Source organism: Amphiprion ocellaris, chromosome 16, assembly GCF_022539595.1.
Source record: "Amphiprion ocellaris isolate individual 3 ecotype Okinawa chromosome 16, ASM2253959v1, whole genome shotgun sequence".
Lineage (NCBI taxonomy): Eukaryota > Metazoa > Chordata > Actinopteri > Pomacentridae > Amphiprion > Amphiprion ocellaris.
The window spans coordinates 6,474,957-6,763,314 of record NC_072781.1 but is presented as its reverse complement, the minus strand read 5'-3'; the positions used below and the strand labels follow the sequence as shown (position 1 = coordinate 6,763,314).

Sequence of the window (288,358 nt, the reverse complement as noted above, 5' to 3'; positions counted from 1 at the left end):
GATTATACATATAAACATGTATTTCTCGTGGTTGCGTTTGTACCTGTAACTTGTAGTGTTGTTTCTGAATCTTCTGTTTCTGCCACTGTTGTTTCCACTGGTTCTGTTGCAAAAGCTGTATAGTACCAACCAGCAACTGATAGATTATGAGACAAAAAAAGGTCAGAGTACTTAAGCGATAGCACTAGTAACAGTCTGAATCTTCTAACTGCTCAGTGACCGATGGTTTGAGTCAAAAATCAAGCAGACAAGTAAAACAATAAGGACACAGTAGACAGTACCTTGCACGCCGTGTGTGGTGAGCACACTGCAAAGAAACAAGAGAGTCCACATGGTGAATCCTTCTTCTTCCCAGCCTGCTTCAGGTACTGAACACTGTAGCTTATATAGCTAGTAGACACTTTGTTATAGCACCCATAAAGTTACTGATGTCACCAATGTCAAAGTGCTAAATTACGCAGCAGTCATTAAGCATGTGAAACACGCCACTTGGTTAACTATCATAAACAGTAGGCAAAGATTGTTCACCTCTACTTTCAGGATGTGTTTTAAGAGATTTGCTTAAGACATACAGTAGAGCTTCATGAGGGTTTTGAGAACTTTCAGATGAGTAGATAATAAAATATGCAGTGACAAAGTGGCATCTGATAAAATGATAGTGGCTGAGCATCGACTGCACAAATCCCACTGCATCAGTTGCACACACTTCTAACTCGGCTAAATAATGTCAGCATTTTAATTTCAAAATCAGATTGTTATACAATTGTGGTTACAGTTTTCAGTTGATCCCAATTGCCAAATTAATTTAGTCATTTGGTGGATTGGTAGCTAAGGGTGTAAATATTTTTTCACAGAACTGTACGTGGTAAAAGATGTTACACCAGTTCTCATTAATCACTGATTTCTTTTTAATACTGATTAATACAATTACTATCATCTAGAATAGTCAGTTGTTTTTCTAAAGCAAAATGTAGCTACTGCCTCAGCATTGTCAAAACTTATAAAAACAAATCTCATCATTTTCATTGACATTTCCACAAAACAGAAATATTAGGTAAGATATCAATATCAAAAGCCTGTTTACTTTACATATTGATATTTGTATATACATAAAATACTGTATGTAAACACACAAAATGTGTAAATTGGTTGTCAATAGTAAATTAGTGAGTAAAAAGCAGTCAAACCCCACATAGGGATCAACAGGCAGCTCTTTAAAATGTATGTTTTCAACATACCTGAAACTCCCTCGGATCTCCATTAACAAACTAAAACCAAACCCAAATCAGCATTAAATAAAGGGGAAAAAAAAAGAAAACTTTGACTTTTTCTTTAATGACTCCTCGCTTGTGGTCAGTAATTATTACTTGAACAATGTTTGTAAATGATGGAACCGGGACTGTAAAACACTCAACGTGATGCTGTTTTTCTTTGTGGTGAGAAAAACCAGCCTATCCTGCCCTGTTGAATCAGGTGTGTGTGACGGATTTTCCACATCATAATCACGGATGTTGCACTAAAGATTAAATATGATCCACATTTCTTGATAAAGAACTATTTGAACATTTGAAAAGTGTTTGCCATTTTCCCAGGACATGTTTTTAAAAAATATATATAATTCTAGATCCAGTCATGGCATCCTCAAGACTAAGACAGAAAATTGCAGTAGTCCAAACAGAGTTGGTTTTACTTGTAAGGTAAATGTACAACAAAAAATGTAATTTTACAGTAAAGACATAGAATGAATTATGTGAATTGTATAGTAAATGAATCAAACTATATGATTATGTAATTTAAAAAACAGTGACACAAGTACAATAATGGCAGGATAATAAATGGAAATCTCATTTTAACATCTTTTTAAAATTTCTCTCCTTTTTTTGCATAGATATATTTGATAGATGTAAGCGTAACTGGGGGGAGATTTGAGACTTGTTTACTTTGTGCTTGTTTGACCCCAAGGTTGAGCAAAACCACAAAGAACATGCGTAATTAAATTGTTAGTGATGTTTCAGTGAGTCACTCTGAACGGATGGGAAACGCAAACAACACTCTGCTTCCAGTTAATCCCCACTGTGGAAGCCGAGCTCTTCCTTTCACCCCCTCCAGGATGTGCTTGCATCATTTTTGGAAAGTCAACATATAGAGGGACATTGGGTGGTCTCTTTCTTCTCTCCGTCAGACCTATTTATCTATAGCAGTGTGAGTCATGGCAGCAGAGCCCCTGACTCAATGCTGTTTTGGTTAATCAGTAACCAGAGTGGGAGCACGGCGGTCGGCCGGCCGGGTTAAAGTAAAGGAGCGGAGGAGTCAGGACCTCATTCAGCAGCAGCAGCAGAAGCAGAAGCAGACACTCCCGGTAAGAGCAAAACTTGACTTTATCTCATTAACTGTCTTTTGATTGCGCAGTACAGTGAGAGACTACAGTGAGTCCTGTAGTTAATCAAACTAAAACATTATGTTATTAAAAAACAACCAAAAAAGTTCTAAATGTCTAAAATGGCATACAAGAAACATTTGACAGACTGTTTGTTACAGAATTTGTCATTCGGTTAATTTTGGAGATTATGTACTTCATTAATAAAAAGTAAACTTCATTTTTGCAATGTTTCTACATGCAGACACAGTTATTATGAACCACATCGTGCAACAACAATAACCGAAAAATAATACTATTAAGTTTTCTGGAGCTTCACAGAAAACATCAGTTATTATGAAGTACCTGTTTTTAAATGTTTTTTTATCCTCAGATACACACAGGTAGGCCAGCTGTATATAAGATAATTTGAGTGCACTGGTTTTATTGATCAGGGACCAAGGCCATGTCCTGTGCTACATGTCCAAACAGTGTTTACTTAATTCCTCCAAGAGTCCATCAGTCCACATTTCTGCATGTTCAAGTCAAAATCAAAGGATAAAGTCCTATTTGTTACTCTACTTCACAGGCATCTAGATTAACCCTTCAAAGTACTAGTGAAAGTTGTCAGTTTAGATAAGAAAATGCAGTAAAGTGGCTTGCTGAGAAAATCTGGAATATCTCAATGAACCAATCTAAACATTTCTTTTTAATTTGACTATAAATTTAATATGTTATGCAACTTATGTTTATTAATTCACTCTATATATGTGGTTATTTGTAGAGTGATTAAACCATAAATGTGGCTAAATTTGTCAAAAGTATTTATTTTTTCCCAATCAATGTCCCTAGTGAACAGTCTTTCCCTAATCTGTGTTGACAATTTGACCAAACAAATGTGTTTGAGGACACTCAGTTTTGTCCTCAGTTTGAAAGTAAACAATATCCAAAAGAAAGATCCACCTCATTTTAGTCAGTGAACACATGCAAATAGACAGACGCACTGAGACGCACGTAGATGTGTCTTCATTATCTATGCGACCTCTGTTGCAGAGGGTAATGCCTGCTCTTATTCACTGACCAGCAGGAGAAAAAACACACAAAGAACAATCAATCAATCACTGACATGGCGCTCTATGCCCAGTGTTCCTGCCAGCCAATCCCGTCAGAGACCGAAAACCAGATTCAACCAGATTTGCGGTGAAAGCCACAGTAATAGTTATGTAACATTCATAGATGACTTAAAATGCAGCACTGACCAAGACACGGGGAAGACTCTCAAGGTAATTCACCCTTAACTAAAGATATCTGTCTCTCCCCACCAGATTGAATCATTGTAAGAAAACTACCAACCAAAGGTAAAATGCAGAGACTGCGGTCGCCTCTTCTTGTCCTCCTACTAAGCTGCTGCCTCTCAGGAAGCAAAGCCAACCGAGTCTATGTTCACCCGTTCCACCTTTTTGCTGCCGAGAACGTCAGCTGTGAGACCCTGCAGACCCAGACGGTTAAACCTCTGCAGACGCTTCATGTGGCCTCTCTTGATGTTGAAGTCTTGACACCTGACAGCAGGGATTCATCAAAAGTAGACGCCCATAGACAGAACATCACAGAGAGGACAGCGGTCCTGGCAGAGCTGTTGAACTCTCTGGGCCTCAGGATGTACCAAGCTCTCAGCAGCAAGCAGCAAAGCACCAACACCCTGCTGTCTCCAGTCAACACCTATGGATCCCTCGTCACCTTCTACCTGGGAGCCTCCAAGAAGACAGCAAGCTCATTCCAGGTCTTTGCTTTTGATTTACTCTCACTGTAAAAATACTTCCTGATCTTCCTCTCATCTGATAATGCATTTTGTGCTTTCAGTCTACAAAGAAGTAAACTTGTGCAACTTGTTTTCTTCTAGCTTCTACTCGGCCTGAGCAGTGAAACCGACCGAGAGGATTGTGTGTCCTTAGTGGACGGACACATGGTTCTCAAGACCCTGCAGGGCATCAACTCTCTGGTGGACGATGGACCCAAGGATGAAATTACTACCCAGGTCTGGGCCTTCACTCGTCAGGACGCTCGACTGTCCGAGGACTTTATTCAGGGCACCCAGGACTTCTCAGACACGTCGTTCATCCGAGGAGTGGACTTCTCCAAACCTCAGGAGGCAGAGCAGCTGGTGAACAGCTTTGTGGAGAAGACATCAGATGGGAAGGTGAAGAACATCTTCAAAGATGTGAACGCCAGCAGCAACCTTTTGTTCATCACCTCCTTCAACTTCCAAGGTCTGTCTCTGTTTGTGTTTCAGAAGTGCAAATGCGAATAGATATTTAGACTCTACATTGCCAAGATGATAACGCAAAACCAAGAACTGAAGCCCTCTACATTGTATATGGAACCAATCAATGCATTTCAAGGAACATTTGGGTAAATTTGGCCATCAACAAAGTCAGATTCACAATCAATTTGGAATATATTTGCTGTGTAGGTTTTCAATTTGATTTAATTCAGTTAATTTATGTGTTCACCAGTTCATCTCAGTGCACTTTACATAATGAAACAAGAGTCCATCAATTCCTTTTGAGCAGGCACTTAGGGAGAATCAGAGCGTAGCAGTCAGACACACTTTAATTTGACTTTATGCATTAATCCAGATGCTGGTAAAACAAACTGAACCCCTAGAAATAACAGTGTTTACAGTCCTACTAACGACTACACCACTCTGCAGTATCTGACTGTGTTCTATGCTTGTGTCTGTTTAGGCAACTGGAGGACAGCCTTCCAACCAGAAAAGACTTCCCTGCAGGAGTTTCACGTGGATGAAACAACCACAGTCATGGCTCCAGTGATGACCCACACGGGTCGGTACCACTACTTCAATGATAAGGTAAATCTTAGTCCACGGCATTTATGTTTACTGCATATTTGCAGCAGTAAATATGGAAACAAAGCTTCTTGAAGTCTTCCCAACTTGACTCATCTGTTATTATTTTGTTCTGTTGTTTTGAAGGTGAGGCGGTGCACTGTTGTGAAGCTTTCTCTAAGCAAACGGTCCTACATGCTGCTGGTCCTGCCTCACGAAGGCACCAACCTGCATGACATTGAGTCGAAGCTGCTCACTGACGTCATTTCTGGTTGGTACCAGAACCTCCAAGAAGGGTGAGCACTGTCATTTTTCATTTTTTAACCTTTGCACTGGTATCACCTAAGAATGTTGTTGTCCTTCTTGCGGGTTAGCGGACAGGAAATCTGAAGGCTATTTTGTCTTTTATCATCTTTAGACTCTGAGATTTGTGTACCATTTCACTGGTTTCAGGTTAAAAGACCTTTGTAATTTTCTATCAGTGCCTCAATCAGTCAGTCATCCAGTCAAACTAAACAAAATGAGACAATGAAGTTTGGTTCAATCTCATTTCAGGTCACAAACTGCTCATTTTAAAATTAAAAATTTGTCTCGCCTTTCTAGTCTGTTGGAACTTTCACTGCCCAAGTTCTCCATGTCTTCTGCGACTGATCTGCGCGACCTGCTGACCAACATGGATCCAGAAATCGAGGCCAAATTGTTGGGTTCCCAGGCTGAGTTCAGCCAACTCAGCAACACCAAACCTTTCTCCATAGATAAGGTAAACAACATGTGGTTATCGTGTCATTGTATAAAAATTACTCACTGTGTAGATGTGTGTCATCAATAAGTCTCTCCGTCTCCTCTTAGGCCATCAACAAGGTGCTGTTTGAGATGTCCGAAGAAGGAACAGAACCTCAGGACAAGAAACAGGAGGACGGCATCCCTCTGAAACTGTCCATCAACAGGCCTTTCTTCTTCTCTGTAATAGAAGGAGATTCTAACTCCATCCTCATGCTGGGCAAGATCACCAACCCCACACTCGAGTGATGCATGGTACTTCAAATAAACCCTCTCCCAAAAAAACAACCCTCTGACATGAAAAATATGCAACATACTAGGCCCTTTTTCTTTTCTTTCTTTTTTTTTTTACAACGTACGTGATCGCCTCCAGCTTACCTTTCTGCGGGGGATGAAATCAGTCAAGTAACAGACATCTCATTTAGATTATAGCCTTGTTTTTCATCTGAAATAATGACCACAAACAGCACATGAGAAATGAACCTTGCCGGAGAAAATGTTCAACAGCATTATAGTTACCTTTTCAAAACCAAGCTGATCTCCACAAGCTCAGGAGTCATCGAGGATACCTCTCAGTATTTATGAACGTGTATTATTTTTAAGCTGGGTTATTTTCAAGCTGCCTGTTTAAATTCGAATGTTTTTTTTCCTGAAATTTATATTAGCAGAGTTCTATACAGTATTTTTCACTAGAGTAGGTACAGTAACCATGATTGTCTGGGATAAATGACTAACACACTGTATATTATAACTAAGAGTCTATTTTTGTTTCGTTATGATTTGTGATTGCTGAAAATAAAACATTTGTTTCCAAATATATCTCAAATTTTAGTGTGGTTTTTTTTGTCAGGATTTCATACAAAGCCATAACAATCAATGTTTCAAATGAGACTTAGATCAATTGTGACTCTGTCTGAACAGGTCAGGAGAGACAATCCTAAAAAAACAAAACAAAACAAAAAAAAAAACAGGAAAATGCTGCACAAGTCATTCTGCAACAATCTGAGTAAAACAAAACACTGAATGTCAATTTCTCACATAATCGCATGCCTCCTATGCTCACTCCCATATAGTCTGTGCAATAAAAGAATCTTATTTCAAGAAACAATTCAGTGTCCTTCAATGTAAGTTTGTAACTATATAACAGAGATTAGACATTTCAAATTAAAAAAAAAACACATCTATTTAGAAAACAGGCCAGTGACTGGTTAAAATAATACTTTTTTCTTTATGAATGTTGATTACTATGCAAAAGAACAATAACAAAACTCTTTTAGAAATGCAGCCGTTTGCAAATCTGAAAGGGTTTAAGATAACTAGTTGAAAACATTGCCATTTTAAAAGCAATGTAGACTGTTCACCTCAAGTTAATAAATTAACATATGAATCTACGTGTTAATATGCAAATCTCCATATCAGCATTAATAAAAGGTGCTTCCTGCTCTCCCAGAACCTGCAACCTGTTTATGTTGTTTTTGAGAGAAATCATGTGTACACAATGCTCAGAGTCCTGCAGTTTTCTTGGCAGTAGAAAATGATGTGTGCACTGTAAACTAATTACTAATGGGCAACCCACTTTTAGCAAGCAAATGATCTTCGTATTAAAACACACTGACTCAAAAATGTATCCAAAGTTATTCATTTTATTCCCAAGTTACTTATGTCAAACATTATATTATACAACTTTGATTTGAACATGTACATATTATTAACATACTTATTCATGATAGATGAATCCTTCAGCAAGAAGCAGTAATTAGACAAACATTTTAGGACTAACTCTCTCCCTTTGCAAATTAGATTTGAGACTCCTGTTATGCAACATTCTGGTCCAGCATATTACCTGCACAGTAGTTTGTACAGAGCAGTGTGTATCTCAACCATCCAGCATCAGTCTTTGTTAGAGGCATTTGATGAGCACAGAACCACAGTCCCTTTTATCTGTACTGCCTACAACAGACGCAGTGATGATCCCGTAGTACTTTCTCTGCTGTTTCCGACATCAATTTTCTGCTTGGTGAGCTGCAACTCCAGCTTCTTATTGTTTGAAATCTTTGTGCACTGTAGCTCTAAAGGCTGCATCGAATTGAGAGGTTATTTTACAAATGGTTCGAAAAGGGATTTCTGTAGAGCGTTCTTCTCCTACATTCTTCATAGTGCGATCATCAAAACTGTTACCAGGCCATGACTTTGGCTTTGACTGGAAGAAATGCTTGTGTTTACTCCGCAAGTCTCCGGGAAATGTGAAGATGAGTGTAGCATGTTAAAAGATTTCAGTCACCGCGGAGTTACTGGTTCTGCTCAGCGAGCTCTCGGGCCTCTTTCACAAGGTCCATCAGAGTGGAGAACATTGAGATGTCATTTGGCTGGAGACCCATCTTCTGGATCTGAGACACACATTAGTAAAAATGTGCATCATTTGTCATGTGTTTATGAACATGTCCTCACAAATGTCTGAATGTATTTGTGCTCTAATTACTTACCTGTTCTCCCAAATATTCCACATCCAGTGCCAGCTGAAGACGAATCTTGCTGTCGTCCGTGGGTCCTCCATTTGCCCCTACTGTGGTAGTCGTAGTCGCGCCCTTTCTGGCTTGTTTCAATCTCTTCAGGCTCTCTTCCATCTTTCTCACTGAGCTCAGCACCTCTGAGATGGTCTCATAGTACCTGAACACAAGATGGAAAAGAAAACTGAGAAACAGCTGCATATAAAATAAAATAAATCCAAGTTAATTAAGAAATACATTCTATACATCTCAGGCACATGCCATACGTTTTAAATCGAACACTGGCACTGTGGGTCTATTTAGGTTTGTGGATGTGTAATTTAAGCTTACTTCTGTGTGCATTCAGATAGTGCAACTCGCAGCCACTCTTGTGCTGTTGAAGGAGTGACCAGCCCTGTTGAGTCAGTCAGCAGTTGATGCAACGGGCGTAAGGCGTTGTCCATGTACGCTGATGCACGCACTGGCAGATCCTATGCAGGGAAGACATTAAAGATAAAAAAATAATAATGTCAAAGGTACAATAATCTCTATATTTCTACATAAAATAAGCCTTTTATGTTTGCTTAGATCAAGAGTTTCTTTTTCATTATTTTGCTCATGCTCAGGATAAGAAGCTTTAAAATTCTGCCCGAACAGCTCCTGTTTAAGATTCCTCTCTCTTTAAATATCAAAGGAGAAGCATGCTGCGGAATATAAAAGGATGTTATCATAGGATGAAAATTTGATATAGAAGTCTAGTGCAATCGTTACATGTAAAGCAGAGCACAAATCAGACTATCAGAGGTGCAATTGGTGCAGAGAGGTGCAGTTGCTATTTTTAATAAATGAACATTCTTCACAGCTCTAATTGAGAAATACAAATGCCATTACAATCAGACTCAGCATCAGCAGATCCACCAGAATTTACTGCAAAGACTTGGATCAATTTAGGGGAAATGGCTTGATTAAGACACCATCGTTCATTAGTTATCAGTGTGTCAGTATGCTTTAACTGTTATATTACTCACTCAGCAGTAGTGAATCATAGCAGCAAGGAAATTACCAGCATTGCTATAGAAAATGTTGATGTCATAGATGTAGATAAACAGTTCAACAGCCCTGAACAGTGAGGAGGTGATGGTAGCGGCCATTAGGTTTACAGTGAGTGAACAAGTGAGTCAGTGGATGAATGTAAGACTGAGCGTGTTTCACAGAACTCTCTCATAAGTAAGTAAGTGGACCTTGATATTTTTGCTAAATCTGCCATTTCCAAGTTAATTATGAAAATTTATGCTCAGTGATCACATTAATTTATGGAACTAAAATGTGCTTCACATCCAAGAAATTATTTTAAAACTGTGCCAAGCCTTATACTGAACCATTATTCAGTTCATTACCAGTCTCAATGTTAGAGCAAACAATAATGAAGTCTTCCGGTGGCATTTGTTTGAATGCCATTCATGTATGAACATGCAGCATCCCTCCAAGTTTCATCAAAATCCAACCAGTCAGTACGCCTCAAAGCTGAAATTCTGACCTTTAGTTATGGTATTTCAGTAACAAAAATTTAAGTGCATCTGCCCTGAAGGAAGGCTTTGTCTGAATCAAACCAACACTGCTCCCCATGGTTGCTCCAAGACACGATATAAGAGAATGGCACAGTATGACATATAGGACAAACATATGCATGCATGTTTGCTGCTTCACTTACTTTGTTAGTCCTGCGATAGAGCCGTGGAACCTCAGAGGCACTTTTCAGGAAGCGACAGCTGCGTTCAGTCAGATGCTGGGTCATTCTGGTGTTCAGAGTGGGAATGCTGCTTGTCAGGCAAGCCTTGGAGTCTGCTAAAGCATCTAACATGGAAGACAGCGCTTGTAAATGCACAGATACAAATGGTCTGAGCCCCTTTGTGCCAAAATCAGGGAGGGAGAGCAAAAAACCAAAAGGCTGAAAGATGCTTTATGAACAGCTTACCTTCCAGAATAGCAAAGTTTTTGAATCCAATGGCTTCTAACCGCTGTCTGACCATCTCTGACAACTCTGGGATCTAAGACAAACCAGTGATCAGTGTGGAAACAATAAAGAGGAAATTTGCCCACTACAACATCAAAGAAAGCACAAATAATTCTCAGAATGGCACACTTTGTCACTGCAAAATTTAGGCTTAGGCTAACTTCATAAGTCAAAAGTATTTACTGTGTGTATGTAAGTTGAGTTGAGCTACATACTTTATGTAAATACATTGATCAGCCACAACATTATGACCACTGACAGGAGAAGTGAATAACATCGATCACCTTGTTATAATGCAACATTCTGCTGGAAAACCTTGAGTCCTGACATTCTTGTGGATGTTTGACATGTACCACCCACCTAAACATTTCAGGTCGAGTAACCCCCCCAACCTCCAACCCCCATGGCAACACCAGTCCTTGTTGCCAGTTGCCATCCTCAGCATGACAATGGACACTTTCACATTGCAAAAACTGCTCAAGAGTGGTCCAGAGAACATGACAGAGCTAAGATGTTCACCCAAGTTCCACACTCCCCAGATCCAAATATTACTGAGCATCTGTGGGATGTGCCAGGATAAGCCTGATGTAGGTAGACCCCACCCTGCAGCCCACAGGACCCACAGAAGTCACTGCCACCATCCCAGTGCCACAGGAACCAGGGGTCCTGTGTCCACGCCCCACTGGGTCCGAGGAGTTTTAGCAGCATAAAGGGGACCAACACAATAGTAGTATGAGGCAGGTGGTCATAACGTTATGCCTGATTGGTGTAAATGCATTCAGTTTGTGTGTGTGCACCTGCTCCTGCAGCTTTTGGATGTCCGCCGCAATATAAACCAGCTGTTTGGTGGACAGGGAGGCAGAGCTCCCACTCTCACTGCCGCCGTCATCCAGTGACGTTCGGCTGGATGTAGAGGAGGCCGAGCTCGGCAGGGGTCTGGTTGGCTCCTTAACCACCTCAGGAGACTGAGTTTTAGTCAACACCTGTGCAGATATGATCAAGTTGAGGACCAAGCACAAATAACAGCAAGTGGACATTAAAGAAATTTTTAAATAATTCATCTTTTTCTAGTTTATTTAACTTTACCTCAACAAGAAACTTGGCGTATCGTGAGTACAGCTGCAGCGTAAGCTTCCAGAACCGATGGGCCAGAGGTGACAGATAGACCTTGTCTGACCAACACCTCTCTAAACAGAACCACAGCACCTCAGATACCTGCAGGTGGTACGCACTGCCAGCTGGACATGAACAGAAAAACAAACACAGTGACTGTATGGAAAGTTTTAGGCACACGCTGGCGTTTATTAGAGGATAAACTGCTACCTGGTGCTGCCTCTAATCCATCACTTATTGCATTCTCCAGGCGTCCCGCTATTTCCTTGTACCTGAAAAACAAGATGAGGCGTACAAAGAGGGGAAGAACAGGACAGTCCATGTGTTATCAGCTCTGATTTTCACGTGCTCACTGCATGAATCAACACTGTGTACAGTGGAAATTTTCAACTTTCCAGAAAAGCTTAGCTGTGGAGGTTTGATTGTGAAATGAGGACACAAGCCCTAATCTTTGACGTGCGATGACAAATCTGTGTTTTGTGTACTTTTACAGTGTGTGTGTTACTGTGTGGGAGGGAAGAGGTTGGCAAACAACTTCTCTTTCTTGTCACACAGATCAATGGCCATTCAGTCAAGGTCCAGCGTCATGTTTATGGGCTATGTTTAGTAATATGTTGACACACACCCTTAATTTACATTTTGCTTCTTGTCATCATCCGGAATGAAACTCACAGCCATAAGCAATTTTTTACTTTCCCATAAAAAAATAAAAAAATAGGGCTTTGTTCACGTTGTGAGAATCTGCCAACTTGCCTTCATCTCCTAAAAATGCTGACAGGCTGCTATTTTAATCTAAGCTCGTCTCTTGAGTCCACGAAGCAAAAACAGTCAATACTTCAAAACACATGCTGTGTAGAGATTCTACCTTCACCAGTGTCTAACTATATTGATTAAATATAGATTAAAACATACCTATTATCCCCCAAATGCAAAAAAAAGAGTTTTATTCGAAACAAAAATATCCATTAACTTTAAAAGTCAATCACTAATTTTAAAAATGGCAGTGATTGATTGGTAGTAGTGTGTAAAGCATATTAAGATAATATTCACCGTAGCTGAAAGTAAACAGGCAGGTTCCATTTGTTGTGGAAACTGGTATACGAGGAGTGAACTCTGAGTCTCTTTACACTGGCCTGCGAGCTGCACTGTCGTTCAAACTTCCGCACAAACTCCATACTCACGCTGTAACGCTGGAAAAGACAATACAGAGGTGACAGATGCATACATGAAACTACACAATCAAACCCTGAATTATGTGACTATACAGAGTGTGTCAAACTTTGGAAAAAGCATGCGTGCACATTTCAACTGCAACACTGTAGCTATACCTCATAGAATATGTCAGGGTTTCCGGGGTTGAAGAGGTAGGCCAACCTTTCCTCTATTCCTTTAATCATCTCCGGCCACACAGAGTTCACGAGGAAATCGTAACCTGGTACTGTGTCAGCTTTGTCACTGAAGAGAAAAGGAACATTTACAACATGTTATACTTTCAACATGAAACATTACTCTAGTCTCTGATTCTTTCTAAGTGTGTAACCTAGGAGTAGTTTTTTTTTTCTAAAGAAAATCTTCAAAGGTCACCAGACAGAAAATATGATGTACCTGACACTTACATGAAAGAAAGTTTAAAGAGGAAATGATGCCGGAAATTCTATAAATATATTTTCTCAATATAGCAGCTAAATATCCGTGTGCAAAGGGAATCATATAGCTTTGTCAATATGCTCAAGAGCGCAACAGATGAAAGCAAACAATTTGCTTTTCTAATAAAGACAAGAGGATTCAAAACAGAACAAAGAGCTCCTTGATCTGTGAATGTTTTGAATGAATATGCCTCCATGATATCATGGATACCTGGATATGGCTCCTCCAGTCACCTCTCTAAGCAGTCTACAGTGGTGGGGAACAAACTCCAACAGTCTAGAGTACATCAGCTGGAGACCAGTTGGACTTGACTTCACTACTTCTTCAACTATCACCTGAAAAGGAGAACCGAAGGTAAGATTTTTTTTTTTAGGTGAAGACACCATCTTGATTACTGAAGCAGGATATTGAGTATTTTGCAGAAATGCGGTTCACAAAATTCACAATTGACATCATGCAATATTTTTCCATACTAATTGTCACCTCATATTGCTGCCATTAACATGTGTATTAGTCTAGCCATTTGGTATGTTTAGGCAAATGTAAAGAAAGTCAATAATGGCGGCTATTTAATACATTATTTCTGAGAAAACACATCTCAAAAAAATGCAGAAAAACATGTGTGGCATGTTTACCTGGTCCATGTATGGTTTGACCAGCACTTGTCCTACCAGGGCTTCAGCATCTCGAGTTTTGTCTATAGTTGCGTAAGTCCTCAGACAGTGACGCACCATGTCCACGTTAGACGTCTGCAGTCCCTCAATCAGGAGCCCTTCCAGAGACTGCTGCAGCATGGATGTGATCCCTGCAATACGCTGGCAGACGGCATTCAATAGAGTGAAAAAAATGTAAAGCACTTTCTGGATAATCAGCAGAGATGGTAGCATTGATGGGTTATTTTTTGTAACAGAAGATCATGTAGCACTTTTCTAGAAGGACTGCACAGAAGCTGATTATCTTTATCAGACAATTCTGATGGATTGACAGAAGAGCAGTCAGTGAGATGAACTGATTGACCGACTGGATGGCTCTTGATTTATCAGCTGTCTGACTGATCGGCCTTCGAACACTTACAGGTCTGACTTTGTCCAGTAGGGGCATGCCTTTGCTCTGTACAGCATGGAACTGCAGCTGGTTGAATTCTGTGGCAATCCTCTCCAGGATCTGACCTGCCAACAAGGGACTGTACATATACAGAGAGAGAGTCAGTCATACAGAAAAAGTTAATATTATGTTTCTGCAACATTTGAAGTACTCACATAGGCTACATCACTCAGATTCTATTTTACTGTTTGACTGTTCAGATGATTAAAATGTGGCCGATCAAATTCTGGCTACCGTCCTGAACTGACCCAACTGCACTACAGAACAATAACAAATATGCTGCCATACAAACATAAACACAAAAACCAACAAAGTCTAGATTTATGGTTAAATTATAAGTTAATGGGCAATGGAAGCCAGAGAAATGAAGAGCAAATGATTACAATAATAAAGACATTTTCTGATTGCCTTTTTGGGGAGCAACAGCTGCTACTTCTCTGTGGAAGAACATGTGGATGCAGATTTTCAGCAAGTAGGTGAAGTGAATTGCTTCACTGAAACAGATCAAATGCAAAATTTCAGGAAGTCAAAAGCTAGTTTTACCTATATCTGTCAGTGAGCTCAGTTCAGGTAATCCATGTCCCTGAGAAAGTGTGTACAATTGGGTTGTACCGGTTGACAACAGTGACAGACTACATTGTAAAAGAATGATGCAAAAGTCGAATGAATTTTAAAATGGCTGTTCACACTGAGGTGGCAATGCAAGATCTGTTTCAATGTGATGGTACAGTGGTGCTCACACTGTTATGGAAAAAACAGATCAGAGTCAAATAAAGCACAAAAATGAGATTCGGGCCACTTCTGCCTTTTGTCAGTACATAGCTGTATTTTTCTTAGAACACTTTGTATAATCACTTGTAAGAAATGAGGTAAGGTGCACAAAATCACAAAACAGAAACTGCATCTCCAAAAAGTAATACCCACAATTTCATATCTGTTATTTGTTCCAGCTAATTTCATATTTCTGAGTCTGTTGATGGTCATGTTTGGAATAGAGAGTCACTTCCCACCTGCTGATTTCCAGAGAGCTTGATTCCTTGGAGTTCTGTGAGTGGAGGATTTTCTCGATTTTCTCCACCGAGCGTACCACCTGAATCAGCCTTAATACACACACCTGATGGGTGGTGATAATGTAAACAAGAAGATATTAATTTATAGATATCATTCCATGAAGTAGAAAACTGTTTGCCGTTTCACAATAACATATATCTTGTAACATGACATTTAAAATTTGGCATGGGCATGCCGTACTAAAGTAAAGCATAAAGTCAGACATTAAGAGGAGGAGCCAGACCTTCTTTTTCTGCAGGTCTTCCTGTTTGGACAGCTGGTTGTCTATAGCCTGTATCACTTCACTGACACACGACCGCAGACTCTGCAATAAACAGCCAAAAACATGCATCTGTGGCAGGAATCAATCAAAGCTTATATATAACTTTGTGTATAATAATTCAGGAAACATACCATAACCTCTTCCCGTAACTGTCCTAAAGGCACAGAAAGCTGATTGAGGGCTTTGTCCATCCCCACCTTAGATGAGGGAGCAGAGCTCAGATTAGAATCACTACCTTTACACTACCAGATTGACATTAAGAAATTAAAAATGTGTAATGGGCTCAGTTTAACTGCTCAAAAGCATATTCAGAACTCAATCAGTACTGCATTTTTAAGAATAAAGTTGATATTGATGCAAGAAAAATAGCAAATGATCAATGTTCTTTATTGCTCTTCTTTTTTGCACACAACATGAACAAATATTTAGCAACATGTCTCTCTGCTGGTTATATTATACATGAATCAATAAATCATTTTCCCTGTAAAGACTGCAAACTCCTGCAATGATTTCCTGCAACATGGCAATATCTTCAAATGGAATTTTTGCTCAACCTTTGGTAAAAAGCACAAAAATCTGATCATCTACAAACAAGCATGAACCTGCAAATGTGTAGCATTTTTGCCTATAACTTAAACAATTATTTAGTTGAAAATAATTGCCAATTGTTTTCCCATCCACTCAATAAAAGCATCAATTAATATCCAACAACATCCATGCAGTTACAGATTTATGTCTGATAAACAAATACCTACTGAAAATAACTACTTATAGCTCAAACTGTATAGAATATAACAATATTTTAGCAGTGCATAATTCATCAAGCCAGGTAGCAACAAAGAACCAGTTTTCTTAATAGACATTCTAAAATACCCTCTTTTGCTAGAACTCATTTCAAATTTCCAGCATACATTTTTCCTGTCTTCCTGCTTGTGACCCAGAAATCAATCTTGGTGCTCCATCATGAAGGAAGTCTAGATGGGGGTACTTATTTCAAACTTCCTTTCTCCTGTTGACTACAGTCTTCTGATTGTAAAGCTAAAAAAAAATACAGCCACAGTGTCTGATACTAAACCACTGACCAGATTGGTGGAGAGGTTAACAAAGTCTGCATAGTCCTTGTTGATGAGCTCCACCATGGCCGTTTTCAGCAGCTTGTAGTAGAGCTCCAGGTCCTCCCTCATCTCCTCCAGCTGGACCTGCTTCCGACACTCAGCCACGAACTGGTCAACGTCAAAATCATCCTGCAAGGATACATATATTCCATTTTCTTATTCCACTTTATAAATTGCAGTACAACATACACTGACAGATGTGTATCGGAGACATATAGTAAAACTCATTTATTAAGTTTGTTGTTGACAATGATGCATAATTGCCTCTCTGTGTTGGATATTAACAATGTAGGTTATGTCTGTGAATAAATATTAAACGCTTTGTCGTTCTCATCGATTAAAATGTGTGTACTGACAAAAAAGGAATTCAAGCAACAGGGGCATCAGCAACGTACGCTAGCTAGCTACATGCTAACTAGAATGAAAACATAAGCTAACGTCAGCTCTTTAACGTAAACTTTACCGATTCTCACCTTCATGAAAACATCTTTGTCGAAGCACAGAGAATCTGGTCCCTTCGGTAGATTCATTTTGGACTGTGAAACACAGCCAGTTACAACATTAAGAAAAAAAGGCGACAAGTCTTGGTTTAGCTGCTGTCACCGAGCTTCCGCAAACATGGCAAGCGCACCAACGAAGAAGAGTCAGGACCTTTGGAATGAGATTACAGTGACACCACTGCGCCCTCTAGTGACTCTACAGTTTGTGACCACTGTGCATTGAAACTATAGGTGGCGCTGTTGGCTTTACAGTAGATGCTGCATATTTTCAGTATTTTCAAGAAATTTTGCTTGGCTTCTCAGTGATAATCTACATTTTTAGTTGTTGAGATTTTTAGGACTGCAAGAGAAACTGATCAAATCTAAATTACAAAGTGCTTTACAATAAAACAAATCAAATTAGACAAATAATGGAAATAAATTCAACAAATGGGGAAAATCTCATACACACGATATAAAGAAAATAAAACAAGGAAGTCAAGTCTAGACAAGTTAGGAAAACGTTTTTAAATAGCGCATCTAAGATAACTGCTCTGCTGAAGCACCTTTCACTGAAAACGATGATAATTGGCATTGGGACAAATAACCTAACAAGTACTCACACACCAATTAAGACCCTAAGAACTAAAATTCCCTAAAATACTACTTTACAGGGGGTTCTCGACTTAAATTGGAGTTCTATTCCTATGGCCCAACATAAGTCAATTTTCGCCTTAAGTCAGAACTTGTAAACAAAGCCATTATGTGCATCACAATATCAATCAGTTCTTCAAAAAGTCATGAATACCAATGACTTTCATGCATGCATGAGTCATTTTACAAGAAGATAGCAGAATATGTTGCACTGTTTTTACAACTTGATTTACTTGATCACGCTTGGGAGCCATAATGAAGTTAGCTGCTTATTGAGGCACTTTGTAACCCCAGTTTGTAAAGTTTATTATTAGTAGTAGTAGTAGTAGCAGCAGCAGCAGCAGCAGTAGTAGTAGTAGTAGCAGTGTTAGCGTATTTATTAACAACAAAAACACAATAAATGAGGGAATTAAAGTCCTGGGTAAATTTATATTTTTGAAGAAAATATTTTATTCTCATACCATCATCAGTCAGTCCTTGCTGTTTTTACAGACGTTTTATTTTGTAGTTTTATCTAATTTTTTGTGTATTTTCGTGCTCTGTGAGCACTTTGTAACCCCAGTTTTGAAAGGTGCTATGGAAATAAAGCTTTTTATGATGATGATTATAAAAATAATTCTAATAATAATAACAACATATTGTAAATATACAATAAATGAGGAAACTAAAGTCCTGGTTAAATTTATGTTTTTGCATATTTAAAAAAAATTCCAAAACTATAGTTAATCAATCTTTTAGCATATTTTCATGCTTTGTTAAGATGCTATAGACATAAAGTTTATTATTATTATTATTATTATTATTATTATTATTATTATGATTATTATTATTATGAATAATAATAATAATAATAATAATAATAATAATAATAATAATAATAATAATAATAATAATAATAATAATAATAATAATAATAATAATAATAATAATAATAATAATAATATCATCATTATTACCATCAGTTATTCAGTGAGTTTGGGTTAGAAAGTGAGATCTTATTGGATGCCGGTGCAGACCTCGGCTGTCAGGTGATGCGGCTCCAGCCACTGCTCTCTCCCATTCCTCCGTGTGGAGAAATCGCTGGTCTGTCAACCCGGATGCTGTGCCATAACTATTGATAATTTCGCCCAGTGCGCAGCGCTGTGGGCAGAGCAAGGGGGCGGAAATCCTCCTGTACCCTTGAAGCGGGCAGCTCCCAGCGGATACACACGTTCCACACCGCCGGGGCTCCCGCATCCGAGCCGGGGAGGGTCAGGCGGAGCCGCCGCGTTAGAGGATCGTGACCACTGCAAGAAAAAAAAAGAGGGTGAGAAAGAGGGGAGGAAGGAAGAGGAAAAAGAGGGGAGGAGAAGAGCATCAGTGCAGAGAGAGAGATGGCGGAGTGCGGGCGGAAGGCGCTGTCTCTCCTGGAAGCGGCCCGCTCCCGGTACGAGAGCCTGCAGATATCCGACGACGTGTTCGGCGAGTCCGGGGATGACAGCAGCGACAATCCCTTCTACAGCACCTCCGGAGACTCCGACTCGGACAACTACATAGCCGAGGTGGGCGAGGAGGAGCAGCATCAGCACCACCACCACCACCACCACCAGAAGCGGGCTGAGAAGGAGAGCGGGCACAGCGGGGGAGCAGGTGGCGGCACCGGCGGAGGCAGCGCGGCCGGTCCTCCGGGCTCCCTGTCCCGGAGCCAGGCAGAGGAGGAGGGCTGGACGGAGACTCTGCAGGATGTCACGGTGCCGCCGTACAAAGAGACATATGGTGAGCACGACGAGATGAATAAGGTCATTTGTGCAGCAGGAGGGAATTGCCCGGAGCTGGGAAGTGATTGGAAAAGACACAGCAGGTTTATCAGTGGCAGAAAAACAGGCTTTGGTGCAAGTGATGCTGGCTTCATGCTCATCTTTGTGTGTGTGCATCCTCCCTGTGCATAGTGGGACACAGAGAAGCATGACACTGCATCGTTAATTGCTGTATGAAGTTAATGGCAAACGTTTAGCCTTTGATACTTCACCCCTTGGTGCTGTGCTACACACGCTGTCTTGTTGTGTGTGTGTGTGTGTGTGTGTGTGTGTGTGTGTGTGTGTGTGTGTGTGTGTGTGGGCTCATGTTACAGAGCAATGCAGGGAGGCATGCTGTTTCATTTAGAGAAACAGCAGGACGCTTTTCCTGTCTCTGCACACATGTACGTGCACATTATTTGTGTATGTATGCAGAAGACATGCACAAAATCTGATTGTTTTTGCCTGATTTTGGTTACTTACTTTCTTTTCAAATGTTTGTGTGTGCAATCGTGAGTGTGCACCCACACTGTTCTGTCTTTTTCTGTCCGTCTGTCAGTCTCTTAACCCTCGTGTCGTCCTGCGGGTCAAAATTGACCTGGTTTAAAGTTTGAAAATGTGGAGAAAAAAATATTTTCACAGTGAAACTTCTGATGTGCACATTTTCAACATTTTTGGGAAATGTTTGAATATTTTTCGGTGGAAAAAAGAAATGTTAAAAATGTTTCTTAAGAACATTCACAAAAAAATCAATCAAAATCCGGTGAATTTTTGCTGGATTTTGGTTGATTTTTTTGTGAATGTTCTTAAAGAAAATATTAGAAGTTTTACTGATATATATGGAATCACTGTAGATATTTTTAGGATTTTTTTTGGAAGATTTTTACTCATTTTTTGAAAATATTTACAAGAATTTTCTTGCCAAATTTGGGGGATTTTTTAAAAATAAAACTTTTGAGGGAAACTTTGAAGGAATTGTGGGAATTTTCTTCCTGAAGGTTTTTCAAATTTTCAGAAATTTGGGGAATTTTTTGCTGAATTTTTGGATTTTTTTCAGACAAGGAAACAATATTTTTTGGTGCCCATAAATGAGGACAACAGGAGGGTTACGTATAGTTATTTTATCTATTCATCTATCAAAAAGTCCAGGAAGCTGCTTTGGGTTAGTAGTGCTGCGCCTTCCATTAGGTTTTCCTTTGATTTGTCCTCCTTATCTCATATTTTCTGCTTCAGCAAAGGCGATCGGTGGGGATGCCATCCTGCACAGTGCACAATACATTGTGCATGTATGCAGAGGAACTGCAGAAATTCAGGTTTTTGTCCACCTATCCTGGGTATGGTTGCACACTTTCTCTTCAAATGTTTGTGTGGTCGTGATAGTTGAATAGCCACGTACACCCACACTGCTCTGTCTTTCTTCTCCCATCCTGTCAATCTTTCTGTCTCTTTAGTACAGTTTTTATCTATTTATAAATCAATAAGTCCAGAGAATGGAAATTTGTAGTGCAGCACTTTCTGTCAGGCTTTACTCGGATTTGTCCCTTTTCTCTTGTATTTGCTGCCTCAGCTGAAGCCAAGGGAGTTATTGGAGATGCTGTCCTGCACAATGCACAGTATAATGTGTATGTATGCAGAAAAAAGGCACAAATACAGATTTTTCCTCATTTTGGTTGCACACTTTCTCTTCAGTTGCTTGTATGTGCAAACTGGAGATACCCCACACTCCTCGGTCTTTCTTTTCCTAAACCTGTCAATTTGTCTGTCTCTTAAGTACAGTTTTTTGTCTTCATCTATCAGTAAGTCCAGAAAGCGGAGTTTTTTAGTGCAGTATCTTTAGTGTGGTTTTTGCGTGTCCCCTTCTCTCATATTTTCTGCCACAGCTGAAGCAAAGACAACTGGTGGGAATGCCATCCTGCACAATGCACAATATAATGTATATGTATGCAGAAGAAAGGCACAAATCTTGATTTTGGCTGCACACTTTCTCTTCAAATCTTTGTTTGTGCAAACAGGAGACATCTGTGCATCTGTGATAGTCTTTCTTCTTCCGTCCTGTCAATCTATCTGCCTCTTTAGTACAGTTTTTACAATGTTTATCTATCAATTAGTCCAGGGAGCAACCACCTTCTGCTAGGTTTTGCTTGGATTTGTCCCCCTCTCCAGTATTTTCTGCCTCAGCTGAAGCAAAGGCGATCAGTGGGGAAGCCATCCATGTATCCACCGTGACATGTTGCACACTTGGAGGTGAACCAGCATATGGCTGGGAGCAGATATGGAGTAGACTGAACCCCCGTCTGCTAACACACAACCGAGGAACTCACTCGCACAGTTCGACTGAAAGCACAAGCACAAAATTAGATAAAATTTAAAATAATAAAACAAACACAAATGACTGTTCTTTTATTGTCTGCTGTTGGAGCTGGACGGATTAAATCGAAGATGGTAGCAGGACAGGACACAGAAATACAAAATAGCTCTTTTTACTGCTTGGTTTTCAGTTCTTCTGGCCCAATTATTCAGCATAATTCTGTAATCCTTTGTAAAAATCCAGCCTGAGGTAGGAGCAGTGCCTATTTTGTTCATTCAAGATCATTACTGTGCAGAACTAGGGTACCGTAAGTGGTTCAAAGACTACAGGATGTCCTGTACTCCCACTTCCTGGACTCTCCGTCTCTATTTGGCCGCTGTTGACTTAAGCTAAGATGGCAGCAGGTGTGTCTCTCTTCTTTGTGTAGTCTGGTCTGGTTTGTGAAAATGCAGCTGGTGTCTGTTTGCACAGCGAGCACGAGTGTGTGTGTTCCCGTCGTCCTGTATCAGGGCTGAGATGATTAAGAGCTGCCTGGATGTAGTACCGCCAGAGAGCAGAATCACACTTCACACCTCAAGTAGCCAAGACTGTCCCCAGATTTAATCAGCCTGAGCAGCGACGGCCGAGTCCGTCCTGAGCGTCAGCATATCTACATAAATACAGTATGTGTCTCCACAGATTTTAATGGCATGGGAAGGTGCATAAGCCAGATGAGGTTTCCACTAAGCTGCAGTGTCACACTCAGTGATATTTTCCTTTCTCTATTTTACCCGCCTGTCTGGCCGTCTTTCGTGCAGCTTGCCCATCTGTCTCCCTGCACATTTCTCTGTCTGTCAGTGTGCTGACACAGACACAGTGTGGATGTGACAGCTCCACTCTTTGGACAGTGTATGCCGCGTACATAAATCATCAGCCGCCGTCAGATAGCATCCAATCAACCTCGCACAAACTCTCAAAGACCCCTGCAGGTTTGTTTATAGCTGCTCCGGGCAGATCCTCCTCGCGTTTGTAACAGGTGCAGAGTTTTGAAACCAGGCTGGCTTTTTGGCTCGTGCAAAAAAATGTGGTTTACACAAAGTCGGGTTAGTCGGCGGTGTGTTATCTGCATCTCAACGTGAGGTGGTTTCCCCCTGCAGCGTGACGCGAGTGGCAGAGGACCAGGCCGAGGATTATGAAGCATACATCCACATCTTAGATTATATAACCACCTTATCATGATGTTGAAGGGAATTAAAGAGCTATTTATGCATTCACTTTGCTGAGCATGCCTGATAGATTACTGCTACTGTCCATATGTCCGTTCATCTGTCTGACCCTCCACTGTATTTTTAACTGTCTCTTCTGTTTCATCTTGTTCAAATATTCACAAAACAGAACAAATCAGGTGACGCAAATTGCACTAAATGAAGCAGGAAAACAACTTGAGAATTCAAATAGAGAAAGCATGTTCTGTAAAATGCTGCAGGAATCGGGAAACATATAAATAAATAAGCTATCATGCCTTATTTTTTAGCCTTTTGAGACAAAGCTGTTCCACTTTGATAATCGTTTTTTTCTTGAAATCAAGAACATTTCAGGATTTTCAGCCATTTAATGGTACAATTGTGGGATTATACCTCTGTCTTAGCTGCATTTAGCATGAAGCACATGCAAAGAGGTTTTTCTGACTTGATGCCTTGCAGTGGATAATTTTCCATGTCATTTGTCTTACATTCTAAATATGGCACACTGTATACTGACATCAGAAAAGTTGTCTCAGAAAACTCTTTTAGACAAGATAGTTAGAACTGTTTTCTCTTGAGTTTCCACTAAAAACTGAGCTTAATGCATGTTTCGTCTACGTGAAAGATTTATCCACTGCAAGCACACGTAATCTGTAAATCCGTGGCTATAAAAGCTCTACCAGGCAGATGTTTATCCCCCAACAATGGAACTGTTACAACCACTGATGATTGTCAGGGATTATACCTGCGTCTGAGAGTGCAACGTAGGTGGACTTCTGCAATGAGTAATGTGGGAAATTAATATGTCCAAGCTTTCTGTGTAGACTAACATCAGCCGATACTAGTAGACTGAAAGAAGAATTATGTAAATGTTTAATCCAGTTTTGTCAGAGTGATACAGGCATGAGTTGGCAGGAGCTGTATCAAGAAAAATCTATGGAGGAAGGGTGTATTTGCTCAGCAGCAGATGAAACAGTTCCATTACCCATAAAAATGATGAGTCCTTGCTCAGGTTGTCTTTTTGGCTTCCTTCAGAGATGAGCTGAAGTGAATCATTTTGCCTCAGCGGACCCTCAGTCTGAATATGTGATGTTTTTCATTGAGTAGTGGCCTAGAAGTCATGCTAGATTTTACATTCAGCTTTCAAGGCTAATGGGATGCAAATGAAGGGGATTTTAAGCTGCGCCCCAACTACTTTTTCCTGTCTTGTCCACGAGCGTCAACCATGTGGGTGTGCTTGTACTCCACTCTGTCTTTTTTGTGCTTCTCGTCTTGTCCTCCTCCACACTTCTACAGTGTATCATTAAAGTGTTGTGCAAGATTTCTTTAACTGGAGATTAAAAGAACGAAGCAAAAGTCCGTCGTTATTTCGGCTGCAGCTGGAACTAGAGGACGGACATGGAGAGAGTGAAAACCTTGTTCAGAGATAATGAGATCGCAGTGTTCAATTAAGCCTGAAGTTGTTCTGCTCGACATCCAGATTCCCTCTCACGGGTCCAACAACATCAGAGAAAATCTCTAATTTACAAGAGCAAACACAAGCCAGCCACCGCATTGTGTACTGACTGAGTGGATTCGATGCAAATGCTAAAAGCTTCCAGACAATGACGCTTCAAATGGGATGTAAATGTCATTTTCCACTAAACTAGTGATGAAAAAAGCTATGGAAAGTCCAGCGAGTGGGAGTAGTTCAGTGGATCTATGGCAGAAATGGATTATATAATAGTCATAATCATGTTTTCATTAGTGCAGAATCACCTGAGAGTAACAATCTTTGTGCATTCATTAACTTAGAAAACGACTTTTATATCTACAGAAGGAGCCAGTGTTCTTCCATGGAGTCTGTCATGTTGTACAGGAGCCTAGCAAGGACAAACCGAAAATTAGGTGACTGAAACTCAGGAACCCGAGATGTCACGACCTTAACTCAGAGTGCAGGAAAACTGTGGCACACTGTGGTTTCTGGATGCAACAGATCCATGAGGATGTAGCAGATAAAGCCATTTTTAGTCTATGTGGTGAAGTTAGAGGGGAGAAGACTGCTACTCAACAAGGACATAGAGAGGGCAGAAAAGTGGCGCTTATCCAAGTTTAAGCAATCAGTATTTGTCTTCTCTGAATTTAAGCAATCAGCGTTGAGACCCGCAGTTTTTCAGGGCTTCTCTGAAGTACCTTGTCTTCCTCGAAAATGGCCCTGAAAGAGATTCCACAAGGGCAGTTCTTGTGGTTGGAACGTCCAACTTCAGGCAGTGGAAAACAGCCTTTTGGCTCTAGGTAAAAGCTTTTGTGTTTTTACTAGCCACCCTAGATTCTCCTACATGCTTGATAGGACAAGGTGAGGTGAGGAATATTCATTTGTCTTCCATCTGCAAGTTCACTGCTAAAATGCCACTAAATCATACAGACTGTTCCTTCACAGGAAGCTTAGGAAGCACATCTCTTCATCCATACTGCCATTTACACATTCACTCTAATCTGTTTTCACTAATTATTTCTATCCCTAAAGCTAGTTTGACTGCCAATTCCTTTGTTTATACTGTTTCAAACATTTGCTCATTACATATTTAAACAGTTGCATTTCCCCATTTATCCATCACATTTAACAATATCAGTGCTTCATACATTACTAATTGCTAGTACGTGCTGCTATTTTACTGTTTAACTACTTCACAATGTATTTTAAACAAGAAGTAAAACTATTTAATCACATTTTTAGACTCATTTTCGTCATTTCTCCATCAGTTTTAGCATGTTCAGGTGCTCCAGATGGTTCGACATGAGGATCTATATGTTTTTAAATTCACATTTCAGGTTTGTCAAATTATTCAAGCTATTCCACAGCCTTTTCATGTGTCTATATGCAACTACAGATGCACAAATGCACCCAGTCATGAATCACTGCCGTAGTCTGTTGTGGTACATGTATATACAGTGTGAGTTTGCAAATCTACAGATCTAGATGAATCCATTATTTGGGTGAAAATGGTTAATGCAGCAGTTAAAAAAGCGTCATCTCTCATCAGCTGAGGCTGAATTGACAGACTTCAGATGTCTCTCAGTCATGACTCGACTACATTAGAACATGATTTTGACTCATTGCCTGCCACCACGCTAAAGCAAAGAGACACTGAAACCTTCCGCGAGCGTAAAAACGCCCCGACGTGACGAGCATGACAGTGTGGTGGCTGTCATGTCGTGTAAACTTTCTAGCTGCTGCCCTGGGCTCTGGACATTGATACCAAAAGCTGCTGCTGCTGATTCATGAGAAAACCAAGCAATTATTGTATGGGAGTGTTGAACATTCTTCCGATGATTTAATGCAACTCAAGACCTTAATTAAGAGATGTTTTTGCTCTTTGTTTCCACTTTGCCTCCGAGATGACAGTGTAATTTCTGCAAGCAAGAAACAGTTTGTATGCATCCCACACAGCCCTGACAGTGACAGCTCAACAAAGTCCCATTTTATTGTGTGTTTTAGTGTCAAGTGAAACCTTTTATTCAGTAAAGTCGATCAAACTGAAGGCCAGGCACCAACGTTTTAAACTGGGAGTAAGTGACAATTGTGCCTGTGAGTAAACCCTTATGGGACCCTGTGTCTGTCAAGCGGCTCAATTTACTTCGTCTTAATATTTCACTTTTTTTTTCCTCCCCTTTCTTTTGCTGATCCAGGACCTGCTCAGAAGATGCTGGCCACTGCAACAGCCTTGGACTTCTTCCAGCTCTTTGTCCCGGACAACTGCATCCAAAACATGGTCACCCAGACCAACATGTACGCCAAGAAGTTCCAGGAGCGCTTCGGCTCGGACGACGGCTGGCGTCCCGTCACCGCCCAGGAGATGAAGGCGTTCCTGGGCTTCGTCACGTCCACCAGCGTGCACCGCTGCGAGTCGGTGCTCAGCATCTGGAGCTCAGGATTCTTCAGCAACCGGAGCATCGCCCTGAAGATGAGCCAGGCACGCTTCGAGAAGATCCTCAAGTACTTCCACATTGTGGCTTTCCGGCCTTCGCAGGGGAGCAACCAGGGCCTCTACAAGATCCAGCCCTTCCTGGACTCGCTGCAGCAGTCGTTCAGCTGCACCTTCAGACCCTCACAGACACAGGTGTGTACAGAACTCCAGGCCTGCGTTTTCTTAAGACATTTTTGGATCACTAGGTGTCACATTATACACATATGGGTCAGTATATAATTGCAGGACTTTTTGTAACATAGTTGACAGGTATCATCGTTGACATTTTTGCAGTTTCAGGCCTAAAATCAACATGATCGCCTATAACCAAACACCACATGGCATTTTTACACAAACATTCTTCTAAATATTATATATACAACTGAGTAAAATAGAAAGTTATTTATAAAGATATTGTAGTAAACCTGCTGAAATGCCATAAATCCACACTTGACTCACACACTACTTTATATTAAATAACTCAGAAAGCCTTGGAGTCTGGCCAGTCTTTTCTTCAGGAGGAAATGACATCATGTGGAGCAGGTCATGTGATCTGGAATTAACACACTTCCTTGAGAGATGTTTTTGTAATGGGGAACTTAGTTGAAAATGATTTCTGACACAGATACAATTTGTTATTTTCCATATAAAATTTGATATATTGCCAAAAAGAAATATCTGTCATGATTATCTGAACTTAATCAAAAGAACACAATCAAAACATTTTTTGAATAAGCTCATATTATTATTGTTTAGCTAATTAGAAGGTGGTTGTTATTAAATTTGGATGGTTATTTAGTTGACATTTTAGTGATATCCAGTCATTTTTTATTAATAAGTGATTGTTTCCATAATAAATAATTCTGGAATTTGTAAAGACATGATCAGAATGAACATAAAAACATTTTTTTTTCTTTTAGTAAAAATGTAAACAAGCTATATCCCATGGACTTCAAAAGTCCTTCAATTATATATTGACCCATATGCATATGCAAAATTAATTCTCTCACTCACTTTACCATAGTGACATAGAAACTGCAGCATTAGCAGTGTGTTTTAGTGTTTTAAACATTATACTTTCTATCAGTTTACACAAGAAACCTCTTGTTTTCAGGAGAAACAGTGCAATAGCACACTATTGAGGTCAATAGTGTATATTGACCTCAATATACACTGCCGTTCAAAACTTTGGGGTCACTTAGAAATGTCCTTATATTCCAAAGAAAAGCTTTTATTTTTTTCACTGAAGATAACATTAAATTAATCAGAAGTACACTCTAAACATTGTTAATATGGTAAATGACTATTGTAGCTGGAAACAGCTGATTTTTAATGGAATATCTCCATAGGGGTACAGAGGAACATTTCCAGCAACCATCACTCCTGTGTTCTAATGCTACATTGTGTTAGCTAATGGTGTTGAAAGGCTAATTGATGATTAGAAAACCCTTGTGCAGTTATGTTAGCACATGAATCAAAGTGTGAGTTTTCATGGAAAACATGAAATTGCCTGGGTGACCCCAAACTTTTGAACGGTAGTGTAAGGTCTCATTGCCTGCCTAGTATTCCATGAAATGTGAGAAATATTTCAGTAACTTTCATCGTTTTCTCAGCGTAATGGCTGTCATTATGGATACCGTTTCCTTTTGGGTAAATAGATGCACTTTAAATACAGTAGCCAATAAATTCCCCAGTGACTCTGTAAAGCCTAAATGTAAGGAAATTAGCTTGAAGCAGGCGAGCCAACTAAATAGCTCCTGTGGGCAATCTCATTTTGAAAACCATCTGCAGAGCAAGTATCTGGGAAAGTGCTCATTTTTAACAGACTCTCCTTCCAGCAGACTTCAACTTGTTTTCTGTTGCACTGTATGTATTAGATCCACATTTATGCAACTGGGGCAGTGGGGCGCCGGCCTTGCTTCTCTATTTCGGGTGGGCTGGACTTTTTTCCAACTCCTGCAGCACTTTATTTTTTTCTCTGGATGCGCTGCAGGAACCCACCAACAGTTTCATATCAACCCAGTGCTTCCATATCATTTTAGGCTCCTGTCCAACTTGATTTTTACTTTATCTGTATGTGACGTCAAAAGAGAAAACAGTAAAGGCCTTGTTTACTTGAAGCTGAAGAAAATAAAGTATAAATTATGTCCAATAAATGTCAAAGTATGCAATTTGCTTTTCATTTTCCACAGCCTCAACTTTTGCCTACTCACAAAGATTGTTCCCAATTTGGTTTCTTTTGAGAGGATGCAGCTCTGCTTCCACTTCATTTAAGGGTTTTTCTCATTCAGCTACATAATCTTCCTTAATAATACCAAACAAATTACACTTCATATTCAGAATCTGGTTAGCAGGAAGGGCGCCAGGGGTGGCTAATCATGTTCTAGTGGCATATGTTGTCACCCCTGCAGCCACTGTCAATCTCTTTAAACATTAATGAAGTACTCTAAAGCAGTTGGTTCATTTGCTTTGGGTGCGTCTGGAGTGCTATAACATCATCCTCTTTGTGACTGATGATGTCAGTGCTGTGATGCATCAGGGAACACAGACTCCCAGCAGCAATCCCCTCACATCTAATTGAGATTTTGCATTTTATTTCTTTACCAAGTAATTGATGTGTGGGTGAAATGTACTATAATGCTGAAATTCGCTGAGATCTGAAAATCACGAAACTGAGACAACGAGGACAGGCCGACTGTCAGACAGCGTGTGTGTGTCTGAGTCTGTGTGCGTGACAGGAAGTGTGTGTATCTAGGCCAGTTTGTTTTATCTGTTCGTTTTCGGTGCCAGGGGCAGAGAGTGGTCCCAGATAGCGCGAGTGGCACAGACTGAAACTGTTGCTCCACAGACAATGGAAAACTAATCTGCTCATTTAGTGACTAGGCCTGTCACATTATTGCATAATCACCTGATGGCTGTTATTTGAGCTGACTGCAGTCGTTTTGCATAATCGTTTTCATTAACCAGTTTGTAAACAGTTGGATGAAGCGAATAGAGATGTTGTTTATCAATCAATATTTCCGTGTCGTTTTCTGTTTGCGCCCCGTTCTATTATAATTTAATGGCAGCAACTGATTGTCTTGAGGCTTCTAATATTCGATTAGCGGCATTTTGAGGACCAGCTATTGACATTAATATCATGGATTTAGTTGTCAAGCTGTGGGCAAATTTTGGTTTGCAAATGAAAAAGGAGAGTCCAATAACTTGGGAGTTGATTTAAAAGAAAAAAGGCAGCCAAAGGTCTCAATATCAAAAATATAAAACTAATAGAAGCATAAAATTTACATGAAAACATCATTAATCAGATTTATTTGTATGACAATCGTCATCCAAAAGTCCATGATGATGACAACCCTGTTTGTGACTTTTTGAGAAAGAAGGAAGTAATTTGATGTCTGTGTTTGAGTCTCATCTGCAACGAATGATGATTTTACCATCAATTGATCTATTTTTTAGAATACTCAAATACTTATTTGATCTCTAAAATGTAAAAAAAAAAAAAAAAAAAAAAAAAAAGCCAAAATTGCCATTACAGGTTTCTAAAGTCCAAGTCTGCAGGCTTAGTACGACAAAAATAGCCCAAAATCCAACCATATAAACCTGCAAAATCCACTTTGTAAAGTACGTAACAAGAACATTTTATAAAATTTTTGCTGAAAAAAATTGGCAATTTAGTAGTGGATTCATTTTTGTTGATTAAAAACGTAATTCACCCATAAATTATTTCAATTTCAAGAAGTCAACAATAAAAGAGAGATGTTCTAAGTGAGTCTCTGTGACCTGGAATTCTCTCCCACTTAGCATTATTCAACATGTTTCTGTAACTGACTGTGTGAACATGAGCGCTAACTTGCTAATAACATCACTGATGAATATTAGCATTTGCTCTGACAGTCTGGCAGTTTTGCAGTCGCTGGGATGATCTGTTCACACGGCTTTGTATTGATTTGCAAGTGTAAAATCTTTAAGAGCATTTGTCGCAGCCTTCAACAAATAATCACTGTAAGAAAGGCAGCAGATAAATGGATTTTCCTCCTTTCTCTATCCAATACTGGGTTAATGAACCCATGCAAATGATTTACTGCAAGCGCATGTACAAATGTAACCACCTCGTTTTCAGCGGTTAGAGAACTGCAGTAGCTTTCACTGGGCTGATTTGTTTTAGCTACGGGATGAAATATTTCATAAAAGGCCACTGTGGTCATCCACCCAAAGGCGAGATAGCTTCATTAATTTTCAACCGGCATAATCCATAACTCCAGATTTGCCTGGGAAATGACTGCTGTCCATGCTGCAGCAGCAAAGAGCTGTCGGTCACCAATCACCTCAGCTTTAGTCAAATCACGGGAGACACTGGAGGAAGAGAAATTTGAAATTCAAATGTTTGTTGAGTGCTAATACATCTGTTTGTGTGGGTTTGGATTTGTGAAAGTGTGCCAGTTTCTGATCTGACCCACGCTGAGTGAGAAAGCGAGCAGACCTGGGAAATGATAAATATACGAGAGGAAGACGGCACAGCTCATCGTACTAAACTCTACATTTCATGCGTTATGTTCAGCTGTTTGATGACAAAAATGTTTCCATGAACCACATTAAGAAGAAGCTGCGCTGATGTCTTAGTAAACAACAATCCAAAATGCAAAAATATACGGTTTATTCTCAAGGGAATTAACCCTCGTGTCGTCCTGCGGGTCAAAATTGACCCGGTTTAAAGTTTGAAAATATGGCTAAAAATATATATATTTTCACAGTGAAACTTCTGATGTCCACATTTTCAACATTTTTGGGAAATCTTTGAATTCTCCCAGAACTTTAGGGAATTTTTTTGCTGAATTTTGGGATTTTTTTCAGACAAGGAAACAATATTTTTTGGTGCCCGTAAATGAAGACAACAGGAGGGTTAAAGGAAAGTAGTTTTTTTTATAGGAAAAGTCTGACAGTCTCTCAGTGTGCATGTAGAGAAATGGTGGTTTTACGAGGACTGATCAAGAAGCTAACCTACTGTACCTATTAAAGTTAAAAAAAATGGTTTAAATTTCTGTTCCAGAAGCTGGAACAGTGATGTTTTTGTAATTACTTTTCATCCCATTACCAAAAGTGCCACCAATCATTTTCCAGTTGTTGCCTTATTGATTAACTGACTATTTGTTTCAGCTTCCCGTGTTGAAGTGCCTGTTTTATAGGTGGAGAATCATAAAATTTTAAACCATGAGACTCTGTTATATTTTTATGTATGTTTAAATTTTAATCAATTCCCTCCATGCTTTGCAGATGGCAGAGCCACAGCTCTTTTGTTGTGATTATTGCTCTTTCACAAAGACTTTTCCCCTCCGGGCCTATTGAATTTACTGTGTAGAGGAGTGAAAACCTCTTTTTATCTAGTTTTGCGACTAAGAACAAAGTTGAAATCATGCTTTGTGTATTTTTAGATGCATTTTTCAGTCTTTTTTGGTTCATGAAAATACTGTGAAGTTCTGCAGGGGATAGCTGTAGCATAAAAATGCAAAAGTTAAGGACAAAGCACCACCAATAGAAACGATGGGAAGGCATTGTACAGCTGAGAGCATGTTTCTGCTGAGAACAGTGTTTTTTTTCTCTCTCTCTCGCAGTATCACAAACACATACACAACTTGTGAGGATCTTCGATTGGCTGTGTTCTCCCTCTAACCCTGAGCTGTAATGTTACATCATTCACAATCCTCACACAGAAAGCCTTGTTAAGGAGAGCTATTTTTCCAGTAACACCTTTTGTACTTGTAACATGGTTATATAAAAAAAAATAAAATAAAATAAAAAATCCACTAAGACAATTGTGCGGCAACATTTCATGTGTGTTTCCAGGTTCTTCATGAGCCCTTGATAGATGAAGACCCAGTTTTCATCACCACCTGCACAGAAAGAGAACTGAGGAAGAGGAAGAAGAGGAAGTTCAGCCTCTGGGTTCGACAGTGCACCTCAACCGGATTCATCTGTCAGGTAGCCGCACACGTTCCTCAGAAGCAGCCTGATATATCATCGTATTTGGAGTGAAAGAGCGGAGATGTTAGTCAGCAACAGTCACAAATGTTTCAGGTCTGATATGAGTTCAATAAGAACCAAGAGGGAGTGAAGAGATGAAAGAAGGTTTGTGCATCTGCTTGGATTCTATTTTAATTTGCTGCTTTCAAAATGCACGACAGAAATCTAATATTTTACATCAAAAAGGCAGCACAGAATTCTCCAGTCTGCCTGAAGTCAAGTCAAGAAGGCTTTCATGAAAACATCAGAGCCTTTGATCTTTGCAAAATTTCTAATCGCATTCTCAGGTTGTTGGTGTGGCATCGTTTTGCATTCAGCCTCTTGCTTGTGCAAACTAACAAAAAAAAAAAAAAGCACATTACTTTCCTTTTTTTACATTTGTGGGCTTTACGTGCAGAAAATTGCAACATTTGATATTAAAAAATGATGACACTAATCTTGACACGAGCCTTCTGGGTTAAAGTATTGATTGTTAGATTTTTCTTTTGGTTTTGGAGAGTGAAATAGCTCCCGGCTCAGTGTTAGATCTGTGTTGTCACAGAGCTGCTCTGCTGACTAACAAACGTTACCCTTACTGCAACCTTCCACTCCTACACCGGCTGCTTATGCAACTCCACCATTAAACTGGAGCCCAGCCCTGCAGGGGAAATGACAGACCTGTTTAACTCTGACCAGTACAGAGGTCATTACAAAGGATAAAGGAAATAGGAACTACATCTCCCAAACAATTTTTATTGGCGACAGTGGCTGAACTTGTCAGTATCTGTGCCACATAAAGTCCAATGGGATTCTTTCTGAAATGGAGATTGTTTTTTTTTTTTTAAATATAGTGGAGGTTTTCCATTTAGCCGCCCACTCTCATGCGGGCTCACACAAGCATGAATATTTGCAGTGGTATACCTGACAGGATGCATAATGCATTTACCCCCAATGACAGCTACCTGTGGTTTTATGTTCTTTAAGTTTGGAGGAGTCTGTCTCTGGGACTTCTGCTCCCTCGACGGAGGTGACTGGAATTTCGCTAAAGCGATGAAACATGGCATTAAAAATTCAACATCAACACGTCTTTCCGGAAACAGTGTCCTAGTTCCTCAGACATATCAGTGCTGTCACAGGGAGAGTTTTGTTGGTTGAAAGTAGGACCAAGTTCTAAGTGACTAAGTGGGTTTTGGGTAGGAGAGATTGTTTGTGTCACGACCAACTTTTTAAACTACATCATGAAGTCAAGTGACTATTCCTTTTTGTAGTGTTTCCTTTTTACTGCACTCAATATTTTCAACACAAATCAGCTTTTTTGACGAGATTAAAAAAAAAAAAAAAACTCTTTCATGTCAAAGTGAGCACAGATTTCTACAAAGAATAGAATAGAATATATACTTTATTGGTTCTTAATAGGAAATTAATTTGTAACAGCAGCATGTTAACATAGACAATCGAGACAACAGAGAACAGAAAAAGTTTTAAAAGTATTGTCAAATTAATTAAAATGTCAAAGGTATTTCATATTTTATAGGTATTCTAGGATCCAGTTCTACCCTAAACAATGAGGACTGGGTTCTCGAACCCAAAATAGTACTTAGAAAGAAGGAGGCCACACACACACATATACTGTGGAATCTGGAAGTATTTGTACAGTGACACAACGGTCATAATTCTGCCTCTGTACACTTCCACAGTGGATTTAAAATGATACAAACTGTAATTTTTGTGAAGACTTTCAGCTTTAATTCAAGGGGTTTAACAAAAATATTGCATTAACCGGTTAGGAATTACAGCCATGTTTTTACACAGTTCCTCAATTCTCACAGACTCCAAAGAAATTGGACGACCTAACATAAGTATAAAAATAAGGATTATTTTTAATCCTTGGATGCAAATCCTTTGCAGGCGATGATTGCCTGAAGTGTGGGACTCATGGACTCATGAACCAAATGCTGAGTTTCCTCTGCTGAGATGCTTTGCCAGAACTTTTTCTGTAGTCGACTTCAGTTGTTGCCTGTTTGTGGGTTTTCCTGCCTTCGGCTTTGTTATCAGTTGGTGAAAAGCAGCTCAGTTGAGCTGTGTATTGTGGCATCCCTGGAGAATAAACAAGATGTCACTTGGCTGACAAATTTATTAGAAAACAGTACACAGGATGAAGACATAAAGTCAAAATTCTGCCTCAAATAAGGGAAAATACTCCAAAAACCCTCAGGAAGAGCGGCTGAGGAAGGACAGAGAGACATGTAATAAAAACAAAATAGCAAATTTATGGGGCAAAAAATCAAAATTAGAAAATTATAGATTGTAAACACATGAAGAAAATGATCTGGGAGGGCATCAAGCAGCTTCCAGGTGTCCCCAAACAGATGTGAGGACCTGAAAAGTAGATAGACTGCACAAATACACAGGAGGTAAAACTCAAATACACAATTTGCACATCCATGAGTAGTAAATAAATACACAGAAGACAGAAAGGAGAAAGAAAGACAAAATGAAAAGTCTAGACTGACATTTTGAAAACTGTGATTGTAATAGCATCACTTAAACAGTGTTTTTTATGAATGGATTTCTCCCTGAACTTATATTTCTGAACACAAACACAACATGCCATACAGTCCATTACACAGTCCCTCCGGGATTTTGCAGGTTTTTTTCGAGATTGTTGCGGCCTAAAATGGCTGAATTCGCAGCAGCTTTTCTAAAAAATTGCAATGTAAGTCGCGATGTTTTAAGCGTATTTGTTGCAATGAAGTTGCAGGAGACGGTGATAATTGCTAAAAAGTTGCAATTTTTCAGCTTTTAAAACATGTTTCAACATTTTAACTGACAATATTTATTCCTAAACTAATTCTTTAACACGCTTTAACCCCTTTACACAAGCTGGCACACCACGATGGGAAATTAGCAGCTGCCAGATACTGGTTTAACATTAAGTGGTTGGTAGATTTAAGGCCCAAAATGATCATTTACGATTGAATGAATCATATTTGGACATATCTGTTAGTGGTTTAAAAATTTAATTTCACATCCTGGCACACACATGTTCACACACACACACACACACACACACACATGCTCATGACTTGTCATGTCAATGAATTAATCTAACTTGCCTTCATTCTTTCAGTTCTCGCAACAGATCTGGATGCAACAGCTTCCATCACGGTGATTTGTCTGGTCTGTGGTCCACTCGTTTTGTGGTAGAAAAATGTTTGCCAATCGGTGATTTTCGTTTGTATTCCACCACAATATTGCACGGGTGCAAAACAGTTTACCTCCGCTTTCATGAAGAACATCGGGGAATTGTTTTGCATGGTCTTTAGCAATAATTTTTGTTGGTAAATGAGAGACATTAGAATCGGACATGTCTGGATCTTCAAACCATAAAGAAGGAAGTGAATTCGGTGTCGTATGCGCATTACATTTGCGCTGGGGACTGCTATAATTGGTGGAACTCATGGGAGGCTGGCCAAAGTTGCAGAAAAGTCGCGGTGATTGGACAAAATTGCAAGGTCACACAGAATTCACGCAGATTGGTTGAAATTGTGTGAATTGTTGCGATCACATCATTGCAAATTCCTGGAGGGACTGATTACAGCCACACTCACAATAAAAACACAATGAACAAAGATTTCCTGTTCATATTTGAGAGTGACCTATTGTAACACAAAGTTAACCGGACTTTAGGAGCAATTTTGTATAAAGCACAGGAATATCACATTGTAAATAAAAAGGCTTTTTACAGCACAGAAGCCATAAACAGACTGACGTCAGGCATAAGGCTTCATACACTGCAGTGGAAGTGTTTCCCTCTTTAGCCTGGACCTAAGCCAGAGGAGCATTAGTGGATAGAGGAGCAACCCGATCGGAATATTGATATGTCTGTTTGCTGAGTTGAATTGGTTTGTATAGAATAATTAATCTAACCATTCATAGATTTTCCTGTAATCCCTCATTTTCTGAGAAAAACAATGGGGTCATCTGAAAGAAGTATCACAGATTCTGTCATCTGAAGCCATATTTCATTATCCCATCCATTTAACAAATAAGTATTAGCAGTCACAGTGACTGCAGCCATTAGGCAGTCGCTCAGTCTTTACCAGGCTGACGTGTGCCTCCAACCAGATCTTTCTGCGTCTAAATGAATTGTGTCGAGGGAGAGAAGAAAAAAAAATCTAAGAAATAAAATGAGTTAATGGAGCAAATCAATGAGATTCCATTAGCCAGCGCACCACACACAGATACACAAACAACCACACACACAGATGTATGGACACTAGAACACTACTTAGTCTAATAGCTGTGGGTCCAACGTAGATGCCGGCTAATCAGGCTAATGCCGATTAGCTCGTGGACGACAACAGAAAACTGCAAAAGGGACACAGGACTTTTTGTTGGCCAAATTTCAGATTTTTCATGCTTGACAGTTCTTCGGAAACGGATGATCATGTTTCCTTTGAGATCTTCCAGTGAATCGGGTTGCAGCTTGATGAGCTAATATCAAAAATATCTCAACTACTAGTGGGTTCTCTTCAAACATATCTGTGATTCTTTTACAGTTCAGAGAATGGATATTTCAGAAAACTTTGAAGCAAAATTAAGGTCTAAATAAAGCATCTAAACCTAATGGCAAGCTATGATATTTACTGAGTACCTCCTTGTGGTCTGGAGGAGGAATTTTTTAAATCTTGAACAATTAATCAGCTTTTTTTTCTGGCATCATAATCATGCTAAACTGCTGTATTTTCACTGTATATTTAGGAGGTATTTGTATGACTTCGTTAGAGAGTCAACAGCAGACAGATAGGAGAGAGGAGGAAATGACTTATGGGTTGCTGTGGTTGATAGTTAGTGCCGTAATCGTGTAAACCCCAAACAGTTTATGGACAGTTTTTGCTTCTATCACATTTTTACCCACTGTGCACTCATTTTTTATTCCAATATAAAGTCCTGCACCTCTGTTGAAACAAGGTTTTAATGCTATACATATGTTAAGAAAAAAAGCAAATTTAAAGTTGAATTTCTTTGATTAGTTATTCTACAATTATTTTTAAAAAATCTTGAATCTGTATGTACATATTTTTTCCAAGTGTCCACAGGTGTTACCAATACTGAGGAAAAAAACGGTGGCTCTACGTACGATGATATTTTACGTACACTTTTAATTAGTTTCCATCTTTGTCTCCTCTCTGCTCTGTGTAAACACATCCTGCAGTTCAACCCAGTTCAGACGAAGGTTTTTTGTCACATGACTGTTGGTTGCAGCTGAGCCACTAATGGCTTACCAGTTGTGCCAAACCACATCACTTTTTTAGATTAAATGGTGTATTTTAAATGAGACATGTAGAATAAATAGATTTTGATGAAATGTTGCAATTTTAAGCGTAGATTCAGTTATGTTTAGCAGTGAAACAGCAAATCACAAATGAGTAGTTTAAGGGCCGCTGCAAATTAGAAAATCTGTTGATAGTTTCTGGAGTTTTTGGCTCTGATAAATTATAGAATTTTGAGTTTTATTAAGACAACTTGCCTTTAAAACCCATTGAAGGGTTTTGTGGCTCAGAGGATTAAAGCTAATGATCAGTTCCAGCATATGTCAATATCACAACCACAATCTACCATAAATGTTGGCATTATGACTCCGTGGATCACGGTAATTTTGCATTTGCAGTCGTTGTAGAAAATCACTAAAAGGACTTACGCAAAACAACATATCTCAAGGTGAGCTGCACAAGCCTCCTTTGCAAGTAAACAGGATTTTTACATTGATCATTTCTAAAACTTGTCTGTGAACATCACTGAATCTGAAAACTGAAAGTACCTCCACTGGAATGATCATGGATGCCTAACTACATCAATATCTACATCTTCTTTTTCTCACATCTCTACTATGGAGGACATGTTTGAAGTTAGCATGACCCCAAGAGTCACGGTGACACCATTAATAGGAAATGCAGCAGACTGAAAAACAGCAAAAACATTCCTTTATGTCATTAGAACGCCTTGCAATGTCATATTCATACATATCTGCAAATACTGAATGGAACCCTGCATTCTTGAGTCCAAATAGACTCTGGTCTCACAACTCTGTGGTCTTTTTTTTCTAGCATTTCCTCAGGAGGAACGTTTAATTTATAACCTCTGCTGGCAGGAAAGTGAAATCCTCAATGTGCTGTTTGTTTTGTGAACATCTCTAAAGGGTTTACATTTTCTAACCTAACTAACAATGAATTGCCCATGTTTTATTTCCTGTCTCGATCTGCCAACCCTGCAGATCTCAGTCCATCTAAAGGAGGGCACGGACGGTTTGGCCGCGCTGAAGAACAAACCTCAGCTCCACAGCCTCGTGGCCAAGCAGCTCTGCCAGAACATCTCCGGCAGGAACACCATCATCTTCACCGGGCCGTCCATCACGAGCCTCAGCCTCTTCTCCGAGTTCAGCAAACAAGGTGCACAAACATGTTGCAGCAGCAGATATTTACTGGTTTTCCTCCTCTGTCATCTCTTGTCCCTTGTTTCCTGCACTGTGTAGAGATTTTAATCTCACTCTTCATCTCATCCCCACTCCCTTTTTGCATTTTTTGTTTATTTTTAATGATGCTATGATGATGACATCCCCAGGCTAAACTGCACAGAGAGGACGGCAGTCTGTTGCATTCAACTTCAAATGAGATTATGCACTTAGAGTGACCCTTTTTTCATTTTTCATTTTTTTTCTAACCAAGATGTGCATTTTTGCCCAAACATGCCATTATTTTGCTCTAATATTATCGAACATTTTAGTCCTGAAATCATATTTTCCTGTCAAGCATATCTATTCATCTCTTTTTAATCCAAATTAGTGAGTTGCAAGTGTTATTTTATGAGCAGCCTTATTCTGCCGCGAGACTCTGAAACTTCCTCAGACATAGAGAAATTTATCTCACGCGGCTATTTCTTCTTGTAAGAAAATGCATCAAAAAATGACTCTCCCGCTTAAGCACTTGTTGCGACGGATGTTTTTCCGCTGTTGGAAAACATCCATCCATTATCTATACACCGCTTCATCCTCATTAGGGTCGCAGGGGGGCTGTAGTCTATCCTAGCTGACTTGGGTGAAGGCAGGGGACACCCTGGATAGGTCTCCAGTCTATCACAGGTCTACATATACAGACAAACAATCACACTCATGTTCACACCTACAGGCAACTTGGAATAATCAATTAACCTTAGCATGTTTTTGGAATATGGGAGGAAGACGAAGAACTCGGAGAAAACCCACACATGCACAGGGAGAACATGCAAACTCCATGCAGAAAGATCCCTGGAAGGCCTGGACATGAACCAGGGATCTTCTAGCTGCAAGGCAAAAATGCTAACCACCAATCCACCGTGCAGCTGTTGGCAAACAATAGACTGTTTATTATTCAGTCCTTCAAGGATTTCGCTGGCTTTTTTCGAGATTGTTGCGGCCTAAAATGCCTGAACTTGCGGCAGCTTTTCTGTAAAATAACGATGTTTTAAACGTATTTGTTGCAATGAAATTGTGGGACACAGCGACAGTTGCTAAAAAGTTGCATTTTTTTCAGCTTTTACAACATGTTTCAACATTGTAATTGAAACAATTGTAATTTTTATTCCTAAACTAATTCTTTAACACGCTCCAACCCATTTACACAAGCTGGCAAACCACGGTGGGAAATTAGCAGCAGCCAGATACTGGTTTAACTTGAAGTGGTTGGTAGATTTAAGGCACAAAATGATAATTTACTATTGAATGAATCATATTTGGACATATCAGTCAGTGGATTAAAGTTAATTTCACATCCTGACACACACATATTCTCACACACACACACACGCACGCTCACGGCTTGTCATGTCAATTAATTAATCTAACTTACCTTCATTCTTTCAGTGCTCCAACAGATCTGGATGCAACAGCTTCCATCACGGTGATTCGTCTGGTCTGTGGTCCGCTCCTTTTCAGCCGTTCTCCTAATATGTTTTGTGGTAGAAAAGTGTTTGTCAATGGATGATTTTCGTTTGTATTCCACCACAATATTGCACGGGTACAAAACAGTTTACCTCCACTTTTGTGAAGAACATCAGGGAATTATTTTGCACAGTCTTTTGCAGTAATTTTTGTTGGTAAATGAGACATCAGAATCGGACACATCTGGATCTTCAAACCATAAAGAAGGAAGTGACATATGTGCATTACGTTTGTGCTGGGGTTGAATATGATTGGTGGAACTCACGGGAGGTTGGCAAAATTGCAGCAAATTTGCGATCACAACATCGTGAATTCATGGAGGGACTGATTATCTTTTGGCTTGTAGGCTAAATCAAGAAACGATTCTCTGTTTAAACTGGTCACAGCTCCATAAATGGATAGTTAAAGTGGACAAATCAGTGAAATATTATTTAGTATAACATTTGACTGCTAGAAAAAAAGCTGTTTTCTTGTCTTGCTGTTAATAGCTTACAAATACCTCTACTCAGTAGTTGTAGCAATAATATTGGAGGAAATTGGGAATTTTTGTGCTGATAATCTATCTTGAAGCTCTTATATTGATAGGATCACATGTAAATTCTCCATTTTCTTCCTTTCTAATAATAGCAGAGGTGGGACACAATGTCAACATGTCATGAAAGGCTAAAAATGAGAGTTTCAGTGAAGGCAGAGAACAAACACTCAGCTCATCCCAACCCAATTTGGAAATGAAAGTTTTTCCATTCCCCTTTTAACAAATGCTTTTTCACTAAACAACAACAGAAGAGCAATTTTAAACTCAAGCAGGCAGAGCTGCAGTTTGTCAAATAATGAAAAAGAAGAGCGGAGATAAAATCAATATTTCCTCGTTCTAATTGGTTGAAGCTACCATGAGACATTTAGCCTCCCAAAAAAAAACTCATTTCAGAGCTTGCGGAGGCATTGTCCGACATTTTTCTTTCAGATTTATCTTGCTGGAATAATTAGCTGAGTTAATTACCCTGCATTACTCTGCTGCAGAGACTGTGGACACGCACGCACACACACACACAGTCGTACTACGCAGATAGAAATCATTCTCCAAACAGAGAACGTTAACAGGGACATAATTGTGTCGTCTCTGCTCATCCATGGCCGAAATAAAGAAAGTGGCAGAATAGAGGAGATAAACAAAGATGGAATTTGATGGAAAGAAGTTGTTCCAGCTGTGAGATAAACAGTTGAAGCAATTTGTTATGTAGTTTTGGCGGCAAAATGCATGAAAACCACAATAACAATTCTAATTTTCTCTGGTTAATTATTTTCTCAGTGGGTAACTTGGTTGGTCAGTGTATAATATTTTAGTTTTTATAAATGGCAACTGCAATTTCCCAAAGTCCAAGCTGGAACATATTCAACTTAATATAATAAGAGGCTTAGAAAAGCAGCAAATATTCACTTTTGAGAAGCTCGAATAATACTTTAAGAAATAATTGTCTGGTTTTATTTAACATTAGATGTATGAATTGTGTCTGTTTTTGCAATTATATGTGTATTTCTATGGATTTAAAAACAATCTGTGAAATAAATATGTAAAATGTGGAAAAAAAAGGAACAATTCTGTAAAATTAGTTTTTTTTAACAGTGTGGGGAATCGATACTGTTTAATTTAGAAAATGATATTACTCATTATGTAATTCACCTAATTCAATCAAAATAATTGGTTTTCTGTCCATCAACTAATCAGTGAATATACTAATGGGTCAATGTATAATTGCGGGACTTTTTGTAGCATAGTTGACAGGTATCATTGTTGACATTTTTGTTGTTTTCGGACCTAAAAAACATGGCCGCCTATAACCAAACACCACATGGCATTTTTACAGAAAGATTCTTCTAAATATTACATATACAATTTACATACATACATTACATATACTGTTGGCATGCAATAAATCCACACTTGACTCACACACTACTTTATATTAAATAACTCAGAAAGCCTTGGAGTCTGGCCAGTCTTTTCTTCAGGAGGAAATGACATCATGTGGAGCAGGTCATGTGACTTGGAATTAACACATTTCCTTGAGAGGTGTTTTTGTAATGGGTAACTTAGTTGAAGGTGATTTCTTGGCCACAATTTGTTATTTTCCATATAAAATTTGATATACTGGCAAAAAAAAAATATCTGTCATGATTATCTCAACTAAATAAAAATAACACAATCAAAGCATTTTTTGAATAAGCTCATTTTATTATTGTTTAGCTAATTAGAAGGTGGTTGTTATTAAATTCGAATGGTTATTTAGTTGACATTTTAGTGATATCCAGTCATTTTTTATTAATAAGTGATTGTTTCCATAATAAATAATTCTGGAATTTGTAAAGACATGATCAGAATGAACATAAAAACATTTTTTTTTCTTTTAGTAAAAATGTAAACAAGCTATATCCCATGGACTTCAAAAGTCCCTCAATTATATATTGACCCTAATCATTTAATCTTCAGTTGCACTGTTTCGCATTATATCTATAGTAACTCATTGCCTATACAGTATGTTCCTCACGTGTTTATTCTAGCAAAAGGTCGCTGTCCCATTGTATTTGTACAAATAATAACGTGTCATTGGTGTCTTTGTCCCTCTCCAGATATCTACTGCTGTGGTTTGCTGAGCACCAGGAAGAGCGACTGCACAGGTTTACCACAGAACATGTTGGTCTGCGGCTCCACGCCGGCCCAGCGCGGCCAATCACGCGTGATGATGAAGGGCACCATGTCACTGATCAGCTGGTACAACAAGGGACACTTCAGGTTCCTCACCAACGCTTATTCCCCAACAAAACAAGGTAAATGAGAAGGTCACTTTTACACGACTGTTGGCTGATATTTGCCACAACTGGGCGAAAACTTTTGGCCTTTCTTTTGCACAAAGAAAAGATTATGCACTGCCATTTATAAGAGTGTTTTAGTGACAGTGAGATTAGCTGTATTGTCATTTTTCAATGCAAGTTACCATCAAGAGAAATTGGCACATTGTTAGACATCGGTGTCAGTGAGAATCAATGAGGAGCTTCTAATCCACGATAATCCGTTTCTAGGAGGCGACATTATCTTGATATCCCCTCCTCTTGTAGCAATAATCCACTGTTGATGAAACAGTTTTGTTGAGTTCTAAACCGTGTCCGTTTGTGCTCTTTAAATAAGGAGAGTGGAAGTGAGGCTGCAGATCGGTTCAAGTGTTTTTATCCAGTATTGATTTTCTTTCCTCTCTGATTGTGTGTGGGTGTTCGTGTTTAAATGTTTTTCCCTCTGTGCTTTAAGAACAAAACAGTTTCCAATCCAATCAACAAAATCCCAACGTTTATGTTTTTATGCAGCATAGAAAGAAGCTGTGTCAAACTGTGTATTTGCTTCATGGGTAATGTTATGTAATTAACTCAATAGTAGCTTTACCAAAACTCAGTAACAATAATTCCACAATAGATGTATTTTGAGTTTCTGAGTATTTTCTTTCACATTTTTACTCATCATGGGCTCATTTATCACTGCAGTATCAAGTCTTACACCTTGATGGAAACAGCACAACTGTGGCTGGATGTACAGAGAAAAGTCCTTTGTGCCGTCTTAAATAGTTATAAAGCAATAACTCTGTAAAGAAGGAAAGAAAATTGGATTTATTTAGTGATTCATTTTACAAAAATTGAAAACGTTTGGAATCAGCACATACAACGTTTTACCAGGTGCCTACAGGTGTTACCAATACTGGGAAAAAATGAAGACTCTACATACATACTGATGATATTTTACTAAAATCTGCTCTGCGTAGACACTGCCTGCAGTTCAACCCAGTCCCAGAAGTTTTGTCATGTGACTGTTGGTTGGATGGATGGATGGATGGATGGATGGATGGATGGATGGATGGATGGATGGATTTATTTATTTTTTTATTTATTTATTTATTTTTTGGCTAAGATGTAGACTAAAGTGATTTTGATGAAAAATCATGATTTTAAACTAAGATTTGGGTAATTTTTACAACTAAAAGGTACCTTACAGACAAGTAGTTCTTGGATTTAAAAGAATAAAATGTTTTTGATGACATGCCTTTCAAACATACCATCCAGTTTTTGGGACTCAGAAGATTAATTATCTATTAAACATTTTTACTTCCTCAGACTCTCACACTTGCAAGGTTCAACCCACGTAAATACATACAGACTAGACATTACAGATAGCATGAGTCTGGACCTTTTTAATGACTCCTTTATCTGGGTTTATGAAGAGTATGACTGTAGCGACTAATTGACTAATTTGTCAGATAATCACGGAGAAATTAGTGCGCTTGAATGAGATGAGATGTTTTTCTAGGTCAGCGACGGTCCAGGAAAGTGGTGTGATGTCTGCTAGCTCACTGACAAGGCTTACTGGGACTTATGAAGAACAGAGTCATTGTTAATGTTATTAGTCACGGTTGTGCGCTTCCAAATGACTGCTGCAAAACAGACTCATTAATCAAAGCAGCAAAGACAAACGAACAGCCAAAAAAACAGGCTGAAAACATGAGTAACGAAGGACACACCTCCGTCTACTCTCTTGTCGGGATGTCAGCCTGGTGACCACAGAGTCTCGAGACTCACGTGGAAACTTGTTGTGTATCTCACTCTAAGTGTGATGTATGTGTGTTTGTGGCAGGTATGATCATTAAAAGGAAAAGCGGCGAGATCCCGTGTCCTCTGGCTGTCGAGGCATTTGCAGCACACCTCAGCTACATCTGCAAATACGACGACAAGTACAGCAAGTATGTGAAATGTTTTACAAAACACAAGTTGCCTCGAGAAGTTTCAAGACAGATCATGGGGTCATGGCAACTAGAAGTTTGAATCTTATCTTCTATAAACAAGCATTTCCCAGATATAAACTAACTTATTTGACACTCAGTGTGTTCTGTATTTAACAAAAATTATTAAACCATTCCATCGTGGGGAGCCATTGATTAGTATCCCCCTTTCTGAAAGAAATTAAGATTTTTCTCTATTTTTTTGTTTTTACATTTTATAGTTCAGATAATTAACTGTGTCATATTTGGAAGTAATTATACTGTACTTTAGATATATACTGTTGTGTAGCTTACATTAAGGCTGTACAGTGTTATTTAGTATGTACATTTACATGAGTAATTTAAATATTTTAGATAAGACAATACAATATTTTAATTGAACAAATTTGTCCAAATAATTTAAATATTAAAGTTAAGACCCTACTAAATTGTATAGAAGACAAAGTTACTCAAATAATTTTAATACTGAGGTTAAGACTCAATATTACATAAAAAAACTCAAATAATTTTTTTTAAAAAGGCCTGACAGTTTTATATAAAAATACAAATTTACCTGACTTCTTAAAATATTATGGGTAAAATACTACAACATTGTATCATACACAAATCTACCTGACCAGTTTATACATTAATGTTCAGATCCTACAATATATTAATTCCAAATTTACCCAAATAATTTAAATATTAAGACCCTAAAATATTATATAAAATACAAATTTAACAGAATAATTTAAATATACAGGTTAAGATCCTATTAATAAAAATACTAATTTACTTGAATACCTAAAATATAATGGTTAAGACCCAACAATATTAAATAAAATGTAAATTTACCTGACTAAAAATTATGGTTATGGGCCCTACAGTATTATAAAAAACACAAATACCTGACTTTATAAAATATTAAGGGTAAGATGCTACAACATTATATGAAACACAAATTTACCTGACTAATTTAAACATTACGGTTCAGATCCGACAATACTGTATTAATTCTAAATTTACCCAAATAATTTACACGTTTCCTGTTTCTCTCTCCACCGTTCTCTATAATAAAGGCTAAAAAAAGCCCAAAAAATATATATCTTTCAACAAAAAAATACAGAGAAGAAATCAACTGCAAATTTTAAATTTGTAAAACTGTAAATTTTAAATAATTTCTAGATCTTGGAAAGTTGTTTATGCAGTTCCAGACACCTGTGACTAAATGTTTGCACCTTTGTAGACATGCTGTGATCTGAAAGTTGTAATGTGTAAATGATAAATTTAGGTGTAATATTGTTTAAATTAATCTTATTTTTCTAAAATTTCAGATTGTTCATAATGTTTTGTAAAAACGTGGTTCGTTAAATGTGAACATTTTCAGAATTGTACTTTTTTGCACTAAAACAAAGGGGGAAAATGAGTTATTTATAGGTTATTGTGCTGTGATTTTACTGGTCCGGCCCACTTGAGATCAAATTGGGCTGGATGTGGCCTGTGAACTAGGAGTTTGACACCCCTGCCCTACAGGATTACATAAACACACGTTTTCCTCACTGACTACTGTTACATTGCATGTTGCTGATATTTGAAGTGAAGTTGTGCGCTGGTTTCCTCTTTTTGGACACCTGTGCAGCCCGTGTGGCTGCTGTTCAACTAGTCTCACTATATGGCTTAATATTTATAGTGTTAGCATTAGTCATTCATTTAATAGAAAATCTTTGAATAGAAACCCTGGAGTAAGCGACTCTCTCTCCCACACAGGTACTTCATCTTCCACAAACCCAACAAGACCTGGCAGCAGGTGTTCTGGTTGAGCATCAGCATCGCCATCAACAACGCGTACATCCTCTACAAGATGTCCGACGCCTACACAGTCAAGCGCTACAGCCGAGCGCAGTTCGGAGAGAGACTGGTCAGGGAGCTGCTGGATCTAGATGACTGCTCCCCCACGCAGTGAGGAGGTTGACGAAGGCAGAAGGAAGCGCACTACAAAAACACACAAACACAATCCCCACGCATATACATTTACACTCGGTTGTACAGACTCTGCAGTCTGTGTCTATGTGATAATACTGAAGCGGTGCCAAGCCTGTGTCTCTCTTCCTATAGTTGTTTTCTTTGTGGCTCTGTGAATATTCATTAACACACTACACAATAGAGAATCGTGAGCCATGGGGACAGTTCACATGCCTCAAATGCAACTCTTAACCACATAGATTTACTAAGGATTTGTCAGCAGGAGCTATTTCACGAGCAGAGATGGAGGAAGGAACAACGAGACGGGGATGATGTCAGCTTCAGGTTTAAACCCGTATCAAGGAGCATAATTGTACGTGAGCCTGAATGAACCTGTGTTCAAACATCAAGGCTACGTGTAGCTCAACAGCTCCGCTCTGCAGAAACACCTGTAACAAAAGCTTAGTAAACCAGGACTATGGTGTGTTCACGCGCTGCATGCATTAAGAATCTGGATTGTGATGTTCTATTGTTCAATGTGAAAATGATTTCTGCTCCAGGTGAGTTTTTTGAGAAAATTTGTGTGTATGCATTTAGTAAGTGGAACTGCCATTTGTGTGCGCGACGTTGTGCCTGAGGATGTAAATGTGCGGCTATTGTGACCCCAGATGTGTTGTGTTGCTGCGTACTGTACTCGCTAGAAGAAGACTGTCGGTTGACGTGAAGCCACACCCAGCAGTGTGCCACTAAAAAGAGCCCAGAATAGACCAAAAGGAAGTCTTAAAGCCCCTGAAAGCTGTGTTTACATATTTGAATGTTTCTCTTTTGCCAGTTAAAGTTAGGAAAACTCATTCATAGGTTTTATCTTTTAAGTGGTTTCTACTTAAACACTGTCAACTCTGGCATAATCAGATTTTATTCCTCAGATCTTAACTTAAATACTCCCAAAAAATGTAGAGCTCATGCAAGAAAATCGGCTTAAACAACAAAATCTAACAATAACTGCAACAAATCTGGAGCCTGCTTGTGGTCCGACACTTTTATTTGGCAGAAAGACGTGTCATATTTATTTGTTTCATTACAGATAGCTGTACTTTAGCTTTGCAGGGGAAGAGGACGTTCAAAATCTCCTCGGTTAAATGTTCCGTAAATCCATGTTGCTAGGCGATAAGTTCAATCTTGGCCAATGGGCAGTGGGTTTGGATGATATTACTTGGCAAGATTCAGGTCCAGGAAGTGAAAATAGAATCACTGGGGGGGCTTATAAGATGTCTCAGAAAAGCAAAAGTTGCACCAAATCTTCATGTAGATAGATAGAAGGCTTTGAGGCATGAAATTATTTGGGGGATTTTAAAAACACGGCAGGATCTTTTGCGAAAGTGGTTTTAAAAGTGGATTTTCACTTGCGAGCGATAATACCGTGCCGTCACCTTTTCCCACCAAAGTGGCAGCATGGCTTCTATTTTGGCCGGTTAATGCGAGCGTCGCGTTCTTCCAGTCGCACATTTCTTGCCAAGTTAACAGATTTCGACCTGCCACGTCTTGTCCAGCCTGAGTAGGTGTGAGCAAACAGGCGAGAAACACTGAAAAAAAAATCTCCCAGTCTGTAAACTACACAACCACACTGCTGTCTGTAGCTTTAAGATGAACTCGCTGTGCAGTCGACACGTTAATGTCAAGCTGGAATCATGTTCGGAAGATTTATAATGAAAGGTTTTGGTGCATGTGGATTACAGTTATGTGATGACAGGCCGGTAGAGCAGAGTTGGTGAGTGATTCGCTGGCAGGACTCATGCACTTTGTCTCCCCCCCTCCCATCACAGTCTTGCACTTTGAGGAGAGCTGTAAAGTTAGCGACATATTTATTAGATAATACTTTTAATTTGAAAAGATAATACACGCTGCTCTCGTAGATCAATTCTGTACATAGACGTAGAAATAAATTATATGGAAATACACCAATGAAATAAGATTGAAAAATGAAATGACTATAACCAAAAGAGAAAAGATTTCCACTGTAGATTTAGACCACAAGGTACAGTATGTCTGTGTATATTTTGTTTACAAATTACTGTGAGCGTATGTCCATAGTCACTCTGAGACTCAAGATTGTGATTTTTTTAACTTTTTCACTAATCCAAAGCATTGTGGTCATTGTTGTTGTTGTTGTTAGTCTCCTGTGTGTGTGTTGAGCCACTGAATGTCGTTGCCATGTGTCCAATCACTACACAGTAACACCGTTAATCTTAGGAGGCACTTCTGTCATTGTCAACTGATGATTTTAATATAATATTGTTGAAATGAAACGCAGCTGTGGCCAGCTTCCATTTCTGAAGCACCAAGTGCATTTCCATCCACCGCTTTTTTGCACATTTCCAATTTGCGTCCAGTGAATGTGCACAAATTAATGCATGAAACTAATTTCAGTGCGTCAGACTTTCCCACAATGTCCTCATTCATCTGGAGCTCTTTTAATTGCATTATCTTGCCTCCTTGGCCTCTTTTTTTCTGCAGTGTTTTAATGGGACCCGGCTGGATAATGATGTGCTCAAAGTGCTAATGAGCACATGAGAGCAGTGGATGGAAATGCACTTTAATTTGGGATTCTGTTTGACAATTTTCTGTTCAAATTTGGATGGAAACTTGACTCTCCTCAACACTATTTGAGGATAAACTCATGTAAAACCTTGTGTTTTACTGCCCTCTCTGGTTGAAGTTTTGAACTCACCCCTCAGTGATGTCACTGCGTACCGACACACCCTAGAGTACACTGGGTGTCCCAGCAGAAAAAAAAACACACCAACTATGAAGCTTTTAAGCTGCTCTTTAAAAATAATGCACTACATAATTACTTTTTAATGTTGTATTTGTCTCGATTCCATGAATAACTGGCCAAATTTAGATGATCGACATACTTCCCGTGCAGTTAGTCATATTTGACATTTAGCTTCCCCGAATCAAAGAAAAAACAAGAGCTTCCCCTTCCTTTCCATGATTTCACCCTGACATTTAACCATCATACTGCAGAAATCCATCATATTAAAAGTCAGAGGAGCCAATTTCTCCACTGAGACTATCCTCAGAAAGCCTTAATGCAAGCGTGTATGCCTGCGAGGCCGCCTGAGTAAGGGGCATGGATGCAATCGCTGCTAAAAGAAGCAGAAATCGAAGAGAAAGCAGGTTATGGGAGAGTGAATACAGCAAACAAATAAAAAATCCAGAGCTGCATCACGAGTTAGTGAGGCACATATAACAGTCAAGAGTATCCCAGTGTGAATTTTACTTGACAGTGTGTCATGCAGCTGACGTCACACCTTCAACGAGGATTTGTGACATCCGCAGAGTTTTTTTTTTCCTGTAGCGGTTACATCGCTCAGTTCAGACCACAAATGAGGAGAAATTATGCACTGGGGACTCTGCAAGGCCACGGCTACTTGGCAACAAATTATATTTAGGTGTGAGAGTCAAACAAAGAAAGGGGGCAGTTTTTTGAAATTTGTCTGCCCAGATTGAAATATTGTTATCACCCCAGTTGCAGAAAGAGAGCTGAGGGACTGCGTTTCGGTCTCCTTTTCATCATCTATTGGAAGAAAAGAGCCGCCGATCGTTCCCTATGATGCTTTTGTTATTTTACTTCAGAGGAGGGTTCTATTGTAGCCCGACTAGATCAAAAACATGGTGTCATTTTAAATTCTCAGGTTGATCTCTGATGTGATTTTAGGGAGAAAAAAAAATCTCTTCCAGTTACTGTGTTCAGCCCTTTCTATTGATCAGCCATTCAGATATTTCTAACAGTGCCTTTTCTTCTCATTTATTTCCAGTGGTTCAGTGTTGTTGATGTGAATGAATAGATTAGAAACACAAATCTGTCCTGCATGTTGTCAATAATAGAGAAATAAACTTCCACAGTAGAGATTTAGATGCTGAAAATGATTTATGTAGCCCTGAGCTCTTGTCCCACTGCTGTAGTGACTCAAGTTTCTTATTTTCACCTAGAATGGTGCCGCTGGAAGTCAACGTGAGTTTTTTAACACCAAAAACATCTGGGTTGACTTCTTTGTATATTGGGTAACTTCACCTGTTCCTATAATGATAATAAAGATACCAGTGATGGATGTTAATTTGTTTTGTTTTTTTGTTAAATGGGTAAACTACTGTGTAGGAACCTTATTTAGATTGTCAACTTAACATCCCTCTACTTATTATGGCCTTAAAACAAGTTAAAATTACAAATATTAAAAGTCAAAAGAAGAAAAATGCCACTTTGATGGGTGTATCTACGACAGTGTGGATGTTTTGTCTCCATTTGCAATTAGCTAAAGTGTCATTTATTTATGTCAGATGTGCAACATAAGATGCAGATGCAGATGCAGACGAGCAAGAGACAGAAGTATTTGTTTGTCGTCCAGCTCTTTCAGACAAACGATGATCCTGAAACCCTTTTAACAATGTTGAGTTATTCCAAAAGGATTCCAGAATCACTGTCGGTTGTTTTGTGGTAATGAAATGCAGTCGTGTGTAAGCCGATGTCCATGTGTGTGATGTGCAAGCGTGCCATCTCTGTACAGCGCTTCACAGATGTCTGTCGTTAGACGGTTGTTATTCGTAAAGATGCTCTCAATGATCAGCTTCAGATGTAATGAAGAACTCAAATAATGGTTGACCTCAGGGCTTCATAATTAGCAGCTATACAATATATTCACTCTCTGAAATAGTATGCATACAGCAAATGAACTTCTATAACCTTACCAGGTGCTATCAAACCACTGTAAAACCAATCGTAGGATTAGACTTGTTGTACAACTAACAACAGCAGAAGTGTTTCCAGATGCAATGTCAGAAATAATAATATTACCAGTCACTAAAAATTGGTATTTTTTCTGTGATTCCGGTTTGTAAAGGCGGCTGCAGGATGTGGATTATCTCATTACTTTGGGCTGAAGTGTTATCTGGCTTCACAGAGGGGCGACGAGGAGGACAATGTGTGTATGTGCATGTAAAAATGTTCAAGCTGGGTGGAATAATATGTGTAAAATTACTGGTGTATGCTGGACCAAATAATGTGCGTGGTGATGAGTTGTACCAGGTTGTTATGTAAATGTGTCTTCATTAAAAACTCGCCACCCCCGGTTGCCCCATCGAGGAGTCGGAGAAGCTTATTACTACGCGAATGAAACACCACAGATTTGGTGTCAAATGCGCATCGTGGTGCTCGAGCCTGTCTTCACTGAGCTTCTATGATTTGGAGAAGTTACCTAGCTGTGTCAGATCTTTCCACGTTAGCTTTCAGTTTAGCGAAGTTACATTTGGAGCGAAAATACTGCATTCAAGTACTTGTTAACCCTCCTGTTGTCTTCATTTACGGGCACCAAAAATATTGTTCCCTTGTCTAAAAAAACAAATCCAAAAATTCAGCAAAAAAAATTCCCAAAATTTCTGCAAATGTGCAAAACCTTCAGGAAGAAAATTCCACTAATTCCTTAAAAGTTTCCCTTAAAAAATTTATTTTAAAAAATCCCACAAATTTGGCAAGAAAATTCTTGTAAACGTTTTCAAAAAAATGAGTAAAAATCTTCCAAAAAAAAATAAAAAATTCTTTTTTTCCACCAAAAAAATGTTCACAAATTTCCCAAAAATGTTGAAGTTCTCACTGTGAAAATATATTTTTTCTCACATTTTCAAACTTTAGAACGAGTCAATTTGAGCCGCAAGACAACATGAATGTTAAACTTGCTCATAGATAGCGACTTGGAGTGTGAAAGTGGGTCAGAAATTTACTTGTCAAAGCATATTTTCTTTGGAAACACACACACACACACACACACACACACACACACACACACACACACACACACACACACACACACACACACACACACACACACACACACACACACACACACACACACACACACACACACACACACACACACACACACACACACACACACACACACACACACACACACACACACAAGGGAATGCTAGATATGCGAGATATAAATATGGGGTAGGACAGAACAACAGTTAGACTCCCCTGCCTGAGGGATGAAGTAAAACATCCTCTTTTGACCTCTCACCCTTGATAATTTTCATACTGTCTCTTGATGGATTGAACATTTGAGGCATCCACAAGTCCAAGGCAAAGCTACTCTTTGAACTTTGTTTTCTTTACTCGACTGAAACTAAAAAGCTGCACACAACAACTCAGAAATGCTTCAGATGTTTCCATTGCTGTCTGTGTTTGTTGTCTAACCTGGAGAACTCAGTGACCTGGCAGATGTTTTCCAACACTTTCACTGCACTGTAATCTCCCCTCCAACGCTACAAAGTAACCAAACCTGTAAGTTAACTCAGAAAGCCAGACTATTTGTCGCTTGGTTGTGATTTGGCTGATCTTCAGGCCGTTCCTCACCTCGTTTGACACGCCGTCAAACCTTACCCAGCTCCGACTCTTCCTGCCAAGGATTGATGTTGTTGTGAAATGTACAATCTCTACTTCTTTGTGAGTTTTTTTTTTTGGTCTTTTAAAGCAGTCAAGGCTTTAAGTGGGCTACACGTGGTTGTAAAATAATGATTAAAAAAAGACAGTTATGTGTAAACCTTAGCAGCTTTCCACCACCTCACACTCACAGGGTTCTGTCTGGCCTCTCATCCACCACTACCTAAAGCTCTGTAAATCCATTTTGCACACATGGTATCTAATAAATGTTCCTCGTTTGGTAAACCTGCCCTTGCAGAGTTTGTTTTTCATGTGTTAGATTTGGATTGCATGGAGAAATGAAAAAATTCTTCTACTAATGCTAACATGGGTGGCAACATATACAAAAAGGCTACATAAGCTAAACTGATAGACCTCATACATCACACAAATGTGCTTTTATTTCTCTTCAATTGAAAATTAATGCCAGTATTCAGTAGTTAGTTTTCCATATTACTCCTCCAAGGAACACGGCACAGTTACACAAGTGTCGCTAACATTAATGATGGCTTTTTTCTATTAAGTTGAGCTTTGACAGTGGCTAATCTCGTTTAAGTGTTTTGTACCATTTCATGCTGTGCCATCAAGGATGTAATCTTTGCAGTTTAAAATCCATCACCACATTTATTGATTGGTGACTGCAGATTTCACCATATTTCACCAACTTTAGTCTTTTACAGAAAAAAAAAGCATTAAGTGCCAGTGGACAAAATCTAGGCTGTGGAGCAGCGTGATTTCAGTTACAGGTGAGGAAATGTCCCAGGAAATACAATTTGAGCAACATGTTTACACATTTAAAGTGTTATCAGAGAGTTAAAACAATGTGCATTAATATTTAAAGGATGAATTGTATGACCCTGCAAATTACAGTTATCATTACTCCGCCAAGGAACGTAGTGGTGTTATGTGATGATTGCCGTTGGTTTGTCTGTCTGTCTGTTCACATTACTCAACAACGGATTTGTGGGTGCGGCTTACAGTCTGGATCTATGGATTTGTTAAAGATTTCTCTATCATAATGAGATAGCGGCATGGCGTCACTGTAACTATGACAACAAGCGAATACTATGTCAGCTGCCTGCTGACGATCACATGATTGTGATCCTATTACAAATCCACCTGCACACTTATTGGGGCTGTTTTGCTCACAATAAAAGAAAAGGAAAAATCTAAAGACTGTTTCACAAATTCGCTATTTGCCTTCAAACTTTCAAAGATATTCTAGTGGGCCCCACTTAGTGCTTTTACCCTGCGGCGAAAGTGACAAAATCTGACAGAAAATCATGCATACAAGGAGGCTGCAGAGACATAAACTCCCCACAGCAACATTTCCTGGACTGACAAGACAAAGTGAAGAGGCAGGAACAGGAGACAGATTGAAAAACCGGTCCTGGGATGAATTTAAATGCAAAACTACCATCACTTAGACACGAAGACATTTGTAGAGTCTGCTAAAAAATGCCAAGAGGAAGAAACCAAAAGACACACTACACAAAACAGCACGTAGTGGCAAAAAAAAAGAGCTTGTAAAACCACAGCGGCACGTTTCTTTATGATCACATAAAGCAACTTTCTGAAACAGCAGAGTACACTGTAAAATATTGTAAAGGAATTTCATCAAATCAACTCATCTTTTCGAGTTTGCTTAAAATGTTGCACATAAAATGTCTCATTTTTATTTTACTATCACCATAGAACCTAAAACTATGTGTTTTTATAATTTGAGAATTTTTTATTCAAAATGATGGGTTCACTTAACTCATTAAAATAAGTTTATCACAAACAAAGGCAGAATTTAAACAGATTTCCAAGGATGCATTGTTACAGAGAGAAAATTCCGACGAAACTCTTGTGTTTTGCAGTTTATAAAAGCAAATATGATGGAAACTTGCTGGGTGTCTTTAATACAAGTTAAATTAAGTACTTTTGAGTTCTTTTGTTCAGACAAAAATGAATAGACAGATGTTGATTACCTTGACAGTTTCGGCAAAAACTTTTGCCTTCTTCAGAAGCGTCTCACTGTCAAAAGTTAAATTAAGATGTAGTGTTTCTTTTCACAATGATCAAAACCATTCAAGCCATAAACAATGTTAGTATCACATCTGCAGACCTCTAATTTATTTCAATGTAACCAGGAGAAGCCTCATATATTGTCTTAATACTGACTTTTGCAAAAATGACTTCAACAGCTGCCAAGTTTTCATTATTAAATGAAGAAAAAATTCACCAAACATAGAAAATGTTAAATGAAAGCAAGTCTATCAGTAACTATTGTCTATGTGACTACTTGATTCAACTTATTATCTTAAATGTAATTAACATATTTTCTCAAGTTTGATCAACATAACTTAACTAATTTTACACTTCCACTACTCTTAAAATCCCTTTAAACTAATTAATCAACCAATGTGCAATAAATTCACATTTTAAAGACAGCAGAAGTTAGATTTCTAAGCTAAATTAACCTAAAATGATTCAGTGCTGTGTGTCAGAACACAATATGGGAAGTTGCATAAAGTAGCTCTACAGTGTTTAGCATCACTTTTTAGATCCTTTAATAACTGTTTATGCAAAGAATATATGCTCAGTTGGGGAAATTATCATTGTAGTCAAAGCCATAAGACTAAAAATGTTGTAACTGATGGTTTTATATTGTAGCCACAGTGAGGTGTAATGTAAGGCATGACCAGTAGAGGGCAGCAAAGCACAACTTCCTCACTCACTTTGACCATCAGCACTATTGATCACCACTGAAGGTAAACGGATTATAACTGGTCTGGGCACCAAAGTGAGACTAGATAATAGAATTATTTTTGCGCCTTATTGATGACATGCTCCATAACAGACTGTCTGGCTGACCTCCGAAAACTGGAGGAAACTTTACCTCCAGGAAGAAGCGGTTTGGCAAAAATAGTGGCATGTTTTCCCATCTGCAGAGCTCAAGAAGCTTTCAAAGAAAATATTATTCCTGCCTCTGACTGTGTGTGGTGGAGTGTGTGTGAGTGTGTCAGAGGATGAGCAAGTGATGGAGAGTGAAGGAGGCCTGACTCTCTCCCATGGCTTGAGGGGAAAAAATCATAATGACTTACCCAGAACTGAGAAGCCTGTGGAGGAGTTACACAATAGGAAGATCAATAGAGCCGAGTGCTGAGCTGCAGCTCGTCTCCGGGGCTCAGGCAACCACCAACAGCTCCCCAGGGTGGACAAACACAGGAGAGGCCTGATCAGTGGAGATGGAGGGTCACACATGAAGAAAAAATGGCAGCAATGACGACTAAACTTGCAGTAACAAGCTTGTTATAGTAGTTTTTATTTAACTATGATCTGTAGCACGTGGAAATGATGTCATGAGTGTTTTTTTTTTTGGAGCATTGTTCATTTGATTCTATGCCATTTTATTTTATTATACAATAAAACAAGCAATAAATATGTAAGTAAATCTTTCATTAAGGTGAGTTTTTGTCACCTGTTCCCAACAGAATGAGATCTTCAAGTAAAAAATACCAGTATCACAGAGTAGAAATATTCACTGTTAGAAGTATGGCATTTGGAGTTTAACTTTAAATTTTGTATTTAAAGTATGTATTCTAATAATTCAGTGTGTTAGCATCAAATATATCTATGTACCTGTACTGTATATGATGTGTATAAGTAAATGTATAGATGGATTCCAGTGGCGGGCCGTGCATTTCACACCTAGGCCTTCAATAGTGCTCCGTGTGAATCAATCCACCCCACATTAACTATTTTATGGCTATAAAAACTATCTTATTTTGCAGAAATTCAGTATAAAGAACAGCTGAATTGCAGATAGATGACTCGTGTAGCCACAATAAATGCCTTTACTGAAGAAACAAACCCGGGGCGCACAAGTCTCCTTACACTGCTGCGATACACATTTAAAAAAACATCAAAACCTCATAAAATCGCAATATTATGTAGGAAAATAGCAACATTTTACTCACCACAAATTCTGATCATTTGTACACAAATCCATCCTCTCCTCAGTAAGAGTTCAATTCCTCTGTCGTAGATGATCTGTGCGCTTCAGTTCCATAAAGAAGTCCTTTTCAATCGCCATCGATGCTAATGCCGAAAGCCCAGCATGCCCTGTTGTATTTCTGGCATAAGTTTTAATTTGCTTTTGGGCTGAAAATGTCCGCTAGACAGAAGCAGTGCACACCAGGATGGTCACTGCCAAACACACAAAGGAGGAAGTCAAGGAGATCAGTGGGAGATTTTCCTGCAAAATCATCCATGGCATACATTAGTCAGTTCCGTTTTTAGCATTGACAGATCGTAAAAGTGTTCCGTGGCTCTGTTAAGCTGGAGAAGGCTGCATGCGGGACATTTTTCTTGTATTCCCGAAACTTCTGGGGGTCGAGAAGGGTGAAAGACATCAGTTTTTCGTGGTCTTGAAATCTGGTACGTGTCTGGCAAATAATACTGTCCAGAATCCTGCCGTGGAGTTGGTGGTAGTGCGGGCGAGCATCTGCGCTTGACCTCCGTGGCTCGGAGCGTATGCGGTGCGTTCAGGGACCTCGTAGAGTTCCTCGTATCGGCTTCTCTTTCGCTCAACTGTGTCGCAAAACTCCTTTACCCTAGCCAGACAAAACTTTGCATCCAGTTTTTTGTCCTGTAGTATTGAAAAGAGCACGTCTGATTACTCAAAAATGCCGTTAAATATGTGAAGCGTTTTCCTGGTTGTGACAGGCCTGCTAGCTTCGGAATTGCTCGACCTTTCTTAACAATGTCTAGCTTTTCTTGAAAAGTCCGTCTTGAAAATGGCTTTGACAATAAATCTGCAACCAAATCCATTTCTTCTCCTCCTTCAGCCATTGTGGGTTGACAAAACAGCTATTAAATCGACACAACTATATCGCAGCTCGTTACAGATGCAGTTTGCTAGCTCTGGCTAACTCTCTGACTATCCAATCAAAGGGTGCGAATACGCTGACGTCATCCCGTACGCCTGTTAGAGGGCCTTGGTGTCGCCAACTCAAAATCTGATTGGTTGAAACAACAGTTTAATCGACACTAATTTTTGCTGGAGGGCCCGCAGAACTGATTGTGAAGGCCTCCAGGCAGATTTCTTTGACTTTGACCCTGCCTGGCAACAAATTCATGGCTGAAATGTGATTGGCTAAATGCTTTAAAATGAAAATACATGTCTGGAAGCAGCACAACCAGGGGAAAGGTTATCAAAGGAAGTGGATAGACCATTCGGAATTATTTAAGTATTTATTTAAATATTTTTATTTTAAGTATTCATGGACAAAATATAATTAACATCAGTCTGTGATTCAGATATTTTTTTTTTTTAGGCCAGCAGAGAAGGCCTTGCAGGCCCTGACGGCCCACCACTGATAGATTTGAATCAGCAACAAAGAACCTTAAGATGCATCTGTCCTGCTGTTGGAGGTGTACGTCATCATTTCTTTAATCATTTTTTAATCCACTTTCAACTTTTACCTAATTCTTGCTTCCTTTATCTTTGTTATTTGCATGCATCTCATCCCTATTCTGACATTGTCGTATTCTTTTGTGTCCTTGTGTATAAAATGCCCACCACTACATTAATCAACTTGTTGTACCTGTTATTGAATTCTAACAGTGGCTGCATTCATCTGTAAGCATTACTGTAATGTTGGTAAGCGTAGGGCCAGTTGTAACTACTTTAAATATTGCAGTGTAGCTTAATCCGTAATATTGTGCCATGTTAATAATCTGAATCTGCAAAGTAATTAAAGCTGTCAAACAAAAATGTAGCAGAGTGGGAGTGTAAAGTAGCACAAATTGAAAATATTTAAGTAAAGTATCTCAAATTTGCACTGAAAATCTTAGATTCTGACAGATTTCCAGATCACAGCACATTTATTTAATAGGGAATTCCGGCACAACATTACCAACTTCCAAGGGAAATATATTCATTATGAAGAGTCAAAACTCAAGCAACATTTGAAGTATAAAGTAAATCTTTACTGTATTGTGAGACCACCAAATTTCAGCTTGTGACCTTCATAAAACTCATCTTTTATCCCATTATGAAGACAGGAGAAACTGTAAGCAAGTGGCAGTTCACCCAAACACTGAAATGAAAACTTAAAAACTTGCAAATCAGAAATCCTCCAACTAGTTTCGAACTGATTTCACCGTCTCTGTTGCACTTTCTATAAATATCCCGTTAGTTTACCACCTCTTGCTCTACTATGTAAACAAACCAAAGGTAATCTTATGTAAAACATTAGTCATCTGAAACGTAAAAGTGCGACTACAATGGTGTTTTGTGTGAAGACGCCAAGCAAAGTTTATAACCCCTGTCTCCACAATGTCTGGAGTCTCCACCCAGCCTATGTGTGCAAGGTTATGACATTCTCAGCCCACCCTCTTTTAATCAAGCTCTTAACCCCGCATGCACACACCTCCACTGTATGCCATTATGTTGCAATCAGCGGCCTAATGATCATATTTATTGTTTTCCCTACTGATAACTTGCCTCGGGAGGTCAGTGTCATGTCACAAGGTGTGGATAGCCTTGACTCAAGCATCCCCTTTGGGAAAGCACGAAATCACAGTAATCGACGTGTTTTCATTTGGTCGGTTATGCATTTATTCCTCAAAGAAAAGGAGCTGATTCTCAATGATGTGCAATGATTAACCACAGGTCAAAATGTCCTTTTTACACTCTGGCTGCTGCCCTGTTGTGACACGGTTACACGTGCCCTGAGGAGGATTGTTTGGAAAATGTCAGGCACGCTTTTTTTTGACATGAAATATGATTTCACGAACGAGGCCTGTGTAGATAAGGCCGCTCGTGGACTTTTGACACGGGCAGGGATGATGCTAATTAGTCTTCCATAATAATGAGTTCTTCTTTGCACAAAGGTGTCGAGAAACTCTCCACAGGCTGCATGTCGTCTTTTTCCAGTTAAGTGTCAGGAGTGTGTGTGAGGGGATCTAACACTTCTGTGAAATGTTTCCTGGTGGTTGGTTGCTCATGCATGAGTCACTGTCCTTTTGATAGATAGATAGATAGATAGATAGATAGATAGATAGATAGATAGATAGATAGATAGATAGATAGATAGATAGATAGATAGATAGATAGATAGATAGATAGATAGATAGATAGATAGATAGATAGATAGATAGATAGATAGATGCTTTCTCATGGAAACAATGGCTCCCAGCTGTAGTCTTCATTTGCGTGTGCTCAGGGAGCCTCTTTTCTCCCACTCAGGTCACATCTAAACAACAGGACAGGGTCACGACCATACAGATTAAACTGTTACCATTATGATGTTAGTGGGACTCGGGGGTGGAATCATGACCAGCGGTTATGAATACCAGGTTTCATAGAAAATACTTAAAATGACGCACAGCTGCCAAAGAAGAAAGGGGAGAGAAGAATGACTGTGGAGGAGGGGGAGGCCGAGAGGTAGGGGATGTGTGATTCTTAGCATCCCTACATGTGCGTGTGCGTCTGGGCCATGTGTTCAGCGACTGTGTGTAGGTGTTAGGGGATATTTTGGCGGCGACAGGGGGATTCAGGCATGAGAGAGGTCTACATCATATAATGGGATAATGTTTTATCGCATCGGAAGAAAGGAGGAGGGAAGGAGGGTTAATGAAAAGGGGTGAAAGGGGCTGATTATTTTCATAAGCAGATGTGCCATGGTTGTCCACCTACAAGCCTTTACAGCCAGTCGGATGTGTGTTTTTGCTAATGCACACACACACTTTAAGAATATGTACACGGGGTAGTATCTGGTCAGACAGGTTAGGACAAGCTGAAGGAACTTCTTGTCATTATGTAACATCTATTCACGTTGAGAATTATGTGCTTATCCTTTAGCTACAAGAGACTGCATGTCTGTGAGCGTGTAATGCAGCCAGTTGGAGTTCTTTCCACAGTTTGATTGTAAATCTGTATAATTACAGCCAAATGGGTTGATCATCAATTTTGCACCAACAGAGCGTCTTACTAGACAAAGTGGCAGATACTGGACACTCCCTCCAACTGCCAAAACTCCTCCAGGCCAGAGCTAAAAATAAAAATATGTGCTCTTGGTCAGCTGGTCTGGTTAATGAAGGACTTCTAAAAAGTTTCAGTAACAGGAATGTTAATAACTTAAAGCCTCTTTTGTGCCTTCCTTTAATCACTGGACAAATGTTTTTATGGTCACACCTCCTTAAAATGAATTCAAGCTTTGTCCATTTGCACACAGGTTGGACAGGTCTTTCAGTGTCACCATTCCAACAAAAGCGTAATTATTTTCGTTTTCTTTCAGTTTGTCGTGTCCAAAGAACGTGGCATATAATGTGAAAGTATTTAAACATTTTGTTTGATATTTTCCTCTATATTTAAACAGCATGGAGTCCCACAAGGATCTATTCTTGGCCCCTCCTTTTAATTTATAAAAGGAGCCTACTTGTTTAAAAGTCTCTGAATGATTTGGGACCAAAAAATATTGGAGATATGTTTGCTGAAATCAAGTCTTTAAGGTTTGCAGGGTCTGGTCCTTTTGTGATTTCCAGAGAAAAGATTAGACAATGTGAAATAGCGTTTAGACATTGTGCTACTGCTGGAAAATATCTCCTCTTGGAACTTGGCCATTTATAAGCAAACGTTAAATACTGTTCATTTTCCCATCATTTTTTAGTAATCAGTGTTAGTATAAAGTCTGGTCTAAAGTGGCTGTACATTTATTAAACTTAACTGCACTTGAATTCACCTAATTTTAATTAATTCTTTCTATTTTTAATATACTTTTCTGTTCGCTTTTCTTTTATTTTACTGATTTCTTCTTAGTATCAGTTTCAATTATTCTACAAATCTGTGCTGTCTGTACGGTTATTCACAAATTTAATGTTTTATTTTATTTAATTTAAGGATCTCTGTACATGTTAAGGTGCTATTTAAATAAAAAATAAACTTGCTTGCTTGCCTGCTTCTGTGATCTTTATGCAAACTGTGTAAATGGTTGCAAACTAAGTATTTGTAGAACTGAAAATTATTTGAGTCCATGTAACATTAGTGTTTGAATGACAGCACAAACCAGAATAACCAGTTGGAGTTAGCAAAGAGTGCTAAAGCAAACTGAAAAGGAACTCACGTGTGCAGATTTCTCCTCGAAAGCGAAGCATTTCATTAAACATTAAAATCACTGTGGACTCATTTGAAATGCTTTGTCGTCTCACTGTGCATTTGACTGATAAATCCTCCCACGTTCTTTATTTCTATATGTCAGGATAAATACTTGCTGTTTCTGGGAAAACAATGGATCATTTCTGGTGAGAACTCTCAGCAACAAAGCCACATTTTTTTAACCTCTCCCTTAAAATTACTTCAGTTTTCCCACTAATATCTCTTTGGTGTGCGGTTGTGAATAATGCCTGACTTATGTCCTGCCTGAGCATGTGTTTTAACTGAAACACATCAAATTATAAATGTCAGGTTGTCTCAACAGTACTGCCTCACTGGGACTCTAAATTCTGGAATTAAGTTTGTCTTCCAAAGAAGAGTGATTGGTCTTAATAAAAAAGATTTAACAATGGAACTGTTCTATTTTATAAGCATCTGTGTTTTTGTTATGGCAAGAACTTGAGGTTTTCCCCCATTGAGATTTACTCTGAAACAGAACAAATTAATTCCTCGCAATGAAAAAAAAACAACAATACAGAGCACAACAAGTCGCAGCTTCAAGTCATCATCTACTGTGTGTTCATACTGACAAGCCACCAACCCGCTACTGCATATCATTTCCCTCTCACCCTCCCATTTATGAATATTTGAAGCTTTACACATTGCAAATGTGTGATCGCATTTTTCTGATTAATCAAATGCAGAGCTGAAGAGAGTATAGTGTTGCATTCTGGGGTGGGAGCACATAACCACATGTGAATGAGAAGGTCAAGATCAGATTAGTTATTTGACACTTTTAAAGCACAATAACTTGCTGGAAGAAAAATACAACCATATGCACCGAGATGGAGGTTTTGTTATGTAAAACGATGACCTTGCTCAATGTTATTTCTATCCAGTAATGCTAATTGGTATAATTTAGGGTGGAATAAGGTGGCAGTACATAAGTTTTTATGCACCATATGAATACATTGTGATTTCTTTGGCAGAAGCAGGGTGTAGAACATGTGACGTCCATCTGTTTGGTCAGTTTCATGACAAAAATGCAGCTACTTTCTGGGACACCATACAGAATCAGAAAACAGAAAATAACAACTATGGTTCATAAAAAATGTATCATTATTACATAATGAAACATGGGACCATAATAATGTTTTAATGTGATTTTTCATATGCGTGGGTTGTTTGCTTTTATTGTCAGAGGATCTAAATATTCCATAAACAGACTGAAATATTTATTCACATTTCAATCTAGAATTGTATTTGGTGATTTGAGTGACTGAGTGAAGGTTACACATATACATCTGATTGGTGGTTGAAAAGGAAAAGGTCCAACAATCAGAATATTACTTAAGTAAAAGCATTGGAATCATAAGATAAGATAAGATAAGATAAGATAAGATAAGATAAGATAAGATAAGATAAGATAAGATAAGATAAGATAAGATAAGATAAGATAAGATAAGATAAGATAAGATAAGATAAGATAAGATAAGATAAGATAAACTTTATTGATCCCACAGTGGAGAAAGTTCACTGTTAGTTAGGGGTGTAAGGGCAGTTTAAGAATATATTATATATACAGCACAAAAATTGCAGAGAAACATTACATACAAAAAGATGCAATTTCAAGAACATTATATACAAAAGATGAGATTGTAAGAAATTATTGCACATAAACTATACCAAAAGTATCCAAAGGCAAAAGTACTCATTATGAAGACTACAGCACATATAAACTCACAATAATATATTGGATAATGGATTTAGAGAATGAGAACAAGAAGAAGAAAAAAAACAAGAAAGAGACTAAGAAAAAGAAAAAGAGTAGGAATAATAAGAATAAGCGTGAGAATGAGAATAAGTGTAATAATTTGAGTAATAATAATAATCAAAAGAATGAGAATGTGAATAGGAATAAGAATAGTCCTTAGGTATTGAGCTTTTTTTTTTTATTTAAGTTACAAAGTGATTCACAAAGTAGCAAGAAAATTAAACAGGCAAGTTATAAAATCATCTAGATTGTTAAAAAAAAAAATTTAAATGAATTAAAAAAACAACAAAAAAAAAACTGGTGAAAAAACCTCATGGTGTAAAATCAGTGATGGTTCTTCCATAAATAAAGTCGAGTACCAGGAACAGACAAAAGAGTTCTACCGGAGAATCTCAAAGTTGCATATGATGCTACAATGTCAGAAGTAGAGCTGGAAAAGAGACTTTAATACATCATAATTTATTTGCTGATGATACTTTTTCATATTATTGTGAATCTGCAGAGTAACTAAATACATCAAACAAACATAGTGAAGTAAAATGTTCAGTATTTCCCCAGTGGAAATGCATAAAGCAGCATTAATTGGAAATAAAATACCTCACAACTGTATTAAATACAAATTGATGAGCAAATACACTGAGTTACATTCCATCATCAGCTGACTGTCATGTTGGACTGAACCGGCAAGCTTCCAGTTATGAGACGGAATGACTAACCCAATGGTGACCACATGTGCTTCATCACCTCTAATCTATGAAACCATAAAACATGTGAGAAAACAAGTGGAAACTGCGAGCTGTTTGGTCAGGGAGGCGTTCAGAACAAGTGGAGAAGTTTACAGTGAGCAAACAGCTGTGATTAAGTGTATGTATATGGACGTTATATGGGCAGCTTTTCTTTTTCCATTTAAACATGATAAGAACGCACAATAAGGCCCCTACTTCAACACATCATTTGTGAAAGCAAAAGGGTTTTGTTGTCTCCTCTGAAGGCCCACTCACCCTGAGTGTTTTGCAGGTGCAACGATATTTGCCTGATATGGAGCGAAGCCTAATGGGTTTGTCCTTTGAACTCATTTTACATGCAGTAGAACCGTAATGTAACTGAGGATGACTCACTGCTGTCGTAATAGATTTGTGACTAAGATAAATTATCACCAGAATATTCATCTGAATTGTGTTTTATCAGAAACTGTGGTTCTTATGTTGGTTTATGGTTTGTAGGATTTGTCATCTTTTTCTTATTAGTCATCGTGGAGTGATGTTGAAACTCCTTAACAACTGATACCACGTTGTTATGTTTCAAACAGTGACGCAGGAACAAAAATGTTAACTTGAGGAGCTGGATTAACAAAATAACTCGTGATTGAGAGCAAAACAAGGCTTCACCTTTCAGAGCAGCAGCTGAAACATGAGTATTTTACCGTCAAGGTATTTTTTTTTTTTTTTAAAAAAGGTTATTTAATCAGTACAGTCATGTCAAGAGTGTGCTTCAGTTACAGTACAGACCTGCTGTATGTACTGTATGATTGGTGAAGCTGCTGTGATTCAGTATTGATCATTGACCTCCTCATGGTAATGTTGATGTCAGGGCAAAAAAAAAAGAGCTACAGGCCTGTCAGAAGCAGGCTGAGTTGCAGCTTTTGTTTGGTCAAGTCCAACACTGTTTTTGTGTTTGGGAGGGGTGGTTATATTGTCCTAATCAATCAATAATGATTCCAACCTGGCATCTGTACAATTTACACTCAGTCCAGAAAGAGAGATTGCAATTTCTAGGAACAGTTTGTCATGCCGTCAAAGAAAATATGCACATTTAAGATTTTTTATTTCTGCCACACTAACTTACACTGCCTGGCCAAAAAAACAACAACAACCAAAAAACAAAGAAAAGTTGCCACCTGGATTTAACTAAGTAAATAGGTAAGAACTTTTCCATTGGATAATTACTGCAGTGATGAATATGTTTCATCTGGCAACAACTTATTTAACTCTAGCTGATGCAGTGAGGAGCTTCTCATTTCTTAAACAACTATGTTGGAAGACACATGCTGTGGTCATGGAAAGGATGTTCCTCTGTCTCAGAAGGGTCAAATTATTGGCCTGCATCAAGCAAAGAAAACAGCTAAGGAGATTGTTGAAGCTACTAAAATATGGTTAAGAAACGTCCAAAGCATCATTAAAACCTGAAGGATAGTGGTGAACCATCATCTTTGCGGAACAAATGTGGTCAGAACAAACTCTTAGATGATCATAGGAAATCAACAGTAGAACTCACGGCTATGTTTAACAGTGAAAGTAAGAACATTTCCACACGCACAATGCGAATGTTGTGACATTGCAGAAGCTTATCGAAACGATGCCACAGCAGTGTATAACAGCCTGTTTGTTTGTTGTATAAATGTGATTCATGCTTGTTACCCTGTTCCAGCCTATTTGTTTTATTTTTACATCTTGGGAACCAGTTGTCAATGAGCTGAACGGGTATAAAGCGTGAAAATTCCTAGAAGTAGGATGCCGTCTTCCCACAATCATTTTTAAAAAGAAATTTAATCACCCATTGGGTACAGAGCACATGACAAACTACACAAACCAGCTTCATTTGAGTTTGCCTTTAGTACCACATTTAAGCCGAATTGCTGTTCAGTACTGCAAACTATGTGGTTATTCCAATGCAACTATGTGAGCATTATGTCAACAGGAATAATAAAGGCTCTTTTCAACATACAGTTTTGCCCTTTTGTTTCTGCTTTAGTTGCTGTACTGTGGGAAAAATCAGCCCATTCACCCTGTGAGACTGTAATATGTACCATATATGACACTGAGTAAATTTTTAAAGGATAATTTCAAAGTTTTTCAAGTTCAGGTGCGCTAAATGAACTTTAAAATAGGTTTCCTTACTGTAATTGTTACCTTCTTCATACAGGTCAATAAAATTTTTAAATTTCTTATGTAATTTCAGGTGTGCCAGTCAAACCCTTTTGCCACCTTTTAATTACCATCATACCACAGAACGCTGTCTGAGGAAACACAAAGAGGTAATTTTATCCATAAAACTCCTCTTCCAAATGATATTCACTAGTGCATTCTGGTCATTGTAGCTTTTTGCAGAAACATTTTTATTGTCCAACCCTTCCACTGAAAACACATTAAGAAGGATTTTTTCAATCTGCTGTGAACAAGAGGAACAATAACAGGAAGAAAAACTGTTCCACTATACATTTCCTCACTACTGTTTCAAGATAGAGTTGAAAGTTTGTGGAACTGTCCTTTAGAGCAAAGATTTAAAGTTAATTCTGATATCTTGGGTTTGATCTGAAGGCTTTGGAATCTCCACTACAATTTAACAATCACTAAATATCGAGGCTGTTTTTATTGTCTCCCAGGATGGAAAACTGGTCCAACAGCTGGCCTCTACTTGTTAAGGAGGTTACAGTGAAACTAGACACAGGGGCCCCCTGAAAGCAAAGACTGCGATTAGGCAAACATTCAGGAGCCACCTGCAGGATCTTATCATTTTACTGTTGCTTCACCGGTGGATTCAAAAATAGGGTTAGGGTTAGGGACAATGTAGAATTCATATATACACACACATTGATGCAGCGATGCGCCGTGCAAGCTGCTGGTCCAACCATCATAAGGGTCAATATATAATTGCGGGACTTTTTGTAACATAGTTGACAGGTATCATTGTTGACATTTTTACTGTTTTCGGGCCTAAAATCAACACGGCTGCCTATAACCAAACACCACATGGTTTTAACAGAAAGATTCTTCTAAATATTATATATACAATTGAATAAAATATGTTGTAGTAAACCTGTTGACATGCAATAAATCCACACTTGACTCACACTACTTTATATTAAATAAGTCAGAAAGCCTTGGAGTCTGGCCAGTCTTTTCTTCAGGAGGAAATGACATCATGTGGAGCAGGTCATGTGATCTGGAATTAACACACTTCCTTGAGAGGTGTTTTTGTAATGGGGAACTTAGTTGAAAGTGATTTCTCGCACACAGATACAATTTGTTATTTTCAATATAAAATGTGATATATTGTCATAAAAGAAATATCTGTCATGATTATCTCAACTTTATAAAAAGAACACAATCAAAACATTTTTGAATAAGCTCATTTTATTATTGTTTAGCTAATTAGAAGGTGGTTAATAAATTCGAACGGTCATTTAATTGACATTTTAGTGATATCTAGTCGTTTTTTTATTAATAAGTGATTGTTTCCATAACAAATAATTATGGAATTTGTAAGATATGATCATAATGAACATAAAAACATATTTTTTTTTATAAAAATGTATGCAAGATATATCCCATGGACTTCAAAAGTCCCTCAACTATACATTGACCCAGAAACTATTTGTCTCATACCTCAGGATGGGGATGATGCAACATTCATATTGTCTTTACCCTCCGGCACTTCTTATGTGTGTCCTCGCAGAAACTCCTCGTGGTTTTCTGCCAGGGACTCCAAGTTCAAGTCCACACTTTGAGAACCACTACAGGACGAAGCTCGGATATTTGATTTCAAATCTGTACAAATTTTCTAAACCAAGACGCAGTTCACCTGAGGCAACATTTTTGAAAACGAACGTAGTGTCTTGAAATGAAACCCTCCTCAATTTCTGATATTATCTTTAACTTTCCGTCAGCTGTTCAGTTATTGCTTCGATCTCTGATAACAGCATGTTCTATTCTGAGAATCTTGCGAGGGGGTTGATTTTGGAGGGGAGTTTGCAATATGTGTGCGCTTAAAGTGTGTCTGTGTCTATCTGGGCTCCCCGTGGTCATTCTATTGGTCTTCTGAGTGGGTGGTCTGTTCCAAGAGAGGAGCACTGGAAACATTATACCAACACACACATACGCAAACACACACACACACACACACACGGAGGGAAACTGGGAATCACACCAACGCAGCACAGCAGAGGGTGGAGCAGGCAGGAGCCTTCTTCCAGATGTGTGACATTAATTTAGTTGATCCAAAACATGAACCGGTAGCTCCCACTCACTCATCACCACTGTGCGTCTGTGTGTGTGTGTGTGTGTGTGTGTGTGTGTGTGTGTGTGTGTGACATTCTAGTTTTCTAATATTCATGGAAAACACCTGCAAGTCCGCATTTTCATATATTCTGTGTAATTTCAGGGCTCAGCAAGAGAAGGAATCAATATTTAAGCAACAAAACAAAAGGAATATAATTTCTCCTGCTGGGTTCAAGGTGGAGGAAAAGATGGAGCACTTAAGGGAGAAGAGGTGCATGATTCAAAAAGAGGAAAAGATGAGGAGTGGAGCAGGTTATGAGAACAGTCTCCACTCTGACCCACAGAGCAGCGCCCCTGGACTTTCATACAGTACTTTCCACCGGGGAGGCGAAGGGGGATACGGTGCATGGAAAGACAAAGAGGCAAGAAAAAAGAGAGAAAAAATGAAATTAAATAAGAAGCGCGGAGGAGGAGGAGAAAGGAGAGGAGATGTAGGAGGACGGAAGTGGTTGATTGGTTCCCCCCAGAGATCCTTTTGTTTAGATTGTTCTGCATTTCACTTCTCTCACTCTCTCCCCTTTTCCAACTCCCTCTTTTCTGACATCTGAGGTAGATTACAACAGAGACCCCGGGTCACATTTACGACTTAAACCAAGAACATATGGTGTGTGTGCGTGTTTGTACGTCCATTTCAGTGCGGTGGGATTCCCCTCCGGTCCCCGAGTGGTGGTCAGATTTATTTTCTTGTTCATTGTCTCTTGCTGGGATATCAAAGGACTATTGTTTGTTGATCAGCAAGGGTGCTGCAGGTTACTTGCAGGTCCCGGACGAGAGCAGCGCTTCGCCTCTACTCCACATCTTCCCCCTTCTTATCTCCTTTCTGCTCAAGCTGAATTTTTAAGTACGTCGGCCCCACCGCAGAAAATGCCAGACACAGAGGATCGGCACTCGCACAAAAACCGTGTTTAGATTCGAAGAGATTAAGTGCGGTTACGTCTCGTTTGTTTTATTTAGACCCTGACGAGGCTTGTTGTAATGTCCCACAGGCTTTCAATTCGAACAGCATGGCTTCGCTTTGATATAAAACTCACGGATGGACCAACATGTTTGCATTATTAGCAGGGAAAAGAAGTAAAAAGCTCATGAATTCCAGCACATCTGTAAAAGTGTCAGTTGACTTTATTAGCATCGGCTTCACTCAGCTGAAGAAAAAACAACTTTTGTCTTTGGAACGTTTACCATGGAAGAAAAAAAAGACAAACAAAAGGATCTACAAAATAAGTTGTTGGAAGGACAATATATAAAACAATGGCATCAAAATAGATTTGACAAGAAAACAAAACTGAAGGAAAAACAAAAAGGCTGAAATATTTTTTAGATGCGGGGCATTTTCCTCTTTTTTTTGCCCTGTTGTTTACAAAATAATAACAAAAGAGGAAAATAAACCAAAAAAAATATGTATTTACAGTGCATATATTTACATTAAGGCATATTTTGCTGGGGAGAAAGACGGTTGATCTGATACAACCCCGACTTCTACACAATCAAATAAATAGTCAGATTTACCATGATACATTACAGTGCTATATTATCTTTATGCTACCTGCAGTGAATGAACAAATACAGTTATAGGTGAAGGCTGAATTACAAAATGGACATTCAGGTGTGTAATAAAGGAAAGGTTCACACTTCTTCCAAACCAAACACTCACGTCCATATGTACATTGAAAGAGTTTGTGTGCCTAGAGTGATTTAAAATTCAAGTGATGAGGGACAAAATCCATGAAAGTTCAACCAAAGTTACTGTAAGCTCAAAACAAAACCACATGGATGTCTTCCAAAGTTAAAAATGAAGTGAACCTGTCCTTTAACAAAACATACGTCCATGGCTGATTGCATTTTAGCTGTGTACAGAGTCAGAGAATGCACCGACTGTCACGATGTCAGTGAAGTGGCCAGAGCCGAGCTGTTACATTACCATAATGTCTTTGTTTTTTTCAACGTGAGTCGAGAGATTCAGTAGATTAAGAAATAAAAACAGCACCATGTGTGTTTAACTGTCTACGCTGATCACAGCTCTGCTACCGCACAACAAAAACACATGAATCAGAGAAGGAGGCACTTAATAAGGTGTCGATGACGAAGGTGATGCTTTGGTTAAAGAAACGCTGACTGAGATGTACAGTCTGAAAATGTTTAGTCCACACGTGAGCATCAAATACAGTCAATTCTGCTTTAACATCAATGAATTCTAGGATATCTACGGGTTCTGCTTACATTTCTGTGGTTGGAAATCCATCAAAGGACAACCTGAATAATTCATCACCTAATTGCTGCTCTTTAGCATCCATCCACCTCCCTTTGTTTCTCAGACCTCCTCTCTCTAAAATCAAAAATCTTTCTCTCTCTTTCTCTCTCCATCTCCACCCCTTTTTTTCCTGCTCTATCTTCCCTTTGTCCCTCCAGAGTATAAATGCCTTCAATATTTAATATGTGAACAGCAGTGATTTGTGTGGCGAGATCCAGTCCAGTAGTGATAATGATCGTTCCAGTGGTGAATGAGATACGTGGGCCCACAAAGGCTGAGATTTTGATTCCCAATTTTAGTGCAAACCTAAGGATTTGGTAAAAAATAAAATCTGGATTTTCCAGTTATATCAACAAAACAAACAATCCAATGAGTAAACAAAGATTTGGCTTGGCTAGTTTTGCAAACAAAAGCTACTCCTTTATATAAAAAAAGTGAAGTCAGTTCTACATGTTAGAATAAAGACAAAAAGTTTTGTTTTTATTCCAGTCACACAAGAGTCCAAATGGACTGGAAACACATTACGGAGCTACCATTTCTTTTTTTTTTTTTGTTCTTCTTTGTTTTTGTCCTCCTAACCTGGAGGCTTTATCTGGTCACTATATTCCTACTTTACAACCTCCGCATCGTCCCCCTCTGGGTTAAGAGCAACACGTTTGTTCGGCTATCGGACCGTTTGAGCACACGACAGCAGCACCAGGAGGAGCCGCTCGGCGTCAGGCAGCTGCTAACGTTGTGGGAGACGGAGTGAGTGCTTTATGTGCGACGAGATAGTGCTTGCTTGTATGTCTGCAGTGTTGTGTGCAAATGTCGCTAGTTCTGGTGCCTCTTCATGTGCAGGGCGAGGTGGTCGGACCGGGAGAAGGAGCGCGAGCAGACGGCGCACTGGAAGGGTTTGGCGCCCGTGTGTTTCCGGTAATGGCGCGTCAGCTCGTCCGAACGGGCGAAACGCCAGTCGCAGCTGTCCCACGTACACCTGTACGGCTTCTCACCTGCAGGACAAAGACAGGACAGTGTGAGCAAACAGTAGTGAGAAGCCAAAATTCTTGTTTAATCACATGACAGATTAGAGTTGTGTCAATATTCGAGCGCTGATAGTCACCATGAAAAACACGCGAGTTAATTCCCTGACTTACACGATTCATTCAGCTGGCCGGAGGAACTGGGAAAACAAGCTCTACTGACAACTCCAGTCGTCTAACAACAAATACAGTCATAGCACTGTCACACACAGGCATTCATCGAGCCCTGAAACACCTATGCTGCACAAACTTCTCACGGCGACTGATCGGCCTTCGCTTCTGGACATTTTTCTTTGATGGATGTGACGAGTTTGTGTGTCACTCTTTCATTCCAGCTGAGGACACAGGCACTTTGTGAAACCTAGTGTGACTTCTGGCCTTCAGGGCAACGGCCTGCATTCACATCCATCAGTCCGATTCCACGAGCCTTAAAAAACAATTGATCTTTTCTGTTCTATCCGTGCATCAACCAAATGCAAATTACAGAGGAAGTGAGTGGAATTTCATCTGTGCCACCGGAATTTAACAGTGCCATGTAAAAAATGAAACAGCACAAGTGCGTTAAACTTCAAACACCTTACAGGAAGCACAATTACATAACTTGTGCATATTTGCATTTCTACTAGTGTGGATGCTTAAAAATATCGGCCACGAAAGGAACTTGCTTCTTGCTTAGGTGCTGTAGATTGAATTTAGTTGTATTTATGTAGCACCAGTTCACAACAGAAGTAATTTCAGGTCACTTCACATAGTACAGTCATGACTTTACTACAGTATATTATAGAGAGAAATCCAACAAACCCAAAAAATTCCCTCTGAGCAAGCACTTGGTGATAGTGGGAGGAATAAACTCCCTTTTAAAACCTTCGGCAGAACCAGGTTCAGTGAGGGTGGCCACCTGCCTCGACTGGTTAGGTTGAGGGTAAAGATTCCACTTTTTCCCCCTTTTTTTGGCTTGTTTTTATACTTCTTTTTTGTGACTTTTTGCTTTCATTTTAGAAAAGTTAAGAAAGATCCCACTTTAGTTAACACATTCTTTTTGCGTCTCCATGTAACTGATTGAAAGTGACTCTCAGTGGAATCTGAAATAGAAACCGTGCTGTCTAGTTTTTGCTTTTTCTCCTTCTCCTTGCTTTTAACATGTTTTTACATACATCGATCAGGAATAACATTATGACCACCTGCCTAATATTGTGTTTGTTCCCCTTATATTGTCCAAAATGTTCTGAACCATTGGGCATGGACTATGGGGTCTGGGACCAGGATGTTGGCAGTGGATCCTTTGGGTACTCTGGGTTGTGCAGTGGAGACTCTAGGAATCAAACTTGTTCCACTGCATCTTGTTGATACTTGATCAGAATGGGGTCTTGGAGGTTTGGAGGTCAAATCAACATCTTGGGCGATTGTCATGTTCCCCAAGATGTTCCTGATTGATGTTTTGATGATGTGGTCCTGCAGGAGTAGGCCAGTGACATTTAGGATTGCCATTTGCATGAAGGAGTGTGCTTGGTCTGGGACAACGTTTATTTGGGAGTCGAAGCTAAAACCCTTCCAGTAGAACACCACATAGTACCAATATGATCCATGTTATTGACTTAATGTTGTGGCTGATTGGTGTATTTATAATGATCAGAAACAGTGCTTGAAATATCTTTGGTATTTGTAAGTCTCCTGAAATTTCAATTACTCTTTTAATGCCAGTGTATCTGTCCCAATTACTCTTGTAATCCACAGCAACCTCCAATGAACAGCTTCCATTGGATTGAAAAAACAGTAAAAACTGTTGTCATTTTTTTCTGTGGCTTTTTCAGGTCAGTAAACCTAAAGCTAATACCAACAATGGTTGAAAGAATAGAAATGTTCAACGCTCTGTACAACATAAACTTAATTCTATTCACCTCCAATTAATTACAGTGCAGGACTCTCAAAGACACACATACTAAAACACGGGAAATGCGCCTTTGTTATGTACGTGAACTTTAAACAAGCACAACAAGCTCTGCAGCGTTGTCAAAACAGCCACAGTAAACCTGTTTCTAAATTAACCACGGTGTTGGCAAACTTAGAAACACACTCACACACCTGAAACTGAACACAATGATTAGAGACAATGAAAAGAAGCTGAGAAAAAAAAAACCCAAAAAAACAAAGAGTGAACTGAGTTCTCACAATACACCCACAAACACATCCATGCATACACACACACACACACACACACACACACACACACACACACACACACACACACACACACACACACACACACACACACACCAATAGACACAGTAACAATCAGGGTAATGGATGTTGATGGAGATTAGAGTGGGAACTCCCATCAGGGCCCAAACGCATTAGGAATCATCTCATACAGATTACTGACAGGTGTGTGCTGAAGTGTCTGTCTGTGTGTGTGTGTGTGTGTGTGTGTGTGTGTGTGTGTGTGTGTGTGTGTGTGTATGTGAGTAAGCGGGTAAGTGTGCGTTCAAGCAGCTGAATCAGAGAAATAGAATGAGCAACATGCAGTGGGGAGGGGGATCCAGGGAGGGTTGAAGGTGGGAGGATGGCAGGGAAAGAAAAAAAAACAGAGGAGAGGATGATTAGACGAAATGAAAGGAAGAGGAAAAAAATAACTAAGTGAGGCTTACAAAAGCAGGAAGGATAAGCTGTTGCTGCTACACAACTTTTTACGTGTCGTGTTCTCATACTGTGGTCTGTAATAACTGCAATAACCACAATCAGCCTGCAGCATGAATGACGCCAGATCTAATTGTCTTGTCATGTTCCCAATACTGAAATGTAAGGCACGCACACCCACACCGATGTTCGGAACAAGGAGCTCACATTCACAAACAGAACAGATTCTGGGTACATGTGAGTTTTGTGTGTGTTCAGATGAGGGAGGAATGTGTAGATATCAACAGAAGCTATGTTTTGTTAGCTGGAGTGAGGTGCGGCCCAACACCTAAGCACTTGTTTGTTGACTTTTTTGCTCATCCAAAACCAACAGCTGAAACGTAAATGCATAAGAAGGAGACAGAATTATGGATGGAACAAAAGAGAGATTAAAACGGACCACTCAGTCAACACAGATTAAAGCGGAGAGATCAGGAACAAGATAAGCAAGATTTTTGTATCTGCGCAGACACATTTTGAGTGTATTTATAGTGGCAAACGAGTCCAACTAGTCTCGGTAAAAGTGCATTCAAGCATTTAAGCAATTCTGAACGGGCGAAGGAATTCTGGGAAAGACGGCACCACACGTCTAGCGCTGACCACATAGTCTGAGAGTCATCCCCTGGCAGAAGTGTGTCACTTCCACCTGTTTTGATGGAATAGTATATTGGGCAGAGGATGGGAATGGGGTAGGATACTTTTACACACACATGCCAAGAACACAACACTCTGCCTAGCAACATGGTGCCAGTGCAGATCCTGAAACACGAGTCCTGTGGGCAGCGTTGCTTTTTGATGGGTGTCTTTTAAAAAAAAAGAAAGAAAGAAAGAAAACGGGCATCAATCGGAGGAATATCTTACCCGTGTGAGTCCTGAGGTGGGCTTTCAGATGGGATGACTTGGTGTAGACCTTCTTGCAGCCTGACAACAGACATGGAGATAAACACAAACAGACGTCTTAATCCAAATAATTCACATATGTCAGATATGTATTCACCCAATAAGCTGAGCTGTGGTATGCAAGACATTTGGGCTAATGAAGAACAGGAGTTGTTTGGAATGAAATATAGAAAATGTTTGTTCTTGTGGAAACTCAAAAAATGCTATCGTGTTTTTCAAAACGCAACTGTGTTAAAAAGCGATCAGATTTGGTATTAAAACAGCCACAAGCCACTAATTGCACAGGATACTGCTTGTGTTCACTGCAGAGTTGAGATATTTTAAACATTTTGCACACTGTAGTGTCAAAAAAGGTCATAAATGGTTTAGCGAGGCGCTCTTCAGATTTGTCGTGACTGTAAATAAGGAAATGATAGAATTTCATGTATTGCCAGGATTAAACTGTGAGCAGCTGCAGCAATGTGTGACTAATATACACTTGGGTGAAATGTGGATCTGTGGATATGATGGATCTGCTTCATCTGACTTTAAAGAAGTTAGACGTGTGCTAACATGCTGCAGGAGTCTCTGCTTAAGCCTATTTTACATGCTGCCACAGGCTAGTTGACATTACATGTCCTACAAGTAACTGCAAATCATGCAGCTACACTCTGTGTGCGTGTGTGTGTGTGTGTGTGTGCGCGCGCGTGTGTGTGTGTGTTAGCCAGTTAAAAAAATAAATACTTTAATCGGAGCGAGAGATCTCAAAGGTAACTATATGCAAATGTGTGTGTGGGAAAAAAGATCAAATGACTCCAGAGGAACATCTATCTACCGCACACCCACACACACACACACACACAGGTTCATTCCACAATCATACCAGCGATGACTTTAAAGCCACAACATTGTGTCAGAGCTCACGGTTGAGAATGCCACAGCTGTTTGACGTGCAATAATAAATGCAAAGTACCTTTTAGCCAGATAGTTAATTGAAAGGCAGCGATGGGCTGCATTGCCAAAATATTCTAATTTCAGTACAGCATGTTCTGTGCTGTCTGTGGCTGGAGTACACATTGTGACCCGGAGGCCTGGGGAAGTCATTCAGAGCACAACATATAATTTCCCAAAAATGCACGGGTGTCTCAAAATAAAGCTGGTTTTCATAAAGCTGACCCTTGTGAGTGACCAGACATTCACCTGACCACAGCTGAGGGAAAAAAATAAACAGGCTACGGTGACAGCACACACACAGTGGTAGACATGTGGTAATCTTCCAACCTGGGTAATCACAGTGGTGGATCCGTCGCTTCTCTAAGTCCGGGTTGTTCCTGCGGTTGTAGCGGACCAGCCCGGCATTCTGTGCTGGGGTGGGGGTTGTTGTGGGGGCTTGGGGAAGGACTGCCTGTTGGCCTGGGACCGGTGTGGGACCTGCGGTGTGGGGCAACGCTAGGCTGCCTGGTCCCGGGCCAGGTCCGAGTCCAGGGGTGCTACCTGCCAGCTTGGAGGCGATAGTGGCTGCATAAGAGGGAGGAGGGGACATGGTGTGGAGCAGCTCCTTCTGCCTGTCGGGGCTGCCGGGCTCCGAGCTGGGCGGAGAGGGCGGCAGGTAGGGCACCTGCTGCTGGAGGAAGTGAGGGCGAGGCTGGGAGTGAGGATGCGTGTACACCCCGCCGCCCAGGCCGCGGTAGGCAGGCTTGGCAGTTTGCTCTTGCTGAGATGCCGAAGAAGCTACGGGCAAATCGTGGAAAGGCGAGTGGATTGCGGTCGTGGAAGTGTGTTGTATCTGCTGCTGCTGATGATGGTGATGCTGGGCCTCCATGCCATTGCCGTGGTGATGATCCAAGCCGGAGTTTAGGAGCTGGAACAGCGAGCCACTGTTGTCGTGGTGGTGGAGAGCGTGCTGCTCAAACTGCGGCGACATTTCCTGTTTGACAAAAACCTCTGGCACCGAGTCGCCGCCACGGCCGCCTCCCGACTGGTTGAAAACACTGGTGAAGTCTGGTAACCCTGTTAACGACATGTTTATGGCTGAGGTTTCCATGGCGATGCTGCCAGGGCCGTGCCCAGATGTGCCGCAGCTACTCGTGGGCGTAGAGTTGGGGCAGTGAGGCTCTAGGTTTGGGGAGAAACACGAGGAGGCGGATTCTGTTTTGATCTGCGGGAGACCTGCGTGGTTCTGGTGCTGAGGGGGCCGCGCTTGCTGGGAGAAGCCCATCCTCAGGTAGGCGACGTCGGGGAGGTAAAGATTCATGTTGAGGGTGTAGGGAGCCCCAGAGAGATCATCAGAGAAGAAGTGATCCACCGCAGACGAACTGTCTCTGTGCGACTTCTGCTGGCTGTCTGCAGGAGGTGGAAGGTGGAGAGACTGAGGGGACAGATATCGGTCCATCTCACACTTTGCCTGTTGGAAAAAAGATAGAAAAAGACCAGTTTAGAAACAGAAAAGTGAAGCAAACTAGGATTAAATGAAATGTGACTGAGGCTCGTGCTTCTCATGAGCAACCACAAAACTATTCTGAAGCACTATTTTGAGAAGACAAAGGTTTGATAGGGGGAGTCACTGCTGAAACATTTATCAAGTAGTCATCAATAGGCGGTTGCCACATTCCCTCTCTGCCTGCAAGGCTGAACTCAAAAACCTGTGAGGCCAACGGTGTGGGATCAGATGTTCTGGTGTAAATAAAGAAGCTAATCCCGTTCATATAAACATGAGGAAACCTGCACATGTGCACTTGTGATAGGACTAAAGAAGCAGCCTGGGCACTGATCAAACCAGAGCTACAACTCATGCTTAATTCATTTCGGGGCTTTATTGTTCAACTCCTGCGAATCTGGAGGTAAAAGTTGGAGAAGCCCTGCAGCAGAGGATGAAACAGCAACATGAAAGGGAATGGGGAAACACCCATGCCTCCCTGTCCGCTGCAGCAGCAGCAGCAACAGCAGCAGTAGCAGCAGCAGCAGTCTGGGGATGGGCTGCTATTTGAGGCTCCTGATCCGACCAGCTGTTCTATGGACCTCTCACTGCTGCTTGCACAAGTTCGCTGCTAACTGGAGGTGGGGGGGTTGGAAGGACAGAGTTGCCGGGACCTTTTTTTTTCTAGTCCGAAGTCAGTTGTTGTCAGCGTGGTATGATGGTGAGAGTGGACGCCAAGAAGAGACCCAACAACTGGTGGCCAACTGGCTGCTACAGAAAACATGCAGTGAATGCGTTTGCAGGCGGATCGAGCTCGAATACGCGTCCAGCTGGTCGCAGTCTGCTCGCTTATGACCGAAAATAGTGCAAAAACAAAAGTGACGATTAACAACCAGCAGCGAAGAGGGTCCGAGGGGGAGAAATCTGGAGGCCAGCAATTTAAAAAAAAAAATAAATAAATAAAAAAAAGCAGTGGTTTACAACAAGCAATCTGCCACGCCCATTCAAAGAAACATCACCAATGTGTAATTTCTACCTGCGTGTAGTCGCTCTGTCCGCTCTTGTCCGTGTCGGGGATCTTGCAGTCCAAGCCGAACAGCGCCGAGTCCTCCAGGGGGAACACAGACGACAGAGGCGCCTTCTGCAGCGGGTAGAAGGGCTCCTCCTGCACGCCGCCGCTCATCGTGAGTGTTGCGGCCATGAAGCTCCGACGCAGCGCCGCAAATGATCGCTCGTCCTGTTTATGCAAAGAAACGAGAAAAAAAAAGAAAGAAAGAAAAAAGAAACGAGAGGATGCTAGAGAGAGAGGAGTGGAGCCGACGAGGTGTAGTGTGGTGGAGCGATTAAAGTGTGCCTGTCGGCTACATCTCCTTCCACTTGTTTCATCCCTCCCGGCCCACAGACAGTTTTCTATCTCCCGTCCCGTCGTAGGGCGGAGCTGGACGGTGTAAATACAGAGCAACGCGCCGCCCACCCAACCTTTAAAACGCTTTGATCATTCATTCACTGGCCACCGCCCTACGCTCCATCCAAACACATTAACAACACTGTCGTAAAGTGTGCAGGACCAGGCCGCACCGCAAAACAGAGTGAAGGTTAAAACCGTCCACCAGCCTTCCTAAGCACGTTTTATTATTCCTTTCCCTCTAGTTTTGGTGTTTTAATCTGACACAACAATGCATAAATCTGGCATTTGGCACCAGAGAGAGAAAGGCATGAAACAAATCAACAACTGTGCACAATAATCATCATTAAAATATTAATATCTCATATAATGAATTACATGCATGCATTCACAGCCTATAAAGTCAGGGCTAATCTATGAATGTAATCTATTAATCTATAATATTACATCATCATTTAGAATGTAAATATGCTTTGAATCTGTAATTTGACCCTCGCAGTAATAAACAAAAGCTGTGAAATATATGCACTGGAGCAGAATTATTCATTTGAATTACTCAAGTATAAGTATTTCTAACAAATACAGTACTGTATATATATATATATATATATATATATATATATATATATATATATATATATATATATATATATATATATATATATATTAGGGATGTCGGATATTGGCTTTTTTTTTGCCAATAACCGATATTGTCAAACTCTCAATTTCCGACTCTTGAGATCAACCAGTACCGATATATGTGGGTTATTTAACTATTTTTAGGTAGCATCACACATCTCCAGTCATGGAATTAACATATCATACCTAATTTTATTGTGATGCCTCATTGGATGCATTTTCAAATGCAACAAGGCTTTCCAAATGTAAACATTATCACATCATTTAAGTCATAACGATATTGACCGATATTCCATCTTTTTTTTTCCAATATCGCGCCGATAATATCAATGGGCCCTGATTGTAATAAATACAGTATTTGAGGAAATGTAGGTGCAATATTTCAATCTGAAAACGTGTTTTTTATGTAAGTTTTATTATTTAGTCTTCAACTTCCCTAGTGCTGGATGGTATCTTTTGACTTCCATCCCTTCATTAATGTCCATTTCTTTAAACCCTTTACTTCTAATGTGTAATGCACACCATCAGTTATACATTTTAAATCTCAAATTCAAGCGGAGATGATTTATTTCCTCTTCCGGAGCCACAGATGACATTATTCCACAATTTTCACAGGCTATTTTCAATGACAAGTCAGCTGAGCTTCAGTTGCAAAGTGGGTGGAATGTCCCTTTAAAATGTGATACTCAGGTATTTTAAATTGTTCACGTTAACAGGACACCCCTGTGTTACGAACTGGATGCTGCTTGAAATTGCACAGCGGTCTTTGTACATTTTATGAAGTCCTGTCATGCCGAGTCAATATCATTTCCATCCTGTAAGCCAAAAATCACACATTTATTGCACTTTATATTTCAGTTTGTTAAGTAAAATACCCTGCGCTAAGGCAACTTGCAGGTAGACGTTTTAGGCTTATTTAGAATGTAAAAAACATGCTAAAAAGAGGCAAACCAGCTACACAGCAGGCCTGTGGCCGAGTTTAATATGACACCAATAAGAACGGGGTCTGAAATGATAAAGGTATGCCTACTATGTCTATATTTAAAGCCAAAGGAGCCGGAGCTCGTGCAAATCAAAGGCAAAGGTTCCTGCAGTGTTGTTGTCTATGGCGACCAGTATCTGCAAACCTGGAAAAGATGAGGAAATAATGATAGACAGACCTAATAAAATACACCACTGCCAAGAAAGAGGAATTTTTGGGCAGTCAGTTAGCTAGGAATGTGTACCCTGTGGACGGGAGGTAAAACCTCTGATTTTGGACTGGCACATAGGGAATTTATCCTCTGGACAATATTTAACCAAACACAAGAAAAACCAAACACTCTCACGCTGTTTGTGCTTTTATATGTGAAAAGCTGACATCTGAAAAGAGATGTAATTTACAAGTCTAAAATAATACATAATTGATAAAAGCTACAATTGTTAAAATCCTGAGTGAACACCAGCAGTTACACAATGTTCATTTTTGTTTCTGCTTCATCTTCTGGTACCAATCAGGAACTTCTTTATTGGTCTGCAAACAAAGGAGACAAAGAGGAAAAATTATGTGAAAAAAGTATGAAGTGAGTGACAGCAGGGGCTTTTGTTTGCTTTCTTGAAGATCATCTCAGCTATTTGACTTTCTCATGATTCCAGAATATATATTACAACACATCTTTGCTCAGCTGACTGCGATGAAAAGCTCAAATAAAACTAAATGACAAAAAAGCAATTTATCATTTCCTGCCAGCCTCTAGCGCTCCTTTGTCTGAACCTCTGTCCAAGCAGGTTAAGGTGGTGTGACTCATAAAAGGGTGTTCCCGAGGCAGACACTTACAAACACAGTGGGTTTAGGTTTGTTGGGCGATTCTTCTTCTGCGATCCTGCTGGTACGTTTGGACGGCTGTTTTCTTGAGCTCCTGATGCCAGTTTTATCCGTTTCCAGCTGGTTTAGAGCGTCTCCGTGTCCGGACCGCATGCTGATCAGGACCTGCTTCATCACTGCTAACTCCTGGAGAATCACATGGTTCATAAAAATAGAGATGTGGAAGCCTGGGTGAAACAATAAATCAAATCGAGTTTCTTTATATAGCACATTTTAAAACAACTGGACCAAACTGCTGTATAGACAGGCAGCAACAAAATATGTGCAAAAAGACAGGAAAAAGATCTGTAAAATCAATTTGTAAAGGCAAAAAAAGATCAATATAAAATACTAAAATCAATATCAATCAATTTCTGAAATAATAATTAAAACAGCTAAATATTAACACCATTAAGAGCAACTAAAAGCCACTAAAAACATGTATGATTTGAGATTTTTCTTAAATGTCAATGGAGGAAGAAAATTTGATTGAAAGGGGAAGTCTTCGGAATTCCTGGATAATAGGAGAAAACACTGGTAGCGTGGTGCAAAAAAACAGACAGAAATTTAACTGCCACTTAGTTTTTGACTCAAATGGAGGTGTTGGTGCCGTTACATATAAAAATTAAATGGATCAATATATAATTGCTGGACTTTTTGTAACATAGTTGACAGGTATCATTGTTGACATTTTTGCTGTTTTCAGGCCTAAAATCAACATGGCCGCCTTTAACCAAACACCACATGGCATTTTCACAGGAAGATTCTTCTAAATATTATATATACAACTGAGTAAAGTTGAATTTGAAAGTTATCTATAAAGATATTGTAGTAAACCTGTTGACATGCCATAAATCCACACTTGACTCACACACTACTTTATATTAAATAAGTCAGAAAGCCTTGGAGTCTGGCCAGACTTTTCTTCAGGAGGAAATGACATCATGTGGAGCAGGTCATGTGATCTGGAATTAACACATTTCCTTGAGAGGTGTTTTTGTAATGGGGAACTTAGTTGAAGGTGATTTCTTGGACACAGATACAATTAGTTATTTTCCGTATACAATTTGATATATTGCCAAAAAAGAAATATCTGTCATGATTATCTCAACTTAATAAAAAGAACACAATCCAAACAATTTTCGAATAAGCTCAGTTTATTATTGTTTAGCTAATTAGAAGGTGGTTGTTATCTAGTTGACATTTTATATCCAGTCCAGTCATTTTTTTTTATTAATAAGTGATTGTTTCCATAATAAATAATTTTGGAATTTGTAAAGACGTGATCATAATGAACATAAAAAACATTTTTTTGTTTTTAACTTTTAATAAAAATGTATGCAAGATATATCCCATGAACTTCAAAAGTCCTTCAATTATATACTGGCCCAAATACTGATATCATGCTAACATCAGTAACAATCTGGTTCACACTCTGACATTGGAGCAGCACCCAGTAGAGACTGTCTATCCACTTCTGTACATTCATATTATGTGTGTAATGTATTTGTCAAAAAACATGACAAAACAAACGATATAGAAAGGTAAAGATAAATTTGACTGATAGCATTACTTAATGTAATATATAATATCGCTATCAGAAATTCTTTTGGCTGCCATGATTTTGTAGTGAAAATCTGGACATAATTTTTAACAATAAATAAATACATTTTCTCTCTCATCAATTTTAGCATTTTGTTAAACATCTGCTTCCAAACATTTGCTTTCCAGAATTTCTATTGCTGATTTCTGGTGGCATATTTGTTCTGGAGCACAGGCTGCCGACACGGCTGACCTCTTCAAGTCCAACTGCGGGACGACTTGTAATAAGTTTCAACAAGCTCAAGGGTCTGCAGGCGGAGCAGCAGCGGGGGCAGAGGGGAGGACTCTGGGCCATTTCACGGTTCTATTTATCACCTCTGAGGACATGAGCCCTGGCATGTCACGAACACGCACGAGCACACACGCACACACAAGAACATGCACACGCACCCTGGTGGCATCTCAAACAGCCAAGCAGAGGAACAGCTGTCTATGACAGGGCACATACTTCATACAGCAAACGGCTGGTTTGAGGGGGACACACACTCTTATGTGCACGCACACACACGCACACACACGCACACACAGTCTTAAAGGAAACATATCGACACGGTGCAATAACATGCTTCATGGGAATACCCACAAGTAACTGGTTGGGTTCAGAGAAATAAGTAGCAACCTTTTCACATTCGATTAATAATTTGTCATTTTTTAGGGTAAAATATCAAATATTGAACTGTTTTTTGTTGTGAATGATGAGATCTATGTCTCATCTTAAATTATAGTCAAATATTTGTTGTCATCTTGAGTTCCTTGATATTACGCCAGACGTTTTAAACAGTTTTCAATGTTTCATAAAATGACAAATTCATTGAAAAAATAATTAAGAAATTTACAACCAAATCAAGCTATCTAAAGATGTTGTCCTGGATTTCAGGAAGTTTATGAGTGTTTTTAACTACTTTGTGAAAATGAATGAATAATAGAATATTTGAGAAAATAATCAGCACATTAATCAATAGGGAGCCTAATCAATACATAGACTTTAAAAATAAGAAACATTTATCATTTTACAGCAAACATCATCACAGTGGTTACCTCTCGATGGTTGAGAAGTCGTTCCAGATCCGCAGCCATGTTGTTCTTCACTTGTTCCAGAGCACTGCGCTCTTTCCTCAGAGAACTGGGGTTACATCCAAAAACAGGTGAGAACAGGAGAGATCAGATCTTGAGGTAAAACAAAACATTACTAACTAATCCCTTGGCTGTTCCAGTGTGTTCTACTTTTGTCCTGTCATTATTCGTACAGTTACTGTTTTACCATCATTCACTCATAGGGTTTTTTGGTATTATGTGATTCTATCAGTAACAATATTCAAAGATTGGATAAATAATGTAATATTTTTAATATAGCACATAAGAACTCTTGTCATGTGTTTTATTTTGCTTTAGGGTGGGGTCAGGTGAAGGTGGACATGGGATCAGATGCGAAGGTGTGGTTGACACTGTATTTTGAACGTTATTTCATTGTCTGACTGGACTAATGCAGAAAAAACAAAGAAAATACTGGCTTATTTCTATATATAACCAACAGTCTAAAAGGTAGCAGTTCGGTTTCCCAACACCGAGAGTATGAATCACTTGAACGAAATCATCACCAGTCGAGCAATAAATTAAAAACACATGAGTCATGATTTTCTAAAATATTCAAAATAAAATCCTCACAAGTGTGTGAGGCTTATATCTTTCTCCAGTCCTGTCCAAATGTTCTTTCCTGGGGCTGTTAAACATACAAGCAGGAGCTTGTAATGGGGGTGCTTTAAAGCAAATCATCTTGCAGATCTTGAAATAACAGCTTCATTGGTATTCAATGAGGACTCTGGGAAAAAAACAGACTTAAACTTCTTATGGCCTTTGCTGAAATCCTGATGTTTGCCAAATTAAGCTGCGTTCATTTTGAATATCAAAAAACTATCAGCACAAATAATAAGCGGCAGATATGAGTAAAGATGAAACACAAGACTTGAGAATCTCCTGTGAGCTGCGTCTCTGCTGTTGAACAGATAGCTCTGCACAGCCACAGGAAAACTTCAATATTTCTGTCAGATGGGGAGGTTTGAGAAGCTTGACAGCATTCAAAGGATTTTTTTCCCATCTCCTGCTTGCCCCAGGTGAGCGCTCAATGGTAGTGAGCAGCAAGAGGAAACCTGCAGTCTGTCAGTTTACATATTTGTTGAGCTAAAATACAGCAGATTCACAGTAGGTCAGTGTCAGGTAGCTGTAGGCGTACTCGTGAAACAGTCACTTATTGGCTGTAGATAAAGTCAAGCACACAAGCTGAAGACAGAAAGAGGGACAGAAGATGACAAAAGTAGATAAGGACAAAGCAGAGACACCCAAAGGCGGGGAGGGATGGCCCTCTAGCGTGACGAGAAAATTACAGGTTACAAAATGGAACAGATGAAACAAACACATACAGTTTGGCAAGCAAGACAGAACACTTAATTGCCTTTATGAAGCAGGTTGTGTTCGTTGATGTTCTTTTATTGCATTTCATTCTTGTGTGGTTTTTTGTTTCGGCTTGCGTACCTGACGTCGTCCTCTAGCGAGGTGACTCGTTCCTTCAGAATGCCGATCTGGGCATCCCTTTGTCTCACCGTCTCAATCAGGTAGCTATAAGGCTGCTGCGTCTGCTGTAACAGTTGGTTGGCTGCCAGCAGCTGAGGAAGAGGACATGTACTTTATGTACTTCAAATAGCAATTATAAAACAATTAGTTCACCTACACAGTGTTGATGCTGACCTGGGTTCTTTTTCATTCACTAAATTATACATCTGAGATCCGGTTGACATTTTTCATACGTACACGACTCATAAAAAGTGGGGTGAGTTTTGTATGATGTAACAACAAGAGCTAAACATCTGTCATTGTGTTGTTTATTAGACTGAACAAGACTTTAATATTTGTGTGTAAAAGCTGATGTGAGCTGTTATGAAATACTCTGAAACACAATGTCATGCAGTAAATATTATGAAATCCGACAATATTTGTGAATGACAACTACAGCCAGTGCGTCCATATCTCAGAAGTCATCAGGGGCGGCTTGAGGGGCCATAAATATGAGCTTTTATGAAGGCATATCTAAGCTGTATCCTTTTTTATTAAAAGCATATACAATGCTGCTCATTCAGTATCGTGCTTAAAATTTGCCAAACATAAGATAAAGTTAGGGTGTTACACATTAAACCACTTTTACAGCCAGCTTACAGTAGTAAGTAGAACTGGGTGGGAGGGTAAGGACAATAGTTAGTTAGTCAGGGCAGTTGTGTGGGTGGTTAAGTGGTTAACACCCTTGTCTTTTCTAGTGAAAAGGAAGTATAATTTTTCACCCTTTTTCTTTCATACTCAGTGAATCATGAGGTATTCCCAACGAGTGCCAGTCAATCACAGCTGACAGTTGAATGGCTGGCTTATTTAGTCTCAAATCTGAACACCCTCTCTACTCCGGCTTGCACAACCTCTCCTCTCATTGAAAGTATAATGAGGACCGAACAGAAAAGCAAACGCGCTGGCTGCCAGACCTGTCCTTCTCATAATTTCAACCCTTACTGGATGAGTCTCAGCATCGGTGTATGAGGGGCAGACATGTGAGTGCACAGAGTCAGACTCAGACAGAAAACACACACCCGAAATTAAACTCACAGTAATGCACACGTATGTACACGGTGTGCCAAACACAACAAAAGCACAATGATTGGTGCAGTGAGTTGTTTGGAGAGTGAAGAACATGGCTGTCACGGTTTTTGGGACTATTTCATACTGTGTCAACAAGTGTGACAGGTACTAAAACTAACTTCATACTGTTCTCATACGAGTCTGTCGCGTCTGCTGTCTGCTCTTGAACAATTTGTCATTTTCCTGGCAAGACTTCAAAAGTAGACTCAGAGATTTGGTGGGGCAATTGTTAAACCTGGGGGACACCCTCACCAATGAGCCTTAAAGTAGCTTTGATGATATCTAGTGCTGTGCTAAAGTTTTACACAAGTGAGGATGTTTTCAAAAAATAATGCCATGAATAGTTTTTATTCATCTATTGTGAAAAAATTGTAATCAAATCCATATTTGCTGTGGCCCCTGTTAAACCGGCATCTATTCTTCTTGGTTGAACTGCATGTAGTTTTTCAGGGCACATGGCAGGTAGGTTGTTTTAAGGATCTTGGATAGCTTACTACAGTTATTATGTGGATTAAGGCTGTCTTGGTTGCTTCTGTCTCTTCATGTAATCCCAAACTGACTCAACGACATTGAGATCATTGCTCTGATGAAGCCATACATTTGTATTTCTATTTGTATTAGTGCTTTAATACCCTGTCTGTAACATAGAGGTCATTATCATGCTGCAGCTTGTAACGTTCCTACATTTTTTGCGCAGTACTGTATGTGGTGACTGGTTTCACAAGCTACTCAATTTCACTTCGAATGTGAAGACGATTAGATATTCTCTCACCACTTTCACAGCAGATGATGTAAGAAGGTAGAGGACAGATGATGAGAGAGAAACTACCAAGCTTGACTCCCCAATAATGACTCCATTATGCCATGATGGAGAGCTAAAAGCCAGTTGAAATAAATCATTACAACGTTGATAGAAACTGTGGCCCAACCATAACCCGAGTTGCTGTAGGACAACTGTGATGGTGGGAAAAAAAAACGTGTTAGCAGGTACTGACACGCAGTACTTTGAGTTTTTGTTTAGAGTGCACATTAATTAAATTCACCCTACTAATGATGGTCCCCAGGCAGACACACACCCGAACATTACGTATATGTGTGTGTACCTCCTCAGATATCTGTCCTCTCTGTGACTTGTGTGTCTCCAGCTCTCTCCTCAGTGACGTATTCTGCCTCTCGAGCTGCAGCACCCTGCGGGCCAGGTGAACGCTGCGCAACAGCAACACAAACACAGTTATGGAAACTCCAAAACAGTAAAACACCAGCAAGTTTACACTAGTATGTATGCCAGTGTTGTGGGATCAACTTGGGGTTTCAACTCAAAGAATGAACATAAGCCGTGTTTTACTGAAAGTAGCAAAAAGAGCAATGTGGGTAACAGCAATGCACACTTAAAAGGTAATCTGTGAGTTTTATATACAAAGATTGACAGAAATTCACCAATAAAAAAGGAAAAGAAGAAGAATACAAGACACACTGCAGGTTTCAAAACACTTTGCAAGATGGTGACAAAAGCTGAGGGCAATATATATAAATCCAGAAAATACAATTAGAATTTTTATGTAAAGTCTGTGCAGTCAGGAAGGTAACTTTTTGCTTGGTAACATCGCTACTGTGCTTGAGATGTGAAGGTGAGATCATGCACTCTACCTCTGCTTTAGTCTTCTTTTGGCTGTTGTGGGAACATTGGCTCCATAGCCGTATGAGAATAGAACTCTCTCTGCCTCCTCTTCATTCTCAACTAGTAAAAAAACAAAAACAGAAACACACATATATTGTACATTAAGTAAACAAATGGCAGCATGTGGTTAATGCTGATCTGCCCTGCTTATGTCATGCATTGAGGAATATGCATATTACTAGATAGAAACTAGTAAAATTCTGTGGCTTTACTTTGCTTTCTTTGCCAATCTTCAAATAAATTCTATAAATCTGAATCCAATATAATACTATTTGTCATTTTTATTGCACACATTCTCTGACGCCAGTTCAATGCATGTGAAAGGGACCAACATCTGTTTGTTTATGCTTTAGTTATTCTGACTTCACAGTTGTGTGTTTAGTGTACTGGCTGCTGCAGAGCTAATGCTGTGTTCTTACTTTCAGCAGCCTGCATAGTGATCTGGTCCAACTCTTGCTCGAGCTTTTCATACGTCTCCAGTCGAGATGCCTGCTCGGCATTCTGAGCTTGCAGCTCCGCCGCCCGCTTCTCCGATGACGTTTGTAGCCTGTAAAACTCCTGAGTGAGGAGCTGAGGGACGGGAGGAAGATAGAGAGGACATGAAGTCAGAATTGTTTGCTTTGATCAGCTTTTCAGATTGTACAAATTTACAACCCCGGGTAACACTGTCAATGTAAAGAATAAATTCCATTTATGTAAGTCTGGCAGTACATTTTATTCCTGATCATTTATTACTTCATTACATAAACTTTATTTTATTTACTACAAAATATTTACCTCTACCATTCACATTCCTCATTTCCCCACATTTATGGAATAAATGCATACGTAGGAAAGCGGAGGCAGACAAAAGATAAAGAAAGAAAGACATGACCGGTGATGAACTTAAATCAAAGTAGAAAGAAGGGGGAAAACATTAAGGGGGTGGGTTATTCTCTTTGATGAACATAAAACAGGCCTCCACAGGGTGCAATGAATCAGATTTAAGAATGCTGGGAGGTATAAGTAATTATAATCATTTAAACGAATGGCCTTTAGTCCAAATGAAGCATTTATCTTGTCAAACGCAGTAAAAACATGATCTAACATTCGACCACTAATTGCACCTGTATACGAGAAGAACCTCAAGCATTGTGCACACTACAACATTGTACAATAAATATGTCATAACATGACATTACATGAAAACACTGCAGCACATTTTCAGTTTTTTCCCTCCCAGTAACAATATTGACTATTGCAAAGTGATGAAAATTCAGACAATAGGGTTAAGTGGGATTTCTTTTTCTGTTATCAGAAAAAGTGCAGAAATCGTGTTATTTCAAGAGTTTCTTATTTAGTAATTATCAAACCATCAGTATGCTGGATCATTAAGTTGTTTAAACTTCAAACTAGAAAGACAAAGAGAGACTGGACTACAATACATCAGTAACTAACTGGGTATACTCTGGCCTTTTTTGTCTCACTACCTCCAGTTTCTTCTGCTGTTTCTCGCACTCCACTTGACATTGGGCCAGGGTCTTAGCTGTCTCATCCTTGACCATATGGGCGCGCTCAGCTTCGAAGGAGTGCAGTTTGGCCTGGCTGGACAGTTCTGCTACCCGGCTGTCAGTACCTAGCTGTAGCTGACGGAACCTAAAGAACGGATAGACGGAGACAGACAGTCACTGTTCGTCTCACTAAATGTGAACCCGAGTAGGTGTGTTTAGATACATTATGTACAGGTAACAAAGTAGCTGTGTGCATCTCTCACAAACTGTGAACTCAGATGTAGACCACTGGTTGAGCTCAAACATGCCTGGTCGTTTCGAAAAAAATGTTGCAATGTGTTCCTTCATAAACTGTAAATCCAATTACACACGGCAATAATTCGCTCAGTAACTTGTTTGTTTGGATGCTGCCAAGTAAGCGATTATTTAGTGAGCCTTGCACAACGAACAGTTTATGAGTTTTTATGTTCAAAGTGTTCAGTGGCACTGTATAGTTTGGCAAGTACAATATTACACAAAGCCACCAAGCAGGAAAGCCAAGTCCTAAATCATTTCATTGCAGAAGAGTATTTCCCAACGGCGCTCGCAGCAGTGTTTGGTCTTGTTAGATCTTCTAGTCGGCAGCAACGGAAAGGTTTCATGATTTAAGCGTTTACTACTTGAAAAAGAAGAAAGAAAAACACAGAACGTTTTCTACGCTGTTTTTATACGATGCACAAATAAGCCCCTTGATTTCAAGAAAGAAATCACTGAGCAAACCTTTCATGTGCTCAAATCAGAAAACAAATCAAATACTGACCAAGGTGGCTGATCATTTTGATAATAGTTTAATCTTCCAAGTAATTTATTTAACTGAAACATGCCAAATATGTATTAATACCTTCTTGCCAAATGAGAAAATGTGCTTCTTTGCTTATTATTATTTTTGAGTTTTGGACTGTAATTTGGATCAAATATTGTACAGCCAAAAAAATTAATTCCTTAACTCCAAACATAATAAACTGATCAAGAGATGATGAAAAGAAGAATTTGCTACGGGTTTCAAACTCAGTCCTCCTCAGGCAGCTTCCAAGCGTGCACACACAGACTATCAAGCCATGGAGGTTGGTTGGATAATATTAATAACTCTCGATTACAGCTGACCTGATAAGATTTCATCATCCATAGTGCGCAGGCCTGAGCTATGCGCTCAGTGACAGACATGTACACATGGTCGACATTTTATGCCTTCTTTTATTAATGGTGGCTGCAATCTAAAAGCAAAGAAGCAACATTTTCCTCAGAAGAATGCTACTTATTTTTCCGGGGGGGTGTAGTCAGCTATGGTCTCTCTCTTTGTCCTTTCAAATGCCAGATTTAATGGTAACATTTACAGCTACAGCAGGTGAGACAACCTGGCTCTGAGGCTCCCCGAGGCAATTTTGTCACAGCAAGTTTAGGTCTGCCAGTGAGGTGAAAATGGAAAACTATACTCAACACTTTGCCTTCGTTTTGGATAATCTGATCGCTGTAAATGGCCTGTTAGCCGGTAATCTGAAATAGAGCGCTGAGGTTCAAGCTGGTCCTCTATACTTCAATCATCTGACGCCATTTCAAGCTTGTCCCCCTCATTCTTTGCCCCAAAAATAGGGTGCATGCGTGGGGTTAGGGGTTAAGGGCTTGAGGCTAGCATCTGTCGTTGCTGGCTTGCGATGCGACGCAGAGAGGGAATGTGATCGCAGCAGAGAGAGAGTGCAAGAGAGAGAGTGTGTGTGAGTGTGCATGGAAAGACCAACAGCTGTAGGTTTGGATCTAGAAAAATGACTGGCATGTAGTAGTAACCCAGAACAGGGACACTGCTGCTGCTGCTGCTGCTGCTGCTGCTGCTGTGTGCCTGTTTCTGTTTGTCGGTCGACACAATAAAAGCAAAGTTTGGAAAAATTAGAATCAAAAATGTTTCAGATTAGTGAAACAAGAAAGACAAATTGTAAAATGCTGTGACAACATTTCTCTATATCGTTCATGTCTATACTTGCATTGACTGAAAATGTCTGTATGTGACTAAGCAAATCGAATACAAAAACACAGATTTGTTCATAATTGACACACGTGCGTAGGCAGAAGAAAGAGGCCCGGTCGAAATGCCTCCTCCAGTAGGACATAAAATTCAGTCTTAAAGTATTTATGTGGGCGCAGCAGGGCTCACAATCTATCTGTTGCAATTTCCATGTAAGATTTGAAACTTCCGACTAGGCCTTGACCCAGAGGCACCTTTGGAGGCTATACTACGATGGGCATTGTTGCCTGGAGCAGAGATAAGGACGAGCAGCTTGGACACAAATCATTAAGTGTGGAAACTGAAAATAGTTAAAAAGAAATATTAATTTCAAATTGGAAAAAAAAAATACTATAATATACTTTAAAAATCATGAGTTTTTTTCTCAACATATAAACTGTTGTCTATAGTGTCCTGTTTCTCATTTTGCTTTCAACCCAAAGTATTTCACTCCTGAGAGGCAGACAGCCCAGACAGTATTACCTATTAGTACTAAGTTGACTTCAGTGAACTCTGACTTCAATGCGACCTTGTGATCCCTCAGTTACAGCACGGAGTTCATGTGATCTTTAGTAAGAGACGGTAAACCACAACCACCAAAGTCTTGCCGCGCCCACAACATTCGCTCATGCCACCGGCTCACACATCAGCGCCAGAGCAAGAACAAGATCGCAGCTTTCGGGGGAATTCAAGTGGAATAAAAAATTATATTATAATGACACACATTTACAGCTTAGTCTAGTAAGAAGCAATAATGCTTTATTAGTCACAGTGGTCTTGTTTTAGCCACCTCCACACAGACACACACAACATACTAACACTTTACCGACAACAAGGAATGAATTTAAAATATGTTCTTCACTGTGACGACAAAGACGTGTACCGACTGTCCCCAGTTCCCCGCAGGTGAAGTATCTTAATTTTCCATTACAAATTCCTCATAACCTACATTTAAGTGTAGCAGCTGCAGCTGTTGAACCAGAGGGAGTACACCCTGTCACATACTACTGATGAAACACTCTTCTTCACGGTTTTATTTACAACAGTAAATAAAAGCAGCCTCCAGTAGTCATAAAACAACTAAGTACGTGTATTTTCAGATCATTTTTAGACACTTGTCCAAATTGCTTTTAATTTTGGAATTTTTATTTGTAACAAGAGAATTTTTACATTTTCATTACAAATTTCATTTCACCAAAAAAACATTCTCGGTTACTTCCAGTGAGCATCTAGCCCATGGGTAGATGTATACAGTTTTTTTTTAGGTACCTGTTACTTTGTTCTTCCTCCATATCAATACAATAGAGGCTGGCAGTAGATTGTTCATAATAATAACCTAAAACCTGAATTATCTGAAGCTAGATATGCTTAAAGTGGGAAAAATTTTACTGTAAACTAGATGAACTACTCCTTTGACTGACACCTATATCTTCCCTGCATGAAAAAAAGCAGAAAAAGTAAGAATGAAAAGCAAAACTGAATGTAGCTGCCTCTCTGTCATGGTTCAGTGCATATCAATGAAGTATTACATAAACTGTGTGTCCACCTGTGTCTAATTTGTATGTGTGTGATGAGTGGGAAAACTCACTGTTCCAGCAGTTGGTCATATCTGGACTGAGTGTCTCTCTCAGCAGCTACAGCTCTGTCCTTCTCCAGCACAGCGTTGTCTCTGGCCTCACGCAAATTCCTGGTCAAATACACACACATTAAAAAAACGCCTCCACCTCTATTCAAAGCATTCTGTTATGCAGGATATGTAAAGAAAAGTTACGTTTGTAATCCCAAGTGGTAGAGTTCTTCCTCCTCTTAGACATTTACATATGTTGGAATATTTTTAGCAGGCTGTATTCAATACTATTGAGTGTGTGGAAAGGAAAAGACAGTCATTATATTTATTAATCCTATTGGGTGTGCATTTCATCTGTTGACGAACACAATACTCCAATTTGTAAATGTACATGCTGTGTCCGTGTCGTGTATCAGAATATCAAAAAAATCTTGTCACGGTTCCCAGATAGTGCAGCACAACAACAATGCTGAAAGAAACCATGTAAAGCAGACAAAACACTGGTACTTAATGATTAGTGAGAATGAATGTGAGATAATTACAACAACAAATAATAGAATAACAATAACAAAGTTGAAGTTTTGTCTAAAAATTCATAAGCATAATAATAAATGACATAACTTAAAAAATATGCATCTTTCTCTGGTTTAAATACATTTTCTTTAAAGTTATATAAAAAGATTGATACCTGTTCTCCCTCTCATACATCTCCCTGGAGGTTCTCTGCAGGTTGTCTATCTCCTGGCTGGTTTTCAGCCTGATGTTCTCCAACTCCTCTCTCAGCTTGCTCTCATACTCTGACTTATAGTGGTCTCTGTGGCGGAAAGAAGATGAAAAAATAATACGAACAGAGTTATGGAAGGAACATTTTCCTTAGATGTTTTCTTCACACGGGTCAGATCACAGGAGAGATGGCAGATATTCATCCACAGCAAGTCAAATTTTTGTGATTTTTACAGACAACTGCTTGGCATCAAACTGACATTTTTAGGTCTTTCATATTGAAAACACAAGAACATTGGCACTGATGGTTGGTTTAAAACAGCAGAGCCTAACCTGGATGCTACATATTTTTCGTAGGTGTCCTCTCTGGCTTTCTTAGTATCTTCTAATTGCACCTGGACCACAAAAATAAGAAACACAATAGATGATTAGTCTTGTTACTGAATGCCTTTTGCAGTAGACGAACATCCGAGTTATTGGACTGTATGGACCTGCAGCCTCTCCAGGCGGTCTTCTTCATGTGCACAGCGGATACTGAGCTCCATGTTCTGCCTGTGTAGGTACTCCTTGTCTTTCTGCAGGAGAGTAACTGACTGCTGCAATGTTGCCACCTGGAGGACAAGAAGAAAAAATAGAGACTAATGAGGATTGTGAAGAATGAAGAATATAGCAAATGTGTTTGTGGGAAGGTATATGAGACGCACCTCTTTGTTGAGTGTGTCTCGTTCTCTGGTCGCTGCAATGTGGCTCAGATCTAGGGTCTCATATCTCCTCTTTAACTCCTTCAGATCTGCTTCAATGTTGTCCCGTTCTCTATAAATCGCACCAGAAAAGGTTAAAATACATTAAACTTGCAAACATACATACCTAAACACAAGCAGGGGGGCACACCAGCTCAGCCAAGACTCAGCTCAAACACTGTAAAACTAGTCAGAAGTGACTGAATCTGCGTTTATACACTGCAGTTTTATAGTGGACATGCTCTGCTATTGCATCGGCTGCTTATTTCGCTCTTCTGTATGTTATTTAACATATTTACTTGTTGTCTTCATTTTTGAAAAAAATCATGATCTAAAAAAATCTTTTTTAAAAAATGAATATATAAAAAAGGAACAAACCAAACTTGGTGTTTGGAGTTTGTTTTCATTATATAATAAAATTCCATGTCACATTAAATAATAATAAAGTAATCAATCAACCTTCAAAATCTTCTGCACAGACAAAAACTTACCACTGACTTCATGAAACACATACAAAAGCTTGTGACTGCCTGCTTTTCCATCACAGTCATAATGTATTAAATAAATTCTGTTATGCTAAATAGTCCATAAAGCCTATTGATACATTGACCTGTACTGGAACTATACAGGTCTACAGAGGAGTCACCTTTCTGCTTCTGTCACACAAACCGTTTGATGTTTGGGTAGTTCTCTCTCCGATAGTCGCCCTCTTGGATCTGCTGCTTCGTATCAGCCAGTTCTAAAGTCACTCTCTGGCTCCTCAGCTCCAGATCGGTACGTAACCGCCGCTCCTCCTCGTAACTCTGTGGATACGCATAATGAGGTGAAACAATGCTGACATTACACAGAGTGGAGTGTATTATTAGATGCTACACAAACACCTTAAATTTGTCCAGACAGGCATTCAGCAAGAATCACTGTCTAGTAAATGTCCATAAGCATCTTGCTCCATGCTGTCTTAACGGCCTTATACGGCTTCTGCAGATTCTCAAATGGCAAAAATCAGGCCTTATTCTGGCATCCATCTTGAGCTGATGGGCGATTTCTCTGCTGGACATGTCCGCTTGAAAAAGGTGACAACCGAGGAAAGCACCTGTTCAGCAACGTTGTTTAGATGCTCTGCGGCATTCAAACGATGCTCATTTATCCCAAAAGTGTCTCCTACCAAGAAATCATTCTCTGTGCCATTACACCACCTGTGCCTGGATCCATGTGATTTTTTTCACGATATTCTAACTCGGCCTTCGGCATGTTGCATCATTATCTCATCAATGTGTCATTTATGCCTGCAGGGTAACTGCTGCCGATATTGACAGGATGGATATTTTTTGTAATTTATACAATTGTCAGCCTAAACACAGCAGGCTGTGAAAATGACCATTTCAAGGACGCTGTTAGAGACACTAGACGGCTTAAGCCACGTGTCTATTTCACTATTTCACAAAGTAATCGACCTTCGTAACCCTCTGCATTCTTCACGTCTATGCTTTCTGGATATATGACTCAAACCTGAAAGTGTTTGTTTAAAGCGCGTTTGTTCTTGAGTGTTTAAAGACAGAAAATACAACTGACTGGTATGCTGGGCTTGTATACTACGTGTGTGTGCTTACAAAAATGTGCAAAGGTTACAAAGTGCACTGCCTTGTTGATATGCTACACAAATAGGTTCAACAGCTCTGTTTATGTAAACTGTACACACTATATGACGAGAACAAAGGTGAAAGAGAAGCAGACAAAAATGGTGATTATGTGGTAAGAAAAAATTGCTAGATGCGTAGGCTATAATGTCAAAACACATTGATAAGAAAAGATGAGGAATGATGAGAAAAACATAAAGGTGTAGTAAAAGACGTGTTTTAGTGTTGTACCTCCATCAAGGCCTTCATCTTGGTTCTGTGTAAATCCAGCTCTTCGGTCATATTACCATTTTTCACACTGAGATCGGTCAGCTGAGCCCGTAGAGGAGTCACCGCCTCATAGAAACGTATCTAAACACAAAGAAAAAGTCACCTGATGCAGAATATCTCTAAAGACAATAACCAGGATTCGACGGGGAGGTAGAATGAAGAGACAGCTCACACAAACTTACAGCTACATATTCCTGTATGGAGATTTTGTCATCAGGGAGGCCACGGAGCTCGTGGTACCTGTCCTGGGAGATGTCCAGATCCCTGAGAGACCTCCGCAGCTCTCCAGCTTTATCACACAGCTGGCGGTTGGTCTCCTCCAGCTGCTGCTGCCTGAGCAGGATGGCCTCCATCTCCTGTTTACGCAGAGCCTGCTGCTTCCTGGTGATGACAAAAGCTCACATTTTAAGAGAAAGGACAGATAGCACAGATAGAGTACTCCTGATTAAAATATTTTTCATGCTTACAATATATAACAACCGTATGTGCTTTCCCTGGTTACACATGCAATAAGCAGGGCAACCACTCATTATCAATCATTGGGTCATTAGTAGCAGTCGAATGAAACTAGCACAGAATGATTAGGTAAAAATGTGTAAATGCAGTTTTTTTTATACAATGTTGCAATTTTATTTGTAATATTAGCTTCATTTCAATATTTACTGTGTAATACAAATAAAAAAAAATGTGATGGAGTCTAACTAACTAACAAATGAGATCCCAGGAGTGACAGTTACACAAAGAGGACAGCATGAATTAGTAAAATCACTGAATTGACAGATGCTCTGCATAATGTATATCGTAATTCGCAGCCTTGGCAATTTGTTAATTTCATTGCATCAAATTACAACTTTGATTTGAATTGGATTAACAGCTAATTGTTCAGATATTTCTGACTGCCTTCCTCCTCTAAATTGGATTTTAATTGGAATACAGTCAGATGTGCCATAAAACTGTCTGGGCATTATGGCTGTCAAAACATCATAACTAGATAGCTGAAAAAATCTATCAAAAGAGAGGTGTTCTACTACTAACAGGTGCTCAAATGGTCTGTCCAGTTTTGCATAATTTTGCGTGCTTTTTCAAATGATGGTCTTACAAATTATCATTTTTCTTATAGAACATTTATTTATAGTTCAAGACTATACAAAAACCCAATCAGACGGAATTGTGACAAACCAAAGCCGATAAATGAGCAACAACACTGGAATCTCAGTTTTCTTTTGGTACATGACACTGTCCAGCAGGAGTCCTCCTTTCTCACCTGTTCTCCTCCTGGGCAAGTTTTAGCTGGCTGTCCAGTCTGAGGGACAGCACTTGTTTCTGGTGCAGGGTGTCATTCAGCCTTTCCTCCAGCTCCTCGATCTGAAACACAGGACTTTTCACATCAGTATACACATACAAGTGTATTACTTTAACAATCATATGACAGCCTCTTCTTTCTACATCCATATATCCACATCAACGCTCCATCTTTTCTTTAAATGTTGTGCAGCATCCCTGTCATCTACCTTGGACATATGATCGGCTTTCATGTTGTCTATGATGAGATTCTTCTGAGAAAGCTCGATCTTTAGCAGCTGGAGGTTGTGGAGCAGCTCCTTCCTCTCGATCAGCTGGCGGGTCACCTTCTGGGATCCGTCCCGCTGCTCGTCGGATGAGGACACATCCTCGGTGGTGGGCACGGTGGTCTCCAGGCTGATGTCCTCGGACTCCAGGTCCAATGAGCTGGAGACGTTGGCAGCTGTCGGCTTCAGGTGCTGCCTCTTGGGAGGCATTTTGTACCGTTTCTGGTCCTGATTTTGGGTCCTCGTATTAGCTAACTAATGCTAAGTACATTTTTAAAAAGTTAAGTTCACGAGCATCGCGATATGTGACATTTTAACGTTACTTTGCAGCGAGAACAAACAAAAACAAACCGACTTAGCACAAATGCTAGCTAGACCGTTTAAAAGCGGCTACCAATGCACTCAAACCCAAGTAAAAGTGATATAAAAAAAAACCCAATGTCGCTTTAAAGTGACAAGAGGACCCGGTGAATTGTTTTTAGTTTCAAGGGTCCCGCTCCGATCAGCCTGCTAACCGCCCAACCGCTGGCCTGTTATGTGATGTTAGCTGCAGCGCCCTCTATGCTAACGAAGGTGCAGTACAATCAACGCCCACTCACCTTTTGGTCATTACAATACACAGTCATGCAGTACCACCTCCTACCAGAGGGGGCGCTGTAGCTTTTATTAGCATGTCAACTCAGTCGTTCTTCTGCCTTCCTCTGCTTTGTTGTCATCGAACAACTAGATGGTCAACCAAAATTAACCGCAGAATTATAATCAGTTTACTCGAAAACCGAAGGAAAATTACAATATTTTTGACTACAAATTATTTCTTTTGTTTTATAAATTACTACATAAGAAAATTGAACGTTTTAAAACATCTAAAACACAACGTTACTGGTTTCCTAACACTCTCAGAAAGTTCTGTCGGTCCACTGATTTAGCTTACACATGGGCAGCTGACGGCTACCCTTCCGAAAGCAGGATAAAAACACCAAGATTTAAATTCTTGAGGCTGTTATCGCCATCATGTTGAAATCCAAAACCTTCGTTAAAAAGACCCGGTCGGGTGGGGTGATGAAGATAGTCCGTGAGCATTATCTGAGAGATGATATTTGGTGTGGAAGTGAAGCTTGCACTGAATGCAAACAGGAGTCCACGGTGCTGCAGACAGACGCGTGTATGGAGAGCAGTCTCTGCTCTTATCCACATTATCTGATCCCTGACACGAATGTGGTGCTGCATCAGGTAATTTTTTTGCGTGTAACTCAAAAAAAGAAGGACGTTTTGACCATCAAGACGTCTAATGCTCTCTTGTCATGTAATCCATACTTCAATGTAATGCCTTATATATTGTGATAATGCAGCATTTATACACATTTTATTATAATATTACATAAAGAGCCGTGACTGGGGCCATCAGATGTTCTGATATTCATATACAAATGAATGGCGCATCCCTTTAAACGCAGCTATATACTCAGCTTAGTGTGTCTTGTCATGATTGGTATTTTAACCAGTTGCAAGAGAGATGTAGCATAGATTTACGTGATAATGATTACTTGATTCAAGGCTATTTATTATCACTAAACTCGCATTCAGTTGTGCATCTGATTCTGAACATCTCTGATTGTCTTCCACCTTCTCCTTACAACTTGTCTTGCAGATTGATGTGCTGGAAGATGCTGTGATCCGTAATGTGATTATACTTCAGACTGTACTGCAGGAGGTACGCCACCGCAGTGCACCAGTCTACAAACGCCTCAAGGACATCATACACGAGAAAGAGAAACACTTCTACACCTTTACCAATGAACACCACAGGTACGAAGACACTGGAGACTTTTTATTATAGGATCACAACATCCTAATTGCACAGTAATAATGAATTAGAAGCAGCTTCTCACTTTTACACATATATTCTTGTTATTTCTGTTTTTCCAGAGAGACATTCATTGAACGTGAACCAGGGGAGAGTGCCAATGACCGTAATGACCGTGCAATCCGTGTGGCAGCCAAATGGTACAGCCAGCACCTGAAGACATCTGAGTCTGACACCGATGGGCTCAAGGTGGTTCTCCTCACCAATGACCAAGGGAACAAGCAGAAAGCAGAGGAAAGCGGCCTACTCGTGTACAAATGTAATTAGTCCTTTTTTCAACAGGAAAAAGCTTCCTTGTCAAGTTCTGTTTAAAATGCGTCAGCTTACTGCTTTGTCATGAGTATTTATTTACTTGCATCCTAGTTGAAGAGTACATCAAGAGTCTGACAGCGAATCCTGAGCTCGTAGATCGTCTGGCTTTGTCTAATGATGACAAGGTAAACACTGTGTAAAATGGGAGTGTAAGTCAAATTTGGATTTTTTATTTATAGGGCATAACTCTCTGTGTTCTCTCTTTACCTTGCTTTTTTCTTTTCCTCCCTTAGAATGAGATCACTAGCAGTAAAGTGTTGTTTCCAGAGCACCTTCCTCTGTCAAGGATCCAAGCAGGAATTAAGAGCGGTTCCTTCGTCCAGGGCACCTTCAGGGCCAGCAGAGACAACTATCTGGAGGCCACAGTCTTTATCCAGGGAGAAGGGGAAGATGGCACAGAGGTTTGTGTTCCTTTATCTGTAAAACTACAGTGTTCATCAATAATATATCATCAGGGTTTGCTGGAGATTTGAGGAATTCCTACATGTGAAGTCCGTGCATATGCTATAAGCTTTGTACTATCTCTTTGGCTTGCTGCCAGATTCTCATCCAGGGTCTTCAGAACCTCAACAGAGCAGTGCACCAGGATGTGGTTGCCGTACAGCTGCTGCCACGGAATCAGTGGGTGGCGCCGTCCTCGGTCGTGTTGCAGGATGAAGGCGCAGCGAAGGACGATAATGTTGAAGAGGAGGAAGAAGAGAAAGCGGTAAATATAAGTTTTACTTTAAGGAAGAATAATTAGACAGCTTTTGCATCTGCTTACAGTTGGAGAAGGTGTGTGTTATATCAGTCCTTAGAATTAAAAATGAAATGGAGTATCTGGTTGTTGAGCTACACGGAAAGAGAGCCTGTACTTTTGCAGTGTTTTAATGACCTCCTTATTCCTATGTGTTTAAACAGTTGAGGATATCAGCAGCTGAAGCAGCCAGGAAAGCAACAGGAAAGGTAGTGGGAATCATCAAAAGGAACTGGAGACCATTCTGTGGCATGCTGAATGTCTCCCAAATCAAAGAGGTAGGTGTAGACTGTTTCATAGTCTTGATTTGAAAATGTAAAGCTGTCCTCAAAATTAATATGCATGCTTTGTGTAATGTAGAAAATCTTACATACCTTATACTGTACAAATTGCCTAGATGCTCTTTGTCTCTTATCGGCAGCACTTTTCAACAATCCCTTTTCTTTTTCTTTCAGTCTACCCGTCATCTTTTCACCCCAGCAGACCGCCGTATCCCACGCATTCGCATTGAAACACGACAGGCGTCCACACTGGCAGGCCAGAGGATTATGGTGTCCATCGATGGCTGGCCCAAAGACTCCAGATATCCAAATGTGAGTTTGAATCTCTTCAGACTGTCAGCTTTTTGGAACATTGGATATCCTGCTATCAGTCACTACATCTCCACTTGCCAAACACTGACAGAAAATGTAGCTGTTCCATATGAATATATATGGAGGATGGAGGGAAATATTTTGTTTCTCTCTGTTAGGGTCACTTTGTTCGCAGTCTGGGAGGTGCAGGGGAGAAGGACACAGAACAGGAGGTGCTGCTACTGGAGCATGACGTTCCACATCAGGCCTTCTCTCAGGCTGTACTCAATTTCCTTCCCAAGATGCCATGGGCTATCACACCAGAGGTAACTGTGACACACTTATTCTAGATTAGTTCAGTTTATTAGAATAGAATTTGAAAGCACATATGTGTAGATCTGTGTATAAACCAGTGTGACTGTGTGTTGTACAGGACATGGTGAGGAGAGAGGACCTGAGGCATCTGACAGTGTGCAGTGTTGATCCTCCAGGATGTACAGACATAGATGATGCCTTGCACTGTAGAGAGCTGGAGAACGGAAACCTTGAGGTACATATATTGTTACTGTTAAGTAACAGTGTTAAGTTGTTTGTGTCTGTATCACATTTGTGTGTCTGACCAAGCTATTTTTATGCTGTAGGTGGGCGTCCACATCGCAGATGTCAGTCACTTCATCAGGCCTGGCAATGCTCTGGACAAAGAGGCTGCCAACCGTGGCACCACAGTGTACTTGTGTGGCAAAGTAAGAAAATCACACTCAGAAGTTTGCATTCTCTAGTTTGAACATCACTAAAAACAATACATTCACAGTCTGAAGTTGCAACAACAATAAAGCAGGAAACAATTCCTCTGTTCTGTTAGCATTGGGATTTATATGGGAAAAGTTGTGTAGGTAAACAAAGAATCTGTTCAGAATGTATGTGATGGTTTAAGACTTTTGTTGCATTTTTAGCTATATTACTCTATTCCAGTCATCTCTATCTCAGCATAAAATGTCCTCTTGAGGTAGCAAAGTATATGTAGTGACAGTTTGAATGTTCATGCAGTCTATCATTGGATTTGATCACATTTTATAAAAAGAAATTAGGATTTTATTGAGGCTTGGTGTATCTAATTAATGTTTAGCAGTTCTGACTCGACCAAACTGTTTCATATTGTGTTTAACAGAGGATAGACATGGTTCCTGAGCTGCTCAGCTCCAATCTTTGCTCTCTACGCTCCAACGTGGAGAGGTGAGGACTGAAGATACACACACAGACAAAAACTTGCACAATAATCCACATTGTCAGTTGCTTTCATCATACGTAATCAATTTAAACAAACTGTAGCTGCTACAACCAGTAGGTTATATTTTGCATTTCCAGCTGATCAGAAGTGAATTCATTTAAAATGTATGTCTCTCTATATCTGGTCTTTTTTCTGTTACTCTTTTACTAGGTTGGCTTTTTCATGTATCTGGGAAATGAACCACGAGGCAGAAATACTGAAGACCAGGTTCACAAAAAGTGTTATTAACTCCAAGGTGTAGTGCCGATACACGACACAGACAATTTGCATTTTCAGCCATATTTTTTTTGAAGAGCGTGTATTAAATTACACCCACCTGCTTAATAGTTTGCAAGTTAATACTATACAGAGTCAAGATACTTTCAAGAATGGTTTATATGTATTTGTGTTTCATTGTTCACCCGTCTGCCATTCATTGGTTCAGGCATCTCTGACCTATGCTGAGGCCCAGATGAGGATCGATGACACCAACAAGAACGATGACATCACCAAGAGCTTGCGGGGTCTCAACAAGTTAGCAAAAATCCTCAAGAGGCAGAGGATAGAGAAAGGGTAATGGATTTATAAAATGCTGGATGGTGCATTTTAATGCTATGGAAATGCGTTTTGAAAAGAAGATAAGGGATATTAGAAAATACCTGAAAGTGCGGAGTTGTAACTGTGTATATTTAAAATAATTGAATCAGCATAATTTGTGTTTTGTGTCATTTAGGGCCTTGACGCTCTCGTCTTTAGAGGTCCGTTTTCACATGGACAGTGAAACCCACGACCCCATTGACCTGCAGACCAAAGAGCTCATGTAGGTTACCTGAAAAAGGAGCATTCTGCAGAATCCTTTTACTCTTCTGTGTGATTCATGCTGTGTTTTGGATGTATGTAATTTAACCCATCTTCTGGTCATTAGGGAAACAAACTCCATGGTAGAGGAGTTCATGTTGCTGGCCAATATTTCCGTCGCTCAGAAGATCTATGATGAATTTCAAGAGTGTGCTCTGCTGAGGAAACATCCAGCACCGCCTCCATCTAACTATGACATCCTGCTCAAGGCTGCAAAGTCCAAGGTGAGTGGAGACACACGGTCATGTACTAAAAATGAAGTTAAATGCCTGTTTCTTGAGCTCACTTATTTAATTTGTATTGTTATCAAAGAAGGGTGTTGTGTCAATAAATCAGCAGTAATTCTAAAAACACTAAATGTGAGCAGAATCACAAAAATTAAATCTGATGTGCTTGATTCCAGACTCCTAAATTACTGTCTACATCTCAGATTTGTTAAATGACTCAAACATAGTTGAATCAAAATAACAAATCACTCAACTTATCAACTTAAGTTTACTGGTGAACTGCGAGGATGCAGGCCAAGAAAAATTCCATTTCTGCAGAAGAGACACCTTCAAGCCAGACTGAAGTATGCTAAGGACAACTTGGAGGAAGATTATGAATGCTGGAAGCATGTCCTTTGGTCAGATGAGACAAAACATATGCTGCTCCTGGTGAAGATCTACCTCCAGAAGACCAAAGTGAACGTTACTGACTGGCCTTCACAAAGCCCTGACTTGAATCCCATTGAAAATCTGTGGAGTCAACTGAAGAACCAAGGTCCATGCCAGAAGACTATCAAATCTGGAGAAGCTTGAGAGATTTGCCAAGAAAAATGGGCTGGGATTCCTCAGGAGATGTGCCAGAAACTTGTTACAAACTACAACAAACGACTGCAAGCTGTTATCCAGCAAAAAGGATACACAATTGACTATTAGCATCAAGAGGGCTACAAATTTTGACCCTGGTAGTTTTTGTTTTTTGTTAAGTAATTTTGTTTCTGTGCGAAGTAAAATAATGTAAGCATGCAGTCAAAAACTATGGCCTAAAATGCTCTAAAGAGACAAGCTGCTATCCAACTGAAATGTACAGAACCAGTCAGACACACAGGTGAACATCTTGACAGCCCAGAGTTTCCAAACTTTTATAAGTGCCTCATTAGATCAGTCATTTTAGCCAGTTTTCTAATATTTTCAGTTTGTATTTTAGTCATTTATTCATTAGTTTTAGCAACTCTTGAAGTGCTTATCCACTACTTTTGTTTACCTATTTCAGTCATTTATCTACCATATTTCCAAACCTTTCTGCTCACTTACCATGTAGGTTTCAGGCATTCATAACACGTGAATTTTTTAAATTCTGTATTTGATTTTATTAGTTTAGCCACCAGGGCCAAACAATTAATCGATTTTAATCAAAATTGCATTTTGAAACTGCAGTTTGCACATCACAAATACTGCAACTCAGGATGTAAATTACACAGAGGAACTGACTCAAGTTTCTAACTAGTGTTTACATGATTTTAGGAGTGCCAGCCATCATCTGTGTGACAGTCAGTCTCCAACACATGCTTTAAAGCTTTTAGACAGTGAGATTGAACTGAAAATGACTTTGAAATCCATCAGAGAAATTGCAGCTGGACATTTTCCCTAAATCATTCAGCTCTATTAGCCACAATCTTTCTGTTACCCCCAGGAAACTGCATACATATTTCTGGTTGGGAATCCCTGCGGTACACAAATCAATTACAAAAACTGGCATACTGACAACAGTGCTCAAGTTTTTTATCATAAAAATATCATATGGTGATAACATATTTCTTTTCATCTCTTATCAGGATGTGGCGATCTACACAGACACAGCCAAGGCACTGGCTGACTCCCTGGATGTGGCCAAAGTGGATGGCTTTCCATACTTTAACACACTGCTGCGCATCTTGGCTACTCGGTGCATGATGCAAGCCGTCTATTTTTGTTCTGGAATGGACAACGATTTCCACCATTACGGCCTTGCCTCACCCATTTATACGCACTTCACATCACCTATTAGAAGGTATGGAAACTGATATTCTACACATTATGCATAATGGGCTGGGGCAAACTCTTCTAATATAGGTGCACAGTTGACCACACCAGGCTTCCTTTTAACCTCCTGATGCCATCTAAACCTCTACCTCCACCCTGCCTCCCCCTCCATCTGGTTTCTCTGCTCTCCTACACAGATATGCAGATATCATAGTGCATCGCCTGCTGGCAGTGGCCATAGGAGCAGACAGCACCTACCCAGATTTGATGGACAAACATAAGCAGTCGGCCCTCTGCAACAACCTCAACTACAGACACAAAATGGCTCAGTACGCACAGAGGGCATCTGTTGCCTTCCACACACAGGTCTGAATTGTGTTAACTGGCTTGCATATAAACCAGCCACTTACCTAATACCACACATTCATGCTTTCAATACAAATTGTATCCTTTCAGCTGTTCTTCAAGAGCCGCGGCATTCTGAACGAAGAAGGATTTGTTCTGTTTGTGAGGAAGAATGCGATCATTGTGCTCATCCCTAAGTTTGGCCTGGAGGGAACAGTCTTCTTTGACTCCAAAGACAAAGTTGCCCCAAGCATTGTTTTTGACGAAGAGGTATAAACATTTGGTTTAATTTTGTCATTTTTCATCAGTCGTCATCAGCTTGTTTTTTTTTTTACTATTTACTAAACAGCGTTTATTTGTTCTGCATATCTGCAGGGTCCTACTCTGACCATACAGCAGCACACTTTCCGGATATTTGACAAGGTGAAGGTCACCATCAGCCTGGATGCATCCAATATTCAGCACCAGAAGATCCGCATGGCTCTGACCGACCCTGTGGTAAGGACAGACTAAACTGAACAACTTTATTTGTAACCAAATTGCATTTTCTACAACAGAAGCATGTGTTCTCTATTTTAGATTCCTGGTGTGAGTGTTCCAGTCCCAGATGCTGAACCACAGGCCAAGAAACCAAAACTGGACCGCTGACAGAACAGGCAGCACCATAATTCAGCTGAACCAGATCAAAAATCAGTCTGCAAAAGAACCAGTTTGGACTCTGATGCATTCACACAGTTAATGGTTATGTTTCAGATATAATTTTTTAATAAATCTACCACAACAAAGACACACCGTTCCAATCTCACCTGCACCACTTTGTTCTTATACTTGTAATTTTATTATGATTTGAAACATGAACCCACAGACAAGGGCGTGGATGGCAAGTCATAAATGCAGTGTAACTTGTCAAAAACTGTAATATGCAAGTTGGTCATTAAAATGTTTTTTTTTTTTTACATAAGGTTTTGTGTTTTCTTTAAATATATATATAAAAAAATCTCCCACCGAATTTTTTTCGTCGAACAATATTGGGAAATCTGCATCAAATGATAATACATTTTACTGATATAATGGAAACTCAGTCCTGAGTGATACATTTCTGGACAAAGCCACTGAGTCAAAATACTCCTTTACTCAAATTATTCAGTACTGCAAAAACAGTTTACAAAGATCTAACTCAAAAATAAACAATGTATCCTCAAGCCAGACAAAGAATTCAAGTGAATTTAATGAGACAACAATCCAGCTGATACTTGAAGTATAGAAAAAATGTAAAATAGAAATGGCTCAATCAGCTTTTAGTTCTCTAGTGGCATTATTCAGTGTCTTATTCTGTAATAAATAATTGAATGTTACAAACAAGACCTGCAAGTGACCTGAATTTAATTCTTATTCATTCAATAAAGGAAAAATAAGCTCTTGTCATATGAACTCATCATGATGAACAGTTTCACAAAAAAACATACATACAGTACAGATCTCATATCATCTGAAAGTTAGGATCTATCAAGTTATTCATGTCAGCACCAAATATAATTAAAATAATGCATTAATACAGCATTCAAGAAGGTTATTGTGCAAGTTTGGTACAGAAATGATATTTTTCCTCCCTCTTTATTACGCCAGTATAGTGAATCAAAAAGCACTGCAGACTCAAAATTATAGCTGTCATTGTCTTACAGTGGGGCAATGATGTCTATGGGCTCAACTTCCCTTTGTCCTGTGATAAAACGGTGAGGAAATGCATTTGCCATCAGCCAGGTAACTTGAACCATAAACTTCCAAACAACCAAAAACCACTTGTGAAACCCCTTAATCCAATTCATACTTCATTTAACAGTCGACTTCGTTCAGTCTAACCAAATTACTCTGCCATAAATGCTTCAAACATAGTGTAAACTTTGTTGTATTTGACTGTAAAATAACCATCTTAGGCTTCCACTGGAAGAGGTGTCCCTTAAAATGCGTAAAACAGTTGACTCAGTGATGAGGATAAAATACCTGGAAGATAAGAAACTTGCTTTTAGTTGAAAATAAAAAAAAAGATTTCCTTCAGTAATGTATCTGAACTACTATACTGCAATTATTAGAATTAAAAGACAAACTCATATATCCACAACACTGTGACTGTTTAAAAGGTTAACATTACCTTTACTTTAGTGTGTCGGGTGACTTGGAAGGCTTCTTCCATCATGTTGGAACTGAAGGATTCTTTGCTGTGACAGTCTGAGCTGAGACCATCAATAAGACTGGCAGTGCCCGCTGAGGTAGTGTTGTAGCCGCTGTCCACCTAAACACACACAAAACGCAGTCGGTCACAAATCTTTAATAAGAAAAATATCAATATGAAATGACCAATGATAAGTCATTTATATAAGTGAAATATACAGAACAGTAAAATACAAAAAGAGCAAAGTCTGCCTCAGTGAAATTGCTCTCACAAACCTGCATGCTAGAATCGTAGCGTATGCTGCTTCCCTCTGCCAGAAGAGACACAAACATCTGAGAGCTTTCTACTGCTGACACATTCCCCATTCGTGAGCTGGTCAGCTGTCCTGAAGGTCTTCCACCTTCCTCCTCTTCGTCCTCCTCATCCTCCAGCCTCACTTCTATTCCTGTATCCTTTCCTTCCTCCATTTTCACAGGTTCCATAGCATCCAATGTAACTCTCTCAGCGTCAACAGGGTGGGCGTCCCTGACCAGGGGTGACAATGGATCTAGATCCATCGGGGGGAGAGAAGAGGAGGAGGATGAGGAAGATATAAGTGGTTCTTCTGCTTCGTGATTGTCTTGGAGCTTAGGGTTGAGGATCAGGGAGATGAGGGGAGGAGAAGCCCAGCAGCGGACTCTGGATCTGGGCTTGGGTCTGGAGACATGGTGGGGCTCATTGTGGCAATGGAGCTGGTGTGGGGAGCAGCTACGAATGGGAGAGCAACCTTCAACAAACGGACTCTCATTGCAGGATGTTACATCTATGTCCAGGGGAACACCAGGTGGAGTGAAATTGCTTGGATGCTTCCTCTCAGCTAAATAAAGAGCACAGATTCAGATTGAAGACACGAGTCAATATCACTGCAGCCTTTTAAATACATTATTTCCCTGCTTCTGCTTTATTTCTATAATGTGAAATTGTGTACAAGTTGCAAAGCAAAGTGTACCTGAGGCTATGGGTGTGCGTGCTGCGTGGGCAACAATAGGAGAAACTGTGGGGGAGACGAGGCCAGCAGGAGACGATCTATCAGGAAACATAGGACTGCTGATGCTGCCAAGGCTGCAGTCCCGGAAACAGCCGTGCTGGATGGGACTGGATGAGAACTGATCCTAGAATTAACACAAAGTGATTTCATTTTTGTTTAACAGTGCAACTGTTGATTTAACTATACTAGAAACACAAAAAGCCCTGTAAATCCTTGTTAAAGATCCCTTAAACCAAAAATGTTAACTGAATTCCACAAGTTTAGTGGCTGCTTTTGAGAAAGACCAACATTTGCGGGACTCTTGTACAGATAATAATAATCATCAGGAGATGGACTCAAATTAAAAGAAAAAATTTGCTGATTGAAGGCTAAAAGATATCCAGAGGTGCTATCTTTCTTCAGTTTCATCGTTAAAAATGAGATCCTTTTGCTGATGGCCTGAATAAGACATATTCAGCTGCATATGTGTTTCAAAATAATCATCATATGCATCCCTGCACTCACTGTAGAGGGAGTTGGAGCCGACACGCCACAGGATAAAGGGGAGGAAAAGATAGACGACATAACCTCAGAACCATCAACCCCTTCTACAGCTTCCTCTCCTCCATTGATTAATTTCCTCTCTTGTCTATCACGGCTCCTCTCTGGGCTTGGTGGACTCGAGCTATCAGAGCCGCTGTAACTGCCCTGGCCATCGAGGAACAGTTTTCGTCTCAAGGAGGAGGAACTAAGACTCTCCTGCATAGCATCACACGGCTCCTCGTAACGGTAATATTCCCCTGAGAAGGAAAAAACAGACATGGTGACTTAATGGTAGAGCACTGTGCTGTTCTCCAACCGTTGTTCTGTTGGCATTTGATAGAAGCTTACCTAATACTTTCTCTAAGTCAAAAGCCAAAGGCAATGAAAGGGTTGTCTGACAAGCAACTGTAAAAAAACACAACAAATACAAGTTAGTGTGTAGTTTAAAATTAGAGATGGGGCACAGATTGCAGAAAATGATGTTAAACCCTCTCAAAAGGCAAACCAACCTGAGATTTTTTCAGGCTCCTCTGCAATCATTGCAGATTTACAACCTACATATGAAAAGACATAATGAAGAAACATTAGCATTAAATTGAAAAAAAAAATACAGTACATAAAATGAAATGCATAAAACTATGAAAACGTCAGACAATCTTTAAACAGGAGTGAAAAAGTGATAGAAACAGTGACAGAACTTACTTTTCTTATACGTCTGAGGGGCTTTACGGACGTCTGGTGCTGCCCAGGGGGAAGGCACAATGGCTCCTTTGGTAAAAAACTTCATTGGGAAACAGAGAAACGACATCATTACAAATCACCAATGCACTAAAAACACTACCATTATGCAGTAAAATGAGATGACATTAGATTTCCAAACCTGCTCAATAGCATTCTGACGTTTTTCCTCGATGTCAGAATCCGTCCTACAAGAAAGAATAAACAAATCACTTAAATTCCCTGCAATCTTAAATTACTCTCCTAATACACAAACATGACTGTACTTCAGTACAGTAACATCGTTCAAGAGTTCAATTTTGTCTATATATCTACTGTGACTACTGTTTCAGAGTACTTACCTTGTCTGGCTGAGGTAAAAAGACTGTCGTTGGATTTCCTCTGGGTCTATGTGTACAGGTAGAAAACTGGCCATTTCATCAATTGACCAGTTAAACTTGGGTGGAGTCTGGAAAAGAGACAGATAAGGAAGTGAATAACAGAGTACATGCAGCCTTGAAAGAAGGAAGTGCTGAAGGATGTCCACAACAAAAAAATGGGAACATCAAACTGCAAAACTAAAGTATTTAGATTTTGCAGTAACAGATGTGCATTCATGCATGTGCCACATTGTCTAACACATAAGGGCTCATTCCACAAGGGTTAGATAAGTTAATTCTAGTCAGAGACTAAGAGGAAAAACTCAATGGAGATCTTCATTGATTTTTTTTCCTTTAGTCTCAGACTAGGTTTAATCTATGCCTGGGGAACTGGCTGTTCAGGTGGGAGGTATAAAGTGAGTTCCAACTTACAGCTTTACAAGGCTTGGATTTGAAGACAGAGGGGCTTGGGACCAGGGGTTCCCGGAGATGGTGGTAGTCATTGGGACTTTCAAAGGGGTTCCTAATGGAAGGCCTACCTGGAGTCTCTGGGGTGATCTGTGGCTCGACATCCCCCATCTTAGCTGACAAAACCAAATATCCTAGTCAAAGACATTTCAAACATAACACTTACAAGGAATAATCCACAAAACAACAGTCTCTAGTTTCTGGTAAGGCTTTATGTTAGTTAGCTTGGTATGTTAGTTACATTGCTTCCCTCGTTTCTATAACGTTAACTAGCCTTCGAAGGAAGCGACGACTATTTGGTTACAACGTTACACTTTACTTTAAAATAAAATAAAATATGAGCTATATACATTTAGCCGTTGGTACTTACAGCTGTTAATGGGTCGGGACTTTGTACACACAGTTAAAAAAGATCCTCATGAAGACTCAGCAGCAAACAATCAGCAGAGACAGTTCAAACGTTTATTTCAATTTCGCCCACAAGACCCCGCAGCCAATAGAAACGAAGAAATCTGTGTCATCACTTCCTCCAGCAGTTGCGCGAGAGTCCAGTGCAGCAGGCTAGGTGGCTAACTGGCAGCTAACATTGTCCCGTCATGAGTGCACATTTCTAATTTACTTACAGCTCTTTTCTAAAATGAGTACGACACGTTTAAAGTCTGGCTGAACTGTTGTGGTAACTTATTATTCTTGTATCGCGTCTTCAAGTCTTCATTAGTTAGCCACCTACTAGCAAGCGTTAGCTAACTATATTCATCCATCACTATGGCAAGTGCAGCAAATGCAAACGTAAATGCAGTCCGGGAGACAATGGACGGTAAATATGTATTAAATACACATGCAGTTGTTTATTCGTGGGGGAAGTAACTTAAATTTTATTTGTAAAATAGACGGGTTTTATGTTGAGCGCTTGTTTGTAAGAGTTTTGACTTCACACCTTCTTCCTCCTACAGTGCTGCTGGAGATCTCCAGATTGCTGAACACAGGTTTGGACATGGAGTCTCTGTCCATATGTGTGAGATTGTGTGAGCAGGGCATCAACCCAGAAGCCCTGTCTGCAGTCATCAAAGAGCTTCGAAAAGCCTCTGAGTCTCTCAAGGTACATAAACAGGCTCTTAATAAGCCAGTCCTTTCATATTCGTGAAGAGAATGTTTTTAAGATGTGGCATGTGAGGTTGTAGTCCTGTTTACTAACCATTGTGGCTGCTGATCAGTTAGGTATGAGAAATCATGTCACTTCCCAATGTGAAAATCCCAAAAGTGGTGTCTGAATTTGTCTTGCACAGTTCAAAACATTGAATCCTGAAGTTGCAACGTTATTGCATGGAGATGAGCAGAAAACCCTCACATCTGAGAAGCTCTAACTAGCGAGGAACACACAGATGTTTCACATATGAGTCCGTGTGTGTCGCGTTTGAGTTCTTGAAGAATGAGGTGGTGCATCAAACCGTTTACTGTAAATCTGATGTTTACGCATTATTTTAGACCTGTTTTGTGGTGCTATTGAAAGTTTTGCATTTCTGTATTCTAACATTTATTGTAATATTTAGTAAGGTATCAAAAAGCAGCACAGTTTTAGCTTTTAGGGCAAGTTATTTGAAAATTTGAGCATGTTTATGAGAAGAAAGAAAGGAAAAGAAACCCCCCGAAAAAGGTGAGAGGTACCACACAAAGCTACACATTTCTCTGTAAAACCCTGATATTTAGATGAATCAGAAAGACATGTCTTATTTTATACATTCCTTAAATGACAGATATTAGAACCTGGACACTTTTTTTATTTTATTTACTACAGAGGCATTAAATTAAATCCTGAACAGATGAGATGTTAATTTCTCTCTGAAACACAGCAATAACAAACCATCAGCTGCTGACATCATACTTATATTTTAAAATGTATAAGGCATTCACTCCGTTAATCGACTAGTTTTTTTATTACATATTCAGATTTTGAAATGACAACAGTCTACATCAGCTGAAATTTAGTTGTGTCAAGCTGTAAGGTGTAGTGCCTGCAGCTGCTCTGCTAACCTTCAAAAAAGCTAGGATAAGAGTGTTCACAGTGAATTGGGTGCTATAGCAATATATAGAATGAGACAACAAGATGTATCGGATAGAAAGATACCAGAAAAATGACCATCATTTAAGAGTCCCATATTGTGCTTCTTTCCAGCTAATAATGAAAGTCTTGCATGTCTTCACCAGTGTGTCTTTCAGTTTTTTAGCTCAATACACTGCAAAGATGGTTAATTTTACCATGACTGTATAACCGCTGGTTTAGGCCTGTTCGAAACAGGCTGTTAAAATGTATGCAGTTTTAAATACAGTTAATCGGCTGCTGTTCACACCCACTTCAGGAAAGAAACTCTGTCTGCATCTGTGAAACTGCTGACACCCAGATAACTGACATAGACATGAAAGTGTGTATGAGACCAGAACTTTCTATCTCTGAATGTCTCTGGGCAATATATTTCCTACACTGCCATGGCCTGTGGTCATGTGATCAAAGCTAATGATAACCTCAGACACATTAGCCGCACAATGTGATAACAGTCAGGATGCTTCTGTACTGATGACATTGCTGTCAAAAATATCAACTTGTACTGTGCTTTGCTGGTAGCTGAGACAGTTTAGAGTTGGCAGAAACAGTTCAACAAAGCAAATAAACCTGGTTGACTGTGAGGCATCTGCTCATTCTGAATAGTCTTGCTTTGCCAGACCATTCTGTACTACACCTCACACCAGCTGCTTTGGCTTCAAACAAAAAACATGAAGTTTTTTTTTTTTTTTTTTTTAATTAAATGTTATTGAATGTGCCTTTCTGTATTTTTGTGTTCTTGCATTGTGCATAATATGTTAATCCAAAGGCTTGAAACGATGCAGGTTTAGAACAAAGGTTAGGTGCTGTATCTGGTCCAGATTTGGAATGAAGATGGGATTGCAAATGCTCACAGGGTTTAAGAATCAGACTTATTCCTAGGTAGGTTTTCTGTGGGTCAGACGAGGAAGAATCTGAGTGATAATAAAAATCACAATGTGAGGAATAACCTCCTTAAACAGTATTCATTTTTGACAGTTTGGTCAATATTTGTGCAATACTTCTGTCACTGAAATAGGAAATGCTCTTTTAAGGTGCATTTTACTTTTAAATTTTTGTACAAAGTTACTTTTTTTATGTTGAATACAATCTTTTTATTTTTCCCCTAATGGTTATTTTCTGTACTACAGAATGTTCTGGTTATACCCCACTATCTTTCTGCTATAGGGGGCTAAAAATGCTCCAAATCCAAAGTCTTTTCAAAACTTGAAATTTATAGTGTATTAGATTGTTGCTCAAAGATTATTGTTGTTGTTTCCCATCATAAAGAAAACAGTAACAGAGATAGGGGAAGGAGGAACAAAGCCAGCTGAAAAGAAATGGCTTTTACCTGCATTCTACATCCGGTGAGTCAGACTACATACTGAATAGCTCACCTTATAAGCAGCAGGCAGCAAATGGCCAGGAATATATGCATTTTTAACTGGAAGACTAGTTTCTGTTTGCTTGTTGAGATGGGCTAGAGCAATGGCAGTAGTAAGTATCTTTATTTTCTCACAGCTTTTATTTTATACCTCCAAGTTTTTGGGACATACAAAATGCAATATAAATGGATTTTCACTATGTGGGACCCTTTTAATATATCAATATCACATTATAAAATTGCAGATACACAGTAGGAGTTAGTGTATACGGCCCTTTTCTAATATGATGGTATACCGTCAAAGTTTAATTTGGTTTGAGCTACTTGGCACCTTCTATCAAGCGTTTTTCTATCAGCATCTACAGTGCACTGTACTCATACACTGTAATTGTCCTTTTTTCTGCTATACAAGGAAAATTATGAAGTATTTCTTTTTACTTAATGCCCATATGCAGATATGGGATTATGTGACAGAATTGAAAAGGGAACATTTTAACTACTGTTGAGTACAGTTAGTTGCAGGAAAATATATTGGAGATACTGTTTTTAGACTCATGAGTGATAGAGCTTTTGATGGATCTTCTGTGTTTTCCACACATTCATTCATTTTTGCAAACATCAGTCACTTTATTATGAACATGCAATGAATTATCATGGTGAATGACAAGTATGTGTATTTCTTTTCTCTTTCAGGCTTCTGAGAACTGCACAAACTGAAAATGAAAACAGATCACTTCAGTTTGGGACCTATTAATGGGATCATGCCCCATTCCTGGATCTGTACCTACCATGGGCTCTCCAGGAAACCAGATTTGTCTGTATTTTGGCACTCTGTCCTCCATGCCTCCTCGCTGACTAATGTGCCCCTGTTCTGTGCTTTGACTTGTGTCACGGTTTTTGTGTAGAGGTACCAGCCTTAGTCCTCTCTCTGAACGCTGGACTTCTCCTGAAATGAGGGCATGCTCCGCCATTTTGCCTGAAACTTATGTGTGCCCCAAGTTTCTCCTAACACAGTTTGTAATGTGTTGGTTCAGGTTTTCATTGACATCCCGCCTTAATTTAAGAGCAGACTTCTGATTTCTGATCATCAGCTTGTGTTGCTCTTTTCATGACGAAATGCTTTTATTGTGATTTGAAATGTCTGATTTGTTAAGTATTGTCTTTTTTTGTACATTTTCTTTTAGCATAATATTCTTTTGCCATTTCCGTTTTTCATGTGATGTGATTTTCAAGGATGGAAACTCTAAATTAAAATGTTACAGTCGATGGCCACCAGGTGGTGTTGTGTATTTCTTATTCCAATCAAAGGTCTTCCTTTATGGGCAACTCAACCAATCTCAGGAGTTTTCTGATGAATCACCAGTTGTGAGATTGTGGTAAGTATTTTTTTTTAATTCCCCTTTTTATTTGTCTTTATTTATGTTGTATTGATCCAAATTTAAAATATAAGAAAGCCTTTTTCCAAGTGATATCATTCTTACTGGCTTCCCCTTAATAGGAGCTAATTTTTTTGAGGGATTTTACAAAGGAAATGATCTTTCCTGTCACACTAGGTGAAAGGGACAAAGATATTGCCAGAACATTGCACAATACAATACAAAAACAGACCGCGCTTGAGTGATCGCATCCACAGGCAACAGCATACCTCACTAAAAAATAAGACATGAACAAGGGTCATTCTTTACGGCAGGATGTCCTGTTGATCTGAAATGTTCTCTCCTTTATGTCTCGGCTCTGAAAAAGTATTTGAGATGTATTGCAAACTTGACAAAAAAAAACATGTCTTTGATCCACCAGAAATGAAACCCCTGCATCATGTATCTAACCACGCAGTGTTGTTTTGTTTCTCCGCTGTCTGTAAAATAGCTCTATTCATCTTTGAGACGAGGGAAAATGCTGAGAGCACAGAACATTCCTCCACAGGCCAATATACGGTCTGCAGGCGACCTCTTACCCACCCAGGCTTGTATCAGTAGTTTGTAAGAGTGTGTGTGTGTCCTTCTACGTGTGAGAGTTGAGGTGTTCACGCAACGGTGTAGATGTCTACAAATGAGTAGCCCCTAAGCCATCTGACAGTAACGCCTCACCCCTCACAGGCTCACCACAGAGGAAGCCGACGAGCGAGCAGCAGTGTGTGTGTAAGCATTTCTGTCTTCTCCTGCTTTGTCTCGCCATCTTGACTGACAGGCCGCGAGTCTAAATCTCTGCACTGCTGCTTTGATCTCTTAACACAGCATCTCTCTGTTCCTCAATACCAGCATCGTGTTAGCCAAGCATGAGAGACATACAGATGCGGTGCAGTGGCTCTCCGTGATAGTCTGTAAGCCTAAACAACCCCTGGTCTCAGTGGGGGGTGAGCTGCATGGGATGCTGAAGGAGGCAGACCCACACCGAGAATCCTTTTCCTTTTTACAAAGGAAAAAAGAGTTATGCATGGCTTGATTGGCTACTATGGGCGTGGGATTCGAGGATGCATTGCTCTCTGTTTGATGTGGTTGAAGGGTTTCTCCTTATCCAAGCCGGCTACTTTGATCTCTGTTAAACAAAATATTCCCAAATCCCACAGTCCTGACAGAGATTAGCGTCCATATATGCATAAACATCTAAGAGGTGTTCAACTAGGGCACTGGTCAGGTCACATGACTGTATCAACTTAAGAGGCAAGCAGGTCCTCGCATCAGAACTTCTAAAGGTGTTTATATTTGTATGTCTGATAATTATCCAGGGCGAGGATTATTTTTCTGATAAATGAGGGCAGTCTCATTTAAAAGTGAAAGACCTACTATATGTGTGGCAATTACAGTTCAGGTGTTTGCAGTGGATATAAGGAAAATAATTAGACTGGACTGATTAGAAGATCTTTATGTATAAAGGAAGACAGTCTGTTGATGTTTTTCCAAACCTAAATTACAACCACATTGTCTCATGAAACCAAGAGCCTTATTTGAAGCAGAGTTTAAGCAGAAGTCAGAGATCTCTGTGCGCAGAGTTATGTTTGGGTCACTAATTACCATTAGCAATAAACAGGTTGGTTTAATGGTCTCCCTGCAGAGACAAGGCTTTGTTTGTCCATTTCATGTTTTATTGCTCCTTATATGATAATTTCAGGCCTAGAACTTTTAGTTAAAAAAGACATAATTTCAGATGAGGATGATTATAAAATGAGTTGTGACCAAAACAGACTTCTTTGTCTAAGTCTGACAAGTCTTTCACAGCATTTTAGGGCATGAGTGTGATTGATACAATGCTGTAAAGCAACAAATTTCAGGCTTACTTGTGCGTCAATTTATTGATTGTATGTATACTTCTATTCAACTACCTTTACTGACATTTACTGTATTTCAATGGTTTATGAGCTTTAAACCTACATAAAATACACACACATGCCCACCCATCACTGTGTAAAATGGGTTGTTTTTGTGCCACAGCAGCCACTTCTGACCTTAAAATGCTGCTCACATGTTAATGCATCATCAAAATGAATACAGTTCAATGATATATAATGATTCTAATTAATAATTTTACTTTCATATCGAAGCACATTTTGCTGGGAATACTTAGGTGCTTTCCCTTAAGGCCAGATTTTACGACCCTTTCCTGAAAACTGCCACTGTGGTCTGTTGGTCAAGATAATGGCACATTAAGTTGATTTTTTCCCCCTATTTTATTTGGATTTTCTTCAAATAGTTGCTTTAATGGCATCCTCAGCAGACAACCTGACAGAGAACAAATGGGAAAGGACCACAACGCTGTCTATTTTTGTATGCACAGACTGTTAACTTCTTGTTGAAATGTTGATCCATTACGTAAAAATGATCAAATTAGTTTCACAGTAGTGGCTTCCCAAAATTTACCCACATTTGCTTACATTAGTCACTATAAGCTAAAGGTCATACATACCTGACTAATTAAGATTGCAGCAGCAAATGCCCAGAAATAATAGTAAGTTTAATTTGGAAAAGAAAGAAAGTGTTATTTCATATTTTAAAAGTTAGTTTTGCTTTAAGTACAATTTTGAAAACTGAGATTTCTAATGTACTTTTACATTTTGTTTTTTCCACTTTTACTTGAGTCAAAAATCGGAATATTTCTTCTACCACTGACAAAAATTACATAAAAAGCTACTAAGAAAGCAGTGTATTCTAATGTCCTGAAATCCAATTAATGAAACCCACACCGAAGTGTATATCCTGGAGACATCATGCTTAAAGGCCTGGCACTGAAGTGACATTTATCAGTATTTCTGTGACTGATCAAGCCCGTCTGGCCCTCATCCCTCAGCAATGTGAAGCTTCACCGACTGTATTTGCCCTGAGAGGAGTTCTGTGACCTTGTTAGAGCTTTTTTTCCAATACACCACTGTTGATTAAATACAGGGCACACTCTTACACCGTAAGATTATACTGTTTAGGTCCCAATTAAATTCATAGCAAGGAAATTGGATCATAAACTCTTTAAAGGATCGTTAACAATCATTAGACAGGATAATAGCATGGCAATCAAAATATGTAAAAGAGAAAAAAAAACTTCCAAAGTCTTTTAGTGACTTTGTTGTTTTTGGACATTTTCCAACCTGATTAATGTAGAATTGATTGATTTACAGTTGTAATTAGCTGTACTCTGCATAGATGCATAATAATCATATATCTCCCTGCTTGTTTTAAAGTATTAATTGGTTCCATTAACAAAAGCAGTTAATTGAATAACAATTAACCAAGTTGATGATGGTATCAACGCACTGCATGCAAACTCCCTTGTGTTTTCCCTATGATGATAATGAAACCACCTTTTTATCAGATTGGAATTTTGTGTGTTGGACTATGTAATGACTAATATGATATTGGGCTTATTAGTTTATTCGAGTGGCTCACTGAGGCGTTAAGCTGGTATTGAACACATTGTGTTTAACAGGTAGGCACCATATGCTGCCTTAATCAGACATTGGAATCACATTTGGTTGTTAAATTGTCTTCTAATAAAAGCAGGTAGTAAAACAACTTGAGCTAATTCAATTTCAGGCGAGTTTGGGTAGAGTGAACAGCTGTTCATATTTGTCGAATTGTTTTAACAATCCACCTCGTCTCTTTCTTTTTTTTTTTAAGGTTTAACTCAAACAGCCTGTTTGTTCTTCAACTTTTCTTGTAGAAAATAGAGATGGAGGGTGGACGAGCTGTCCACTCTCCTTAAAAGAAGACAATGCCAGGCATATTGTAGTGACAGCTTGCATTGTGTGTGTGTGTGTAAGAGAAAGAGAGGGAGAGAAAGGAGAAGGGAGAGAGAGCATGTGTGTGTGCATGTTAGAAAAACAGAAAAATATGGAGAATGTGTGGATATGTGTGTGTGCGTGTGTGCATGTGTGTTACAGTGACAGCTTGTATTCTCCGTGATTAATGATGTGCTGTGTGACTTGATAAGTGCTTCGGAGGACCAACGCTTGTTTCAATTAGACCTTGTGAAGGTCGCGACGCCGCGCCGGCCTCTCATTATCATATCCATAATCAATCCACATTATCATAGGGGAATGTGCAATGGATGTGTGATATCTTGGTCATGCACACACACATACAGAGATGCACACACACACACACACACACACACAGACACCTAATCACATACCAAAACACAATGACATACTCTCTCACTCACAAGAGCACACACACACACACACACACACCCTTCATTCCGAGTTGATTTGAATCATAACAGTGGCTGTCGGAACGGATTGTCTGTTCAGATTAAGAGTGTGTTTCTGAGAATTAAGCAGCATTGATGGTGGTGGCATTTCAGATCCCCTCTGCAGACACAAATGCCAAAACATCATTCTGTCACCCCCCCTCCTTCTCTTTCACACAACCACATTTATGAGAACACACACACATACTTAACTAGGACCCTGGGGCATTTTTAATAGAGGCGAAGTGATTCGTATGTTTTTATTCCTCTAATGAGAACAGATTGAGTGGTATTTACACTTCATCGGCTGATCTAACCACCTACACATTTCCCTCATGCTTGTGCTGCTCACTGGCCAAAACAGACATGTGGAAAGGACCAGAGCTTGGCTTTCAAACAGCGACACAACATGAACATTATCTTTGTCTCTTTGGCTCAGGATGGCACCTCGGCAAGATGTTAAAACAAGGACAGATTTGGTTTCTTCAAGGAAGCTGTGCGTGTTTGTAACATGATAAGAAAAAGGTGCCTGAAACCACTGGTCCAGAGGGGTCACCCACTAGGGATCTAACTTTTAAATTTAATCACAAGCCTACTTGAGATAAAAAAAAAAAAACAGCAAAAAAAAAAAAGAGAAACACAGGTCACCAATTTCCTCAAAAAAACATCCAAAGCAACAAACTACTGAAAAATATTGGATACATTAAAAATGAAGTGAGGCAAATGTTGGAGGTTAAAACTTAATCATACACTACTGGAGCAATTAGAGGAATTGAAGGAGATATAAAACATTAATTAACTCAGTGAAGTGGGAATCTTCCCAGGCGGTCAAGATAGATAGGCTTGCAAAGTCTCACAGAGGAACTTACAGGCTTCAAAGACAAAGAATAGGCTACTTCGCTGATTTAGCATTGAAATCTGATGACACCCTCGAATGTTTAAAAAAAAGAGATGAAAATCAATGCAGCAAGGTTGTTTTTTTTTTTTTTTTAAATGATGCAGCTCGATCAACAGTTTGTGGATTCAGATGTTTTTCAGACCTGCAAGAATTATTTGATTAAAATCGGAGTGAAGCTCAAATTTGTTTCCTTCTGTATGGCGCACTATGTTTTTACACCTCACTAACTGGGGAGATTTTGCATTAAGCATCAGTTGTTTCCTTTCAGGGGAGTTTAAGCACAATGGCTGCTGTATGAATTAAAACTATGACCTTCCTGTTGTGAGACAAAGTCACTTCCCACCAGGGCATCCTGCAGCCTACTGGTGGTAGTGTTCTCTCAAACACTGCGGCTGCTTGCAAGATGGTGGATGGATGAACTAAAAGGAAAAAAATGACTCATTTAAAACCCAGAATCTGAGGTTAGAGGTGCAAATCATTTCTTTGAGCTGGCCTATTACTCATCAGGTCCTTGTCTGTGTCACTGTCTTCAGTGAACTGAGTCCATTAGATATCTGCAAATCTGCTATCAGATGATGCCACAGGCCTAAAAAGCAACAAAGCGCTGGCCTGGGAGGATTAAAATGAGCAATTTACTACTTATTAAACACTTTAAGGTGGGAATTTACGACATGAATAAGCCCTGCTTAACACTGATGGCTTTATCTGTGTGTTTTCTACAGATGGAGAAAGAGAGTCGTGACATTTCTTTTTGGCAAGGAAAAGGCCATACTCAGCAGGAGTTATCAAAGGCAAAAAGTAAAAAGTTCGAGTTAGCTATCTCTCTCTCTCTCTCTCTCTCTCTCTCTTCCCCTGGAGATACTCATGTTAAGCATAATTAAGCAGATTTGATTAGCATCAAGCCTGGCTTCCTCTCTTGACTTTTAATGAATGTAAATCTACCATCTACATCCTAAAGATTAATTTCTGCCAATTAAAAAACACAAGAGGGCTTATTCGAGAGAGGAGGGAGAGGTGGGGGGGAGGTTGGGAGGAAAAAGAGTGTTAAAGTCCTTTGAGTTGGAGTACAGTCGGAGTTTTATCCTCTTCCCCCTTGTCTTATGGTGAGATGGTCTCTGGAGATCTGTGTCTCTCTCTCCCTCACGACCAAGATCATTATCAACACAATGTTCCGTGAAAGCCACTTTGAAAGGACTGCAAGCTCCGTATGTAAATGATGGGAGTGTGTGTGTGTGTGTGTGTGTGTGTGGACTGGATGGGGAAGCAGTGCAGGGAACAGGTAAAAGGGGTCAATTTGTCAAGCCAAGGTTACTGGCCTCTGTACAAGCTCTTGTAGAGTATCTCATCACTCAGATTCACATTCAAACGACGTTACAATAGACAGCAGGTGCAAGATAAATTAACTGAAAAAAAGTCTTTAACATCTGATAAGAAGACACCCGAGTTACAGTTTTTCTTAATCAAATTAGACTTTAGTAAGCTCCTATTTTTCTCGTATTTCACTGTATTTCCAAACTAAAAAAGCAACTGTAATTGTAAAAGATGCCAAACTTTTTCTCCTGTGCAAGTTTTTATCAATTCATGTGTTTTGTTTCAATTTAAAGCACTTAAACTGCACATAAAGATCAATTTGAATGTCCATTATGCATGATTTTCCTGTGATGACCAAGCTTTCTGTTTATATTCTAAAGCACAAATCAGATTTTGATTAATATTAAAGACAGACATCAGGAAAAGCACTACAGTAGTTGTATTTTTTTAAAGGATAACAGTCTCAAATAACAGACCCAAATGATGTTACAGGAAGATTACACTAATAAGTAGATTTAAAGACTCCAGATTTGATGCCACAGACACACAAAGTCCCATCAGAGGCGTTAATATGAAGGTGTCTTTTCGTCAGGCGTTCGCAAATAGGCTTATCCAAAGTTTATGTAGGCTAATCTTTGCTCTCTCTCTCTCTTCCCTCTCTCCCTCTCTAAGAATATGCCCAGGCTCCTCCTCTTTATGATAATGTGACAGTAGCATCTCCAGCTCTGAGACAAGCCTCCGCTCATTCTGATTCAACTATGTGATCTGTTTTTCCACACACGGACTCCTTCTTTTATCCCCCCTCTTCTCCTCCTCCTCGGCACACTCGATGCGCACTCCACACTTGCAAAGCATCCGCCGTGTGTTCGCTAAAGTTACTTTCTTTTGAAAAACAGTTTCCCTTTTAACTTGCTCTCCAGATCCTCGGACATGACCACTATGGCAACTCCTGCCGCTCCGGCTCTGCTCCCCGCCGCTCCGCTCGGCCACCACCCGGCGCCGAGTTCCGTCTCTCCGGCCACCAACTCTCCGCCACCTGCGGCCACCTCCGCCGCGTCCTCCCCGGCTCCTCCGGTGGCGCACCCGGCGCTGCTGCACCAGTTCAGAGCGGATCTCTTACTGTCGAACGGGACCCCGTTGAAGAGCGGAGGAGCGCCGGTGTCCAGCAGCGCTAAGCCCGTGTACGCCACCGCGTCGCCCGTGGAGAGCACGCCGCAGAACAACGAGTGCAAACTGGTGGAGGTGAAAGGTGCCAAGCTGGCCTCGTTCACCGTCAAAGACACGGAGCTCATCTGCCTGCCGCAAGCTTTCGACGTCTTTCTCAAGCACCTGGTCGGCGGGCTGCACACCGTCTACACCAAGCTGAAACGGCTGGACATCTCCCCGGTGGTGTGCAACGTGGAGCAGGTCCGGGTGCTACGGGGGCTCGGGGCCATCCAGCCCGGGGTGAACCGGTGCAAACTTATCTCCAGGCAGGACTTCGAGACGCTCTACAACGACTGCACCAACGCAAGGTGAGCCGGGTTTAGGGGGGGATAAGGGTGACCCGGGGTTGATGGAGGGTTACCTGGTTCATGTCTGAGGGGGGGCGGGTGCAGCAGGTGGAGGTTTGCAGGCAGGCCTAAAAGATCCAAAAGGATTTCTGATACTTCTACCTGTCTGAATTTATACTTTGGATTTAGTTCCAATCGCCAGATTATAGCAAATTATGCACAAAAATCTAATTATTGCAAATTCCTGTATTATAATGACATCATGATATGTTTTCTATATTAAGAAATCAAAGTAGCCCCCATTTCAACAGATTTTTTTATGATTGCACAAAATAAAATCCTAAGGGAGCATTCTTTATGTGGGAAAATTAATATTCCACATATGTATACATTTTCCCGAGAGTATGATTTGTTTTTGGAGTTTGCATTTGATGTAATAATAATAATGTCTGACTTTAAGTCCATTTGACCCCTTTTTTCATTTGCCACATTCCTGCTGCTAGGCCTGTTACTAATTACCATTTTAATGGATGATAAACGTTGCGATGGTGATGATGGTGTTGATGATAATGAATTTTAGTAATCCTAATAGGAAAAACACTCTTAAAAGTTTGTCATGTTATCACAGTCCATGATCTCTCCCCCCCTTCTCTGGCTCTCTCTCTCACACACATACACTCACACACTCCTTCTCTTTCTCCCTGACACACTCACACATGCACACATTGAATCTGACACTGTCATTCTGAGAAATTGATTCTTCACAGAAATTAATTAATTTTCATTTGGCCCCAAGCGGCAGCTTAAATCAGGACAAGCTCACTCACTCACTCACTGATCCTTTTGCTCTCTCTCTCCTTCCCCCTGCCTCTCTCTCTCTCTCTCTCTCTCTCTCCCTAATAACTCCTGTCTTATCATATCAACACTCTTTAGCCCTGAGCATCAGAACAGAGGAGATGATTAAATGAATTCTCGGTATTTATGATGCGATTATGTAAATTAGCTGTTTTGCAGAACTCTGATGGTGACCAACTACATGGGTCATCAATCCAATGTGCCACAGAGATGTTTGGATTAAGGGGCTAAATTGGCTTGGATTTGTGGTTTCCTGGTGCCTCAGTCTGCCGTCGTGCAGACCACATGCTCATAACAGCATGAGTTTGAATCCAGAGGAGTGTGGATTAGCCTTAGTTTGGGGAATTGATATTGTTTGATGGTTAATCCTTGCTCCTTGGAGCATGAATGATCCAATTTACACCTGCCATTAAATGCAGATAGAGGATGCGTCAAGATGAGCTCAGATAAACAGCAAAAAAAAAAAAGAATTTGTAATGTAAAAACTACTTCCCCCTCCTTTTTCTTTATGTTCTATGGGTATAGGTAAAATCATCCTTATGCTTTGATATATGTCTGCTTTTTATCTTTGATTTTGTTACCAGGTGTGAGGTTTTTAAGACAAGCTTTTACTTGTTGAGCAAAACCACAAACACTCCAAAAGGAAGCAAAACTATTGTGAGAATCAAGCCTCCAGCTCCATGTGCACGGATTAACACCTGCGCTTAAGCATTTGCGGCCCTCCAACCAAGACAAAATCCAGATGCATCTTCTGGCTGCTTTGGGATTTCTCCTGTGTCTGGTGTTAATGGGAGCGTTGTTATACAACCCCTGAAAATACACAGCCTCTGCCGTCTCTAATTATCCACACTACACTCAAACAGCCTTTAGTTAATGAGATCTGAAAACATCACTCGTCTGAAATCTTCAAACAACTTCCGTGATTCTTTGTCTGAAGGCTTCAAATGTGCTGCGGTAGCCATTAGTATCAGCCCCCTTGCATTAGAAGTTTTTTAAGTAATCCCTCGTGTGGATGGAGCAACATACAGTAGCAGGTAAAAAAAAAAAAAAAAAACTCAAGATGGTTGTCGTTAAAGCAGGAAGGCTGGCCGACTGAACCTAAAAGTTTCAAGAACGTCTCCGAGAATGTGATGATTTCTGACAGCCTTGGCTCAGTGAGGTTTTTGTTACTGATTAAGACAGCCATCACTTATTATTTTCCAGTTCAACACAGTCAGACAGGCTGGAGGAGAAATAACAGCCCTGTGTGGTGGTTTAACATGACTAACAGAATGCTTTACATGCATTCCTACTGTTTACTCTTCTGGCTATTTGTTTATTCATTGTTTCCTTTTTTAAAGATTAAAAAGGAGATGTTTTGAAGCAGTTGTTACGAAAACGTCCTCTGTTTATCATTGTCTTTCCTTCTCTTTGTCTCACTCTTTTACGCCTGCTGTGCGCGCACACACACACACACACACACACACACACACACACACACACACACACACACACACACACACACCCTGACCACTGACTCATCAAACCATGAAGAAGGGCCGACTTCACCCTCACTCAAAGCCCAGTTATAATTCATGCATAGGTGGCGCACAAACACACACACGTTGTCATCCGCTGACACACACAGACACACAGACACACACACACACACACCTCACATGGTCACGCCTGTGTGTTTGCTGGCTTTGCTGCTAAATGACATTAGTTCCACAGAGAGAACATGGCGTGTAGGAGGCAACCTGATCTCCGTCCTTTTCTTTCTCCCTCACAAAGGAACAGTTTCATTCTCTGTTAGCAACACACATCAAACAGCTCGCTGCAGGTCAAAGTGTGCAAGTGCATACATTTTACTTCTATATACCTATACATTGTGCAGAGTCCAGTAATGGCACCTCTCACGCGTGTTACATAAAAGTGGTGTAATGTGACAAGGAACAGGATCTCCTTTTTTGACACACATAACCTTCAATATGTAACGCAAGATATGTACTAATATGTACTGTTACCATAGTTTGCACTCATTTTGAGACATTTGCTTTAAGATTTCTTAATCATATGGAGGTGAATGTTATTATATTTGTTGTGTGCAAAGCTTTGAAAAATGGCATTTAAAAAAATTCAACAGCATTTTCTTTTTTTCCTGAAACAGTCCATCTTAACTCTAGATAACAGATACCAACCAGACAGATAGCAGTTTTCAGAGGACCTTTCTTTTTTTTTTCTAAAAAATAGCACTTATTGAAAGTGCTGATAGTGTATTATTCTGATGAACTGGAACACCAAGGTCACATTATCTGAAAATATTATTTTCTGAGAGCAAAAATCCATGCACCTCAATTATCTTCTGGTGGAAACAGAGCATTCAAAACCTCTGCACCTCAAAACTAACAGATGCAACTTGAGCTAAAAGGGAAATACAGGTTAACTGACCCTCCTCAGTTCATTTGAGATTTTTAAATTTTTTTTTTTGCAGCTCTTCCATGCATTTCAATTATCTTCTGGTGAAAACCGAAAATTCAAATCCTCTGCACTTCAAAACTAGCAGACACAACTTGAGCTAAAAGGAAGATATAAGTTGAAAATTTAAGTTGACTGACCTTTCTCAGTTCACATGGGATTTTTTTTTTTTTTTTTTGCAGTTTTTGCATTCAGGGACATTTCTACAAAAGTCAAATATGAAGCAGGTGTTTTTTTGTGCATTCACACAGAAAAGTGAACAAACTCAAATGATAAATGATAAATGAGACGAAGCGGCCCGCAGAGCCCAACAAAAGCCTCCTCTTTGTGCCTCCCAGTGGCAAATTTTCGGCCTTGCGAGTTGGCAGCGCCGAGCCGGTGTTGTGTGTGTGTGTGTGTGTGTGTGTGTGCATGGGAAGGTGGACACCTCAAAGCTGAGCCCCACTGCCACACCATAACTCACTGTCAAAGTCAGCAGTGTTAGGATGGAGTGGAGGAGGCCCGTGTGTGTGTAAGGGTGGGGTGGTTAGCTCAACTTTAACCTCCGCACTCTTTTGATGTTTTATAGAGAAGAGCACGATGAGATAGAGAGGGCCTCCATGTCTTCCACTGTGACAGGTTCTAATGGAGCACACACACTTTGTACACACACACACACACACACACACACACACACACAGTCTTGACATCGTCTTGACCCTGGAATGTGGGAGAGGAATGTGAGGCGGTATCAGTTCAGGAGATCAGATTTTTGCCATGATCAAACGTCCTGTGTGCGACTCTGTGTGTGTGTGTGTGTGTGTGTGTGTGTGTGTGTGTGTGTGTGTGTGTGTGTGTGTGTGTGTGTGTGTGTGTGTGTGTGTGTGTGTGTGTGTGTGTTGTCCTGCCTGCTTCTTTCATGACATCATCACACAGGCTTTCCTAATAACAATGGCGCATAAAGCTCCTTTTTTTCTTCCTTTTTTCAGCCCTCGATTTGAGAGGAAGATCACAACATCAATCTTTTCCCTGCCTTCTCTAACCAGCAACATAAGTCTTCCCGCGTACAGCGACGACATTATGATTTATCAAACCGGACCGTGACGGCGAATACAAACCCATGTGGTAAACACAGATTGAAAGGATGGGAGCATGGGAGCTGTAAACCGCTGCTAATATATTCCAAACAAAATCTTGTTTGAGCAAGTTCTCTCTTTTTCTTTTTTCTTTTTTTTTCCTACACACACACACACACACTCTCACATAAACACACGCACACACAGCTGCTACCTATCAGCACCTCGGTCCCTCCAAGCCAGTAGCTGTTCCACTGTTTTGACTGTAACACTTCCTCTTCTTTCATTACTTTTCTCTTTCCCCTCAGTCTGAGTGTATATGTGTGTGTGTGTGTGTGTGAGAGAGAGAGATCTGTCATCTTTGTTGTGTTTTGTTTCTGTTCCACCTGTGCTAAGCTCCAGCTGCCATGTTTAGCGTTTCATGTTTCAGGTAACACACACACACACTTGCTTAAGCTTGGAGGGCAGAACTCAATGTACAGAGTACCTTTTTTTAAACAAATGTGTGTGTGTGTGTGTGTGTGTGTGTGTGTGTGTGTGTGTGTGTGTGTGTGTGTGTGTGTGTGTGTGTGTTTGGCCAGAGTGTTGGCATGAGGGAGGACGTCTGGGTGAGATTTTAATTAAAGTTTGAGACAAAGAGGTCATAAGCCATACACCCCCTCCTCTACACACACACACACACACACACACACACACCTTATACACACATACAATGAACTGTTTTCTCTCTTCCCCCCTCCTCTCTCTCATTCCATCCCCTCAGCTTGATGACTTTTCCATGAAAGGCTTTTTCATTAATCCTACCTCAGGGAACCGGTGCTCTCCAACCTCACTCACACACACACACACACACACACGCACGCACGCACACACGCAGAAAAAACACACTTGCATGCACAACACACACATAGACCTCCCTCCACGGGTCACTTTGATGTATCAACGCACTTGCAGACTAAACACAAAATTAGGTTCCAGTCCTTTATGCTCCCCCCCCCAAAAAATGCAACATATACAAAGACACGGCACAACACACCCACCTACCCAACGCACACAGGCCATTAATTAGTGTGCGCAAATAAACAGTAGTAAGGGAAAGGGAAGCGGCTGCAGTAAAAACCAACCACAGTCTTTAGTCTGTGTGTATTTTATTTCTCCCCCACTGATGTTCACTTCTGCATCTGCATGTGCTCGGTGTGTGTCTGAGTGGAGCTGTGTTGCTTTACCTTCAAACTTGAGGCCTAAAAATACATTTCCTGCTTTTGTTAAAGCCCAGTATGCTGCTCTATATGCACTGCAAATATGTATATATATATATATATATATATATATATATATATATATATATATATATATATATATATATATATATATATATATATATATATATATATATAATAAGCCTGATTTAAATGCGCCCCCTCCACCTCTGCAACAACAGCACACTCACACAACTTCATCCCTCTTGCACATTCCTGCTGTCTGTCTTGTGTGTATGTATATCCACCTGAGTGTGTTTTTCTCACTGTCTACATACTTGTGTGTGTGTCACTGTCTGGGAGTGTGCGTGCGTGTGTGTGTGTGATATCTGATGTCAGCTGTCACATCCCAGTCGGTCTGGGCCCATAATAAGAGACAATAATAACAACTCATTAAAACCGAGGGCAGGAACTGTGGAGCTCATCGGCTCATCAAATTAACCTTTGAACACTTCATACACACACACGCACACACACGCACACGCACAAGCCAGACACGACCCCACACATGCACACACACATGAGCTACCTGTTTTCTCCCACAGTTAGTGACTACACAATCTTTCTCTCTGTCTTTTTGTCTCTCTTCATCTCCCCCCTCCTCTCAGCCAGTGGGTGTGTCAACAGGGGATTGGTCCTTTCTGCTGGGTAATTGATGAATTATATGCAATATGCAAATGAGGCGCCATTAATCTCCTGACTGACAGCTTCGTTTATAGGGCCTTAATGACGGCTGGATTAGATTCTAATTAAAATCTGCTCAAAGACACCCCACGCTAGGAAGCTGCTGCTGCTAGTCTACCTCCTTTTTTTTTTTTTTTTTACTCTTTTCCACCTTTTCTCGAACTCTCTCCATACATGTTTCCCTTCATCTTTCTCCCCTCAAGTTGCACCTCCTCACCTTTGCCTCCATCTTAAACTTTATTGTTTCTTTTGCTCCCGTGTTTCCTCTCTTTTTCCCCACTCTGTCTTTTAATACTGCACACACACACATGGACGCATCGACACACTCGCCCACAGACTCGTGTTATGTCAGGCTGCTATGAAAGGAGATGAGGTACGCTGGTTGTCATTAAGCCTGATGTGGCCCGTGTCATTTCCCCTGTCAGGACATTCACACCGTTTAGTCAGAGCCGAAGTGATGTCTGACAGCTTTTCACATACTTCCTCCAGGATTGATTGAGCATGGCTCCGGCAAACCACACACACATACACATAGAGGAATGCGTGTGGATCTGCTTGTAGTCACTGCCGTTACTGAGGAAATTAGTGACATGGCGAGAAAAAAGGGAATGAATGGCCAAATGAGGAAAGGATTGAAGGCGAGGGAGGCGAGCAAACACATTTAATAAGCAAACAAATGAATGAGTAAGCTGAACAGTAATGAGGTGCTTTATTGATGCCATAGGGAAACTCCTTTTTTGCTTGCTCGTATCCACAGGGAGGTCAGATTTGCTGTACAGCAGCCTTCCTGGAACCGGTCAGGTTTCAGTGTTTTTGCTTGTTGACACTTCAGCAGGATCAGAGGTTTACAGACTGAAGGACACTCTGTCTCTAACCAGGCCACCCATCTCAGTCTCAGCGTGAAGAATTGACTGACTGAGGGGGTAAAGTATTAAACTGCCTAATGACTAACGTTAACTCGTGTTTTCTGCCTGCAGTTCGAGGCCTGGACGACCGCCCAAGAGGCTGCAGAGTGTGACAGAGGGCGGGACTCACCACATGCTGTCTCACAGCAGTCTGATGCACGCTGGGATCATACCTCCTGCAGGTGACCACCCAGGCCTCATCACACACAGACAGTATTGTAGAAAAATTATCACACAAGCGCATGAACATGGTAAATTATCAGTGTTTCTCACTGCGCATCTTAAACTGACTAGTCTGAGATCAAACACACGGTCTGACGTTGGAGGTTTAGTGAGAAATTGTAAAGAAATAACAGAAAATAAGTGATGCTTTCCTTTAAAATTTGCATTTCCAAACACTTCTCCTGCTCTCTGACCAACATAAAGATTGCTTTTTGGTTTTTGAATGACAGAAATCAAAAGGAGATTTACTTTGGACCATCAGTTATTTTGAATAGATTTCCTTACAAAGTTTAGCATTTTGTTAAAACTGTCAATACTAGCATTTATATACAACTTCAGTTGAAGGACTACAACTTCAATTGTTTGTTGTTATGTCTTTTATTTTGTTGGAATTATTTTTTTTCTTGATTTCCAATACAACTCTCTTGTTTTACCTCACTATTTCTGAGATTTTTAATAGATTTTCATGTCGATATGATTATCATATCGATGTGTTGGACAGATTCTTATTCCCTCATCATTATTCATAATTTTATATTTATCAGAATCCATTATTAGTCCGTCCAGTAACTTGTCCTCTGACTAAAAAGTCACAGCTGCCTGTTGAAAAAGAAGAATTCTTTTTTTCCGTAAACATGTCTAAGCAGGCCAATCAAAGAATCGCTACACATCAGTGACGATGAATCAACCAGTGACACATCCAGCCTTTGGCTCAACCACATGGCATTTTAGGAGCATGAAGCTGTAATTAGGAGAACAAGGAAATGGAAAGAAATACAGATATGTGAATGAAAATGTTCTATGTTTGGAAAAAGACTTGCAGTAACTGGTACACATAGTCACACAAATCATTTCAGTCCAAACATTAAACATGTAGAACTATAAAAATGAACTACGAAAAACTAATTAAAGAGTTAAATATAAATACTAATATTCATTTTATACAATTAACTGTCATACAATATTATATCTTTAATAGTACCGCTACCACTACTACTACTTACTGTAATGCTAACATTACTTTAAAGTTAACTGCAACCCAATAAAATCAAATGATAAAACAATTTTGAACCAGTGAACAAAAACATCTGCTAGTGTATTCTGTATCAAAGATTCATTATAAGTAGAATAAAACCGCTTTAAATCTCTAAATCCCCCCTTTCACAAGTTTTTCTCTAATGTCAAGGGGTTGCAATTCTTCAGTACATGCTGAAAAGTCCCAGCAGAAATCCCTCTATTGGCTCCAGGAGCTCTTGTACAGAGTGAAATAGTGACACGTTGTTGCTTCAGAGTGAAGTAGATGTCGAAGTTCAAAAATTTGCTCTCTTTTCAGCTGTCAGAAAGTGGTAACTGTCTGATTTATCCCATCAGTTTTAAGAGAGAACTGGTTGCTTATGCAGTATAGATACAGGGTGGGTGGATTTTCACTAATTTTCCTTCAGATCTGCCGTAGTGATACATTTAGCCATCATCAATAGTATGAGGAGGTGGAGTTCTGGGAGGTGACCGGTGTGTTGATTAATAAAATTAGCATACACGCTGCTGACACACCAGAAACAACTCATAACTTGCAAGCTTGGTCTTTTTTCTTGAATTATAAGTACACAAAGTCCTCTTTTAGGCTGAGTAAGAGTCATACTCTTTAGCCCCTTGAAACCCTCTTGAAATTGATCTGTAGTTGATGTGAGGATGTGTTTGGTTTGTGACTGTAAAACCTAATTGTTTCTTCAAGTATGAATTAAGTTTGGCATAAATGAAGTATTTGTTTAAAGGAAAGGCTGCTGATTTTAATGCCAGAATCTGCAGAGGTGCATGTTTTTACTAACTTTCTAAGAACAGTCAACTGCTCTTAGTCAACTGCCTGCTAAAAGCCGTCGTGCCACTTGTTTTTGTCACAAACAGTTTTGTGTTTGGGTCCCTATTGTAGTGTGTTTGTGTGTGCGAGTGTGTGTGTAGAACAGAGAAAGGGAGAAAAGTAATTGTTGGCACCTCACCACTCTCAAAGTTGCCCTTGGCTTTGTGCTCTTCACTGCAACCTGATCTTTTCATTCCCCGCCTCAAAAGAAGCCATTTTCTATTAGCCTCCGCTTCCTCTCACTGTTCAAAGGTGGCTGAGAGTGTGTGTGTGTGTGTGCGTGTTGTGTCTGTGTGAGCGTTCAAGAGCATCTTTCTCAGTGGGAAAAGAGTCTTTTTCCACCAAAGGAGAGGGCACGGCGGCAATGTCAGCGCTACTGATTAGAACTGGCCACATGAGAGGGGAGAAGGAGACAGAGAGAGGGAGGACATTTGAGCGTAAAAGGCAGGAAAAATCTTTGATGTGATCCTCCTTAGTCTCTTTTTCTCACCCTCGTGCGCTCGCACATACACACATGCAACACAGTGGCTTATGTCCCGCTGTGATGCTGACATTTGAAAAGGTAAAGTAAGGAGAGGGGATGGGAGGAGAGGAGAAGGGAGAGGGCACGGAAGAGAGGCAGAGAAGATGAGAAGAAAAGGAACAATTTGTTGTGGTTGTCGACGTCTTGGGCAGACAAACTATTCACCTCAGACACCCATTGTCTGAGAGGGAAGGGAAAAAAAACTCAGCAGTTCAGTTTGTTTCAAATGTTTAGATGTATCCAAGATCAGGAAATTAAGACTTATGGTTTGTTTGTATTTCCTCGCCGTTGTTTGCACAGTTGTGTGGTTTGCCCCAACTTTAATAATTCGCCATGTTTGTCTGTATTAGTGTGAGAGATATTTAATTTTCTATTTTAAAGGCCGCTCCGTGGGTCAAACAACCTTCTGAGGTTCAAGACACAAATTAAAACGCAGCTCGGCCCTGCTGCCACATTTTGTCGCTCTCCATTACGAATTATCCCAAAGTGCACAACCCCTATTAAAAAGTATCTCCACTTTTTGTCCCGTGCTTCTAATTCATACTGATAAAGAAGTACTTTCTGGCTAAAAGGTGGAGCCGCTGCTGCCGCTGAGTGCCTGTCCTGAGTGCTCTGCTGTGGGATGTGATATCCCTGTGTGGGAGAGATGAATGTCTTGGCTTGTTCCTATCACTGCTGATTCCCTGGCAGACTAAATGGCCAGTGCAGCGGTGCAGTCAGAATGAATGGCTGGCCTCTGTCTTCCCATGACAACCTCCTGCCTACCCACTGCTCTAATCCTCCACCGGGGGCCATTGATCTGGCTCTTATTGATTCTTTTTCTTTCTTTCCCCCTTTTTCTTCCTCTCTATATCTGTCTTTCTCTCTCAGATCTCTCGGCCCTGGCCAAAAAGATCAAACTGGAGGCGATGGCCAGTTACCACAGCAACCAGCAACATGGCGCGCCAAATGGGGAGAACGGTGACCACAACCCTGGCCTGGGTGAGTCCATCTCACACATACGTATGAGTGTGTGTGAAATGTTCAATTACGGTTGCAAAACATGTTGTTGTCTGTACACATCTGGGATGCCAAGTCAACACAACCTGAGCAGCTGTGTTTAGACATCACCTCTGCTGCCTTTATGATTTCTTGGGAAAAACAAACTATAGCAGCAGTGAGTCAAAACCAAACAATCAAAACCATAAAAATCTGACTGTCTTGCACTTTGCACTTGTTATTATTTCAAATAAGGGTGAATATTTCCGTCAGTTTGTTTGTGGGATTTGATACCATTCAGGAAACATTTCTGAGTTTATAGCCATGAGTGGGTAGGTTTAGCAGCAATGAGTCAAATAGACATCAGGTAATCCAAACAATGAAAACCATAAAGATCCAACTTTTATTGTGTTTTCTAGTCTTTGATATTTTAAGGGGTTGAATGTTTCCGTCAGCCGGATTTATTTGCACATTTGTGGGAGTCAGCGAGATTCAGCAAACGTTTCCTGAAAAACACAGTTGGTCATTCAAAGTGTTGCCTCAGAACATCTCTGGCGAATCATTACCACTTATTAGTCACTACATTTAGAGAGTGTACCAGCTATGTTACTCATGCTCAATATGACTGCGATATTTGTCTGTCATATGGTGCAGAATTAAATCAGGATGTACAGGAAAAAGAGTCTGAGTAAGCAGTATGCTCTCATTTACAGTTAAGTCATTTTGTCCTTGGAAGGCACAGAATCGCCTCATTTTGGAATCGAATCCCTTTTGGCTGCTCATTACATGTGCAGGTATACTTTTTAGTCATATGTTATTAAAAGCTGCTCCCTTTCCCTGCACCCGTCCCTGGCTGTTGCAGTGAGGGAGAGCAGCCAGCAAAACTGGAGCATCGGTGGACGAGAGTGAGCGCACCGGGATGATAGAGAGATGAATAAGATGAGAGGCTGAAGCCAAATCAATAGTCTCCTCTCTAATTCACTATCCTGAATGCAAACGACAAACGCTGGACAATCGATGGTGGGACGGGCACACGCGTACACGCACACACATACGCGAACACATCGGACACGCCGCCCCCACTGTTATCGACAGGTTAAAGCGACATCAGTGTGTTTAGACAGATGACAGGGCTTATGGAGGTCTGTGTGGAATACGCTATCAACCTGGGACACGCACACTTAAAATGAGGAGCACAGTGCGAGGCTTTAGGACTGAAATGAAAAACTGCCCTTGTGTGTTTCTTTCAAAATAAAATCACAAGGAGACACAAGTAAAAAAAAAAAAAAAATCCTTTTCAGGCTTAGTGTGCAGGAAATTTTTCCTCTGCACTAAGTATTGTTTACCATTGTATACTCTCAGTTACGACTGCCAGCATCTGTGGGCAGTTAGGTGGCATGGTTACCACCAGCCATTATAAACCTGTAAAGCTTAATCACTGTTAATGATAGAGTCAAGTGGAAACACACATACACACACACACAAACACAGCGCACAGGCATACGTACACACACATAATGTGTTTTTTCCATACCGCCACCCACGGCCTTATGGGAAGTATAGGCCCCTACCAGAGTTTTAACCACTACAAAGGCAATCTCGGATTACACACATGCACACACTCACAAATGCTGAGTGTGACACCTTATGGGCCGGGGAAGAGCGGGGAGCAGCCATTTCTGCATTTAACAAGATCTTCTGGGAAATTTACAGTAACTGTTTGTTTACAGTAATGGTTTGTTTGGATAAACATAAGAGAGGCACTTTGACTTTTGATGTTTTTTAATGAAACATAAGAGAAAGTGATGGGAGGGCAGAGAAAGTGAAGAGAGAAGAGAAGTGGAGGAGGAGGGAGGGTAAAAAAAAAAAGCAGCGTTAAGAAGAGAGTGAAAATGAAATTATAGCGGGAGGTGGAGGGGGGGGTGACAAAAGTGGAGCGCTGGTTTCTAACCAAGGCTTAATATTTGGAGTTGGCTGCTAGTTGGTTGTCGGAGCATCTGGTTATTCAGCTCCATTCAGACAGATCTTTTGTTTGGATTGGTTTCTGCTCTGGGCAAGTGAGAGACTAATCTGCCAAATGCACAAAGCACTGCACATATGTCCAGCGAGCCCGACTCATAAAATCAACGCCTCACCCTTTATTTCTGAGTTTGCCTTTTCTTTTTCCCCCTCTTTCTTCCCCTCTCTTTTTCTCTCTTTCCCTCTCTGCCTTTATTTGTTCTATTTCATCTCTCTTCTTTGGATAGCCTTTTTTTGTTTCCATGCACTCGTTCTATTATTTGTGACAATTGTGCGGAATAGAGTCCAAGATTTTTTCCTTTGTGTTTATAATTACCCAGCGTGCATTGCTGGCCCAGCACCAGGACTGCCATCAGCTTCTTTTGTTCCACTTCCTCCCTGTGTTTCTTTTGTTTTTGTTTTTCCTTTTATTAAATGATAAATATTTATGTCATTTTCTACCCCCCCAACAGGATTGTTTGTTTCATGAATAGAAGAACTGCAACAACCCGCTGGGGTGCTGTTGAGAGGAAGGATTTTCTTTAAAGATAATGGATGCTTGTCTTAAAGAGAGGAGTGTGAACAACAGATTGGCCGCGATAATAGGAGTTTAGTTTCAACTGCCGAAAAATGTGTTGGATTATCATGAAGAAGGACCAGGGCAACGCAAAAGAAAAGTTGTCTATTTTTACTTCATCCCAAAGAGGCTGGATTTGTGTTTTATTTGCAGATGACACTCAAGAAACATCTTGAGACCATTACAGTCCTTACATCTCTGAGACGCGCTCATCCTGATCATGATCACGCTCCCCTCCCTCTTCCTGCTCTCCTGCTGCACTCATCTTTCTCCACGCTGTGCGCCTTTTTGTTTTTTTTCAAGATGTGGTTTTAGAAGCAGAGCAGTCATCCAGGTAATACTTTCAACAAAGAGGAATGACACTGGTGTCCAGATCCACTCACTGTCATCAGAGGATGGGTTTTCAGCTCAGTAAGCAACACAAGACTGAGCAGAGGCCTTGAAGTTGGGATGGATAAATAAGGCTCATGCGAAAAATGAAAGACAAGCGATATATAGAACCTGTTTTATGTTCTGTATCTGTGTAGTGCAGCTTTGATGACCTTTAAACAACGCTGCTGTGGTGTGACCTTTGCCATATGAGAAGCTGCAGACTTACTGTACTGTGCGCTTTCTCCCTCTATTCTATTCTATTCTATTCTATTCTATTCTATTCTATTCCGTTCCATTCCATTCCAGTTCTGGATCAGTTGCCCTTCATGATGATGTCACATCCTCTGATCCCTGCCAGCCTGGCACCGGCCTCCGTTTCCATGGCGATGGGCCAGATGAACCGACTGAGCACACTGGCCACCATGGCCAACGTGGCACAGCTCCACGCCAACCCCCCTGCCAGGGCTCCCACCTCCGTCATTAAGGTGAACTCAGAGGCCCATCAGCCCGCTGGATCTGACCGCCAGCCAGCAATCGTCTTAGTCCACGTGACACTCAGCAACTCTGAAATATTTGCGGAACTAGTTAATTATACAACTTACTGATTCGCTTTTAACATCCCAAGACAAACTTGTTGTCCCTTAAGTTTCGTGATGAATTAGTCTTTCGATTCTTTACGTGCAGAACTTAGACTCGAGTTGCAGCTAAAAACTGTCGACAAAGGGGATATCCAAGTTCTGGATCGCTACCAGAATGTAATCAGTTGTTCCTTGGCTTCAGGTCAATACCATATCTATTTATACATTTTTGAGATGTCCTGCATACAGACACAAAAACTTTGTTAAAAACAACACTCTGGTGTTTTTCAGTCAGTGTTTAAGAAAGATTTGAGAGGATTACACATAAAAGTTGACAATCTAGGCAGAGTTTTATCACACCGTATTCTCATCAGTTACAGGAAATTGCATCTGTGATCATAATTTTAACCAAAGGGACCATTGTTTATAAGATGCTGGACTTGTTCCTAAATATGAAACTTAATGAAATGAGCGCCAGATTTTCCTGTAAACATCAAAGAATAACAGAATAGCTTCCAAGCCTTTTAATGTCCCTAAGAATATCATTTCTTTTAATTAAAGGTGATTTGTGAATGATTTTATCATGTTTTGCAAATCCAAAACACACTTATTATGTATTTGGCTCAACCTGGAAAAAAGTCCAGGAACTTTGACAATTGTATAAAAATTATTATTGCACAAAAATGCATTTTAGAACCCAATATGACACACAGAAAATTTTAGTTAGATTACCACAAACGTCGTTTTACTAAACCCCACTTTGCAGTTCTTCTTTTTGCTTTAAACATTTACTGTGACTGATTAATGTCCCTTTTCTTGTTGGTAATTCAGTGTATCCATCCACTTTATTAATCTAAATGAGACAGTAGTAATGGTATTCAGCCGTGACAAAGACTCGGATTCAAATTAAGATCATTGAACTAATAACTCTTGAGTGTGGATGTTGCATTTTCTCCTTGCATTGACTATAATGATCCAATCCACATTGCCAGGGATCATGTGGGTATCTTTGACATTGATTCTTTAAAATAAATCAACATAAAAGTTTCTACCTGAATTTTGAAATTCCACTGTGCAGTTTTGTGCATTACCAGCTATAATTTTCAGTTTAATTTTGTGACTGTGTGTCATTTCGTTGCCCATCAGGAGCGAGTGCGTGACAGCCCCTCCCCTTCTCCCTCACTGGAGGAAGCTCAGATGTCATCCAATCACAGCAGCAGCGTGTCGAGTTCGCCGTCTCACACAGAACGCACTGCAGAAACCACACGTACGTACTTACCTGTGGCGTGGACGCACTCTGGCAAAAGTGAAGGATGCTCTGGCCATGACGCTACCTGAGAAGAATTTATGAGTTACAGTCCCTTTTTTCTTGACTTTTTATTACTCTTTCCTTGCAGACCCTCTCCGTGATGGCCTGTCGTCGAGCCACAGTGTGTTGGGACATTCTCCTGCACTGGTGCAGGGGGCCAGAGAGACAGATGTGGCTTTGGTGGAATACAACAAGGAGAACAAGAGGAGCCACGCTGACAGAGGTAAGACACACTCGTACATTCATGCAGCTTGAATTTCAAAGTTCTCCTGTGGTTTTACGGTGTCTTATATTACTCAGATTTACTGAGTTTGAGTGTCAACCTCACCTCAAAGGTCAACTTCTGGCTTTTTTCCTGAGAATTTCTTGCTCCAGTCATTAATCATGATATAATTATTAATGAGCAATGATTATTTCTCACACAAATCAATCGCCTTGGAACAAAATCTGTCAATGGAGAGCAGCAAGCATCCATCCAAAGCATCCGTCTATGTCACCATTCACGCGCTGTGGATTTAAACACCTGTGGCAATCAGTGTGATGGTTTTTCTAGCGTTATGTGTGTTTTAAAAGAGAAAGATCTTCTAACATTTGAACAAGGAAGAAATCTCAGTAACAGGTTGATGAGGATTCACTCTGTTACCCTTTCTCTCCTCCTCCTCCTCCTCCTCCTCTCCTCCTCACTGTCAGCGGCCCCCAGCCTCCTGCAGAGAGCAAAGACAAATAATTCTGCAAAACAGGACTCCATTAGACCAGGAAGCGGTGTTACATTAGCGAGCCATTTGCCGGGCCGCGGCCTAACGAGCCAGGCGGCCTCCCGCGCTCTCAGCTGGACCTCATCTGCATAACGACTGCCTCCCTGTCGTTAGGGCCCGCGTTGCCACGGTGCTGCAACGTCAGTTGTTTGGTTCTCTCTGTCAGGGAGGTTTGCATTAGCTTAATGAGGACTGCTCAAGGACAAACAGTCAGCAGAAATCTACAGCGAGAGAGAGAAAGAGAGGTGGAGAGGGAGAGATTGTTTGTGTATGAGTTTGTATGTGTGTGCACGCGCTTGTGTAAATGTATTCTAATACAGAATCGCATTATTCAGTAATCGAATCTTAAAATCACAAAGGCCTCCCAGGTAAGGTTTCCGATGCTGTCAGGTATCTGTGAACATATTGACAAAGCAGTGATGGCACCAGCGACGTGAATGCCATGCATCACACATCGCATTTATGCAATTGATTCTCAATTGATTTTCCGGCATGCAAATGAAACATGCATGTACATTTGCTGGATTGCAAGCTTTTGTATTTGACCTAGAACATCACAGGATAGGTTTATCGTGGATTGAGCGGAGTTTCAAAGAGCACTTCAGCGCTGTCATTCTGTCAATCCATTGTATGATAATCTCTGCGAGTGTGTGTGTGTGTGAGTCGGTTTTTGGCTGTGTGTGCTGTTTTAGTGGTCTTTGAACAACGTATCCATGCAGCAAAGATCAGAGGCCATCCCTGACACCTCACTCCCATTAACCAAACATCAGCAGAATTTTATTCTCTCTCTGTCTCTCCCATTCTCTCCCTCCCTCCCTCCCTGCTCTCTTCCGCTGACTGGCAGTCTTCACGTGGTGAAGTTCATTAGCCCTGGGGACAGGTGGGAGAGGAATAAGAGAAGGGGGTAAAAAGAGAGATGAAGTTGGGAGAAAAGAGAAAAACAGACAGTGACCTTGGTTAGGGAGATGGGTAAATGATCAAACAAGCTGGCAGCTTTGTGTGTATGTGTGTGTATTTATGCCAAACGTGTGTGTGTGAGTGTGAGGTAAAGTAGGCGTAAAACAGTAACTCAATAAAGGATCAGTCACATCCAAGGAGCCTGGGGAGCCCACGCTGCTGACTGCGCACTTCAGCGGCTACGAGTGTGTGTGTGTGTGTGTGTGTGTGTGTGTCTGTATGTGAGCCACAGGAGTGTAGTTGGATGCCCTCCGCTGAGCTCGCCAGCACCTGCTAATTACCTTTCTCTACAGAGCAATGCTTTTAGCAAGAAAGAGGGAGAAAGAGGTGGAGGAGGAAAAGGGGTGGTGGGGGTGGGAGGGGGGCATTGCTTCTCATCTGTGAAACACCTTGAATGTGACAGTTGCCAAGACATGAGGCCGAGGCGGAGTAGGGAAGGTGGGTGGATTTGGAGCAGAAGATGCTGTGGTCAGCTAAGTGGAGAAAACACTGTCATTTGTCACAGACAGAGAAAAGTGCCAGATATCACATCGCACGTTCATGCTCGTCTCTGCTCCAATAACCGCCGGACTCCCAGGACGTCTTCGTCCCTCAGTGGCTCGGATGACAGTAAACGCATAAAGTGAGCAACTGCCTGATGCAGGGGGGGAAAATGCAGAAAATGGCTAATCTTCATCTCCCTCACTGTCACGAAAAGGGAACACGCAGTTCTCAGGTTTACAAACAGATGGTCATCCATAATGCAGGTTCTTAGCTGCTTTTATGGGAGATGTCAAGCTGTGATGCATTATCAATAGGCAGACTGCCATCTAATAAAGGCTAACCACATTTATAAAACCCCAAACCAGGACTTTTTGTGTATTTGCACATGCACTTGCACACAGTAATTAGTGTAAACACCTATTTACTGTTGGCCTTGATATGTTTGCAAGGAGTTAAGTAAATGTATTAGTGAGCCAGAAATTTGCATTGTGCTTTGATTACATATCGTGCCGGCAGTGATGATCCCACTGCAGATTTAAAACCTGAATGCTTGGAAATAATATGTTGTACTAATCAGGAAAATGTGTACAGTTGTTGAGAGATGGTGGAGGTTGTCACACAAAGGGTTGGTACAGGAAATGGGTGAATTTATTGAGCATGTTTTAAAAATGCACTTTTCAGAAAGGAGACACCCCCCCCCAAATAAAAAAAAAAAAAAACAATAAGAAAGAAAAATTGTGCTCAAGTCACACAATGATAATTGGGAAGATCAAGAATGAATCAAGTGCAATGTCCTTTATAAATGTGCATAGATGATTTTTAACAAAATCTCTGAATCGTTGCAGGAGGCTGTCGCACAGTCAACATAAAATACACTTACGACTTCCTTTTAACCATCAAAGTCTGTCTACTAGCTTTTCCAGAGCTTTAATCCGTATCTCAGCAGATCAAGAATGTCTAATTGTAAATAATTACCTGCTATCATGTTACTTAACGTAGGTCTTGTTATTACAACCTAACCAGCTTAAACTGCTGAACACGTGGTCAAAACCTGCAAAGAAAGCAATTAAATGTTAAATATTTTAGATTAAAGGTCGCACACTCTGATAAAATACAACTAATCTTGACAAATCTTTGATCCACAATAACCCACACTGTTTCTGTTAGTACCAGACCACCTTTTTTTTAGTCAGATTGGTATTTACAAAGGTCAGTGATGAAGTTTCATGCTTAAATTCAGCTTTAATTTTACTATTGATGTGGTTACTTGACATAATGAAGTGTAGTCAGCCATTGTATATTACTTCTTAAGACCAAGTAAGGCGTGAGCTCATTGTGTTCAGCTTCACTCAGGAGTGTATCAGCCGCTCTGACGAGACGTCACACTGTCTCTCTGCCCTCCAGATAACAACTCCTTGGCTACACAGACAACCAGGGAGAGCTGTGATAGACAAGTCTACCAGAAACCCCCATCAGGCTGCGAGAGGGTATCTTACCCTGCAGGACAGAAGCTCCCAGCAGGTCTCCACCACACTCCCTTCATCTTCCCGGAAGGCTTGTCCTCCATAGAGACCCTGCTCACGAACATCCAGGTGAGCCTCTGCCGGCGCTTTTATTATTATTATGCTCGAAGATGAATAGGAAAGGAGATGAGCCACTCTCTGGGATTTCCTGAAATGTTAAATAGCAGACGAGGCAGACATTTAGGATATGCAGTAATTGGGATGGGCGTGTGCTGACCTGCTTCTCAGATTTTACACGTCTTTGTTAAAAGAACAGTCACAATGAAAAGCCCACTGTGGCTGGGTTTTCACAGGAAAAAAATCTGTTCTTAACCTCACCTGACCCTGATGTTTTGGCAGTTCCACTTTTAGCATTTAAAAGACCAGTGTTGACTTTCATGACATTAAACTCAGATCTGTTTATTCAGTTCTTTTTTATTTACTAAATGTAGGAATTATACAACCCATAACTAAAACATGACCCGAAGAAAAACCTATTAAATTTATAGTGAGATGGTTTACCTGCTCCTTTTTAGGTTAACTGTAGCTCATGAATTCTTTCTTCTTTAAGATCTGTTTTTGAATCTTTAAAATTTTAAAGCACAGTGGCTTTGTTTAAGGGTTATAAAAAGCGAAATATTTTCTTTTAGTTTAGGTGATTTGGTGATTTAGGAGTTCTAATTTTTTTGCATTTTTAAACATTTGTGGAAGACTTGACATCTTTCTTGGCTGTTGTTTGGTGTGTAACCTGTTGATGTTCGCCTGTGTGTCTCCAAGCAGGGTCTGCTGAGGGTTGCCATAGAGAACGCCCGAGCCCAGGAGAAGCAGGACCAGCTGGAGAGGACCGAACTGAAGATGGAGCTGGTCCGAGAGAGGGAGCTCAGAGAGACCTTGGAGAGACAGCTCAGCATGGAACAGAAGAACAGAGGTATCACATGCGGTGTCTTAGATTGCTTCGTAAAAGGCAAGGTTTAGCAACTTTTGCCAAGTGTTGATTGAAGTGTTACATTTTCCCTCACGACACTGGCACGGTTTGGATTTCAACATCTAAACACCGACAATGCCGCTGCACAGCTAAACAACGCTGATCTAATCCACTTCTAAGCTGACAGGACGTCCATTAAGTTGAAAATCAGATAAGGAAGTGAGGACACCTACTGTATATTACCCCTCAAAGCATCTGGAGAGGTGAATTACACTGAGGTTGGCACGTATGCTGCACACTAAATCAAGTTTGGCAAGTTCACAAAATCTGTCATATGCGGCGCAGTCAGAGCAAATTCCAGTCAAGTGCGGTTTGCGTAATGAGGTCACGCCAGGTGGAGAAATTAGCAACTTCAGATGGAAAGGGACTGTAAAATGTAGATCCAAAACAGCCAGTTGCGTAATTCTACATGCCTGTTGCAGATGATAGTGTACAGTGCTGCAGTAGAACAGTATTGTGATTATTCAAAACAGCAGCAGTGTTTCATTTTTGCCACAAATCTGCAAAATCAAATGTGATTTCATGCAAAATGTATTACACCTTTAGTGTTAGACCTGTAAGACCTCGCCTCTCTGAAAAGAAAAGAAAAACATAGCAATACAGTCCAAGTTAAGCTTCAAAATCTCTCAAATTACACAATTTAAAGATCCAGGAAGGTCAAGAAGCATTAAGACCACACAAGAAATGTAGTAAACTAATTCTTACAACAATAAATACAAATTAAGTCATGTATTAAAAAAAAAAAAAACCTGTACAATGGAAGAGCGATGATAATTTACCTGTAAATGTGTACTTTTCTAACATTCTCTGCCACCTGTCCTTTGTTTTCCTCTTCTTCTCCATTCAGTTCTGATCCAGAAGCGCCTGAAGAAGGAAAAGAGGAGTAAGAGGAGACTACAGGAGGCCTTGGAGGAGGAAGTCAAACTGCGTGATCAGGCAGAGCACAGCCTGCTGCACACTGCCAACACACACACAGGTGCAGAAACCTTCGTCATACCTGTGTTTTACTTCTGTTTTGGCTCAGAATTGAGCCTAATGTAGCGATAACCAGCCTAATTCTCATTTTCATATTAAATGTCACCAAGCTTTCGGTGCAACTTAGCCTCGCCTGTTCATTAGCTGCTAATCAAGTGTCTTTATTAATTAATGACCAAACTACAGGCCATCAATCATCAACAGCTCCTCACACAGAATCTGTGACCCAGGACGTTGAAGGCAGCAACCACGATGACAGCAGGATGGACACTAAGGGAACAGTACAAGGTACAGGCGTCCAGATAACAAAACGCTGCCTCCTCGGTATGAATGTTGTGAAATTATTAGACAGAAAAGCTGTCACTGCTAAAATGTTCTCTCACTTCTTAGAGGTTTTTTTCTGTCATGTTAAGAACAGAGAAATGTTCACATTAGACATAAAGCAGTAAAAGTTGCAGCATTTGTAGAAGCATCGCACCAAGTTAGTGGAGACAATTTACTTATTATTAACAGTGATAAATTGATTGTCATGCTTACCCAGAAATTCCATTTCAGTGTAAGAATCGCGGCATACCTGCTGGTGGGGATTTATTTAGCTCTTATCGACTGAGCTAGGACAACAGATTTCATTATTTCACCTACTCTCCGCTTTTGATGCTTAACTGACCGGTCGAGTGGAAGGGTTTTCAAAGATTTCACAGGGAGACCGCTCCTGAGAAATTGAACAAAACGAAATGAGGCATGAGAAAGTTCACCGGGGCTACCATTTTAATGGAGACAGGCGTTTAATATATTTGTTTTGCCAACATTATTGTCTTCACAGGGATGGATTAATGAGAAAAATCCCACATGTAACATCTTAAACAGACAGAGAAAGAAATGGCCGTGATCTGTAGCCCGGCCTCATCAAAAGAGTGCACGGTTCCAGCCCACCTCTGCTCCGCGCTGTGCCAAGACCACCATACCAGACAGCGGGCTTGTTCAAAAGCAATTTTTAATTGAATGTCAGTGAAGCAAGAAGAGAACTGGCCACTAATTAATGGCTGTCTTAATTGTCCTCATGACGAGTTTGTTTGGACATCATTTGCATAATTAACACCCAGTAATAAATCATTTAAAGGGGAATTGTCTGTCAGACAGCAGAGCAGGATGTGGTTCCTTTGTGCCAGGAAGTTTTATCGCCAAAAACGGGGATCAGGGGCCGAGAAAGACTTTAAACCGAGCCTTTCTCCATAACGTTCTTTTGTTAATGATCTCCAGTCATGGATGTATTCTTCAGTAGTTCTGTGGATGAACTAATTGCATAAAGCTGATGGTTTTTATTTATCAGACTTTCTTTGTGGATTTTCAGAGGGAAGAGTTTTCCTGCAAACCACTGGGATGTTCTGAAGACGGAGGGAGAAGGACAGATGGATGGATGGATGAATGAATGGATGGATGGATGGGAGAGTGACAAAGATTCTTCATTTATGAGATATACAATCGACAGGCATGCTCAGTCCCGTCTGAGACACACATGTCCGCCTCCTCAAGAGGACTCCCCTGCATTTCAAGGGTGACATTTGAACTTTTCTATCGTTCTCTTGTTTAATTTATTGCATTTATCACCAAATCTCAGCTGTAGTGGGAAGACTATTTTATTCCGATGTTGTGTTTGAACTGTGTTTCTTTCAATCAAGGCTTTTAGATCCTAGACGAAGACGACCATAGTTGTTTTTTTGTCAGTGCTGTTTATCTGGACACAAGTGATGAAGATAACTTGTAACAGAGTCGTGTACATATATATAGTCATCATTTTTGTTATTATGATTATTATAATTAAAAAAAACACATAATGGCATGTTGTACAGTCAGTAAATGACTTGTATTGTGTATGTTATGCAGTAGTGCAGTTTGACAATACAAACAATACAAATCCTTTTTATTAAATTGTGTCATTGCTTCTTTCTAAGTTATTTCACAAGAGATGTTGTCTTTAATCGTTTTTTTTTAATTTGCATGTCTATATATTATTTTTTTAGATTTCTTGAATGTGGATTTGACAAAATAGTTCCGCATCTGAGATCTGTGTTGTGTGTGTGGAGGAGGGGAAGGTCCGTGTGTCTGCATCGTCTAAACAGATGTGAGGGTGTCAGGGAGTGTCGTGGCATTGATTTGTGCTCCATCTCCAAAAACGTACACGTAAGTATTGACAGACAGACAGGAAGGCGGTGGGCTGGGTCGCATGCAAGCCGTCTGTTAGTGAAACATGTTGACGAGGCACTATCGCCTTGTGACTGCTCTCGTTTTTATCTCTTTTTTTTCTATGCCTTGCAAGCATAGAAAAAAAAGATAAAAACTGACACAAGCTAACCTCGTGTTAGTAAGCAGTCGAGAGCACAAGAAATAAGACAAGAAATAGATGATGTTTCAAAAAAACAACATTTTTGCTGTGTGAAAATTTGTGGCTGTTTTATGATCTTTGCTTGCCAAATATTAGCATTGCAGGAGATGGAACCATACATGATTAAATTAATGAATTTTCTGACTCATTTTGGATCGAAGCCCTGTAAAATGCCTGTTAATATAAATCAATTGTAGCTTACTTTGCAGTTTAGAATTTGAGGAAAGTATATCTCCATACGTGCATGAATTAGAGATATTCAAAAAGCGCATTAATAGAGGAGTGTGTGTAGCTTGAAATATGCTCAGCTACACTAAGTGTTCCTTAACTGATGCACAGGGTAAAAGGGTGAATAAATCATGTAAGGTCAAAGATCAAAAATGCAGGTTGTTTAGAAATGTTAGAAGCAATTTCCTCTGGGGGATGTAGTAGATGCTTAAGAGCTTATCTGAGAAGAAATATTTAATTTTCTAAAGTCCTAAATAAGATATATCTCAGATTGTTGTGAACTTGTGTGTTGTGCCAAAACAATCTGCGCAGTAGGCCAGGATTTGCTCATGCAACCTTGTCTAAATGTGCGGTGTGCCATTTCCTGGACACAGGCAGATAAGCTGTGATGCAGGACTAAAACAATACCTCTGTTACAAGCAATTCTTCCTGAATACAGAGCGGCTGACAAGTGAATAGCAATGATTCACATAAATGAATGTGTGAATGAGTCATCGGCTTTTCAGATGACCACCTCAGAGGCTGTCTTGACTAAAAACGTTTGTGACTTCATTCAGCAGTGCTCTTCCCTTTCACACTCCCTTGTATCTCTTTCCGTCTCACACACACACAGACACACACACACACACACACACACACACACACACACACACACACATCCCTCACAATTCACCGAGTAGCATTGTCCTGCCACGAGATGTGTAATGGAAAAGATAAATGGAGGATAAAGCTAAGGTGACAGGGCCGAGCATGCATGTGCGTGTGTGTATTTGCATGTGCGTGCTTCAGCGTGTGTGTGTGCGTGTGTGCGCCTGCATGTGTGCACTGCACAACAGACCAGCAAACCATCTGCTCATCTCCTCTTAATGAACAAAGCAAACAGCAGGAGTCAAGGCTGTCTCCAAATCTGGAGTCTCTTTATTGGTAAGCACACACAAACACACACATACACACATCTCTGCGCTGTTTAATCTGATTATCTTTGATTGAGAACAGGGGCAAAGCAACCTTTTTAGACCTCACTCCTACATCAGTGACAGAGAAGGTCTGAAACACAATTAGCAAGCTGTTACTGAGCTCTGCTTTGCAGTCACATCTGACCACAGGCAGCCAAATAGACCTAATGGGTGGGAACTAACCAATGGGAACCAACACTACTGCATCTGTGGATGATGGGGAAATGCAACACTATTAGACAGCTGTTCGCCATATCTTTTCAAATGTACTTGGACGTAACATAAGCATCGGATCAACTGGCTCATGAGCAATCACAGCCAGGCAAGAGGGGTGTGCACGCTGTTTGATGTGAATAAATCTGGCAGCTATTGAACTGTAAGACAAAGCAGGACCTTTGCAAAGGAAGCCTGAACCTTGACAAGATATGACACTGTGCGCATGAGGCCAGAGGACCATAAGCAAAAGTCATTAATCTGGACTTCATGTAGCCACATCCTGCTCAAGGCCCCAAGGATAATTAGGAGTGTTACCACTCTGTCAGAAAGCTGACCACATGACTTCAAGACATGAAACATTCCCCGTGCCGCTCGTATTCATACCCGGCCCATAAATACACATTGCATACTGGGCAAATGGCCATAGAAGGCAAGACAAAGATCAAACATAATTATACCTGTGCTTCAGGGCTTGGGAATGCCCTGTCTGAGGTTCATAAGATAACAGCAGGGAGGTATCATAGGTGAGGAAACTGTCCTTCATCAGGAGGATCATCCAAGACAGCATTCACACTCCTGAAACGTGTGGGACATGAAATCCCAGCTGCAGGGGGGCTGCAGTCCTTAGATCAGTGATTTTCAACCTGAGGGCCTCTTACGGGTCCCTACGTAGACAAAGTGTTCAGATAGATGCTCTCACCGCTGTGTGGAAGCACTGTGATGTGATGTGCAAGGACTGTGACTTGTCAGAAAATATTTTTAAAGCTTTGATCAGAATAATTTGCCCTTCTCAGCTCTTCTGTGGTTTTAGTTTATGCTATCCAAATAGGCAATTTTTTTTATTCTTCTGCTTTAATCAGCACTGCTTTTCAATTTTGGATTTCATTATTCTACTGTGACTTTCTATTTATTATTTGGAAAGAGAATTTAACAGAACTGAACATGGCTTCAACCACTGATCAAAGAAATACCTTATCAATATTCTACATTGTCTGTTTCTTCAGTACCAGAAACCTTTCATAGGAGTGCACTGTTAGAATAGGTCCATTTAATTCAGTTTTATTTAGGAATTTCACAACACAAGTCATCTGAAGGCCCTTTGCATAGGTTAAAAAAAATCTTATTTTTGAGAAAAATAATTCCACTGATTTCCTTTAAGCTGCTCTTTGGCACCATAGGGAAGAAAAAATTCAGTGAAACCAGGCACAGTTGAGATCTGCCATGACTGTTTGGGGTGAGGTTAAATGGGAGAGAAAAGGATAGCAGATAGAAATCAGACAATTATTGGCGTGCCCCGGTAGTTCAACTCGTTAGGCTATAGTCCAACGCAGCTGTCATGGGTTAGAGTCTGACCCATGGCCATGCTGCAGGTCCTTCCACTCTTCTCCCTACATTTCCTGTCTCTCTCTCTCTCTCTACTGTCCTATATAACAAAGCCTAAAACAAAAATTAAGAAATCAGATAATGCACAAGAGATCAGAACCACTGAAGACATTTGTAAGGGCAGTAACCTCAGATCCAAGACATGCAGCTCCAGAGCAGGAGATTCCTGCAGAGATGATAAAACATGGTATAGAAATGCATGGAGCGATAGACAATGAAGTGCTCTATTAGGATAATATGGTACAAGACCTTGATATGAAACCTGAGACTGGTTCAGCCGGAAGTGTTACAATTCACTAGTGAGGCTCAGTTGCAAGGGAAATGAGAAACAACACGAGAATGTAAAAATGCAAAGGTTTATTTACAATAAGTGAATGACAGAGAGCAAAGACTACAAATTTAAACAATGAACTACAAGCGGAAGTGACCTAAGGTCACTGCTAACTAGGGGAGTCAGAAGGATGCTAAGGCCTACTAGTGGACTGGCAGAAAGAACGCATAAGCTAACCCATGGAAGGTAAGACCCAGGCAGGAGAGACTAATAAGTTAAGAGAACACAAGCTATAAGGCGCCAAGTATCAACTGGTGAGATAAACCATGAATTACAAGAACTATTCTATCAAAATAGAGTAGCGAAACAAGTCAGGAAATTTCATAAACCACACTACCTGAAAAGCGACTGGTAAATTAACCAGGAAATAACACGAACTATGCTACCCGAAAGTCAACTGGAATTAAACCAGAAAATAACACGAGTAATACAAACCAATCAGACTATCGAAACCACTACAACAAACAAAGCTACAGTCTGGCTCCGGAGTGGAGGAATTTAGCTAACAGGAGGTAGATGAGAGGCAGCGTGGCTGTAGTTGGGAGGTCTGGAGTCAGGGAGGGAAGGTGGTGTTGGTGTGGTCGAGACAGGTGGCGGCATGTGGAAAGCAGGCGGTTTTCCGAAGTTGGCAGGCTGTCCGGTGCACGAGGTGGAGAAGCCCAGGAATCCGGAGGGTGACGGAGGCCAACGGCTGTGGTGGGAGGGGTCCAGGGTGTGGCACAAGCAGCGGAGACCAGACTGGAAAGAGCAAACGAGAATTAGCCAGGATCAACAGGAACCAGAAGAGCTAGACAGAACAAAGACTCAGACTAACTGGTGGTTCACGGTATGGCATCGAGTAATGACTGCAGCCTGCGTTTTATGGTTGAAGAGTGGTGATTAGATCATCCCACCTGCTTGCACCGGTCAGGCTGATTGGATAATGACGCACACCTGCTGCTTCCAGCACCACCTACACACCTGACTGGAACAGAGGAAGGAGGGGAGAGCTTTACCACTATCTTGAGCCTGAGGCTGCAGACGTGACGGGAAGTTTCTTCCCGTTACAAAGGGGTCGTTCCTCTCCAATCACTAGCATAAATGAGAAAATCCAATTATGTGAAACACAATTTAAAAAAAAAAAATAAAAAAAAAATGCACAAAAAAATTGAAATAGAAACAAACCTTGCTCCTAATAGATCCAGAGAATCTTTGGATTTCTTGGGTTTTTGATGTATATTTTTGTAGCATCATGACTCAAGTTCTAAATTGGTCCGGTTGATTGTCATAATTACTGTAGGATCTTAGCTCTAATTAGTATAGTTAAGTAAAGCTGAATTTTATTTTTAAAAGTGATAATAATCCTAAAATATTTCAATTACTCAGGTAAATTCACACCATTAATAACACTGTAGGGCCTTAACATTCAAACCCATTAGGTTAATTTATTTACATGAGAAAATTTAGATGTTCGACTGGGAAAATTCACACATTAAAGCAGCTACAAATAAAGCAGTCTTCTACCCGGGTAGGTGTCTGGTTTTGTCACCCCATTCACTTTTCAATAGTCTGGACAAAATCTAGGACTCTTGTCAGCTTTGTCAGGTGGGGGTTTTCAATGCCACTAACACAACTCCAAAGCTTAGAGACGTCATCCTCAGCGTCGCCAAAGAAAAGGGTTACAAGGTTTTCCTTGTGGAGTCGATCTGTGATGATCCAGAAATCATTGCTGAGAACATTAAACAGGTGAAGCTGAGCAGTCCGGACTACATCAACTGTGACAAAGAGGAAGCTGTAGCTGACTTCCTGAAGAGGACTGAATGCTAAAAACAAACCTACATTCATCTGGACGACAACAAGGACCAGAGTTTATCGTACCACAAAACTTTCAACATGGGCAGCCACTACATGGTGAACTGGGTCTAGGACCACATCCAGAGCAGGATAGTCTATTACCTCATGAAAATCCACTACATGGTGAACTGGGTCCAGGACCACATCCAGAGCAGGATCGTGTACTACCTCATGAACATCCATGTCATGCCCTGCTCCATCTACCAGCGTTGCCATGGTGAGAGTGAGCTCAACCTGGTGGGTCGCATTGGAGAAGACTCGGGGCTGTCGAGGCGCAGCACAAAATTTGCCAGCACTCTGGGTTCGTACCTGTGAGGTCAGTGCATCAGCAACCTGAAAGTTTGGACGAGTCACATGAAGAGAACCATCCACATGGCCGAAGTTCTGGAAGTCCAGTACAAGCAGCGGAAGGCCCTAAACGAGATCGATACTGGTGTATGTGAGGAGATGATGTATGAAGAAATTCAGGAGAATTATCCAGAGGAGTTTGCACTGAGAGACCAAGACGAGTACTAATAACTCAAAGGAGTCTTAGGAGCACCTGGTACAGCGCTTGGAGCCGGTCATCATGGACCTGGAGGGGCAGAACGTCCTGGTCATCTGCCACCAGGCCGTCATGAGGTTTCTGCTGGCCTACGTCCTGGACAAGAGTGCAGGTGAGCTGCCCTACCTAGAGTGTCCTTTGCACTCCTTTCCCACCTTCACAGGAATGTGCTGTCGCTGCCCTCAAGGATGTGTGCGACTACTTCACCAGGGAGATTTGTCAGGTGGTGGTTTTCAATGCCACTAACACAACTCCAAAGCTTAGAGATGTCATCCTCAGCTTCACCAAAGAAAAGGGATACAAGGTTTTCTTCGTGGAGTCGATCTGTGACGAACCAGAAATCGTCGCTGACAACATTAAACAGGTGAATCTGAGCAGTCCGAACTACATCAACTGTGACAGAGGAAGCTGTGGCCGACTTCCTGAAGAGGATCGAATGCTACAAACTAACCTACGTTCCTCTGGATGACAACAAGGACTCCAGTTTATCCTACATCAAACTCTTCAACATGGGCAACCTCTACCTGGTGAACGGGGTCCAGGACCACATCCAGAGCAGGATAGTCTACTACCTCATGAAAATCCACATCACACCCTGCTCCATCTACCTGTGTCACCACAGCGAGAGCAAGCTCAACCTGGAGGGTCAGTCACTACCTGGTGAACTGGGTCCAGGACCACATCCAGAGCCAGATCGTGTACTACCTCATGAAAATCCACATCACACCCTGCTCCATCTACCTGTGTCGCCACGAGAGCAAGGTCTACCTGGAGGGTCAGTCACTACCTGTTGAACTGGGTCCAGGAACACATCCAGAGCAGGATTGTGTACTACCTCATGAACATTCACGTCATGCCCTGCTCCATCTGTGTCGCCACAGCGAGGTCAACCTGGTGGGTCGCATTGGAGAAGACTCGGGGCTGTCGAGTCGCGACACAAATGTTGCCAGCACTCGGGGTTCTTATCTGTGAGGTCAGTGCTTCAGCAACCTGAAAGTTTGGACGAGTCACATGAAGAGAACCATCCACATGGTCGAAGTGCTGGAAGTCCAGTACAAGCAGTGGAAGGCCCTGAACGAGATAGATACTGGTGTCTGAGGAGATGATGTATGAAGAAATTCAGGAGAATTATCCAGAGGAGTTTGCACTGAGAGACCAGGACAAGTACTGATACCCCAAAAGGAAAGTCTTATGAGCACCTGGTGCAGCGCTTGGAGCCGGTCATCATGGACCTGGAGAGGCAGGAGAACTTGCCCAACCTGAAGTGTCCCCTGCACACCTTTCCCACCTTCACAAGAATAATGAGTCTTTAGCAGGTTGACATGACAGAGCTGAATCTTCCCTATGTGCCAGCGTTGCCAAGAGATAGTTCTGCTCTGAAACCTGGCACATGACTTTAAAGGGACCATGAAACTCAGCCTCAACACCAGAACCTGGTCTCCAGGACTGAACTGATGAGCCTCGGCCTTATGATCATACCAGCACTTCATTTTAACCTGGAAAGAGGCCAGGCCCCTCCTAGCACTCTCCCCTGTCACATACAACCGGTGCCAGAAACCATTTACATAGTCAACCAGATTCTGGCACTGTTGGGCACGTTACTTTAAAAAAAATTATTGTATAGTTACTTTCCCAAAAAGTAACTGAATAACCAAATTAATCCACTATAAAAGTAACTAGTTACCAGCCATGACTCAGCAACACACTGACTACACAAACAGATACAAACCTGATTCACCAACAGAGAACAGTTAACAGTGAAACCTCTGCAGCTCAAACAGCTCACTCGTCACCGTGGCTCCGTCCCTCTAACTGCCTCAAACAGAATCTAGCTGATCTCCTCCCTAGTCTTCAGGTGGTACTTGTGGCGGGTATTTACGCACTAAACTCCCGCAGGCCCGGCGAAGCAACCGAGGATCGGCGACTCCACCTGCAGCCTCGGACGTGCTCCCGAGACAACTGCTCCAAACCACTTTCTCACCACACTACCGAACCCCCAACGGACTCCAAGGGAGACCGCTTTGAAGCCTAACAGGGACAGAACCACAGCGACTTACTACCGCTGTGCTGCTGCAGAAACCACTGAACTGAGACACGCATAAAGGCATGACAATCTGGCGACAAACCTCCTCTGAGCAAATACACGGAATTCCAAGAGCTGTCTACTAACTCCAGGAAACACTCACCACACACGTTGTCTCCGAACAACCAGAACGCACCGTTCCTCATTAACCGGTGAATGAACAGGCCCCACACGGCGTCACTCCCGACACTACAAAGCACCTGTCTTCATTCACAGAAACACAGACTCCGCCCACAACGGAACTCACCCAGAAAAGCTACCGGTTCTACTGTTTGGACGAGCCCAGCATTTGATACATCTCGGCTCCAAAGCTGTAACAAGAACGCGGAGACAACCACTGTACCGAAGCGACCCAAACGAACAAAACCAAACACGTGTGGCTGCAGCTCCAAAGCCACAACAGCTTCTGTCAGCGAGTGTCGTTGGTCTGGAAGGTAGAGCGATTAAATGCAGCTGAGCCACTGATTGCAGCGCCTGATCAGACACATCTGGTGTCGAAGTGGATGATATGACATGATGGACGAATCTACAGACACAAGGTGTGTAGAACTGTACTTAAAAGTTATATAGATTTAGACCGACTTTATTAATCCCCAGAGGGAAATTCTGTTGTTACAACAGCTGGGTATTTAACAAGGGGTAAACAACAAGACAACACAGGATATTTGGTCAGGTATAAAGTGAAGGTAACATAAAATGAAATAAGATAAAATAGATTCAAGCAAAATACGACTGTAATATAATACAGACAGAAAAAAATAACAATATATACAATAATATACAGAGTGATACAGAAATGTGCAAATGAACATAATGTGCAACTGAGGATGTGTTTTGATGTGCAATGATATAAATAGGTGCAGCTGGTTTACAAGTGTGATGGATAACATTTAGAATGTAAAGTGTCCAGTATGTACAGTGGTTTAGTCAGCAGACAGAGTGATAGTCTTTTTCTGAACTCCCAGACACAGACATATTGAAGAATCTTATTGCTAATATTAATAATGAATTTTATTTGTAATGCACTATTCATTTAGCCTAAATCTCAAAGTGCTACATTGACTATATAAAACCAATAAACACAAAACAATCATGTAATAAAAACAAAACAATCAGATAAAATACCAAAAAAAAAAGAAAAGAAACTTCAGGGGGACGTTTAATTAAAAGCCTTGTTCAAAAGAAAGGTCTTTAGGCCTTGCTGTGGACAGGAATGGCCTCCTGTACCGTTCCTTGGAGCAGCAGGGTTGTATCAGCCTGTTGCTGAAGCTGCTTTTCAGATTGTCCACAGTTTTAAGGAGGTGGTGGGAGGTGTTGTCCATGATGGCCAGCAGTTTGGTCAGCATCCTCTGCTCCACCGCCTCCTCCAGGGTGACCAACTGACAGCATTAGAGACTAACAGTATTAGTTCATGTTGTTGCACTTTAAGTGTTCCCATCTTATTATATCATTTTTAAATTGATTTATTTACTGGAAAATGTTCTAGTTGTTGCTTTAAATGTGCTATATAAATTAGAGTGACTTGACTGGCTTGAAAATTTCAATCATCACTGTGGATCTACTGGAGGATTTGTTTCAGAGAGTTAGGAAACACCTGGAGTCAAGACTTTTACTCTGTTGTCATCATGTTAAGGGTCAATATATGATTGAGGGACTTTTGAAGTCCATGGGATATATCTTGCATAGATTTTTATTAGACGTAAAAAAAAAAAAAAAAAATGTGAAATTTGCTGGATTTTGGTTGAGTTTTTGTAAATGTTCTTAAAGAAAATATTAGAAGTTTTTGAAGCCTAACAGGGACAGAACCACAGCGACTTACTACCGCTGTGCTGCTGCAGAAACCACTGAACTGAGACACGCATAAAGGCATGACAATCTGGCGACTAACCTCCTCTGAGCAAATACACGGAATTCCAAGAGCTGTCTACTAACTCCAGGAAACACTCACCACACACGTTGTCTCCGAACAACCAGAACGCACCGTTCCTCATTAACCGGTGAATGAACAGGCCCCACACGGTGTCACTCCCGACACTACAAAGCACCTGTCTTCATTCACAGAAACACAGACTCCGCCCACAACGGAACTCACCCAGAAAAGCTACCGGTTCTACTGTTTGGACGAGCCCAGCATTTGATACATCTCGGCTCCAAAGCTGTAACAAGAACGCGGAGACAACCACTGTACCGAAGCGACCCAAACGAACAAAACCAAACACGTGTGGCTGCAGCTCCAAAGCCACAACAGCTTCTGTCAGCGAGTGTCGTTGGTCTGGAAGGTAGAGCGATTAAATGCAGCTGAGCCACTGATTGCAGCGCCTGATCAGACACATCTGGTGTCGAAGTGGATGATATGACATGATGGACGAATCTACAGACACAAGGTGTGTAGAACTGTACTTAAAAGTTATATAGATTTAGACCGACTTTATTAATCCCCAGAGGGAAATTCTGTTGTTACAACAGCTGGGTATTTAACAAGGGGTAAACAACAAGACAACACAGGATATTTGGTCAGGTATAAAGTGAAGGTAACATAAAATGAAATAAGATAAAATAGATTCAAGCAAAATACGACTGTAATATAATACAGACAGAAAAAAATAACAATATATACAATAATATACAGAGTGATACAGAAATGTGCAAATGAACATAATGTGCAACTGAGGATGTGTTTTGATGTGCAATGATATAAATAGGTGCAGCTGGTTTACAAGTGTGATGGATAACATTTAGAATGTAAAGTGTCCAGTATGTACAGTGGTTTAGTCAGCAGACAGAGTGATAGTCTTTTTCTGAACTCCCAGACACAGACATATTGAAGAATCTTATTGCTAATATTAATAATGAATTTTATTTGTAATGCACTATTCATTTAGCCTAAATCTCAAAGTGCTACATTGACTATATAAAACCAATAAACACAAAACAATCATGTAATAAAAACAAAACAATCAGATAAAATACCAAAAAAAAAAGAAAAGAAACTTCAGGGGGACGTTTAATTAAAAGCCTTGTTCAAAAGAAAGGTCTTTAGGCCTTGCTGTGGACAGGAATGGCCTCCTGTACCGTTCCTTGGAGCAGCAGGGTTGTATCAGCCTGTTGCTGAAGCTGCTTTTCAGATTGTCCACAGTTTTAAGGAGGTGGTGGGAGGTGTTGTCCATGATGGCCAGCAGTTTGGTCAGCATCCTCTGCTCCACCGCCTCCTCCAGGGTGACCAACTGACAGCATTAGAGACTAACAGTATTAGTTCATGTTGTTGCACTTTAAGTGTTCCCATCTTATTATATCATTTTTAAATTGATTTATTTACTGGAAAATGTTCTAGTTGTTGCTTTAAATGTGCTATATAAATTAGAGTGACTTGACTGGCTTGAAAATTTCAATCATCACTGTGGATCTACTGGAGGATTTGTTTCAGAGAGTTAGGAAACACCTGGAGTCAAGACTTTTACTCTGTTGTCATCATGTTAAGGGTCAATATATGATTGAGGGACTTTTGAAGTCCATGGGATATATCTTGCATAGATTTTTATTAGACGTAAAAAAAAAAAAAAAAATGTGAAATTTGCTGGATTTTGGTTGAGTTTTTGTAAATGTTCTTAAAGAAAATATTAGAAGTTTTACTGATATATATGTAATCACTTTAGCTATTTTAAGGATTTTTTAAAAAGATTTTTGCTCATTTTTAAAAAAAAAATTTTTCTTGCCAAATTTGGGGGATTTTTTTTTTTTTTAAATAAAAATTTTCAGGGAAACTTTTAAGGAATTACTGGAATTTTCTTTCTGAAGGTTTTGCAAATTTTCAGAAATTTGGGGAATTTTTTTGCTGAATTTAAAAAAAAAAAATTCAGACAAGGAAACCATATTTTTTGATGCTTGTTAAATGAAGACAACAGGAGGGTTAATATAAAGTAGTGTGTGAGTCCAGTGTGGATTTACCACATGTCAACAGGTTTACTACAATATCTTTATCAGTAAGTTTCAATTTCAATTTTACTCAATTGTGTATATACTATTTTAGAAAAATCTTTCTGTAAAAATGCCATGTGGTGTTTGGTTATAGGCGATTATATTGATTTTAGGCCTGAACACATCAAAAATGTCAACTGTGATACCTGTCAACTATGTTACAAAAAGTCCTACAATTATGTATTGACACTTAAACTGAGAAATTCAAACACATGAGCAGGAAATGTCAGTGCTGTGTACTGTGAGAGCTGCAAGTTCATCTATAAAAAAACGTCTGAGGAGCCTCAACACAGAGCAACAGCGCCTCCAACAGGTCAATTTTCCTCCCGTTTCATCCAGCTGCGAATTGCGAATGAACACCTTTTTGTCCTCGTCGGGTCTCCGTAGCTGATTCCTCTGCGTTCTCTCCTTCCCGTCACAGTCACAGCTCTCAGCATGGATCCTCCCCCCAACTTTATTTCGGTGTTTTACTGTTAGTTTGGCGTTGTCACGGGATTAACCCTCGTCGTGTTGACCCCGTAGCTTATCTCGGTACCATGTTTACCACCACGGGTTCTCGGGGCCTGTGTAAGTATCCCGGTACTGCCGTTTTTAACCCACCGCGGCGGTTGTCGCAGTCCGCTCACTGCTTCTTCTGTCAGTTACACGGAGCTAAGCTAGCTAACGATAGCATCGCGCTGTCATTCATTTACCCGAGGCTGTATCTGTCAATTACAGCTGTGTTTGTTAGCTAACAACGTACGTCAGCACTTCCCCTTTAGCCAGTTGACTCAGTTAAGGTGTCGTTGTTGTCAAAACATGAATATCCGGATAATTTCGGAGGCTAAGTGTCTGCCCCGCCTCCATGTACAAATTAGCCCCTTCTATTAATATTCAGCTGCTTAATTTAAAACATCAGCATTAGCAGCTTGCTAAATAGAGGGACAGTGCCACTAAACTATGTCGTGTGTGTATTATTTCGCGCAGACAAGGCTCCTCTGTCTAAAAGCCTCCTGCTGGTTCTCAATGGGCTGACTGTGATGCTCACCCTGCTGCCACAGTACCAGCAGCTCTTCATGTACAACCTCCAGGCTGTCACACAGCAGCACCAGGTAAGTGTCCAGCACCTGGCCGTGGGTTTCTGAGGGACCACAGAAAGGAGAGGCGTAAGTCAACACCCGGGATCATCGTCAGATAGGGTAGTGCGATGTGCTAAAAGATGATATAATTATGGCAAATGCTAGTAGACTGAAGACTAGAGTTAAAACATATGTATAAAATACATAATGATGGATATTCTAGTAATGACTGATGTTTTGATGGTATGGCGTGTGTCTGTTGAGGACACACACAGCTGGAAGGTCACAAAGTACACTTGTAACTTTTGTGTGAACATACATGCTTTGTAGAAAATGATATGTGGAGTACTCCAAACATAATGGTGTAAACTTAAATCAATATAACTTAAAAGAAGTGTATCAGAAACATAATACGTAAAGGTACAATATGCGTGGAATCTGTCTCCAAATAATAGGTCAAAGTCTGAACATGTTCTCTGTAAAACATAACCTAATGGACATGACCCTGTAAGGTGAGATCTAGGGGTGAAATATCAGACCAATAGATTTGGAAAAGTATGATGGTGTCAAAACTGTCATTCCTGTTATATGCCCTTAGGGCAGGATTTCCTGCTGCCTCAGAATGCTGACTTCTCTAGGTGATTTTTTTTTTTTTGGAAGATCTTTACCATTTGAACATGGTCTAGTCATAGACTCTGGCCTATTTGTGACTTAGATGCCACTTCAACAGTAGTGTGTTTAGTTTGTATGCATTGTCAACATGTTTTGTCACCATCATCTGGATAAAAGGTTTCTAAATACAAGATTCACTTAGACGCAGTCTAACAAGAAGCAGAAAAACTTTGAAACAGACAATTCAGAGTTTGACAAGCTGTCATGGTGTTGACTTGTAAACTAAGAAACTTCAACCACATGATGTCAGTAAGAATTGGCACAGTGTAGTGTATTGTGAACCCTGGAAAGTAGACACTTAACGATTGCTATTTTGTTGGTCTTTATAAGTAGTTTTTCACATTTTATCCTATCTGAATCAGTGGTCAAACTTTAAAATAGACAGACCATCCTGAGTTTGAAAAGTAGTCGTGGCGTTGACTCTGGTTTTGTCATGTAAACTAAAGAACTTCAACCACATGATGACAGTAAAAATCGGCACAGTGTAGTTTGAAACCTGGAAAAGAGAAACTAAGTGATCTCTATTTTGTTGGTCTTTGTGACGTTTTATTTTTTTAATATCTTTAATTTTTGTTTTATAGTTTTCTCTGAATCAATGGTCAAAAGATAGCGGGTGTGGTATTGCAAAATAACGTGAAACTAGTTATGATAGGGTTATGTTATTGCAGTCACCATGACGTGATGACTTTAGCTACACTAAAACTGGTCTCAACGTACACTGGTAAAGGAGTCAAAAGCCTTCAGCAAGGAAAGTCTGTATGGTGGGAAACAGACGGGTTTAATGTTTTCACTTTCATGTAGATATAACTACCTGTTATCACATAACCAGAGTTCCACATGTAGGCCTAATGATGACATCTGAGCCAGTTCTGTTTGCTGATGGAAACTGTGAAGTGGAGTTAAATGCTCAGTAAAAGCTTCAAAGTGGACTATGGATTAATAATATTTAGGACTGCATGATATATGAAAAAAATGAAATGGCAGTGCTTTGTTTTCTGAGGGACACACCAGGATTTTAAAGAATTTTTTGTTGAAGTGCATCTGCCTCAAAAATACTAACAGTTTGGGGAGAAGCTAATCAATCATTTTTTACTGTGAAAACTTTTTTCTGCAGCAAACTGTGTCAACTCTTTCTCTTATAGTATGACACTGGGAATCCAATAGACTACTTTGCTTTGAATGGACTCGACTTCAGAATACTTGTTTTTGTTTAGAATCATCCTTTCTGTAGCCAAAATATTTTCATACAATTGCAGTTGTGAGTCTTTTCACAACCGTTTCCTTTTCAGTGTTTGCTCTCCTGTTCCTCATTCATTTTGCTGTGCACATGTGGATCCTGAAAAAAAAAAACTTTGTGTATTCGCAAACTCCTAAATGAGAGTAAATTTTGTTTGATCAGACTGGCCTCTCTTCTAGATTAGTTATGTAAAATGTTAAAGCTGACAAAGTATATTGTGCTGCCTTAATATTATTTTATCAAACTGGTTTGTTCTATTTAAATTTAGTACCCCTTTACGAGTCTGATTTATAAGATCACGCATAACAGATTTCTGCCGCTGTGTTACACAGTCTCAGAAAAGGCATTATTACCTAAGGCTATAGTGTTGTCTCTGTTCCCCTACGCATTAGCTCTATGTGTGGACAAATAACTCTGCTCTTCCTCCCTCTCTTGTCTTGTAGGTGTGGAGGTTGTTGTGTGGCAGGTTGGTCTGTTTAGATGTGAAGGACTCCTTCTGCAGCAGCCTGCTTATTTACAACTTCAGAATCTTTGAGAGGCGTTTCGGCACCAGGAAATTTGCTGTAAGTGGCAAAACCATTGATAGATGAATACTTAGATTGATGAAGTACAAATTTAATAAAGTTGCTTGCTGATATTGTACGTTTGACTAGATTGCAGGCGCAATTTCACGCTGTCACATAAATTGGATCATTTCTGTGACTCAGAGTTTACTCGTGGATTATTTCTTCCCCAGTTATTCTCATCTACAAAGGCAAAATGTTGATATGTTTTCAGTCAGGATTAGAAGAATAATCATCAGTCATAGTCATCAGCTTTTAGGGAAGAGAACATCCAACTTCCTCATCTGACTCACTTTGTGTTTGTTGTAGTGAAATGTCTCAAGATTGGTTTTATAGTCTTTAGCTTTTGTACACTTAAGCATTTGTAGAATTTAGCTTTCTACATATGTACTCTTCTAATTAAATACGTTGCTCTTCTTAATTCCAGTCTTTCCTGTTGGGCACTTGGTGTCTCTCTGCACTGGTAGACTTCCTGTTGGCTCAGGCTTTCCAGTTTCTGTTTGATTATGAGGTGGAGGAGCTGCCTGCAGGACTGTGAGTAGCATGTTGTAGTAATGCTTGTGCAATTAAAAATTGAACATTATGATATTTATGATATAACTTAAAGCACAGGGTGTCACTTAAGAGGTAAATCCTCAGTTTTCACCACCACATATCGCATATAAGCTTTGGGCAGTATTTATATTTAATTCCTCAATCCTCCGCCTGCTTTAAATATGCGTGTGTATTAATTTAGACAGTGACAGCAGCATACAATCCACCTCCACAAAAGGATGGAAATATAACTGACTTAGCAGGCTCAGCAAGATAATTAGTTATTATTTGAGAAGTAAATTGGTGAGGTGACTAATTCCAAAAGCCCAACACTTCAAACCCAGGAATATCTGTCCTGGATTACATGTAATGTTACTAAGATTGAAATGTTCATTCAGTGTTTTATTAAAGCTCTCTGTGGTTCTCCATCCTCTTCACTTTTGTCTTTCTTCTCTCGCAGGCTTGCTCCAGTCTTTTCTCTGTTTGTGCCTTTCTACCTCTCGATCCCCAGGATGCCAGTCACCCAAGTTCTCGGTCACATCCAGATCACCAACAAATCTCTGGTCTACGTAGTAGGTTTGCAGGTGAGCCCATGTTCTGCTGGTGTTTACACGTGTGTCTATTTTGCTTTGTCTCCTACTTTTATTAAATTCTTTAGAATACCTGTTTTTCATCTAGTCTGACCATCATTCTCTCTGTTTGCCTTTCTCATCCTTGTGTGGTCCAGTTGTTGACTTCCAGCCCCTTCATGTGGCTCCTTGCACTCAGTGGACTGGTGAGTGAAGAAATTCTTCTTGTCATTTAACATATATCTCAAAAGCGTGCCGATGTTTAAAACTTAGTGTTTTATGAAGAAGTGTAGGAGTCTGCCAGTTGTCAGCCTGGCAGAGTCTTGGATCTGATATCTAGCATTTTTCTGATCACTGAAGGAACTGAAAAGCTGTACAAAACTGTCTGTAGGTGCTTTAAGCTTCTCGTTTGTCACAGAATTCAATGCTAACGTAAAAATATTGCAATAGATGATAATCAGGAAATGACTGTCTCAGTTTCATAGTCAGTGTTTCATTGTTCCTTTTAATATATGTGGCTACACCAGGATGTTGTTATCTGCACAACATGCCGTGGATTGCCTGTCAAATTTTATTAAGTAAATGCTGCGATTTTCATAGCGTATGCTTATGTGTTTTTCAAAATGTGCATTTCAGATCTCAGGCGGACTGTACCACTCCAATTTTCTCCGGTTGCAGAAGATTCTCTTTGTACCTGCCTGGGTGTCTCGGATTGGACGGTACATTCTGGAGCCACTCTTCTCAAGTGAGTCCATCCGTTGGTAATCACAAACACAAATCCTGAGTAAATCCTTTGCATAGTGACCAGTGTTGCAGGGTGTGTGTGACATGGAGTTGTTGTCTCTCTGTGTCGAATGAAACAAGAATAATAAATGTACATTTTAGGCATTTAATCAGTGCTGTGTGCCAGAATGGCTTACAAAATTAACATTTGTCAAATTCTTCTTCACATTTTTTTTTACCTTCCTTCATTTAATAACCACATGAAGTGGAAGTAAAACAAAATTGTAACATGATCCAGTCTCTGCTGGTGGAAGTTAACCTCATTTTCCAGATTGGAGTTGCCTTACCAGTCTAATTGGGTAGTGTAAACCCAGTTTTATGCGCTCTGTTGATTAGCAAACTGGATGCTTAACAATTGCCCAAAAAACAGACTTGTTTATTCCAAGGGCAGGATATTTGGTGTCACAATCTGATCATTAAATAGTAATATGACAGCATACAGTGGAGATTTGTGAGTAAAATTGGTTGACTGCTTTGTTGTGCTTTTTTCTAATAGTGCACGCATCACTTCCTTCTCTTAAAACATCCCCTTGAAAGGTTATTTAGATTTAATGTTCTGCCTTAAGTGGTTCTTCCTTTCCAATCCTTAATGTCCTGCATGGTCACTTTAAGCCTTTCCGCTGTGAAAGAGGTGTTTATATCCCTCAAAACAGTCAGTGCTTAGCAATGTTACTTTCCATATTTTGTTCCGAAACTGAAATGGAGTGTGATAACAGTAATCTAGTTTGGGCACTCCTGTGTTTCCATGTACAAAAGATTGGCTATCAGCAACATATCAATAACTTGAAACCTGTCGCTAATTCTGGAGGAATCTTTTCAAATTAGACAATTTTTTAATCACACTATGTTCACTATTGTGCATATCTTTTACAGTACAGTGGTCCCTGTCTACGAAGTAGCGACCATATTTATTTTTTTATTTATATCTATTTTAAGGCTTTATAAACCCTCCCCACACACTGCACAACACCACAGAGCAACACTATGCGCAGTGATTAGACGTCTATGTGAAATGGACAAAGTGAGATGCTGAATGCTGCTACACATGGGAGATAGAAGAGACTGATGCTACGGTCGCTGAGCCAATCAGCACCCACCTTTGTAGGCTACGCATTTTATTTCAATTACATATTCTTTTAATATGCTTTAATTATTATTTTTTATACATATTTTTTTATATTGTTTTCAATTTTTAGGCTACAAAATGCTTGTTTTACCCCAAAAATAATTAAAATAACGTTGGGATTGCTATGACTGAACTGTTGTGCTGCAAGGCACCATGGGAGTTCGGGATGTTGGGGCTTTAAATGTCATTGTGGTCTATGTTAGTGTTACAGTGTTATTAGTGTTTGTGTTATATTGTGTTTTTGTGGTTTAGTCAGCCTAGATAGTTTGGTTAAGTGTTATGTTGTCAAGGCCGTGAGTGTGAAGTGTGTTTGATGACTTCCTGCCACAAATTTTCTGTCACGCTGCTCCCTGTGTGTCAAAATAAAAGCACCTACCAGTTGCAGAGTCCATAAAAGACAGATATCCTTGATCTAGTGTTGTTGTTCAACGCAGCTCGCCACAATAATAAATATAAAAAGAATACCTACATACCGCAAAATCCCACAATACAGCGAAAAATACGCGATACCAAATGCAAATTAAAAGTCCACGATACAGCGAGACCGTGAAAAGTGAACCGTGATATGGTGAGGGACCACTGTATATGTATAGATGTGGTTTTTTTTTTTTTGTCTGCCTAATTATGCTTTTACATAATTTACTGTCAAGGCTCCCAGCCAAGCAGTGAGACACCTTTGGGGATGGGAGCCACTCTGGACATTCAGAGACAGCAGAGGATGGACCTGCTCGACCAGCAGCTACTCCTGGCCCAATACAACGAGGCAAGGAGGAACGCCAGACATCAGCCACAGGTAGACAGGCACAAACATGGACTTTATACTGCACTAATGCACAGATTAACCCACTTCAAACACACACATGCAATGCTAGATAGCACTAAATGCAGCTGTAGTATCTGCACAGTCTTGAGATTTGTAGAAATGGCTTCATTTGGGCTGTATTTGTGTGTGTGCAGGCTGGTTTGTTACAGTGGACCAGACTGTTCCCCTCTCTAAGACACAGAGGACAGAACCGACCCCCGATGCAGCCCCGCCCTCAGGCCCAGACACACCAATCCACACAGCCAACTCTGGACAACTCTCCTGTCGCAGAGGAGCAGGTGGGTGTTCGCTTGTGTGTTTCTCTGTGTTTGTTTGCATATGTGCCTTTGTTCTTTGTTGTTTGTCGATATTTTTCTGAAAGTATTAATCTGCTTTCTGTGGCTCATATAGGACTTGGATGACTCACCAGAACTTGGTCTATTCGTGTCATTCTTCGTGCTGGGCTCACTTATGCAATATTCCCATGTGATGATTTTTCTGCCACTGCTGTCTTGAGACAAGAACTGATTTCTTTTTTCAATTTTTTGTCCCACAGGTTGCACGGTTAGTGGAAATGGGCTTTTCCAGGATCGACGCCCTCGAGGCCCTCAGAGCTTCAAATAACGACATTAACATGGCAACCAACTTCCTCCTGCAACACTGAGGGAAAGAGCTCAGCGAGAGGAAAGAAAGAGGTGAATGAGGACGGAAAGACAAAGCAGAAAAAGAAGCAACCAAAGCAGGGAAGCAAAAAAATAAAAGCGAAACAGAGAGAAATGTTGCAGAGAATTAAAGATGGTGAATGATGGAGAACGGAAGAGAAGCCAAATGAAATTTGTACAGATAATCTGAAGGCAGCGTCACAGCTCCCTGAAGCAGTGTTAGGCTGACTCGAACTGAACTAAGCCCGATAGGAGGCTGATTAATAAAGAAGTGTGAAGCACAAAGTGGAGGACATTTGCGTCATAGTTTTCTGGTGGCCGTCATCGCTCAAGACAGATGAGTTAGACCTCTAACTCCCAGGGGTGCCCTATGAAAAATATACACAAACCAAACAGGTACACAGTAGAAACAGAACTCTTCAGTCCAGTGGTGGACATATTAAGTGGGCTATTTCTTCAAAACAGAGCTGACAGATCCCACAGATACCAACCTATAGCTATGTGAACGACAGTGTAATGTATCCCGATATAATATACTGCCACTTCCAAAATGGCCACGGTGTATCCATAATTTCTGGACCCTCATAACTGGCAAGAGATAATGACATGAAAGATAAAAGTGCACAAAGATTTAGAAACAATAAATCAGAGAACATTCTGTCTCTTGTCAGGTTTTAAACTCATAAAGTAAGACACTTTTTGTTAACAACTTCAGGCCATCCACGTTTAAGCAGTTTTTTTTGCAGTACCTGCTAGAATGTCATATTCTCTATGATGAGATGCAGCAGCCTCAATTACAGCGTTAATCATTTCTGATTTAAGAATCCATCAGCAACCTCCTCCATCATGGTTTTACTACATGGTTTTTTCTTCTTTGTATTTGTGTCATGGAAGTAGCAGGGCTCAACCCTTTCCTGCTTGAGAAGTTTTCACAAAGCTTGACTGACAGATACTGAAGGAGCCAACTTCTTTGGAGCTGACTGGTTTGGCCCAATTTTAACTCTACGAGTGCTTTGTTGGCAACAGGCAAGGCTGTTTGGCAGGATACTGGTTCGATAAACTATCTCAGGGTCTGTGAGGCGACATCTTTTGTTAACGACATAATCACATTTGCAGACATGAGTGCACACACAGATGCACGGTAGCCCTTCAAAGAGGTCGTGTTTCTTACTCTTCAAAGTCTCCATTTCATGCCCTCCCATGCAAACACTGCACACAATCCTCAAAGTTGCATTTACTCCGTCTTAACCGAGTCTTGTCTCTGCCAGTACACTCGTCTGAATCATAGCAAGTCTTAAAAAGTCTGTTGATATTTATTATGCAATATCATGACAGAGACGTTTATGGAGACTATGCACTGCATAGTAACTACTTTGTGTACATATACATACATGCAAGAGAAGTAATATTGCAGCCAATGTGTTTTGATGTCAAAGACAGATGCTAGTTTTATATTTTGTGCATAATATTGATAATATATGACCACTGAAATGAGTCTGTTATTTGTGTGTATGTATTGAGAGTGTTCTAATAGTATGTGGGTGTGATGAGGGAGTTGTTGCATGGACAACTTTCTGATGAACTGTAATGAATCATATTTGATCTGTGGAATAAATCAACTTGCTGACTGAATTATTTGTGTTATTGTGACGAGCGTGTCTAGAAGTCACAACGGTCTGCGTTGTTTCCTGCATTACTAATCCGCAGTTTGAAATGAATCCTAAGTTGACAAAGCTTTCGGCATTATGTTAAATTTAATTGTAATTAATTGGTTTGCAGTGACAAATTTTTCCAAATACAAAGAGTAATTTCTCATTTATCTACTATATTAAGGTTAGTATACAAAGGAAAACTAACATGAAGACAAAAACAGTTAAATATGTAGTTTAACTGTTAATCATTAAATAAATCTCTCTTAAATAGGATTCATTCTATACTGACTTTTCTACCACCATTGTCACATTTTGTTTTTTTTTATTGAATATAATCTGTTGGCTTGGTAAATGATTTCCTACAGCTTTCCCACACAATATATATATCAAATAATACAATTCTTAGATAAATCTAAAATAAAACAAGCACATAGACATAATATTCTAATAGCTTTGATGCAATATTTCACCATATATTACACACACATTAGTATGCACTGCTGTGCTCTTGTTCAACACATGATGGCACTCTTTTCCTAAGAAAGCACATGGGTTTTACGTATAAACAGAAAATAGAACAGTATTTCCACTGTTTTGGGGATTTATGAGCAATCGGTCACTTGCCAAGCAGTCTTTTTATATGCACCTTTGTTTTTAGTTTGCCTTATTAGAAATTAAAATTTTAAACTGAATCTGGAGTTGAAACTCCCATTTAGAGAACATTACTGTAACTGTACATATGTGTTTGCATACATTTAAGCCCCCAAATATAGCTCAGAGGAAGCTAGATGCTCTATTGGAAAGCCAAAAAATAGAACAATATTTGTGTTTAAAGAGAAGTATCAGCATCAGTAATACTGAAAGCAATAAAAAAAAAAGGAGTGCATGTATCCCTGTATGGAGGCCCCATCTGTTAACACTTAGCTCTACTCTGTGAAAGGTTGCATTAAACTGTGTGTTTCAGAGAAAAGTAGCACATATTTGAGAAACTAATGATAATAACCACAATTCTGTTGCATTTACAGGGTTGCATGGTTTTTAAAAGACTATTCCACTGCTATTTGACAAAAATCTTTTAAAAAATCCGACCCTAATCATTCTGTTATTGTGAAAAAAAATCCACCTGTTCATGTTGAGCCTGCTTTCCTCACTAGATGGAGAGACATTGAGTCAGGTCTGTTGTGTTGTTATTGCCAGTTAGTCCTCTGCCACACCCACCCGCTCCCATTATTCCACTGAGCAGACAGCTCCAGCAGACAGCCTAGCTCCAGGGTGGATGAATATCAATGCAGAGAAATTATGCACATCTTCAAGCCAAGGAGTTTCAAAATCATATGGTTCACCAGCTATTTCCTTAAACACAAAGGCCAAAGTACACTCTGAGCAGCCTAGATTCCTCATCCTGCATATGTTGCACTTCAGGATCTCATCAGAACTCCCACGGACACATTTGTTTTTTTTTTATCCCCCTTGAACTAAAAGGCCTCCTGAGTTCACAGTGACACAGATTCATCCAACCTCTGCTGACATCGAAAGCAGTCAAGTGGTGCAACTTTTAATGGCTGCTGAATTGAAAAGCAGCTTAAACCGGAGTGATTGATATCTCTGTGTGTCACTGTGTTTCAGTGTTTAATTAAAGACAATGATTAAAAAAAAAACTTCCCTGACAACCAACCTCATTAGGGAGATTCTTTTGTGAACTGCCCACTTAATGTGCAGCATTAATCACGCCTCGTTTGGTCGTAATGATTTTGATTTTTTCAGCTATTGGAGAGCGTTTTACTCAATTTTGCTTCCAAATTTGGGTAAATTGTGTACTGTGATGGGTGTCCATGGGTGGTGAAACTTGCTGCGATTACACATTTAAGCAAACATGTCTACATAATTTAAACTACTGTGTGGAAATTTAGCTGCTTATCCCTGTGTTTTAGCAGGAGAATCAGCAATGGTAACAGAATGATGATGTATGGTCTGTTCGGGGGTTTCTCCTTGTCTGGCAGGAAAAACCATTATCGTTTACAGAACAGTCGACTGTGGCCTTGAAGCATCAGCGGTTGTGTGGGACCATTTGTCATTTTAGCTAAGTCGACTACGACTCTATTAACCAAGGCCTACTGTACAGTATATCATGACATACTACCACACTGTAGGATCAGGAGTTGTGTCTGTGTTTCACCTCTTACCTTTGGAGAAAACCTTTTGTTTAGGGCTACGGAGCTTTTGGGTTTTGGTTAAAATGAGTGTTCTGTCCCAGTTAGGATGAAGAGCCAAATGAAGAATGAAGAGGCAAAGCCCATTTTGGCTAATGCAGTAATTTGCATGCTGGCAGAGTGACAGATGAGAGCATTAATGCCACTCTTACATCTATTAAGTGTGAAACTACACCAGCTGCCAATTAGAGTAGAATAAAAACACAACTAATCAGCCTCTGGAGGAAGGTAACAAACTTCACCACCTCTGAGATGATTAGTAATATGATAGCCTATATTTAACTCATTATTACGGTAAAAAAGTGGATTAATGCACCTTTAAGTTGAAGGCCCACTATAATTTGCCATGTCTTGACAAATATCTCTCATGTAAAAAGGACAATATTTACTCATTTTTATTAATAAGGGAAACACTTTGCATAAATTCAAAAAACGGATGAAATCTTCAATAAAAAAATGACCTTGCGCTGAGCATAGGCATGCGTTATGCATGTGCACATTATGTATGAATACCGAATTGCAGGTAAATTACTCTTATAAAGGTCTGTTGATCAGTTCATCATTTTTGGCAAGCCTTTGTTTTACTAGTGTTAAAATAACCGTTCCCTCCATGCTTTTATTTTGAAGACGTGTTTTTAATGTTACGGGCTTTTATTTTATCACCATTCCAGCGACACAGGAAGAGTTTATCTAAGAAGCGGTTTCTTGACATGACGAAGACGCTGCCATGATTTCCAATTGATAAGTCAGTCAGTTTGTAGTAGGATCACAATCACGTGATCGTCAGCGGGTAACTGACAGTGTTGACGTCATGGGAAATCTTTAGCAAAGCCGTGGATTCAGACCATAAGCCGCATCACTGCCAAAATCTAATCGCGTGGTCCTTGAGTCATTTCTGACCTTCCCTGAAAATTTCATCCAAATCCGTTTGTCTGTTTCTGATGATGTTTCACACAGACAGACAGAGATTCACAGACAAACAAACGTACGCCGTTCGTCACATAACTCCGCCGTTCCTTGGCGGAGTAATAATTATGGAATTTGTAAAGACATGATCATAATGAACATAAAAAAAACATACATTTTTAACTTTTAATAAAAATGTATGCAAGATATGTCCCATGGACTTCAAAAGTCCCTCAGTTATGTATTGGCCCGTTTGCTGTCTCTTTGTTAATGTGCTTTTTCTTGTTAGCTGCCTCTCAGCTAGAACTGATGAAAGTCTGTCCTGTCAAAGAAGCACAATTTGGTGTCTGAAAATGGCATTTTTAACTGCAATCTCTACTCAGTGATAGATTCAAATACTTAAATTGTTGCAGATTTCTTGCTTCTGAGTCTCTGAACACTATTTAAAGGTCCTGGAAGGCTCCAAGTGTTTTATTGAGGAGGAGTGAAGCATGGATTGAGATTTCAGCTTGAGATAACAGACTTGTAGGTGATGTGTGAAATTGTTTTAAATGAAGTTATCACCTTCTAATGAAACGTACTGAGGTAAATTGTTGTATGTAAATGAGCTGTTTGTTGGTATTTGTTAGGTTTAGCTGATCAGACCACCCTGCTGAATGGTAGGACTCGAGGGTTAATCAGTGGCAGCCTCTAAAAGGCTACCAGGAAGCATGTGTTGCTGTTTGGACCTCATGGCAAGTGTGTTTTGTCATGTTTCTTTCCTTCTATATGCTCATCGTTGGTGAATAAACACCTGGTTGACGTACACCTCATCTCTGCATCAAGAATCCTGCTTTAATTTTGCCGCTACTCACCATCCAAACACTCACAAATGTAATTTGCAAGTGTAATCTGTGAGTGTTTATGTTTCAGTGTGGCTGAATCACTTGCTGATGCTGCGCTGCTGACATGCATGTATCACTTCAAACACCCGGAGGCCATCACCAGCTCCAGCGCTGTCTCCGCTATATTCCCTCACCAGCTCTGTTGCCATGGTGAGTGCATGCCGTTTTGTATGGTTGCCATGGGGACCCCGTATTACAGCCTGCCGCCTGCTCTCTTCATGTTTCTGCATGATCATTTGTATGCCTCCTGTACGCTAATGCTTTAAAAAACATTAGCGGCGCAGGGAAGTGCCCTCAGGGATTACCTTCTGTAGAAACACGCCCAGGTGTTCCTGGTGCCGTTTCAGACGATGGGAAAAATACCAGAACAGCTGAATTATTTTCTCAGCTGTGACTTTGCATGTTTGACAAGGAAAAAATGTCAGATGTATGATTTTAATTTAGAACAATGCTGCCTCTTTTTTCTTTCTCTCTAGTCAGTCCATAGCTATGAAAGCCAAGAATGCCTAATGCCTCCCACTGTTATGGTAATAATATTCTAGTGCACTTCCAGATAATGACATCATTTGTTTGCCTGTTTCCTTCGAACAATTACACACTGTCCATGTCTTTAACGCTCACTGCGTGTCTCTGTGCGTGTGTGTGTGTGTGTGTGTGTGTGTGTGTGTGTGTGTGTGTGCGTGTGTGTGTGTGTGTGCGTGTGCATATATATCTGCTGACATGAGTCCATTTGTATGAATCTGAGTGCTCCGTTAACCACATGTGGGAATGTTTGCATCCAATTCTGAGGGTAGAGAGCGAGCAGCAAAGGCCACTGATGTTTTCCTCTAGTCATTTTAACACAAACTTCATAGTTAATGGGGCACAACAGTGCACCTGCCTCCAGGCCATTCAGAGGTTTGGCATTTCACTTCCATTGTGTGTCGGCTCCTGTATGCCTCTTGCGGTCTGTTTAGTCTGTGCTTGCTTCACTTACATCAAAAGCGGAGCAATCTTCTTTAATCATTTGGGCTTGGCGAGGTTCACTTTAGGATCAGTGGGTTTGTTCAACCTGTTTTTCCTCAATCAGCCACGATGACAGCTTGTGGATGTGTGACTTCTTTTTTCTTTTTTCATTTGTTGACATCTCTCTAGATCTGCATTTGGAAACTACCAATTATAAGAAGCCCACAATCCCACAACAATCTTCTCTGGAAAACAGTCATTTGCAACGCCTGCACCTCCAGGAAAAATCTACTCCAGCACTCTAAGCTGTGTCCAGGAATACTGTGAGGTAATCACACGTGACCATCACCTGTCACTGAACCAAGCTCATGCCTGTCCTTGTGTCTACAAATTATGAGAGCTTTGGGAGTAATTGCCCTTCCAGCATTTGGATGTTATGACAAAGACTTCTGTTTATGTGACAAAGAGGAATTTCATTTGATGTGAATCCCCACTAACTCCGGATGAAAATATTTTGCCATCATTATAAGAGATTTAAAGGCCACTTCAAAACAAAATCATTGGCTTTGGAGTAAAGTCCATCTGACAAAAAACTTTGTCATCAGTCCAACGAAGTATCATCTAAAATTTATGAGCTCTTTTATGGCCTTTTCACTCTCTCAGTCTCCATCCTTTTCACTCCATTTCCTCACTTGTACACCGATGAAATTCTGATACATAGCAGACACTCAGTAAAAATGTGCAGAAAGTTGACAGCTTTCGTCGCTCTCTTCTTCCTCCTCCATTAGGTATAACATGCTCTTTCCTTGCCCCTGCAAAGCACCCAATACACTCCCAGGAATCTCTGTGTGTCCTCTGACCTTTAATATGGTTCACTTCCTCTGAAATTGTACACACACGAGGTATGGCATGAACGCATGCTTCGTGCGCGGGTCCGTTTATTTTTATGCATCTGTGTATGCATGCTTCTGTGTGTGTGTCTATAAATGTGACGAACACAGAGTACCCATTCAGACTTGTAGTTGAAGGTGAAGGTGTTAAGCTGATGAAAGCCTTCTCTTCCGCTGCTCCTCTAAGTGAACTCACACAAACGCTCCAGCAGATCCATTACATCCGGTCTAAAGCCGACTTCGCTAAACACTTCCGACATTGTTCTGACTGTGGAAGTGTCCAGCTGTTAGTGCATTCATCATGGAAGCTTAGAGCTGATTCTGGTTGTCTTTCTGCACCACTGACACACAGCAGGAAGACGTTTCCTTGACTCAACAACTGTGAGGGAGACCTTTAATAGCAGACCCATCTCCTTTCTACACCGTCCTTTGCTTTCTGCCGACTCATGATCTCACCCGAACTGCTTTGTGCTCCATCAGTCTTTCTAAGTAGTGCTAACTGGCCATCCTGTGTCTAAACTTCATGGCGTCACCATCCTATTTCAGTCATTGCAGCCTCTGAGCACATCAGCTACTTCAGCAGTCAGTGGGTCGACTCATGGGTTTTGTTTGGAGAAATGGACCTTTTAAATAATCCATTAAGGCCTAAAGCAACCTCGAGATACATGCACAGGTACTTGCATGTGTTGCATCATGTTTTAATGGGATAACGAGGGCATGATGAATATTGCTAGTAAGAATTTTAAGCAGTTTTTAAGATATTATTTAATGGTATTATGAGGAATGAAGAATTAATATGGAGATGCCTAAAAGCTAGAGTGAAAAGACAGAATAGGGTCCAAATAATCTGAAAAAAACAATTTCAGTCATATATTTTACATAATAGAATATTATTATACTGTAGAGCATACGGTGCCTATAAAGAGTTTTGACCTACTTTTGGATGCTTTCCCCCTTTGTTGCTTTTCAATTTTGAATCATGGTCAATTTAACTTTTACAAAATAGTACTTCATGTCAAAGTTAAACTAGATTTTTGTGAAATATTGTCAGCTGATTAAAAATATTAAACAAAAAACATGTGATTTCATACGTATTTGACCCCTAGATGCACCTTTGGCTGCAATTACTGCTCCTGAAGAAAAGACTGGCCAGACTCCAAGGCTTTCTGAGTTATTTAATATAAAATAGTGTGAGAGTCAGGTGTGGATTTATGGCATGTCAACAGGTTTACTACAATAGCTTTATGAATAACTTTTGATTTCAGTTTTACTCAATTCTATATATAATATTTAGAAGAATCTTTCTGTAAAAACACCATGTGGTGTTTGGTTATAGGCAACCATGTTGATTTTAGGCCTGAAAACAGCAAAAATGTCAACTATGATAGCTGTCAACTATGTTACAAAAAGTCCCGCAATTATATATTGACCCATACTTTGTGTTCATTTTATGCTCAGCTCTTACAAGCCTTCCAGGGCCTGCTGCTGAGAAGCATGTCTGTGTCATGGTGCTGCCACCACCATGTTTGTGATGCGTTTGTGATGATGTGCAGCGTCTTGTGTCCACCAAATATAGAATCTGGTCTGATAGCCAGAGAACTCAATTTTGTTCTTGTCGGACCAAAGAACCTTGTTCCAGCTGACTTCAGAGTCTCCCACATGCCTTCTGGTGAATTCTAGACGAAAGTTAACATGAGATTTTTTTTTCACCAGTGACTTTCTTTTTGCCACTACCCCCTAAAGCGTTAACTGGTGACAAACCCGAGGAACAGTTGTTACATGCGCAGTCTCTCTCATATCAACCACTGAAGCTTGAGACTCCTTCAGATGAGTCATAGGTGTCTCGCTGGCCTCTCTCACTAGTCTCTTTGTCGCTCGGTCACTCAGTTTTTGAAGACAGCCTCCTGTAGCCATATGTATTCATGTGCCATATGTATTCCATTTTTTATTTGTAGATTTCATTGTTCCTCAAGGCATGGTTATTTTCTTGTATCGATACCCTAATTTATGTTTCAAATCATGTTTTCATGGAGTTGCCTGAAATGTTCTTTTGCCTTCATGATGTAGATATAGCCAGAGGTACTGGTTTAGCAGTGACTGGAGGTGTCTTTATACCACAATCACTTGGGACAAGAAAATCTCAGATAATCTTTATTTCACTAACTGTGTGTCACCAATTGGCTGCATTTGTGTTGAATTACATGAACCACTAAAGGGGGTAAATATTTGTAATTAACTGACATTACTATATAGAAATCTTTTTTCCCTTTTAAATGAAAGAGTATATTCTTTTAAATCTCTTTCAGAAATCCCAAATTAAATTGACTATGATTCAATGTTGAAAATCCGTTAAGGGTAAAAGTTTCAAGGGGAGCTGGAATACCTTTTAGAGGTGCTTTATACAACAAAGATATCTGGCATGTAGACTCTGACCTTATCTCGTACTGCAAGGAATAAGTTCAGCGTGGCTAAAGACTGGAGTGTGATAGACATACATTTAAACTCCACAGGTGGATGCTGAGGCGGAGGTGGAACTATATGAATTTAGAACATTAACATATACATAACAAGCACAAAAAATACATAGAGAAGCGAAGAATATTCAAACACCAGAACATTTTGCAACCAAACATTTTAAAGTAAAATGAAATGTAGTCAGTTTCATCATTTGCTTCTATATCCAGCGCTTGACCTACATATACAGGATATGTTGCAGCAAGAAGAGTTACGTGGAGTTGAGTTGACTCTCTGAACTGCATGTCGCTTGCAGTAGCTTTGTAGTTAGTTTTTTTTTTTAAGTTATTTTTTTGGCCTTTTTACAGCTTTATTTGATAGGTGCAGTGGAGATGGACAGGAAAGGAGGGATAACAGTTGGGGGGAAGACATGCAGCAAAGGGCTGCAAGCGAGAATCGAACCCGGGCTGCCTCCCTGTACATGGGTTGCCTGCTTAACCCATGGAGCTATTCAGACACCCATAGCCTTGTAGGTTTTTAGTCATAAACTGTATTCTGAGTATTCACTCATTGCATTTTATGAGGTCTTATCTGTTTGTGTAAATGAGATAAAGAGGAAATTACTTTGAATGTGTAAACAATGAGGGGAAAAAATCCAGTTTGAAATCATTTTCTTTAGTTATGGGTGAATGACTGGTAGAAGAAGTGGAAATATTCAATATGCACAGTGAGATGGTGGCACCTGTACCATGCCAAGACTACAATGATGGCAACACAATTCTCAGATGCGATATTTGTGGTTTCTTTTCACATCTACATGCAGAACCGTTGGACACTTTGATGGCGTCAGTGTTGGGGCTAAGATAACACAGAGCTCACAGTGTTCTTTCAGTCATGGTTAAACACAAAGAGACCCCCCCTCCCTCCCCTTCCCTTTTTAGTCTGTGCTGATTCACAACGGTCTGGAGCCAGCCAGCTCTGGAAGCTTGTCTCCATGGAGACAAGGGTGGGAAGGAGAGTGATGATGTTGCTGGCAGAACAGCAGTCCCGAATCAACCATGTGTTTCAGTGTGTTTGTGTGGATGTGTGGGTATACGGGAGACAAACAGAGACACAGATTACATTCTCTTTCTCCAAAGAAGGGTTTAATTTGGTCATCTAGCACTGCACGCGAGGTGGCTTTATTTTATTTTTCCAGTGAGAGGATCACTGCGTGACCTGTCAAATCCAAGCAGAAAGACAAGCGGCTTGTATTGATAAGCGATGCCACGCTCAACACTGACTGATGGCACAGGTTGTGACAAGCAGAGAGCGAAACCAATTTCTCATGACATGCACGTTCTGAAATCTTCTGATTATAGATAACAAAGCAGGGAAATAAAACACATTTAACAACTGGATCTCAAACTGAAATTTCTAAATTAAGAGTTGACCCCCTTCCTTTCATCTCAGTGGATATTTGTAGAGGTTATAAAATCCTACACAGGGCTCAGAGGAGCTAAACAATATTACACTGACTGTTGGATTTTCAGTCAATAGTACAGTTCAGATACATAAATACTACATCAGAAACAAACTCCAAGTCTGCAGAACTGGAATTTGTAGAGTCAGTAAAGCTGTTGACTGTGTAGTGTACTGGATTCTGAAGTTTAATCAATTTTTATTCTCATTATTACTCATTATTTAATCAAGAATGAGTGAGAAACGATGACATCCAGAGATTGCATGTAGTCACAATCATTTCTCAACTGAATTATAAACCACTAATTATTTTAAATACCAAATGCTGTGAGTTTGCTGTTGCACACAGAGCTTCGGCGACACTGGTGATGCAGTCGCACAATGCAGCGGGTGAGTCAACATTAAAAGAGACACAGGCTTTGACACTGAAAACATTATTTTGTTGACCTGCTGTGAGCCCACCTGACTAAAATTAAGCTCAAAGCTTCGGATGCCATGGGGATGGAGGAGTGTTAATGGCAATTTTGTAAAGGGGGGCGGAGGTGGAAAATAAGGGGATGACCGGTGAGTCACTGTTAAGCATGAGGTGTGTGTTTAGGAGACATGAGCGAATGACACGTGTTTACAGATGAAACTTCTGCCAAAAACATGGACCTGATTTCAAAAGCTGCAAGCCTGACTTAATAGGTAGTACATTAATAGTACATTATGAATATATATATATATATATATATATATATATATATATATATATATATATATATATATATATATATATATATATATATATATATATATATAATACAAATATGAGGTAACATGCAAGTTCTGCTCCCATATTGAGAAGATTATTTCACTTTGTTTCATCTTTTTGCTAATGCTGATAAGTGCTGTGATTTTCCAGCAGTGTCTCAGTTCTACCACAGTATATACTAAAATATACAAGTCTCTAAACTTCAACTCCACTTTTAAATCAGCCATAGATATAAGAACTGCTGTATGCACTTTCAAAGTAAACTATTTTGACAGCAGACATTCTGACTTGTCAAAGCTTGAAAACCCCTGGTGTAATGAGTCATTCTAGCTATTAATCAGACCTGTTCTTTTCATGCTTTGACAAGTCAAACTGTCTGCTGTGGATATGGTCTATTATGTCGAAAGGCAGCTCACAAAGAAATGAGAAGAGCTGCTCTCAGCTGTAAAATATGAAAGTAGTATAATGATGGTGAGAGTAGTACTATCCTGGTTACTGCTTGCTATTTGACGTGTTCGGAACACAAATTGGCAATTTTGAAGTAGTTAATCTGACATTCCTGTAACCCCAAATTATACTCTGGCTTGTGGGAAACTGACATCCTGAAACCTGCAAATTCCAAACTTTTAAAAGTCAGTATTTCCATGCTTTTTTCCCTTCTAAATTAGCGCAAGTTCATGGTCCTTATAATAAACAATTAACTTGTATAGTAGTGTTGAAAACATGGCATTTGGGTTTCTTTACTCGTAATGGTAAAAATATTGTCTGCGCAATTGGTTATTAATTCTTAGCAGTACTGGAAGCAAGTACTAATAGAAAATATACAACCTCATGTATATTTGCTTGTATTTTATCCAGCCACACTAAGAGCATTGCCTAACTATTAAAACATAAACCAAATGTAGCATTTTATCAACCATATTTAAAGGGTTTTCTTGCATGTGTTGTTGCCTCTTTTCCTGCTTAGACAACTTCTCAGGTCCGTGTTGGTGTGAGACTGACATCTCCAATCGTCCCTCTCAAGCAACATCTTGATCATTCTTATTGGTACATTAAGCTTGGCAACCTCACTTAACTCCTAGTAGAACTGTGCCAGTTTCAACCTGAGCGAAGGATTAATCAAGCAGAATAACTCAAAACACCTGTTAGGGTGTTCAGGGCCTTTAAAGACCCCTGTTCTTAGGTTGTTTACCGTTACAATACAGCATCCATTACCACCTCATTGTGGGTGGAGTCGTCATAGCACGGTGGCCCGGAAGTCCCTTAGCATCATTTGTGTGCAACACAAACGCAGCACAACAATGGAGCACATCGAGGCGATGGTATGCCTGCTGCTTGGTCTATGGCTTTTTGTCGGATTCAAAATCATAATGTTTTTTTTTAAATGGCGGGTTTGGTTTTCGTGAAGGAATCGCTCTTGTGTGTCGTCACTCTGTCCAATCAGTGGCCTGCACTCTGTAGACGGCACGTTATGGCTTGGAACCCCGGCCGAGTCAGTACTAACACAGTACCTGGTACCAGGTACTACGTCCGAATGAAAACCTCACAAACTGAGCAGAGTCGAGCCCAGTAGATGCTAGTGGAAAAGCGGCAATAGTTGACAGGTATCATAGTTGACATTTTTGCTGTTTTCAGGCCTAAAATCAACATGGCTGCCTATAACCAAACACCACATGACATTTTTACAGAAAGATTCTTCTAAATATTATATATACAATTGAGTAAAATAGAAATAGAAAGTTATTTATAAAGATATTGTAGTAAACCTGTTGACATGCCATAAATCCACACTTGACTCACACACTACTTTATATTAAATAATTCAGAAAGTCTTGGAGTCTGGCCAGACTTTTCTTCAGGAGGAAATGACATCATGTGGAGCAGGTCATGTGATCTGGAATTAACACACTTCCTTGAGAGGTGTTTTTGTAATGGGGAACTTAGTTGAAAGTGATTTCTCGGACACAGATGCAATTTGTTATTTTCCATATAAAGTTTGATATATTGCCAGAAAAGAAATATCTGTCATGATTATCTCAACTTAATAAAAAGAACACAATCAAAACAGTTTTTGAAAAAGTTAATTTTATTATTGTTTAGCTAATTAGAAAGTGCTTTTTGTTAAATTCGGAGGGTTATTTAGTTGACATTTTAGTGATATTCAGTCTTTTTTTTTTTTTAAAGTGATTGTTCCACAATAAATAATTATGGAATTTATAAGGACATGATCATAATGAACATTAAAAAAAATTACTTTTTTATTTTTAATAAAATTGTATGTAAGATATATCCCATGGACTTCAAAAGTCCCTCAATTACATATTGATCCTTTATGCATATTTTGCAGACACCTTAAGCAAGTCGTTCTTACAAAAGCAATTACTTTGATTCAGTTGTGCCTTCAACTCTCTGTTTGCCAGAGTGACAAGTGTAGAGGCTTAGCACAGCAAAAGAACTCTTTGCCAAAGGGCTGCTAAGGGAGATAGCCTAGCACTATGATGATATTAACCAAGACAACAGTGAGTGGCGTTTAGAGCTGGAGGGGTAACAGACTTGTAGCATAATCACATTTCTCGACGTATCACTTCAACATAAAAACATAGTGATGTAGTAGCAGGGCCTCGGGGAAAAACAAAGCACGTTTTCATGTGCTTAAAAAGGCACCGCTCATATTTAAAACATCTAAACATGAGTCATTTCAACGGATATGGTTTAATAATTGTATTTTCATCTTTATTTTGGTTTTGGAGTTATTTCCTGTTATGTTGTGCCTCCTTCACGTTTTTCCTCTCATCACCTCTCTCATGAGTGCTGCATTTGTCTTCACTCTCCCCAGCCTCCCTTGGAAAAAAAATAAAAAGCTTTCTCAGTCCAGTTCTTCATCTTCTGGGAATGCCATCCTGACGTTAATGGCCCATAAAAAGCAGGTAAATGTAATTTCATGCTGTTTCAAACAACATTACGTCAAGCTGTAATGGCGGGTAATAGTGCTGTGTGCTGAGTCACGGGAATAATTCCCAGCATTGAATTTTATGATCCAAAAGCTATCTCGCTTGATCATTCCATGACTCTGCTGTTATAACCGTAGAGAACAAACAAGCTGCAAATCAGGATTGATTGTCAGCATTGTTTATAACTGGCACTGTGAGTGTTCATATGACAATATATTAGAATGGTAGACCACAGAACTTTTCCATTTAATATGGAAAAAAAGTAATAACTGTCATTTAGTCATAGAAAACATGACTTTCTGGATGCACTGTATTTATTTTCTGTTGAGCAGAATTATAAATGCTTCTATAATAAAACTTTATAAGTCATGTTAGTCTAAAAACTGTAAACATACATAAGGTGTAGCAACAGTTAATCGTAAAATTAATTGTTTTCTCAATGGACTTCTGCATTAAAATTTCAAGTGATCCACACAACACAACTTTGTAGTACTTGCTGAACATTTATTTTGTTCATTTTATTTGTAAGGAATCATAAACTATATAAATCTGATGGTAAATATAAACTTTTTATGCAAAATGATTATGCATAATTCTAATATATAATGAAGATGATTTTGAACTACCTTATGTCTAATGAGCTATTTTTGGATCTCTGTGTGAAAAACAATGTTTAAATGGAGCCAAAATTCCGAGCACAGATTGATCTAGAGAATACAGAACTGTTTTGCTTCATCAGATAGGCAACAAAGATGAGAAACTGGGGCAGAGAAGAGAGGTCATATGGAACAACAGGAATGCTTCAGACCCAAACCCACATCATTACTAGCGTGTCATGATCTGCACTTTAACCCATCGGTTAATTAGGTTTTGCTTCCCAGAAACAAAGTGCTATTTTTCACAAACTGAGTGGAGCTGAAGTGGAAGAAAAACACAATTTTAGGCTGATAAAGAGGAGAGACGGCAGTTTGAATTTTGGATGCATTAAAAAATCTGCTTCCACACTAACCTTGTCAACTACGTGTGGAGAGCAGTTACATAAACACGCAAATGGAAACCTCGGTTGTTTTTCTTCATTTCAGCGGTTGGCTGAGCCAAGTCGTCAATCATCAGGGAATGCAGAGACACAATCATGATCACAGAGGCGCTTGATTTTTGTCAAAGCCTTCGGGTTGTTATGAGGTGAATCCTGACCTGGAGTGCAAGTTTCTTCAAGTCTCATAATGTGTCAAAGGGTGCAGAAATGAGAGGAATTTGTTTACGTTGAAGCAAAAGAAAAGGTATTCTTGCCATTTTAGTTGAAAAGCGTTGAACTTCACCTGTTAACACTTTAACTGTCATGATGAATGTAGGTTTCTGTGTCACATCTCACCACCTGTTATTACTCTGCTTTGGGAGTGGCCGCTTTATAATACAAGTAGTTATTTTGCAAAACAAGAGTAATTAAATGGGGTTTCTTTTGTACTGTGATGACTGAGGAAGTCGGCTGCCTGCCTGTACTTTAAGTAACTCCCTTCCTCTGCCTTGCTCCTCCCTGGCAGCTTCAGCAAACTCAGACTGGATTGAGTGGAGAGATCAGACGGTCTCTGGACATTGCAGTGTCAGCAACGGCAAGGCGAGTGCAAGACTTTCAGCACATCCACCGTTCACACTGTGCTCACCCGATACCAACATTAAGATGAACTTCCTCGTAAAGCTCCTCCCCCACTGATACACTCAGGAATATGACTACAGATGTTTGCAGTTGCATATGCTGTGTATAAATGTATGCAGAGACAGCAAATGCCTCTGCCCCACCACTGCAACCATAAAACTGCAAGATGCCTCAAGAGGAAAATCAAAATGCAAAAATCAATAGCCGGCTCTTTGTCATGTTTGCATTGCATGCTGCATTAATTTTCATGGAAGGCAGCCAGTTGTGATGGGAGTGCTTGGCATGAGGAAAAATACAATGAATAATACAATGCAACAGTATCGATTGTTTTTTAAAGAACCCCTCAAGCTCGAAAGCAGAATGAGTTTCTGCCAATTAAAAGACGTCATGTTTATTTGCTCTTGAAAGACGTGTTTGTAGGAGCTCTAGATATTTGCAGATGGGATTAAGTGACTGTGAGGAAGCGATTTAGTGGTATACAGTTGCACAAATAGGAAAAAATAGCACGAAGAATGAACTGGAATACACTGAGAACAGCATTTTCCTGCTTCTCTACAGTCTTGGTCTTGATATGGTGACTCCCCTTTTAAGAAAAATGGCAACATGAATCTCAGCAAAACTCTATAAACATTTGTACGTATTCAAGTTCAGGTTCAAGTTTATCAGGTGCAAAGAAAGAAGCTGAGTGATATTTTTTAAAGCTACATAGGTTGGCCATGTAAGTGAGAGGTTAGGGTGGATGGATGGATCAACAAAAAGGTTGGAAACTGACAGACAGCATGGGTTTCTTTTAACCAAGACCTTGAACTTAGGCACTGTATTTTATCCGTCATTTAGCAGGTTTGCTTTTCAGTGCGTAGAGCAAATTATGTGAGCTTAATTGCCCAGCATCAAGTATGTTTAATATTTAAAAGGAATAGTATAAAGACAGGAAGGATGATAATAAAACTATGGTTTGACTAAATTTGAAAAATGAACTAAATTACTCTCATCTTCTCTCTTCCTCAAGCTAAATAACAGCCTCTCTGTGCTGCATCCCTGCTGAAGAGAAGCCTATAGCTTGTTGTGCTCATTTGTGTGCTAATATTGGTTCGTAATGCAAATTAGTCCCCAAACATTAAAAACCATCAGTAAAAAATGGAGCCCTCCATCCATCCCCACAGCTCTTTATCAGTCAGGGAGCACCTGTCCGGACCTGACCTGATTACTGAAGGAAAGTAGGTCTGAATTTAACCCTCATTGTTGTCAGACTACCTAAAAAGGACACCGCTAGAAATGAGCCCCTCACTCCTCTCTGTACAGCTCAGATACAGTTAAAAGGGAGCCGTGTGCCGCCCTGCACTTCTGTCTTTGAGAGATACAGCGTGTCGACAGTTTTGCAAATTGATTGGGTATTTTCTCCGTTCCTCACAGAACTGCTGAAGGACTTGGCTGGAGTCTTTTTCGCATTGGTTGAAGTACAAGACACATGTGCATTTAAGTGTGTCTAAGCTTTTCCCGGCTCTCCAGTGGATCTTTGTTAAATCATCTGTCCGTCCATGCTGTACTATGTGACAGCTGAGTACCCGTGTTTTGACATTAGAAAGACACACTTGACTCACTGTTGTTGATTTAAACCTCAGATTTCCTACTTTCACATACTCTGATTCTCCTGGTGTTCATTAACACAATGTATATTAAAAGTAAAGATTAAATAATAGTTAAATACATGGCTGGTAATGTCTAATTTCTTCATCAGTGGATTATTATATTATTATTTATATATATTCTGTTCTTGAGGTTTTTCTTTGCTTTATGTAAGCTAATGGGCCTTTTAGAAAGGTTAATGCATTTTTAAAAATATATTCAATTTAGTGGTGGGACGTGATTAAAAAATTAATCTAATTAATTAGAGGCTTTGTGATTAATTAGTCATGATTAATCCCATTTTGTCAAATAGCAATATCTGACACAATAAGCAAAGTTTTTCCAGTTCAAATGAATATTGGTTGATGACTGAATTGATGAATAGACATATAGGTGAACTTAAACAACAAAAATGTTTGTTTCATTTATATTTATCTGTGGATTTTTCATCTGTCTGCTACATTCACAGATTGCTGCAAACTCAAAGTCCAATTATAGCAATTTAATTCAACATTTTAAGACTTTTTGTGAACTCAAACTCTTTCAATGTCTTGAAAAGTGGTCTATTATGGGATGGTTACACCATTTGCTGGTACCAGGACTGTCGTAGCTAACGTTAGCTCTGGTGCTAACAGCAACATGTTTTACATTGAGGTGATACCGTTGGCTTGAAGTGTTGCGGTGGTAAGAAAACTGTTTGTTACACAATTTGCACACAACCAAGCTTTTATCCAAGCAGCGCTCCTGTGCATCTTCTTCGGAGCTGGCAAACAGACTTTGGGTTCATTACCACCACCTACTGGGCTGGAGTGTGCATCAGTGTTACTGGTGTGCCAGAATATAGGGAACTGAGAAATGTGCGATTAAATGTATCATTTTTTTTAATGGATTATTTTTTCTTTAATTAATTAATTGAATTTAACGAATTAATGTCCCAGCCCTAATTTAATTCCATTTATCACAATGGATTAAATCTGTGTGTGCACAATTACATTAGTAGTAATGATTTGTCTGTTTTGTGGTGGTGCCCGTTTTACCCTGAATATGTTTCACCTCTCCTGGGCCAGAGGCTAATTTACCACATCAGCACCGAAAATGTCAAAGTATCATCCATTTCATCAGATCGGGGATCTGCTGCCAACCCAAAAGGGGCTAATATAACAAAACAGTATGCCAGTGGGAGGCGACTGAACTTTATTTAAAAAGCAGTTTTGCAAATTTGCTAGGCAAGGTCTTAAAAATGGATTTTTGTGGTGCAAATTTTGACTTGGCATATTATTCATGGATTACTGCAATGAAACAAGAGCTGCTGTCATGGGCAAACTGATTGGGGTTATAATGACCTCGATTGCGGTTATTGATTCCTGATCAACATACCAGTTGATTTTGAAATGTGAGTTGAAACGACGTGGAAGTTGCATCCGCTGTTACTTTGTGCATGACTGAATGGATGCTAAGCTGGGTGTGATTCATCGGAGGACTGTTTTCATGGAGGGAGCTGCATTCATCATATGCGATGATTGATTTCCAGTGAAGGGGTGCTTGATTTGTATGGAGCCCTTCCCTTTGTGAGGCTGAGATGGGAACCCCCTGTAGAGCTGCCTGTCAGGCCCTATCTGGCCTCTGCATACAGCGCATTGATCAGAGACGTTCGATCGCTAGCATGACGGATGTGAGAAGACACTTCGGAGCTCGTAGGGTGGCTGGAGTAGCAGTCTGAGTAGCTGACATGTCTGAGTTGTGGTGAAGATTCTGTCCTGGATTTACATGTACATTAACAAAGCCAGAGTCGTGTCAGTGGAAGCCTTCTATCAGTGTAGCATCTGGGATTAGTGTTGACTGGTGAAATCTGCACTGTATCCCTGAGAGGACACATGCAGTCTGCACAATCAATGCACCTTTCAATATTTCAGCCATACTTCATGGGTGACTCTGTGAGTCTGTTGCTCAGTCCAGCACTCTTGTCGGCAGTGAAATACCTCAAGAAGGGTTGGATGAAAGTTTGTGCACATATTCATGGTGAGGACTTGATGAGATCCCCCATTTTTTTCAAAATTTGGTGAAATGTTTTGAAAGTTATTGAAAGGATTGCCATGACATTGCAGATTCCCACATGATGAATCCTCATGACTTTGGAAATCTGCTGCGTTTTACGACTGAATACCTGCAAAACTAATATAATTCCCAGCAGCCTCAAGCGCCCTTTTTGTTTAGTGCTAATTGACAAACCAGCATGTTAAGATGCTGAACACGATAAGGGTCATATCTGCTCAGCGTCAGCATGGAAGCATTCTTACTGAGAGCATGTTAGTCTGCTGATGTTGGTGTTTAGCTCAAAGCACTTGAGTGCCTGAGAACTTTCTCACAGAGCTGCTAGCATCGCGGTATCAGGGAATGTTCCCCCAACATTATTAACAAATTCTAATGATATTTTAAAGAAAATGTTGTAATCTAATGTTTATAAAACACTCTTAGACTGTCATTTCAAAAACTGTTCATTTGAGGTTAAAAGTCAACTGAGACAGAATCTACTAACATTCAGAGGATGTTTGGAGGATACTGTCACTGTTATATGTTATATGATAAAAGAAGAATGCTATCAAAGCCACATTCAAAAAACGTTTTAAGATGTTAATAATAGGATTTAGAATGGAAATACTTTATTGATCCCCAAGGGGCAATTTTATTGTTACAGTAGCGAGCATAAAGAGTAAAATGACCAAAACTACAGTACAAATAAATAAGCAGAAATATCCAGTAAAGTAAGAAAAAAACATACGAATAAAGAAAATGTACTAAAGTACAGAGATCTCCTTTACAAAGGAGACCTGGCTGAGAGGGCAGCAGCATATTCAGATTAAAAAACAGTGAACAACAGATAAAATTAACATTAAAACTTGCTCACATGTAACACTTGCACACAGACAAGGTAGACTGTAAGGATTTCACCAGAACTTTAAACTCATTCAGTGTAGCAAGGGCTTGAAGTTGAAGTTGAGATTGTAATTTATTCTAAGCATTAGGTGCATAAAACCTAAATGCTTTCTTGCCCAGTTCAAATTGTACTCTGGGGACAACAAATTGCAGATTATCCATAGATCGGAGATTGTGACTTCCATGTTTCCTTGTTAAAACACAAGACAAATAGAAAGGAACAGAACCCAGAATGGTTCTGTAAATTAACACACACCAGTGACCAAGACGTCGGGCACTTAAAGATGTCTAGTTAACTTTAGAATAGAGTACGCAATGTTGAGTAAGGGGATCACATTTGTTCATGAATCTCATTGCCCCATGGTACACACTATCCAACATGCTAACACATCTCCATAGTCAATAATAGGCAAAAAGGTTGTTTCCACCAATTTGTTTCATACAAAATGCACAATAAAGTGTAACTTATACTGATTAAAAATGTTGTCAAATGAAAAATGCACTGTAAAATCTCAAATGCACAAATATACTATAGTGTAAAGCAAGTTATCAAGGCATCAGAAGGCAAAATGTGCTGTTATGAAGCGTTCCTGTAACTTGATATATTCACAAAGGAAGAATATTTTACCTGCAATATTCTGGGGATGTTGTTCTTAATGTTCTTCTACAAAACGTTCCCACAATGTGACATAATGGAAGAACATTTTTAGAGCATCTTTAGAAAACTTTATTCTACCTTTAAGAGGAACATTCTGTGAACTAAAAGAAAACTTCCCACTGAAAGCATTGCTAGACCTTTGCAGAACTTTCTGAGAACATATTTAGAACAAAAAACATCCAGCTGGGATGCTGAACACTTATTTCTAAGATACAGGTCCTAAAATGAGATTTCTCTACATCAGATTTCCCTCATCTGTTTATGTCTTCAAAGGCCTCAAAGCAAAATTAGATTTCAGTGGATCAACATGTGTGTCTGACTGTGTGTGAGATCAAAGTCACTCTAATGACAAATGTAACTGCGGCCAAAAAGATCAGAGTCTCATCCTGTGACATTGTCTGGTCATTGCCTCAAGGACTCGAATAATGACCGATAATGGAAACTGTACGCTTGTTTAATGTTTGCCTCTGTTAATTCCTCAGTTAATGCTGTTCGAGCCGCAGTCACAAAGTGCTCACACTCGATATAAATGTCTTGTGATGTTCAAACAAGCCAAATTTTTTCAAATAATTATTAGGGATTATTTTGCACTAGTGAAATCTGCTCTGTATCCCTGAGAGGACACATGCATGATAATTAGGGGATAATATATTCTGCGATTATTATTGTTTTTTGCATCATCTGTGTATTATTATACTCAGCATATTGCAGACTGCTCCCAGGCATTATTTTCAATGTACTGTTATAAATATACAATACCATGTTTAAGCAGTTTTTCCTGTAGTTACAATCACAAGCAGCTCATTAGAGCTTTCCTGAGTAATTAAAGACAACTTGGTAACTGTAACCCACTTAATATGGATTGGTAATCATGGACTGTGACTGATAGCCTTGTAGATAACCTACCTACTATACTGGAGATGACCTAGTGAGTGTCTCCTTACAGTGATAACCTATGGCCCCCCACCATCCTGCAGGCACAGCACATGAGAAGCTGCTCAGTATGGAAATGGAAATGTGTTGTAAATTTACACCAGTTTAATGGAGTCGACTGTTGTCAGAATTAAAGAAAAAAGTTAAATCGACTTGACATTTTTCCATTGTTTGTGTCTTAGCTAAGAGAAAGTACAATAAGTGTTGGGTAAATGTTACAAAAAAGGATTAAGCAAAGTGTGAATTGCCCAAAAAAAGAGCAGAACTGTAAGGCACGACACTACATTTGACTCTATGTCTTTGTCTCTTTTCTATTCAGCCATCAGTTGATCAAATTAGCAGCTGCATCTCTTTCTCTCTTTTACTCCCACGACCTCCCTTTCCTGACCCTGCTATTGTCGGGGAGGTTATGGGCAATTTGGGGATGATACGGCAGCCTATTTAGTCGATTACCGCAAGGAGAAAAATACTCCTTTTGGAAATCCAGCATGCCCACTAAACGCATATAAATCCAGCTCTAAAAAGCACAGCGGGGGTTTCTGCCAGGAGGAAGTGTGAAGTGAATTTTTGAGACTGGCATTTTGCAATAAAGAAACCACGACAGATGAAAGTAAACAGAACAAATATCATATATAGTCTATCTTTATTGATATAAATAAGAGGGATAGAGAATAGATATACAAGAGTTTCTATAACTTCCAACAAAAACTGAACATTTTATGACTTCAGTTGCAATTCTTCTGCATCAGACAACCTCATCGTCCTGTAATATTGTATTTATTTCAACACAAACCCACGTTTTTTGCTTGAAACACAGGCAAACAGATGTCCACGACTTTAAATTTTGCATGAATTTCCAACGTTTCCCAGTGTGAGGTGAAGGGGTTTTAAAATCCTAAATAAATGCCCGGCTGATAGAGCTCTATCCTGGTAATCAATAATAACTGCTCCTGGCACAGACTCAGAGGTACCACACCCTGCAACACACACACAGACACACACAGCTGTGCACATTTGCCTTCAAATCACATGTGCACACAACCTTGTCGGCTTTAGCACGTGCATGCGTTCATAATGGAGCGGAGAGAACATATCCAGCTGCAGATTAATGCTGAAGATGTGTGTAATCCTTCTTTGCTCTCGCTTCCAGGACTTGATGTTAAACATGGAGGGAAGGTGGAGTGAGGAGAGGATGACAGGGAGAAGGATGATGGTCTTGAGTGGAGGACATCATATGTCACTGGTGCTGAAGCTGGTAATCTGTTGTCAGCTTTCACTGACGTGTTAGGGTTTGGGGGAAAAAAAACTTGATTGAAAGTGAATCCTGCTGCCAGATTCTGTTCTCGTGTTTGAAAAGAGTCGAGTTAAAGGGGTGTACAGGTTATTGGTGCTATATCAAGATTTAGTTTGTGCATAAAGAGGTTCATAATTTACACAAATCCATGTGATAATCAGCTTTTTTAGTCAGCATCTGCTATCAAAAATGAGAAATTTTCAACAGCATCAACAGGTGTGTAGCATAGATCTTCTTTTATTCTTAAATATCATTATGATTTTTTAAGCATGATCATTTAAGCTCAAAGTTATTTCAGAATTGGACGACATTTGGGCTTTGAAATTTTTGAAAAATAAGCCTTCTCTTTTGCAATTTTCTGCTCCATATCCATCAATAATAGGTAATAAACTATCAAAAGGATTGATTGGATCAGCTTCCACATCAATGGTACCATTTTTATTCCATGTTTTATTTTTTGTTTGCTAACCCTACTCTAATCACAGTAACAGGGTTGCTAATCCATGCTAATGTTAGTTTTTTCTCACGAGTAGAAGCTAAATATTTAATTAGCTGTTACTGCTGACCAAGAGGACAAACTTACTGATGTAAAAAAGCAAAGAAACAAGTAAAAAGAATTTGTCTTATCCTGATAATTTGAGGTAGAGTGAGACTTTGAATCAAGGCTGACAATGTTATGAAAATATGAAAAATAGAAGCGAGGACATAGCTTTCCTCTCCCCATTCTTTTGGAAAACTGTTTGATGATGTTAATTCCAGCGTTTCATTTGATTCACTGTTTTATTTTTCTTCTGCCTGCTAAAATCCTCATGCTAACAGGGTTGTTGTGGGACACATGTTCCATGCATAATAATCTTTATTTAAAATATTATGTTGATTAAAAAAATATTCCCACAATTACAAGAGACCTTAATGAAAAAATTATACCCCAAAAAAGGAGGTTTTGGTTTCATTTTAACGGTTTTATTTGAGACTCAATTTGGTCTTCAGAGGGGTGAGACAAAAGAAAAATGGCATTTTAGGGGGTTCACCAGACTTATTTGATACTTTAAAAAATATTTTCAAGCAGTCTTTTCTCCATTTTTTTTTTAAGATTTGGTCTCAGGACAAGTACATTTACACAACAACTGCATGTTTTAGTATTGTGTACATGGAATATTTGAAATTTGATGGGTGGGACGTAAAATGTCCTCCAATTCTGGAATGACCTAAATAGAAACCTCTTTGAGACCAGTTTAACTGGTATTTATTAGTTTGTTTTACTTACTGTGTAATCACGCAGCCTCATTTCATTCAGTGTTTGTTGTGTCTCGTGGCTATAAAGATTATTGGCAGAGGAAGTAGGATGACAGGGCTTTCTATGTGGCAGTGGAGTGTCCAGCCAAGAGGAAACAACCAGCAAGGCTACAGCAAAGCCTGCAAAAAGTTGGCTGTAAAATGCCAGATTTGGTTGCTTCTTACATTTTAATGACACTATCTCACCATTTAGGCCTACGTTGGTCTTAATTCTTGCATATTTTAAGTTTGCTAACCAGATTATAAACATACAGTGAATTATTGTAGAGGATATTTAGGCTTCATGTATATTTTAGCCTACACAATCCATAAATGGCATTAAATCTGTCAAATTTAAAAGCACGCCTGTTGTAATTGAGAATTTTTCGACTTTATTTTTAGTTATTTATCGACACCATCATGGTAAGATTTGTCAGGACACACTAAATTAATGGTTAATGTATTGTTTTCCTAGAAACATGAGTGCATCCTTATTCTACATAAACGAACACGGTTAATTTAACAGCAAACTTGTTTTAACTCCAATGTCTTATCTCCTTTATGTATTAGTTGTACCAGCCAATGCCAAAAAATAACTATAAAGTTACAAAACATGTGAATCTCTTGACTCAAACCATGTGAAACGGCTGAATCAACTCAACTTTCTAGCCGTCTTCTGCTGTAAAACATGTAGCGTAAATACAGGTAATATATTAATTTGGTCATTCATTTAGCCCATAAACGTCTATGTGGCATATTTGGAAAATGCAGGAAGTTTCAGTTAAGTTTTTACTATGTAGTATTTGATCATCAAGTTGCTGCCACCAGTGTTTTCCAGCGTTTTCTAATCTGTTTGTGCAATCAATGCAATATGTCCTTATTTATTTTGCTAGTAATTGAAGTAGACTTTCTGCTCTTTAATAGACTCAAAAGATACCACAATGAAGTAGCCAGCTAAAGGAGTATAGCCAACTGTTTAGTGTTAGATGAAAGTCTCTGGTAAGACACTGGAGTCTTTGTGTCCCTAATTCAACTGGAGAAGTTATCAGTAAAGTTAACCTGTTAAACTAATTTCAAGTTAAACTAGTATATTTCAGACCGACATCCCTAAAGTTATTTGTGAGAAACCCTGCCCGGTATGTTTTAGTGAGAAATATGACTTTTCCATCTTTACATCCAGATCCTTCACCTCACAACATATAACACATTATTACCACATCTGCACGAATTAGATTTAGAAGAATCTTAAGCAGTCAAGTGCAACTCAGTTCTCCCTGAGTTGCACTTGATTGATGGTGATTATTTGAAAATATATACCCAGTATCAATAACAATACATATTATTCTATGTATGTGCATGTATTTATGTCTTGTTAATGTAAAAATCAAACACGAAACAATATTTTTGGCATGAATCTTTTAAATTTGGTTGATAAAGGGGCATTTTAGATTTGAGAAATAAACTCTTTGTAGATCATTTCTGGACTGCAATTTTCTAGCTACTCATCTCCTGATGAATACACAACCTCTGGAACAAGCAAATATCAATGTAAATATCAGTATTTTCACTTTTAATGGTGCGACTGAAGCAACTGTTCTTCGGGACAATGAAAGCATTTCTCCTTGGTGTGAATTTGACTGCTGGAGTCGGTTGTCGTCAAAGCACACTTGTTAAATTTTCATGTTAAGCCTGTTTCTTTGTGCTTTTTCAGTGGCAAAATATTTTTCTATTATGTTCTCACTTTTCTGATCCTGATCCTTCTGTGGGGGGGTCGAGGTCTGATTGACATCCAGCAGCATGGTGGTGATGGCGGACGGATGGTTAACAGCAATATACACCCCAGAATAAAGAACGTGTTGTTTAATCGCAACAAACCCTTCTTCTCTGCGCCTCTGCCTGCTCCTCATTTGCTTTTTCCATTTGTTCTTTCATCCTCTCCATCTCTCCCTGTTTCACTGATATCACATTGTGTTTTTTCGCCCTCCTTACTCCACTCTTCCCCATTTTCCCATTTTCCACTGTCAGTTTCTCTCTCCTCTCCGTTCCTCACCCTCCACTCCACCCCTGCTTCTGATCTCTCATTCTGAGCTTTTTGTTCCCATTTTCTCCCTTTTTTTCCCTCTCACTCTCTCTCAACCCTCTGCCTCATTAGCTGGATGCTCCATTGGTGGAGCGCTGTAGCTTGTTGAAGCTGGGAAGGCGTGGTCTTTCTGCCTTTTTCTGTCTCCGTTGAGTCGTCACGCAGACATTTTCATGATTATTGGATGGAAATTCTTGGGGTAATATCAACCTTGTGTGCACATCTGCACCTGCCTGCCTGCCTCTCTGTGTTGCACTGTGACACACACATTTTAACCCAGTCAGTGAGTCAGTGAGTCAGTCAGTCAGTCAGTCAGTCAGTCAATGCTGGTTGCAGTTCTGTTCTGTTCCAGTTTCCAGTAAGCTGATCCTGCTGGCAGAAGCTCATGGGGAGACTTCCTTTTCTGGAAGGACCTGATGCATCGTGTTAATGATCCCCTCTCTCTCTCTCTCTCTCTTTCTCCCTCTTTCTTTTGCTCTCTCTCTCTGCTGGCCTGTTTGAGCAGAGTCTCATTTCATATCGCAGCGTCTGAGCGGAGAGCAACAGCAGAGATCATCCAGCCGGCAGAGTGAAGTGTGGATCACGCCCCCCTTTCTCTTCCCTGTCTCAACCTTCTGTCTTTCACTAACACGACAGCAACACACTCTTTTCACTCCTCCTTTCTGTCTGATCCACCAGCTTTCTATCTCCTCTTGCTCTCTTGGTTTGCGTATTTTCTTCCCATGTGCCATTTTTTTCTGTGCGTCTTTCTTTTTTGGCAAAGTGTCTCCAGTCTCCAGCCTCAGGTAGGCAGCACCAGGAACACACTCATTCTGTCTCTCTGTCTTTTCTGTCTTCCTTCATCACACATGCCAATATCCTCTTCCACCTCCTCCTCCTCCTCCTCATCTTCCTCCTCCATCTCTATCTCTCCACTCTCCTCCTGCCTCCACACCCTGCCTCTGAGTGCGCCGGAGAGAGTCGCCAATTGCGCACGGCGAAGGCAGCAAGTGGGAGTGGACCACAGCGAGCGTGCTTGCAAGTGTGTGCGAGTGTGTTTGTGAACGTGGAGAGGAAGAGGAGAGGAAGAGGAGGAGGAGGAAGAGGGAGAAAGAGCATCAGCACAGTCCTCCCAGTCTCTCCTCTCTCTTCACGCACACTCCCACTCTGCATGGAACAATCCTTCCTTCACTGCTTCTAAATGGACATTTCTGTGGCAACGTTTCACCAGTGAAGACAGCAGCCGCCGCCGCTCCGTTCCACAAGCTCCTACATGCTGGATTTTAAAAAGAAGTGAGGAGAGGAGAGGAACCGGGGGAGATCTCCGAATATGAGTGAGGAAGCTAAGGAGAAAGCAGGCGGCGGGAAAGGAGCCCATCGCAAGAAGAAAGGCAAAAAGGTATGAAAGGAGAAGAAGAGCTTTGCTTTGTCTTGGTGCGCCTGCTTTGGCTCAGCAGATGATCCTTTATGTGTCTGTATGGGAAGTAAGAGCTTGTTGGGTGAGGTGAGATTAACGGGTGAGGTTGATGAACACAATACAAAGTGAGTAAAGGAGTGTTTTGTTTTTTTTTGTTTTCATTTGATCATTTATTCTTAAGATTGAGTCAGTTTTTATTACATAAGAGCCAATATATTGAAAGCACAGACTGTTCAGGTGGTTGTTTTTCTGTCAGTTTTGCTGTCAGGTGCGCTCAGATTTTATCTCTCCTCTGTTTCTGGCTCTGACACGCTGGAGAAGTATTTGTTTAGCCTCACCCGGAATGCCTACCTAACACAACTGAAACGCCGCCTGTCAGTCACCAGTCATTCTAATCCTGATGTTGCAACTGGTCGGTCTAGTTGTTTTTGCTGTGGGTGACTGACGGCGGTGGAGGGGAGGAGGGCAGTGGTATGTGAAGTGGAGAGAGAGTGTATAGTGGGAAGCGAGGGGATGTCCTCAGGGGTTAGGGTGGGGGCAACAAAACTCACGCACCGCACTGGCATCTGTCGTACAATCAAACTCCTCCACAGCTGTGAATGTGTCTGAGGTACATTCACTGTATGTCACAGTCTTCCTGTTGTGTTCCTGAGAAGTCATTATTATGGCTTTTAATTGAAGGTGTTCCCCACAGAAACGTGTTTTGACTCATGAAGTGGAATGCTGGTTTGTGTGTTTGTGCGAGCGTAGATGTTATCCTCTGGTTGTGGTTCACAGTTAGACACCTTGAGAACGTCTGTTTGTGGTAAAAGCTCATCTCTGCCTCCCATGCTGTTGTGCCAATGAGCCAAGCATATGATGAATGTGTTTTGCTTTGTCTGAAAGCCACTGATGACACAAATGATCTCACAAAATACACACTTTAGCGAAACATACCCACAAAGAGTATGTTGCAGACCATTTGAGCTGGGTTGGAGGTAAAGCTGGATTCGAGGTGGCCCCTGAGATCTGGCATCTGTAGCATGGAGAAGAACAAGGGAGAACAGAGAGGCACAGTTACAGTAGATTTAGACTATACAATTTACACAGCGAGTGAATCTGTATTCTGTGTTTCCCGTTAAATCATTTATAGCTGCTATAATTCGTGCCACCCTCAGTGCTAACGCTGTCAATCTGGTTCTTCGATGGCAGCAGGAGGCAAGATGTTGAAACTACTGACGGCTGTTGACAAAGTGGAATGTCATGCATTCGTGGTATGTTGTATCTGAGCAAACTAGACCTTAATAATTGTTAAAAAGAAAGCGCCAGTATGAATAATTGTATATGCAGAAATATACCTTCAGTGGGTACATTTCAGGATGGCAATTTCTTTGACGTTATGTAACCAAAATATGTATTTATTCAAACACATGTTCCTTCCATGAATCTTTGCAGATGAAGGGGAAATATCTTTTTTAAAGTGGGTAGAGATGATGGTGTGGAGGATTTTTGCTCAATTTATGATCCAACACCATGGACTGTCTGTAAAATATGGATGTAGCCACGGTGACATCTTCCATTGGTTTGTGGACTGTCATTTGTAGTTTGGACATTTCACCATAAGCGCTGTATGTTTTTCAAATCAAACACGCCAGTAGCAACATGTCAATCAAAACATAGCCACATTCTCAAACATGCTGTGCGTTATTGCTCTAAATGGGACTATAATTTGTAAAATAGATACGATGTGGTACTTAGGGGGACTTGAAACTAGCAATTGAGGCCATAAATTTGTTAGGAAAATGCTCACTGAGGAAACAAATCAAGTAAGAAATCTGTCATTTTCTCATAGACTTCTACACAATTGGATGTCTTTTTGCAAGTCGCTCCCTGCTGCCGTTAGAAACATTGCAGCTCATGTTCTCTTTTGCATTGACTTTTCACTGTTCAGGCTGAAGACTATGTCCACTTTTTATATGTAGGTGAATAAAGGTGACAAATCAAGTGACAAATAGAGTCATTTTCTCACAGATTTCTATATAATCTGACCTCTTTTAGGCCAGAAAAGGCTAATTAAAGTCACCTTTGTACTGATATATACAGTCTTTGTCCAACACCTGTGAATAAGACTTTCTGGCTGGCAAGAGGACAAGGTCATTCAGGATTCAAGAATATCACGTAATATGACATTGTCAGATTTTAAAACACTTAAGCATCGAGGTCTGTTCAGCCTCACAATTCCAGTAGGGTGAGACAATGAAATCTGAATGATTTTTTTGAGGCAGAACATTAAAATATACCAATATTATAAACCGTCTCCATCTCCAACTCCATTTCGCAAACGGATTAAGATAAAGGAGGTTGGGTTAAATTCACCAACAGGATTATGACCGAGGCCCGAAGTTCTCCGTTGTTGTATTTTCTCCCCAACAAGCCTCCACCCGTTATCTCTCTCTCACACAAGCTCCAGAGCTCCAGACATGAAGCTGAAAACAGCAAATCGATGCATATTAATGCTTTTTTCTTTACATATGTATGTTGTTTGTTTGCTGCGTGAGTACATGCACAGACGTGCGTCCATGTGTGTCTGCCTTCCGCCGTGTGCGCATGTGCGTGCCAGATAACCATGCCAGATGTGTTAATGATTGTAGCCATGGCAACTAGTTTCTGTTCTGAGAGAGGGATGTCGAGGGTGAGAGCAGGCAGGGAGAGAGAAGAGAAGAGGGGGTGGACTGGTGAACTTGGTGGCCAGAACAGAAATATATTTTTCATGAGGCAGCTGCTGTGATGGGTGAAGCTCAAGGATACAATCAAATATCTTTTGACTCAAGGCCCCAGACTTATCCTGATTATGACAGGGGTCGTAAATCAACACCAATCACATCAGCGCTGTGTTTGTCAGTTTCGTGATCGTTTGTGCTTATCAATGTGTGTTTCTGGGTGTGTAAGTGGAGCGTGACTGGTGCGTGTACATTTCTGAGCATTTGTCAGCGCGTTTGTGTACCACTTTGAAGTCCCTCCAAATGCTCTATGATCTCAGAGAGGCTTAATGATAAGAATTTGATGTAGTGATAGAGATAATGAGGTTTACATAACACACACACACGCTCACACATACACAGTTTGAACAGGAATTCAGTTGCATACATTCCCACTGCACAGAAGCTGCCGCTGGGTCAAATGGAACCCCTTTAATAAAATAATATTTGAGTACGTACATGGGTTTGTACACCTTTGACGGTGATTATCTGGTTTGCTGCGGAGTTTTAGTGTAGAAAGTTGCTGCTTATAATCCACATAAGACAATTTCCATGCATAAAAAAGAGCAAAAATAAAGAAGAAAAATGTGCCTGTAGGATAAGAAAGACTCAAGAACTTATATAGCAGTATCTCCTCTACAGAATTCTAATAACTGCAGTTCAGTGCAATAAAATGTAACAATTTTTCTTAAAGAAATGTTTAGAAAATGAGATTTACGTTTTATTTACCCTCATCTGTGAGTTGCATAACTGTTCTTTGTGTGCAATAGCTTATACCCAACGGAGAGCAGAATAAACTATTGTGCAGATTACTAAAGAATCTCAATTAAATTCTGTTAAATGTAACAGAAGCGTTCAGGATAACTGTGGAGTTTGCCCACATACTTCAACAGCTTTCCCAAATACTGTAAGTCTGCTCAGCAAAGTAAACATAACATTATATAAGAGATGCTCACGCTGAAATGCCTCAGAAACACCATAGTTTTACTGGTTTAGACCTTCCCAAAATACACTGTCCTTAACTGCGAGATGTACTGTATGTTTACACTTCCTGAGGATTGTGTAAGGATTGTGTAAGGAGCGGTGGTGTTTCTGTCAGGAAAGCCTTAAGCAGAGCTGTTTCTGTCAAACACGCCGATGAGCAGAGACACCTGAGAAACGTGGTATCACCGAAAAACACAGGCGGTTCTGTCACGAACAAGCCACTGCTGTTGATCATGTTTCTCCACAGTCTGTGTATTCTGTCGATGATCCTCACAGTATAACTCACACTGGCAACACAACTACAAGTGGCACAGTGAGTTCGTATGCCATATTTTTGCACAAAACAGCTGCACGCCGACTGAACTTTTAATGTGAAATCCGTCGTTGTAATGTAGATAAATCAGAATGAACAGGAGCGATGACTTTAGCTCACTTTCTCCATCCTTCCACTTTACACTGGACGGCATACATCTCTCTTTTGTGTTGCCTCTGTTGTCTTGTTCCTAATGAGACAGCTAGTCAGCCAGGCAGCGAGGCCCGGGCAGCTCTGCTCTTTGTCTTTGGATGGAAAAACCCTGCCAGAGACGGAGAGCCCCGCGTCTGGAGGACTGGTGGAATAAGCCGTTCTGTGACAGTGCCTTCAAAGAGAAATGGCACATCACATCCCCCAGATAACAACAGGGCACTGGTGAATGTGCTGATGGAAGATGTGAAGCGTGTGTGTGTGTGTGTGTGGAGGGAGAGAGACGGAAAGCAAACGAAGTGCTGCTTTTGTTTTTCAGATTACGCTAATGGACTTGGCACGGATCAAATCCTTAAAGAGGGGAAGGTTGTACTTCATGGACCATTTGGGAGACAGTTTGTGGAGGAAATTTACAGGCAAATACTGGGAGCACTACATGTGGCTACAGTAAATAGAGCTGAGTTGATAAAAAGTTTGATAATTAAGTAATTGTTTAAGTCATCTTCAACCAGCATGACAAAGATGATGTTCTTGCTGCTCCAATGTGAAGATTTGCTGTTTTTTTTGGTGCTGTAAATCCGATATCTTTGAGTTGTGGAGTGTTTGTCAGGCAAAACTAAACCTTAAAAGATGTCACCATGGATTCTGGAGAACTGTGATAGATATTTATAAATGGTAACTAAATTAAAAAATATATATTCTGCAAGTTAGATTAGTAATGAAAATAATCACGAGGCGCAGCACTGTTGTTAAGTGAAGAATCTATGCATTTGTTAATACTGGCAATTACATGTGTGTCACTGAAACATGGTTAAATACCAAAATAGTGCACAAAAACTGTTTTAGTCTGAATATCGAATCATATTCAACTCTACAAAACTTTCTAGACTTGATGCCAAGTTTTTTTCTGCAAGCTTTTCTAGTAGCACACACAGAAAACACCCCCAAAAAAAACAGTTGAACCTGGACAATGATTTTGGTCTCAGGCCAAAGAAAGAACCTGTAACTGTGGGATTACTCATCACATCACCTCCTCCTTGGCATTCCTTGTTTCTGCTGCTCGTCCAAGATGCAGCACAGAAATGTGACGACTTACATAAAGCTGCACACACACACACACACACACACACACACATGCACATGTGCTGTATTGGTTGGGAGCGTGGAGGTGTAAGTGCACATGTGTGCTCCCTCGGTAGCTCTATAAATGTATGCATGCATGTGTGTAGGTGTGTGTGTGTGTGTGTTCCTGCCGTCCACTGCGTGTGGATGTGTGTTTGGGTAGGTAGGCGTCGCCGAGCCAGGCCACAGCTGCACACCCTGGGGAGAGGGCAGAGGGATCAGCCTGTCAGAGCTCCATCACTCTCAGATGCACTGTCTCTGTTCCTCTCTCTTCCCACCGAGGGAGGCAGGGAGAAAAGAATGAGGTGAAAAAAGGAGGAGAGGAGCCAGGGGAGAGAGAGGGATGTGGAAGGCAGAGAAAGAGGTGAATGGAGAGGGCTGCAAAGGCCGACGGAAGACAGGGAGTGTGAGGTGTGAGCTGGGGAGTGACAGAGGGGAAGATGGAAAAGGAAGGGGAGAAGGAGGTGTGAAGGAGGAGTGTTTCTTTCTCTGTCGCTCAGTAGCTCTGGAGCTCTCCCTTGATCTCCAAAATGGCTGTAGGGGGGCTTTAAGAGGCCAGTATGCTTCATCAGAAGTGGCTTGTTGGTTGGTGAAACAGCTTCAGAAGCTCTACCTACATGCTCCTCTGATGTCGGAACAGGTGGGGCTTGTAAGACAATTTCAAGCTTTCCAAAAACCAAAACATTCTCACCCACTTTAACCAGTAAAGAAACAGGTAAATAATGTTTAAAAAAAACTTAGCAGTGTTTGAATTTAGTCCCTTTATCTTTCTTTCTCTGTGTTTTATAGAGTCAGAAAGTGTGTTGCCCTTCCTATGTATTCATAATTATTGGGTATTGATCCTTTCTCTAATGGTTTCCCACTACAACCTCAAGTACTTTTGGAACAGCTATAAACATTTTTTGCCTTTTGAATGTGGTTAAGCATCAGTGACCAAACTTGTACAGTAAACTGGCAGCTATGAATCATGCATAAATGTCTGACTTACTGTTTGCTTGGTTTCATTGCTGGCCAGAACAGTAGGAAAAAAATCCTGTAAAAAACTGTAAATCTGCCAAAAATGCTTTAAAAATGATGGAATACAGTAAGAAAAACTGTACAACTGAAAATAAACACAAATATCTATGAAATAATGCTAGTTCTAGCAGATTTAAATACAGTTAAAACTGTAATTGTAGGGAGACACATTGTGCAAGGACAAATTACTATAAATGTATAGATTTTTTATGTACATATTGTTTTCTTTTGTAGTCAAAATGTAAACTATTTGTATGTAAATATTCATATCCCAATGTTCGCACAAAATTTGACATCACTTTCATCAATATAATATAGTAAAAAAATGTAGAATAACAACTTACTATCTGAAAAATACAGATTTTTATTGTGGACATTTGTAGTTTTGGCTGGATTTTATATGATTCACATAAAATTTTATCATATTTTTCAGTAATTTTGTTCGTTTTTCCCTGTAATTTAACAAAACTGTAAAAATCTATTGCATAACAGTAGGAACTGTTAACAAATGTTCCCTTTTTCCTTTTTTTTTTTAACAGTGTAGTTATTTGACTTGATCAGCTGATGGTTCGCCAGCTTTCTGGGTTCGAACCTGACACAGCTGCTGTTGTCCGACAGAAAAACACGCTTTTATACGCTCAAGCAGGCTTTAGTTTGAGTACAAGTGCAGTAGACACGAACACAAATGCACACACAGACTACAGGTAGAGATGGAGCGGCCCTGGTCAGCTAACAAGGCTGTTGAACCAGACCTAATCAACAAAAAGGCCTAACAAGGGCTCACCACTCTTCGCTCAACCCATCCATCCCTCCACAATCCTCTCCTCATCCTCTCCTACATCAACAAAAGCAAGCAATTTCAAGAAGTGCCTTGGTTCTTTTTTTTTTTTTTTTTTTAAAGCCTGTCGGCGAGAATGAATCAATACCAGTGAGAGCTCAGCGCAATTTAAAAAGAGTTTCTCTCTCTGTAAGAAACAGCCAGAGCCGGCGTTGGGCTGTAATCACAACGCTGCTTATTAAACACGTGAAAACGTGTGTAATTAAAAAAGAAGGCCGGGGCCCTGACTGGAAACAGAGTGCCGAATAAGATTTTGGACATGTGCCTTTTGATCAAAACATAATAGAATCACTGCATCACCACAAAATTTGAACGTAAAAGGGCTTTTTTTCTCAACCTGTTCTGCTTCGTGACCCGGACTGCAGCTGCTCTGAGACGTCTACAGTCTAATAATGCATGTTCTCATATCCACTCTACTGGTATTTTCTTTGCTGGCAGTCGTCGTTGCCTGAACCCCGGAGTCTCTTCCGTTTCCCACAGCTCCGTCCGGAAGGCTCTTTACATCTCTCTCTCACTGTTCTGTTCTTTCTATTCCTCTTCTCCTCTTTTTTTCTCTTTCCTCTCTTCTTCAAAAGACTCCACAGTAACGGAAAAACAACGGTGTAAAGAAAAAAAAGGACGGTCAGATGGAGAGAAATTCACTGTCAGGTTTAGAAATCCCTTTTTATCAAGTTCGGGATCCTCCTTAAGCCTCTCCTGGCCTGGTGTCGCCATGGCAACCGTTAAAAGCAACAGAGCAGGATAACAAAAGCTTTTGTTCCGTACCGAAAGCAATAACGGGCGGTTTGTGCTCACCGTGTTGTCTGCCGACCCCGCTGTGACCGCAGCACCTTGCTTCTCAGTTATTTAACATCAGTGGCTTTACTATGGCTGACAAAAGCACCGTATGCAAACAGATTCGGATCTCTGGTTTATTCATAGCCCGCATGTAAAAAAGGACTGAGTCACAGATGCACTTGGATGTTAATTGTTCTTCACCAAACATTAGCACCATGGAAACCGATGTATGAGTTGTCAATAGGGTTCCGGTCATGATGCAGCAGATGACAATTGACAAAGATCACACTATTCCCACACTAAAGTCCCACAGGAGAGATCGTCTTATCACATCACATTCCTGTTTTTCACATGTTTGATGTTGAGGCTGATTGTTTTTTCACAATAAATAGCAAGCCGCCGTGGGTGCAAACAGTCCAGATTTCAGTTCCAGATAAGAGAACAGCGGCTCCTACGTGGCCTGAATGGTGCGACTGATGAAAAAACTGTGACTGAAAGAACCTATTAACTACAATTAACTGCAAAGTAGAAAAGCAGGTTCATATCCCTCGCTGTCCTTTTTTTTGGCTCTCAGGTGTTGTTTATTTAAATCAGATGATGTATTCTGGGATCAGGAATACATCCACAGTGGAGCCAAGCCAGATGGCTCACCCCTGCTTCCTGCATGGGATGAAAAATGAAAGCTTGCCCGTGAATAAGAATTGAAATGAAAAATGAAGCGTGCGAGGCGATAGCTGCAGACTCTTTTAAAGCTGCCGTTCGCTGGCTCTCAGCTTGAAGATGCACTTAACAGCAGGATCTGGCTTCCTCTGAAATTCAAAATGTCTGACAGATAGCCACAGAACTGAGGGCCGTGTTGTGAAATGTCGAGCAGATTGCCAGTTTAGCAGTACTCCAACCAGGTGAGATCCTGGAGGGATGAGAAGCAAAGCAATGTTTTTCTGTTTAATTCAGTGATGGTTTTAATGGTTGGGTGTGTATCTTTATTTATATGCTTCAGACCATGCTAGCCCCTGAAGTTGCATTTATACGATACTTTTTCTTGGTACTTTTTGATGGACATGTGATTGCTGCCTGGTTTATGTTAAATGGGGATATATTTTTCAGAGAGAAAAGTGAGAACAGTTGATGTGGAATTGGATGGAAGGCATCGAAGATAACATTTTTGAGTCCTGTCTGTGCTCAGGTTTAGGCAACCACACATTTTGTTTAACTGTAATGAAAGACAGAGTTACCTGTTTTTGAAGCTAGCTTGTGTTCTCCTTCAAGTCACTGTGGGGTTTACTGATATCAAACCAAGACTACTTACCTCAAGCAAGTGCTGTGAGCATAGAATCAGAGAAAGTTAAATGAAGTTTCAGTTGATAAAAAAACAGACATTTTATACCTTTTCTGACGTGACAATATTGTGTTTTTTTATTTGCTGGAGACACATTTTTAGTGAAATAAGCAGTTAACACCATGACAGCATTTCCACGTAAAACTGATGACAGTTTATATAACACAGATTGAGACTTTAGAGTTTCTACACCTAATAAACTGCAGAAACCAGTCCTGTCAAATTGCAGGGCTAAGCTTTCTGCATCCTAATTTCCCAGAATCGGTTTGTGGTTCGAATGTGTATGACTGTGTTACTCCAACTTGAGTTGCAGTGTTTGAGTAGAGTTTTAGGTGAGCTGGTGAGCCCCAGCTGCAGTGTATGGAGTGACAGGTGAAGAGTTTATAGAGCTGCATATTGCAAAAGAGGCAACACTGGAGTTGCATCTAGCCATTTTAAAGCAGAAAGGAATTATTTTCATGAAGAAAGAAAACAAAATATGTAACTTTGATATGCAAAGGTGAGTTTTAGGAGTTGATGACCAAAGAGGGACTTCAAATCAATGTAACCTCATATTATTAAAGAATATAGTCTTGGCATTACTCATAAATATATTGGCTGTTTTAAGTCTCTGAGAGCAGAGATTTGTTCAAATTAATAAATAGCCTCATGGTGTGGGAAAAAGGTTGCATTTAAAGGTTCCGTTTCCCTAAAACAGCAAGCCATTGTTCTGGGCCTCTTGTCAACCACCTGCCCTGCTGGGAGAAGAAAATTGCCTTTTGAGGATCAATGAAACATTCGTTAACAAGCCATTAATGCTCTCGAGTGCATGTCAAATTTTGCATGAACAGTGGGATTTCCATCAGCCTCCAGCAGGGGTTCCACCATGTTACGCTTCCCTTAATTCATGGTTTTCTGGGTTTTCCCAGCCTGTCTGGGGGCTTTCTGCCGGGGCAACCCCACCTGTGTGCTCCTGAAGCAGCACAGAGAACGAGGCGTGGGGGTGGACGGAGCTATACCGGCTGCGAGGACCATGTTAAATGCTCCCATTTTTAGATTTCAGTTCAGGGATGACGGAACCATAATGTGAGCCCCGAGGCAACACCACCTGAGCCAGAGGGAACAATAGCACCGGGGAAGCGAATCGGAAAGAATGAGTAGGTACGGAGACAGAAAGTGAAGGAAGATGATGGATGAGGGGCAGGAGAGGACTGGGAGGCTCACATCTTTAAAGGAGAGCAAAGCGTAGAGAATCACGACAGGTGAAACCAAAGGGGATTGTGAGATGTTAAGTAAAAGGTGGAATGGGAGGAGAGGAGCTGTAGGAGAAGTGGATGAGAATGTATGCAAGTGAACACAGCTAAAATAAACCCCGACAGGCGTGCACAAGATCCACATTCCCAGGGGATTCGCTGACAGTGATGGCACCGTCGAGGTTTCTCTGCCACGCTATTATGTAACTCGAGAAATCATCTCCTCTCTTCTGTAGTAAAACTGTGACATTTGTCAAACGAAAGCGTTCACCTTGTCTGTTCTCCAGCTCTTACAGCTCCAGAGCAGAGGAGCCAGACGGAAGGAATTCGCTTGATATTGATAACTCGATTTCTGAGTAGGACATGCCAATGTGCTTTTGATTCGATCATATTCCCAGCTCCTCTGGGATTCAGTAAAAGGTGCCTGTCTGCTTTCTGTTCATTCCTCCCTCCATTTGCATGACTTTTTCCGAGGCAGTCACTTCGTCTATTGCCGCTACAAGCAACATGAAGTCATTAACCATCAGACAATGTTTGTCTTTATGTCGAAAACCTTCAGTGTACCTCTTACTGCATCCTCTTAAATCCACCATCCATTTCCCCCACTAGTGGCTGTAATATAAAGCCTGCAGAGGTTACATGCGCTTTGTCATTTTCCAAAACACTTGCTTCTTTCAACAACAAACCTCCAAAGATGTTGTTGTAATAGCCCATTAAATGAAAGTGCTGCATGCCCTTGGGCCAGCTTTCACTAAAAATTTTTCCCTAGCCATCACTTGTTTTGCATCTCTATAATGAAGGTGTTGTCGCCGACACATTTTTGTAATTACTTGACAGCATGAGACTTCGATAGTGAATGAGTTGAAGGTGATAAGTGCTTCCTGTAGTGATTCTTGACATAAAGAGTCTTGACAGAAAGATTCAAATCAATGTTGCCACACATGAATGTCTGTTAAGGTTGACAATCGTCTTAGAATACTTTAAAAGCTTGGTTTTCCTTGACAGCACCACATGACACAGTCTTTTTTTTATTCTAACAGTGAAAGTGTCTTTTCATTTTAAAATGGGTGTTTACCTGAAACAGAGTGGAAATTGTAGATTTTAAACTGAGCATTGATCACAGTCCTGGTGCAAATTGCCATCCAGGCACAGTTGCTGTCATTGTATACACACACAGCAGTTGAACTGCGTTTGCTGGACTTGCAATAAGCTGAGGCACGAAAGCATTGCCTGAGGCTCAGATGAGGCATGTGGGAGTTGTACAGGGATAACGTGTGATTTTCACAAATATTGGGTTTTTTATATATGGTGTATGTGTATGTTCTAGAACACCCCTGGGGTTGCAGGTTGATGCTGGTTCATGGGTTGTTTTTACAGCGACAGGGTTTTCTCCTGCCCTGTGGTCACTGACAGTGTGACAACCTCCAGCTGTGAGGGTGTGAGTTTGCTAATGAGATACCCTTTGGATCTGTGTGTGTGTGTGTGTGTGTGTGTGTGTGTGTGTGTGTGTGTGTGTGTGTGTGTGTGTGTGTGTGTGTGTGTGTGTGTGTGTGTGTGTGTGTGTGTGCATCTGGACAACAACGTGGACATCTTACAGGAGGTGATGCAGAGATCATTCTGTCATCAGCTGTCACATCAAACATCAAAATAATGCTGCAGGTACATTTTTGAGCCTGTAAAATTGCCCCTGCTATCCATTTAAAAGGTATAGCAAATCAAATGAATGGAAAATGTGGAAATTCAGTGCTTATTGTATGTAAGTTAAAGTTTTCTTGCCAGTTATTAGTTTGCAAATTGACAGAGATCACACTATTCTCACGCTGATACTCGCATTAAAAACATCTTATGACACGATGCATTCCTGTTTTTCATGTTTAACCCTGTAAAACCCACTGTTGGAAAAATACATCAATTTTATTTTTTAAAATTATTATTTCCTATTATATATTGGATTATTATTATATATTATATGTTATTTTTGCACTTTTTTCTATTTTTGGGTTTATATATATATATATATATATATATATATATATATATATATTAAAAAAAATAATTCATTTTTTAAGTTTTATTTTCTTTATTTTTTGCCGTTTTTTTTCTGTGTTTGGGTTTATACATACAAACATACATATACACACACACACACACACACACACACACACACACACACACACACACACACACACACACACACACACACACACACACACATATATACATGCTTTCTTTTGTTTTATTATATTGTTATTATATTTTTAATTTTTTTGCTCATTTCTTTTCTGTATTTGGGTCTTACGGGGTTAATGTGCAGGCTAATTGTTTTTTGACAATAAATATGCATAGCAAGCTGTCGTGTGTGCCAACAGTGTTGAATTTTAGTTACCAGCAGCTACAGCTTCCCCAAGAATTAGTACCCCATATAAAACAGTAAATGTTGCAAACTGATTGTATTGTCAGTCCTTTCAACACAATTCTTAGGCAAAGAAGTGAATAAGTATAACATATCCCACTTTTCTTTACATTTATTGTCTTAAATGCAGTCTGTGCCTCACAAAATCAGTTTTGGGTACATTTATTTGAACATATACGCCTTTCAAATCCAACAATTTAATGTGATCATCTAACCCTCAGTGATTTCATGTGATTAATATGAGTAGGTAGACGATGAAGGAAGGGAGGGAGGGTGAATGTGGGCAGTATGGTGGGATACAGGAGGGGATGTGATGTGTCTAGCTGGGCAAAGAGGAAGCTGAGGAAGCAGGGAGGAGAGAGGAAGGCTTAGTCTTCACCCACTTGTGTCATGAATAAATCAATGAAATCTCCCGACTGTCTGGCCCAGCAAAAACCAGTATGCTTTCATAGTTATAGCTCATCCCAAATGGCCTAGTTTACCCACAGGGAATAAGCCAAGTCGTAATTTACCAGCTGGGGACTTTTTATGATTGCTTCATCCATCATCAATTACCCAGCGCAACTGAAGTATGCCGGGGAAGCCGGTCTAACATTGTGGGCATCCCCGCTGTTGAATATCACCTCCACAAACAACACAAAAACAATGCAGAAAGGAAGATAAATGAACCTGACAAATATCAACGCTGAAATTGAGAGGAAAGTATTGAACAATATTTTGTGTAGCGATTATGACGACTACAGTACATGTACCTGAATCCTGTCACATTAAATATAAAATGCCCTTCTAAAAATCACTGCTTTCTTTAATACAGTCGCAGAGGAGGGTGTTACATAAAAGCGAGTGGGAAGACGAGACCGGTGCCAAAAAAATGAAAAAAAAATGGAGTCAAAATGACTAAATGATGTAGTCTTGTCAGCTCAGTACAGTACTGCACACCCGTACACAGTAATGGAGTTGTAAGGGAACAAAAAGAAACCATTTCCTCCCTCAGTGTCATTAAACAATGGAGACATCCTCCTCACTGGCCGAGACAGAGATGAATTGAATGGTTCTAGAGAGACCTATGACTGTGATTTATTGTTATTCACCAGGGCTTGTGTGTCTCACTATGTTTCTTTATCACAAACGCATGTAAAAAGCACAGAGACAAAGGAGGAGATAGAAAGTGTAACTGCAAGCCGGAGATAAAATATCAGTTTTCCTCTGCAGAGAAACGCATCTGTTTCTGCAGCCTTTGTCTCATATAATTAACATCATCCAGGACTCAATGTAATGTAAACATGTAATCCAGGATCACTTGCTTAAGGCTTAAACCTCTCGAGTCATCTCAGACATATAATTGTGTTTTGATCTGTGACCACAGTGCAACAGTCTCCTTGAGATTGCTTTAATATTCTGCAGCAAAGGCAGTGCATTAAGAAAACACAGGTCTCTCTAATATCAGACAAGGTCTTTACCCACCACCTTTACTTGAAGCAGAATTTCTCTTTGTATCCGAAATATCATTTTTCATGCTTTGTAATCCTATTGCGACACTGATTTTGACCTTAACAAAATTCAATATCCACAAAAATGTCAATGTACAATAGTTCAGTTCTGCAACACCTTACTGATGAGTAGAAGGACATGGATGAGGTGTCTGGAGTTGAGATGAATAAAGGTGTGATTTGGTAGGATTTTCAGCGTTGCAGTCAGCCAGATAGCAAACACGTGTGGGCATAATCACTCAGATTTGGAGGCAGATCCGGTTTTGTTTGCAAGTAAAGCTATAAGTCTGACTCTTGAATAAGCAGAATTAAAAATGATCAAACAGTTTGAGCCTGATGTTGAAAGAGGGCTTCATTTGTGTAAAACAGTTAAATCTAAGGTTGTCAGTCAAGAGTGGTGCTCGTACATATTATATGAAACAAGTCTACATGACTGATTTGGAGTTTCAGTGACTAAGGCTGCCTTTTTTTTTTTTTTTTTTTTTAAGAAATTTCAAACCAAAGACCCTCTTAAGGCTCAACTTTGAAAACCATCCCACTGAAAATGCAACATGAAAACACGCAGAATACACCGGAGAGCTGGCATAATGTTGCCTTCTCTTCTTTGGCCACGAATCGCCTTGTGTTCCACTCTACTTCCTCTTGTGAGCTTTTTGGATGCATAGAAGTGTCGGCGCTGTGGCCAAAGCTTGTTCATCATACATTTCACAAAATCAAGAGAAAAGCAAATGCATGCTGTGAGTTTATCACGTCTCTGCTTGCATTTCACTTTTTTATTTACCTTCTGCAGCGTGATTTACTCATTCCACCATCTGGCATGCCTTAACATTGCTAAAGTCTGACACAGATTGCGACTAAGACATTATTAGACACATCTCGCACAGTGTGACAGCAGTGTAGGATGGTTGTTACCACACCCATCGGCTATAGTCGCTTTTACTTGACTAAGCTCAGTCCCGAACTCATCTTGGACTCGATTGACTGCACTCGACTACATCCTTGTATGTCAGACATGAAGTTTAAAGCATCCTCTTGAGCAGCTGAAGCATCTCCAGGGTTCCAAGTGTGCCCTACTTCATCCATCCAGATGGCAAAAAATGTTAAAAATGTGTTGCTTACCCAAAAAGCATGTCCAGAAAGACTGCAAATTTGAATTATTCACATATCTGTCAGGTGATCTCTAAGAATTTGCACCCTCTGTGTCTCTATGTGCTTCAAGGCTGCCCCACCCAGATAGTTTACTGATTAGTATCATTGTTCTAATGGTCCTCCACAAGGCTGTCTACAAGAACTTCCAATACATTAAAGAGAAAATAATATTTCCTAACTGAAACTGGCAGCTAATTGTCTGCTTTACCCGCCCAGTCACATTTAGAATAAGATAAAGACAGCATTAGTATTGATTCTACATAGGCCTGTGACGGTGTAATGTGCTGAGAGGTGGAGAAATGTGGCCGACAGTGTGGTAGACAGGAGGAAATGAAGTTAACGTGACTTCTACTCCACTTTCCGAATCAGCAGAAGCAAATAAATGATAAATCACAGCAGAGAAAATGTGGAAAAAAAACGCCCAAGGCATTTGAGGCCAAGACCACGAGTTGCCCTTTTTGGTGGCTCTTGGATGCAATATCCTTATAACTTTGTAGCTAGATTATCCCACTGAGGAGTGTTTCAGATGAGATTTTGAAGGGATTTGCTCTCAGTGTCATCAGGGATGAGATTGGAGAGGGGGAATGATCTGTTCTACAGCGGGACTTTACCTTACAATACCAGCTAATTGGAGCTGTCAGGCTGCTGATAATCTGTATTAAAGTGTGCTGTTTAAAAAGGCACCGCACAAATTCAACATTTCAGAGAGAGATTATTAAAGGGTGAACGTGTGTTAGAGCGAGTGGCAGAGAGAATGAAAAGAATCATGCAGCGAGTGAGTGAAAAGGCCAAACCCAACAGTGGTCTGTCTGACAGAAAATGTAATGAAATAGATTGGTAATTCGAGAATTCTCCTGGGCTCTTTTGACTTGTCTTTCAATACTCTTGAAAGCTTCAATTTATCTGCCTAAGGAAAAGCCAAGACTTAAGATGGCAGCTTGAGGTTCCAAGGACCAAACAATCATATATTTTGGTGTCTTTAAAGGCCCCATCTGGTGAAAATCAAGTTTCTTGGTAACAGATCCATATGGTGTTTTCTATATATTTATAGACACATAAGGAGTGAGATGATCAGTCAACACCATAGTTGAGCATTTTCACCTTGTAACTGCAGTGTACCCATGACAGTCTTAAAAATGTGGATTTAGATTAATGGGGTTTCATATGTCACAAACCTAAGTAACCAATCCTGTCAGTTTGCAGGGGGAGGTTTTTAGTCTCATTATTTTTTCTTCAGAATTGACACATATGGCTGAATTACTCCAATATTACTACTCGCCATTATGTAGTGCAGAGAAGTTGTAGGTGAGCTGGTGTGCTTGAGCTGCAGTGAATGGGGAGGGGTGCATGAAGATGGGGATACCATAGATCTGCTCATTCTAGAAGAAGAAATGGTGTAGAGTTACATCTAAGCCATTTAAGACTGGAAGAGATTATGGAAAACTACATTAAATACAGAACTTTGATAGGCGGAAATGAGTATTTAGCGGGTTAATCAATGCCTTGAGAGAGACTTTAAAGCTGCTAGGAAAGATTTTTTGCCATCATTGGGTAAAAATTTAATAATAACCCTTCAGTTTATTATCTCAAGTGGTCTGAGCGAGGATCTAGACTTCTTTTTCTTATCTTTGGTCTGGAAAATGTAGCCCATGACAGGAGACTTTGGGTAGTTACAGGAGATTTCAGACCAGATCAGGTTAGATAATACTGGGAGGAGAATGTGGTGACTTGAGAACTTCTCAGGAGTAGAGTTGACTGCAGTGTGAAGCTGGACTTTTGGCTTGATTATTTTTGTGTTCGAATTGCGTGCTTTTGTCTGGTGGGAAGAGCTTAAGACAGAGAATTCTTGCTTGTCTTTATTTTTATGCCTTTTCCAGATTTCTGCCTACTGCAGCTTTAGGTAGAAGTGCTTAAATGTATAGATTTTTAAGAAAGAAAATCTTCATGGCACATGTGCTCTGAGCCTACACTTCAGTCAATACCCATCCACTCAGCCATACTTATTTGCCTCTCAAACCAGAAGCAGAACCTTCCACCTTCAGGGGTTCACACTCTCAGCGCAATAAAACATTATCCACTGTCTGACCTCCTTTTCTCCTCACACTCGCCTCCTCCCGCTGTACCACTCTCTCTCGCTTTTCCTCTCACTGTCTTCTTTCTTTATTCGTCTCTGTTCGGCTTCCTTCCTCACTGTCAGTCTGTTTCTTTTCTCGCGGCTGCCTCAGAGTGATGGGAAGGAGCTGTGAAAACCTGAAGGAGGGTAGAATTTTTGACTAGGAAGCCGAGTAACACACAAACACACACTCAGACACACTGCTTCGACATCAAAGCTCCCATCATTCTCTGGCTGCTGACAAGCCAGATCGCCGGGCAGCCGAGGATAGAGACAGAGAGAGAGGTAGAAGACGAGGTAAGAGGTTGGAGAGGGAATGTAAAGCAGACAGATACTTTGTCTTTTGGCATCACGATCCCCATATGTGCTCGACAAAGCTGTAGCGGAAATGTGTGTGTTGTGCCGAGTCTTACGTCGGTTTCCTTTTTTGCACAGCCAGCAGCCACTCAGCCCAGCATGTGGCATCTGGAACCTGCCTGCAAACTCAGTCTAACAAGGCCCCCAGAGTGTCCACGTGGTTGTGACTGAATGTATATGATAGTCAAAATGTGCGTCCATCTACGCTGTTTCTACTGTTGGTGACGAAGCACAGCAAACGGTGTGATGCAGGTCAAACAAAGAGGACGGTGTTTCCTGCTGTTGATAAGGAAACACCTCCCTCACTCCCTCTCCTTCTGTCTGTGCCCCTGTCTCATTCGCTCACCTCCTCTGTCTGGGTCAGCCACTGATGCTTTATCATCTGTTCCCTTGCAAAACATTCATCACTGCATGTGTCTACAACAGCAGCAGCATATGGCCGCATGAAACAAAGCTGAATAAATTAGCTCTGTGTAAACTAAAAGATGTGCTATATGTTGTCTTTCTTCCTAAAAAGAGATTACAATCTTAACATTTTTCTTTAATGCCAAGGTCGGGGCACTTGGCATTCACAGAGCTGCCACTGTTTGCATGTGCTTGACAGCAAAAGCCATTTCCCACTTTTATGGCTGCAAAGTTTAATAAACACTGTCTTAGTATGTTTAGAACAGTTTACATATGCTCTTCGTGGAAGCATAGCAGTTTCTTTATGGGAACTGTAGCAGTTAAAAAGCACAGCCTGGGTCTATATCTTGTGTTGTGCTCAAAGCAAAATGTGTTTTCTTTTCTCAGCTGAGGCCAAAATGTGTTTAAACGGGCAATAATGTGCTCCTAAAAGGGATCTGTGTGAGCTTAAAAATGGATTAAAATGACTGGCAGCACAGCCTTAAGGTAGTTAATAAACCAGATGCTGTTCTGTCTGACATATTTACTATGTATAGGCTTGTTTTTGCTTTTTCAAAATAGAAATATAGAAGGCAAACGTGGAAAGGAGGCATCCTGTTAAACTGACATGGTCTTAGTCTCTGAATTTGTAGCATATAAACAACATCGTGCGAAAATGTCTGAACCGGAGTCTGTGAAATTCCAATAGCAGTTTGTTTTTCTCTCCCCTCGTGATGGTCTATTCGCAGCTCCTTTGCGCTTGAACGTTTCTGTCCTTGTTTCCATGGAGACCAAAAGAGGTGTGGAGAATCCTGAAGCCCTTCTCTGGTCGCTGGCTTTGTCATATGTGCTGCCAGCCGCCGCCACTTACCTTTAATAGTCCTTCACAGCCAGGTGCCTTGCAGAGGCTCGATATCTTGATGTTGCCAATTAGAAAGAACATGTGGTTGTATTAGTTACATCCAGCCATCCGGTGGTGCCGCTGTTCTGATGTTTTATGTTATTTGAAACATCTAAAATATTAAATATTATGCTTTATAATGAGCAATATCACAATTTGTCACTTTCAGGCTTTAAATGTGTCGCTTTGAGACGTGAATTTGCCTCAACAGTGCAAATTATTCCATTAGAAATTCCCACCAGAAAGCAGCCTAATGGACCTGCTGTATGCTCGACCTTTATTTCCATCCAAATTATGACAGTAATACCCCTTTTTCTGTCCTCCCTGTTGTTCTCTTACACAATGGCCTTGACCCTCTCTATTGTCTGTGGGGTTGTGTCCTCCTTTTTAATACTGAGAGGCTCATTTGTTGATCTCCTAACTAGATTAGCACTTGTCTGATTAAGTGCCTGTAACCCCTGCTGCTACTTGTTGCTGCAGCGGGTTGGGCAGGGCTGCACGCTCTTACTGTCCCATCTTAGTTCGGTTCACGGCCTCCGATGCACTTTCCCCTTCGTCCACCTGGTGAACTTGCGGACAATGTCAGGCGCGGGGAGGATTAAGTGAAGATGCGAAGAGCTGAAAGGGTGAGTCTCAAGGCACAACCACACAGGATTGAATTTTGTTAACTCGTCAGTGATTTTCTATGTGAAGACGAGCCTACTTACGGCACAAATGCTCCAACAGAGTGGCTAATACTAAGCTAACAGGGCTGATAAAAACACACTGGTAACCTACTTATCTGACAGTTGGATGAGTCAGTTGGATCTAAGTCAACTTAGGCAGGATCCATGCCGCTTTCTTTTGCTACTACCTTGTAGCCAGTGACATGAAACAATAATGCAATAGCTGCTTTACTTTACCAAAATGCATAATTAGTAAACTAGCTCTCCATCTAATAGAATTGCATTTTGTTAGGTGTGTTCGTCTATTGTATTTCTTCCACCACCTTGGTTCAGACTGGAATATCTCATCTTCTGTTGGACAGATTGCCATCAACTCTTTTACATAAATTCTAGCTTCCCAGAGAATAAATCCTACACTCAGTGATGATGAGGAAGTTTACATTTTTTTGGGTTTTAGTTTGGTTCAAGTGTTGTTCTTGACTAAACAACACACAGTCAGTCCTTCCCAAAGAACATTTCCGAGTGATTAGTCTGGTCGAATTGCAATTTCTGAACTCACTTTTTCAATGTTATACTGCATTGACCTTTAAAGTATAGATTGATAGAGGACCCTGGCACAACAGACATCCATTCTCCCCTTTGACCCATTCCCTTTTCAGTCTGGCCCCTGGCTGAGTTACCGTGACAGGTTGAACTCTAAGAACGAGAAGGTGAGGACATCATATGAAAGGGGGTTGAGGGAAGGCGAGTCGGGATAGAAAGATACACGCATGGCCAGACAAATTTCGCCTCCGAGCGCTGAAGTCGGGGTGACAGCCATCGTGTGGGGAGTAGGGACAATGGGCTTGGGTGAGAATTGCACGTATGTCTGTGTGTGTGGCCTTTGCAGCAATGCTCCCTACGCCATGCAATCACTCAGGCCATCTACCGGAGTGACAGTTGAGGAAATTTCCACTGATGTGGGACTGGGGCCTCAGCTGTCAAGTTGGAGCGTCAGGGAGGAGGTGGGTGGGTGGGGGTGAAATGAGTAGGGGAGAGAGAGAGAGAGAGGAGCGTTGGATGTTGCTTATCAGACTTGGCAAGATCTGGCAGCTTTATGGCTCGTCCTTTCTTTCTCTGTCTCTGTGCGTTATTGCTTTCGGTGATAGAGCGAATGATAGCCTCCGTGTGATGCTTGCAGCGTGAGGCTCGTCTCGTAGAATGGCACTGGTTTTTGTTTTCTGAGCCACCTAAGATGAGATAAATGAGGCTTTCAGCTCCATATTTATGAAACCGCATCAGTGCATTGACTATAGACGGGTTTGTGGTCAGGAGAGATCGTTTGAGTAAGTGATTGTAGAAGCATTTCAGTAAAACTCACTGATTTGAACTATTTGGGTTAGTTTTGAATCTGTTGTATGGAACATTTTTACATCCTGGTCTAAAATAGAATTCTATTTTGCCTCTTACATTTTGTTAGACAGAAACCTCTAAGCACAGCACTATATTGGATGGAAACGTGGACTGAGTCTTGAACTTTGTAACATGGTTAGAGAGAGGACTTGACATTTACGCCACCTCTGTCTTGCCCTACCCATGGATCCAAACCATCCAGTGAGTGTGTGTGTGTGTGTGCGTATGTGTCTGTGCATGGTGATCATTGCTAACGTGTGAGAAAGATGAGTTGATTGGATGTGTGTGACCCAGACTTTCTTTGTGTTGCGCGCACTTGTATGCATGCTTGGATATGCAGTTTGCTGAGTTGGCTGCTCTGCTATCGCTGCGCAAACACAATTAGCTGATTTACGTCCAATTAAAACTTCAATAAACTCCATCTGTAACCTTTCCCTGCCGTCTAATTCCCAGATACAATATCAGACAGCATGTCGACCTTTTGCCAACACTAATACAAGAAGTGGAGTGAGCTAAGCGTAGTAGTAGTGCTACATTTCCATTACCAAGGACCGTCTGTCTGGATGGCAAGCGTCTCTGGCTGACAGTCGGCCTCTTCTCTCCAGCGACTGAAAATGAAGCCTGCATGTGATAAAACACCCTTGCTGTTATGCTGCTACTAGGCTAGAGGTTACTACTGGAAAAACTGGGCTTAATTCCAAATTGTAGGATTTATTCCACTTTGCAGCCTACAAGTGTGTGTTTTCATCGGATAAATGTCCAGTCACAGAGAGCAGTGCAGGTGGAAATGTAAGAATACAAACACATGTGCTTGTATGGAATCTGTAAACACTGTTAGTGCATATCGTACCTGTTTATCACCATTAGGATCAGGGGTTAACACTGATAAACAGATAAGTATTGATATGTTACTCACTTTGAAGAGGCTGCTAAAAATAGAAATTTAGCTCACTGCTGGTTGCTTAGCTTTAGATATTTTAGTCATAGTATTGCCCACATGCTGTAGCTCTTTGCAAAACCTCATATTCATTGAATCTCAGTGACTGATTTTTGCTTAATGTAGTGTACACTGGTAAATAAGCGTTAGGTGTATCGGTACAACATTTACAGGCATAGATACACTTGAATTGTGCATAGAAATGTTTTTGGAGTACGGTTAAAAAATACAGATTCTAAATGTTCTGGTGGCAGTTGACCTTTCTTCTGTGAAGAAACCCAGCAGCACACGAGTGTGTAAATGTATTTGCTCGGTTGTGTGTGTGCGCATACTAGCACCGTAACACAAGACTTAGGGGTTCGCTGGGTCCGACAGTACTTTCCAGGTGGTTGCTTTGTGTGTGTGTGTGTGTGTGTGTGTGCGTGTGTGTGTGCGTGCGTGCGTGCGTGCGTGCGTGCGTGCGTGCGCGCGCGTGTGCGCGCGTGTGCGTGTGTGTGTGCGCGTGTGTGTGCGTGTGTGCGTGTGTATGTGTGTGTGTGTGTGCGTGTGATACTTTGATAGGAGTCTGGCATACTGCGTGCGAGTGAGCAAGGCTCCCCAGGCACAGTGCTTCTTGGCACATCGCTATGATCCCATCATGACAGGGAAACTCGACACTGGGGAGGATATTCCGCTGCCTGGCAGCTTAGGGAGAGTAACAAGGCTGCACAAACATACAGCTTCTACAATTCCAGTAACAGGGTCTGGTGAGGTTACGGCTGCACAAACACACAGGGCTTCACACACTCCTGCTCTTTGTCACATCAACACAGAACCCCATGTACAAAAGTATGCAAAAGTACGAACACACACAATGCAAATGCGATCTATTTATATATGTGTGTGTGTGTATGCATGTTTGTGCATGGACGTATACATGTATACATATGTGTATATATATATATATATACATGCACAGCAATGCAACCCACCCCAGGACTGCACTAGTGAACACTCCCATTGCTGAGCGGACAGAGAGATGATTGGCACAGAGAAAGCATTACACCAGCACTTTCGGGCATATGGCATGTAGACCCACTGATGGGCACACACATATGGTGCTGGTGGCTTCTGCTGCTTCGCATGGGAGGACGGCACTGTGCTCGCCTTTGATCAGACTCCAAATCACAGAGCACAGCACATAAAGTACAGCCTAAAAACTGTTTGGGTTGCATCATTTTGTCTGATTATTTGAAAGAAAAAAAAAGTAAAAAAAACAAAAAAGAGATAGCCTTTTCCAGCTCCCCTTAGTGCTTTCCCACAAATACACAAAGCATCCTAAAGTCAAGAACATACAAAAGGTTTTCCACAGTGCTGCCTAAAATAATGTTCTGTCACTGGATTTATATTTATCTTACACATTGTTGAGTAGTGTAAAATTAACAAATGTCGTATGAAAAAATAAGTCAGTTGGCTGTAAACCTGTACAGTCATGAACACAGATGCGTTTTAAAGATTCATGCAAAAATACCCTTTGTCTTTGTTTTTTAAGACTCAAATTTTGAATTTAATGTCTAAAATAATTATAAATTTATAATAATTTTTAATTTTGTAATTTATCTTTTAATATAATATTTAAGAAGATAATTTGCTCTATCATATTATATGATGTGTATGAGTAGTGTGTTGATGTTAAAATCTACTTAGCTACTGTACCAACAACAAGAACTACTCTTCCTGGAATCTACATATGAAAATGGTACAAATAAATGTTGAAATCTTTCCTCACGATTAGATTCAACAACAATAATGACAAACACTCAGACAAAACTCAAAAACCTATCTTTTACAGCAGACAACTTGCCTTTAATGCTTATTTTAGAGCATATTTGCATACATTCACACCAACATTGTGTGTATGTGTTACATTTATGGAGAAAACTGTTGCAGTCCTCAGTCTTTTAGCACCATCCTGGTTCCACCATCAGCCAAAATCAACCTCCTGTTGCCACGGTAACCTTTGTTTTCTTGATGTTTCTCGTGTGTGTGTGAAGTTCCCGGAATATCCCACCACATCACCCACCAGAGAGTTCCTGAGAGGATTTCTGTCTATAACTGTTCAGGGACTATTGTCATAGAAACCAGTTGTCATGGCGACGAGCTGTCTCCCATAGTTTTCTATGCTGGATCGAGCATCAGTGTTTTGCTGGAGAAAGAAGGTCATGACCTTTGAGTTCTTAGTCATAGGTGCACCACCATATCTAGCTGTCAACAGGTGTTAAGTAGAAATAACTATTTTTGTGATCACAAAAGTTACAAAAGTTATTTTAACTCCAGGCAATAACCATTAAGGTCCAAACTTGTGCACAGAAACACATTTGGGAAAGATACAAACTATGAAACATCCCAGCAAAAAGCTTACAATACTCTCACTGTCAACCATAGGGTTGAATTTAACAACTATTGTAGTGTGTTTGGTTAGCAACTGTAGAAATTAAGCACTGTAAATTAAAATTTTCATTTATACCTCTGGTTTAATTATAATAACAATGACGTATGAGGCTCTTGGGTATTGTATTGAGGACTTAGAGCCTTCCACCATTCCAAATTGACAAACAAAATATCATTTCTGAGAAATAAAGTTAAAATAACTGGTGATCCTCACATAAACATTCATGGTAGTTGCATTATCCAAGTTAGTCCTTTGTCTTTGTTTGATGTTCAGGATATTACTGAACAAAAAATGGTTTATTCCATTTCAAATCATCAGGGGGCTTTTGCTTATCCATCTCTGATTCGCTTGAAACTTTAAAAAAAAAAAAAAAAAACTATTTGCCCATAATCTGTTTTTTCAAATCAGTTTTTGACCAGTATTGGAAAATCGATAATGAATGGTATGATGAGAAATAAGAGTGAAAATGTCAGGTTTTTATCTATAATGGTTCATGAGATATTGTTGATCAAATAGCCTTATACTTAAATGTGCAAAAAAAAAAAAAACTTGAAAGAAACTAATTTCAGAAATGATTTCATTTTTCATCGTGTTAAATATCAAGCAAATCAGAGGTGGAGATGATCAAACACAAACAATTCCAAAAATGTAATGATTTGAGATGGAATGACCCAAAATGAAACTGGAATACAAAAAGAAGAAAAACAGACAACAGCAGCCCCTCTTGCTCTCGTGCAGCTTTCCTCACCTGTCTCTTTATCTCAGCCTCAGTCAAGATAAAAAAATTGCAGCAAATAACACCTTTGTTGTTCTTGTTTTGATTCCTTTCCTTTCTCTATTTCCTTCCATTACATTTAGGGTATCTAAGTAGAGGCAGGATGGTATATTGCTAATGTCTGCAATTAAAAACCACTCAGGCTGACGTGTAATGGTTACTATCAGGAAATGGTGTTTCATTAATGGTCAAATTGAACTTTCCGCTCAGCCACAAATGTAATCATTTTGTCCGCAACCGATTTCCAGGACAGTATAACATAATGAGACTGACTGTAAATCAGCAGCAAAGCACTGAGAATGAAGACATGCATTCAGTGGAGAAGTGCAGAGAGCAAAATGTTGTATTTTCATTAGAAATATAATTCACTTTTAAATCAATGCTTTGCAGAGTCATTGCAAAGATGACCAATTCAGTTCCGCTGCTCTTTAGTACAGCGTATTGCATACATTTAAAAGCTGCTTGATTGTATTGTGCCTCGGTGAAATGACTCATTGCAACACAGTATTCTGATATAAAGCAGCCTGTGAATAGGAACACACTGGACGTGATTGTGCGTGGCTATGTATTACTGTTCCCAGCAGACCGTGAAATTGTTTATTCTTCTGCTGCCATTTTGGTGTAAAACAGAAAGGGGTTGACTTCCCTCTGCTGCACAGCCGTCACAGTCAGACCGCCACTTGTTTCAGCCAAGAAATTAACTCCCCATTGATTACCGGAAATTCTTAATCAACAGGCAACTGTGTTTGTTCTTGCTGTTATTTGGATATCCCACTGAAATCATTGCAACAGCCTGGAGTTATTGTCAGGGAGAAATAAAGCCCTCAGTCTATTTACATTATTGATTATAGTTTCTCGCTTGGCCTCATACTGGCTTGCTCTACAACACTTGTTTCCTGGTAGAATGGCAGATGATGCAACGTGGGAGCAGATTTTCTAGTATTTTCACATTGTTCTCGAAACAGCTGGAAAGAAATGCTTTGCACACAGCTTTGTTTACAGGTGCCTCCTTCTACCAAACTGGGTTGTGGTTTTAAAATGTTGGAAATGCTTGACAAGGTCATGTCCAAACTGGAGATGCAGCTCATGTGGTTTCTGTAGAAGCATAAATGCGCTTCCTTTTGTTTTTGTGTGAGAGTCCCCACAGTGGTTTATCCTTGGCTGACCTGCTGTTCCACATCACCTTCTTTTATCTTGTCTTTGTGCTGGTTGTGACGGTGAGGTGGAGTTACGAAGACACTCCGTAACCCTGCTTGAATCCTTTTTTTAAAGCATTTTTTTCTTCTGTGTGGAGTGAAATCAAGGCTTGTTTTTAATCTCATTATTCATCCCTCCTCCTTTGCACTGTGGCCACATTTTCATTCACACAAAGTATTTTTTTCTTGTTAATTAACCCACATATATTTTTGAGCGTGCGGCTCTCTGGTATCTTGTTTTCCTGGCTGCCACTGAATACAAATGAATGCCTAGCGACGTTCCTCATCACATCTGAAAGACATTCCTCCCCCTACAGTCAGTCAGTCACCCGTTTAAGACCCCACCTCAAAGCTTGTAGTGCAGACACCGCCTGCCTGTGTGTGTTTATGTGTGTTTATATGTGTGTGTGTGTGTGTGTGTGTGTTAGTCTGCTTCTCCCCTCCACCGTGAATGTCTGTCTGCCCCTCAGTGGGGAAACCATGCAAAGACATTTTGGTCTGGTTTGAAGGGGAGCGCTTGGTCGTGACACACATTTAGGTAGGTTACTGGTAGCTAACTGGGTTAAAGCGCACGTCTCGCGGCACTCTGGAGGGGAGACATTAGAATAATTTGGATAATGGAGTTGAGGAACAAGAGGGGATATCGAGGAGGGATGAGATAAATAGATGTTGTTTGCAGGAGTGAGACCCAGTTTGTGAGCCAGGGTGGATGTATAAATGGTGGAGAAATCGTCAGCTGTGGCTTTAAAGGCTCCTTGAACACTTCACGCTGTCTGAATCAGCAGGCCTGGCAGGGCTACAATCGCACTGAGTAGAAACCGATGCTTGATGATTGTTTTGATCTATGTTTTCTGCACTACATGTCCTGAATGGATTGATGGACTTTTAATTGTCTCTCTGCGCTTGTATTTCTTCTCCAGATCTCACCTCCCTCTTGAGTTTTTAATGTTCTGCTGGTTTATGGTATGGCTTTTCAAATAGTTCCCTCTAATCAACCCCCACCTCCCCTTCTCACCACTTCCTCCCCACATGTCAATGCATTAGCCTTCGAGCCGAGAGTAGGTGGAGTAGGAGAGGGTTTTCTCTGTGTGGGTGGATCTATTTCCCATCAGTCTGTACCGCTTCCTGTTTGACCTTGCACCTTTCATACTCCTCTTCCTCTGCCTTCTATTTCTTCTTCCTGGAGGCGTATCCAGACCAGTCAGAGCAGACAATGGTTTCTCCACACAGCATGAGATTCAGATTTGGAAAGTAACTGTAACTGACTGACAGGCCCTCCTATTAGTGAGTGCTTTCATGGTTTGATCACACATGAGCTGAATGTAAATAGAGGCTGGGTGTTTTATGTGTAAAAGCCTTGAGCAAAGGGGAAAAATCTTAAATATTTGATGACTTAAGTTATCGATTTGGAGAGCAGAGGTGATTCATCAATGCTTAGGTCGCTTGAATGTTAAGGTGCTTTTAAATCTCAGCTCAGTTTATACCAATAAATTAGTTTCATTTCTATAATGAAAACTATATGGTTTGATTTTTCATGGCTTAAAACGAGCCTTTGGTAAGCAACTATGCATGACAATAATCATGATTTGTCCATGTACAATAAAATTAATGAGTCTGTGTTACCTTATTTGACCAGAATCTGTGCATGTTAGTATAATTTCTGACCATTTGTGGAACAAAATGTCTGTTATGCTTGAGTAAATGAGACTACAATTACCAAAATGGTTTAAAAATGTATTTTTTTATTCTTATTATCTATCATTTTGGTTCATGCTATAAAAAAATCCTCACAAGTTGCCTAAAACCTCCTTTGTTGTTGCCATAAATTCCTCTACTTAGGAAAAAGCCTGCTTAGTGAACCTAATGTGCACGTTCAGGACTTTTTTTTTTTTTGACTGTTGTTGCTTTTATGCACTAGAGGGCAGCAGTGTACCTAGAATAACTGGAGTCTAGCTGGAGACACACTGCTCATCATTTTCCTCCTTTCCCAAAACATCAGCACAGATGTTATGTAAGACGGCACCTAGATTTGGTCCATTCACAAACTGCAATCCCTGCACTACAACTGTTGCAGAGTGATCTACATGAATAATGCAAATGAGGCAATGAAATGACCAGAGGAAAGCAACACTTGGTCTGAGTCACAAGAAATTATGCACAACGTGACCAAGGTAAGGGGAGTAAAATTCCTCCGTGTGCCTGCAGAAAGCTCTTCACCTTCTTCCTGCAGCACCATTCAAAAACCTATTTCCACCAGAGTCCTCCTGTAATCCCTTATTTATGCCGTCGCTGTAATTACCTCGGTGGTTTTCTGCAACCTCAAAGTGACCTGTCCGGCTCAAGTCCTCCATCTGCCGTCTTTGCTCTGTTCTGTGTTTGTTGGTGTACGGGGACGCACTGTTGTGGCTGCAGGGGTCAGAAAGGCCAAAGAGATTGATGCTGCGATTGGTCATGCTGCACCCTTGGGAGGCGCAGCAGCAGGATGCACAGTCTCAGGACAAGGCGGTTCACCACAGATAACTGACCCAAACTGTCAGAAAGTTTGGTTCCTGACTGTCCATGTGTGTATATAATGTGATCTATGCAAGCTTATATCCATCTGGAACATTTTTAAATATTTGATCAAATACTGCTACTGCTAATAGCAGTAACAATCTATATTGTTAATGAATAATGTAATAATTGAATAAATGAATAATTGAGCCAGACAGAACCATTAAAACAATCCACTGCAATAAAGCAGTCATAGATGTTTTTAGCTAATAATTATTTTCATAGTTAATCTGCAGATACATGTTTAGAAATATCAGTAAACACTAAAATCACAATTTCCAGAGATGACTAATTAAAATTTCTCATCCAAATCTATATATATATTCAGTCTGCTATCATAGTAGACTGAGATTACCACCAAATAATCACATTTTTGTTTTTTTCATGGCTCAACAGAAGCCTTTTGGGATCATTATGCATGTTAAGAAGCATGATAAGTCCCCATACAGTAAAGATGATGAGTTTACTTTAGCATACTTGACAGAAATTGGAGCATTTTCCTTTCATTTTTGATCATTTGATGGACGAAAATGTTGTGAATGTTTGAGTAAATGTAACCCCAATTAATGAAACAGCATTTGATGTTGCTGATTGTTCCTTAACCCTGGTTAAAATCACTTCAAGAAGAGAAAACAATTGTCGATGCAGAGATATTCATTGATTTGTTTAGAAATTACTTAGTTAACTGTCATAATTATTCAAGATTTTTTTTCTGTCAATGGTTGCTATTTTGATAACCACTTGTACTACAAATAATATAAAAATGACCGCCCTAATATTCTACTTATTTAACATTAATACTTTTGTAGAACTATTTAATGCACCACATTTTTTTATTGAACGTGTGATTTATTGTTCTGGTAGTGGTGGTGGTTTGGTCCTGGCTGTATGTGTATGGCATAGTGCCTGAAAAACGATGGAAAACATCCAAAAATCGTCCACTTCTCGGGTTCACCGGCCACTAGCCAACTGTGCTCTATTGTAGTAGTCGGTATTTCTCTTTGCCTGCAAAATGCTGGTGTTTGAAATATAGGACACCTTGGCAGTGGCTTTTACTACATCTATGGGAGGTTATTTTCAAAGGGTGAATGGAGTTTTATTAGTGAATGAGTTGTTAAAAAGGCATTAGGAACTGGCAGCTACTAAATGCTCGCAAAGTGAAGATTTGCTTTTGTTACTGTTAGGAAAACTTCAGTTTCATTTCATTCAATGCAACTCCTGTTTCTCTTTTGACAAAGGATTTTTTTTTTGTTGTTTATCATGTGCACATATGTCCTGCTTTCTCCATGTATCCACCAACACATGTAGCCACACCCTGCTCCCTCCTTTCCCAATCCCTCTTCTTACCTCTCCACGCTCCTTATCCATCCATCCTGTCCCCTCCAAATGCTACCCCATTGGCCCTCGCCTAGCAACCGCATGATAATTTGGCATAATGTGGCACCCCCTGATGCATGATGGGGGCTGTAAGTCAGCCTCAGCCCCCATTTTTTTTTTTTTTTTTTTTTTTTTTTTTTTACTGGTGGTGTTTGAAAAGAAAGAAAAATGAAGTGGGGAGGATGAATAGATTAGAGGAGGAGAAAAGGGAATTTCACGCTCATATCGTTACATGACTGGTGTCCACCGGCTAAACCTGTCATCTCTCCCAGGAGGGTTGTCCCCCTCTTTCTCTAGCAGCAGTGCCCGATCATGTCCTTTCTTACCCTCAGCTTTTCTCCATATGGTTCCCCATTTAGTCCATATGTACGGTCGGAGCCGTGAACAAATACGGTGGATTTTGGCGGAAAGCAGACAGGCATGTGACGAGGCAGCCTCTCGGTATCGACAGGACCCGGCTCGGCTCATAGGTGGCTCTGACACGCAGGCAGGCAGGCAGGGAAAGAAACACAAAGATGGCCGCTGCGTGCTCCATCTGTCTCCACGCTGCCATGTCTGACGTGAGCACGGCCACTGTGAAGGACATCCTAAATAAGACGTCTGCTGATTTTTTCTACCTCCTCCTCCTCCTCTGTATCCCTTTTCTCCCTTCTTCAGTGACAAAAATCAAACAAGGTCTTTTGTTGTCTCTCTCTCTGTGTAGATATTCTTTTCTGTCTCTCCCTCCTCCTTCTTGTTCTCCTCCTCCTGCTCTGTTTCCAACAAAGACCCGAGTGATTTGGTTGAAACAAAAGCTCCCCTGGTCCTGTTTGACCTCTCCATCACCATGTCAATGATCCCAGATGGGTTGACCACACTGAGGTTAGAGCGGCACAGGAAGGACTGAGGGGGGCAGAAGTCAGGAGGAGAAAAAATAGCATTTAGTTGTTGGATATTTTGATTTGTACAATCATTTAATTATTCATGGCTTCATTTACTAAATCATTTATCATTTCTTGCTGACTGGTTCTTTCACTTGATGGGATTTTGATTTGGTTTGGCATCAAATGAGTGACTGATTCATTCATTTTCAGGTTTAAGTCACAATTGAAACAATCATGCTGGCAGATTGTTGCCTCTACCTTGTGTGTGTGGATATGTGTGTGCATTTGTGTGTGTGTGTGTGTGTGTGTGTGTGTGTGTGTGTGTGTGTGTGTGTGTGTGTGTGTGTGTGTGTGTGTGTGTGTGTGTGTGTGTCATTCAGTCTCCCCTCCCTCCCTCTTTGCTTTCACCCGTGTCCTTTGCATGTTCTTCCCATCCCCATCCCGTTACTTGGCCACCTCCAGCTGGTAAATGTCTGCGTGTGTGTGTGTGTGTGTGTGTGTGTGTGTGTGTGTGTGTGAGATAGTAAATAGATGGGGGGTATAAACACACACACAAGCATATACACACTCACCCATTCTGCTGTTGCTCCCTCCCCGCCACCATTTCCATCCTTCTCCTTAACCAATGCCTTTGCTTCATTCATGTACTCACATCCACTCACACACAGTTTATCTCTTTCACACTGTCACACACACAGACACACACACACACACACACACACACACACACACACACACACACACACACACACACACGCACACATGTGCTCATGATGGAGTCCAAGTCCGGTTGCAGCAGCAAAGACCAGAGCAAAAAGAAAGAAAGAAGAGAAAGAAAAAGGGAAGAAACATGGAAGAGACTGAAACAGAGCGTGGTTACCGTGGCAACCACTCCCCTCCCACATCCATTCTCTCTCTCTCTCTCTCTGTCTCTCTCTCTCTCCTCCCTCCCTCCACCTCTGTGCTGGTGATGCTCGTGTCTCTTTTCTCTCCATCCGGTTTGTCCTCACCTCTCCTGGACGCGCTCCTCTCACACTGCCAGCGAATGACACACGAGGAGGAGGAGGAGGACGAGGAGACGAGGAGAAGCTGCTGTCTCTTCTCTCCCATCTTTCCATCACTTTGAGAAAAAAAAGAAAGAAAAGAGAGAGAAAGAGAGAGCAGACCAGACCAGAGCAACAACCAAAAGAAAAGGACACACAGGATATACATACAATACGTACATAAAAAGAAAAAAAAAGCCCTACTCTTCTCCATTCTCCTTTTCAAGGAGGGCATTTTTCTTCCCTTTCCCCCCCTTTCCTTTTCTACCCCGATTTTTTCCTCTGAGATCCCGGTTTTGTCAATTTACAGCAGCCCCTGAACTTCTCTGGGATTTCAGGTGAGGCACGCGTGTGTAGTGTGTGGTGCTTCTACAATTTTTTTCCATTACCTATCATGGCTCACGCGGCCTCCCAATTGAAGAAGAATCGGGGGGAAGTGGATGTGAATGCAATAGAGGACGAGAAGGAGAAGCGGAGGAAGAGCAGGAGAGCAGCGTCCCGGGAACAAAAGAGAAAGGTAACAGACGAGGGCTGGCTGGCTGGCTGGCTGGCTGGCTGGCTGGCTGGCTGGCTGGCTGGCTGGCTGGCTGGCTGGCTGGCTGGCTGGCTGGCTGGTGGCTTCATCTGCTCCGCTCCACTGGCATCATTGGAGCGTGACTCTTCTGTGTGTGTGATCTATATCAAATGGGCTTTGGAGGTCTCGCATACATACATTCATCCATGTATGGGCTCATATCTGCGTGTGAAGCGAGGCACATATGTGGAGTTTCTGTTTTCTGTTGACACACTGTCCATTTTAAACAGCTTCTCCTACTAAATGTGTGTGTGATGCCTCCTTATGTGGAAGTCTGTGTGTTCCTGTGTTAGTATGCATGTGAAGTCTTTATATGTGTGCATTTGTGTGTCTTCAAATAGCACAAAGTCAAGATGATTTCACCTTCTTGTGATGGTGATCCTGTATCTGGCTGAGATAAAGGCACATGGAGCAGTTTGTTTTCCTCCTTCTGACTCCTTCAGCGTTGCCAATATTGCCTGTCTTGAGTAAAACTACATCACACAGGGCTTCCTTAAATATTTGCACAACCTTGTTGAGAATCAGGCCGGTCAGTTGATGATGATTCTGGGCTTTAAACCAATAAGCTGTGGTCTCAAACAGTGCCAGGTCATGCTTCTCCTACGTAAGATAACAACACATGTTACCAAATAGAGCAAACACAGACCAAGACGCGAAAAACTCCTCTCACATACTTCACTTGGTCATGGTTTTGGAAACGTACGTGAGTGCTTTAGTGAGTTTTTGTTGTTTCTTGCATGTGTGTGCGTGTGTGTGTGTGTGTCTGTGTGCTTGGATGCACAGACAGCCATGTATAATGCATACACGACTGATTTATTGATGACTAAGCTTTTCATATGATGGAGGAGGAACTGAAGTGCACGTGGGTCTCCCTCCTCTTTCTCCTCTCCTACATGTCAGCTCTTTACTTTGGACGAATCAGAGAGAGGAACAAAATGAGGGATGATGAGGGACAAACATAAGCTTACCATTTATCCACAGTTATGTTTTAAATAAACTCCATATGACAGCATTCGTGGCATTCTGCGCATTGATGTTGGGAGATTTGACCGTGAGAGATCAATTCAATAACAGCGACATTTACTGTACTTTGTGCCCATGGGTGCCTGGTTTTGAATTATGCTGCTGGCAACGTTATTTGACCTTAGCATAAACAAGAAGCGGCCTAATCTTTCCAAACCAAAAATAAAATAAGGTCAAGTGAACTTATAAACTTCTGCATGCAGCTTTGAAACTGTGCACATATCTGTACGTTACTTTTCACTTTCTTCTGTGTTTGAGTGCCTGCATGTGTGAAAATGATGTGTCTGAGATGCTGATCTGTATTGGAGGTTTTATAGTCCCTATGAAGGGTCATGTTTCATAGAAGAGAACAAGAGACATAGATGATGAGGAGAGGAGAGGAGGGGAGAAAAGAGGAGAGGTTGTATTGATTGGATTGTGCACAGCAGCAACCATGAGGATAATCAGCTTTTTCTTTGCCCTGCGTCCTTCTGTCTGTCCTCACGCCGATCTACGCCTCACTTCTCTGGTCTTTCCATCACTTTTTTTGTCCCTTTGTTTTGTCTCTCATTTTTGGCTTTTCCACATCCATTCATGCGTCTCTCTGTGTGACTTCTTTATTATGAGCGCTGTTGTTTGGCTCCGGCTACTACTTTTTAAAGATGCACCGAGACAAAACAAAGTCAAACACTCAAAGTTAATTTGTTTGTCAGTTGTTCTTTGCTTGAAAGATGTGTGGTGAACTGTGGGCCTTTGCTATCGGTCACTTTCTCTCTCCAACACACACCGAGTGCTCTTGTGTTTATGGTTTTGTTCCTTGGCTGCCCTTGTTGGTGCACTGGTTACCCCTGTTGGTGACCTTCCAGCTCTCAGTGTGTCCCACAATATGACTGAGGGATGTCATGGATGTACCCAGCAAAACAGTGACACATGCAGAAGATTGTGTAAGCATTTAAAGGACATTACTGTCACAGAAGACAAAAATGAGAAAAAGATTTTCCAAGTTACAAAATGAAAATGTGGAAAATTGTGAGAACTTTCACATATAGTATCAGCATAGTTCTAAAAAAGACTGTTTTTCTTCATGTGCTGCAATTTCGTGAGCACAACTCAAGGAATTTTAAGTTATACTGTCAGTTTCCCTTCATTATTCAACGTCCAAACCTTTGTTTCTGTCTGCTTCTTCTTGTAGTAAACTGATGTGGTTGTCTCGGTGCAAACTGTGCAACAAACCACTTTGAGTCACTCCTTTCACAGCCCTACAGATGTTATATTTAGACGGCAGAGCAGGTACAAAACTGTTTGTAGAGAACTCTTGTAAATGCAGAGTGGATGGTACTTTTTCTTTTTTTTTTTGCATTAGTCACCAGGCAGGTGGATTACTGTATGTGTCATGAAATGCGGCAAAATATTCAGGTGCTTACATATTTAAAATGCTTTTATGTGACATCACCTGTCAAGTTTTATGCTTACCTCAATTACTTAATCAGCCTGAAGGTTCGGCTCTCATTTTCCTCTATTTGCATAGATTTGTTTTCAAAAATCTGCAATTTCTGCTGCTCCCAGTGGATCAAAATAGAAAATATCAGGCCTGATTTCCACCTTTTTATAAATAATATTTCATCTGACAACACTAATAATATTCTTTAATGTTGTTTAGTGTTAATTTGTTAAAGGATCTGCCAAAATCCTGTATTGTAAGCATGAACAGAATCAAGGCAGCACTTTAATTTAGGTTAAGATTGCAGGAAATGTGCGTGATACCGCTTATTGTTTTGGTCTCATATCACATTCTAACATAACATACAGTGCATTGAATCATTCACTATTTCCTGATTGCACTCCGTAAACTGAGACCTTGGACATGTATAAATCATCGGTTTGTGTCTTCACTCTCAACCACACAATGGTCACCTTAGTACCTACAAAATGCGGTACATTGCATTAGTGGAATTGTTAGTAGTTTAACTTTTCAGTGGGCACTTTGTAGTAAACACATTTCACACTCAAACACACTGAAATAAAGTGGCGGAAGGTTATACAAAGAGCGATTTTTTTGGGCAGAGAACATGTGAAGGAGATGAGAAATAGATCTAATGGAGTCCACAGTGTCTGGGGAGAGATCCCTGTCAAACATGCTTAACATCCTGGTGTTGTGTGTATACATCTATGGGTCTGTGTGTGTTTGTAGCATGTATCAGCGCAGAGGGAGATGATGTTCCTGCCATTAGCACCCTGGGAATAGTGCAACCTGACTGACTTAGAGCAAGGAAGCAGAGGAGAGAGCTCACTTGTCTGTATCTGTTCGTGTTTGTGTGTGTTTGCACGAATGCCGCGACTGATTGTGAGTCGGTGAAAACAGCAGCCGCAGTGGTCATCTTAACGGGAAACCCCCATTACGGTGTTACATAAATTCTCCAAGCTGCTTTACTTCTAATGACATTATCTAGAGCCAGGAGCCCCCGATGGATTCCCAGGGAGAGGGAGAGAAGAAAGAGAGAGCTAAGCAAAGCAAAGGTTTCCTACTGCCGTGTCCCAGTTTTACACACCGTTCCAGTACGCAGAGTGTGTGTGTGTTGGTACAGTACTTGTTATTTCCCTCATAAGGATTATGTGGGCCATGCGCTTGCTGTTTGATTTGATAGCGTTTCACCTGTTTGCCAGTTTTGTGAGTATTATACGTGTCTCTGCAATGCCCAGAACTCTATCGACTTCATCAGAGGTTAATGCCATCATCATCATTCATCACCATCATCACTGGATAATATTGGTGAATCTAAAGCAAGACAGATATGGGATGAATGCTGGAAGGCAAACGACAGTGTTGAAATTAGATTTTAGCCCTTTGCCGCCTGCAGAGGAAGCCCATGGCAACCTTGGCAAAGCAGGAATCTATCTGGCCCTAAGAGGAAAAATAAACTGTAGGGAAAAGAGTCCTCAGGCTGTAGGCAGGCAGGATCGGAGACATAATATCAGCACGTTTTTAAAGATTTTCCCTTTTTAGTTTTCTTCATTTATTCTCTCTCATTTCATCCCTCCTGTCTGTCCTCTCACTTTTTGATTTGGCTGAAACAAAGCCGGCACGCGTGTTGCTTTCCCTCCTCCATCCTCCCACCTACTCCTCCCCCTCCTCCCCCACCGGCCCATGAAAGATGGAGGTTAATGAATTCGGCGCTCATGCATGCCTCAGCTAATTGCATTGGCATTGGGAACTCCTCCCAGTATTACAAAATGTTTTCACCATCAAGATGGCCACCGGCTGGACGGGCGACGAGTGTGACTTTGAGGAGGCTGCCAAGCTTCTGTGCATGGAAATAATGACAATTGATGTGGGTCATTTTGCATTTTTATTCACTCGATGGGAATATGGTGTGCGCGACTCAGTTAGATTAGGTTAATCGAGTGAACAGCTATTATCTGGTTTGCAGCTCTGCACTGTTCTGCATTTATGTGCATGTTTGTGGTATTCTCAGGGGGGCAGTAGTGACCCTCGGCAGTCAGAATAGCTTCACTGGGTCAATGTCCACTAATTAAAGTGAACTCAATGTCAAACACCATCCTCAACACCATCCACACTGACACGCTGAAATGGACAGACACACAAAGGAAAGATTTAACCACATAGGTTCTTTATACAACCTTTTCTGGCTTTTGAGACTTTCCATAAAGGTCATGGTAGTCTCAAAAGGTGTGCTTTCTGTCCCTGCTCAGTAGAAAATGACAGTGCTGTGCTGCCTCTACTGACTGGAATATAAGACAGAATGTAAAAGACACAAACAGGTTTGTGACAACGAGCTAGCCATGATTTTCTTGAAATTAAATCGTAATTTTATACTACTTATTGCTAGAATTTTTGCTGAAGATCAACCAATAGAAACACAACATGGACAGAAACCAGATAATCATACAATTTAAAATCACATGAACAGATTGAAAATACTAATTAAGTCTCTTCTTAGACTGGATTACATGATAAATAGCAAGTCAGTAAGATTTAAAAGTGACCAGTATTGCAGCAGATCTAATGTGAAGGGGCAAAACGCTCCAAAACCCACGATCCCCTTTGTTTCTAAACTGGATTTTGGAACGCAAGGAGCATCTGGTGATCTGGTAGATGGCAATAGAACAATTCGACAAGATGCATTGATTTGACCTATTTAAAGACTTATGTACAGATGGTAAAACCTTAAAATCAACTCAGTAACAAACAGGAAACCAGTGAAGTGAGGCTAAAATAAGAGTAATGTGGTCCAACTTCCAACTATCATTGTAAATCAGATGGGTGACATTGCAAGACCTACATAAAGAGAGTTGCAGTAGTCTAGTCAAGGTGAAATAAATACATGCAAGACCACCTTCAGGTCTCTTAAAGTAAAAGAATGATTCAATCTTAGTTGGAAAAACTGCTAAATTACATTCACCTCAGTGCTCTATATAGTAGATGCTGATGCTGGTGGTTGGGTCGGCCATTCCCACGCTGGATTCACATCAATTACCAAAGTGTGATTCCTCGTAATTTTATCCTTTAGTGTACAATGCAACACTTTCTATTTACAGAGAGCATCTGTGTTTTTGAGCACCTGTTTTTGTAGCTGCCTCTATAGGAATCACGTCACAGCATGATTTCTACTCCAACTCCAACTTGTGGCGTTTATTCTGCTGCACTGATCAAATCCAAATCAGGTTTGCGATCTAGAGATCAAATCTTTTCCGTTGCAACAAGAAACACCCCTTCCTAAACCTTGACAACCCGTGATCCGTTCACACACGCTCCATCATAGAAGTTAATCAGTTCGCTTTAATCCTCACTCTTGTATTTCACATGGCCAGAAAACGTGCCGGATCCTCCAGCGTGCAACACAGGGTCCTCACTCTACTGTACGCTGCTATTGTTCTACATTATCTTCAGTCTCTAAGGGGAAATGAGAGCATGTAATAAGGATTGTTCTAATTATTGATCCACCACTTTGAGGGTCCTCACTGAGAACTGCTGCTGGGGGATGGTGTGTGTCTGTTAGTGCGTGTGTGATGGGGTTTCTTAGGGAGCCTTCGTAACTGGAAACCAGTGTATGTGGGAATTTGTTTGTCCTACTACTGGGGGGGTGGGGATCCATGTTGTCTAGTTGTGGTTACTGGTCTGGAACATCTAGCAGTCTTCTGTGGGCATCAGGTGACTTATCTTGTGTTCAGCGCTGAATTTTGACACATGGCTGCTGGCTGCCGTGTTTGTATACAGTGATGGATCACAGAGGGAAAAGTGGTGAGAAGGAGGGATGGAGGTAGAAGGAGAGAGGAGGAGATAAGAGCTAATAGATGAAGTGAGAGCGAGCGTGTGCATGATAGAAACGAGAGAGTGAGCGATAAGGAGAAATGGCGAGAACTGGAGAGAGAGGAGAGCGAGAGAGCATGATCATAAGCCTAAAGGTCATTTGAAGGTGAGTGGCGTCTTTCTCGCCACTCTTTCAATCCACGTGCAGCCTCCCTCCTCTTCCTGCCTCCAGCTGCCTCTGATGTGGCGTCCTATGTGCAACTACATTACCCTGAGCTCACATTTGGCATCATAAAATGTAAATTCAGTACATTTTATTGAGTGTTATATTAGCCTGACAAATAGAAGAATGATATCAACCCACAAAAATAATCCTTGATGAGTTATCGCACTGAAAGTCTCCAAATACGAAGATTTCACTCAGCGGCAACTATGCATTAAATGTGTTATATCACACAATATGGTATTTCATGGACATACACACACACACACACACACACACACACACACACACACACACACATATATATATATATGTGAGATTGTTGTGCATGTGCGTTTCGAGAATTACTGACAGAAGCACTGGATCTAGTGTCGAAATCATTTGTTGATAAGTTGAGCAGCAGAAAAATACTCTCTAGAGAAACAGTAGATATTGTTATTATGTATAATAAAGTAAACTTTCCCTTATTTCAGCTTCTCAGTTGCCGCTTTTCTTTGTATTACGTCATAAATAAACAGAATATTTTGAGGTCTTTGAGCATTAGTTAAGTAGAACAAGCAATCTGAAACTGTGATGGGCATTTTTTTTTAAATTTGTGTGTTTTATGTATCAAGTGAAGCAAATTGAAATAAATAATCAGCAATTAAAATGAATAAAATGTCAGCCCAAATGTGAGCAAATGTAAATACACAGTGCCCTGCAGCTACAGAATATACCGCATGCATGTAAATACATAAACCGGTGCTTGTTGTGTAATTGTACTGCTTTACAAATGAGCTGTGTGTGTTTAATTCATTTTGTTGGCATCGGAGGCAAGATTCTTAAACCCTGCTTAGGATGAGAAGTCCTCACAGCGGGATATGGGAGTGGAAATATGAGCGTGGAACATGAGATTCCCAATAAGGAAGCAGCATTATAGTTCAACTGTGATGCCAACCCATATTGCAGACAAATCAGAGGACGGCATTATCCACCAGAGATGTTGGAAAGGAACATCTTCCATGCTGCTGTTGTGCAAGAGACTCAGAGTCAGTAGGACTTTCCTCTCTGGACTCTCCGTCATTCATTTAACTTAAAATAGGACCGACCATCACCTCTGAAGCTCAAGGGTGAGACGGAAAAGGAGTTTAGCGCAGCTCACCGTGAGATTATTCACACATAGTTACAGATACAGTGATGCTGCTTAATGATATAATTACAGAGCTGAATGGTATGCAGAAAGAAGGGGGTGGAGGGGAGCAAAGAATATGAAAGGGGAGGAGATAAGAGAGCAGAGAGTTGCTGAAGCAAGGACAGAGGGATAGAAAGGGAGGCCAAGGGGCAGCAGGTGTGGAGGGGAGGGAAGATGGCACCATAAAAGCTGGGAATAAGAGAAAAAAGAGAAGAATAGAGAGCTGGATGGCACAAAACAGTCAGACAATGCACTCTAAAGCATAATCTGGCAGTGACTGAGTAGCTGTCCCTCTCTTTTACCTGTATTGCCTTTGAAAGCATACAGGTTCTTTGTTTTTTCTTCCATTTCATTCACCTTGAGGTCAGTTACAACTCACTGTTCTCTGATTCACCCCCCACTCCTAACACTGCACTCATTAATCCCCTGCTGTGCCCCAACGCCAAAACCTCTTCCATCAAATGCACCAAATGGTGTGTCACGGGCGTTTGTGAATGTGTGCACATTTATGCACGTATGGCAGGTGCTTGTCATACGCTCAGATAAAAGCTTATCCTACTGAAATAATGCTGTCTTGTCTGGTTTCTCCCTCACACACACACACACACACACACACACACACACACACACACACACACACACACACACACACACAAGCCCCTCTGTTGACCCTTGGGACTCACGCCTGTACGGCTTGATAATTACTTTCATTTGCTCGCCCCTCCACCACCTCCACCACCATGTCTTCCTGTCCTCTACTTAACCACCTGCCACTCCACCACAACGCACAGAGATAATTAGAATCATGTGGTCATCAGATTTGTCGTCCGGCTTGATTCTTTTGCGGCTCTGAATAGCAAACCGCTGAAATTTGTTTAGGAGGCTTCTCGAGTCGATGCTTATTTAATATAGCGTCTCGTCAACAGCTCTGGAGGTGTCTTCTCGCATTTTCTCCCCCAGAAAGAAAAAAAATATACGCCCAGCGACGTTGTCTCGGTCCTTTGTGGGCAACCCCCCCCTCCGCCATGCAGGCTGGAGCTCGGAGGCTCTGGTGCTGAGGAAATGGGCTGTGTTAGGACAGATCGATGGTAATCACACCTCTTCACAGTTAGCTCTCCTCGCATTGTGGGGGGGAGGGAGAGGAGAGGATGGTGAGGGAGAACGCCAAAGAGCCAGAGAGGGTGTGTATGTGGGGGGGAGGTGGCAGCATGGGAGTGGGTGTGTGCAGGGCCCCTTTGGGAATAGAAAAACGCCTGGATTCATGATTAGAGAAAAAATATTCACCCCACCCCCGTCGCTTCTATCCCATCTACCCAACTCCCAAACATGGATGCACCCTTCTGTCTGAACAACATGTGCCATCCAGTATCCTTTCGCTGTAAAGGATTAAGCCGTCCTCGTCCTCTTTTCGCTGCGTTTCATCTCCACTGAAATATACAGTATTACCCTCTGAAGCACAATAGACCTTCTGCAATGTCCAGCTAATGGACTCAGTTACAACACTGGCTCCTAATACCACTTTGTCACAACATACAGCCTGTGTGTTTGTGGGCTTTTCGGCCCTGAGGGAAAGACTCCATTGCACCTTAAAGGGGGTAATTTAGTGTGAAAAGGTTGCAGTGTAATCGTAGCATGGAAATTCAGGATTTTCACAGTGTGTATGTGGCTCTGGGTGCAGCGTGCAGTATGGTGGGAGGTAAAACACGGAGTGAAATGATCGCTTTTGTCGTCTCCTGGCTAGCAGTGCACGTCTCTGTGCAGAATGCAGAAATCCAGCATAATGCTGGCTGATGTGGAAAGGTTGATTGTAGCTCCAAGGTGGGATTGGTATTCTTTTACTCAGCTGGTTATGTGTCAGATCAGTGGAAAAAGAGACCTTTAGACTTTACACATACATACACAATCCAAAGAAGTCTTTGGAAGCATTTCTTGTGTTTTTATCAACAGCTGTGTTCACAGCCAGAATAGAAGCAAAGCGTTCTGTCTACTTAACGTTTGATACTGAATTATTCACAGGCAGCTTTGCCAAACATGTTTGCACTCCGTTATCAGTGAACGCTCACAGCATATTGTGGGATGGCTGTGTGTTTTATCATCCCCATGAAGGCTCTCCTTACCGGAAGATGACTGGAGCAGCAGCTAACTAATCAAACCACCTATAGACCAGCTAGCTTCAGGAAGGTCAGAGAGGATTCCTGCCGTAGTTTCACAGAATCACAGTATCAAATTGTACTACGTCTGAAATTCAAGGATGAGGCCGGGAACAGAGCAAAGTGGTGATTTATATCGGGCCTATATTTGTGCTCCCCCTCAAATGTCCTCGATTTCAAACGCACGGTCTGTAGAGTTTTTTTTTTTTGCCCGCTTCAGATTTTTTTTTTTCCTCTGTCCTCCCCTCTTGCCCTTTTCCCAGCTCTTCCTGAGCGAAACCAGAGAAGGGAAATCAATGTCAGGCCTGAAGTTGTTCACGGAGAATTTCGGCTCTGTCATGACCTCTGATCCGATCCATCATAATTTATTGTCACTGTTGTACTGCCATCACACCATCACCCTCATCCTTATCACTAATGCTCTTAAAATGCTCCTTGGGTCATAGATATGTGGTGAACAATGACTTTTTTATGCTGTTTCTATCACACACAGGGCCTGTCTGCTAAGGTGTGGTACAATTAGACAAGTTTTAGTAAAACATGTTAGTTTAAATAACACTGATCAATGTAGGTTCGAGTCTGGCAGGGTTTTCTTGATGTTTTTCATCTTTGAGTGAGCATTTTCTCCTGTTTAATTCAACTGAGTTCACAGATCCCCACTTTTTGAGCCCTTTTGAACATATGTATTTTTTAATTTGTAGGCCTATGTGACATTTTAGCATGATGGTAAAGGATTTGGTGCTTCAGGGAGCCTCGTCTGCAAATGTTGTGATATAGGTTTACCTGCAGGCATCCAGGATTGATACTGTGTTCTGGCTCTAGTTGCCCTCTGAGCCCACTGCTCCTGCCACATATCTATAATAACGTAGAGCAAGGGCAAAAGCACTGAAGGGGAGGAGAGGAACTGAAGCCAGAAACATGAGCTGTAAAGCTAAAGAGTATGTAATTAAAAGAGGAAAGCAGGAACAAGAGCTGGAACAAGTTAATGCTTCATAAAGTATTTTTATGATGTGTTATTTTAAGGAAAACCTTCCAAAAGATTCTGTACGTTGAGCTTCACAAAATAAATATTCCTGGATATCTTTTCCAGAGAAGGCTGTTTTTATATTGATGATGATAGCGAAACTTAATCTTTGCCGTATCAGCTTTCACCTCACAGTCATTTCATTACCAACACATGAGCCCAATCTTCCAGACATAACTGAGTCATGCCAGTTTCTCTCATTGGACATGTGAGTAATTATTTTTCTGTACCATCTCAGAATGCATAGCCAACACAAGTATCTTCCCTTCTTCTTCTTCTTCTTCTTCTTCTGCTGGCGTTCTGTTTGACTACAGCGTTTCTACAAACACCCTCATGTTGAAAATAGAACAGCCCTACAGCAACTTAGCTGAGCTCCCTTGATGATATTGCCATGTTGACAATCTCACATCAGATATTTTTGGTCAAGTTTCTGATTGTTATTTTGACTGCAGCTTGAGACAGAGACACCCCACTTTCTGTCTGTGATCATATATCTAGTTGGAGCAGCTGTTTCCTGTCTGGAGGAAAGTGAGCGTTATTACCAAGAACTACAACGTTGCTCGTAGTCCATTTGTTGTCTTTTGTAGATAGTTTTTTGGAAGCTGATGTTAAACGCAGCTTTATTGGCATATAAAGTCTAATTGTAACTGTTTATCATTGTTAAAACAATTAGCTGAGTAATTTCATTTGTCCTTCTTTGGCAGGAAATTACTCCCCAATGATTGTGATTAATTGCTGAAGTCATTTATTAGGCAGAAATGCCAAACATCTGCTGGTTCCAGCTTCTCAAATTTGAGGATTTGGTATCAGCTAAGGGCTTGATGTAACTGATCCACAGCTTCTTGATGATTCACAATCAAACTCACTATTTTTGCAGTAAGTTGTATCCACTTAATGATATCTCGGCTGCATATTGATAATTATGAGTCTTGGAAAGTTTCACAAAATATAGGAGCATCTACATAAGACAGCTAATTAACTGGATCCCTGTTAAGTGCCAGTAGGTATTGTGGATAAAGTATAGTACAGAATACAGTGTAGTATACAGTAGGTAATGTAAGGTAGTGGTGTCTGGAGATAGACGTTGGACAAGAGTCGGAATCTGAAGACATCAAGCCTATGCTCTGGAAAGGTATATTCAGCAACTAATCAAAAGATTAATCAGTAATGAAAATCAGCACCAGTTGCAGTGATTTTTTTTGCAGGGTTTCAGTCCCGCAGGTTGCTGTAAGGAATCATAGACTACACTATTAAAAAGCAAACACTACATCGTCCTCTTTGTCTATTTGGAATTCTGTCTAATCACACACTTTGCTTTCTGTCAGGCTGAAGGCTTGATCTGATACACTGAGACGCAGCAGTACGAGTCAGGTTGTTGTTAGTGTTGCTGCTGACTGGGTTGCTGTCACCCTGTAGGTGTGTGTGTGTGTGTGTGTGTGTGTGTGTGTGTGTGTGTGTGTGTGTGTGTGTGTGTGTGTGTGTGTGTGTGTGTGTGTGTGTGTGTGTGTGTGTGTGTGTGTGTGTGTGTGTGAGATGCTGACTGGGATGCTGTCGGCTGTGTGTCAGCCATCTTGACACCTACAGTGCACTTTTAACTTTTGTGGGACCTTCCTTCCTGACGGCCAAATGGCCACTCCAACCGTAGACACGCACACACACACGCACGCACGCACACACACACACACACACACACACACACAAGTTGCTGAAGTGACCAATCAGATGAAGTGTTGGAACTAAGCAGAAATGGCAGAGTGGACCACAACAGAAAAAAAAAGCTGTGTTTGTTCTTCCTCTCACCGGCTCAGTATGACGTCTGTTTCATTTAATCCTTAACCTTCCTCATTTTGATTATATGATGCGGCGTATTGATTTGAAATTGATTTAAAATATTGATACTGTTGATTAGACTGTTTGTTGAAAGTGGGCTGAATAAAACACTTGCAAAGATTGAAGTATTCCACATTTGTGTGCAGGCAGAATAGAGATTCAACAGTTTAATTCAGTTTCACCATGAATCCAATAAGGTTATGAGTCAGGCTATTTTACAGTGTAGTGAGGAGCTGTGGTGCAAATGGCTGATTGAATGAGTGTGTATTTGTATGTATAAATATGTGGGTTTTTTGTGTATGTATACATTTGCAGAATGTGTGTTTTCTATGTCCATATGTTGGTGCTTAAATTTTCATAGCTATACCATTTGTGTGTGCGTGTGTGTGTAAATTGCTGATTGTGAGATTGATGTTACATAGAAGAGGCGCTTCAAGGTGAACTGAGCGTGGGGGTGGAGACTGTGCAGTTGTGGTGTCCTTACAGGAACACATTCCACCCTTAACCTGGTAAAGATAACCTCAACTGCTCTATAATTGCTATTAAAATGCATGTGTCTCCTCCTCTAATGTCTTCACCACAAAGTCACCACAATCTAGGAAATGTACCACATCTGAATTTTCCTCGGTGTTATTGAACATTCAGTTTTTGTGTATTTTGTTGGTTTTCTCAGGGCAGAAAGATGAAATCACTGCTGGCCAGAGTACAAAAGACAGTAAAACACTCAGTACAGTGTAGCAGATCAGAATCCACCTCAGGGACGAGCAGATACAGAACGATGATGCTGAGCTGCAGAGGACTCTGTGTGTGTCCATTTGTGTGCATCTGTTTGTGTGTGTGTGTGTGTGTGTGTGCTGCTCTTTTGGCTGCTACAGCCAAGCTAACTGACTGTCCCCATCAGTCAAGGTTGTGTCTTATTATAGGTCATTAGTCTCTCTGCTCAGCTGCGACCTTGACGCTACCTGCTGGAGCATGTGTATGTACCATAGTAGGCAAAACAACTGTGTATGTGTGCGTGCATATAGGTTGCTGAAGTCTAGTGCACTGCACAAAATACGCATTGAGGACTGCTAACAGTGTGTGCGTTGTTTTTTAAGCGTGTGACACGTGGCTGCAGCCTTGATGAGCAGTCAGGTTTGGCTGTGTGTGATAGATGGATGGACACAAGGGGGTCAGAGAGGGTCAGCTAACACACCCTCATACAGGGCCAGGGAACGGATGTCACTCACAGATTTAGTGCTACAGGACTAGTGCTGGTCTAAAGTAAAAGTGCTGCCACCCACAATAAAAAATTGTCTGCCATGCAGGACGATAGGTTGAGTTCCGACTGCCAACGGCCATTTACTGGTTGTTTTGGTTTTATCCACTCTGACAGTTATACGGTGATATGCAAACCACAGAATATCGTCAAGTTCTCACCCAGATATTGGACTTGATGTTTATTAACCCTCTGAACCCCAAAACCAGCTGATGAGTGGTTGAAAAGACATATTGTCACTTTAAAAATTGCCCAAATTACACTTTTTATTGGAGCCAAAAGCTGTAAAAACAGGATGAAATGTCACATCCTCAACTTTCGGTCCGCCTTAAATGAATCATGTGGTTCCATTGGGAAAATTATCCTAATCTAAGCTTAAAAATATGACATTGTTTGATTACATTTTTAGTTTGATTTAATTCATCAGGATTGCAGTACAAGCTCTTAACCTGATATTTGACTGCTCTTTCTGATGTTATTCTTATCAGATGTTGTATTATATTCATACTTTTTGTTGTCAGCTGATTGTCGTCATTTTTGCATTGTGGTTTGCTGATTGTGCGGCACCAGACTTGGTAATAACTGATGAAAAATTTGCACTTTGAAGCAGTTGTACTTAGCCTGCATCCACTGAACTAACTGCCGTCATTTAAACCTGTTCATCCTTGCAGTCTAGGAAAAAGCAGATGTTGACTTGCAGGCTGTTTTGCAAACTACCCTCCCTTATGTTCTGTGATCTAAGTGAGCTGAACTGAGCCCAGCAGTGTGAAGTGAAGTCTCGGTTACTGTGTTACTCTGTGCCAGTGGATCAGATTCATATTGCAGTGCCCTGCAGAAAGAAAATAGCAAAATCAACCCTGAGAGGAGACGAGGGAGAGAGAGAGAGAGAGAGAGAGAGAGAGAGAGAGAGACGTTCTGGATCATCCTGTACCCCTCCCTCTATCGATTTCTGTGTCCCATGTCCTGTGCTAAACACAGCACAGTTGGTGGAGAGACGCTGTTCATAAGCATCATTAGAAAGAGAGACGACAGCACAGAGAGCTTTTCCTGTTTTCCTTTTTTCTTTTAGAAAGCCACATGATGTGACTTTTCAGGGCCATTCAACCTCGAGTGACCAGGATTGTTTGTGTGCACTGACATCTGCTGGTGTTATTAATTTAAATGAGTTGCTCTAAGCAGACAGGCTGAATGGTCATTCCTGTGCTCTATCCACTGTTCATGCAATCCTTCAGGCCACGCTTGACCCAGTTGACCCTTTAGCTCCTCATTGCTTTCAGGATTGCTGTTTGATCATGGCATCATTATGGCAATACGGTGCCGTGTTTAGCTGAGTTTTGATGGCTAAATAGCGTCTAAACTGCTGAAATGTATTTCAGTATGCGCTCTCTTGCTATCAAACTGTTGTTCTGCTTTGTTTTTTTAGGAAATTGTCCATTTCATAGCAACAAGGCACAAGTGAATTTCTTTTTTCTCAATGCTCACATCGCCTGTCTTGTTGCCACATTTGGGGAGCGCTGCTTTTATGGATCTGGGCCTCCCCATTCAACAGCCTATTACTCTGTGTTGCCTCAGGGGCAGCTGGCTGCTTTAGCACCTAATAGCCTTCTGTTTGCCAAGCAGAAACACCAGGATCTGAAAGCCCATTTACTCCAGTTGTAGGAGGAGGTAATGTGTTATAACTTCCGTGTGTGTGGAGCAGGGGTGCATAGATTTAGGAAGTATAAATGAAAGATCAGCAGCTGGTGTTGGAGAGCCTGTAAGATGATGGATAAATTCAGTGCAAATCCTATTTTACTTTCAAAGCAAACACTTTCTCCTCCTTCATCGTTCTCTTTCTGGAGCATTTGGTCTGCTTGGCCTCGCGTCAAAGGGGTGATCATGGCGAATTAGAATATTGCCCCCTAATTTTAACATGTTTGCTGAGCCATTCGTGTTTAGTTTAGGTGCTTGCGTGCACGTTTGGGATTGTGTCTGCTTGCATGCGTGTTTGCGTGAAGAGTATAGGGGGGCTCAGGGGGGACAGATGGCTCGTGGTCTGCTCTCGTCTGGTGCTCTCTGCCTGCCAAAGATCAGGCCAAAACAGTAACAGCGCTCTCCGCTTCATTCAACCTCGCTCGACGGGCCAAAATAACACTTTTTTTATTCCTCCCTGTTTTATAGGTGGCTTTATGAGCTATCAAAACAGCACGGTGGAGACTGCAAAAAAGACATTTACAACAGATTTTGTTTTGTTTCGACTGACAGACGATGAATGCCTGGTTTTCTTCTTTGGCTCTTTGTTGCGGTAAATGTTCGGCTGGAAGATTACAACAGTTTTTGACTGGCAGAGAGGCATGTGTTTATATGGCATCTTTCAGACTGTAAGACTTTAATGATTTATCAGGGGGATTTCTGAATCTGCTTTGTCCATTTCGCTCAGTTTAAAGACACCTTGAGCATATAGTATCCCATTGTAGAAAATACTCATTGTCAGCAAACAAAAGTAGACAAGAAAAGGTTTTCAACTTGTCCCCAGATGCAGTATGTTTTGCTGAATGTTAGAAAACTGGGCTTTGAGAGATGATAATGTGGACAAGGAGCTCTTAAACTTGGCTTTTACTTCTCCATAAAGTCTGGAACGAAGCTTCTTGGTTTGAGCTGACAGATAATTATCACTACTACACACACTTTCACAAACACTCCTACTGTGCAGCGTATTTGTGGAAGATCCATTCACAAAAATGCACTCTAGTTGCTTTAATTTCCTGACTCCTTTTTTAAGTTTGTTAATTTGCCAAGCTGATCTGCTGGTTCTGCTGTTTCTTGAGGTGTATTTGAACATTATAGTTGCTAAATACAAAGAGAAAGAGACTTTAGAGGAGGCTTTTAGTGTGCTCCAGAGAGTCAAAGTTGCCAGAAAACACAGTTTTGTAAAGAGAAGTGGACATAAAGACCAACAAACTGGCAAAAACATCATGAAGAACACCTTCTAACTTAATTATATAACTCTAAAAGTCATCTTGACTTCAATTTAACCATGAACTGGTGAATTTAGAAGCCAGATGGACATTCAGTCTTTACTCTGTCTGAAGCATTTTCACTTATTGTCACCCAGCTGTGAGCCAGTGGAACAGATATGGCATGAAGAAGGTGAGAATAAGCTGAGGTAACTACTTGTTGATGTCTGCTGCTTAAATGAATAGTTACATAGCATCACTTGGTTAAGGAATGAAGGGGATTCCCTCCCTGGTTACTGGATCAGAAAGGAATCTGAACAAGGTGTCGGTGGAGTAAAGATCGTCTGTAATGGATGTCTGCAGCTGATGCCGTGGTTTAGTCATGCTGCTCTGTTTTGAAAGAAGCTATTTCTCTTGTCTCCTTCAATAGTTAAACAACACAAAGGAAATGGAAGAAACAGTAAATCTACAGTCCTGGTAACAGAAAGCCTGCAGCTTAAAGTGGCACAGGCCCTTTAGAAGCTGATGAAAAGGAACAAGTCCATCTTGTGATGAGACTAAACCTGTCAGGCTGCTCTGTGTGTAAAATGTGTATCCACCAAGCATGGCTGCAATTTATAACGTCTGCTTGTTTCTGAATCTGCTGTTATCAGCTTTAAAACTTTTGTCTTCTTAAGTCTTCTCAATAGTCTCACCTTGTTGTTTCTCCTACCCACACACTAATTCATACGTTTATGTGTCACACGCACCTCTTTCTCTCTCCTGCACACACACCTGCCATACGACTCATTGCAATTTCAGCTCCCACAGCTCGTTACCTGCTGTTCACCCAAGATTGGCTCTTATTACTGGAAATAGTCCTTTCAGCCCATCTACTGGTTAGTCATTTGCATTTTTATGCTCCATTACTGTATCACAAAGAGTGGGAACTCAGTCATATGAAAATGTCTCTGCAGACTACCTTTTTGACACAAAAGGTGTTTTAAGATGGTTTATGGACTTCTCTTTAGTCATTACCTTGAGATGACTTCACTTCTCAGCAGCGTAAATTATGGAATATTGAAATTATACGTAGTTGTAACCCAGAGGTCTGTTTGGGAAAAGACACGTTTAAACTGTGATAATACTTAAAGTTGGAGGATGCATGGGAGACGCTGACTTGCACTGGTTGCAGTGTTGCAAAGATGGAACAAATTCACAAATGTATCAAGTTGTTATGCATCTCTAATCAATATATTCTATAATATTACTGATTCAAAGGACTATTTCTAAGTTGAAAAATTGACATATGTATTATCTAGCCAGCTCTGCAGTTTCCCTCAGTGCTATTGAGCATTCAAGCATCTTTCAGCTCTTTGTTTTAGTTTACTTAGTAGGTACACTCACACTGCTCTGATAGTATTGACTTTTGCTACAGCAGTCAGCTTTATTTTTTAGAGAAAAACACTGTAAACTAAATGCTCAGCATCGAACAATAGACAAACACAATAAGTTACTAGGTGATGAACATAGCAGAGCCGTTAGCAGCTATAAAGCCAGATGTTTCTGTCGGGAGTTAGTAACACTAAACGGCTAAAAGGAGAATGAATTTTAGAATTTAGGAAAACTGAAAATAAAAGATGAAGAGGAAAGGACTTCAAACCAGTTTTACATAAGTTTTGAACATATAAATATGGGATTAAGACCAAGTAACCTTCAATGATTCATATTTGACAATTGCATGTATGTTTGTAGCTTATTGTTGACTCAGTTGCTGTTAAATTTTAATAATTATATGTTCAAACTAGACATTCTGTTGCACTTGTGCTCGGGGTGGTGTACTTGGGTAGTATGTTGTAATCCGATTCATGTAAAATCACTGTATAAATATATTAATAGTGTACCAATAGATAGAGCCTACAGCTTCCTCTACAATCCAGACTGTGTCCCTACAGTGCTGATGGCTGGAGTTTACATAGAAAGAAACTTAGCTCAGTCCATCACAGAAAAGATTTTTGAGAAACATTTACATCCATGACTCAATAATGTGAATGATTTTTGTATATTGTAACTCTTGGGCGTGTGTTTTTAAACTAAACAGCAGTTGCTGACACTTTGTAAATGTCACAGTGAGGCCTGTGACGTTTTGCACAGTTGTCATGCAGGAGAGTGTCCACCAGAGTCCAGTGTTTGACTGTTGAGCAGAGTCTGCTGCAGGTCAAACTGAGGCTAGAGATGGAGAGCAGAGGAGGAAAAGAAGGAGGAGTTTGATGTCTCTGACTTTGTGCCCGATTTAACTTAACTCTGGTATGTTGTTTAATTTTCTTTGGTCTCTTGTCACAGTTTGGCTCAGAGCCCTGTCCTTCCTTCTGTTTTCTATAACTCAGTCTGTGTCACCATGTCGTTCTCGCTTTTTCACTTTTGTACTCTCACTGTTTTCTGTATCTTTCTGACTTTTCATCCTCTCCAACCTGCCACCTTGTCCACCGTCTTCCTTCCTCTCTTTGCATTGCCTTGTGTGACCTTTGAGTGGGTTTTAGGGTGACTTTTAGGCGGGACGGCTATCGATCCAACATGGTGCACTAGTGTGTAGATTTCAGTCGTGCAGCTGACAAGTCAGTTGAATGAAATCCAATGCGACATTCAAGTTCTCCCCATGTCAGTGTCAGCGTTATTAGTCCTAGACGGTGGAGACAGGACGTTTCATGTGTGCAGAAGTAGTAGAACTACTTCCAGGAACCTTTAAAGCAAATGCAAAAACAAGGTTGCAGGAACAATTTAATGGCTTGATTATAAATTGGACAAATGTAGCCAAGCTGGATGGAGGCGATGAGGCTGAACTTTGCATACTCACTCGCTGCTCTAGTCAAATGGTTCACTTATTTTCCTTTTCACATTTCCTCCATTCTCCTCTTCCTCGCTTCCTCTCCTTCTCCCTCCCTCCCCAATGGTTTCATGTCCCAGGTGACAGAGGGGAGCAGTGCCCTTGAGCGTGCTCTGTGCAGCAGCAGCAGTAAATATCTGTCTGCTGTGTGTCTCTCTGTGTGTGTGTGTGTTTGTTGTGTATTCTCCAGTACTGAGGATACCCCACAGAAGGAGGATGGTGCGATATTTTACTGCTCCTCTGAGATAGCTGAGCTCGCCTGTGTTTGTGAATCCAGGAAAGGAAATGTCAGGCAACAGACGTCTTCGCCCAGAGCCATTTCTTTTTCCTTTGAATATGGAAGCATATCTGTTTTTTTTTTTTAAAGGGGGATGATACAGTTCTGCAGCAAAGCCTTCTAAGAAATATGACAGTGTTTCTGACTGGTAGATGGTTGGAAATAGTCAGTGTAAATCAATATATTGTCAAATAAGATGGATTTACTTATTTAGATACGTCTTTAAGGATTATTACAGTAAAATTGGTCATCCTTTTCACATTACAAATTATTTTGAAAATGTCTCCTAATGCAATAATGGTAACTATCAGCCCTACTTACTGCCAATCCCATCTGATAATTTTATCTTTTAATGGTTTCCTAAAGGATTTTCCAGAAAATACGTCACTGAAATGATACTGTAAAGTGACAATTTATTTTCTTTTGTTTTAAATTTTATTCATTGAATTTTCTAATAGATAAAAACTTACCCATCTCACTCCAGTTCAGATTTTTATGGATAAGAGTATCAGACTAAGCATAATGTACATGTAAAGTGGGAATAAAAGGATAAAAAACATACAATTATGCTGTAATGTGAAATATATGCAGGTTTCTACATAAATGCAAAACCTCTTTTTCTGATACAGTTTACTTTCTGCTGATAATAGAACTTTAATGTTCAAATACTCAATTAAATGTATACATAAATATGAAGTAAAATAAGCAAAAACAAAACCACCATCGCTGAATTGCAGCGTGTTTCTTCAGATGCTGTATTGAAGCTGTGTGGTTGATTGTTGACAGGCGACTACCAGTTGTGAGTGCGAGCACAACTGTGCCAAAAGAGATAATTTTCCATAAGTAGGCCTGACTCCCTTCCCCTTCTGTTGTAACCTCCCCCGTCACCATGGCAACCCTGCCTTTTCCAAGGAGGGCTGCTCTCTGCAGCGTTAGCGAGAAGGGGCCTGTGATCCTCCAATCACACGTTCAACTCGCCTCTTCTGGTCCAGAGCATCTGTCACTCCCTCTGTCAGTTCCCACGTACACCACTCTCCGACTCGCTGTACGTTTGAATTCCTCCGACACCCGCTGACTGTCTCCAACCCTCTTTGTCTGTCATCTGAAAGTTGATAGCACTGGAAAATACCCATAATGCAGCGGTGTTAGTCATTTGGAACGGTGACAGAATGTGAAAGCCGTGGCGGAGGGATGGATTGTTGGATGCATCTGTGTGAACATGTTTGTTAGTTTGTGTGATATTTCAGACAGCACTGCTGGGATAACCAGGACTTTCCCACTGAAAAATAACATGCAGGGGTGTGGCGCTGATGCACGGTGCTTATCATGTCTTGTCATAATACCACGGGCGGCGAGTCCCAGAGATTTTCCATGTGCTGAAAGTTAATGACCAGAGTATTTGTTTACTCATCTGGGGAGAGCAGCTCTTCCACTGAGAGTAAAAGTATTTATTTAGTCAGGAATTATGAGGATGGAGGATTTTTAGAAAAAGCATTATGATGTTTTTTGGCTTTAGTCATCTAAGCATTACTGACTCTAGTTAATTTGTCATAACTGCACTATTTCCTAATACTTGATGATGGTGATGGGATTATTTTCTTTTGCTGTAGACCTCAGTTTACACAAAAAATAAAAACACATCCAAGATCCATATTGTTGCACTGGGTGACATGTTTCTTTATTAAACATGGAGACTCACTGAATCACTGAGATGAAAATCGAAATATATGTTTTTAATTCTTCATGGGCACCAATGAACTTGGGGCAGCAGGGGTAAATATGTGAATAAGAATAGAAAAATGCACTGACATATTGTTTTTTTTTTTTGTCTTTTTATGAGATTCGTTGTCAAGAAGAACAATATAGAGTAAAACCAGTGCTATTTTATTCAGAAATATGTTATAAAGTGCTTTATTGTTGCTTAACATGATGCAGGATTTTCATACACGCCCAGTACCGTCTCTGTTTGATCTACTGCGTGCATAAGCAACGCAATGGAAAAATCATTTAGCTCTTTAAACATGTAAATAAACGCCTTGCGAACACTTAGCAGCAGTTGTGGGTGGTCCTCCAGGATATATAATCAGATTTTATGCCACCCACAGGTGTAATAACCCACGATAAAACGTATAACATGGCTGCTACATGTTACGCTTAACCTCACCTGTCTTTTCCCTGCAGCTCGCACAGATAGCGATCAGATGCAGCTCTGTATGTGCATTTTTCCAGTACTGCAGCAAGTGTACCATCTTACTGTGTTGGGGTTTAAGCTATGGGCTGGATTTGTGGGGAGAAAGCAGTGGGGGTGAGCTCGTCATTCCCCCTTCTCCCGCTCAGCTGACTGTGGGGTGAGAGGTGGAAAGACAGAGGGTGTCCCTAATACTACAGGAAAAGCCCCTAATCCTCTGTTTAAGTGTCCCCATTGATGGTTGTTGGGGGGTGGTTACACTTGCCCCAAAATAGCGTCTGGTGTTATTGTTCTCTGCAGTTATTGGACTCATTCCCCGCCTCCAACACTGTGCAGAATCACTGCTGCCAGCTCCCATGCATTGCATTCAGATCCCCCCCAAACTGGCTGATTCCACGCAAGCAGGTAGAGCCCAGCCAAACAGTGGTCTTTGTTAGGGGGCGAGAAAAAAGAAGAGCTGATAAGCAGGATGACAATAAAGAGCCGTGTGCTGGCAGACATGGTGGGAGGCAGGGAGAGTGAACCAGAGAGAATGAGTGGGAGGGATAGCCGTGGAGTGGGTGGGATAACAAGGGTTGATGCAGGGGCTGGAGGGTGGGGGTGGCATTTTAGCAAAAGTATTTGTTTCAGCTGCTATTTTCAGTTTGGCCCCTCTCCCCGCTCGCCTACCCAACCTTGGATATCCAGATCACAGTGACACCCCCCCACCCCACCCCATCCATCCACTCACCCACCCACCCTGAGAGAAAATGAAGGTGAGGAAGAAAAGGAAGGAGGCAGAGAGGGAGGGAGAAGCCTCGGCTATTATGGTAAGTCAGGGTTACTCTTTCCTCTTGCACCCTCCCCGTTGGAAGGTGCTTTCTGGGGCAAGGGACAGCTTCTATGAGGCGGCGGGGATTTACCCTTGTTGACACATTTAGAAAAAAAAGACACAGAGGAGGGGATGGGGATGGGGAGGGAGAGCGGCAGCAGAGGGGATTTGGCGTGTGTCCTTTCTGCAGCGTGAAAGACTACGAGTGTTTTGTTTATTCCCCACTGCAGCTACATAGACGCCCCTCTCCTTTCCTTACCTCCCGACATCCTCTTCATTTCCCCCCCGATCATACTCACTTTTTCCCCCTTCCTCCATCCCTCTGTCTGATGTGGAGCGTATCGACCAGACAGCGGAAGGAGCTGCAATATCCACTGTCTCCAGTGTTAGCATTTCTTGGTGTGCCTCGATTTTCTTTCCTTTATCCCCCCCCCCACTCTGATACCTGAGCCAATGGCACCTTGCTCTTTCTTCCGAATGGGATGATGGATGATCATGAGGGCAGAGCTAACTGGACTGACTGACTGACTGACTGACTGAGTAGATGACTGGTTGGCTGTTTGGCTGCTTGGCTGCCAAAGAGCTCAGGTTTCACTCTTCGTCATTCAGAGGAGAGAAAGAAAGAGGGGAAAGAAAGTGAACATGGCTGTGGAGGAAGGTGGTGTCTTTCTGACTCAAGTGAGTAGTGCTGACATTGGCACGCATTTTTGCATTTTTAATGATATTTTGTATTAGTTTTGTGTTTTGTAGGCTTAGGGAACGACGTTATTGAGTCTCTCAGAGGCTGATGTTGTGAATTCAGTGGTGCAGCAAACCACTAGAATGAACTGGTCCTGCATCTTTCACTATGGGAGTTTGGGTGAGCGTGGAAAGTCAGCTGATGTGCTGCAGTCAGGCAAACAGGGCTTGAAGCGTGTGTGATTGAGGGAGTGTTTAATCCTGCATGGCGACAACAGACAGGATTTTTGTCTGTACACATTTAGTGACTAAACTGGAATTATGTGTTTTTTATGTTGAGCTTGTTTTATTGTCATCCTTCAAGAAAATAGTTTGAAATTTTGTAGAAAACACTTCTGAAATTGTGATTTGCAAACAAGTTATGTGATGCGTGTTCAAGAGGTGCTAACTCAGAGTCAGGCTAGCTGTTTCTCCATGTTTCCTGTCTTTATTCCATGCTACGCTGACCATCTTCTTGCTGTAGCTTCATATTTTGCATGGAAACGGCTTTGGTTTTCCCATCTAACTCTCCACAAAACATGAGTAATGTATATTTCCCTACATGTCAAACTACTCCTTTAAAATGCAGTGAGGCTTGTTTGCACTGTAAGAAATTCCTCACCTTTAGCTTTTAATACACTGAGGCAGGATGTACGCTATATGTCTATTAACTGTGGGCTCTATTAGAGAAAGTGAAGATGTGAGACACTTCAGCTGAAGCTTGAGTGCTTTTCTCAGTCGAGCTGTTTCAAGTGTGGTTGCCGTGAGAAAAAAAAATATTTATTCTAAACGTTTTTATGCATGGAGCAGGAAGTCATCCATTCATTTATTTACTTATTACTCCGTCTCTCACTATCATCCCTCCCAGTGAGCTTTAGGACGCCGCTTGTCTCCTCTTTGCAACGCTCCTGAAATATGTGGCGAAGGGCAACAGCATGCAATATTTACAGTCATGAAAGCTGTGAAGCAGGTGTTGATGCACTGTACATACTCTAGTGTACCACTTGAACGTGGCACTTCTGAGGGGGCTCCAAAGTGCCCTCTTATAGATTATCATTCACTGCTTTGCCAATAACATGCTGTGCATCCATATCTCTGAAAGGCCTGATAATGATTTTCTGGTATGAGCATGTGACAGTGAAACAGAGGCATTAATTCATCAATAGATTTGTTATGTTTATCCATGAAACAAAGAGAGAAGTCAAGATTCTGCGATGGACCGAGCAGGGCAGAAGCTTTGAGAACTTTGTCGGTTTGAGAGAAATAGATGTGGGGGGTGCCTGGATGAGGTTCTTTGGCACCAGTGGATGTTGTGGCGATGCCCCTGGCTTTGTGCTCGCAGGGCGGTGGAGCTCTGGGAGTTTTGTGCTGTCAGGAGAGCTGGGGATAAAGTGAAACAATACAACTGCTGCTGCTCATCTAAGCTGCCTTAGTTCACACAGAGCCTGCATCAATGACATGAACATGTGTCTGTGTTTGTGTGTAAATATTTTTTATTTGCATGTAAGTGAACAACATCCAAAAGCATGTGGACACATTTATGTGTTGTCTCTTATGAATGGATGCAGTGCTGCACAAGTTTCTTGTTTGTTTCTAAGCTTGGTACCGAGTGCCAAAGTGACATCATTGTAGTCCGGCAGGCAGGGATATCAGTCTTTATACTAACTAAATATCCTCTATCCATCCAGACTACCTCTGTGTTGATGTCATGAGGAGAAAAAGTGCCAAGTACAGATTCAGCAGGAGTGAAAACAAACACTCCGCAGTTCAAAAATGTCATGAATCTTCATACCTAGAATAAAAGATCTGCCAAAAAAATCTGTCTGCTCAGCCTTATTTTGAGATGGTGACAGATATCTTGTCTTAACACCAAACTACATACAGCCTGTATACACTACATTACAAATTCATTTTGAGTAGAGTTAAAATAAAATACACAGCTGGCTGTCTTTTTGGATCTATGTCAGCATTTTCATAGCTGCACCTGTGAGTAGATCTTCATTTGTACAGTTCATTGTTGGACGATAGCATTAATCAACAACATTTAAGTGTCAGTTGATGTGTTTTTCTTTCTTTTATCTGCATGCTGTCTTTTATGAGTACACTTTATTTCAGCACTTTTCCATTGTGAGAACACCCTCGACTTGAAATCTAATTATAATTTTTATGTTCTATTGAATTGTGACGCAACTTGAACAAGGAAAACAAGTGAAACAACAAGGAAAAAGACCAGAAATTGGGAATTAATTGGCCACGTTCATACTTTCAGTAGTTTTTGTTCTAATGCACAGAGCTGCTTTCCATCGATTATTACATTAGTAAATTGGCCAGTTCAGTTTCTTGCACTTGTATCTGTATTAGCATATACTGTAGGCCAGCCAAGAAGTATTAAAAGGAAATTTAGGGGCTATTTGAGACCTTCACTATTCATTTCTGCCTCAAAAATCCTGTACTGGGCTGCCTTCTCATAATGTAGCAGACTGAGTATTAGCGGTTGGTTCATCTTCAAAGATTCTGATTTAAAAGTCTGATTATTACATTATGAAAACTGTGTGATGGAACCTACAGCTCTTCAAATGGCAACACAAAGGCTTCGCTATTATTTATTCTCCCTTTTCGACTGCATCTGCAGACACCAGTCAGCGACCAGAGGGTGTTTTTAATTAGAGCTGAGGTGGTTAATTATCATTTTTACAGCACCTCACCCGGAAATTAGCTGCATATTTGACTTTTTAAGACTGTAAGTAGGAGCGATGGTATAATTTCAGATCTTCCAGCTTTCAGTCATGTGTCATATTTCTGTATCTCTCTCTTGGTCACCCTCTCCTTTCTATCTAACATTAGATTAATGCTTTCCTTCAGGCTTAACCTAGTCTTTATGGCCCCATTTTCTTTGAACCTCTGATCTGTGGAGGCTTAATGATATTTCTCTCACTAATCTCGTGGCCCATCCTGTGTAATACTTCATTCACAAAGACTCCAAAGATCCCTCGTGGTGGACGTAGATGGGAGGTGGATGTAGGGTTGGACATGTTGGTCACATGTTTTCACTGAAGGCATTAAGGGATAAACTGACAGGAGCATTGATGTGGATGTGGATGAAGACTACTTAATCTGTCGGGAGAAGCAAAGAGCGCAGTGCGATATTTAAAGGACCATTGCAAAGCTGCACCCATCATCGAAACTTTCAAAGTGCTCTTTCGTATTTTTAGACACGTACTCTGTCTATTTGTAACATGAACGTGCATATTGTTTGTAGGAGCTTCTGCAAGGGTGTTAATATTTTATTGTCCTCTTATATGCTCCCACATCCGTCTGTACAAACCAACCAGTGGTTTCCTATGAAATAATGATTAAAAACGCTGTATTTGAGATTACTTACATAATATTTGACGGTGCAAATCGCTTTTACATGCCATGCGTTCTGCCTGCCCACATCAACGTGACCCTTCATTTCCCATGTCAGAGGTTTTATAGTGGTCACGCATTTGGTGACACTCAACAAAGCTTGAGGGTCACACAAAGCATGCGACACACACCGGAGTTCACTATAAGGATATGCATGCCAGTTATATAAGATGCAGAGCAACTGTTGGGGTGTTTACCAGTCAGTCAGACGTGCTCACAAACACATACTGCACAAATGATGTATGTATTATGTGGAGACTCTGACTTAAATAACTAATAAAGAAGCAAGGACATATAAGAGTGAAATATTAGATTCATATTGAAGGTGGAGTAATTCATAAGGTCTGTACCTTATTATTCTAAGCGTCGTGAAATGAAACATGTTGGGAATTTACACTATATAAATAAAACTGAATTGAATTGAACAAATGTTGACCCACGTACATACAAAAAAATAATACTGAAAAAATAACTGTAACCTTAAAATGCACATTAAAAAAGAAAGAAGAAAGGAGTCCAGTACTACTATTAGAGTTTGAGCAAGTTCTAGAATAATAATTTTGAAGCTAGATACAACCATAAAACTGGACTTGCTTGAATAGAGCTTTATCTTATGAATACGCTTTTTCAAAACAATAGATTTTTCTAGAGGTTAGATTTTTTTTCTTTCTTGTCGTTGACAGATTTCGCAACTGACCTGTGAAATTGTTAAATTAAAACCAAAGGAAAAGGAGAAGAGCAGTAAAGGGATGCGGTGTCTATTTAAATGTGTTTCTTTTGGTAGAATAATTCCATGATCTTGTTCAAATATTTTTTCCTTCTCACTAGACACTGGCATTGTTTTCATTCCAGTTGTGTATCAGGTTGATAACATACAACATGTGGACATAAAGCAGCATTCAGAGGTGTTACAGTATCACAGATAAAGTGCAGGGACTTCAGTGCTTCAGTGACAGTGTTGAGGTGGACCACTGTGATGACAGAGAGTTGGAGGAGAGCTGCCTGCTGGCTGTGGTTGTACTGGATGGAAGCCAAAGTGTTTCTAAGATGTCATCATGAAGGACTCTTGATATCCCTGACTAACCAGCAGAAGACCTCAGTATTTAAAATGTAGACTCCACTGCTCTTAACTAGTTGTATTAAAGCTGCTTTTTTTTTTGTCGTGTTCAGTTGGGCTGCTATACTATTTCTAAAATTTCTTGGAGTATGTCAGCAGAAGATTCAGGGCATTGGATGCGTTGGATGTTTACAAGTTTTCACAGCCAGTGGCCTATTTCCATTTACAGTGCAGCAGCCAATATTAATGATTTGTTCATAGCTGCTACCAGAAACTCTCACTCACGGACTTGCATGAAGTGTCAGCCTTAAGAAATAATCTTAAAATCGCTCTCCAAACGGTGATTAAACCCCTTAAAACTCACCTCTATGTATCAAAGTACGTATTTAGAATGATGTTTTTAACCAGGAAGATAATCCCTCCCTGCTTTAAAGTGGCTTAGATGTAACTCTACACTATTGCTTCCTGTAGAATGTGTAGATCTATTAAGTCAATGCCTCTATCTCACCTCACCTCTCCCCTATTGCAGTCACACACCTGCTCAAACACTGTAAAACGACTCTGTGCATACAATGGCAAGCTGAGGAGACTGGTTTCTTAGGTTTGTTATGTATGAAACCCTAATAGTCTGAATGTGTGTCACCAGTCTGCAGTTTTAAGGCGGAACCGCTCAGACATGGCTGCTTATTTTGCTCATGATATGTTGTCTAGCGTGTAAAAATCACATGTTTTTATGATGTTTATCTTTTTAAACATTTATAATACCTCTTCTGCATGTGCATCTTATCTATTTTCTGTACTTGCTCTTGGCCAGTGGTTCAGTTTTGTTGCTCGGTGCTGGTTCAGCCTCTGTCCCAGTATCTCACTTTCAGCCATGAGTTTTCTCAAGGCCACTGGGGCAGAGATATCATTAGTGGTTCAGTGCTATCTAGCAATCCTCCGGAGGTTGAAGATAAGGAGAAACTTCTAGATGTGAGATGACTGGCTGCAGACATATAGCTTAATGGTCTGTGGTAATCAGGAAATGACTCGGTTTCCAGTTAGCACTGCTTCATTTGCTGTTAGTTTGTTTGTCTACACATGCGTGCATGAGCACACACAGACACAAATATTTTCCTCTCATAGCTTCATGCAGACTATCAGTGGAACAATCTGATTCTGGATGTCTTGTTCCCTCACATTTTGGCATTGGGTCAGATCCCTCTATGCTCGTCAGAGTTATTTCTGGAACCACGGCGGAGGGGGGAGGTGGAGAATACAATGTTGGATAACCGCTCGTACCGTTTGCCCCTGCTGAGTTTATCCTAAGTGTCTCTGGACACGAGGCTAAATTTAGCAGGTCTGGGCTTTTGATAATTCAGGGGAATTTGATTTTTGAGCCTCTGCTATGAAGTAGCACAACACAGCTTCTCCTGCACTCCTGCTCTCGGCGGCTCCAGTGCTGAGTTTTACAAAATGCTTTTTGCAAAGCTGCTGCTGCTGCGAGGAAGAAAGACAAAATGTGCAGAGTTTGCTGTGTGTCATTTCATGTCAAACCAAATGTCCTAGGAGCTAACATGAAGACAGAAAAGAAGCACTCCCTCCTGCTCTTCTTCACTCTTTCTAGCTTTCTCCATCTCTTTTTCTTTTCCTCTCATCCTTCTGTTGATCTCTCTCTCTCTCATATGCACACATGCTCACCACATTTGTTATAGGGGAGAAAACATGCTTCCCTCATCATTTTATTCTGGTGTGCAAAGCCCTATTTCTGTAGTGAAATAAAGGACAGCCAAGCAGAACAGAGGATGCTCGGCTTCTCATAGCAGCGTACGACACAGACTCCCAGCTGCTTTGCTGGTGGACACAGGAGCGATCTCTGAGGAAGAGAGGAGGTCTCTGTGGCAGCTGTAAGGACCACCCGGTCACTGAACTTCCTACGCTGGGGAATCACAGACGTTTGGATTTTAAAAGCTCAAACAACAGTCTGGTGGGATCTGATGGAGGACTGAGGATAAATTGTTGGGATGATAAGCTGTGGCTCTGTTGGCTTTCTCATGGATTTACTTTTAGAGATGTTTGTGTTCTCCTGATATGAAACACCAGCGGATTTTACTGTGACAATGGACCTACTGTATTTGTGGATATTGGCTTTGTTTTTACCCCTATTAAGATGCTTTTTGATGTCTGAGAAACTATGACAGAGTTCTACCTGGTACAGTGACGCATGTGCTTTTCTTCTCCTGTGTGCCTTACACTAACAGTTTGATTATGTGATGAAGATAATTGAGTGTTTAGTGCTTGGCTTGATTTACTGACCTCCTCTCTCTGTCTTTCTCTTGTCTGCTTCTTGTTCTCTCTCTCTCGCTCTCTTTTGTTTTCTGCTCTCCAGTCTGATAGTAATGCCAGTTACCTGCGAGCTGCCCGGGCAGGGAACCTTGAAAAGGTCCTTGACTACCTCAAGACTGGGGTTGAGATTAACATTTGCAATCAGGTGAGTCTTCTGAGACACTTGTGAAGAAACTGCAATGTTCCTGTGAGTGCCTCTCCTCCTTAGGATCTTCTCTGCAAACATAAATATGCCTCCACTGTAGTGTTCATCAGCTGTTTTTGCGATATTGATCTATTTTAACAAGCTTTATCATCCTTCTAGATGAGATATTCATTGATTTTAACTAACCCATTGGGCACATTTAAACATTCTCTCATAGTATATCATCACAGTTGAGCTTCATTAACTCCTCAAAATGCGTTTCCTCCTCAGAATGGTCTGAACGCTCTTCATCTGGCCTCAAAGGAGGGGCATGTAGAGGTTGTTGCTGAGCTGCTGAAGCTCGGAGCGACGGTGGATGCAGCCACAAAGGTAAAGCAAACCCCCGTCACCTATCACGCCCCACTGATGTTACTGCACTATATTTGGATACAGCACTAAACATTGCTGCTCTGTAGGACCATTTAACAGCATGAACCTACAGTATGACTACTTTTAAGCGTGCAGCCTTTGTTGGAGTCTGATACTCGATCAATATTTAATGACGCCTGTGGTTATTGCTAGAGAGAGAATTAAGCAGTAAAGAATGAAATGTATGCAAGAACGAAGCAAAAAGTGTAATGTACTAGTTGGAAATGTATGCAATAGAGGACAAGGCTGGTAGAAGCAGCAGGAGTGTTATGTTTTATGTATTGTACAATATGAGATCATATAATAAGGAAGGTCTCCTCCATCTTTCTTGTGATGGTAAAAGGAGTTGAGAGGGCGAGCCATTGAAAACATTATTCATATTTGTGCCCAGAAGGCTTTCACTCCCATTTAGTCGTCTGGTTCAGCCCCCTCTGCTTCAGGCCATACGCCGAGTGCTGACATAAACACAGGACACAATGAAATATTCAAGATCAAGGAGAAAATATCCCCAATTAAAATCTCTCTCTGTCGTGACCCCGAGGATGTTGTGGGATTAGTTTGAGATCTTGGGAATCCACCGCCTGCATCTTAATGTGTATCAATTTGGGTTTTTTTTTTCAAGCAGCCAGTGGAGACGGTTCTATGGAGGATACTTCGATTTAGTAACACGGAGGGTTTCATTTAGGTTGTGTGGCCGTTTGGTACTGGAGTTAATTGTGTATCCGCCCCTCTAACGTTGCGCTGCTCTTGTTGTGGGAGAATTAAACAAGAGGCCTTGTCCTCGGTTCATTAGCCCCTCAGCAGCTCTGTAACAAACACCACCCTTGCGAAGCTTGCAATGTCGAGACTGTCAGAGAGGTGTTGGAATTGTGGATGATGTGTTTTGTGTTGTTTTACTGGATTATGAAGATTTAACTGCAGTTTTAGAGAATCAGAAATACCATAGTTGATTTTATTGGTTTAAAGGTGGAGTATGTGATTCTAATCTAAAAAGCTTTTTGTGAAGTTCAGTAACTATGTCCTGGCAGTCCACTAGCTGTCCATTCTGTGTGCATGTGCTGAAAAATACAGTTAATTCACAGCCCTGATTCTGGAAATAGTAAACAAAGTGACTGGGACTGATCCACACAACAATATTCCTGCATATCCTGTGCAGTAAATCATGCACATGGTAACTTTCTAAACATACATATATCAACAATCTTTCCCCAGAATTGCATACTCCACCTTTAAGCTGTAGTGGTGCCATTACACTGGATCACACTGACCTGAAACACATTCATGGTGCAGCTTTGTCTCCTAGAAATTACTTTTGTCTTCTGCTAATTTATTTAGCCAAGGAAAGATAATCATCAAAGTTTTTCCAATGAAAAAAGCACCACAAGATAAATGTTCATTAAGTAAACACACTGTGTCCTGTGCTATAAAATATTCTGCTGGTCTTTTGTTTAACCAAGACCATGATCTTTCCCTCACTTCATCCCAGTGCTTACAGTGCCTATTTATAGAACTGTCACTGTGTTTTTGCTGCCACGAGCAGATATTGTTTTGCAAGAGCAGATATTGTTGGGAAAACAAATGGAATAACTTACCAGTGAGCGCAGCACTTTGCACATATGGGCACATGAGTTGCCGTGGTGTGTGTTTAGAAGTTTAGCCTTGCAAAACACTGCAGTCAGCATCTCTTTAGCACGAGGGTTGTGTTGCCAGTCTGTTGCAAATTACAATAGATTTGGATCAACACTGTTTGTAGGCCAAAGCTGAAACTTTTAAAGGCTCTCAAACAATAGAACTGCACTGATGTCCCCGACGTTGTGTCTTCAAAGGAAAAACACATCACACTGTGTGACCAAGCCAATAAATATTAACAGTGCCTGTTTATGTGTTTCAAACAACAGATGATCTAACAGTATAGTGGAGTAAGTCTGACCTTTTTTCTACTCCAGAAAAAACTTTAGGCTCAGTGAAATACACAAGTTGTTGTTTTCAGATGCATTACATACATAAAAGTCTTGTCAGTTGCTTTATTAGTCTGCCTCGTCTCCCGGCACATATCTGATTTCTCTGCTACAGTATACAGTACATGTAACTGATCACTATTGTGCAAAAGCCTACGAGCAAATCCCAGTATCACATGGCCAGGAGACATGCTGAGGGTCGACTCTGCCTTCACAAGGACCCGCACAGGTTCAGAAAAAAGCCTCCCGTAGTTGTATTTCAGGCCGAAGCTCATTTATGTGTAGGACTCGGGGATCGGAAGTGACACATTGTTGGCAGTGCAAGCAGGAGGATGCCAGAGCTGGAACGCCAGCGGTACAAACATGTGATTTGTGTGAGGGCCACATGGATACTGACGTGGATATATACAGACTATAGTGGCAACCAGTCGCACTCCTGCACACACACAAGCAAAGCAAAGTGACAGCTGGGGCAGAGCTTAACACACATTCCTGTGGTTGTTCCATGTAATGCAGAAAGGAAACACTGCTCTGCACATATCCTCACTGGCTGGCCAGACGGAAGTCGTCAAAGAGCTTGTCAATAATGGAGCCAATGTCAACGCACAATCCCAGGTGGGATACACTCAGCATGCACGCATGTACATTCACCCAATGTCAAAATGACAGCGAGGTCTTGTTAGAACAACTGAGGTGTAATTACACTACAGTGATGCACGTGTTTGCCTGGACGATACCGTATCATGAAGTCACTGACATTGAGGGAATCACTCAGAGGAAAGATCTTCACTTACTGAATCTGGCAACGTGCCAACTAGGCCTCTGTCGCTCCAGCAAACTGCTGTCTTTGCGTTTTACATTTAACTCTATCAGATCAAGGTGAGAGGAGAGATTTCAAGTACCTGCTTTCTCTCTGGTCCCATCAAACCTCAGAAAACAGCAACTGGGGATGAAACAGCCACATTAAAATCTTTACAATAAGACTTTACCTCAACATATCACACCCAAGCTGATAAGTTGCACTGACATCATTTTATAGTATTTACAGGATGACAAATTTGGGTATGTGGGTCAGATTACATTTATTGTGGACATCAAACCAAATTTAACATATCAAGTATACATTGTAAGTGGTTGCAAAGTTGAATCATTGTTGTTAAGTTGGTGTGTTTTGGTCCATGTTGTGTGCAGAATGGCTTCACCCCTCTGTACATGGCAGCCCAGGAAAATCACCTGGAGGTGGTACGATTCCTCTTGGAGAACAGCGCAAGCCAGAGTATGGCCACTGAGGTACTGTATACTGGATGTGTGTGTGTGTTTTTCTTATGGTGTGGGTGAGGGTATGTGTGTGTGTTTCTATGTGCAAGTGTGTCAGTCCTGTGTCCACCGGTCTCTACCATTACATGTATGTCTCCGTGCATTTTCTCTGCCTCAGTCTTGTGTGGTCTTTACATCTGTTGTACTAACCACCTTCATCTCCTCCTCTGTTTCCTTCCCTTCCCTCCTTGTATCCTCCTGTCTCCACTCGCTCTGCATCTGCCTGTGTCTCCATCTCTCTGTCCTTTCCGTCACCTTCTCTCTTTTTCTCGTCTTTTCTGTCTCACATACTCGCTCTCTTCACCTCTCTCGTCTTGCCACCTCCTCCTCCTCCTCCTCCTCCTCCTCCTCCTCCTCCTCCTCCTTTTCCCTCCCTCCCTCCCCCCATCTCTTCATGAGGGACTAGGCAGGGCCTCATTGATTGGTAGTGTATGGTGGTGGAGGCAGAGTGACCTTGAGCGGGTCACAGATGAGGTCCGCTGCCTCTCCTCCACGGCTGCTGCTGCTGCCGCCACCGTTACTGCTCTGATTTACGTTGCTCAGCCTGTGGAACCCATACACACTCACACTTACCAGTCACCACACGTATACACAAACATGTGCACGTATGGAGGGAGCTGATGGGGCTAATGCAATGCTCAAGCCAGTCTACACCCTACTGGTTTACAACTGTGGGCTAAATGGTAGAACATGGGGTTGCAATATCAGACATGCATGCACGTAGAATAAGTTTGCACACACACAGATCTGCACACATGAAAACAATGATATATGTTTGTGCAGATATGAATATTGAGACACATATTCAGACATACAGAATGCAGAAACATACCAGTATGGTGGGGAGCTTTCAGCTGAATTATGCATCATGAGGGTAAAGTGTGTGGGAGATACAGCAGATGTGAACCTTTACTGCCACACTCTCTCATTATGTAACTTATATTTGTGTCTTATATGGAAAGGAAGCTTGAGAATATAGAGAGAATGTACAGTAACTTCTCCATCTGTATGCATGTCACCTCCAAATACAGTTGTGAGGTAATCTTTGACTAGTTTCTGGGAAATAGCTTGCAGTTTTGTCAGATTTATGAGGACGTATTACTGTTTTCATTACATTTCCCATCGGTTCAGTTTTATTTAGTAGACTTTTCATGACATTTATGAAAAATCTCATCATCAAAGTACTACTTATAGGCTAGCAACAGGATCTATCTCTTAAAACAAATGGAGCATCCTGAATTCACTGGATCATTATTAACACCTGCATTATGCACTGCTTTTAAACTTCTATTGGATTTTTAGGTCTTGCATTGCTTTTCTCTATCCCTGCAGCAAAATGTAATATTCAAGCACCATAACCTGCTCATAACCCGCTTATATCATCCACCCCGTCACAACTACCATCCTGTATCAGTTCCATTACCAGTAACGCATTATAGCCGCAATTCAGCAGCTCTGACCGTTCTCTCCCCTCGTATGCAGGATGGCTTCACCCCTCTGGCGGTGGCCCTCCAGCAGGGCCATGACCAGGTGGTCTCCTTGCTACTGGAGAACGATACAAAGGGCAAGGTACGCCTGCCTGCCCTGCACATCGCTGCACGCAAGGACGACACCAAGGCCGCGGCCCTGCTCCTACAGAACGACCACAATGCGGACGTTGAGTCCAAGGTGAGCGACGACACAGATGTAGTCTGTCTGGGATGATGGAGCTTCACTTGGTTGCTTTGTTCTTTCTAAAATTATCTCTTTGATTCTTTGATTGTTTTTGTTGTTTTCTTTCACTATTGATGACTTTGATTTTCTGTAGGTTCTTGTTTTTTGCTGCGTTTTCTCTCCTTTTTCCTTGTTTGAGTTTGTTTTCGGTGCTCTTTTTTTGCAGAAAGGGGAAAGGAGCAGATGTACATGAACAACTGGACATGTTGGATTGCAGACACAAGAATTTGTGTTTGCACCGCATGATCGTATAAGAAAATGTTATTATTTGAGAACATCTGAAACTAAATCTTAAGTAACGACACTGATTTTGTGTCTCAGACTTCTCTGTCATAAATAATTTTGTACTGAGCTCCGTCCTCCCCTCTCTGCTCCTCCACTTTACATCAGTGGAGGGCCTTTTCTGCTTTTTTTTTCTCACTAACTGCTCATTCTCTCCTCTCTTGGCTGACTCTGTAGATGATGGTGAATAGAACAACAGAGGTACACCTCTACTCTGTACATTATGTAGTCTCTCCATTGCAGTTCATGAGAACTTTGAAAAAAACCAACAACAATCACTTCAGTGCCCCTGACTTGATGCAGTAGTGTCTCTGCAGCCCTTTGTCACTTCCCTTTGTTCCATTTTAGCTCAGTCCTGTCCTTCTCCTCTTCATCGCTTCATTAATGTTAGTGAATATCTGTAGTCCTTGACTAAATCAGAGCAATAGCGCATGTTCCACTAATACTATGTAGTAAATCCTGAGGCTGGAGGCTTGGGTATCAAGGTTGTCCTTGATTCTAATGGTTTCATGGTGTCCAAAGCTTATGTTTCCTATTTTTGGCTAATTCTTTGTGACTGTTGACAAAATGTTGTCTTAATATGTCCTGACGCAGTCCTTCCATGAAACTGATTAACATGATAACCAGTGTTGGCATGAAAGGTGGTTATCATTCATCAAAAAGCAACAATTTGTCCATAACCTGCATGGCAATCCAGTTCCTGTTAAGCTGTAAAGGAGCCCAGCCTTCTAGCAACAGACAGTTAGTCTACTTTGTTTACTAGTGTACCCTTCATTGGTTTTTACTACTTCTAATCCTCAACCAACCCTTGCACCTAAAGCATTTTGCATGGGACCAAAGCAACGCGTTAACATGACACTGCTTCTGTAAAAACAAGGGCCCCTTCGTCACACCAAAGCCAGGTGGCCACCTTCAGTGTGTGCCTGTTTTGGTTGGCACTGGTTCTGGCTTTTTGGCAGGCTTGCCAGTTATTTGGTATGATTCATCCAAAAATGGTTTTGTTGATTTGAGACTTTTGCATTGTGGGAAACAGATTTGCATCGTACATAAATGTAAAGATGGAAGAAAGTTATTGTGGATTAGAATGATCTTCTATACATCCACAGATTGAGTACAAAAAGGCAGATTTTATAGTTTATTAACATTTTTGGTAAATTTGCTTTTGTAATATGATTTAAAATGGTTGATACTTCTAGTGCGTTTGAGTTTGGACACTAGATACCAGCTGAGTGGATTCACATAGCTGAAGCACCTGCTTCCCTCTTGATTTTTGCTTATTTGAAATTGGGATTCCAGTGATTAAATAGCTTAATGTGAGACTCTCTCATCCATCGGACAGATTGTTTCCAGTGTCCTTTTGTTGCTTGGACAGCTGTTGCTCAGTAAGCCAGGGATTTTGCCAGGAAATTAGTCTCATTTAAGATGTTAGCAAATGGACATTAGGTCCATTTGCAGGCCATTTTTTTGCACACTAAAAGCAGCAGGATGTTGTGACTAAGATCAAATAGATTTACAGTAACCTCTAAATGACATCTGTCTAAATGGACACTAAGGCCTGCATAAGTGGTGTTATTTTAAGGATGATACATATAAGTGCATAGAATCCCTCTAGTTGGCCCCATGTTTGATGCTTCAGTAAAAAGACTTTTTCTACTGCTGTTAGAAAAGTCAGATGTTAGTGTAACTGTGTACAGTAGAGTGTGTCCATGTCTGATGGAGTGTGACTGTACTTCAACCATAGGTCTGTAGAATGCTATAAAGCCTAAGATTTTCACTTGCCATGAATGATGTGATTCACTTGTTGTAACATAATGTGTGTTTGTCTCTTTCCTTGTGTGTGCTGTCGGGTTCGTTCCATCCTCAGAGTGGCTTCACGCCCCTCCACATCGCAGCACATTATGGCAACATTAACGTGGCCACGCTTTTGCTGAACAGGGGGGCTGCTGTGGACTTCATGGCTCGGGTGAGTTTATTCTGCCCTCTGCTGTCTGGGAGGGGTATTACAGACTTTAAAGGTAAACACAAATAAATGGGCACACTATAATTAGTGTATTTATGCTGAAACAACAAACCTACACAGCAGTGAGACAAAGGCAGGGTTTAACATCTGTGATTTGGCCAATGTCTCCAAATTCATTATCACACTCTTTGCAAACAAAAGCCCTTAATAAGCACTAACTTAGACTATAATTTGTGCCTATTAAGAACCCTTGAGGACAACGGTATCAGCTGAAATGTGCAATGTGGGATGTGTGCATGACTAGAACTAGTAGTAAACTTGGCAATGAGAGATAAATGTTCACATTGCTGCAGCTTTCAATGGAAAACAAACATAGTTAAATCAAAATCACTCACTTAAGCAGTAAAGTGTTGTTATGCTAAGTCTTTTTCACATCCGTGGGACTTTTGAGCATCAACAAAAAATGACAATGAGGATGCTGTAAACCATTAAAATAAATATGCAGCTGTTGTCCAGTATACTTGCATTACTTACTGACATAAAGTAATGATTCTTTCAGTTTCTTCACTTAATCATATAAGTATTAAAAAGGTATTTTTGTCAGATAGGCCGAGATAATAGTCGTTTAAAGGGAAACTTTCTCACTTTTTAAGATTTATGAGAACCACAGGACATTTTTGTTAAACAAGATGCATTAAGTCACTCTCGGACTAAATTTGAAATTTGTTTGGGATATTTAGAAATATTAAAAATTACATGTAAATAGTTTTGGTTGAAACACGCTGAAAAGAAAGAGAAACAAACTTGATGACAGTAATGACAGTGTTTATGGTGATCTACATGTCAAGAGACTCATCAGTCAAACAGGAAAACCATCTGACAGCAGCTAGATGAAGGAAAGGTACTGGAAAATGTTTGGTGCATAAAGCATGGTGTGCCTGTAAAGAGTTTGGTAGCTTTAATTTTGATAAGCCACATTGCTCTGCACCTAGCTGCTTTCATGAAGTTGGTAACAAAGGGCATCATTATTTTCTTTGTTTCTTTTAATTAGCAAGCAAACTCCATGCTGCCCATTAAATGCAACAGTTAATTTATAGGTATATTTACTCTGTGATCTAAGAGAGGGTACAATTAAAAAGGTGTTGCCAAGTTAGATGTCGCCGCACCAAGTCAACACTGGACTGTAATTATATCAACCAGTGTGTCGAGGAGTGCTGGTGTTTGTGCCGCTTTTTGACAGTGATTATAGACTGAGTCCAGAAACTGTAGTGAAAAAAAGGATTAAACAATGGAAGCATCCTACAGCTGTTTGTTTGGTAATAAAAGACTACATTTTCTTAATTAGAAGGGTGTAGGACTTTATTATCGCTGCGATAAAAGTATAATAATCTCTTTACAAACAGCTTGATTACATGTTCAAATGTGTCTAATGAAATAATTCTATTTGATTATGCACGTTTTAAATGTGCCTGCGTACTGTGAGCTTTCTTGTAAACAATTAACCTGTAAATCTACAGAAGAATCCTAACAGTTTTTCTCTTTTTTCGTTCAGAATGATATCACGCCGCTTCATGTGGCAGCAAAAAGGGGGAACAGTAACATGGTGAAGCTGCTGCTGGACAGAGGGTCCAAAATTGATGCAAAAACGAAGGTGAGACCATGGACCTAATTCTTCTCAGAAATAAGGCACAAGAATCTAAATGATACTTTTTTGAAATATAGTTTATTTTTGAGATAGACAGACCTAGTTTCCTATTGGATTTCAAATTATCCCATGCATATGTAAATGGTGCTTATTCTCCTGCACCCCACAAGAGCTATGTTTTTTTATTTTAAACTGGACTTAGATTTTTAAATACCAATTATTTTTCACCTTTACTGTAAATACCAACAACTTTGCACCTATATTGTAAATATCAGCAATTTTGACAACTTATTTCATCAACCAGTATGATTTGCACCTTTATTTCATGTTCTTTTTGGTTTCCTTATCTTTCTTGAATGTATTGTGAACTGCTGGATAAATACAGGATCTATCCAGGCATTCTGATCACTAAAATATAAACTTTGTATTGGGTTGCTGCTAGTTCTTTGTCCATTGTTGATGTTTTTGATGCAAGTTTATCTGTCCTTGTCTTAATCTTAGAAGAAGAGTTCAGTTTTGTGGTTGAAAGAGTATCAAAAGCTTTGCTGTCGTTCTTTTCCAGGATGGTCTGACACCTCTTCACTGTGGGGCGAGGAGTGGTCACGAGCAGGTGGTAGAAATCCTACTAGACCGAGGAGCTCCTATCCTGTCCAAGACCAAGGTAGCTACTAGGATGATCAATTAGGAAGATGCTGCTTAGCTCAGAATAGGAGAGAAACAAACACTTTCCACTGGCTGCTATGAAACAGACTAGACTAGAATAGATCACATTTCAGTTGAAACAGGGCACACATTGTTAATATCACTATTAATTCATTTATTTACTAACCACACAGAGCTATTTGAAATCTTCTATCCACTCAGATAGCAGGTCTGTTGTTGTTGCTGTAGTGTTATCGCATTGTCTCCATAACGTGTGTGCGACCTCTCCAGAACATCCTGTCTTCGCTGCGTAGCCCGTCAGTTTGACCACGCAGGACGACCAGTGTAACGAAAATAGACATTGTTGTAATGGCCTCGTTATAACAATGCTTCTGTGACCTTCTCAGCAAAACTTCCTTCACAGTCTTTCTGTGCAGCGCTCGGCCACGCCCTAACTTGCTGTGTCTGTCTGTCCATCTGTCTATGTGTCCGTCTGCGTGTGTGTTTGTCTCTCTCTCTTTGTCTGTCTGTCTCTCTCTCTCTCTCCCCCTCTCTGTGTCTCTTTCTTTCCCTCTGTCTCCGCCCCACCGTAGAACGGCCTGTCACCGCTCCACATGGCCACTCAGGGCGACCACCTGAACTGCGTCCAGCTGCTGCTCCAGCACGACGTGCCGGTGGACGACGTCACCAACGACTACCTGACGGCGCTGCACGTCGCCGCCCACTGCGGCCACTACAAGGTGGCCAAGCTCATCGTGGACAAGAAGGCCAACCCAAACGCCAAGGCTCTGGTAGGGATACAGGGAGGGAGGAATCGGGGGCTGAAGATTAAAAAGTGGCATGATCACGGTGGAAAGCTTCCATCCCATTTTTAATACACATTTTTATGATGTAAAGGGTTGCAGAGGGGCTGGAGCCTATCCTGGGCGACTTAGCATGAAGGCAGGGTACACCTGGACAAGTCGCCAGTCCATTGCAAGCCCAACACTGAGAGACAGACTACCAAACACACTCACATTCACTTTAGAATTACCAATTCATCTGAGCATTTCCTTGGATAAGCAAATATTAATAAAAAACTGATAAGATCAATTTTTTTTCAATTTTTCACTTTTTTTTTTCCAATAAAAATTCAAAGGATTCGGTGTCTTTGACAAAATGTTGCTCTTACTTGGCCAAAACAAGATTCAAAAAGTCCATCCATCCATTATCTATACACTGCTTTACCCTCTCTAAGGTTGCAGGGGGCTGGAGTCTATTCCAGTTGAGTTAGGCGAAGGCAGGAGACACCCTGAACAGTCAAGTCCATCATAGGGCAAACACAAGACAGACAACCAAGCACACCTACAGATAATTTACAATCATCAATAAACTTAAGCATGTCTTTGGATAAGCAGATATTAATGAAATATTGATAATGTTAGTCAGTTTCTAGTTGCAAAAGACACTATTTTTGCTTTTATTTGACTGTTTTTTCCAGTAAAAATTCAGAGGATTCAGCATCTTTGACAAAAGTTTGCTTTTGTTTGGCCAAAACAACAGTCAAAAAGTCCATCCATCCATTATCTATACATCGCTTTATCCTCTGTAGGGGCTTTGTATGGACTACAGAGGAGCCGGAGCCTATCCCAGCTGACTTAGGGACACCTTGGACAAGTATCAGTCCAGTAGAGACCCAACAGCATAGTCACACCCACAGACAATGTAGAATCACAAGTTAACTTAAGCATATCTTTGGAAAAGCAAATATTAATTAAAGCTGCAAGCAGCGTCGGACGGGTCCTCGCATCCTTGCTGGTCGGCGAATCCGCGCACGTCCACCAGGTGGCGCTGCGACCGAGAATGCATGTCGGCCTATGGATGCGACGAGGGCTGGACTCTGATCACACGTGTAAAATTTCAGGCAGATTGGAGCATGTACAGCTGAGTTAAACACCACTTCCTGTTTCATGGCGAAGGTTCCATTTTTTTGGGAGTCGCCGTGGCCACGCCCTTTGAAATGAGATGAACATTTTGATAACTTTTCATCAGGTCGCGTGTTTGCATATATTGGCCAAATTTGAGGTCTCTCGGACTTATCCCCGATGAGTTATTAATTTTACAAAATTTACAGCTAATTCAAGATGACCGACTTCCTGTTGGGTTTCGGGCGTGGCCATGATTGACTTTTTTGGGTTTCCTGATGTGCTGAATATGCCTACAAAACTTTGTAGCTGTAGATGAAACGTCGTGCAAGTTGGCCTAATGACCAAATTTTCAATTTTCCAGGGGGCGCTATGGAGCCATTTTGCCACACACGTGCGCAACTCCCATAAAATATCAAATTTTTCGCCAGTCCTGATGAGCATGCCAAGTTTGACGCGTTTTGGGGTATGATAAAGCCGCCAAAAATGGCGATTTCCCGGCGGGCAAAGAATAATAATAATAATAATAATAATAATAATAATAATAATAATAATAATAATAATAATAATAAATAATTCCTTGCATTCCAATAGGGTCCTCCGCACCGTCGGTGCTCGGACCCTAATAATAATAATAATAATAATAATAATAATAATAATAATAAATAATTCCTTGCATTCCAATAGGGTCCTCCGAACCGTCGGTGCTCGGACCCTAATTAAAATTGATAAGGATAGTCAGTTTCTAGTTGCCAAAAGGCACTATTCTGGCTTTTATCTGACTATTTTTTCCATAAAAATTCAAAGGATTCAGTGTCTTCTTAAAATTTTTGCTTTAACTCTTCCAAAACAGAACTCAGAAAGTGAACTACATTATCAGAGGACAGAAGAATTTGTGTTTTATATGTTGTGCAAAATGAGCCAACCGTTATGATATTTCTGCTCTGATATAATGAAAGAAAATATCAGAATATGTTCAAACCTGTGGACATTTTTGAATCACCAGTTTACTTGAGCATGTCTTTGGAAAAGCAAATATTAATGAAATATTGAAAAATTGACCAGTATATTCAATTTGTACTTGCCAAAAGTCACTATTTTTTGCTTTTATGTTGACTATTTTGTCCCTAAAAATTCAAAGGATTTAGTGTCTTCTGCAAGACTCAAAAATATCACTAAACTAGCAGAAGAAAGAGGAATTTTGTGTTTTTTTCGGTCATATGCTGTTGATGTTCTGATAAAAGGGATACTTTTATGCTGACCATTTTCTCCATAAAAATTCAAAAGACTCTTCTACAAAATGTTTCCTTTGCCAAACAGGACTCAAAAAGTGAATTAAATTTATAGAAGAAAGAGAAATGTGTTTTGTAGGTCATGTAAAATGAGCCAGCCAGTCTGCTACTGCTGCTCTGATATGATGAAAGGAAAAACGAGAATAGATTCTCCCTTTAGTGACCAAAAAATTAATACTCGAGGCAAATGAGAAGAAAAACAGAGAACCGTGTGCAAAATGAGAGATGAGGGGTTGATCAAGGTGGTAGAACAGTGGAATTCTGAAAATGTGAAAGTTCTGAAGCTGCCAAAAAGGGATAAAAAGAGCTTCTTTGTGAGCATCTGGATTTGAGAGGGAGTAGAATAACTGAGAGAAAAAAATTGATTTCCTCTCCACTCTTCACACTTTGGTGTCACACATTCATTTCCTTTCGGATCTTTTTCTCCCCTTTAAGCAGTCACACATTCACAGATGTCTTATAACTGCGGAGGGTTCATTTCTTGCTGGATGTCAGTGATGATACTACAATCTTTACATTGAGATTTTTCCTTTTTTTTTCTTTGTGCAGAACGGTTTCACTCCACTTCACATCGCCTGCAAGAAGAACAGAGTCAAAGTGATGGAGCTGTTGCTGAAACACGGAGCGTCTATCCAGGCTGTAACAGAGGTACTATACTATTTATTTTATTTGTATTTATTTATTTATTTTGACTGGACAGTGCATATTAATGAACATACAATCTCATAATAGTTTACACAAGGTTGCAGTAAATAGGCCGGATTGAGCACAAGGCTAATTTCCATCCGTTGTCCCACACATAAAAGGAAAACATACAGGGGTAGAGACGTATTATAAACAATATAGTAAAACAAAGACAACGACAAATTAATACTGACTGGGTTAAACCTACCCTAAAGTGCTACTATTTTAGAAAAGTGCTTTCTAGGCAGAGCCTGTCATACAGTTAAAGTGCCTGATTTTAAAGTGCCTGAATTCTTCGGTGTCTTATACTGTCTCTTAAAACTGGCAAAAGTGGAGCTTTCTCTGATAGCTAGAGGTAAAGTATTCCAGTTTGTGCAGCCTTTTGCAGATAATGCATTCTGTGCAAAGGAAAACTTTCTAAATTTTACTTCAGTCACCCCTGGTGGCTGAACTTTTAGATAAAATTCCCAGGGGCAATGGGGCCATCCCATTCTCAGACTTATAGATTAAATAAGCACTTTTAAATGATTTGAAACGCTCAAAGCTTAGAAATCGATATTTATTCAAGTTTGCACAATGATGAAATGACTGCGGCTTTTTGTCAAACACTTTAATGGCTTTTTTATACCAGACTGGATTTGCTCTTTTCTGCACCACTGTACCATTTAATACATAATAATGTCCTGCCTTTGAATGGGGTTTCTTTTTGTTTAGAGTTAAATAAGTGAATTGATGGGTTGATTTTGTTTTTGATGTAATATTTCACGGTGATCATCACATCCGTTTCCCTGCAGTCTGGTTTGACGCCCATCCACGTGGCGGCCTTCATGGGTCATGAAAACATCGTCCATGCCCTGACACATCACGGAGCATCACCCAACACCACAAACGTAGTGAGTGGATCATTACAATGCACTTTTAGAAGCATGTGTTCAGAGGTCAGAGCTCTCTCTGACAGCTGTTTGTCTTCCAGCGAGGGGAGACAGCTCTCCACATGGCAGCCAGGGCGGGCCAGGCAGATGTAGTCCGATACCTGCTGAAGAACGGAGCCAAGGTGGAGACCAAGTCCAAGGTTAGAACGCCGTGCCTCTTTATCAATCACTACGTCAAAGGAAGAAGCAAACAGTGTTAGAACACGGAGCCAAAAGGCACTTTCTCCTTCTCTGCAGGACGACCAGACAGCGCTGCACATCTCCAGTCGGCTGGGGAAGGTTGACATCGTCCAACAGCTGCTGCATTGCGGCGCCTCTGCCAACGCTGCCACCACCTCAGGCTACACCCCGCTTCACCTGGCTGCACGCGAAGGACACCAAGACGTCGCCGCCATGCTGCTGGAGAACGGAGCCTCGCTGTCTTCCTCCACTAAGGTGAGTCCCAAACATCTGGTGAACCAAGCAGGACAGATAATGTCCACTGATTTCATTTCAGTACCGTTTATTTCCACTAGTGGGCTCCAGTTTCTGTTTTCAGTAGCCTCCAAGATGCTTGGAGCTAATAAATGCTGAAATATGCTGCTGTCATAACCAAAGCAGTCATCATTTCCAGCTTTGAGACCCAGAATCTTCCTCAGCTATATTAATTTCGGTCACACAGTTAAAAACGTGCTTTGGTGCAGGTCTTACCTTCACGTCATTGTCTCAAGCACTCAAATTGTTGTTTTGTTCCTTTTCCAGACACAGTATTGATCAGTTTTTAGTGCTGGCCCACTGATTTAAAGTCACTGTTTTTCCTGTTAAGATGTTTTTTAGTTTTATCGATGCAGTCAACCACGAAAGTATAATGGCAGTTTTTCGTGGTGGTAGCTGTCGCCCATCTGACGAATTGCACAGATCAAGGTCAAAAAGAGATATGGGAGACACTTTTACGCAATCAGTGCATGTGTGTGGTATGTTGCTGGGGGCTGTCTTTGAAGGTAACCTCTGTCAGTGGAACAGATTAATGAAGGGTAAACCCCATGGTGCTCTCTTCCTCTGCTTCTATCACACACACAGCATCTTTTGGGACGTTACCTGAGTCAGCTGCTCAAGGAAATGATGTTATACTAATGTGGGATCAGGGGAATTGGAAGATGGGAGCTTTGAATTGACCCATTTGTGATTTTTCTGCAACTAATTTATCATTAAAGTGACTACATTTTCAAACATGTTAAGCTAATCTGTCTATCCAGCAATGTATCTTTTCTAAAATTATCCTTTAGTTTATGTTTTAGTTTGTATAAATAGTGACTGTGACCGATCACACAATGAGGTCATGTGTTTCAGAGCGTGGAATCTGTGGGAGTCCCACATTCCTCTGGAAAATATGACCTAATGTCTTTAAATATCTTCACGTACACACAGGAAGGAAGCCAAGATTAACATGATCACTTTATACATAACAGCCTTTTGATGTGGAATACACGAGGAAATGAGGATCTGTGGTTTCTCAGGCTGTTACAATCTTATGTTTATGTCCTGTTCTAGCAAAATTACTTGTCCACAGATAATATTTATTCATTGGTTGTCACACATTTAAATGTAGTGAATTTAGTAACTTGATGTAAAAGGTGAATTTTGATGATAATATCAGTTGTCAAATGTCATCCAAGCATTTTAGTTGACATATTTTAGGATCATACAGTCTTTTTTTCAGTGCTTTAAATTGAATTGAATGGAAAAACATCATATTTTTTCAGTTTAGGGAAAAGCAAAGTCTTTGCTGCTGCAGTTAGACACTTTGTATACTACATTACTATGTGTTATTGCATCAACTTGATAATACAAATGAGTTTATTGCAACTATGTGGGAAACTATGTTGCTATAAAAAAAGAGCCTGTTCCCATGCCAGCCAAGTCCAGCCCTAAATAATGCAAACATTCACATCCTGATGAATACCCCTCTGTAGTCCTCTCTCTCTATCCATGCTTTCATTTTAATTATGTGTCTTCTTTGTGTCCAACAGAAAGGGTTCAGTCCCCTGCATGTGGCAGCGAAGTACGGCAAGATGGAAGTGGCCAGTTTGCTCCTACAGAAGAGAGCTGCGCCTGATGCTGCAGGAAAGGTGAGAAAACAAAAGAGGAGAGAGTTCTGGCAGACAGCTCACTTTAGAAAGGCCATCTTAATCGTAGCCAACATTTAAGAATGTTTTCAGATGTGGAGCTGCTGGAAAACAAGAGCTGTCTGAGAAGGGAGGCGGTTGGCACGGAAACAGGGGTATAAACTTAAATTGCTGAATTTCTTTGACAAGATGTGTCAAGGTCAAAACCATAGTTTCCTTGGATAAAAGAGATGGGATCAGGAGAAGTGTTTAAACAATCAGAGGGATCATTCTCAGTTGTGTAGACGATACATACATAAAACACTAAGAATTAAATTATGCATGCGCAACAGTTAAAAACTTTGTGAGGATTTTAAGTTGTGGGTCACGCAGTCAGCTTTTCCTGTTTAGATGTGGCCAACAAACAGCTAAAATCAGGATTCTGTGACCATTTATCATTCTGTAAGTCTTCTGGTCGCCTGTCCTTATCCAGTCTGTCTCTGAGAGAGTAAACAGAACCCCTTTTGAGTTGTATTTTCCATGCTGCAGCTGGGGTGGTGAGTGTGTGGAGGAGTGGCAGGTTTAGATCTGATCACAGGGCAACGGTGCAAACAGATGCCCGTCCTGCTGCAAAAACCTTGTAAGCAGATTTGCTTTTTATTCCCTCGACACACACACATTGACAGGCTTACTTAGCACAATCGTGCTGGCTCTAGCTGTCTGTGTGTCTGTGCCACCATCTGAGAGCATTTAACATAATGGCAGTCAGGTATGATAATGAAGCTTCCACACTGCCTGCTGGTGTCACGCTAAAATCAGCCCCGCTGTCAGAAACACAAAGCAAAAATCAGGCCTTTAATGCAGCTTAATGACAGTGATTTTCTTCAGAGGCAAGAAAAAAAGCTATTTTGTTTCTAACACTTTAACCAAGAGACATTTTGACCCAAGATATGAATATATCGCACATTTCTCCGTGATTGCTGCAACCACACATCGCTCATGAGACACCCCGGAAATACTCTGCACGCTTTTTTCTGAGTAATTTCAGGCGTTCAGTGTCATATCGAGTGACTCAGCCCTGGAAAAAGATCTAGGTTATGTTCTGCATTCACGAGGAAGGTGGCAGAACAGAAAACTGACCTTTAAAGCCCCCTCAGACATCTATAATCTCTTCCCTCGGATATCTGAGCTTCAGTGTGCAGACTTAGACACTAGGGGGCTGTTTCACTTGCTGAAGGAGGAAAGTTTCTCTGTACTCACATTACAAGTGAATTTAAGACTGTCTACCTGTGGTGCAGACACTTGACACCTCCAGCACAAACATTTAGACACTGAGAAAGGACTTTTCAGTAAAATAAGAGACATCTTGTGTGTAAAAATGGAACTTTTGAAAGAAAATTTATTGACATAGTTATCAATTCTGAATTTTCCAGTGATGGAGAAGGAAAAACACACACAAGAAATACATCAGAATCAGATTTGCTCAGATATTCAGTCATCCAGGTCATGGTAATCCTAAGAGCTTCAGTCAAAGGAACCAGACTTTAGGTTCTTGAATCTTCAACCTTTACAAGAAAAGTCCAGCTGCTTTTTACCGACGCTTGTAGGATATATCAGACATGTATTATCCTAAGGATTAGGCATAAACCACACACATATCAGACGCATATTATTCTAAGCATCCAACTTTTATGTTCTAAAGCACGTCTAAAGGTCATCTGTAAATCAAAACAAGAAGAACATGCTGCTGCTTCTGCTACAAGCACACTAATACTGTTCCTCCTCCTACTGCTAATAAAAAAATAAAAGTGCCATCATTGCTGTCAAAACCATGTATCTCCATTTTTGCCCATTTTTCCTCTCTGCTTTAGACTGCATTAGCTGCAATTACCAAAACACAGATGAGTCTCCAAGTAAAATGATGGCGGTCAGTTTGTATTATAGATTAAGTAGGCGCTAAATTTTAAAAGGAAGAAGAATGTGTAGGATAAAAAGAGGGATCCTGGCTGCATCATTTTTTTTTTTGTGTAAAATTGGTCAAGAATTCCATTATTGATTTAAAACATTTCCCCACTTCTTAAGCTAATGGCTCCATTTAAATACAGCTGGTGCAAAGTTGACATTTTGAAGATACATTTCATTAAGGACATCCTCTTTTCTTGTCCTAATTGATGATGTCGTCCTCCTCCTGCTTCTTCTTCTTCAGGATTTCAGCATGAAGCTCCAAACTGTCTCCTGTACTAAATATCTTTCATCAGTTTAATGGCCGTCTCCTCTCCATCTCCTTAACATTCTGTTGATTTGGTTCTTTCATTTTGACTTATTGTCGTGTTTGTGCTTGTGCGTGTTCTAATCTGGTGTTGTGTTGCATGCCTGTGTGCGTGGATGTGTTTCTACATCCGTGTGTGTGTGTGTGTGTGTGTGTGCGGGTGCGTGGGTGTTTTAGAGTGGGCTAACTCCACTGCATGTAGCCGCTCACTACGATAATCAGAGAGTGGCTCTGCTGCTGCTGGATCAGGGAGCTTCCCCACACGCTGCCGCCAAGGTATCCACACAAACACACAGAAAACACTCGTGCTACAATCAACTCACCTGGCTTTTGCTTTCAGGGCCATCTCAGATCACTAACAACATTCTGTGTGTCACGTCCATCTGTGTGTATCTGATCCTCATTTCCATCCATTACATATTGTGCAGCCCTGCGAATGTGCAGGTTCTCCTTTGTGCTCATACTGTCGGCATTTATGGGCTTGGAAGATTAAAAAAAAAAATTTCATATTTCTCTTAAAATGAAACGAGACATGGTGTTGTCAGTGAAAGTGCAGGGGCTGGTGATCGTAAATTGCTTTAAACTACAACTTTCTGTCTGTTCTAGAGCTGTAAATTGTGTCTTTTCCAAATAAAAAGCCAAAAAATGAGTTTAGTTGCTGCTCTTGAAGTTGAAATGTCAAATACACATGGTCAGAGATACATGGTCAAGTAAGGATTTGTCTCCTGGTAGTCTCTTTAAAACAACCACAGAGCAGAAGTATGAGCAGAAACCAAAATACTGCAGGAAATGTCTGTTTTCCTGCTGGATTGACACCCTGCAAGAGGAGACCAAAGCTCGTAAAGCTCATTTATCTTTGCTCTCGGTTTTCCCTTTCTGTCGCTGGCTCTGTCTCCTCCCAACTCTCTCTTCCTTAATCTGTATCTGTCTATTTATTCCTCTACTTTTCCTGCTTCCCCTCCCACACTCTTAGTCATTCCTCCCTGCCTGCCTTTACTCTGAGTTCCTCTCCGTCTATAAATTGTTTTTCATCTGGCTGGTTTCTAAAGTTAGGGTGCGGGGTCTAATTTAAGTGCTTTTGGAAAGGGATCAATCTGTGTGCAGCGGAGTTGTTGTCTGGAGGCGTTCCCATACGAACGCGAGCGGTGAAACATCACAGAGTTGTGTCATGAAACATGCTTCATGTGTAATATCTCTGTGCTGAGACAGGAGGATCTGAAAGTGTGATTTTTGACTGGTGAAATGAGGCTCATTTTACAAGATTCAGGAAGTGAAATGAGATTTTCATTTAAAGGTTTGGAAGTGATATGTCATACCACAAACACAGAGACAGACAAACATAGAGGCTCTATAAATTCCACACTTCCCCTCTCAGCCTTTTACTCATTTAAGCTAAAATCACCCACTCCTCTGTGGAGTTCAGAGCACTCCTGCCACCACCAGTGGAGTTGCTTACACTGAAATGTATTCACAGTAAATGCTTTCTCAAAGGTCCTCTCTATAGTATGCAAAGTGAAGAAGCTCAGAAAGGTCACTGGTCGCTTTTCAGCCTCTGTGTCGAGTCTTTTTCACTGTTGTGTATGTGTTTAACCAACTGAGATATAATTTCCGTCTGAGGTATCTGGTGCTTATTCGCTATTCTTTAAGGACAATGAGTTTTCCCAATAGTAATACGCTAAATTATCCTGAAGTCCACTCTGTCTGACAAACAAACTCCAGTCTCATGGTCGTCTATGAATTGAAAAGACTTTGGGCTTTTTATCTGCTGCTAGGACTATGTTGAGATGCAAAAATGATGAGTTTTTTAGTCAAATATGTGGATTGTGACTTCTTTCTAACCTGGAACGTCCTCCTATACACTGACAATATCACGAGCAGTTTATTACTCTGACTTGCATCTACCCGTCTGTTGATGCCTCTGAGCTTGATTCAGGTTTGGGTTCATTCAGTCCACCACCACGAGTGCAGAAATGTGTGTTTTCTGTCATTTTCTTTACATTTATATCAGCGATTGTAGATATAATGAGTTGGGATGCACGATAATAGCAGTACATCGGTATCGACCCGTAAAAGCCTTAAAATGAAATGATTGACAGGCAGAAAATATGAAAATAAAGGATAAATAGGAATACATATGGCATGTCTTACATGTAAATTGAAGTGTTGTTCTTGTCTTGACCTGTAAATCTTTGCATATGAAAAGCTCCCACCAGTGGTCCGTCATGATAAGAGTAGGTATAATAATACGTTAATTCAACAATAGAAGACACTGGATGTTCTCTGCAATTAGGTAGAAGGGTCAATATATAATTGAGGGACTTTTGAAGTCCATGGGATATATATTGCATACATTTTTATTAAAAGTTTTTAAAAAAAGTTTATTATGATCATGTCTTTACAAATTCCATTATTATTTATTATGGAAACGATCACTTATTAATAAAAAATGACTGGATATCACTAAAATGTCAACTAAATAACCGTCCCAATTTAATAAAAAACACCTTCTAATTAGCTAAACAATAATACAATGACCTTATTCAAAAATAGTTTTGATTGTGTTCTTTTTATTAAGTTGAGATAATCATGACAGATATTTCTTTTTTGGCAATATATCAAATTTGATCTGGAAAATAGTTAATTGTATCTGTGTCTGAGAAATCATTTTCAGCTAAGTTCCCCATTACAAAACACCTCTCAAGGAAGTGTGTTAATTCCAGATCACATGACCTGCTCCACATGATGTCATTTCCTCCTGAAGAAAAGTCTGGCCAGACTCCAAGGCTTTCTGAGTTATTTAATATAAAGTAGTGTGTGAGTCAAGTGTGGATTTATGGCATGTCAACAAGTTCACTACAATATCTTTAGAAATAACTTTCAATTTCAATTTTACTCAATTGTGTATATAATATTTTAGAAGAATCTTTCTGTAAAAATGCCACGTGGTGTTTGGTTATAGGTGGCTATGGTGATTTTAGGCCTGAAAACATCAAAAATGTCAACTATGATACCTGCCCCGCAATTATATATTGACCCAGACAATAATATGTGCATATATTAGTTTGGCAATAGGCCAAAACTAATAGGAAAATGTTGGATTTCTAATATTGGCAATAATCCAATATGATGCATCCTTAATAATGAAAATGACAGTGTGGTGTAAATGGTGCCATAGTGACCCTACAGCTTCAACCATATTTCAGTCTGTAATGTGACAAACTAATTCCATTTTGATTCAAAATGGAATGAAATACATTACAGAAGAAAACACTTGCTGATAATCTTTCCTGTTTTGTGCAACACCGACAGTTAGACAGTTCTCTATTACAATAAAACAGAAAAAAAAATACACCAGCCATCATGTACACAGAGTAGCTCAGGCTAACATTTACATCTCTGCCTCCCCCACACCTCAGAATGGCTACACGCCGCTCCACATAGCTGCCAAAAAGAACCAAATGGACATCGGGACCACGCTGCTGGAGTACGGCGCCGACACCAATGCAGTGACGCGGCAAGGCATCGGCCCCATTCACCTGGCAGCACAGGAGGGCAGCGTGGACCTGGTGTCACTGCTGCTGGCCAAGAACGCCAACGTCAACGTGTGCAATAAGGTACAATCACTACTTTACACCAGCTTCACTACTTTCATGCAAATTTGTACCTGGTCGCTCTCAGCCAAGCAGGAAAAGTCAAGAATCCACATGCTGTTCTGTTTCCTGATGAGACAGCATGTTTCAGTCTTGTTATGTGCTCCCTCCATAACAGATTTATTTGTGCGTTGACACGTGTTTTTGTGTGTCTTTTCCTCGTACACAGAGCGGACTTACACCACTTCATTTAGCAGCTCAGGAGGACAAGGTCAATGTTGCAGAAGTCCTTCTTAACCATGGGGCTGATGTCAACCCACAAACAAAGGTAAAGCACAAATACACACGTACTGTAAATGCGCAAAAGTCTATAATTCTCTATTTGCAGCCAAAGACTGATCCATCATTGAGTTTTGCTGTATATGCCTGTCTTTGTGTCTGATATTTCTGCACAGTTTCAGCGGAAAAATACACTCATGCAGTCTCTTATCCGCAATCATCTCAGGTGCTGCATAAATAAAGGATTGACACCTGAGTGGAAGGTGTTGATGTCTTTATGGATGCACCTCACACTGCAGCAAACACACACACAGATATGCACATGAGCTCGTACATGCTGTAATATTAAGTCACACTCCCGTAACAGGCTGCTCACGTTCACTGAGGCAGACCTGCAGTAGCTGAAGGTTATGTGGTGTGTGTTTGTGCTGACGGGACAGTTGTTTACAGAGGATAGGTTATTCTCTCACTCATCTCCATTATCTTTATGCACATACGCATAATGCAACGATGACGTGAAATATGATGCAGTTTGGAAGTGTATTTATGATTAGACGTAGCATGCTAAGAGGTAGAGCTTGCACCAGAAATTTTAAATTCTTGCAAAATCCAAGTAAGAGCTGTTTTTTTTTTGGAAACTGTTGTGTAATTATATGAGGCATTCACTCAGCGTACGTAGTTAACATTTCCTCCTCTTTTTCTGTGTTTGCCCTTTCATGTGTGTGTCTCTTCCTCCAACTAATGCAGATGGGTTACACTCCGCTGCACGTGGCTTGTCACTATGGCAATGCAAAGATGGCAAACTTCCTGCTGCAGAACCAAGCCAGAGTCAACGGCAAAACCAAGGTACACGGGGAAAATGAATGTTTTTTAAATAGTTTTTAGCTGTATGTTTTTGAATAATTTGCTGTTATTTTGCAGATTTTCCCTGTTTTGTTAAATTACAGATAATAGCAACTAAAATCACAGAAAAATAACTGTTATTTACACGTAGACAGTTAAAGAACAGGCCAAAACTGTTAATATTCTCTACATCAAAAATCTGTATTTTTACAGATGGTAATTCATTTTTCCACATTTGACCTTAAAATTATGCTGTTTTTATTGTTTTCAAATTAGGAACAAAACATTATTTTACTGATATTTGCCCTTATTTTGTATATTAAGCTAAGAGAAATGGCATTTTTTTAAAGAATCTCCTGTTTTGTTAAATTGCAGATTATAGCAAATGAAAATAACATTTTTTTTAACGTGTAAAAATAGGCCAAAACTGTAAATAACACACACATAAAAATCTGTATCTTTACAAATGTTATCTTGAAATCTTTCACAGCATTTGTAAAATGACACATTTTTACTGTATTTCAATCAGCAAAAAATGTCATCCGCCACATTTTTGTGTGATCATACAGATTTCTCGTTTTGTTTAATTACAGATAATATCTAGCGCAAAAGAAATATTTACATGGTAATTGCAATAAAATAAAATAAACAAAAATCAAACAAACAAAAACAGGCCAAAATAGCACATAATGTCCTCCACACACAATATGTATTTTTTATGAATATTAATTCGTTTTTTTTTGTTTTTTTTTTTTACAATCTGTAACTGTAAAATCACTTTTTAAAAAATGTATTTAAATCCACAAAAAATTGATTAATTTACAGACACGTTTTCTACCATTCTAACATATTTTTTCTTGCAGTCTTGCTTCACAATTTTTGTGCACAAGTTTTTTTCTTTCTCTAGACTTACAAACAAATAACTAACTAACTAATTGTGCTCATGTCTCTGTCTAGAACGGGTACACTCCGCTACACCAGGCAGCTCAGCAGGGCCACACCCACATCATCAACCTGCTGCTTCAGCACGGGGCCTCGGCCAACGAGCTCACCGTGGTCAGTGCACAAACACACTGGCACAGACACGCACTCTCCAACAGGGCTGAAGATCGATGAAGTACTAATTGCGTTTTGTGTGTCTGTGAACCTCCTGTGAATGATTCCTCTTTGTCTGTCGCCGGTCAGAACGGAAACACTGCCCTCTCCATCGCCCGCCGTCTTGGCTACATCTCTGTGGTGGACACACTGAGGCCTGTGACGGATGAAAACCTGAACACCATGGTGAGAAACTTCCCTCATATCTCATATAGTTCAATGCACATAATCTCATTGGATAAATATATAATTGAGGGATTTTTGAAGACCATGGGATATATCTTGCATACATATTTATGAAAAGTAAACAAAAATAATGTTTTTTTTGTTCATTGTGATCATGTCTTTACAAATTCCATAATTATTTATTATGGAAACAATCATTTATTAGTAAAAAATGACTGGATATCACTAAAATGTCAACTAAATACCCATCCAAATTTAATAACAACCACCTTCTAATTAGCTAAACAATAATAAAATGAGCTTATTCAAAAAATGTTTTGATTGTGATCTTTTTATTAAGTTGAGATAATCATGACAGATATTTTTTTCTGGCAATGTATCAAATTTAATATGGACAATAAACAAATTGTATCTGTGTCCGAAAATCACTTACAACTAAGTTCCCCATTACAAAAACACCTCTCAAGGAAGTGTGTTAATTCCAGATCACATGACCTGCTCCACATGATGTCATTTCCTCCTGAAGAAAAGACTGGCCAGACTCCAAGGCTTTCTGACTTATTTAATATAAAGTAGTGTGTGAGTCAAGTGTGGATTTATGGCATGTCAACAGGTTTACTACAATATCTTTAGAAATAACTTTCAATTTCAATTTTACTCAATTGTAAATATAATATTTAGAGAAATCTTTGTGTAAAAATGCCATGTGGTGTTTGGTTATAGGCGGCCATGTCGATTTGAGGCCTGAAAACAGCAAAAA

At 40.5% G+C, this 288,358-nt stretch overlaps 12 protein-coding genes, 1 long non-coding RNA gene and 1 pseudogene across 59 annotated transcripts in view; 9 read left to right on the top strand and 5 right to left on the bottom strand.

Moving 5' to 3' along the window:
* LOC111582747 (deleted in malignant brain tumors 1 protein-like) overlaps positions 1–384 on the bottom strand; it is a 9,427-nt gene extending 9,043 nt beyond the window's left edge. The window contains exons 1-2 of the mRNA XM_023291591.3: positions 282–384; positions 44–136 (exon numbers count right to left, since the gene is read on the bottom strand). Coding sequence (XP_023147359.1) covers positions 44–136; positions 282–333 — 145 coding nt within the window. The 5' untranslated portion in view covers positions 334–384. The remainder of the gene's footprint in view (positions 1–43; positions 137–281) is intronic.
* Positions 385–2,202: 1,818 nt separating this feature from the next.
* agt (angiotensinogen) lies at positions 2,203–6,800 on the top strand. Its single transcript, XM_023291572.3, has 7 exons — positions 2,203–2,359; positions 3,682–4,136; positions 4,257–4,623; positions 5,101–5,225; positions 5,349–5,497; positions 5,805–5,961; positions 6,051–6,800. Exons 2-7 carry the CDS (start codon positions 3,720–3,722, stop codon positions 6,228–6,230), a joined length of 1,395 nt encoding a protein of 464 aa, XP_023147340.1. The 5' UTR covers positions 2,203–2,359; positions 3,682–3,719; the 3' UTR covers positions 6,231–6,800.
* Positions 6,801–7,604: 804 nt separating this feature from the next.
* Positions 7,605–19,021, bottom strand: cog2 (component of oligomeric golgi complex 2). Of its 2 annotated transcripts, none has more exons than XM_055018492.1 (18): positions 18,883–19,021; positions 16,761–16,922; positions 15,810–15,875; positions 15,640–15,720; positions 15,356–15,459; positions 14,316–14,424; positions 13,877–14,056; positions 13,452–13,576; positions 12,923–13,049; positions 12,645–12,784; positions 11,805–11,866; positions 11,568–11,719; positions 11,279–11,464; positions 10,443–10,515; positions 10,179–10,321; positions 8,819–8,958; positions 8,465–8,648; positions 7,605–8,368 (listed from the first exon to the last, which is right to left on the bottom strand). In XM_055018492.1, exons 1-18 carry the CDS (start codon positions 18,883–18,885, stop codon positions 8,270–8,272), a joined length of 2,136 nt encoding a protein of 711 aa, XP_054874467.1. In that variant the 5' UTR covers positions 18,886–19,021; the 3' UTR covers positions 7,605–8,269. The 2 variants fall into 2 exon arrangements, with proteins under 2 accessions (XP_054874467.1, XP_023147307.2); XM_023291539.3 differs by lacking the exon at positions 18,883–19,021 and adding an exon at positions 17,267–17,431.
* Positions 19,022–19,061: 40 nt separating this feature from the next.
* On the top strand, positions 19,062–54,644 carry pgbd5 (piggyBac transposable element derived 5). Its single transcript, XM_023291550.3, has 7 exons — positions 19,062–19,681; positions 26,902–27,332; positions 33,021–33,155; positions 39,454–39,628; positions 43,783–43,980; positions 45,827–45,932; positions 47,718–54,644. The coding sequence occupies exons 1-7, from the start codon at positions 19,300–19,302 to the stop codon at positions 47,911–47,913; spliced, it is 1,623 nt and encodes a 540-aa protein (XP_023147318.2). The 5' UTR covers positions 19,062–19,299; the 3' UTR covers positions 47,914–54,644.
* Positions 54,645–71,466: 16,822 nt separating this feature from the next.
* klf5a (Kruppel-like factor 5a) lies at positions 71,467–81,016 on the bottom strand. Its single transcript, XM_023291637.3, has 4 exons — positions 80,644–81,016; positions 78,473–79,595; positions 77,174–77,233; positions 71,467–73,609 (listed from the first exon to the last, which is right to left on the bottom strand). Exons 1-4 carry the CDS (start codon positions 80,806–80,808, stop codon positions 73,431–73,433), a joined length of 1,527 nt encoding a protein of 508 aa, XP_023147405.2. The 5' UTR covers positions 80,809–81,016; the 3' UTR covers positions 71,467–73,430.
* A 1,592-nt stretch (positions 81,017–82,608) lies between these two features.
* On the bottom strand, positions 82,609–101,112 carry pibf1 (progesterone immunomodulatory binding factor 1). The gene is made up of 18 exons (XM_023291560.3): positions 100,423–101,112; positions 100,176–100,276; positions 99,094–99,292; positions 98,873–98,992; positions 97,674–97,807; positions 96,969–97,077; positions 96,756–96,875; positions 96,598–96,659; positions 96,230–96,355; positions 95,563–95,661; positions 91,919–92,084; positions 90,869–91,019; positions 90,419–90,509; positions 89,875–89,977; positions 87,626–87,756; positions 86,135–86,219; positions 83,468–83,641; positions 82,609–83,164 (listed from the first exon to the last, which is right to left on the bottom strand). The coding sequence occupies exons 1-18, from the start codon at positions 100,687–100,689 to the stop codon at positions 83,111–83,113; spliced, it is 2,292 nt and encodes a 763-aa protein (XP_023147328.2). The 5' UTR covers positions 100,690–101,112; the 3' UTR covers positions 82,609–83,110.
* A 133-nt stretch (positions 101,113–101,245) lies between these two features.
* dis3 (DIS3 exosome endoribonuclease and 3'-5' exoribonuclease) lies at positions 101,246–109,393 on the top strand. Its single transcript, XM_023291494.3, has 21 exons — positions 101,246–101,709; positions 102,128–102,285; positions 102,406–102,602; positions 102,707–102,780; positions 102,889–103,056; positions 103,197–103,361; positions 103,556–103,669; positions 103,847–103,984; positions 104,143–104,289; positions 104,397–104,513; positions 104,605–104,706; positions 105,132–105,196; positions 105,402–105,486; positions 105,676–105,803; positions 105,964–106,050; positions 106,156–106,312; positions 107,908–108,122; positions 108,292–108,460; positions 108,551–108,709; positions 108,815–108,937; positions 109,019–109,393. The coding sequence occupies exons 1-21, from the start codon at positions 101,491–101,493 to the stop codon at positions 109,085–109,087; spliced, it is 2,856 nt and encodes a 951-aa protein (XP_023147262.2). The 5' UTR covers positions 101,246–101,490; the 3' UTR covers positions 109,088–109,393.
* Positions 109,394–109,649: 256 nt separating this feature from the next.
* On the bottom strand, positions 109,650–114,215 carry bora (bora aurora kinase A activator). 2 transcript variants are annotated; one of them, XM_023291506.3, is made up of 12 exons: positions 114,094–114,215; positions 113,688–113,857; positions 113,238–113,344; positions 113,039–113,084; positions 112,861–112,939; positions 112,668–112,712; positions 112,507–112,563; positions 112,141–112,415; positions 111,598–111,760; positions 110,885–111,465; positions 110,589–110,729; positions 109,650–110,440 (listed from the first exon to the last, which is right to left on the bottom strand). In XM_023291506.3, the coding sequence occupies exons 2-12, from the start codon at positions 113,832–113,834 to the stop codon at positions 110,420–110,422; spliced, it is 1,662 nt and encodes a 553-aa protein (XP_023147274.2). In that variant the 5' UTR covers positions 113,835–113,857; positions 114,094–114,215; the 3' UTR covers positions 109,650–110,419. The 2 variants fall into 2 exon arrangements, with proteins under 2 accessions (XP_023147274.2, XP_023147283.2); XM_023291515.3 differs by having other exon boundaries at positions 113,688–113,839; positions 114,094–114,210.
* A 56-nt stretch (positions 114,216–114,271) lies between these two features.
* On the top strand, positions 114,272–118,456 carry mzt1 (mitotic spindle organizing protein 1). The gene is made up of 3 exons (XM_023291526.3): positions 114,272–114,540; positions 114,677–114,822; positions 117,878–118,456. Exons 1-3 carry the CDS (start codon positions 114,489–114,491, stop codon positions 117,899–117,901), a joined length of 222 nt encoding a protein of 73 aa, XP_023147294.1. The 5' UTR covers positions 114,272–114,488; the 3' UTR covers positions 117,902–118,456.
* A 7,228-nt stretch (positions 118,457–125,684) lies between these two features.
* On the top strand, positions 125,685–149,772 carry dachc (dachshund c). Of its 4 annotated transcripts, none has more exons than XM_035957987.2 (11): positions 125,685–126,580; positions 133,847–133,956; positions 137,245–137,355; positions 140,606–140,784; positions 142,024–142,144; positions 142,275–142,409; positions 145,786–145,973; positions 146,661–146,811; positions 147,716–147,844; positions 148,060–148,131; positions 149,195–149,772. In XM_035957987.2, the coding sequence occupies exons 1-11, from the start codon at positions 125,997–125,999 to the stop codon at positions 149,230–149,232; spliced, it is 1,818 nt and encodes a 605-aa protein (XP_035813880.1). In that variant the 5' UTR covers positions 125,685–125,996; the 3' UTR covers positions 149,233–149,772. The 4 variants fall into 4 exon arrangements, with proteins under 4 accessions (XP_035813880.1, XP_023146890.1, XP_023146873.1 ...); XM_023291122.3 differs by having other exon boundaries at positions 125,686–126,580; positions 148,048–148,131; XM_023291105.3 differs by having other exon boundaries at positions 125,689–126,580; positions 148,030–148,131.
* A 5,773-nt stretch (positions 149,773–155,545) lies between these two features.
* On the top strand, positions 155,546–159,525 carry LOC118471754 (6-phosphofructo-2-kinase/fructose-2,6-bisphosphatase 1-like; annotated as a pseudogene).
* A 416-nt stretch (positions 159,526–159,941) lies between these two features.
* ubac2 (UBA domain containing 2) lies at positions 159,942–171,413 on the top strand. 2 transcript variants are annotated; one of them, XM_023291143.3, is made up of 10 exons: positions 159,942–160,184; positions 162,742–162,866; positions 165,186–165,305; positions 165,733–165,839; positions 166,300–166,423; positions 166,567–166,614; positions 167,045–167,153; positions 168,968–169,110; positions 169,275–169,418; positions 169,676–171,413. In XM_023291143.3, exons 2-10 carry the CDS (start codon positions 162,795–162,797, stop codon positions 169,781–169,783), a joined length of 975 nt encoding a protein of 324 aa, XP_023146911.2. In that variant the 5' UTR covers positions 159,942–160,184; positions 162,742–162,794; the 3' UTR covers positions 169,784–171,413. The 2 variants fall into 2 exon arrangements, with proteins under 2 accessions (XP_023146911.2, XP_023146902.2); XM_023291134.3 differs by lacking the exon at positions 159,942–160,184 and adding an exon at positions 162,166–162,342.
* A 3,912-nt stretch (positions 171,414–175,325) lies between these two features.
* LOC111582771 (uncharacterized) lies at positions 175,326–188,203 on the top strand. Its single transcript, XR_002747357.3, has 4 exons — positions 175,326–175,583; positions 176,568–176,706; positions 184,774–184,864; positions 186,430–188,203. It is a non-coding gene; the product is annotated as an uncharacterized LOC111582771 (long non-coding RNA).
* Positions 188,204–197,877: 9,674 nt separating this feature from the next.
* ank3a (ankyrin 3a) overlaps positions 197,878–288,358 on the top strand; it is a 135,730-nt gene continuing 45,249 nt past the window's right edge. For 14 of the 41 annotated variants that reach the window (XM_055018647.1, XM_055018625.1, XM_055018652.1 and 11 more), the window contains exons 1-22: positions 231,264–231,804; positions 262,414–262,515; positions 262,786–262,884; positions 265,398–265,496; positions 266,073–266,171; positions 267,681–267,866; positions 268,371–268,394; positions 270,058–270,156; positions 271,706–271,804; positions 272,361–272,459; positions 273,034–273,231; positions 276,186–276,284; positions 277,115–277,213; positions 277,294–277,392; positions 277,490–277,687; positions 279,262–279,360; positions 281,783–281,881; positions 285,022–285,219; positions 285,425–285,523; positions 286,222–286,320; positions 287,275–287,373; positions 287,503–287,598. In XM_055018647.1, the coding sequence (XP_054874622.1) occupies positions 231,682–231,804; positions 262,414–262,515; positions 262,786–262,884; positions 265,398–265,496; positions 266,073–266,171; positions 267,681–267,866; positions 268,371–268,394; positions 270,058–270,156; positions 271,706–271,804; positions 272,361–272,459; positions 273,034–273,231; positions 276,186–276,284; positions 277,115–277,213; positions 277,294–277,392; positions 277,490–277,687; positions 279,262–279,360; positions 281,783–281,881; positions 285,022–285,219; positions 285,425–285,523; positions 286,222–286,320; positions 287,275–287,373; positions 287,503–287,598 (2,511 nt within the window). In that variant the 5' untranslated portion in view covers positions 231,264–231,681. Of the gene's footprint in view, positions 198,128–198,154; positions 198,721–218,642; positions 218,682–231,258; positions 231,805–254,740; positions 254,862–255,128; positions 255,542–261,957; positions 262,237–262,413; positions 262,516–262,785; positions 262,885–265,397; positions 265,497–266,072; positions 266,172–267,680; positions 267,867–268,370; positions 268,395–270,057; positions 270,157–271,705; positions 271,805–272,360; positions 272,460–273,033; positions 273,232–276,185; positions 276,285–277,114; positions 277,214–277,293; positions 277,393–277,489; positions 277,688–279,261; positions 279,361–281,782; positions 281,882–285,021; positions 285,220–285,424; positions 285,524–286,221; positions 286,321–287,274; positions 287,374–287,502; positions 287,599–288,358 lie in introns of those variants that run through there. The other 27 variants (XM_055018620.1, XM_055018639.1, XM_055018644.1 and 24 more) reach the window with 18 other exon arrangements.

What these genes read in the sequence shown, in the direction of transcription:
- dachc (XM_023291105.3), top strand. Translation starts at nt 125,997, where the DNA reads ATGACCACTATGGCAACTCCTGCCGCTCCGGCTCTGCTCCCCGCCGCT. An exon ending in GAGGAGCCACGCTGACAGAG is followed by an intron (nt 142,410 to 145,785) that starts GTAAGACACACT and finishes TCTGCCCTCCAG; the next exon opens with ATAACAACTCCTTGGCTACA. An exon ending in CCCTGCTCACGAACATCCAG is followed by an intron (nt 145,974 to 146,660) that starts GTGAGCCTCTGC and finishes TGTGTCTCCAAG; the next exon opens with CAGGGTCTGCTGAGGGTTGC.
- pibf1 (XM_023291560.3), bottom strand. Translation starts at nt 100,689, where the DNA reads ATGCCTCCCAAGAGGCAGCACCTGAAGCCGACAGCTGCCAACGTCTCC. An exon ending in GAGACACACTCAACAAAGAG is followed by an intron (nt 96,876 to 96,968) that starts GTGCGTCTCATA and finishes CTTGTCCTCCAG; the next exon opens with GTGGCAACATTGCAGCAGTC. An exon ending in ACCGCCTGGAGAGGCTGCAG is followed by an intron (nt 96,660 to 96,755) that starts GTCCATACAGTC and finishes TTTGTGGTCCAG; the next exon opens with GTGCAATTAGAAGATACTAA.
- ubac2 (XM_023291134.3), top strand. Translation starts at nt 162,312, where the DNA reads ATGTTTACCACCACGGGTTCTCGGGGCCTGT. An exon ending in TCCTTGCACTCAGTGGACTG is followed by an intron (nt 166,615 to 167,044) that starts GTGAGTGAAGAA and finishes TGTGCATTTCAG; the next exon opens with ATCTCAGGCGGACTGTACCA. An exon ending in TCTGGAGCCACTCTTCTCAA is followed by an intron (nt 167,154 to 168,967) that starts GTGAGTCCATCC and finishes TTTACTGTCAAG; the next exon opens with GCTCCCAGCCAAGCAGTGAG.
- pgbd5 (XM_023291550.3), top strand. Translation starts at nt 19,300, where the DNA reads ATGGCGGAGTGCGGGCGGAAGGCGCTGTCTCTCCTGGAAGCGGCCCGC. An exon ending in CAACCGGATTCATCTGTCAG is followed by an intron (nt 33,156 to 39,453) that starts GTAGCCGCACAC and finishes CCAACCCTGCAG; the next exon opens with ATCTCAGTCCATCTAAAGGA. An exon ending in TACGACGACAAGTACAGCAA is followed by an intron (nt 45,933 to 47,717) that starts GTATGTGAAATG and finishes TCTCCCACACAG; the next exon opens with GTACTTCATCTTCCACAAAC.
- agt (XM_023291572.3), top strand. Translation starts at nt 3,720, where the DNA reads ATGCAGAGACTGCGGTCGCCTCTTCTTGTCCTCCTACTAAGCTGCTGC. An exon ending in ACCACTACTTCAATGATAAG is followed by an intron (nt 5,226 to 5,348) that starts GTAAATCTTAGT and finishes GTTGTTTTGAAG; the next exon opens with GTGAGGCGGTGCACTGTTGT. An exon ending in TACCAGAACCTCCAAGAAGG is followed by an intron (nt 5,498 to 5,804) that starts GTGAGCACTGTC and finishes TCGCCTTTCTAG; the next exon opens with TCTGTTGGAACTTTCACTGC.
- bora (XM_023291506.3), bottom strand. Translation starts at nt 113,834, where the DNA reads ATGGGGGATGTCGAGCCACAGATCACCCCAGAGACTCCAGGTAGGCCT. An exon ending in TTTTACCTCAGCCAGACAAG is followed by an intron (nt 113,085 to 113,237) that starts GTAAGTACTCTG and finishes TCTTTCTTGTAG; the next exon opens with GACGGATTCTGACATCGAGG. An exon ending in TGACTTAGAGAAAGTATTAG is followed by an intron (nt 112,416 to 112,506) that starts GTAAGCTTCTAT and finishes TTTCCTTCTCAG; the next exon opens with GGGAATATTACCGTTACGAG.
- cog2 (XM_023291539.3), bottom strand. Translation starts at nt 17,323, where the DNA reads ATGAATCTACCGAAGGGACCAGATTCTCTGTGCTTCGACAAAGATGTT. An exon ending in AGCTCTCTGGAAATCAGCAG is followed by an intron (nt 14,425 to 15,355) that starts GTGGGAAGTGAC and finishes GTATATGTACAG; the next exon opens with TCCCTTGTTGGCAGGTCAGA. An exon ending in CTATCTGAATGCACACAGAA is followed by an intron (nt 8,649 to 8,818) that starts GTAAGCTTAAAT and finishes TCTTGTGTTCAG; the next exon opens with GTACTATGAGACCATCTCAG.
- klf5a (XM_023291637.3), bottom strand. Translation starts at nt 80,808, where the DNA reads ATGGCCGCAACACTCACGATGAGCGGCGGCGTGCAGGAGGAGCCCTTC. An exon ending in CCACCACTGTGATTACCCAG is followed by an intron (nt 77,234 to 78,472) that starts GTTGGAAGATTA and finishes GTCTGTTGTCAG; the next exon opens with GCTGCAAGAAGGTCTACACC. An exon ending in CCACCTCAGGACTCACACGG is followed by an intron (nt 73,610 to 77,173) that starts GTAAGATATTCC and finishes TTTGTCCTGCAG; the next exon opens with GTGAGAAGCCGTACAGGTGT.
- dis3 (XM_023291494.3), top strand. Translation starts at nt 101,491, where the DNA reads ATGTTGAAATCCAAAACCTTCGTTAAAAAGACCCGGTCGGGTGGGGTG. An exon ending in ATGTCTCCCAAATCAAAGAG is followed by an intron (nt 103,670 to 103,846) that starts GTAGGTGTAGAC and finishes TTTTTCTTTCAG; the next exon opens with TCTACCCGTCATCTTTTCAC. An exon ending in TGGAGAACGGAAACCTTGAG is followed by an intron (nt 104,514 to 104,604) that starts GTACATATATTG and finishes TTTATGCTGTAG; the next exon opens with GTGGGCGTCCACATCGCAGA.
- mzt1 (XM_023291526.3), top strand. Translation starts at nt 114,489, where the DNA reads ATGGCAAGTGCAGCAAATGCAAACGTAAATGCAGTCCGGGAGACAATG. An exon ending in AGTCCGGGAGACAATGGACG is followed by an intron (nt 114,541 to 114,676) that starts GTAAATATGTAT and finishes TTCCTCCTACAG; the next exon opens with TGCTGCTGGAGATCTCCAGA. An exon ending in AAGCCTCTGAGTCTCTCAAG is followed by an intron (nt 114,823 to 117,877) that starts GTACATAAACAG and finishes TTTCTCTTTCAG; the next exon opens with GCTTCTGAGAACTGCACAAA.